General features: G+C 37.8%; 2 protein-coding genes across 4 annotated transcripts; one reads left to right on the forward strand and one right to left on the reverse strand.

The window, feature by feature from the left end:
- Positions 1-27,187: 27,187 nt before the first annotated feature.
- GSTCD (glutathione S-transferase C-terminal domain containing) lies at positions 27,188-178,808 on the reverse strand. 2 transcript variants are annotated; one of them, XM_059887525.1, is made up of 13 exons: positions 178,582-178,808; positions 165,409-165,849; positions 164,276-164,743; positions 152,413-152,664; positions 146,770-146,863; positions 84,743-84,820; positions 59,440-59,555; positions 59,235-59,279; positions 57,012-57,140; positions 40,596-40,729; positions 38,365-38,395; positions 33,911-33,980; positions 27,188-29,976 (listed from the first exon to the last, which is right to left on the reverse strand). In XM_059887525.1, exons 2-13 carry the CDS (start codon positions 165,826-165,828, stop codon positions 29,840-29,842), a joined length of 1,974 nt encoding a protein of 657 aa, XP_059743508.1. In that variant the 5' UTR covers positions 165,829-165,849; positions 178,582-178,808; the 3' UTR covers positions 27,188-29,839.
- A 57-nt stretch (positions 178,809-178,865) lies between these two features.
- On the forward strand, positions 178,866-203,355 carry INTS12 (integrator complex subunit 12). 2 transcript variants are annotated; one of them, XM_005207609.5, is made up of 7 exons: positions 178,866-179,033; positions 185,860-186,024; positions 188,575-188,727; positions 189,780-189,967; positions 191,419-191,578; positions 198,957-199,103; positions 202,668-203,355. In XM_005207609.5, exons 2-7 carry the CDS (start codon positions 185,869-185,871, stop codon positions 203,250-203,252), a joined length of 1,389 nt encoding a protein of 462 aa, XP_005207666.1. In that variant the 5' UTR covers positions 178,866-179,033; positions 185,860-185,868; the 3' UTR covers positions 203,253-203,355. The 2 variants fall into 2 exon arrangements, with proteins under 2 accessions (XP_005207666.1, NP_001069221.1); NM_001075753.2 differs by having other exon boundaries at positions 178,915-178,966.
- Positions 203,356-207,270: the final 3,915 nt, after the last annotated feature.

Raw genomic sequence — 207,270 nt, forward strand, 5'->3', positions numbered from 1 at the left:
GACCTCTGCCTCTGGTTTGCACATCCTAGGCTATTCTATTCTCAGTGTTCCAAGATTAATGGTTATTACAGTTTGTAAAAGGAACATTGTTTTTTATTGGGGGATTCTGGAGATCTTACTAGGGAAACGTCTCAATGCCATTTATACTCTACTTGACTGGGTAAAGACTGAGAACTCAGAAGATGTCACAGCATCTTCTATAAATTGAGGTAAAGAGTCATGGATGGGACTAGTTAAAATCAGGCCATTCCTTTGGCCTCTCAACCAAAATGTAGCATCTAAGTGACCACTGAAGTGGTGTATCAGACCCAGGAGGCTGCTGCCAGGAAATGCCTTATCCAAGCACCACCTGTGAAGCAGTCTGAGCTGTAGACTCAGGTTTTTCCTCCTAATCTCCCCTCAGAACCTCCTTTAGGTTCTGCTACAGGCTTCCTTTTAAGAGAAAGAGCCATGCATGTCTGCTTTTGTTGGATGATAAAAAGTAGCTGTAACTGTGACAAAGACATGATGTAGAAGCTGCAATGGAAACACTTTAATTATTTTCCTTCAGTGATGAGAAAAAGAAATATTTTAAGGTAATAATCTAAAATTTTATATTTGTGATTTTAAGTAGTGAGGATAGCTAAATTAGTATAAATAAATAATAGATTTATGGTTATTTCATCTATATCCCTACAAGTTTATATGCGCAAAAGTGAAAGCGAAGGTCACTGGGTTGTGTCAACTCTTTCCCACCCCATGGACTGTAGCCTGCCAGGCTCTTCTGTCCATGGTTACTGGAGTGGGTAGCTGTTCCCTCCAAGGGATCTTCCCAACGCAGGGATCAAACCCAGGTCTCCCACATTGCAGGCAGATTCTTTACCATCTGAGCCACCAGGGAAGCCCAAGAATACTGGAGTGGGTAGCCTATCCCTTCTCCAGCGATTCTTCCTGACCCAGGAATTGAAAGGAGTGGGTAGCCTATCCCTTCTCCAGTGATTCTTCCTGACCCAGGAATTGAATGGGTGTCTCCGGCATTGCAGATGGATTCTTTACCAGCTGAGCTACCAGGGAAGCCCTTATATGCACAAGTGGGACCAAAAAAAAAAATGGGAAAAGGAATATCTCATGGAAAAATGTGGATTCCATCATTTGTTATTAAATGATTGCTTTTTGAATATCTCCGTCTGTTCAAATGTTTGCTTCTATCTCTCAGTAAATCTTAGGTAAGGAATAATGTGATGACAAATAATAATTATTATGACAGCTATATGTAAATAAGTTGGAGAATGAAGATCTGAAAAGGCAGATACTGTAGTTACAAAAGAGTACAGAGAGTTGAAAAAGAAGTGAGGTTTTCAAGAACTTTAACTAAGAAAACCTCAACAAGTCTTAATGATGGACCAGGCATAGAGCATGGTATTATAAATAATGAAGTGAATGTGATCCTGAATTTGAGGACTGTTCTTTGGGTAGGATCACAGTAGTGGCAATGTTAAGACAGGCCTGGATCTAATTGTCTTGATCCGGATTCTTCCCCCTGAATCCATCTAATTAAAGATTGCAGATAAGGACAGGGAAGTCAGCTTTCATGATGCAGTAGTTTGTCATTTTCTCCAGGTGGCAAAACCAACTTCTGTTCAATTCCTACACCTTCACTTAAGGGAGAGAAGAAGCCTAAGATGTGAGAGCTCTGAGGAGAAATGGGAAGAAAACTATGGATTCCCTGGCAAGCCTTGTCCCCAGGAATCCTGCACAAGCACATGCCAAAGGTTATAACCCTTCTCATAGGCTGACAGTTGTTAAATTTGATATTAAGGTCAATTAGATTATACAAAGATAAAGGTCTTTTCTTGCAGAAACTCCACTGAGCCCTTAAGCTCATGTTGCCTTCAGCCCTTTTTCCTCATCCTGGTCTATCTGGTATGTCTAGACCAGATATATCTACCTGGTATAAATATCTCCTGACTTAGCCCAAGCTACTGGGAACAATTCTTCATTCTCACTCTGTTAGGAAAAAACTGTGGGCAGGAAGTAAATCCCAGTAGACACACTAAACGACTCCCCTCCAAAGTCATGCTAGGAAGACTCATATTTATACTTATATTGTTTGGGAGACACTCACAGATACTTTGGAGAGAAGGAGAATTTGATGTTAAAATTCAAAATTAGCTAACTGCTCAAATACTCCAAGGGATGGCTTATATGTATATTGGTGAAACAACGCCTAGATATAAATTGTGAGCTAATGAGTTAGGGTACTATTTAAAACATTATGGCTCTCAGTTTTCTCCAAATTAATACAGCAGATATTCAGAATGCAATTTTAAAAAGATTAGATGAGTTGCACTGTAGTTTTGAAAGTATTGTCCATACATGGTAAAATAAGTAATTAAAGCAGCACAATACAATACGCAATTAAAATAAGACACTGTTCTCCTTTCCTGCCCCCTTAGTCCTACTCCCCGAAACTAACTGTATCAGTCATGAATGCCTTCTCAGAAAGCAACAGGAACCCCTAACAATGGTGGCTGTTGCTGATTTACATGAAATTCAGGGGTAGGTGGTATTGGGTTTGTCTCTGTAGTTTGCGACATAATCAAGAAGCCACGCTTGCGTCACAGTGTACCAGAAATGTCGCATCCTATTGCCACAAGGAGGCTAATACAGCCCTAGGCAGTGCATTCTCAACTGAAAGATTGCCATGCAGGAAGCAATGGGGTAGAAGCAAAAAGAGCTTTCTTCTCATGCACGCCTTCATTTTATGAGGAGGGACATCCTTCCAGAAGCCGTAAGCAGACTTCCTCTCATCTCTCATTCCCAAACAAGAACTGGCTCCTAGCCCTAGACCCACTATGGGCAGAAGAGAATGAGACCCATGACTGATTTAGGTCCATTGTAACTCCTCCCCTGGGTTGGCACATGGCTGCCTCAACATAACCAGTGTTCTGTTGGCAAAACAGAAAGGCAATGGTTATTTGGCAGGCCACTGGTGATGACCACAATAAAAATGATCAACTGGGTTTTACTATCTGCCCAGAAATTTTGTATATTATGTAGTTAAGTAAATATAAGTACTATGTCATGTATCATTATATGAGTATGCCATATACATGGTCACATACATGTTTGTATGTGTATACACAAAAATATCCACACATGATACTTGCTTAGTATCTTACATTTTTAGATAAATGAAGTACTCTATGCATAGTGCTTTGCATACAACTAGCACATAGTTGGCTTTCCTGGTGGCTCAGATAGTAAAGAATCTGCCTCAATGCAGGAGACACAGGTTTGATCCTTGGGTCGGGAAGATATCCTGAAGAAGGAAATGGCAACCCACTTCAGTATTCTTGCCTGGAGAATCCCGTGGACAGGAGAGTCTGGTGGGTCACAGTCCATAGGGTTGCAAAGAGTCAAACATGATTGAAGCGGCTTAGCACGCACACACACACTTTTAAAAGAGAATGTGGATCATTTTCTAGCAAACACTAAATTTTATTTTACTAGTACTTTAAAAAATTATGCCAGCACCTTTATTTTGGACTGTTGAATATTCTTGAGGATATTAGCTGCATAGCTCCTTTTAAGAGAGATAAGAATTACTGTGGTCAGCAATAAATTCCATTTAAACATAGTGAAATAATTTTGTGAATAACTGCTAGGTGACTGAATGTTTACTTTCTGATGACTATCTAGCCACAAATATTTTCTAATCATGTTAATATGCAGGCAGAAGTAAGAAGTTAGATATTAAACATTTTTTGGTGTATTTGCATAAAATATTGTATTAGCAAATGAATTTTGCATTATTGACAGGCTTTTTTTGCCTTTTCATACTGTTCATGCTGATGCTGAAGCTGAAACTTCAATACTTTGGCTACCTGATACAAAGAACTGACTCATTGGAAAAGACCCTGATGCTGGGAAAGATTGAAGGCAGGAGGAGAAAGGGACGACAGAGGATGAGATGGTTGGATGGCATCACCGACTCTATGGACATGAGTTAGAGTTAGCTCCAGGAATTGGTGATGGAGAGGGAAGCCTGGTGTGCTGCAGTCCATGGGGTCGCAAAGAGTCGGACATGACTGAACAACTGAACTTAACTGATACGCTTTTTGCAAGAAAAAATAACTTCTCTACTATTTGCCTAATTTATGCTGCACAGAGAATATGAGAGTTGTCTGAGAAAATCTTATTGGAAGAGAAAGCCATTATAGATAATTTGTGTGTGTGTAAGTCACTTCAGTCATGTCTACTCTTTGAGACCCCATGGACTGTAGCCCGCTAGGCTCCTCTGTCCATGAGATCTCCAGGCGAGAATACTGGAGTGGGCTGCCATTCCTGTCCAACCCAGTGCTTGAACTCATGTCTCCTAGGTCTCCTGCATTGGTAGGTGGGTTCTTTACCACTAGCGCTACCATAGATACTTTAAGTAAAAGCAAAACATTTTCTTCAAGTATTTGACATAATTGGATGCAAATCTGTGGGAGAAAAGAGAGCAAAGGAGGGTGGTCTCCTTAGTTATCTCTGAACTAGTGTCCTGACCAGGAGTCTCAGGTAGGTGAGTACTGTAAAGAGTCTGGCTTCAAGTTGTCTTTCCGTTGACCTCTTATAGTCCGTAAGGCCAAGTTGTAAAATGGCTTGTATTTAAGGTAAAAACTATATCTTTCAATCCAAAATATATAAATAGCTCATGCAACTCAATATATATATATATATATATATATATATATAAAACTCAATCAAAAAATAGGCAGAAGACCTAAGTAGATATTTTTTCCAAAGAAGACTTACAGATAGCTAACAGGTACATGAAAAGATGCTCAACACCAATAATTATTAGAGAAATGAACATTAAAACTACAATGAGGTACCACCTCGTACCACTCAGAGTGAGCTATTAAGGAAAAAACCCCCAAAACCACAAATAACAAATGTTGAAGAGGATATGGAGGAAAAGGAACTATTGTACCCTGTTGGTGGGGGGGGGGGGGGCGCATATAAATTGGTATATCCACCATGGAAAAACAGTAGGGAGTTTCCTTAAAAAACCAAAAATCAAACTACCATGTGACCCACAATTCCACTTCTGAGTATGTATGCCGAAAAAAATGAAAACACTAATTCAAAAAGATACATGTACCCCAGTGTTCACAGCAGCACTGTTTACCATAGCCAAGCTAGAGAAGCAAACCACTTAATTGCCCACCGACAGATGAACTGATAAAGAAGATGTGGTAGATACATATACACAGTGGAATATTGCTCAGTCATTAAAAAGAATGAAACTCTGCCATTTGCAGCAACATAGACAGACTCTGATATTATGCTTAGTGAAGTAAGTTAGAAGAAGACAAATACTGTATGATATCACTAATATGTAGAATCAAAAAAATACTACAAATGAATGTATATGGAATGTGCATGGACTCACAGACATGGAAAACAAGCGAGTAGTTACCACTGGGGAGAGGAGTAATTTAGGGGTATAGAATTAAAAGATACAAACTACTCTGTACAAAATAGATAAGCAACAAGGCTATATTGAATAGAACAAGGAATTATAGCTATTGTAATAACTTTTAATGGAGTATAATCACTAAAAACACTAAATCACTATACTGTACACCTAAAATTAATATAATATAGTAAATCAACTATAATTTTAAAAAATCTTTAGCCATGTTGGCATTTTAACACGCCACACACACAGAAAAACTGTATCTTTTTGTCTCCCTTTCTCCTTGTTTCTCATCATTTGTCCAAAATAGATTGCTAACTATGAAAATATGATTATACATAAGTTATTTAATGGCTAAGACTTCATGTTTTTTTACTTACAAAGCAAGTGGGTTGAATTAAATAACAGCTAAAATCTCCTCCAGGTCTAAAATTCCAAATGAAAATCAGTGATTCGAGAAGTTATTGGTCATCAGAATCAACTGGAGCCCTTATAAAAATACAGGTTCCTGGATTCAACCTTCGGACATTCTGATTTATTCGTTCATCAAATGATTATGGCAGGCCATAATGTGTGTAATGCATTACATCCTGGGTACACAGTGATGAATGTAACAGATAGAGTCCCGCCTTGCCCCATCCAGCCTCTACAGGAGAACTGAGACTGAGGCCAGTAATCTGTGTTTTAAAAATGCTCTCCAGGCAATTCTGACAACTGGACAGTTTAGAAGAGCAATGTTTCAGACCAAGTGCAAAAAGAGACATTTCTGGGGGATTGTTCTAATTCTGTTTGGGATGAACTCAGATTTACACTCTCGAAAGACTTCTATATGAAAAAATCTTTAGCTTCTCCAAAGTGTGTGTGTATCTTAGATTGAAACATAAATGTTAACAAGAAGAAAACACACACCAGTTGTAGTTACAGAATGCTAGTATGGGTGAGATTTTAGCAAATTAACATTGCTAATTCATACACTAACTACAGACACCTGCACAAGTTAAAAAAATAATATTTGATTTGAAATACTGAGAGTTAAAGCTCAGATGCTTATGCAAATAAATGAATTATTCATTTTGAATTCTATTACTGACTTTGATTTGATCTTTGAAGAACTTTAAAGCCTTACCTACTTTAATGTCCAACAGTTTGATATTTGCTTAACTTTGACTTAATGACCAATGAATGTTGAGATATACAAATATACAATTTATGCTTGCTCTGATCATATGACTCTATTTTTCTTTAAATAATGCCAGACTTAGAATTTACCAAAAATGAAATTAATGAAAGAATCCCTGTTTGTGTGCCACTAGATTATAAAACAATTTGACCTAACTCCAGGAAGTTAGGTAATTCTAGGACGCCATAAGGATAAATGTTAACAAAGGAGCAATGAATAGTCAACTTTTAATTGTTTCATTTTTAAGTTAGTCAGACTCTTTATCACAAGTTTTTTCCCCCATCAACATCTACATTCCAATATGGCCATTAAAAAAGAAAAAGATACCATTTGAAGCAGTCCATGTCTACTTATTGAAGTTTTTCGTATCAATCAGGGTTCCAGCAGGTGGTTCAAATGAAGAGGGATCACAAGCAGCTGAAGGCTGGGGGAAGGGAATAAGGAAGGGATGTGAGAAGACAGTTCAGTTCAGTTGCTCAGTCGTGCCCGACTCTTTGTGACCCCAAAGACTGCAGCACACCAGGCTTTCTTGTTCATCACTAACTCCCGGAGCTTACATAAACTCATGTCCATAGAGTCAGTGATGCCATCCAACCATCTCATTGTCTGTCATGCCCTTCTCCTCCTGCCTTCAATCTTTCCTAGCATCAGGGTCTTTTCCAAAGAGTCAGTTCTTTGCATCAGGTGGCCAAAGTACTGGAGTTTCAGCTTCAGCATCAGCCCTTCCAATGAATACTCAGGATTGATTTCCTTTAGGATTGACTGGTTGGATCTCCTTGCTGTCCAAGGGACTCTCAAGCGTCTTCTCCAACACCACAGTTCAAAAGCATCAATTCTTCAGTGCTTAGCTTTCTTTATGGTCCAACTTTCACATCCAAGGAGGTGGTTAATGTGGAGGAAATAAGGAAAATCCCCAGACTCTTTAAGAAGACAGTTTATAGTGGGTGTTTACAACTCTGCGGCATGCTTCATGCATAGACTATTTACTTTGTGGATCCAGGACTGTTTTCAAATCTAAATTCTGTTTTTGGTTTCAAACAACTTTTTATTTTCTGTTTTCACTAAACTCTACCTGCAAGAATTACATGTTTTTGTGCTGCCTCCTCTTCACATTAGTTATTATATTATTAGGAGTAAATTGTAACAGCCAAATCTAATACAAAAAATTATTTTGGATTAACTGTAAATTGCTCCTTTAATTAAGTAAAGATAATCCAGAATATTATTTTGGTGATTAAAATAATAGGATTAAATCATAATTCAGCTTATACGTACATTCTCTCTTATTATGGGGAGTTGGCCGCGTGGTTACAGAACCTCCGTCACTTGCGTGGGTGTGGGCCTGAGTCAACACTCACACAAAAGCTTGTCTCCTTGAATGCCTGGGTAATTGAAAATGCCAAGACACATTTTATAAATTCAACAAGGAAAAGAGTAATCATCGTTAATGTTGCTGAAAACCTGGAGGAAAAATTGGCTTTGATAGGCTGCAAGATGAAATGACAGCAGCTCAAATGTCATTGCCTAGAGGAGGACAACCAGAGTTAGGCTAGCTGCCACTCATGTGGCTTCACGAAAGGTTACCCAGAAGGGATGGCACCCACTGCAGGAAGCAGAAATGTCATTGTCAGGACCTGACGTTCTTGGAGTGCAGGATATAAAAAACCAAAGGCAATTTGATCCAGAATTTGATAGATTGTGCACCATATAAACTGATCTATACATCCGGAAAGCAAGAATACCTTTCCCAAGAAAACACGTGAACAAGAGCACGGGAACACTAATATCAAAAAGAAAGATGCTAGTTACTAGTTTTAAAGGCAAAATTTCCAAATTCTTTTTCTCATGTGTGAAAGTCACCACAGGTAAAAGGCAGAGGGTGGGCTGTAGGAAAGCCCATTCAATTCTATTCTATTTGCAAGTTTAAAATTTAAGGTAGATTTTGGCCATATGTATATTTACAATTATTTTCAAGTAACCTTAGCAGACTTTATTTCACAATTATTTCATTGTGAAATAATTACATTGTGAAAAGTTTAAGGCTTGATTCTGTTTGCAGCAAATGTTTCCCATTTTTTAAAACAAATACTTCCATCCTTCACTCCCTTCCAAGAACTCAATGGCTTCTCACTGCCAATAAGACTGTCACATGATAATGTATTTAGGAATTAGTTAATGATTTGGTTCTCTTTACCCAAATAGATTCAATAGGTTCTCTTTACTACAATTAGATTCAAGGGTTTAGATCTGATAGATAGAGTGCCTGAAGAACTATGGATGGAGGTTCATGACATTATACAGGAGGTGGTGATCAAAACCATCCCCAAGGAAAAGAAATACAAAAAGGCAAAATAGTTGACTGAGGAGGCCTCACAAATAGCAGAGAAAAGAGAAGCGAAAGGCAAAAGAGAAAAGGAAAGATATACCCATCTGAATGCAGAGTTCCAAAGAATAGCAAAGAGAGAGAAGAAAGTTTTCCTAAGTGAACAATGCAAAGAAATACAGGAAAACAACAGAATGGGAAGGACTAGAGATCTCCTTAAGAAAATTAGAGACACCAAGGGAACATTTCATGCAAAGATGGGCTCAATAAAGGACAGAAATGGTATGGACCTAACAGAAGTAGAAGATATTAAGAAGAGGTGGCAAGAATACACAGAAGAACTATACAAAAAAGATCATCGTGACCTAGATAACCACGATGGCTCTCATCTACAGCCAGACATCCTGGAATGTGAAGTCAAGTGGGCCTTAGGAAGCATCACTGTGAATAAAGCGAGTGGAGGTGATGGAATTCCAGTTGAGCTACTTCAAATCCTAAAAGATGATGCTGTGAAAGTGCTGCACTCAATATGCCAGCAAATCTGAAAACTCAGCAGTGGCCACAGGACTGGAGAAGGTCAGTTTTCATTCCAATCCCAAAGAAGGGCAATGCCAAAGAATGTTAAAACTACCACAATTTCATTCATCTCACATTCTAGCAAAGTAATGCTCAACATTTTCTAAGTCAGGCTTCAATAGTACGTGAACCGAGAACTTCCAGATGTATAAGCTGGATTTAGAAAAGGCAGAGGAACCAGAGATCAAATTGCCAGCATCTGTTGGATCATAGCAAAAGCAAGAGAATTCAATAAAAATATCTATTTCTGCTTTATTGACTGTGCTAAAGCCTTTGACTGTACAGATCACAAGAAACTGTGGAAAACTCTTTAAGAGATGGGAATAGCAGACCACCTGACCTGCCTCCTGAGAAATCTATATGCAGGTCAAGAAGCAACAGTTAGGACCAGACATGGAACAATGGACTGATTCCAAATTGGGAAAGGAGTATATCAAGGCTGTATATTGTCACCCTGCTTATCAACTTATTATATGCAGAGTACATCATGAGAAATGCTGGACTGGATGAAGCACAAGCTGTAATCAAGATTGCTGGGAGAAATATCAATAACCTCAGATATGCAGATGACACCACCCTTATGGCAGAAAGCAAAGAGGAATTAAAGAGCCTCTTGATGAAGGTGAAAGAGAGTGAAAAAGGTGGCTTACAATTCAACATTCAAAAAACTAAGGTCATGGCATCAGGTCCCATCATTTCATGGCAAATAGGTGGGGAAACAAGGGAAACAGTGACAGATTTAATTTTCTTAGGCTCCAAAATCACTGCAGATGGTAACTACAGTCACGAAATTAAAAGTTGCTTGCTCCTTGGAAGAAAAGCTATGACAAACCTGGATATGACAGCATATTAAATATGACAGCATATTAAAAAGCAGAGACATTACTTTGTCGACCATCTAGTCAAAGGTATGGTTTTTCCAGTAGTCATGTATGGATGTGAGAGTTGGACCATAAAGAAGGTTGCTGCTGCTGCTGCTGCTAAGTCGCTTCAGTCGTGTCCGACTCTGTGCGACCCCATAGATGGCAGCCCACCAGGCCCCGCCGTCCCTGGGATTCTCCAGGCAAGAACACTGGAGTGGGTTGCCATTTCCTCCTCCAATGCATGAAAGTGAAAAGTGAAAGTGAAGTCGCTCAGTTGTGTCCGACTCTTAGTGACCCCATGGACTGCAGCCTACCAGGCTCCTCCGTCCATGGGATTTTCCAGGCAAGAGTACTGAAGGGGGGTGCCATTGCCTTCTCTCTAAAGAAGGTTGAATGTGAAAGAATTGATGCTTTTGAGTTGTGGTGTTGGAGAAGACTCTTGAGAGTCCCTTGGACTGCAAGGAGATCAAACAAATCAATCCTAAAGGAAATCAATCCTGAATATTCATTAGAAGGACTGATGCTGAAGCTGAAGCTCCAATACTTTGGCCACCTGATGTGGAGAGCTGATTCACTTAGGAAAGACCCTGATGCTGGGAAAGATTGAGGGCAGGAGGAGAAGAGGACAACGGAGGACAAGATGGCTAGATGGCATCACCGACTCAATGGACGTGAGTTGGGCAAGCTCCAGGAGTTGGTAAAGGACAGGTAAGCCTGGCGTGCTGCAGCCCATGGGGTTGCAACGAGCTGGACACGACTGAGTGATTGAACAACAACAACCCAAACCCATGTATTACCCTCCGACTCCACATACACACACAAATGACCCCGTTTGTATTTTTTCTTTTTGGCATAAGGGTTTGTTCAGGGCCTAAAACAGATACAACTTGAAAATAACCCTCTTTCTTTCTTTTTTGAAAGCCTGAATTCATTGTTAATGCAGAACTATTTATCAAAGCCAAGGAGGGGAGGAGAGGAAAAACTCTGAGGAAGGCACTGGTGAGAGAATTTTCTCCAGACTCACTTTGCAGTCAGTGAGTTCTTTGAAGAGCAGAACCCTCTACTCCACTCTCTAGAAGTGATCTGAGTTCAGAGGGAAGAGTTGTGTACCTGTCCTCATGGGGATGGACCTCAAGCCTTGTGATGCCTAGTGGAGCCACAAGGGAAGATTTTCCTCAATTTTAAAAGTAGCATTAAACTCCTTAGCAACATGTCATTGACAATGTATGATAATGTAAGAATCTTTGGTGAGGAGGGTGTGTGGTACACAGTCCGAGGAATCATACGCTATTTCAAATCTTACTATTACTCGCTATTGTTAATAATAAATTTTGTATTCTCAGTGAGCCTTAGTTCACTCTTCTGTAAAATGAGGTATTAAAATCCATCAGGCAACGTTGTGAAAATAAGACATCATGAACAATATACGGCACAGAATCAATAGAAACAAATGACTTAACTCTGGAGTGTTAGGAAACTGTTTCTCTCACACACTAAATTCTCTTAGACAACAGTATTTACTAACTTCCCCATCCTTTCAAAAAAACCTTTGGGTCAGTTTTTCATTTATTATTATTGTGGCAGGAACTAATGTGAGATCTACCCTTTTAGCAAAATGTTAAGTGCACCATGCAGCATTGTTAACCATAGGCACAATATTATTCATCAGATTTTTAGACCTTATTCATCTTGGATAACAGAAACTTTGTACCCAGGACCAGCAGCCCTTGTTTTCCCTCCTCCCCAGCCCCTGGCAACCATGACCCTGTTCTCTGTTTCTGTGAGCTTGACTAGTTTGGATAGCATGTATATCTGACATCGTCATTCAGCATTTGTCCTTGTGTGCCTGGCCCTATCGCCACTTGGTACAATGTCCGCAGGTTCATCCATGTAGTCACAGATCACAGACTTTCCTTCTTTTTTAAGGCTGAATGTTATCAATATCACATTTTCTTTATCCGTTCATCTATTGATGGGCATTTAAGTTTCTTCCAATCCAATAGTTTGGCTATTGTAAATAAACACTGCAATGAACATGGGAGTGCAGCTATCTCTTTGAACAACTGATTTCATTTCTTTCTACACTCAGAAGTGGGATTTCTTGATCATATGGTAGTCCTATTGTAATTTTTTGAGGAAACTGTACTGATTCTGTTAAGGCCACCAATGCTGTACAATGGTTCCAATTTCTCCGCACTTGCCAATACTTAGCTTTTTCTTCTTTTTGGATAATAGCCATCCTAACACGTCTAGCATGACATTTCATTGTGTTGAGTCAGTTCTGTGAACTGCTATTTCTTTTAGACCATTCATTTTTTTAAATATAAATCTATTTTAATTGGAGGCTAATTACAATATTGTATTGCTTTTTTCCATACATCAACATGAATCCGCCATGGATATACACGTGTTCCCCATCCTGAATCCCCCTCCCACATCCTTCCCCACACCATCCCTCTGGATCATCCCAGTGCACCAGCCCCAAGCATCCTGTATCATGCATCGAACCTGGACTGGCGATTCGTTTCTTATATGATATTATACACGTTTCAATGCCATTCTTCCAAATCATCCCACCCTCTCCCTCTCCCACAGAGTCTAAAAGACTGTTCTATACATCTGTGTCTCTTTTGCTGTCTCGCATACAGAGTTATCATTACCATCTTTCTAAATTCCATATATATGCGTTAGTATACTGTATTGGTGTTTTTCTTTCTGGCTTACTTCACTCTGTATAATAGGCTCCAGTTTCATCCACCTCATTAGAACTGATTCAAATGTATTCTTTTTAATGGCTGAGTAATACTCCATTGTGTATATGTACCACAGCTTTCTTATCCATTCATCTGCTGATGGACATCTAGGTTGCTTCCATGTCCTGGCTATTATAAACAGTGCTGCGATGAACATTGGGGTACACGTGTCTCTTTCAGTTCTGGTTTCCTGCAAGCATTCAAAAGAACAAATAAACAATATTCACCTAAATTATTAGTTCTTAACACATTTTGGATCACAAGACCTCTTGGAAAATCTGATAGACACAGGACTCTTTTACCAGTAAAATGCGCACATAAAATAAAAAATACAAATCATTTCTTGGAATGACAGATCCTAGATACATACTTATGAACCCCAGTTTAAGGTCACTTGCCTAGATTAACTGATTCTCCAGCTTTTTTGACACCTAATAATCAAACTCTGGGATTGGCAAGCATATTCTTTAAAAAGTAGGAGGCTACATATTTTCCACCTTTGGGAGCCAGCCTCTATCCAACTGCTCTGCATTTGTAGCACAAAAATTGCTATAGAACATATATAAACAAATGAACATGACTGGAAATAAAATTTCCAACAAAATTTTATTTGTAAAAATAGGCTGTGGGCTGGGTTTGGCCTTTGGGCTTCAGTCTGGCAATCTATGACTTAATTATTTCAAAAAGATTGAATGGATTGCACTAGTTAGAAACTGGGAAATTGAATACACACACACACACACACACACACACACACACAATATGAAGGCCATACAAACCCACCATAAGGGTAGAAGCTACTATATTTCCTTTCCTCTGGAATGCCTAGGATGGGATAAGAAACCACAGGGATGATCTTCCTCTCCTGTTGTATTTGATAAGAATCTTTTTCATTTGCATCCGATGGCAACTGGTATCTTCTTTCAAATGTCTTGGAACATCACGAGAGCCATCTGTTAGTGCTTGCTGTCAGTGACATAAAGTCATGTGCTTAGTCGTTCAGTCATGTTTGATTCTTTCCAACTCCATGGACTGTAGCTCTCCAGGCTCCTCTGTCATGGGGTTTTCCTGGAAAGATTACTGGAGCAGGTTGCCATTTACTCCTCCAGGGGATCTTCCTGACCCAGGAATTGAACTTGGGTCTCCTGCATTGCAGGCAGATTCTTTACTGCTGAGCACTTTAATTTCTGACTGGAGAGATAGGATTTAATGCACATTTGTCTACAACTACATCCTACCATGTCTTGCTAAGGACAATATGCCTTCTTTAAGGAGTCTGTTCAGGGTTCCATTCTATTCTCTACTTTCTATTACTGTTCCTGAAATTTGTTCTTGAAAAGCACTTTTTATGACATTCACAGTAAAATCCTCCAAAAACTTTAGCAATGTGAGTATAAATTCTATACAATAAATGTCTGTACATTTAAACATCATTGAAAGAAAAACTTTCAAGCATCTTGCTGATAGCTGCCAGCAAGTCCTCATGAAGAATAAACACTGTCAGACTAATCTGATATATTAGGATAAAATTCCCAAGTAGATCAAGAAAAAGAGATAGTTCTAATTTATCATGGCTCTAGGAAGGTTAGGTGATTTAGTTGTATGAGGCAATAAATTTAGAAAACATGGTCCAGACAGCATAACTATTAGGTGAGAATACAAATTGCTAGAGGGTCAAAAAAATAATATAAGGTGTTTTTCAAAGTCAGTTAGGAGCCTAAGTTTTTTTTTTTTTTTTTTTGCCTTTTTTTTAAGTTTTCATCACCAGCATAGATAAAGAAATAAGAAAGTCAACCCAGACAATGTCTTAGAAAAATACACCTTAGGAAAGAGATTTAAGAAGAAATGAAAAAATCTAAATATGCCATAATCACCAAAGACATTAGTAAACAGGTTAAAATCTAATTCCTATTAACCTGTCCCCAGATATAGTACATGGTTTTAGAGGCCAGGGAACCAAGCATTTGAAAAAGACAACCTCTAGCTTATAAAAACAGTTCTAGAGAATAGAAAATGATATATTTTCCATATCAGTTAATGGTGCTAGAGTAGCCTTTATCTTGATACCTAAATCAGATCAGGATAACATCACAAGATGATTATCACATGATAATAAGACTTATGAACAAAGGTGATAAATTAAAAATAAAACATTAGTAACTGGGGAAAAAAAAACTCATTTTGAGCAATTTAAGTTTTTTCCCAAGAGTATAAGGACAGCTCAACATTAGAAAATATGTTAATGGAATTAGCCTCATTAAAATAGTAAAAGGTGGGACTTTCTTTGTGGTCCCCTGGCTAAGACTTTGAGCTCCCAATGCCGGGGCCCCAGGTTTGATCCCTGGTCAGGGAATTAGATCCCATGTGCCACAGCTAAGAGTTCACATGTCTCAGCTGAAAGATCCTGCATGCCGCAAGTAAAGATTCCAAGTGCTGCAACTGAGACGGGGTGCAATCAAAATTAATAAGAATTAAAAAAAAAAAAAACAGTAAAAGGAGGAAAACTAGATGATGATCTCAGTGGATACAGAAAAGGCATTTACTAAATCAGCAATCTATACAAGATCAAGGTGGAATTGAAGGGAACTACCTTCTTTATGTGCTTTCCAGGTGGCACCATGAACTTCCAGATGTTCAAGCTGGATTTAGAAAAGGCAGAGGAACCAGAGATCCAATTGCCAACATCCTCTGGCAAGAGAATTTCAGAAAAACATCTACTTTTGCTTTATTGACTATGCCAAAGCCTTTGACTGCATGGATCACAACAAACTGTGGGAAATTCTGAAAGAGATGGGAATACCAGACCACCTGATCTGCCTCCTGAGAAATCTGTATGCAGGTCAAGAAGCAACAGTTAGAACTGGACATGAACAACAGACTGGCTCCAAACTGGCAAAGGAGCACATCAAGGCTGTATATTGTTACCCTGCTTATTTAACTTCTATGCAGAGTACATCATGTGAAATGCCAGGCTGAATGAAGCACAAGCTGGAATCAAGATTGCTGGGAGAAATATCAATAACCTCAGATATGCAGATCTGCAGATTCTACCACCCTTATGGCAGAAAGCAAAGAACTAAAGAGCTTCTTGATGAAAATGAAAGAGGAGAGTGAAAAAGTTGGCTTAAAACTCAACATTCAGAAAACTCATGGCATCAGGTCCCATCACTTCATGGCAAATAGGTGGGTAAGCAATGAAAAGTGTGAGAGACTTTATTTTTTTTGGGCTCCAAAATCGCTGCAGATGGTGACTATAGCCATGACATTAAAAGATACTTGCTCCTTGGAACAACAGACTGGTTCCAAATAGGAAAAGGAGTACATCAAGGCTGTATATTGTCACCCTGCTTATTTAACTTCTGTGCAGAGTACATCATGAGAAATGCTGGGCTGGAAGAAGCACAAGCTGGAATCAAGATTGCCGGGAAAAATATCAATAACCTCAGATATGCAGATGACACCACCCTTATGGCAGAAAGTGAAGAGGAACTAAAGAGCCTCTTGATGAAAGTGAAAGAGGAGAGTGAAAAGGTTGGCTTAAAACTCAACATTCAGACAACTAAGATCATGGCATCCAGTCCCATCACTTCATGGCAAACAGAAGGGGAAACAATGGAAAGAGTGAGAGACTTTATTTTGGGGGGCTCCAAAATCACTGTAGATGGTGACTGCAGCCATGAAATTAAAAGATGCTTACTCCTTGGAAGGAAAGTTATGACCAACCTAGATATTAAAAAGCAGAGATATTACTTTGCTGACAAAGGTCCATCTAGTCAAAGCTATAGTTTTTCCAGTAGTCATGTATGGATGTGAGAGTTGGACTATAAAGAAAGCTGAGTATCAAAGAATTGATGCTTTGGAACTGTGGTGTTGAAGACTCTTGAGAGTCCCTTGGACTGCAAGGAGATCCAACCAATCCTTAAGAAATCAGTCCTGAATATTCATTGGAAGGACTGATGCTGAAGCTGAAACTCCAATACTTTGGCCACCTGATGTGAAGAACCAACTCATTGGAAACGACCCTGATGCTGGGAAAGATTGAAGGCGGGAGAAGGGGATGACAGACGATGAGATGGTTGGATGGCATCACTGATGCGATGGACATGAGTTTGAATAGGCTCCGGGAGTTGGTGATGGACAGGGAGGCCTGGTGTGCTGCAGTCCACAGGGTTGCAAAGAGTTATGACCAAGTGACTGAACTGAATTGAGGTGGCACTAATGGTAAAGAATCCACCTGCCAATGCAGGATACCCAGGAGACTTGGTTTGATCCCTGAGTTGGGAAGATCCCCTGGAGGAGGGCACGGCAACCCACTCCAGTATTCTTGCCTGGAGAATCCCATGGTCAGAGGAGCCTGGCATCCATGGGGTCGCAAACAGTCGGGCACGACTGAAACGATGCAGCATGCATGCACGTACCTTGTTCATATACACTATGCTCAGAAATAAGACTGGACATTGTTAAGATGTTAATTCTTCTGCACGCAATCACTAAGTCCAATAAAGGCTTTTTCATGGAACTTGACAAATCAATGTTAAATTTTAGATGGGAAAGAGCAAAAGGGCAGGAAGAGCCAGATTATTTTGAGGGAGAATAAGGCAGGGCTTCTTTCTGCCAGACATCAAGACTAAGAAAGCTGTGTGTAATTAAGAGAGTAATTAGCATTAATGATTCTGTTCAGATTGTTTCTGTAAAGCATCCAACATTTATGGCCAAGGAGGAGGTGGAAATTGGGCTAGGTTTGGAAGCGAGCCTTAGAAATAATGAAAGACTTAGGACTCAAAGGGTAAAATTAGGAATCTTTAGTCTGATGATTCTAACAATACTGTACAAACAATGATAAACATGTTAAAAGTAACACTTTAGAGATATATCCAAATTTAAAGCAACGAAAGTTAGTTCATAGCTGATGTTCCTTTCCACTGACATAAACACCTGAGATGCCTTTTAAATGTAGTACCAAGAAATTTGGCCAAAATAGAATTTCTGTGAAGTGAGATATGGAAAATATAATAAAGATTTACTGAGAAAGGAGCTAAAATGTCTTGCTTTGGATGTCTTCAAAAATCAGACTGACTTTTAGTCTGTCAGGAAACGTCGGTGTTAAATTTACTAAAGGTGTTGAAAGTCATGTTTGGCTACGTCAACTGTTTCTAGTCATGAATTCTAGGTATAATGTGAAGATGCTCTCTTTTGTTGAGACTGAGGGGAAAATTGAATTGCACTAATTTATATACATTGTTTTATCTCTCCCCATGACCTTCTTTCACTTCCCCAAATACAGACACACACATGCTTTTCCAAAGTAACTGCTCTCATTCAGCAGCAAACATGTCTCCAGGTACTCAGTTAAAAATCTACTCAAGGAGTATCATTGTCATCCCTACATTGTGGAAGCTCTAAACTCAAAATATAATAAGGGAAGGACAGACACCATTTACCCAGGCATGTACTTATGTATTTTTAGTCTCATTAAATTCAAAGCAAACTGTGGGATGATTTATGAAGGATAAATAGTAGGTTTGAAACAAAGAAGTCAGATGATTATTTAAAATTTGCAGTGAAAGTAAATTTGGTTATATAGAAGTCACCTTTGTTACTATTATATATAATCAACATCTAGTTGGTTATGTATATAAACCATGGTTTTAACTATCTATGGTAAATTTTTACCCCATACTGGATTTCTTTGCCTATCCAAGAAGTTCTAGCTAGCTTTTGTGTGAGTTACTCGCTCAGTCGTGTCTGACACTGTGATGTCATGGAGTATAGCCCACCAGGTTCCTCTGTCCTCAGAATTTTCCAGGCAAGAATACTGGAGTGGGTTGCCATTCCCTTCTCCAGGGTATCTTCCTGACCCAGGGATTGAACTGGGTCAACCACTTTGCAGGTGGATTATTTATCATCTAAGCCACCAGGGATGGAGAAGGCAACGGCACCCCACTCCAGTACTCTTGCCTGGAAAATCCCATGGATGGAGGAGCCTGGTAGGCTGCAGTCCATTCTAAGGGTCAGACACGACTGAGCGACTTCACTTTCACTTTTCACTTTCATGCATTGGAGAAGGAAATGGCAACCCACTCCAGTGTTCTTGCCTGGAGAATCCCAGGGATGGGGGAGCCTGGTGGGCTGCCGTCTATGGGGTCGCACAGAGTCGGACACGACTGAGGTGACTTAGCAGCAAGCCACCAGGGAAGTCCCTAGTTGGCTTACTTTCCCTAATTCTGAGAACTTTGCTGTTCTCAATAAAGTATGTGCTGCTTTCCAAACTTATACTGGGCTATCTATTATTCTCAGATAATTGAGCAAGCTATATTTTATGCAAAGGAGGAACCGTCATACAAGGAAAATAGTCTGTGGGACTCCCAGGCTGTGCATATTCTTCTCTTCTGACTGAAATGCAGGCAGATGGTGAGAACTGATCTGTGATTTGAGCCCAGTCATCAGACATGTGAAAAGTAAGCATCTCTTTTCTCATTGAAGCAGCCCTGGTGACACAGAAATACTATCTTCCTACAGACTGCATGGTCCCTGGTTTTATTTTTTTAATGGTCATTCAGTAACACTGATTTAACATCTATTTACTCATCACCTCGTGTGAATCTTGCTCTAGGCTGGGACAGGTTTATAATGGTCAACATCCACTGACATTTATGAGAACCTTCTCTTCTCACTCTCTGGTGGTCTAGTGGTTAGGATTCAGTGCTCTCACTGCCGTGGCCTGGGTTCGATTCCGGGTCAGGGAAACCTTTCTGAGGGGCTTCCCTGGTGGCTCAGATGGTAAAGAATCTGCCTGCAATGCAGGAAACCTGGGTCCAGTATTCTTGCCTGGAGAATTCCATGGACAGAGGAGCAAGATCACAAAGAATCAGACATGACTGAGCAACTAACACACTTTCTCTTCTCACTTTAGCTTAAGCATATTCACTTTTTCCTTTCCTCCTTAGGCAGGGAAAATAATTTACCAGTATCTTTTGCATAAAAACTATTCAGATGACATAGGCAATAACAGTCACTGCTTACTCTTCTTTAGAACTGGATTTGCTAAATGAGTTTTAAGAAAAAAAAACAAAATAAAAACAACATTAAGCCCAAACAATAAGAAAAGTCCGCAGGCCTGATGCCTGGATATGTCTACAGATGGTAAAGGAAAACCTTATATGTATTTTTACGCCACGTGGAAGGTATTAAAATATATTATTCATTCTGTGAACATTTACTGAGTTCCTACTATGTGCCTGACATTGGACTAAGTACTGAAAGTGTAATGGTGGATAAAACAGACTGCTTGGAGCTTAAATTCTACGGAGAGACACATGATAAACATACACAAACGTATTCCATGGAGAAAGCGAGTAACCAGGAGAGGCCACTGTGGATTAGCTGGGCAGAGAGCCTCCTTCTAGAAAGTGACAGCAGCTAACACAGTATCTGACTCACATTATAGAAATGTTCAGGACACTGTAGATTAGTCATCCAGTAAATATTCTCCTCTGTTTGCTGCTGAATTTTGTTTTCTTGCTTAATTATAAACTGTTGTTGTTTAGGTCAGATTAACTAGATCTAAAAGCAAACAAACAAACACAAATGAACAAAACCTGGTTTCTTGAGAGAGCTATGAAAAAGAAGTCAGGAAAAGCAAATAATGATTCTTTTATCGTAAATACTGAAGAAAGATTTTAGTATTTGGCTAATTCTTTCTGGTAGAACATTGAGTTCTGTTACATTTTTTCTTCCTTTCGATCAGTGATAATGTTATTTGGGGTCATGGATTCTTTAGAGAATCCAATTAAGAGTCTAATAAAGACTAGGAAAACACATGTCCATTTGAAACATGGGGTGCAATTTCAGGAGAGGTTCACACATTATCTGTCTCAGGTCACAAACCCTTTAAATTACTACCAAAGATAAAACTTACCTTGCTAGATGTCAAACCGAGTGTGATTCTGGTTGGTACTAGAATTCAAATGGAAAGAATAAAAATGAAGAAAGCCTAACACATACTTAATATTCTAAAGGCATCTGGAATAAATGGAAAAAGTTAGATTTTTATAATAGTATGGGGAAATGTAACTAATAACATGAAAAGAAATATTGAATTTCTACCTCAAACTACCCCCACAAAAGAAATTCTTGCTGAGTAAAAGTTTAAATGTAAAAACTAAGAATTAGAACATCAAAAATATAGGTATTTTTTTTTAATCACTGTGTGTGAAAAATCTTTCTAAGCAGAAATCACAAGAGTGACAATATATGAACAAATGTGTATTTTAAAATTTATAACTAAACAAAAACAGACACAACACCTTCCTCTGGAAAGGCCAACTTAAACTGCAATGTAATTAACAAAAGTCCTTAATCCATAAATAAACCTTTCAGTTCAGTTCAGTTCAGTTCAGTCGCTCAGTCGTTTCCGACTCTTTGCGACCCCATGAATTGCAGCACGCCAGGCCTCCCTGTCCATCACCAACTCCCAGAGTTCACTCAAACTCATGTCCACCGAGTCAGTGATGCCATCCAGCCATCTCATCCTCTGTCATCCCCTTCTCCTCCTGCCCCCAATCCCTCCCAGCATCAGAGTCTTTTCCAATGAGTCAACTCTTCACATGAAGTGGCCAAAGTACTGGAGTTTCAGCTTCAGCATCAGTCCTTCCAAAGAACACCCAGGACTGATCTCCTTTAGAATGGACTGGTTGGATCCCCTTGCAGTCCAAGGGACTCTCAAGAGTCTTCTCCAACACCACAGTTCAAAAGCACCAATTCTTCGGCGCTCAGCCTTCTTTACAGTCCAACTCTCACATCCATACATGACCACAGGAAAAACCATAGCCTTGACTAGACAGACCTTTGTTGGCAAAGTAATGTCTCTGCTTTTTAATATATTATCTAGGTTGGTCATAACTTTCCTTCCAAGGAGTAAGTGTCTTTTAATTTCATGGCTGCAATTACATCTGCAGTGATTTTGGAGCCCCCAAAAATAAAGCCTGACACTGTTTCCACTGTTTCCCCATCTATTTCCCAGGAAGTGATGGGACCAGATGCCATGATCTTCATTTTCTGAATGTTGAGCTTTAAGCCAACTTTTTTACTCTCCACTTTCACTTTCATCAAGAGGCTCTTTAGCTTGTCTTCACTTTCTGCCATAAGGGTGGTGTCATCTGCATATCTGAGGTTACTGATATTTCTCCCAGCAATCTTGATTCCAGCTTGTGCTTCTTCCAGTCCAGCATTTCTCATGATGTACTCTGCATATAAGTTAAATAAGCAGGGTGACAATATACAGCCTTGACATACTCCTTTTCCTATTTGGAACCAGTCTGTTGTACTGTTAATCAATTATACTCCAATAAAAATTAAAAAATAAAACTCATACTATATACTAACACATATATATGGAATTTAGAAAGATGGTATCAATAACCCTGTATGTGAGACAGCAAAAGAGACACAGATGTATAGAACAGTCTTTTGGACTCTGTGGGAGAGGGAGAGGGTGGGATGATTTGGGAGAATGGCATTGAAACATGTATAATATCATATAAGAAACGAATGGCCAGTCCAGGTTCCATGCAGGATACAGGATGCTTGGGGCTGGTGCACTGGGATGACCCAGAGGGATGGTACAGGGAGGGAGGAGGGAGGGGGTTCAGGATGGGAAACACGTGTACACCTGTGGCAGATTCATGTTGATGTATGGAAAAACCAATACAATATTGTAAAGTAATTAGCCTCCAATTAAAACAAATAAATTTAAATTAAAAAAACCTCATAAATAAATACATATATAAATATATACAAAGAATAAATCTTTACTAATCTTTATGTAAAAGATGAAGGTACTAGATAAAAAATGAGCCAGAAATATGTACACAGTACTTGGTCTTAATGCAAGAGGTCAACATATGTGTTGATTAAATGAATAAGTTGATGAATAGGCAGAATTTAAATGGCCAGTAAACATATGAAGAGTATGCAATTATGTGAATAATGTCAAGAATGAATATCAAAAGAAAATAGGATTTTGACCATCAAATTGGCCAAGATTAAAACAAAATTCTGATAACACCTATGTTGGTTAAGGGTGGTGGTGGTGGTTTAATGGCTAAGTTGTGTCCGACTGTTTGTGACCCCATGGACCGTAGCCTGCCAAGCTCCTCAGTCCATGGGACTTACCAGGCAGAAATATGGGAGCAGGTTGCCATTTCCTTCTCTAGGGGAACTTCTCCAAACCAGAGACTGAACCTGCTTGGAAGGTGGGTTCTTTACCACTGAGCCACAAGGGAAGCCCCAGTTAAGGGTACAGGGATATAATCTTACATTCCTAGGTGTGTAAACTCATACCTTACTGAAGGAATACCTGGCATTATATAGATCAAGCACTTTAACAAAGGAGGCAGAATTTGCAAATCTGAAACTCCTTTTAATAGAAATTTCTCCAACCTCTGGCAACAATAAAAACAACTCCTTTGAGTGTTTCTTTCTGGAAAATTCCTTTCTGAAAGTAAGTATGAAAAGTCCAGGGACTTCCCTGGTCGTCCAGTGTTGAGAATCCACCTGTCAATGCAGGGGATACAGGTTTAATCCCTGGTCCCCGAAGATACCACAGGCCATGGAGCAACTAAGCCTGAATACTACAAGTACTGAGCCCATGGGCTGCAACTACTGAAGCCCTTGTGCCTAGAGTCCAAGCTCTGCAACAGGACAGCTACTGCAACGAGAAGCCCACACACCACAACAAAGAGTAATTCGGGTTGCAGCCCGAATTTGCTGCAACCAGATTTAGACACTTTCTCAACTGGAAGATGCAATGGCCTTTTCTTTGTTTACTTCTTCCTTCCTTCCTTCTTTTCCTTTTCTTCTCTTTCTCCTTCAAATACATTGCTGACGGTACATTATTGTTTGAAATTACCTGCAACCTCCACCCCAAAGGGTTTATATATGTATCTCCCCACCTTAAACTCAGGAGGGGCTATGTAATTTGCATTAGTCAACAAACTGAGGGAAGGGAAGTACAAGAGACTTGAGCAGAATCTTTAGTAGGGGGCTGATAGTGGGCCATGTCTTTTCTTCTTTGCCACCAGACTAGCCATGTTCCTGGTAGAGGCTGCTTGGTCAGGCATGATAGTGTAGTCAGTGCTAACTTGGATGGATATGTAGTATAAGCAAAAAATACATCTTTCTTGTGTAGAACTTCAAAAGGTACAAGGATTTAGTTACCATAGGTTGTTTCAGCCAATCCTAAGAGGATTGTTGAGGAGCCTGAATTTGAATAGTATCTCTGCCAATTACTGGTTAAATTCAAACCTAGGTCTGTTCTTACTATGAAACATTGGTCTTAGTTCTGTAAGATGGGATTACTAATGGTGGCTACCTTTGAGGGTCATTATGAGGATTGAATGACTTTAAAAAGAGACTAAGGTATTTGTAAAGGGCTTAGAATAGTACCTAGCAAATACAGTATTGTTGTTTTTTAGTTGCTAAGCTGTGTCTGATTCTTTTGTGACCCCATGAAGAGATAGCTCACCTAGCTCCTCTGTCCATGGGATTTCCCAGGAAAGAATGCTGGAGTGGGTTGCCATTTTCTTCTCCAAAATACAGTATTCAGTTCAGTTCAGTTCAGTCCCTCAGTCGTGTCTGACTCTTTGCGACCCCATGAATCACAGCATGCCAGGCCTCCCTGTCCATCACCAACTCCCGGAGTTCACTCAAACTCATGTCCATCAAGTTGGTGATATTATCTAGCCATCTCATCCTCTGTCGTCCCCTTCTCCTCCTGCCCCCAATCCCTCCCAGCATCAGAGTCTTTTCCAATGAGTCAACTCTTCGCATGAGGTGGCCAAAGTACTGGAGTTTCAGCTTTAGCATCATTCCTTCCAAAGAAATCCCAAGGCTGATCTCCTTCAGAATGGACTGGTTGGATCTCCTTGCAGTCCAAGGGACTCTCAAGAGTCTTCTCCAACACCACAGTTCAAAAGCATCAATTCTTCGGCACTCAGCTTTCTTCACAGTCCAACTCTCACATCCATACACGACCACTGGAAAAACCATAGCCTTGACTAGACGGACTTTTGTTGGCAAATAATGTCTCTGCTTTTCAATATGCTATCTAGGTTGGTCACAACTTTCCTTCCAAGGAGTAAGCGTCTTTTAATTTCATGGTGCAGTCACCATCTGTAGTGATTTTGGAGCCCCCAAAAATGAAGTCTGACACTGTTTCCACTGTTTCCCCATCTATTTCCCATGAAGTGATGGGACCAGATGTCATGATCTTAGTTTTCTGAATGTTGAGCTTTAAGCCAACTCTTTCACTCTCCACTTTCACTTTCATCAAGAGGCTTTTGAGTTCCTCTTCACTTTCTGCTATAAGGGTGGTGTCATCTGCATATCTGAGGTTATTGATATTTCTCCCGGCAATCTTGATTCCAGCTTGTGCTTCTACCAGTCCAGCGTTTCTCATGATGTACTCTGCATATAAGTTAAATAAGCAGGGTGACAATATACAGCTTTGACGTACTCCTTTTCCTATTTGGAACCAGTCTGTTGTTCCATGTTCAGTTCTAACTGTTGCTTCCTGACCTGCCATATAGATTTCTCAAGAGGCAGGTCAGGTGGTCTGATATTCCCATCTCTTGAAGAATTTTCCACAGTTTATTGTGTTAAATAAATCTGTGTGTGTGTGTGTGTGCAGAACAAAGTCTAGGAAGGAATATAATACAGGATTAACAGTTACCTTAAAGTGTTTCCTCTTTTTGTTTACCACATCTTTTAGTTTCTGCCCAACACACATGTATTTCTGGTATAATTTCAAAAATCTATTCAAAAACTACTTTTTTTAAAAATTGTACCTAAAAAAATGTATGTTTTATTACGATTTCATTACTTCCACAGGACTGTATCTCTAATTGTGAAAATCAACAGGAAAACAGGTGTCACTATATGGAAGTTCTATTAATGCCAAATTTCTGGAACCATGGAGTAGGCAGCACTTGAAGCCAAAATCTTGAGAAGGAGGTGAAATAATTATCATCACATGCATTTCATTTTGCATGCATGGACTGAAAATACTGTTTTCTAATAGAACTGAAATTTGTCTCCTTAAATAAGATAAGGTTGTTTAGTCATTAATAATTATATCCCTGCTTCTCTGGGCCAGGCTCAAAAGTCAATAAACATTAAGCTCTGGCTTCTAATATTACCACCATGGCAGGAGATAAATTAGTGAGGAGTAGCATTATTTTTGATGGACGGAGGTAGGGGTGAGACCAGGTCACTTACTCAGATTGCTGTCACTGCAACAGCCTTCCTGTTGCCTGCATCCAACTCTTTTTATTTGCTCTGGCTGAGAAGAAATCCTGGCAAGAATTTACACAGAAAAATCATGATCCAAGGGCAATTGTTAATACCCATGTCTAGGACTGGCCTCAGCCATCCCAGCTGGAAAACCTCAAGGTGACAGCATCAAAACTATTGATATCAAATAGTAATAAACAAAGCATCTACACTGAAAATTACAAAATACTGCTGGGAGTTATTAAAGAAGATCAAAATGCATGGAAAGGCACGTTATATTCATGGATTGTAAGATTCAGTATTGTTAATATGTTCATTTTCCCTAAATTGATCTAAAGATTCTAGGCAACACCAAAAATCTCAGCAGGCCTTTTGCTTTTAAAATAAACTGATAAGCCAATTAAAAATTTATATGGAAAAACAATGGATTTAGAACAGACAAAATAATCTGGAAAGTAAAAAAAATTGGAAGACAAGCTATCTAATGTCAAGACTTACTATAAAGCTCCAGTAATCGAACAGATTAATGGAACAGACTAGAGAATTTAGAAACAGATGCATACATATACATCAGCTGATTTTCAACTGAAGTGTCAAGTAAAGTCAATAAGGAAAGGTTTTTAAACAAATGCCACTGAAACAACTGTATGTTCCTCAAAGCCTACCTGTGTAAGTGAATATTGATTTGAGATGAATCACAGACCTAAATATAAAAAGCTAGAACCATAAAGTTTCTATAAGAAAACACAGGAATAATTTTTATAATCTTAGGATAAGTAAAGATTTATTAGAGAGGACACAGAAAATATTAACTATAAAAGGAAAATACAGATAAATTAGGCTTATTAAAAATTGAAACATTCATTATGAAAATGAGTAAGTAAGCCACAGACTGGGAAAAATAGTCTCAATATATGACAAAAAGACTCAAATTCAGAATACATGATAATTAAAAAACCCCAAATTACCTGTTTAAAAAATGAGCAAAAGATTTGAGGAGACTCTTTAGAAATGATACTTCACATGCCAGTTATCAGAGAAATGAAAATTAAAACCACAATGAGATATCATTTCACATCCACTAGAGCAGAGAAAGCAATGGCACCCCACTCCAGTACTCTTGCCTGGAGATTCCCATGGACGGAGGAGCCTGGTGGGCTGCAGTCCATGGGGTCGCTAAGAGTCGGACACGACAGAGAGACTTCACTTTCACTTTTTTACTTTCATGCATTGGAGAAGGAAATGGCAACCCACTCCAGTGTTCTTGCCTGGAGAATCCCAGGGACGGGGGAGCCTGGTGGGCTGCCGTCTATGGGGTCGCACAGAGTTGGACACGACTGAAGCGACTTAGCAGCAGCAGCAGCAGAGTGGTAAAAATTTAAAAAACTGACAACATCAAAAGTTGGTGAGGATGTGGAGAACTAGAGCCTTTATACATTGCTGGTGGGAACATATTTAAAATGGTACAACCACTTTGGAAAATTGTTTGGCAATTGACATTCACTTCCTCAGCAACCCAGCCATTCTACTATGGGGTATTTATCCAAGAGAGAGGAAAATATATGTCTACATAAAGGCTTGTAGAAGCATATTCATAGACCTTATTCATAACATCCTCAAAGTGAAAACAATCCATATAAATACAAATAGGAGAATGCATAAACACATTCTGATACATTTATACAATGAAATAACACTTAGGAATAAAAAGAAAGCATTGATACACACAACAAAGTGGATATTTCTCAAAAAATACCATGTTGAGCAAAAGAAGCCAGACACAAAAGACAGTATACTAAATGATTTCATTTACATGAAGGACAAACATAGGCAAAACAAATGTAGGATGATAGAAATCAGAGAGTGGTTGCCTTTGGGGTGGGGGAAATCGGACAGAAAGCAGATGAGAGAATTTTTGGGCTGATAGAAATCCATTATATCTTATTTCTGGTGGTGGTTGCACAAACTGTATTAACTATACTTAAGTAAGAATACTTAAAATCTGTTATTTTATTGTCTGTAATTATACCTCAATTTAAAAAAAGACATTCTAGGATAAAAGAGCATGGTATGTTTACAGGTGCAAATGACTAAGATACTTAGGGCTGATGGTTGCTTCTTTTATTTAATTTTAGCCTGGAAAGCAAGAGTTCAAACCCCTGTCCCTGTGATAAATTATTCCTGTGTTTTAATCCACAGTAATGAAATAGTTATTTATTAAAGCCCTTTCTTATCATGATATGTGTCATATAGGGGACAGGGGTTGAAAACATCAAAATCGATGAAATAAATTTTATCTCAAGTGGAATACTCAGGACATGTAAAAAAAATAATCAGCAGCATGTGAGAAAGGACATGGCAGCTGGTTTTAAAAACTCTGGCTGGTGGAATAAGAACAATTTGAGTGGGGAGAATTACTCAAATAAGCCTCTGTACTCTATTACTTCTCCCTCCAAGTTATACTCAGTAAGTTTTACCCCCCCAAAAAAAATTAATAAAAAATGATTGGTATCTGAAAAACAAATCCTGGGACCACACATTACATTACGATATAAAGAACTTCATTCATGAACCTTTCTTTTGAATCATGATTTACTTCTACAGGCAAGGCACTGTGTCTCCTGCAACTCATCTTTATATCCTTAGAAGAACCTAGGCCAGCATCTTGAAATTAATGGATCTGCAATAATTATTTATTGACTTGAATTAATAAATCAATGTACTGACTAATTAGTTAGAATTTAAGTCCCAATTACATGTTCTTGTAATGGGAAATTTACCAAAATTATTTTATAATATCTTCATGTAAATTGTTTGAACCAGCAATGATCTCATTTGGTAATTTATGAGAAGTATATTTAAAAGGAGTACATGAAATGATATAGAAGTCCAACTCACCCCAGCTTAAAAATACAAGCATACTGTAACTATCTGCCTGGGTTTTTGAAAAAAATTATTTAAAAAGTACAATTGCTAAAAATATAAAAAACAAAAAAACCCACCGAGTCAAGTTGTGGTCTCCATTTGAATCTCTAAATGATTATAAGAGTGTGAGTACACTATTTTGCACTGAATACCACACTGGCAAGATCAGAAAAGCTGTGAGATGAGAAGGAAATTGTTATTTCAGTGATGGAACCTCCTCTCCTGAGTATCACTCTGCCAGCAGCTGAGACTTCAGAGGATTCTCACTATGAAAATCAGCAGTCCTTTAATCACACATTACAAGAGCATTTGTGATGCTTCGCAGGCAGCCCTCTTCTAAGACTTTCCTGCTGGGTTCTTTCCTGAGCACAATAGGATCAAGATGGCTACTGCTGTTTCCTAGTTATGCTAAGACTCTCCTGAATGCCACCGGGCTTTTATCACGGAGAGGGATGGCAAAACATCAAATGTGAATATCTTGCTCTAAATGGGGACTCCCACGATCATGTTATTTTTGGGAGAGCAGCTCTCTGGCTCCATGGATATCACTTGAACAGAGAAGCCATGTTCTTCTGCAGCTCTTGCTCGATCCAGGTCCACCAGGCACATGCACTGTTTTCCTGAAATATGTAAAAATGGTATCATGAGATGCCCTTCAGCTAACAGTGCAGAGTCAGTCTGTTTAAGGGGCTCTACACAATGACAAAATCTATTATGTACAATGATGTTTGCCCCCACATCCTGTTTGGTCTCTTTCAATTTAATTCTTGATCAGTATGGAGAGAAGACAATAACAAATATAAGACAATTTCACAGATATATTGCTGCTAGTAATTTAAACAACATTAATCTTTTAAGATGTATTTATAAATAAATCTCAAATAAAAAAACTACAAATTCCCCACTTTGGTAAAAATCCATGTTAAGACCTTTTCTCTTCACCCTCTATGAAAAGACATTATCTGCCATATTGTAGAAAAAGAAAAATCTGTCTTTAAGAATGTCCAAAATAACATCCAGACAAAGGGACACTTCAAAGACATATTATATTTTGCAGTTGGAGTTTTCAGGATACAATGAAGAAATGAGAAATAGAATATATTTGAGAAAATTCTCAATTGTGTGTTGATTATTTCAGGTGGATGTGTAATGCTGAGTGTAATATTATCTTAATTTAATGGAGTGCCCAGACCCCTATGAAACAGTGGTATTCAATTTTCTTTCTAATCTTGGAAAACAAAAAAGGAAACCTGACTGGCAAGTAAAGCAGTTATTTTGTGTCCTTTGGCAAATGCAAACTTCTATTTCAAAGTAGCTAGGGGGAAAAAAAAAACAACGGACTGATTTGAGGTTGAATACATTCAAAGCTAAGGTTTGCTTTTACACTTTCCATTTCTTTAAATTCAATATATAAACTTTTCATTATCTTGGAAAAAAAGGTTATTGACTATGCAGAACTTCACTCCATTTTTTCCTCAACAATTATAATAAGGCCTATGCATCATTTTAAAATGATTTGTTTGAATGACCGTAGAAATTGCTAAGCTAAAACAGCCTTAGAAGTGAAGGCATAACTGAAATAGAAAAGTTCTTCTGTGGAAGACATAAATCCGCCCAGAAAAACAGAGGAAGGTGAAATTGTTAGGGGAAGCACACTGATTGAAACCGCCCGCCCTGGCCAGGCACCATAGTAACCATTTGCATGAGTTGTTTTATGACGGGAGATCCTGGTAAGGAATACGGAACTAATAAGCCACCACCACCCGGAAAAGTTCGGGAAAGGTCGAAAGCAGACACCGCGTGTGTCCATCCACTTCCCAGAATCCCTCTTGCTAGCATCCATCTTGGCTGAGTGATGCGTGCGCCACCAGGAAAGACTGAATTAGAATGATTGGCCAAAGACAACCCGGAAACTAATCCCATCACCAAAAAAACCGGAGACTGCGAGCCACGTGGCAGAGCAGTTCTCCTGGGTTCCTTTACCCTGCTGCTCTCCACCCGGGTGCTGTTTCCCAATAGGATCTCTTGCTTTGTCAGCACATGTGTCTCCTCGGACAATTCATTTCCGAGTGCTAGACAAGAGCCCAGTTTCGGGCCCTGGAAGGGGTCCCCCTTCCTGCAACAAAATCAGTAGCTAAGAAACTGACAACGAAAGATTCAAAATATTTTGTATATTTCTCTTAAAAGGCCCCATGCCATAAAGGATGGACTGTGATGGAAATGTTATAAAAAGAGATGTCTAGAATTCCATTTAGGCTAAATGGCCCCTTCATCAACAGCTGCATGGCTGTCAATTCTTTTTTTTCCTTAAAATATTGTTCCTCCTTTAAGACATCTGTAAATGTGTCCCCCTCCACCCCACCTACCCTTCAATTTAAAATGAAACATTCTCTGTCAGAAAGGGATGCTCTGCATTCCTTCAGTACCCACCCTAGGTTTACACTGCAGCTCATTTACCCTTGGCTTTGATCCCAGTCTGGATAATTTTTCCTTTTGCATTACATGGAAGAGTCTCTTGTTTTTACATGTTGAAGAAGTGTCTTCACAACTGAAATTCAGATGTTGGTAGTCTACCTTTTAGGGTCTGGGGAGCTTCCTCAAATGTTTACGGAACAAAACTATGGCTTGTGCCAAGAAGAGATGTAGAATTGATGGAGTCAGTGACTTTGAACCTGACTTTCCCTGCCTTCATGCCAGCAATCTTGCCAAAGGCTCTTCCTCAACTCTAGCAATTTCCCTTCCAGCCACTCCCTTCTCATTTGATGCCTAAAACATCAACAGGTACACCCCCACCCACCACACCAATTATTCTTTCATTGAGTCTAGTGGAGTTGTAGCAAATGTAACTTGATATATATGTATAAATGGTATCTCTCTCTCTATATATATATACACATATATATATGTATATGGAGAGGGCAATGGCACCCCACTCCAGTACTCTGGCCTGGAAAATCCCATGGATGGAGAAGCCTGGTAGGCTGCAGTCCATGGGGTCGCCAAGAGTAGGACACGACTGAGCGACTTCACTTTCACTTTTCACTTTTCACTTTCATGCATTGCAGAAGGAAATGGCAACCCACTCCAGTGTTCTTGCCTGGAGAGTCCCAGGGGTGGGGGAGCCTGGTGGGCTGCCGTCTATGGGGTCGCACAGAGTCGGACACAACTGAAGTGACTTAGCAGATATATATATACATATATTTGACTGCATTTAAATATGCATTCAGCTACTCAAAATGTGAGGATGGGAAAAATAGGAAGAAGGAAAAATAATCAAAGAGGGAGATTACAAGCTTCTTCTGTATGTTCACGCCCTAGAGTGTGAGACAAAGAATGAAATCTCTTGTCCCTTCAGGCTCAGGTCTCAAATGCCTCTCCAACCATGATGATACAGCTATGCTGACTTGGACTTTAGAGTTTACAGATAACTATTTCACGTACAATGTGGTCTCTGAATGCAAGCTAATTACTACACCCAGCGCTGGGCCAAAGAATCAGCAATCCGTTTTCTGCTCCATCATGACAGTCTTCAATGGGCGGCCTTTTGAATCATTTTTAAGATTAGTTTTGACTCCATTCGATCATGTTAAGCCCTAATTTTGGAACCTAACCTTCCAGTAATGTCACTCTGTCACTGATGGTCACTGCAGAAATGGAGCTTTATGTCTAGAATCAAATAAATTGGGTTTACAGTGTGGCTTCACCATCTACCAGTCCTGGGCAAGATTTTGCCCCATTCTCCTACCTGTAAAATGTGAAAAAACAGCACATATTCCACATGTATTTTTATAAGAATTTACTGAGATAGTGGGTGGAGGACATTTAGCTAAGCTAAAATGTGCAATAGCTATTAGCTGCTGCTGCTGCTGCATCTTCAGTCGTGTCCGACTCCTAGCGACCCCATGGACTGCAGCCTACAAGGCTCCTCCATCCATGGGATTTTCCAGGCAAGAGGACTGGACTGGGGTGCCATTACCTTCTCCTGTTAGCTGCTATTATCTTTCTAAACATGATTTCTCTTTCTAAAGCAAAGTCTTGGATAAATTCATTACTTAAACTTGAAATACTATTTTTCTTCCAAGTTAGGTAATGTTTAATATTATAAATGTCAAATAAATTGGTCTATGATTAATATTATACGAGTATATATTTTCTGTGAAAGAAAACATTATCATCCTTGTTTATACATTTTGTAATACATCAATTTTGGTATGCATAGTTGATTTTTCCATCTTTAGTATTTTCTTCTATGGCTTTTGAGAGATTCTTCAGTTTGTTTGTAACAGTAAGAAAAATATTTAACATAAATCTACTCAACATATGAACACTGAAAATACATTTGGAAGTATTAATGTTAACAAAAAATGGGATAAAATATTCTTATAGTTAGAGCTCTTTTCAAGATGGATTTTTTTTCTGGGAAAAACAACTTGAGTGTCTCACTGATAAATGGACCATGCAGTGGCTTCCCACTTTCCCGTATAGCGTTGGTTCATTCATTCCTAGGCATCGTGGACATAATCTATGCAACAGCTGCTCTGGGAAAACCCATACCTATGAGCCTTCGCTGGGGTGGAAGCTGGACAGCTGTCTGGTCTGCAAATCTGCATAGAATCATGTGTTCCTGAAAGAAAAAGCAATAGAATGTGGCTTTTAAAAAAATCTTCTTTAAAGTTAAAAAAAAAATTCACTTATTTTTCTGGAACTCTACATCGCTTAATTAAATAAAGTGCTGCACAGATCGCATTTTCAGAAAACAGCACTCAATAATTTTTCTCCCTTTAAGTAGAGTGGTCTTCAGATGTAGTTCTTAAGAACAGATGCATGGAAGGTCCTCAGGGCTCTTTAACCTGCTGCTTTTAGCCAAAATATGGTTACAATTTGTGGTTATAGTGTGTTAAACTCAAAGACCTAAAAGTCACTCCAGGAAGACATTCTAAGTGGCTTTTCCTCCACTACAAGAAGGAAAGGAAGTACTCGAGAAGATCATGGCTGTGGCCTCTGCAGTTCTCCCACGTCCCGGCACAGTGCTGTACCCTTCTGTCCAGTCAGTCCCTTCAGAGGAAAGGAGGCTGGCTCACCCTCCTCTCACTCACTCCAGAGGCTGCAGGAAGTGCATCTATTTAGATGCACATAGATGTGCTTAGCACCTCCCAGGCGGCACTAGTGGTAAAGAACCCGCCTGCCAACGCGGAAGACATGAGATGCTGGTTTGATCCCTGGAGGAGGATAGATCCCCTGGAGGAAGGCGTGGCGACCCACTCAGGCACGCAGATGCACTGTACATAGACTGTAAAGGGGACTGGAAAGAACGGAAGGGACATTATTGCTTCTGCTTCACAATTTTAGGAAAGATTACCTTACTGAAGAACAAGGCTTTAAAGGGACAGAGAGGGGAAGGGTCTGCCCTGCACTCTTAAATCTGCAACTACACAAAGGTGAGTGATTAGGAGCTAAGATAACTGCAGTGTTCCCATGACAACTGTTCATTCCGAGCAGCTGTGGTTTCCAAGTGTGTAAATGATCTTACCTGACAGTTTAGCAAACTCACTACACTCAGATCTATCATTTGTCTCCTTGGGTTTTTGGACATTCAATTTGAGGACTCATTTTTTCCTAAAGGGTTATTCTGATTAACTTATTAAATACGTTTTTGTGAGATGCTGTTTCTTTTTGAAGGGTTACTTTTGTCTCAACTTTTACACATTAAAAAACAAAAACACTTTAATGCTCACTATAAAATTTAGTGGTAATGGGTGGTGGTTTAGTCGCTAAGTCGTGTCTGACTCTTGTGACCCCATGGAGTGTAACCCATCAGGCTTCTCTGTCCATGGGATTTTCCAGGCAAGAATACTGGAGTGGGTTGCCATTTCCTTCTACAGGGGATCTTCCCGACCCAGGAATTGAACCCGGGTCTCCTGCATTGCAGGCAGATTCTTTACCAACTGAACCATGAGGGAAGCCCGATACTAATAAAATGATTCAAATGAATAACTTTTATTAAGGTCCTGCGAACTGGCATAAACAAAGGGGAAGAAGAAAAGCTTATAACTCTATAATTGGAAGAAAAGTCAATGCAAAGCCTGCCCTTTGTCCACATGTTTATAAATTAAGATTCACTTTAAGTAAAGATGATGTTGCAACAATCAGAACCTCATATGAGGTTCGTTTCCCTTGTCCTGATAAGCCTCACCATATTTTATTGGAATTACCTGTGTATGTGTTCTTCCCAGTAGAAGTAAAATTCTGAAAGGGGAAGGCACATAGGAGGTACTCAGTAAGGGTTTGCTGGTTAAATTGGACTGTGGAGAAAAACACTTCCAAAGTGACTCTCAAGATAATAGGGCACTAAGTCCATTTGGTTCTGCCTGCCACCCACCTGCCATGGTTAAGAAATACTGAGATATCATCTTGCAGCAGCATGCAAGAGGTTTAAAACTTCATAGTGCATTCACACTTAAAAGATACTCAAAGGGCAGGTGGGGTGGCCAAGCAGATTTGGGGTGTGGGAGGAAGAGGAAATAAACAGAACTGGGGTACCAGGGAGTTTTATGTTCTCTGAAGTGCCTGGGTGCCCTGTGCCTTCTGACCCCAGAAATGTTAGATTTCTTTTCCCAGACAATGAGGCTGTGGCACCCTAGGTTTTTCACTTAGCATCCTAGAGGAGGGATTCAAGCAAGGCTCTAGTGTTTGTTCTTTGTTTATTTTTCAGTTCATTTTTTATTTTAAGGCCTTTGGCAAAAAAGATGAGGTGTTTTAAATATTATGAAAATAAAGTCCCTGAGGTCCTGATGTTTCCCAAAAGAGGTCCTGATGTTTCCCAAAAAACCTATAGTTCTCTAGAATATGAAGATTTTAAACCCAGTAAGCAAAGATGAAATAATTCTGGTTCTGGATGAATGCGTGAACACTCAAGTTCCGTACTTGGACGGGTGGGGGTGGGAGAGCTGGGGAAGGGGGAGAGGTGAAGGCAGGCAGGAGACAGAACTAGAGACGGGTGTTTAAGAGTTGCAAAGTAGAGGTGAGGGAGACATAGAGGCCAAGGTGGAAGAAAGAGGCCAAGGTGGAAGAAATGAGCATTTTTAGGTTACTTTATCTCACAGTTTCTCTGTTGGAAGGGGAAGAAGGTAAAATTCCTAGAAAGCAGGGGCTGGTATATAAAATGAGACTGAGATTGCATATTTTTAGTGAGTCTGTGCAAGAAGTGGAATTAACCAAACTAAGAATACAGACTAATTTATTAGCTTTTAATGGGATTATTTGTATATTTCTCTCAAAATCACCATTTCTTAGATTGTATTACATCAACATCACTGATCAATTAATTAGTTCATAGTGATGGTCAGAAAGCTGCAAACTGTTTTGCTCAGACTGGTGACTCAAAACTGTGCAATGTTCTGACTCTTGCTGGAAGACAGTTCTCTGTGGGTCTCTTGTGTTTCTTTACATCTTATGAGAAGAGGCACTGTCTTTGTTCCAGACCAGGAATTGGCAAACTATGTCTGGCCCATTGGCCAAACTCAGTCTATGAACTGTTTTTGTATGGCTTGCAAATTAAGAAGGGTTTTTACACTTTCAAAGAGTTGTATACCAGTAACAACAATGACAAGGAGGATGTAGAATATGTGGGAGATTTGCAAGTGCCCAGCAAAGCCTAAAGTATTTACTACCTTTTACAGAAAAAATGTGCCTCTGTTCCAGATAATCCTTTCAAAGTGAACAGTCCTGGAAACTATACAGACTTGGAAATTCCCCTCTCTCCCTCTGCAGAAAAGGGGAGGCATGCTTACTTAAAGATTACATCTTAAAACATTCGGGTTTCCTAGCTCAGGTTTCCTCCTTATAATGCAATTCACTGTACATGTAGGTGTCACCTGGCCCTTTCTGTGCCGCCCTGTGGGAACGGGGGCTCAGGGAGTCACTGTGAAACTGATGACAGTCCAGCTACTCCTACTGCTCTGAGCAATACTGCCCTTTGCCTCTGACTCAGGGGTTTCCTATCTTCTGCTAGCATCCATGAAAACTGTGCCAGGCCAACTTGTTAGCCTGTGAGTAGGGTCAACTCTCAGACTTTTTGCAAATCTTGTCAGCTACTTGAAGATTAATCTTGACTGGCCAAAAAGAAAAAAAAATCTGTGTTAGATGCTCATGAGTGATTCAAGTGTAAGTAGATTATATACTCCATCAGAAATTTGAGAGAGAAAATATAAAGAAGGGATAAAAAGTATATGAGCAAAACATCTAGATCTTTTAAAAGTTTCCTTGTATGATAGTGTTCAGTTTAGTTCAGTTCAGTCGCTCAGTCGTGTCCCAACTCTTTGCGACCCCATGTATGATAGTGTGTACGACCCAGCAATCCCACTGCTTGGCTGACACACTGAGGAAACCAGAATCGAAAGAGACACGTGTATCCCAATGTTCATCGCAGTACTGTTTACAATAGCCAGGATATGGAAGCAACCTAGATGTCCATCAGCAGACCAATGGATAAGAAAGCTGTGGTACATATACACAATGGAATATTACTCAGCTATTAAAAAGAATGCGTTTGAATCAGTTCTAATAAGGTGGATGAAACTGGAGCCTATTATACAGAATGAAGTAAGTCAGAAAGAAAAACACCAATATAGTATATTAATGTATATATATGGAATTTAGGAAGATGGTAATGATGACCCTGTATGCGAGACAACAAAAGGGACACAGATGTAAAGAACAGACTTTTGGACTCTGTGGGAGAAGGCGAGGGTGGGATGATTTGAGAGAATAGCATTGAAACATATATATTATTATATGTGAAATAGATTGCCAGTCCAGGTTCAATGCATGAGACAGGGTGCTCAGGGCTGGTGCACTGGGATGACCCTGAGGGATGGGCTGGGGAGGGAGGTGGGAGGGAGGATCAGGATGGGGAACACATGTACACCCATGGCTGAGTCATGTGAATGTATGGCAAATACACAATACTGTAATTAGCCTCCAATTAAAATAAATAAAAAAAAAGTTACCTTGTATGATAATGTTTTCTTGAATAGTTCACTGAAATAGAAAAGAAAAATGAATTACTTAAATACCAAAGATTAAAGAGTGGAAATAGTCTTGGAGAAATTAAACTATAAACAAAAATATGTATTTTATCTGAAGGGTATCATGCTATCCTGAACTAAAAACAATGCCAGTTTGAAGTATCTTCATAAAATGACAAAAGCACATTATCTGTATGTGATTCATTTTAAAGAATTTCTTTCAAAGATAGAGAAGCACAATCACTATTTTCTCTTCCTTGCATGGGTGCACACAGATTCAGGCATGTTAAAAATGTAGGTTTTATTGTTATTCAGCATAGGGGCTGTCCCAAGTTGTCTGGTACCTGGCCCTAGGGTGATTAGGGCAAGGGGACAGTGGGGCCTGGAAGTGGTTCCCCTAATGACAAAGGGGGCAAGTGTCAGTAAGTCCACAGAGAAGTGGAAAAGTTGACAGACACTAAACTGAGACTTTAAAATCAGTTAAGTGAGATTGTAGACTGAACAACTCAAAGGAACATATTTAATCTATCCTATATTTAACAGGATATTTATTATCCTATACCAACATTCAGAAAATGAAGATCATGGCATCCGGTCCCACCACTTCATGGGAAATAGATGGGGAAACAGTGTCAGACTTTATTTTTCTGGGCTCCAAAATCACTACAGATGGTGACTGCAGCCATGAAATTAAAAGACGCTTACTCCTTGGAAGAAAAGTTATGACCGACCTAGATAGCATGTTCAAAAGCAGAGACATTACTTTGCCAACAAAGGTTCGTCTAGTCAAGGCTATGGTTTTTCCTGTGGTCATGTATGGATGTGAGAGTTGGACTATGAAGAAAGCTGAGTGCCAAAGAATTGATGCTTTTGAACTGTGGTGTTGGAGAAGACTCTTGAGAGTCCCCTGGACTGCAAGTAGATCCAACCAGTCCATTCTGAAGGAGATCAGCCTTGGGATTTCTTTGGAAGGAATGATGCTGAAGCTGAAACTCCAGTACTTTGGCCACCTCATGTGAAGAGTTGACTCACTGGAAAAGACTCTGATGCTGGGAGGGATCGGGGGCAGGAGGAGAAGGGGACGACAGAGGATAAGATGGCTAGATAATATCACCAACTTGATGGACATGAATTTGAGTGAACTCCGGGAGTTGGTGATGGACAGGGAGGCCTGGCATGCTGCGATTCATGGGGTCGCAAAGAGTCGGACACGACTGAGCGACTGATCTGATCTGATATTTAACAGGCCTAATATGATCAGCTGGATTCTCAATAACCATAAATCAAATGAAATGTCATAAACACCAAGAATGGCCCTCCACTAGGGGGAGTGCAGGGCTTTCCAGGTGGCTCAGTGGTTAAGAACCCGCCTACAATGCAGGAGACATGGGTTTGATGCCTGGGTGGGGAAAATTCCCTAGAGGAGGAAATGGCAACCCGCTCCAGTAATCTTGCCTGGAAAATTCCATGGACAGGGGAGCCTCGCGGGCTACAGTCCATGGGGTCACAAAGAGTCGGATGTAACTGAGCGTGCGCGCAGGTTGACTTAAAGTGATGACAATGCAAATGTCTCCCATTTCTGTGTGAGGTAAGGAGGACAGTAAATATGGCCATTGAGCTTGCAGGTTAATCATCACTAGCCTCGGGAAGAATTTAAACTATTGCTGTAGTTAGCAACAGCTCGTGTTTACTGAGTACTTACTCTGTGCCACTTCTAAGTGATTTACGTGTATATCATTCAATTCTCATAAAAACCCTGAGGTAGATATTATTATAATCTTCCTTTTGTAGATGAGGAAATGTAGGCAAAAAGAGTGAATTTAAGTGAATTGCCTGAGGTGGGACAATTTACAAAAGAAGGAGGAGCCAATATCAGTACCAGGACAGAAAACTTTCAGCACTTGACCACTGCCCTCTACTGCCTCTCATGGGTGATGATTTTCTCCGAGTACAGAGGAGTGCTGACTGCCAGTCACATCTGCTCTTCCTCGACAGATGTGTTCTAAACTTTGGCAAGAGCTGGATCCAGGAGTAGATATGGAGGGGCAGACATGGAGGAGAGCCTCTCTTCCTTATGCAGCTTATAAACAATGCTTGCCATTGTGGAAAAAGGAAATGAGCTGGAGCCTGAGATCTCATTGCAACTTTATATCAAAAGAGTTTTGTGTATTAACACCCATATTGATACCTTGTGGCAGAACACAAGATTTCACCTTTTGGGAAAATTGACCTTGGAGGTGTTCTGAATGAAACCGTAACAGCAAGGGCACGTGACAAAGGAGGCCCGTGTTTTGAGGCAGTGTTCGATCACCATGTCTGTCGCCACTCCACACGCGTGCAACGCCACCTGGAAAGTAAGACCAGACCTCAGCACTACGTTCTTTTTAACTAACAGTGCTACTTTGTGCCATTAGAAAAAAAACAACAAAACTGTAAGGATTGTTCCTGAAGAGGTTTCCCGTTACCAGAAAGTTATTTCAGAGTAGTTTAAATAGTTCTCATTTAGACATGCCAAAGGACTAATTAGGTATTTGTATTAATTAAGAAAATTAAGCAAGAGGTTGAAAGATTACAAATGGAACATTTATAACGGAGCATAAGATTCATCCAATGGAAAAGTTGATGTCATGTTAAACATGGAAGATTCAATATGTATGCAAGTCTAAACTAATGCTCTTACTGATTGAAACTTTAGTTCAGCTGTGGCATCCTGGCAAGAACTCTACTTGGAAATCAGAATTTCTAGTTCAGAACTCTAAAGGGCTCGGTGATCTTGGGCTGATTGAAATTTAAAACCTTTGGGCTTCAGTTTCCTCCACCACAAACTATGGTTAATAATACTGACACATCACAATGCTGTTGCAACATTAAACAGAAGTGTATTTGAAAATACTTTTTCAAATGCCGTCTGAATATATTCTTATCAGTGTTGTATAAAACTGATCAAATCATATTTATGAGCTCCTTTTTATATTCATAGAATTACAATTCTTAACACTGAATGATGATTTGTGTGAAATATTCTTAAAGAGTTTATTTAAAAAGGAAAAACATTGTGGACTGAAGTCATGATTAGTGCATGAATAATTCATGAAAAGAAAAATAAAATGATTTTAAAATGTTTTTAGAATAAATGCCTTAAATATATCTATACTGTACCATTATCTAAAGTAGACCATTTTGAAAATTATTAGGCTAAATAAGGAAGATTAGGACTCCAAAAGGAAATCAGATGTAGGGATCCTGAAAGATGAAGCATTTTGTCAGAAAAATGCTCAGATCTCATTCTGAACAGAGGCAAGTTGTACTGGATTATAATTGTCCTTTCTAGACACAAATCTTTCAACTTCAGGGTAGGGAGAGGGCTGAAGGGCTTTTAGGGTGAAGACAAGGAGGTTTTCTGGAAATTCCTGGATATTAAGTAGTGTAAGTCAGATTCCCCTTTTGAACTGGCAGACCAAAGACAAAGCTGTATTGAGAAGAGTAAAGCAGGCTCTCTGCTCTCAGCCCTGCTTCTGAAATCTCCCCTCCTTGCAGGCTTCCCTCAAATCCACAGAGGTCAACTATCTCCGTGGTTGCTGTCAACCACTGTTCCCGCCTCACTTGCGAGTATCACCCAGGCAGGCTGCTGTCCAGTGAAGGGAGCATCAACTAATGGATCGAAAAGAACCTGGATTTTTTCATCTGCCCACTTTTTTTAAAAATCAGTTTTGCAGGGTGAAATTCAGGCTAGTTCTTATTCGCATTGGGTGGCTGGAGAAAACCTCATAGTAAAAATTATAGATGCACCTTCTCCTGGAGGGAGAGAGAAGAGACCAATACTCACCCCGTGCCCTTTATGTGTTGGCAACTATGCTGGGTGATGGCACACACATCCTCCTATGCTCACAACAGCCCTGAAAGATTTTATTATCTCCATCCGAGAAGTGAGGAAACTCAAGCTTGGGGCAATTCAGTATATACTCTCAACAAAGCAGCTCCTGAAGGGCAGGATCCTGACCCCCAGCCTGACCCATGTAGTTCAAGGGTCAACTGTACTATGTTTATTCCTATATTGGTTGGGGGAGAATGTATATCGCGTGAATACCCTGGACAAAGGAATTATTCATGTCCTGGGCTGGTTGGAGGACAGTGTATAATTTCAAATTTAGGAATTGGGTTTTTTTTTTTTTGAATTTTCCATTTAATATTTCAGACCATAACTGACCACAGGTAACTGAAACCAAGGAAAGCAAAATTACAAAGATGGGGGTTGGGGGAATACTGTACATTCCTTCTCATTTTCTTTATCTCACTGGTCCTACTGTCCTCTGGAATTACACCACCATAGGGAACTAGCATGTATTCAGTGTCTGCAAGATGTAAAAATCTTTACATAGATATTTTTTCTTGTTTTAATTGCTTGATTCTTTTCTTTTTAAAACTAATACTTTAAATAGCTCTTACTATGTCTCTTGCAACATCATGACAAGGTCACCTAGACAGCAAGCATTCCAGATGAACTCTGAATCCAGGTCTGAAGCTCACAGGCTTTCCACTACATCATGCTATGCCTTCCCTGACCAACTTATTTGGAGCTGGAAGGAACCCTTAGAGACCATCTGTTTCAATGAAGAATTTCTGGGTGTCACGCTTAGGTTCACCACTGATTTAAGAGAAGAAGGAATGGAACATGTTCTAGTTACACATAAAGGAGTGACAAGGGAAGGAAGAGACAAAGAGAAATACATCTAATTTTTTTTTTCTTAAACCATTACTATTTACAGAAACTGGTATGAAATCTAATTTCTAAGTACATTTTAAACATATGACCAGAGAGTTTGTAATATAATATATAAAGGATGAATAGATTTATTAGTATATACACTGGATAGATCTGACAACTGTAGAAAGAGCATAAAACATAAACTATGAGTATCTAATAAAGGTTACTGTGCTGGGGGAAAACACCATACTTAATCAACAACTAGTGGAGAACACAGCAAACAAGTGCTTCACTGATTCCCAAAATTCAGTACTGTGGTTCCCTGTAAATACACTGAATTCTAACAAAAGATAAAAGTTGAATTGTAAAAGTATCTATTGGCCTAGGTAATGCACATTCCAAAGTATATGTAAATATTATTGATCCAAATAAATGCTGAAGAATTCAGAGACTATAAATTAAGGGCTTTTCCCTTACTTTTCCTTACTTCAATCAATCTATTTAATACATGTCCTAAAAATTCTAAGTATAACACATCCTATGATGTTAGCCAGTGAAATATAACTGAACAGCCAAGAAACTTCAAACCACGTATCTTTGCTATATGTGGTAGTAAATAAAAGAAATTAATCATCACTCACTCTCAGAATGTCTTTCAACTGGCAGCTTCTAAAAAACAAGGCAAGATTCTAGGCAAAGCTGATCGATTCTTCTCTAAGAAAATATATGTTGATAAAGACACATATATTCTAAAAGAATATATGTTGGTAAAGACAGTAAGCCTATGCCTTATTCATACCCCCAAAACTAAGCTTGTGCTAGATTTATGATTTTACTAGGCATCCTATCCTTGGGGTTGTTTTTCTTTGCTTTGGGTTTTTTTTTTTTTAAGATTAATTTAACATTTAATAGTCTTTTCTTAGTCCAAACCACAGATATAGATGCTGTATTCCCCATTTTACAAAAAGACCAAGTGGCTAATCCAAGGTCATAAATGACGAAGACAAGATTTAATCTCAATCTCTCTGACACCATTATTCTAATTCTCTATGTTCCTTGTCTACTTCTTTCTTTAGATGTGAGGAGCAAACAGGAAGTCACTCCAATCCCAGCTCTCACATTAACTTGCTACGTTCCTCTTCCCCAAGTGCAGCCTCAACTTTTGTATCTACAAAAGGAGAAAGCTAAACTGAATCATCTCTAAATTTGCCTCAACCCAGTCATGCTCTGAGCCACTGCTTCTCAAAGAAGGATTCTTAACCAGATATCTTAGACAGAAGCAAGCTTGGTCTCAACTGATCTCCTGTTTTCCCTCTTTAAAAACTTTCACGTAATATATTATAGGCAATTGGCTTTAAAATTTAAATAACGCTAAGGAGGGAATGACAAAAACAGTTCCTTGTTCTGTACACACTTCACTCAAAGAGAAAATCTGGTGAACAGATAATGCTTTTCAACTCATTGGTTTTCTTTCCTGAAATCCATCTCTGTTTTTCTATACAATAAATGTATATTGCTTCTTTCAAATCAAAACTATAGTGAGGTATCACCTTACTCCAGTCAGAATAGCCATTGTCAAAAAGTCTACAAATAATAAATGCTGGAGAGGGTGTGGATAAAAAGGAACCCTCCTACACAGTTAGTAGGAAAATAAATTGGTGCAGACACTATGGAGAACAGTATGGGGGTTCCTTATAAAACTTAAAATAGAGTTACCATATGATCCAGCACTCCCACTCCTGGGAATATATCCACAGAAAACCATAATTTGAAAAGATACTTGCAGCTCAATTTCCACTGCAGTACTATTTATAATAGCCAAGACATGGAAGCAACTTAAGTGTCCATCAACAGATGCTGCTGCTGCTAAGTCGCTTCAGCCGTGTCCGACTCTGTGTGACCCCATAGATGGCAGCCCCCCAGGCTCCGCCGTCCCTGGGATTCTCCAGGCAAGAACACTGGAGTGGGATGGACAACAAAGATGTGAGATAGGGACTTCCCTGGTGGTCCCGTGGCTAAGACCCCAGTTCCCAATGTAGAGGGCCAGATTCAATCCCTGGTCAGGGAACTAGATCCCACACGCTGCTACTAAGTTCACATGCTGCAACTGAAAGATCCCAGATGCTGCAACGAAGATCAGAGATTTCAAGGGCTGAAACTAAACAAAGACCCAGCACAGCCAAAAAAATAAACATGTTAAAAAAGAAAGAGCTGTCTGCCCTCACAGCTCTTTCTGCAGAGGTTCTGACACCTGAGGGCAATTCTGAAAAACAAAAAAAGAAGATGTAACATAGATATAATATATATATACACACACATTATACATATATATAACATATACATATAACATATAACATAGATATGTTATAATTTATTATATAGATTTAATGTATTATATGATATGTGATTAATATAATAAAATATTATATACTAATTATACATTATATATTAATATGTATGTATGTGTGTGTGTGTGTGTATATATATATATAAATATATATATAAAACATATGGGCTTTCCCGGTAGCTCAGCTGGTAAAGAATCCACCTGCAATGTGGGAGACCTTGGTTTGATCCCTGGGTTGGGAAGATCTCTTGCAGAAGGCAAAGGCTACCCACTTCAGTATTCTGGCTTGGAGAATTCCATGGACTGTATAATCCAAGGGGTTGCAAAGAGTTGGACAGATTGAGCAACTTTCACACATACATATAACATATACATATAATATATAATTATATATGTTATATATATATGACCCCTGATGTGCTACAGTCCATGGGGTTGCAAAGAGTTGGACACACTTAGTGACTGAACAACGACAATGTTATATATAATATATACAGTGGAGTATATACATTGCTCAGCCTTTAAAAATGAGATAGCATTTGCAGCAACATGGATGGACCTACAGATTATCATGCTAAGTGGAGAAAGTCAGGCAGAGAAAGACAAATACATGATATTGCTTATACGTGGAATCTAAAAAATATATATATAAATGAATTATTTACAAAACAAAAATACCCACAAACAGAAAACAAACTTACAGTTATGAAGGGAAAAGGAGGGATAAATTAGAAGACTGAGATTAACAGATACACACTACTATATATAAAATAGGTAACCAACAAAGACCTACTGTATAGCACAGGGATCTTTACCCAACATTTTGTAATAATCTATAAGGGAAAAGAATCTGAAAAAGAATATGTGTGTATATATATATATATTTACATAAATATATGTATATCTGAATCACTGTGCTATATGCCTGAAACTAACATGACATTGTAAATCAACTATACTGCAATTAAAAAACGTACACTGCTCTTTCGATTTGTAAATATTAGACACCATCTATTGATTTTCTGTTTCAGGAGATAAAGTGGGGTGTTTTTTTTGGCATAATTTATATGCCCTTTCCCTTTGGTCATCCTCTTAATATTACCTCTAAATTTTAGTTAAGTGTTCATGCAGTGTCTTTTATTAATATTTCTTTGTATATTAACCATATGTATAGTTCACTGCTGAGCTAACTATGCTGTAAAATTTTTTCTTCTTAACATCCAAGACTTTCCCTGCACAAAAGTTCTGTAAAATGTTCTATGGTACAATTTTCCACTATGTGAAAATTGTCAAATAATTGGCCTGTTCCATTTTTCTTTCCTGAAGACATCTTTCCTGGGCCTTCTGACCTTTTACTAAAACCTGGATTCACAGCTTTCTAGGCCTAACACCTAGCTCTGTCTGGTCCTGTGATTTTCCTTTGCCATCAGACTAAGCAGTCCCTTCACCCACTCTTGTATTAGATACCACTTATTCCTTTTCACTTTCATGCACTGGAGAAGGAAATGGCAACCCACTCCAGTGTTCTTGTCTGGAGAATCCCAGGGTTAGCGGAGCCTGGTGGCTGCCGTCTATGGGGTCACACAGAGTCAGACACGACTGAAGTGACTTAGCAGCAGCAGCAGCATTCCCTTTTAGTACATCTTTCATCCAGCCAAAGACGGAGAAACCCTGTACAGTCACCAAAAACAAGACAGGGAGCTGACTGTGGCTCAGATCATGAATTCCTTATGGCCAAATTCATATTTAAATTGAAGAAAGTAGGGAAAAGCACTAGACCATTCAGTTCAGTTCAGTTCAGTCACTCAGTCATGTCTGACTCTTTGCGACCCCATGGACTACAGTACGCCGGGCCTCCCTGTCCATCACCAATTCCTAGAGTTTACTCAAACTCATGTCCATTGAGTAGTCTAGTGGTTTTCCCTATTTCTTCAATTTAAGTCTGAATTTGGCAATAAGGAGTTCATGCTCTGAGCCACAGTCAGGTCCTGGTCTTGTTTTTGCTGACTGTATAGAGCTTCTCCATCTTTGGCTGCAAAGAATATAATCAATCTGATTTTAGTATTGACCATCTGGTGATGTCCATGTGTAGACTCTTCTCTTGTGTTGTTGGAAAACGGCTTTGCTATGACCAGTGTGTTCTCTTGGCAAAACTCTATTAGCCTTTGCTCCGCTTCATTCTGTACTCCAATGCCAAATTTGCCTGTTACTCCAGGTGTTTCTTGACTTCCTACTTTTGCATTCCAGTCCCCTATAATGAAAAGGACATCTTTTTTGGATGTTAGTTCTAGACCATTCAGGTATGACCTAAATCAAATCCCTTACAATTATACAGTGGAAGTGAAAAATAGATTCAAGGGATTAGATTTGATAGACAGAGTGCCTGAAGAACTATGGACTGAGGTTTATGACAATGTACAGGAGGCAGTGATCAAGGCCATCCCCAAGAAAAAGAAATGCAAAAAGGCAAAATGGTTGTCTCAGGAAGGCTTACAAAGAGCTGTAAAAAGAAAAGAGGTGAAAGGCAAAGGAGAAAAGGAAAGATATAAACATTTGAATGCAGACTTCTAAAGAATAGCAAGGAGAGATAAGAAAGCCTTCCTCAGTGATCAATGGAAAAAATAGAGGAAACAATAGAATGGGACTAGAGATCTCTTCAAGAAAATTAGAGATACCAAGGGAACATTTCATGTAAAGATGGGCTCAATAAAGGACAGAAGTGGTATGGACCTAACAGAAGCAGAAGGTATTAAGAAGAGGTGGGAAGAATACACAGAAGAACTGTACAAAAAAGATCTTCATGACCCAGAGAATCATGATGGTGTGATCACTCACCTAGAGCCAGACATCCTGGCATGTGAAGTCAAGTAGGCCTTAGGAAGCATCACCATGAACAAAGCTAGTGGAGGTAATGGAATTCCAGTTGAGCTATTTCAAATCCTAAAAGATGATGCTGTGAAAGTGCTGCACTCAATATGCCAGCAAATTTGGAAAACTTAGCAGTGGCCACAGGACTGGAAAAGGTGAGTTTTCATTCTAATCCCAAGAAAGACAATGCCAAAGAATGCTCAAACTACCATACACCTGCACTCATCTCACACACTAGTAAAGTAATGCTCAAAATTCTCCAAGCCAGGCTTCAACAGTACATGAACCATGAACTTCCAGATGTTCAAGCTGGATTTAGAAAAGGCAGAGGAATCAGAGATCAAATTGCCAACATCCTCTGGATCATGGAAAAAGCAAGAGAGTTCCAGAAAAACATCTACTTCTGCTTTATTGACTATGCCAAAGCCTTTGACTGTATGGATCACAACAAACTGTGGAAAAGTCTTAAAGAGATGGGAATACCAGACCACCTTACCTGCCTCCTGAGAAACCTGTATGCAGGTCAAGAAGCAACAGTTAGAACCAGACATGGAACAATGGATTGGTTCCAAATAAGAAAAGGAGTACGTCAAGGCTGTATATTGTTACCCTGCTTATTTAACTTATATGCAGAGTACATTATGAGAAATGCCAGACAGCATGAAGCACAATTTGGAATCAAGATTGCCAGGAGAAATAGCAATAACCTCAGATATGCAGATGACACCACCCTTATGGCAGAAAGCGAAGAAGAACTAAAGAATCTCTTGGTGAAAGTGAAAGAAGAGAGTTTAAGTTTAATCAGCAGTTTAATTTGGCTTAAAACTCAACATTCAGAAAACTAAGATCATGGCATCTGGTCCCATGACTTCTTGGCAAACAGATGGGGAAACAGTGGAAACACTGACAGACTTTTTGAGTTGGGGGGGGGGCTCCAAAATCACTGCAGATGGTGACTGCAGCCATGAAATTGAAAGACACTTACTCCTTGGAAGAAAAGTTATAACCAACCTAGACAGCATATTAAAAAGCAGAGACATTACTTTGCTGACAAAGGTCCGTCTAGTCTAAGCTATAGTTTTTCCTGTAGTCATGTATGGGTGTGAGAATTGGACTATAAAAAAGCTGAGTGCCGAAGAATTGATGCTTTTGAACTGTAGTGTTGGAGAAGACTCTTGAGAGTCTTTTGGACACCAAAGAGATCCAACCAGTCCATCCTAAAGGAAATCAGTTCTGAATATTCATTGGAAGTACTTTTGCTGAAGCTGAACCTCCAATACTTTGACCACAAGATGCAGAGAACTGACTCATTGGAAAAGACCCTGATGCTGGCAAAGATTGAAGGCAGGAGGAGAAGGGGACGACAGAGGATGAGATGGTTGGATGGTATCACCGACTCAATGTACATGAGTTTGAGTAAACTCTGGGAGTTGGTGATGGACAGGGAGGCCTGGCATGCTGTAGTCCATGGGGTCACAAAGAGTCAGACACAAGTAAGTGACTGAACTGATTCCTTTTTATTATTATTTATTTATTTATTTATTTTTTTAGGATATGATAAGTCCAACTTTTATTTTTTTTTAATTTTATTTTTTAACTTTACAATATTGTATTGGTTTTGCCATATATCGAAATCAATCTGCCACAGGTATACATGTGTTCCCCATCCTGAACACTCCTCCCTCCTCCCTCCCCATACCATCCCTCTGGGTCGTCCCAGTGCACCAGCCCCAAGCATCCAGCATCGTGCATCAAACCTGGACTGGTGACTCATTTCATATATGATATTATACATATTTCAATGCCATTCTCCCAAATCATCCCACCCTTTCCCTCTCCCACAGAGTCCAAAAGACTGTTCTATACATAAGTGTCTCTTTTGCTGTCTCGTATACATGGTTATTGTTACCATCTTTCTAAATTCCTTATATATGCGTTAGTATACTGTATTGGTGTTTTTCTTTCTGGCTTACTTCACTCTGTATAATAGGCTCCAGTTTCATCCACCTCATTAGAACTGATTCAAATGTATTCTTTTTAATGGCTGAGTAATACTCCATTGTGTATATGTACCATAGCTTTCTTAATCATTCATCTGCTGATGGACATCTAGGTTGCTTCCATGTCCTGGCTACTATAAACAGTGCTGTGATGAACATTGGGGTACACGTGGCTCTTTCAATTCTGGTTTCCTCAGTGTGTATGCCCAGCAGTGGGATTGCTGGATCATAAGGCAGTTCTATTTCCAGTTTTTTAAGGAATCTCCACACTGTTCTCCATAGTGGCTGTACTAGTTTGCATTCCCACCAACAGTGTAAGAGGGTTCCCTTTTCTCCACACCCTCTCTAGCATTTATTGCTTGTAGACTTTTGGATCGCAGCCATTCTGACTGGCGTGAAATGGTACCTCATAGTGGTTTTGATTTGCATTTCTCTGATAATGAGTGATGTTGAGCATCTTTTCATGTGTTTGTTAGCCATCTGTATGTCTTCTTTAGAGAAATGTCTATTTAGTTCTTTGGCCCATTTTTTGATTGGGTCATTTATTTTTCTGGAATTGAGCTGTAGGAGTTGCTTGTATATTTTTGAGATGAGTTGTTTGTCAGTTGCTTCATTTGCTATTATTTTCTCCCATTCTGAAGGCTGTCTTTTCACCTTGCTTATAGTTTCCTTTGATGTGCAGAAGCTTTTAAGTTTAATTAGGTCCCATTTGTTTATTTTTGCTTTTATTTCCAATATTCTGGGAGGTGGGTCATAGAGGATCCTGCTGTGATGTATGTCGGAGAGTGTTTTGCCTATGTTCTCCTCTAGGAGTTTTATAGTTTCTGGTCTTACGTTTAGATCTTTAATCCATTTTGAGTTTATTTTTGTGTATGGTGTTAGAAAGTGCTCTAGTTTCATTCTTTTACAAGTGGTTGACCAGTTTTCCCAGCACCACTTGTTAAAGAGATTGTCTTTAATCCATTGTACATTCTTGCCTCCTTTGTCAAAGATAAGGTGTCCATATGTGTATTTTGTTCCATTGATCTATATTTGTCTTTGTGCCAGTACCATACTGTCTTGATGACTGTGGCTTTGTAGTAGAGCCTGAAGTCAGGTAGGTTGATTCCTCTAGTTCCATTCTTCTTTCTCAAGATAGCTTTGGCTATTTGAGGTTATTTGTAATTCCATAGAAATTGTGAAATTATTTGTTCTAGCTCTGTGAAGAATACCATTGGTAGCTTGATAGGGATTGCATTGAATCTATAAATTGCTTTGAGTAGTATACTGATTTTCACTATATTGATTCTTCCAATCCATGAACATGGTATATTTCTCCATCTATTAGTGTCCTCTTTGATTTCTTTCACCAGTGTTTTATAGTTTTCTATATATAGGTCTTTAGTTTCTTTAGGTAGATATATTCCTAAATATTTTATTCTTTCCATTGCAATGGTGAATGGAATTGTTTCCTTAATTTCTCTATTTTCTCATTATTAGTGTATAGGAATGCAAGGGATTTCTGTGTGTTGATTTTATATCCTGCAACTTTACTATAATCATTGATTAGTTCTAGTAATTTTCTGGTGGAGTCTTTAGAGTTTTCTATGTAGAGGATCATGTCATCTGCAAACAGTGAGAGTTTTACTTCTTCTTTTCCAATTTGGATTCCTTTTATTTCTTTTTCTGCTCTGATTGCTGTGGCCAAAACTTCCAAAACTATGTTGAATAGTAATGGTGAAAGTGGGCACCCTTGTCTTGTTCCTGACTTTAGGGGAAATGCTTTCAATTTTTCACCATTGAGGATAATATTTGCTGTGGGTTTATCATATATAGCTTTTATTATGTTGAGGTATGTTCCTTCTATTCCTGCTTTCTGGAGAGTTTTTATCATAAATGGATGTTGAATTTTGTCAAATGCTTTCTCTGCATCTATTGAGATAATCATATGGCTTTTATTTCTCAATTTGTTAATGTGGTGTATTACATTGATTGATTTGTGGATATTGAAGAATCCTTGCATCCCTGGGATAAAGCCCAACTTGGTCATGGTATATGATCTTTTTAATGTGTTGTTGGATTCTGATTGCTAGAATTTTGTTAAGGATTTTTGCATCTATGTTCATCAGTGATATTGGCCTGTAGTTTTCTTTTTTTGTGGGATCTTTGTCAGGTTTTGGTATTAGGGTGATGGTGGCCTCATAGAATGAGTTTGGAAGTTTACTTTCCTCTGCAATTTTCTGGAAGAGTTTGAGTAGGATAGGTGTTAGCTATTCTCTAAATTTTTGGTAGAATTCAGCTGTGAAGCTGTCTGGACCTGGGCTTTTGTTTGCTGGAAGATTTTTGATTACAGTTTCAATTTCTGTGCTTGTGATGGGTCTGTTAAGATTTTCTATTTCTTCCTGGTCCAGTTTTGGAAAGTTGTACTTTTCTAAGAATTTGTCCATTTCTTCCATGTTGTCCATTTTATTGGCATATAATTGCTGATAGTAGTCTCTTATGATCCTTTGTATTTCTGTGTTGTCTTATTTTGGTGAAACACATCTTCTACATAGTTTCCTGATGTACATTTTCTTGAGATCTTGACATTTTCTTTATTACTTGCATACATGATTGTTGATTGGTTGGGCATAACATTTTAGGTTGGAAAGTGTCTTTTAGAATTTTGAAGGCATTGCTTCACTGTCTTCTAGCTTTCCATGTGGCTATTAAGAAGTGTGATGGCATTTTGATTTCAAATTTTCTGTTTGTGACCTATTTGTTTTTTCTCTTTGGAAACTGTCAGGAACTTCTTTTTATCACAACAGTCTTCCCCTTCCCCCGCCCCCCAACAATGTGCCTTGCTTTTGGTCATTTATTTAAGTGGGCTTTGTCAGATAAGAGAAACATATTTTTCATTACTTACACATTTTCTTATGTTAATTCTTTGATATTTTTCTCTCCATCATTTTATCTGTTTTCTATATCTGGTTCTCCTATTATTGACGTATTGGATTCATAGACTAAACCTCTATTGGAAAAAAATGCTTCTTTCACAGTCCCTATCATTTTTTTGTCCTGTTTTTTCAAATGATGTCCTATACTTCATGTTTTAGATTTTCCACTTGCTTTTTATTTGAGCTAGCATGTTTTATTCTTTCTTGTTCTCTGATGGTTCACTTCTTTTTCATTTTACCTTTGTTTCATTCATGCAGTATCTTCTCTGAGCTCTCCTTGAATAAAAAGGAGATGCTTTGTCATGGTTTTTGCTTTGATCTCCTCTATTTTGGAAGTTTTCCACACTTGATATTCCTCAGTTGCCTGTTCATACAAGAGTGAATCTCTAAAAAGTTGATGGAGGTTTGAGTGAAAGGCTTGAAGGTAAACTTCCTTAGTGACTGTGTAATCAGGTGGTCAGCTGTTTTTTTCTTTTTTTTTTTAATTATAGCTATAGTATTTTCTCTGGGGATTGTTCTGATTCTGTAGAGGAGGCTCTTTTAACCTCTTTGATTAAGGAGATGATTCTAGCTTCTGAAGGAATCCTGGAATTACAACAAGTAAGTGGCCACTCTGAGACTTTAGCACAAGTTAAATTCAATTTTAAAATGCATTCTCTTAACCAATATGTTTCCTCGGAGTAGGAAATGGCAACCCACTCCAGTATTCTTGCCTGGAAAATTCTTGCCTGGACAGAGAAGCCTGGTGGGCTACAGTCCATGGGGCTGCAAAGAGTTGGGCACGATGAGTGAGCATGGATGCACAGAACAATTATGTTAATAAAAATTTCTCTGTTTACCATTATAACTAACATTTCATGTCATTAACAAATCATTACAAATATCCTGTTAATGAAAAGTTTCAAAGCTCCTATATGATGTGGGCTCCTCACAGAAGTCTTACAGTCAATGAGTAATATTTTTAAAATCCTTGCAAATACTAAGAACAAGGACAGAATATCATTGTTGTTCAAGTTGAAATGCATTTGGTTACTAGAGACTTTGAATGTTTCTAATAAGCTTATTAGATATTTGTATTTCTAAGCAAATACATTTCTCAAATAAACACAAGGGAAAGTCAGAAACTACAAATGCTCTTTGGAATATGGTGTTACCTCACTGATTCTGGTTACAAGGGGGAAGCACAGCCCTTGGGGTGATGGAAGACCTTGTTGAAAGACCTAAAAGTATTTAGATTTGTTTTCTTCCATTATTTCAAGTCACACTAGTTTTACAAAGTTAGTAAATCTATTCATTTTTGCCTGATACAGGTCATTGTATTAATGGAGATAAGACAAATAATAAGTATTTCAGTTCTTACATATAATTGATTTGTTTGACGTTTCTAAAGATAGTTGGTTTGAGGACTTTAAAAATCTCCCTTTAAAATCTTGTTTACAGCATTGATTTTTATGTCCAGAGAAAAATAGCAAAAGAAAAGGCATTTACTAAGCAAAGATAAACACTAACTAAGCCCTTATTTTGGAGAAGGAAATGGCAACCCACTCCATTATTCTTGCCTAGAGAATCCTGTGGACAGAGGAGCCTGGTGGGCTGCTGTCCATAGGGTCGCACAGAGTCGGACATGACTGAAGCAACTTAGCACGCATGCATGCATTAAGAAGGAAATGGCAACCCACTCCAGTGTTCTTGTCTGGAGAATCCCAGGGACAGAGGAGCCTGGTGGGCTGCTGTCTCTGGGGTTGCACAGAGTTAGACACGACTGAAGCGACTTAGCAGCAGCAGCAGCAAACCCTTATTTGAAATACCACAAAACTGAATTAATAGAGCTTTACTACATTCCCAATACCTGGTTATTCTGATTTCCTCTCTAGCTACAGTGTTTTCACTAGAGTCTATTTCATATAAAAGAGCCACTGATGCATTTGGTTTGATTTATCTACTGACAATACTTCAATTAATCCTCCTAGGCAAATTATATTCTTAAATCTAATTTTGGTTTAATCCTCCAAGTAATTTTAATTTATTTTCCATATATCTTGACAAAGGTAATTATGAAAGAAAAAAAAAACCATTATGGGTATATTATTATGAGATATAGAGAAAAATGTCACTTCCCAAAAGACATATACTTTGCTAGTTGGTGTTAGTGAATTACACGACCTTGAAAGGTATAAGAATGTGCCAGAATGATTTATCACCTACAAGCCATGGAAGGGTAAAGAGATACATGGTTGATCGGCTGGGAATTTTGTGATTTGAGAGGTGAGTAAATGCTACCTTATACACTCTTCCTGGTGTACTGGTAACATGGGCATTGGTTTAATGGCCTGTTTTAGGGAGAAGCTTTATCTTCCACCTCAACATTTATGTAAAATTTAGGTGGTACATAAATATATATTTAATTTGAACTTGCTGTATCAGATATCTATATTTTCCTGAATATCCTTCCTAACAGGTTTCTTAAAAGTTTACTTCTCTTTCCATAAACTTTGCTTGAGATAACCAATCTATATTATATCCACAAAGGAAACACATTGCATTCTTTTCAGGCTATATAACAATAAGTCTCACAATTTTACAGAAGTTGGTATTTAAGAAATGAATTTCACTGACTGAACAAAAATCAAAAGTACTATGAAAGGTCTGGACTTCTAAGATTGGACAAGAATTTCAACTAGACAAGCCCATTGTATATGCTATGTGACCATATCCAGTTGGGAATGCAAGTTAGCACAACCTTCCTGTAAAGTGATTAGGCAAAGGAATCAAAAGTCTTAATTGATACATCATTAGACACATATAATAAATAACAAGTATAATAACAATAGAAAAGGAACATGATTAATGAGTAGGGAAAGTATTTATGACAATTTCGGGTAAAGCAGGATCTCAAGGTGTATGTAAATATGCATTTGTTTGCGTGTATAAATACACAAAGACCAAAGGGTTTTGATAGTATTATCTCTCACTAGCAGAAATACTGGTGATTCTTCCTTATATTATTATGTAGCTTTCTACATCAAGCATTTAGTACTCTAAAAATAAGGAAAAACATTCAAAACAGATACAAGAACAGCAGCAATGCTAACATCTTATTGAAACTCAAATTCCACCAGAGTGTACAACCCTGGATTTAAATGAACTGACACAATCACATTATCTTTGGTCTTCTAGTGGTATCAAACAACAACAATCTGATTTGAAGGTTTCAAAAACATCACCGATACATTTTATACTAGAAGCTCAGAATACATGAAAATATCAAATCCTTGCTAAAGAAAGAATTATCTGAAAGCAACTCAAGTATTTGCAGCTTATTTTTTTTCAATTGGAGTATAGTTGATTTAAATCTGTTAGTTTCAGGTGTTCAGCAAAATGAATTAGTTACACATATAAACAAACTCTATTATATTCTCTGTTTTTCTTTCACTACCTTCTAAAAATGTAGAATAAACCAAGGGAAGTCATCTTCATTAGAATTCATTCAATTAGTGACTATTTTTAAAGTACTTGCCATGTGTCAAACATTTTTTCAGGCACTGGGGATCTTGCAGTGAAGAAAATAAAGTTCCTGTCTGGTAGAGGAACAAATATTATCTTTACCATATAATAATAAAATGCTGTGAATGAAGTAATATTCATTAATAAGGTATACTACTTTATAGACAGTAGAAAACAAAAGTTATAAATTTCTTGTTTAGCAAAGAAAATAAATGTATCTCCTTTATTTACTCTAGGACATTTCATTTCTCTTATTTAGTTAAAGAAACTGAAATTGCGTGATTACTTACCCCAATATTAAACATCCCCGTAAAATACTCCATATTTGCTTGAATGAACCAAATGTTGCTTAAACCTAGTTCATCACTTCTCTTCTTAGCACGAATTAATGATAATTCCTTGTTTTCTATTAGTATAACCTAGATTTCACACAGGAAACAATAGTATATTCAGTAAACTAGTTTAGACATTAAAGCCAACTATTATTACTGTATTTACTAGCTTTAATAATGTTGATCATATTATGTTGATCCTTATTGTTGTGCTGTGGGAGACCTGGGTTGGATCTCTGGGCTGGAAAGATCCCTTGGAGAAGGGAACAGCTACCCACTCCAGTATTCTGGCCTGGAGAATTTCACGGGCAGAGGAGTCTGGCAGGCTATACTGTCCATGGGGTCGCAGAGTCAGACACGACTGAGTGATTTTCACTTTCACTTCATTTTCACTATCCTGTGCTAGGACATATGCCAGATAGTACAGTACAAAAGCAAACAAGGTCCTTGAACACTTGGAGCTTATAGATATGGTGATACAAGTGAGACAGGTAATTATAATACAGCGAGCGGTGAGTGCTTAATCAAAGACATATAATGTGTTATCAAAGCATGTAAACTTGATGACTAAGAGCGGTTTTAGTCATTTAATATTAAAGAATAACATATTAATTGAGGCCTGAAAAATGAATAGAAATTAGCTGGAGGAATGAAGCAGTGTTTCTGGTGGAGAGAGGGACATGTGAGAAAGATACAGTGGGTTTGAAGAACTGAGAAGACTGGTATAGTTGGGGTACAGTGAGCGATGCTGGAGCTTGGAGTGGGGAGACAGGGTGTGGAGAGTAGAAATCAGACTGGAGAGGTAATGGGAGTCAAGATCACACGGGATAAAAGGACAACCAGTTGCTTGCAATGCATAGTATGGATTGGTGGGGCCAAGGCAAAAGGCACGGCAGCAAGTTACAAATTTCTGATAGTAAGCCAGGCCAAGGAAGACAGGAGACATCACTGATTTGGATGAAGAAAAGTGGGCAGACTTAGGTCACTTTCATCATTCTCATTCTTAGTTTGGTCCTTATTTTGTCCTTACTTTTGTCTTTATGGAAAAATTCTGGACCTTTTTGTATAAAAAGCTTGTCAGAGGATATTTGGTGTCAAAGGTTTCCAGCCTTTATTCTAGCCAAGATTTTCCTTCTCCAATTTCAACCTCTCTAAGTTTCCAGACCTTTTAGGAAGGGAAAAAAAGACACCAGACCCTGACTCTGCATCTCCAGGATTCTGCTCTGTGAGCTCTCTTCCTCTTACTCCAACCACGAAATTGTTGTTTTCCTTGGTGATGAAACAGATGCCTGCCTCTTTCTCCTCATAGTCCTCATTTATTTACTAAGAAAGATAAAGAATAATGTCTTCCACTCTCTATCATTCTGGCCAGTTTATGAGTTCTTCCACATTTTTCCTTCTGAGAATAATCACTTTAATTATTTTGTAATTTCCAGAGAGCTCACAAGCAAAGAATTGTAATTTGAAAAAATGACATTAAGTTCTAGCTTTTATGCTAAAAGCTGGGAGGAAATGATTTACTATGACAAAAGACTAAAAATGGCACAAACTTCTAACAAATGGTGATGGTGATTGTATAAATTACAGTACATTTACTCAAAAACATATTATGAAGTCACATTTCAGTGATGATATTTAAAACTACTTGCAATAGGAAAAAAAACATTTATGACATAAGATTGAGTGAAAGCAGGTGGTTGAAATTGTATTTGCGGTCTTAGAATTTGCAGCCACAAGCATCCTTCTGAACAATGGTTTAATGAGCACATGGGGGGAAATGCATTTGGTGGATCAGAGTGATAGAACTGGGGTTTATCTTTTTCTTTAAAAAATATTTTTACAATTCTGATACAATGACTAAAAACCAAGGCACCAAAGAATATGCTCAACAAGTTCCAGAAGCTAGTATTTCAAGTACAAAATAATGTTGACAATTAAACTGGTTTCATCATTAATTATTTAATAGTTAAATAATTATTTCTTTTATAAAAAATAAAAACTGTACGTGGCCCTAACTCTTTCCCCCTAAGATTCTGAATCTCAGAAGTGTAGTTCAACGAAAAATAAAATGCCTGTGCCTCATATCTGACCTCAGTGAATGATTATCAACTCAAAGAGGGATAAGCCAGACTCAGCTAATTGAACTGTGCAGTTTCTTATCATCTATCATTCAGACTTTACCTGGCATGATGGCAGCACGTGAGCTAGGACAATCCCAACATGGCCCTGAAAAAGGCAAGAAAAGGAACAAGTTAACTTTGGTCTCTCAGGCTTTTGTTTATTCTGAGACAACAATCTTGTCATATAAAAACATGTCCTTGAGTGTAAGGTAGTAAAGTCACTTCGTCTTGGAAAGGCTAAAGAGAATAAAGAAGAGATACGATACCCCACCACTGCAGAAATCCACAATTCTGTCTCCAGGTTTGGCTTGATTTGTCACCATATAAACAAGGTTGTTCAACTGTTGCTGCTTCCTCAAAGCTCGATCACTGGACATTTTACCTGGGAAAGGGATGAAGACAGTGACACATTAGGTATTGCAGGGACTGGAAAGGCACCAGTGCACTAGACCAGCAGCATATAGGAAGACTGGCACAGACGTAAGTGAGTACCATTCCATGTGACCCACCATGAGAGGATTAGAGAACTGGAACCCAGAGGTGAAATCTCTTTTTGCTTAATTTTACTTTTATTCTTACCTAACTATTCTTTTCGAGGAGGAAATGGCAACCCACTCCAGTATTCTTGCCTGGAGAATTCCATGAACAGAGAAGTCTGGTTGGGCTGCAGTCCGTGGGGGTACCAATGGGTCAGACGCGACTGAGTGACTAACACAACTATTCTTTTAATTGTCATTGACAGAAAAATCTATGAAAAAATGTCTTTGAAAGAGAGGAAAGAATAAGTGTAAACTAACTTCAGAGTCATAAATAGTTTAATAAATGTTCAGTTCAGTTCAGTTCAGTCACTCAGTCATGTCCAACTCTTTGCGACCCCATGAATCGCAACACGCCAGGCCTCCCTGTCCATCACCAACTCCCAGAGTTCACCCAAACTCATGTACATCTAGTTGGTGATGCCATCCAGCCATCTCATCCTCTGTCGTCCCCTGCTCCTCCTGCCCCCAATCCCTCCCAGCATCTGAGTCTTTTCCAATGAGTCAACTCTTCACATGAGGTGGCCAAAGTACTGGAGTTTCAGCTTTAGCATCATTCCTTCCAAAGAAATCCCGGGGCTGATCTCCTTCAGAATGGACTGGTTGGATCTCCTTGCAGTCCAAGGGACTCTCAAGAGTTTTCTCCAACACTACAGTTTAAAAGCATCAATTCTTTAGTGCTCAGCTTTCTTCACAGTCCAACTCTCACATCCATACATGACTACTGGAAAAACCATAGCCTTGACTAGACAGACCTTTGTTGGCAAAGTAATGTCTCTGCTTTTGAATATGCTATCTAGGTTGGTCACAACTTTCCTTCCAAGGAGTAAGCGTCTTTTAATTTCATGGCTGCAGTCACCATCTGTAGTGATTTTGGAGCCCCCCAAAATAAAGTCTGACACTGTTTCCACTGTTCCCCCATTTATTTCCCATGAAGTGATGGGACCAGATGCCATGATCTTAGTTTTCGGAAAACGGAGCTTTAAGCCAACTTTTTCACTCTCCTCTTTCACTTTCATCAAGAGGCTTTTGAGTTCCTCTTCACTTTCTGCCATAAGGGTGGTGTCTGTTACTGGAGGAATAAAAATTAACAGTAATAGTCTCTTCCCTCTATCCCTCTTAGAGACATAGTATAAAGATTATCTAATTTCAGCACATATTTAAATCTCTTTGGAGAAGAGAGACCTATAATAATAAAAACATTTTTATTCTCTAACTGGCACATCTGTGAACTCTTAATTCTTCTGGTTAAGACACTTGGAACACAGGTGTCACATTGTCTAAAATACATCAATTGTTATTGCATTTAGAAATAAATTAGATTTTCTTATTTCTGCTTTGAAGCTTCCTTTCCTCATGAGTCAGACACAGAAATTTAATGTAATTAGAGATAGAAGATAGGGCATTTCCAAGCACGAAATGCCTTGGGCCTAGCAATATGAAAACATCTTAACTTTCCTTTCAAAAGCCATCGGTCAAGTCCACTAAAATATCTTCAGAAAAATGAATACAAGTATTCGTTTTAACATATTTCTAATGCACTGTTCATCAGAGCAAGATTTAAAAAATATAAGGGTAGCTTTCAGTGAAGTGTGTGTGTGTTAGTTGCTCAGTCTTGTCCGACTCTTTGCGACCCCACAAACTGTAGCCTGCTAGGCTTCTCTGTTCATGGAATTCTCCAGGCAAGAATACTGGAGTGGATTGCCATTCCCTTCTCTGGAGGATCTTCCTAACCCAGGGATCGAATCCTGGTCTCCTGCATCACAGACAGATTCTTTACTGTTTGAGCTACAGGGAAGTTCAGTGATAAATATAAAAGGAAAAATGCATATAATCTTTTGGGCGTGATCAAAAATTATTTACAGATAACAAGTTTCCCCACTCCATTTTCACAGAAAAATATTATGCTTTTTTCTTTTGTATTTTCCTTCTTTTTTCCATTACTAAAATTAAAACATTGGGAAACTTTTAGGAAAAAACAGAAAATGTGAATTTAAAAAGATCTATATGAGATAAAAAGTCATTTTTCTATGTACTTTTCTATTTTTAGTATATGTACTTCCAACTATACCCGTAAGTTCATAATTTTCTAGACAGCATAGAAAACATTATAAATCTTTCTGTGTCTATGAATTTGTTTTTACACTGTAAGTTTTAATGGCAGTGAAAATTTTATTAACTACCTATACCCAATTTATTTAACCAATTTCCTACTGTAACAACATGTTCATTATCATACACCTGACTCATTGTGTGCATTCTTAATTATTTAGCATGGCCTAATGTGAATTTCAAACATGAAAAGCATTGAAATCAATAGTTTGGTGACTTCATTTGTGAAGACTGTTTCATGTACTTATTTTAATTTTTATCTAATAGCAAACTATTTAAACAGTTAGTAAAAGCCCCTGTGATTTTGTGGACAGCCATTCCTAAGAGGTTTTATTATGACAATTTTTAAACACAAGGCAAAGTTGAAAGAATCAACATTCAGTGAATGACTTTGTACCCTCTACCTAGATTCTACCATTAACAGCCTACTAGAGTTGGCAATGGCACCCTACTCCAGTACTCTTGCCTGGAGAATCCCATGGACAGAGGAGCCTGGTAGGCTGCAGTCCATGGGGTCGCTGAGGGTCGGATACGACTGAGTGACTTCACTTTCACTTTTCACTTTCATGCATTGGAGAAGGAAATGGCAACCCACTCCAGTGATCTTGCCTGGAGAATCCCAGGGATGGGGGAGCCTGGTGGGCTGCTGTCTATGGGGTCGCACAGAGTTGGACACGACTGAAGTGACTCAGCAGCAGTAGCAGCAGAGTTGGTTCATCACACTTCTATCTTTCCATCCCTCTATGCATCCAGTCATAAATCCCCCTAATTGTCTATTTTTATTATGGCAGTGTAGTTTTTATTTGGCAGAAGAAGAATAAGAACAAGGAAGGGGAAGAAGGGGCAGGAATCAGAAGGCAAAAAGGAAAAGTACTTTTGAGGCCCTTGGGAGAGTGAGAGTCACAAATGCTGCTATTAAATGGAGCCATCAAGTGGCAAAGAAACTAGCACTGGCATTTGAGTCTTTGGTGTGTTTGCGGATTTCTTAACAATTCTTAGCCAAAGGATTTTCAAAAAAGAAAGTGAAAAGGAATTATCTTTTGTTAAGAATAAGGAGATAAGAAAATAAAACTTACTTAATGGAATATCTAACAGTAAGTTCTGTACTGTACTTCTATCAGATATTTAGAATGGCCTAACTTTCTCAGGTTTGTTTCAAAAGCAAATGTTGATGAAGATCTGTTTTACTTGCTAAACCTGCCTCTTTGCATATGAAGAATCTGTGCTTAAATAAAGGCAAAAAGGGACCTTTCAGGGTTCTGTTTAAATACAGAGACTATTAAATTGCCCATAACATTCACAGGTTGAACTAAAAATACAGTAGCATGAGGCCTAGGTGCTTCATGGAAAAACTGCATCTAATAAAGAATTCCTCCTCACCATTCTAGTTTTATAAATATTATGAAGCTCCTGGAAACATGAATAGGATCTTTAATATGTTAAACCAGGTAAGAAAGTGGTATTTTGATTATGCTTTGTCAGATGACAATACATTAATAAATTTGGTGTTTTAAGGGCTGTTATAACTCTAATAAAGAAACTAAATCAGAAAAAAAAGAAAGACATATTTTGAGATATGGTATTCATTTAAAAACCAAATTGTACTTTTTATTTAAACCCAATATTCTTGTGCCTGATGCCATTTACATGTATAAAAGTATTTTTTTTTAACTTGACTAAAAATGATGGTTCTTTAGGTGTCATCATGAAAAAACAAAACCCAAGAAGCAAGTGTTTTAATATAAATGGTCCTATTTATCCTGCAATGTAAATTTTTCTACAGTAGAGTCTGTTGTCTAAATCAAGTTAGGAGGAACCTGATTATTTAGACAACTTCATTGTTCGCATTACACAAAAATAAAGTACAGGGTAAAGGAGCCAATTTTTAAACTAAGGAAGCACCATATTAGGATACTGGTATTTTTGGTCAGTTCAAAGCATCAAATAAAGCAGGACCAAAAAAAAAAAAAAAAAAAGCCATGGATGGAAAATGTGCACGTGTGCAGTCAGGACACCTGCTCAGTCTAGCATCAATAAATAGTGCTCAAGATCAGGCAGCTTTTTTAAAATAAATTTTTTATTGCAAGATATTTGCTTTACAATATTGTGCTGGTTTCTGCCATACACCAACGTAGGCAGCTCTTAATTTATTCCTTCTTGGTCGGAAGCAACAAAGTACCTTGAATGTTATAAATTACTGGTAAAAAGGAAAATGGATGGGTGCTTGGATACATTTTAGCCTTAAAAAGATTCATTTGCTGTTTTGTTTTCTAAGTATTTCTTTGAGATGTAGCACACCACTCTCATTCTGTGAAATTTTTTTTAGTCATTAAATATGGAGATAAAGGAGATGGCTAAAACTAATGGTGCAGGGATTTTTTTAAAATACATTTTTGTTTGGAAAGTTATCAAATCAAGAGGGCAAGAGTAAATTTCCCCAGCAGAGACGCCTGTAATAGGTTGCAGAGAAGGTACGAGACAGATGAATACACAGGGTGCACCAATAGGGCCTCTGGCAGGTGAGAAGGAACGTAATAACCACACATGTTCATGTTTTCAAGAAGCCCAAAACATTAAGACAAATATCATGTTTCAAAGGGTAATGGCCAGCGATGCCCAAATTCCACCTTCAGGGTAGCCGTGGTTTTCATGCTGCGAAGAGTCACTAGGCTCCAAGTATATGCCCAGGAGTTGTCTACAGGCTGAGGACACAATGCAAAGTAAGACAGTCCCTGTGTCTAAGAAGTGCCTAAGAAGGGTGCCTAAGAAGACGGTATGCAGCTATGAGTATTCATTATGTGCAAAGTATGTGCACTGCAGATACAGAACTACCTGTTTGAAACATCACTCGGGATTTTACTGAGATGTGGGGTATCTCAGCTGAGTCTCTGAGGAAGAACAGAAACCTGCCAGGTAGAATGGGTGGGGAAAGCATGCTAAAAATGACACGGCAGGGACTTCCCTGGTGGTTCAGTGATAAAGAATCTGACTGCCAATGCAGGTGACACAGGTTCGATCCCTGGTCCAGGAAGATCCCACACGTCACTGAGCAACTATGCCCGTGGGCCACGAGTTCTGAGCCCATGTGCCCTGGAGCCTGTGCTCTGCAACAAGAGAAGCCACTGCAATGAGAAGTTCACACGCAGCAACAAAGAGTAGCTCTGACTTGCGCAACTAGAGAAAGATTGTGCAAAGCCACAAAGACCTAGCACAACCAAAAAAATAATAAAATGAAAAAAAAATTTTTTTTTAAGTGTGATATGGTATATTTAGGGGAGAAACTGCAATTAGCTCACTTGTGCTTGAAAATGAGGATCCATGAAAAAGTGGTAGAGCATGGGATAGACCTGAGAATTTGGCAGGGCCAGATGGGAAAGGGCATGCTTGTTATCTTGTCTCTTTGTGCTGCAGAGAAAACAGTCTTACTTTATACTTAACATGTATGCTTAGAGCTCCTTACAGACAAGTTCTCTTTGAATAGACAGCTTTCTTATTTTTACATTATTCCATATTAAGATGTTCTTTTATACTGCTATCCTGCAACATTTTAAATTCTGGATAGAGTATATCCACAAATCAGATAGAATTATTCATAAATTCATGTGGAGCATTCAACCTCAACTGATACTAATGTCATTAAATGATGTAATTAAGAAAATAAAATTAAATAAATTGAACTCACTGAATCATTTCAAGCTCTGCTGTTCTAGACCAAGAATGCCTTTGGATCCTTACTGGATTCTTCTCACTCTCCTTCCCAGGCTTCTCTCCCCATGGCGGTCCCTGAAATGCTGTGCACACCAGGTTCTCTCTCTCTTTCATAGCTCATCACTATGGGTGATTTTCTGGAGTATATTACTAAAAAGTCCCTTCCAAAACTACCCATGAAAATACCTGTCCTTACTTAAAATACTTTTAAAGGCTCCCCTCTGCCTTATGAAAAAAGGCCTAACTTCTTGGAAAGAAAGCAAGGCATTTAATGATCTGGGCCCTGTTAATTTGCCGACCCTCTTTCTGCTATGTTCATACTATACCCTCTATGTTCCAGCCTCTCTGAACAATGGCTATAGTTCCTTGAATATATCACTGCCGGTGAGTCAGCTGCTTTATAAATTTTGTTCTCTTTGCTTGAAACCTATTCTTCACTCCTGGCTACACTGACATGAATTCCTATTATAATAGGTTTTTTTTTTTTAAAGACAAAAACAAAAAAGTTACTTTTTTAAACTCCTTGTCACTATCCAAAACACTTTTATACTATAAAGGCTGTTTTTTTACATTGTAAAAGCTGTTATTATTAACTACTGAAAAAAGTTTTCTTATTTTAAAATGATTACTAAGGCATTATTCATTATACCAACTATCCCAAAAAGGACTGTTAGCTGAAATTGCTTCTGTTTACATGAAATAGATACAGATGATTTTTTCTGGAATTACATAAATTTGGGCCCAATTAAATGGAAAGACTATTAGGAGACTGACAGGCACATAACACGTGCTCAATAAAAGTTTAATGAATGAATTTTCTCTATAATTATGACTTAAACAGCATTTTAAGGCAGTTAACTTTTGAAGGTACTAAGTATGAAAACAAATTCAATCATATTTGAAAGTATACTGTACTGAAATAGAAAAAGGAGTCAACTATGAAACTGTTTTAAGTGGGGATGGAAAAGTTTCTGAAAACTTTTAAGAGGAAATAAGAAAGCTGCCATTTAAAGCTATACCAAAAACTAGAAAAGCATGAATACAATTCCTAAAGAAATGCCTGAGAAGATGCATGAAACTAAGCAGCAATGTGAAGCTTATACTTTAGGTTAGGGGAAACTTGTTTAAATTTTGGAAATTACTTATTGGAAATACTGAAAATTAGAATTGTCTGAATTTGCAATTTTTAAAGCCAGTTGCAGGTTTCAGTAATCCTCTTGGCCATACTCACCTCAGAGTGGCAGTATTCTTCTAACAATAGACACTAATCATCTATTACCTTTGCCCTCTGTCTCCCACCCCCAGCCCATCCACACATCTCACAGTGCAGTCTATGAAATCAACAATAGTGTATCAGTGCGAAGGCATTTTCACTCTGATAGTTTTGTTACAGATATTATTAGAGCAATAATTATTAGTTAGAAATTCAAAATGCTAAAAGAAGCCAATTTATTCTTCTCTAAATTGAGGAATATTGACCTCATAAACTACCTCAATCAATCATTTAACCAACAAATCAACCAACTAAACTGACCTACACAGACTTGTTCTAGACAACGTTAGGGACACAAAGATGCCTATCACTTGATTTCTGTCCTTCATGAACTTACACCTTATTTAAAATAGTACAAAAACCATTACACTTGGCCTTAGGAGATGAATATTATTAACCACATTGTACAATAATTTTATGACATTTTAACAGCCCTAACTTAAAAATTCATAGTTCTTTCATTAAAGTTTCTAAGATGATTGATAACAGTTTCTGTTTATATGATGCTTTGCAGTTTATTAAGCACCTGCACATTTGATAGAGCATCTAACTTCAAGACTGTTAGGTTGTCAGGTGGATAACCTGTTTTTCACAAATGAGGACACAGCACTGAAGAGACTGCTCAGACTTAGCACTTGCTAAAGACACACAGCTGATAGGCAGAGAAGCTGGGTTTTTAACCAAGGATTTCTAACTTTCAGTTCAGTTCAGTTCATTTCAGTTGCTCAGTCATGTCCGACTCCTTGTGATCCCATGAATTGTAGCACGCTGGGCCTCCCTGTCCATCACCAACTCTCGGAGTTCACTCAAACTCATGTCCATCGAGTCGGTGATGCCATCTAGCCATCTCATCCTCTGTCGTCCCCTGCTCCTCCTGCCCCCAATCCCTCCCAGCATCTGAGTCTTTTCCAATGAGTCAACTCTTCACATGAAGTGGCCAAAGTACTGGAGTTTCAGCTTCAGCATCATTCCTTCCAAAGAACACCCAGGACTGATCTCCTTTAGAATGGACTGGTTGGATCTCCTTGCAGTCCAAGGGACTCTCAAGAGTCTTCTCCAACACTACAGTTTAAAAGCATCAATTCTTTAGTGCTCAGCTTTCTTCACAGTCCAACTCTCACATCCATACATGACTACTGGAAAAACCATAGCCTTGACTAGACAGACCTTTGTTGGCAAAGTAATGTCTCTGCTTTTCAATATGCTATCTAGGTTGGTCATAACTTTCCTTCCAAGGAGTAAGCGTCTTTTAATTTCATGGCTGCAATCACCATCTGCAGTGATTTTGGAGCCCCCCAAAATAAAGTCTGACACTGTTTCCACTGTTTCCCCATCTATTTCCCATGAAGTGATGGGACCAGATGCCATGATCTTCATTTTCTGAATGTTGAGCTTTAAGCCAACTTTTTCACTCTCCTCTTTCACTTTCATTAAGGGGCTTTTTTTAGTTCCTCTTCACTTTCTGCCATAAGGGCGGTGTCATCTGCATATCTGAGGTTATTGAGATTCCTCCCGGCAATCTTGATTCCAGCTTGTGCTTCTTCCAGCCCAGCGTTTCTCATGATGTACTCTGCATATAAGTTAAATAAGCAGGGTGACAATATGCAGCCTTGACATACTTCTTTTCCTATTTGAAACCAGTCTGTTGTTCCATGTCCACTTCTAACTGTTGCTTCCTGACCTGCATACAGGTTTCTCAAGAGGCAGGTCAGGTGGTCTGGTATTCCCATCTCTTTCAGAATTTTCCACAGTTTCTTGTAATCCACACAGTCAAAGGCTTTGGCATAGTCAATAAAGCAGAAATAGATGTTTTTCTGGAACTCTCTTGCTATTTCCATGATTCTAACTTTAGGTTCAGTCTTCTTTCCAATAGGGTTCTATTTCTTACACAGATGACTTTGTGATTTCAGAATCCCAGGCCTGGTTCCCTTTCTTATGTGTTCAAGGAAACAAGGTTATTTTCTAGCAGAGAAAGAGGGAAGCCTCTATCATATCTTAGGGAAAAAAGGTTAATTCTTCAGAATCAGTCATAAAATGTATTTTATTTCAGTTTTCCTCTAAATAAAATTTCCCAAAAGCAGGCTTACCAGTAAAAAGGATCAATTTAAGTTCTGAACTTCAATATTGCAGAATATATCACTAAGGTATTATCTGAAGGTCTCATAAGTCACTCTGTTTAATGAGTTGACCTTTGGTTGTCACCCTTTCCAGAAAAAGACCATTTCCTCACCTTGTACTGTAGCAAAATTTTAAATTTTATAGAAAAGTGACATGCGGAGGCTGAGCAATCAATTTGTTGCGAAACTGGATTATCCAGGAGAAAAAAAAGAAAATAGATGGGATGATCTTTCATGTTATAGTACTATAGATGCTGACAAATATAGCATGCACCTTCACCCTTCTATATCTAATTCCAGAGCATCTTTTTAAAAAATAACTACTAAAAGTATTCAAGCAAGATACAGAATTGAGGGATGAAAATCGAAGAAAGTATAGCCACATTGTTTGCCAAATCAAAACTTCGGTTTTGTTTATAAAGGAGCTTAGATACATTGAATAGTGGACATTTTTAAAAAAACTTCTTATTGCTGCTATTTTCTTCTCTAAGATGAATAAAACTTTTGACTTCAGAATACCACAGTTAATTGAACACATATATTTTCATTTCATTCAAATGTTATTTACACCACACAAAATAAACATTTCTTTGCCCTGGAATTTAGTGAAAAAAAAAAATTCACAATATCTTCCAAGTTGCCCACAAGACCAAATTGAAATGCTTTAAAACAACAAAAGTTAACTCTAGAATATAAGTATTTATTTCTTTTCCAGGGGATTAAATTAACAAAAGTAAGAGCTTTTAATACTTCCATTAACTTTTGAGATCATTCAAGTAATCCTCAATTTGACTTTTCATTTGATGTTTCACTGTATTTAGGTCAAATGATACACTAGTAACCTGAATAGTGAGTGTTAACTTTCCTGAAGTTAAACTTTCCTATTTTTAAAAATAGCTTCTCATGTGCATAGTATTCCAACTTCTACTATGATACGACCCATAGGTTTTCTTGTTTGATTTTTTTCAAATATTTCATTTTGATTAAAAAAATGAAAATGGTGTATATCTAAGGTGGTATGGTCCCCAATTCTTTTATAATATTAATACTATATTAATATACAGTATTTCCCTCAAGAGGTGGCATCTATGTCTGCTCCCTTGAATTGAGCTCTGTGCAGATTTGACTGGCGTAACCGAGAAGAAACACTGTGCACGCTTCTGGTCGGTTCCACATCCTATCTTTTGAGACACTTGCTCTCGGAACACAAACCATGCTTTAGGAAGCCAACTCTCTCCAGCTGATGATGTATGAACAAACAAGTTCTACCATGTCCTACCTGAGTTGTGTGTATGTGTTCACCTGCTCAATTGTGTCTGACTCTTGGTGGCCCCATAAACTGAAGCCCACCAGACTCCTCTGCTCATAGAATTTTCCAAGCAAGAATACTGGAGTGGGGTGCCATTTCCTACTCCAGGGGATCTTCCTGACCCAGGGATCAAACCTGCGTCTCCTCTGTTTGCAGGAGGATTCTTCACCGCTAGTACCAACTGAGATGACCTTCTGAGTTGAGGATTTGTGAATAAAATACATAAGTGTTGTTTTCAACTCACTAAGCTTGTTGGTACATTTATGCAGCTATAGATCATACGAATGACATCCTAACACTGGATTTGTGAGGATTATCATAATTGAACAGTATTTATTCAGGCATCTACCTATACATGAACTGTGAAGTTGGAGAAGACTCTTGAGAGTCCCTTGGACTGCAAGGAGATCAAACCAGTCAATCCTAAAGGAAATCAATCCTGAATATTCATTGGAGGGACTGATGCTGAGGCTGAAGCTCCAATACTTTGGCCACCTTATGCAAAGAGCTGATTCATTGGCAAAGACCCTGATACTGGGAAAGATTGAAGGCAGGAGGAGAAGGGGACAACAGAGGACGAGATGGTTGGATGGCATCACTGACTCAATGGACATGATTTTGAGCAAGTTCCAGGAGATGGTGAAGGACAGGAAAGTCTGGCATGCTGCAGTCCATGGGGTTGCAAAGAGTCAGACATGATTGAGTGACTGAATAACAACAACCTATACAAGAAATGGTGCTGGATACGATGACAGTAACCAAAATAGAGGACTGTTATTATACATAAGAATTAATAGCCCAAGGCAATGGTATTCATTACAAGTTAGAGAGGGACTCCTCTATAAACCTCAGAGGTAGTCTTGAATTCCAGTCCTACTATTTCTTTTCTCTTTCTGATAGTCCTAAACCTTATGAGCCTAAATGTAAAGAATGTTGGGATCTAAGCAGCAAGGGATGGTGGAAAGAAAAAGATAATGGTAAGGAACCCAGGTATAGGCATGCGTAGAGATGGGGACAATGATCCAAATACATATTCAAGAGATACCAAATGTGGTATCGATATTCACACAGGTCTAGAGAGAGTGGTCGCTAGCAGACCAACGGGGGTCTCCAGACAGCAGCGTTGAGGGAAAAGTAGGTTTATCAACGGGCACTTGTGGGTGGCAGAACTTATACTAAGTCACAAGAGATGAAAGATCTAAAAAGGCTGCACTGAAACTGTTCCATTTGGGAGGTTGGAGTTTACTAATATATGGATACACTAGTTCAGGGCCTGGGTAGAGCAGGCGAAGGGCTGCAGGCTGCAGCTGCTAAGTCGCTTCAGCTGTGTCCGACGCTGTGCGACCCCATAGACGGCAGCCCACCAGGCTCCCCCAGCCCTGGGATTCTCCTGGCAAGAACACTGGAGCAGGTTGCCATTTCCTTCTCCAATGTATGAAAGTGAAAAGTGAAGTGAAAGTGAGAAGTGCTCAGTCATGTCCAACTCTCAGTGAAGGCAGGTACTGACATTTTTCCCTAAACTGGAATTTCGTTATCTTCCTCCCTCTCTCTGGTTCTTTCATTATAACCTCTGCAGAGTAGTTATTAATTTAGCAAAAAAATTTAAGCACTCATTATATATCTAGTCCTGATCAAGGAGCTAGAACTCAATGGAAAGCAAGAGAGATTCTGATATTTCAAGGAAGAGAGTTTGACAACAAACAGTTAAATCAAGTGATAAATGATATGAAGGAAATGAAAATAGAATGATATGGTTGAAATTGACCTGGTGGAATTTTAGATTAGGTGGCTAAGAAAAGTCCTATTGAGCAACAAACAAAACTGAGATCTGAACGACAAGAATCTAGCCATGTGAAACAAGAGGAAAAAACACTTCATAGAGAAAGAACTACTGATGTGGTCATCAGGGAAAGAATGTTTGAGGAAGATAATTATAATTATACAAATATATATTTCTTCATCACTAATATATAAATAAAGTCACTGATGAGATATTCTTATTTGTTGGTATTAGCACAACTGAATGATTATTATGTGCTAAAAATGTTTTATTTATTGTTTCAGTCCTTTGTCAGGAGGTTGGTGCTGTTACTTCATTGTGAGATGAATAAATCTTACAAAAAAAAGAGTAACTTGCCTCGGTCATATAGTTATACCACGGTACAGCCAAGGTTAAATTCTGCCAGTCTCACTGCAGGGCCTAGGCTCCTACCCACTACCCCAGGAATGACAAATCTTTATAAGATTTTTTGAATAGGACACAAATATATACAGGGCTATCTATCTGTTAAACACTGTTTTGTTAAAGTTACTGTCTTTTTTAGAAAAAACAAATACAACTTTTTTTTTTTCTAGTTTAGTATACACTGCTGCTTTCTTTGTGTGGTATAAATATATATTTCACCTGTATTTCAACACAAGATTTCTACTCATCATTATTGAATATCAGTCTTTTGTATTTTGGTAATATACAGCATTCCAATCTCAAAGTCAGCGTGAAATGCATGCTAAAGTCAACTTTTAAGAAGAGTGTCATGCAATGAGAGTGCTGGAGTTGAATCATATGTACATAAATGTCTTTAACATAGTAAAATAACTTATTCAAAACTTGACTGGGTGGTTACTGTATATTCAGGGAAAGTGTTTCTTTTGGTCATAACCAAAGTTTGATAAATATTATTTGTAGGTTTTCATTCAAATCCCTAAGAAAGGCAATGCCAAAGAATGTTCAAACTACTGCACAATTGTACTCATCGTTGGCAAAGTAATCCTCAAAATTCTTCAAGAGAAGCTTCAACAGTACGTGAACTGAGAAATTCCAGATGTACAAGGTGGATTTAGAAAAGGCAGAGGAACCAGATACCAAATTGCCAACATCTGTTGGATCATCGAAAAAGCAAGAGAGTTCCAGAAAAAATTTATTTCTGCTTTATTGACCATGCCAAATCATTTGATTGTGCGGATCACAACAAACTGTGAAAAATTCTTAAAGAGATGGGAATACCAGACCACCTTACCTGCCTCCTGAGAAACCTGTATGCAGGTCAAGAAGCAACAGTTAGAAGTGGACATGGAACAACAGACTGGTTCCAAATAGGAAAAAGAGTATATCAAAGCTGTATATTGTCACCCTGTTTATTTAACTTTTATTCAGAATACATCATACGAAATGCTAGGCTGGATGAAGCACAAGCTGGAATCAAAATTGCTGGGAGAAATATCAATAACCTCATACAGGCAGATGACACCACCCTCATGGCAGAGAGCGAAGAGGAACTAAAGAGCCTCTTGGTGAAGATGAAAGAGGACAGTGAAAAAGTTGGCTTAAAACTCAACATTCAGAAAACTAAGATCATGGCATCCAGTCCCATCACTTCATAGCAAATAGATGGGCAAACAATGGAAACAGTAACAGACTTTATTTTCTTGGGCTCCAAAATCACTGCAGATGGTGACTTCAGCCACTAAATTAAAAGATGCTTGCTCTTTGGAAGAAAAGCTATGACCATCCTAGACAGCATATTAAAAAGCAGAGACATTACTTTGCCGACAAAGGTCCATCTAATCAAAGCTTTGGTTTTTCCAGTAGTCACGTATGGATGTGAGAGTTGGACCATGAAGAAAGCTGAGTGCTGAAGAATTGATGCTTTTGAACTGTGGTGTTGGAGAAGATTCTTGAGAGTCCCTTGGACTGTAAGGAGATTCAATCAGTCAATCCTAAAGGAAATCAGTCCTCAATATTCATTGGAAGGACTGATGCTGAAGCTGAAACTCCAATACTTTGGCCACCTGATGCAAAGAACTGACTCACTGGAAAAGACCCTGATGCTGGGAAAGACTGAAGGCAGGAGAAGAAGGTGACGACAGAGGATGAGATGGTTGGATGGCATCATTGACTCGATGGACATGAGTTTGAGCAAGCTCCGGGAGTTGGTGATGCACAGGGAAGCCTGGCATGCTGCAGTCCATGGGGTCGCAAAGAGTCAGATACGACTGAGTGACTGAACTGAACTGAATGGAATACTTCTAGCTGTACATTGCTTAGACTTTCAAGTGCAAAAGTCATGGTCAATAGTGAATTAAAAACTACAGTGTGTTAGTATGTACAAATGTGCATACACAAAACCAACCAACCAACCAAAGAACCAAAATAATCACAGCATGCTTGACATTTACTTGTTAAAGGAACACTTCCTGGATTCACATAATCATTAAAAAGAATTTTCAGAAATTCAGAACAGAAGAACTTGGAAGTAAATTTGAAGTAACTCAGAATGGGTAGACTTCTCTTATTACAAAGATGTTTCTTTTCTCTCCTTCCTCCGGTAGTTTAAAATTCCACATCTCTAGCAAAGACATTCAAATCTATAATTCAGCTAACGCTGTCCTCTGAAACTGTGTATCAGATCTAGATCAAGTTTTCTAATTACATCCTACCTATCTCTGTTTATGCCATTCAGGGACCTCAAACCAAACATATCCATGAATCAAACTCATTTGGCTTCCATTATGAAACCTGTTTCTTTTCTGGAATCCTATTTGTTAATGATACCACCATTTTATTCATCACCCAAAGCCATATCCTCATTTCACAGTCTTTTTATTTCTCACTTTTACTACTGCCACTGACTCAGAATTAAACACTGTCCTATATTCTCAACCTTTCACACCTATCCTTGAAAAATGCCAGTGTATTCGTGCTGCTTCCCTTCTTGCAAGTCTTCAATGGCCTGGCAGAATAGATGTTAAAGATCGAGACCTCATTGTCTGACGCAGTTTACTTCCTGCCGCCTCTTTGCTCCTGCACTCTCACCATTCTTTGGTCCGATGGAACACTTAGATATTGTCTGAACGTATCATGCTATTTCACCTTTCTGAGTTTTTAAATGTATTGTTTTGTCATGCATACTACTGTCTCAGAAATCACTAACTGTTTCTGGAACATTAGCTCCTCAAGATATTAAGAGCTACTGGGAGGGAAACAAGGTCACATCCACAATCAGGTAGCCTTAGGCAATTCATATATTATTTAATTTTTTGGAGAATCACAATGCTCATTAGCATAGTGAAGGCTCTACAGAGTCTCGGAGTAGAAATACAGTGTTCTCGCAAATTATTTGACAACTGAATACCTTTACTATCTGATTCTCCTTAGGCACTATTTTAAGAACCCACTTCAGAAAACATTGCTTTATCTACTTCTTCACTTAGAAATGCCTATTCATCCTTCGAATTCACTTCCAATGAATGCAGTGAGAAAATGAAGACACAGACCAGATTCTTCAGACTACAAACCGTCTACCTCAGGACAAGTGTATCTCTTCCCAGGGACATCCAGAAATTATTAGTATACAAAACTTAGTCACATACTAGTTAGGCTCAATTCACTAAGTCAGCAACAAAAAGCAACAAAAAGCACCTAAAACATATTCCTTGAAAGTGAGTTATGAAAAATATATTTAGAAGCATGAAGACAATAGTTATTACAATATTTCTTCCTAAATATTAATTTAGAAAAAGAACATGGCATATTTAATGTAAACTTCTGAAATATTCTGAGAACACAGAGTCATAAGTAGTGGTCACCACAGTTAAAATAGATGCTTTGTTTAGTTATATACAGAAACAACAAATTCCTTATGAGAACCCTTGAAGATAATGTTTAAAACTTAACTTTTCTAGATACCCAATGAAACATATATGTAATATAAACATCAAAATATCTTCCCTAACAAACAGCCCCCAAATATATCATCTGACGTTTGTGATATGGACATGGTGGCATAGGGCATTTATGAGTAACACCTACACATTTCCATACCCACAAAACAGGCAAGTGAATCTCCTCATTCTTTAAAACAGGGAGACATATCTGGGTCACTTTCAAGAATTGTTAAAGTCAGGTTTGAACTCATGTATTTCCACCTATTATTTAGAACACACATATACGATACTCAGAGGCACCAAACATACAGAACAAAAAACATCTGGAGATGGTAGTTAGTCAAAATTTCCATCAATTTCCATTAGTTTACTCAAATCTTACAAGCCTGCAATTAGTTTCTACTTTCAAGTTAATAAAAGAAGTGAGAACTGCTCTCTTCATAAGCTAGTAAGAAACAGGTAGATCTCCTAAAGAATGGGACATTAAAATAAACAATTGTACTGATGGGCTTTAAAATTCACATATGGATGATTTAGCAAAAGACTTTGTACTTCCATTTATAATAAAAGAAACAACACAATGTTAACATTTGAGAATTTTAGTTGCCTTTTAAGGAATTATACCCAAACATCAAGAAAAAACATACTGGGATTAGGAATAAGAAGCAAAACTAAAAATAATCCATTAATTTATACAACCCAAAAAAAGTAATTTCTTTGCTAAAGTATATTTTGAAACATTGCAAACATTTCAAGAGGAAAAGAACAGCAGTTATAAAACTAAAACTGTCACTAGAAGTAGGAAAAAAAAAACCAACACATTTTCTTTCTATCACTAACAGACAAGTAAGAGAGCCATTTCAACAGCCAACTGACAAATATTTGTAGGGTGCTAAGCACTGACTCACTGGAAAAGACCCTGATGCTGGGAAAGATTGAAGGCGGGAGGAGAAGGGGATGACAGAGGATGAGATGGTTGGATGGTATCACCGACTCAGTGGACATAAGTTTGGGTAGGCTCTGGGAGTTGGTGATGGAGCGGAAGCCTGGCGTGCTGCAGTCCATGGGGTCACAAAGAGTCGGATACGACTGAGTGACTGAACTGAACTCAACTGAAGCACTGCTCTCAGGGTTGGGAATATAGCAGTTCGGGCTGCCACAGAAGACGTACTCCAGTGAAGGTAAACAGATGATACACACAAAACAAACATATTGCATCAGGGCTAAAAAGAAACATAAACAGAGAAAGGGGTCAAAGAGTAAAGGAGAGGAGACTTATTTTAGACAGGATGGATGATCTGAAAGGCACTTTCTGATAAGGTGACATGTGAGATCTGAATGAAGTGACCGAGTCAGCCATATGGATTGTTTGGGGAAGAGTTTTCCAGGCAAAGGGGATAACAGATAGAGTTAGTAAATAGGAGATGGACAGAAGATCAAAGAAATAGCCAGGGGTCAGAGTACGCAGGACTGTAAAATCTATGTAAGAACTTTGGGTTTTGAGTTAGATGCATTTTGTGACATTATTTGACATTTTAGAAAAAAATCTCCCAAGTGGCGCAGTGGTAAAGAATCCACTTGCCAAGGCAGGAGTTGCTAGAGATGGGGGTTTAATCCCTGGGTTGGGAAGATCCTCTCGAAGAGGAAATGGCAACCCACTCCAGTATTCTTGCCTGGAGGACCCTGATGGACAGAGGAGCCTGGAGGGCTACAGTTCCTGGGGTTGCAAAGAATGAGACATGACTAAGCACGCATGCACCCATGTATTATAATGCAGGGCAAGTGTGTAAAATTCATTCTCTTTAAAAATGTGAAGACAACAGGTGCTCCAGGCCTCAGCAATTCAGGACAAATCTGATACAAGGTCAAAAAGAATCACAGAATCTCAGATTTGGAAAGACAACTAAAGATAATTTAATCCAACCACACCTCTAACGCTGTTACTAAAACCAATCTCTGTCTCTATAGTTTCTTCAGGATACAGTTGATGATAATTCACTGCCTGATATTAAAGTCACTTATGGAAAAAAATATATTGAAGATGGCGGAGGAGTAGGACAGGGAGAACACTTTCTCCCCCACAAATTCATCAAAAGAACGTTTAAACGCTGAGTAAATTCCACAAAACAACTTCTGAATGCCGGCAGAGGACATCAGGCACCCAGAAAAGCAACCCAAGTCTTCGAAAGGAGATTTTTAACTTTTGCTTTTTGGTATTTGTTATTAATTTTATACCTATATTTTCTTTATAATTTTTGCGACTTTGTTTTTTTTCTTTCTTTCTTTTCCTTCTTCTTTTCTTTAACATTGTATTTTTTAAATTCCAAACTCTACTCTAGATTTTTAATTTTTGCTTCTATGTATTTGTTACCAATTTTGTACCTTTAAGAACCCAATCTTCAGTACCCATTTTTCACTAGGGAGCGAGATTACTGGCTTGACTGCTCTCTCTCCCTTTGGACTCTCCTTTTTCTCCACCAGGTCGCCTGTGTCTCCTCCCTAACCCCTCTCTACTCTACCCAACTCTGTGAATTTCTGTGTGTTCCAGACGGTGGAGAACACTTAGGGAACTGATTACTGGCTGGATCTGTCTCCGTCCTTTTCATTCCCCCCTTTTATCCTACTGGCCACCTCTGCCTCCTTCCTCCTTCTTCTCTTCTCTGTATAACTCCATGAACATCTCTGAGCATCTCTGAGTTGTGGAGTGCACACAAGGAAGTGATTACTGGCTAGCCCACTCTCTCCTCTTTTGATTCCACCTCATCTCATTCGGGTCACCTCTAACTCCCTCCTCCCTCTTCTCCATGTAATGCTGTGAACCTCTCTGGGTGACACTCACGGTGGAGAAACTTTTCATCTTTAATGTAGATGTTTTATCAATGATGCTGTATAGAAGGAGAAGTTTTGAAACTACTGTAAAAATAAGACCAATAACTGGAAGCAGGAGGCTTAAGTCCAAACCCTGACTCGAGGGAACTCCTGACTCCAGGGAACATTAATTGACAGGAGCTCATCAAACGCCTTCATACCTACACTGAAACCAAGCACCACACAAGGGCCAACAAGTTCCAGGACAAGACAAACCAAACAAATTCTCCAGCAACAAAGGAACACAGCCCTGAGCTCCAAGATACAGGCTGCCCAAAGTCACCCCAAAACCATCGACATCTCAAAACTCATTACTGGACACTTCATTGCACTCCAGAGAGAAGAAATCCAGCTTCACCCACCAGAACACTGACACAAGCTTCCTTAACCAAGAAACCTTGACAAGTCACCTGTACAAACCCACACAGGGCGAGGAAACGCCACAATAAAGAGAACTCCACAAACTGCCAGAATACAGAAAGGACACCCCAAACTCAGCAATTTAAACAAGATGAAGAGACAGAGGAATACCCAGCAGATAAAGGAACAGGATAAATGCCCACCAAACCAAATAAAAGAGGAAGAGATAGGGAATCTACCTGATAAAGAATTCCAAATAATGATAGGGAAATTGATCCAAAATCTTGAAATCAAAATGGAATCACAGATAAATAGCCTGGAGACAAGGATTGAGAAGATGCAAGAAAGGTTTAACAAGGACCTAGAAGAAATAAAAGAGAGTCAATATATAATGAATAATGCAATAAATGAAATTAAAAACACTCTGGAGGCAACAAATAGTAGAATAACAGAGGCAGAAGATAGGATTAGTGAATTAGAAGATAGAATGGTAGAAATAAATGAATCAGAGAAGAAAAAAGAAAAACAAATTAAAAGAAATGAGAACAATCTCAGAGACCTCCAGGACAATATTAAACGCTACAACATTTGAATCATAGGGGTCCCAGAAGAAGAAGACAAAAAGAAAGACCATGAGAAAATACTTGAGGAGATAATAGTTGAAAACTTCCCTAAAATGGGGAAGGAAATAATCACTCAAGTCCAAGAAACCCAGAGAGTCCCAAACAGGATAAACCCAAGGCGAAACACCCCAGGACACATATTAATCAAGTTAACAAAGATCAGACACAAAGAACAAATATTAAAAGCAGCAAGGGAAAAACAACAACTAACACACAAGGGGATTCCCATAAGGATAACAGCTGATCTTTCAATAGAAACTCATCAAGCCAGGAGGGAATGGCAAGACATACTTAAAGCAATGAAAGAAAATAACCTACAGCCCAAATTATTGTACCCAGCAAGGATCTCATTCAAATATGAAGGAGAAATCAAAAGCTTTACAGACAAGCAAAAGCTGAGAGAATTCAGCACCACCAAACCAGCTCTCCAACAAATACTAAAGGATATTATCTAGACAGGAAACACAAAAATGGTGTATAAATTCAAACCCAAAACAATAAAGTAAATGGCAACGGGATCATACTTACCAGTAATTACCTTAAACGTAAATGGGTTGAATGCCCCAACCAAAAGACAAAGACTGGCTGAATGGATACAAAAACAAGACCCCTACATATGTTGTCTACAAGAGACCCACCTCAAAACAGGGGACACAAACAGACTGAAAGTGAAGGGCTGGAAAAAGATTTTCCATGCAAATAGGGACCAAAAGAAAGCAGGAGTAGCAATACTCATCAGATAAAATAGACTTTAAAACAAAGGCTGTGAAAAGAGACAAAGACGGTCACTACATAATGATCAAAGGATCAATCCAAGAAGAAGATATAACAATTATAAATATATATGCACCCAACACGGGAGCACTGCAATATGTAAGACAAATGCTAACAAGTATGAAAGGAGAAATTAACAATAACACAATAATAGTGGGAGACTTTAATACCCCACTCACACCTATGGATAGATCAACTAAACAGAAAATTAACAAGGAAACACAAACTTTAAATGATACAATAGACCAGTTAGACCTAATTGATATCTATAGGACATTTCATCTCAAAACAATGAATTTCACCTTTTTCTCAAGCGCACATGGAACCTCCTCCAGGATAGATCACATCCTGGGCCATAAATCTAGCCTTAGTAAATTCAAAAAAATAGAAATCATTCCAAGCATCTTTTCTGACCACAATACAGTAAGATTAGATCTCAATTACAGGAGCAAAACTGTTAAAAATTCCAACATATGGAGGCTGAACAACACGCTGCTGAATAACCAACAAATCACAGAAGAAATTAAAAAAGAAATCAAAATTTGCATAGAAACGAATGAAAACACAACAACCCAAAACCTGTGGGACACTGTAAAAGCAGTCCTAAGGGAAAAGTTCATAGCAATACAGGCATACCTCAAGAAACAAGAAAAAGTCAAATAAATAACCTAACTCTACACCTAAAGCAACTAGAAAAGGAAGAAATGAAGAACCCCAGGGTTAGTAGAAGGAAAGAAATCTTTAAAATTAGGGCAGAAATAAATGCAAAAGAAACAAAAGAGACCATGGCAAAAATCAACAAAGCCAAAAGCTGGTTCTTTGAAAGGATAAATAAAATTGACAAACCATTAGCCAGACTCATCAAGAAACAAAGGGAGAAAAATCAAATCAATAAAATTAGAAATGAAAATGGAGAGATCACAACAGACAACACACAAAGGATCATAAGAGACTACTATCAGCAATTATATGCCAATAAAATGGACAACGTGGAAGAAATGGACAAATTCTTAGAAAAGTACAACTTTCCAAAACTGGACCAGAAAGAAATAGAAAATCTTAACAGACCCATCACAAGCACGGAAATTGAAACTGTAATCAAAAATCTTCCAGCAAACAAAAGCCCAGGTCCAGATGGCTTCACAGCTGAATCCTACCAAAAATTTAGAGAAGAGCTAACACCTATCCTACTCAAACTCTTCCAGAAAATTGCAGAGGAAGGGAAACTTCTAAACTCATTCTATGAGGCCACCATCACCCTAATACCAAAACCTTACAAAGATCCCACAAAAAAAGAAAACTACAGGCCAATATCACTGATGAACATAGATGCAAAAATCCTTAACAAAATTCTAGCAATCAGAATCCAACAACATATTAAAAAGATCATACACCATGACCAAGTGGGTTTTATCCCAGGGATGCAAGGATTCTTCAAAATCCGCAAATCAATCAATGTAATATACCACATTAACAAATTGAAAAATAAAAACCATATGATTATCTCAATAGATGCAGAGAAAGCCTTTGACAAAATTCAACATCCATTTATGATAAAAACTCTCCAGAAAGCAGGAATAGAAGGAACATACCTCAACATAATAAAAGCTATATATGACAAGCCCACAGCAAACATTATCCTCAATGGTGAAAAATTGAAAGCATTTCCTCTAAAGTCAGGAACAAGACAAGGGTGCCCACTTTCACCATTACTATTCAACATAGTATTGGAAGTTTTGGCCACAGCAATCAGAGCAGAAAATGAAATAAAAGGAATCCAAATTGGAAAAGAAGAAGTAAAACTCTCCCTGTTTGCAGATGACATGATCCTCTACATAGAAAACTCTAAAGACTCCACCAGAAAATTACTAGAACTAATCAATGATTATAGTAAAGTTGCAGGATATAAAAACAACACTCAGAAATCTCTTGCATTCCTATACACTAATAATGAGAAAACAGAAAGAGAAATTAAGGAAACAATTCCATTCACCATTGCAATGGAAAGAATAAAATACTTAGGAATATATCTACCTAAAGTAACTAAAGACCTATATATAAAAAACTATAAAACACTGGTGAATGAAATCAAAGAGGACAGTTATAGATGGAGAAATATACCATGTTCATGGATTGGAAGAATCAGTATAGTGAAAATGAGTATACTACCCAAAGCAATTGATAGATTCAATGCAATCCCAATCAAGCTACCAATTGTATTCTTCACAGAGGTAGAACAAATAATTTCACCATTTGTATGGAAATACAAAAAACCTCGAATAGCCATGGCTGTCTTGAGAAAGAAGAATGGAACTGGAGGAATCAACCTACCTGACTTCAGGCTCTACTACAAAGCCATAGTCATCAAGACAGTATGATACTGGCACAAAGACAGAAATATAGATCAATGGAACAAAATAGAAAGCCCAGAGATAAATCCACACACATATGGACACCTTATCTTTGACAAAGGAGGCAAAACTATACAATGGATTAAAGACAATCTCTTTAACAAGTGGTGCTGGGAAAACTGGCCAACCACTTGTAAAAGAATGAAACTAGAACACTTTCTAACACCATACACAAAAATAAACTCAAAATGGATTAAAGATCTAAACGTAAGACCAGAAACTATAAAACTCCTAGAGGAGAACATAGGCAAAACACTCTCCAACATATATCACAGCAGGATCCTCTAGGACCTACTCCCAGAATATTGGAAATAAAAGCAAAAATAAACAAATGGGACCTAATTAAACTTAAAAGCTTCTGCACAACAAAGGAAACTATTAGCAAGGTGAAAAGACAGCCTTCAGAATGGGAGAAAATAATAGCAAATGAAGCAACTGACAAACAACTAATCTCAAAAATATACAAGCAACTCCTACAGCTCAATTCCAGAAAAATAAATGACCCAATCAAAAAATGGGCCAAAGATCTAAATAGACATTTCTCCAAAGAAGACATACAGATGGCTAACAAACACATGAAAAGATGCTCAACATCACTCATTATCAGAGAAATGCAAATCAAAACCACTAATGAGGTACCATTTCACGCCAGTTAGAATGGCTGCGATCCAAAAGTCTACAAATAATAAATGCTGGAGAGGGTGTGGAGAAAAGGGAACCCTCTTACACTGTTGGTGGGAATGCAAACTAGTACAGCCACTATGGAGAACAGTGTGGAGATTCCTTAAAAAACTGGAAATAGAACTGCCTTATGATCCAGCAATCCCACTGCTGGGCATACACACTGAGGAAACCAGAAGGGAAAGAGCCACGTGTACCCCAATGTTCATCACAGCACTGTTCATAATAGCCAGGACATGGAAGCAACCTAGATGTCCATCAGCAGATGAATGGATAAGAAAGCTATGGTACATATACACAATGGAGTATTACTCAGCCATTAAAAAGAATACATTTGAAATCAGTTCTAATGAGGTGGATGAAACTGGAGCCTATTATACAGAGTGAAGTAAGCCAGAAAGAAAAACACCAATACAGTATACTAACACATATATAAGGAATTTAGAAAGATGGTAACAATAACCCTGTATATGAGACAGCAAAAGAGACACTGATGTATAGAACAGTTTTATGGACTCTGTGGGAGAGGGAGAGGGTGGGAAGATTTGGGAGAATGGCATTGAAACATGTATACTATCATGTATGAAACGAGTTCCCAGTCCAGGTTCGATGCACGATGCTGGATGCTTGGGGCTGGTCCACTGGGACGACCCAGAGGGATGGTATGGGGAAGGAGGAGGGAGGGGGATTCAGGATGGGAAACACGTGTATACCTGTGGCAGATTCATTTCGATGTTTGGCAAAACCAATACAATATTGTAAAGTTTAAAAATAAAATAAAATAAATAGGGATAATAACACCTAAAAAAAAAAAAATATATATATATATATATATATATATAGTTATCTTTCTGAAAATTGGAATGTTTTTGGTATTTGTTAGCTTTAAATTTTTTAAGTGTATTATGATTTTGTTCAAAATAAAAATTCACATTGGTTCTAAAAAAAAAAAAAAATAAAGTCACTTATGAAACTAGAATCAAGTTCACCCAAAGTTAAATAGCTGGCTTCCCAGATGGCTCACTGGGTAGAGAATATGCCTGCCATGAAGGAGACATAAGAGATGCAGGCTAGATCCCTGATTGGGAAGATCCCCTGGAGGAGGAAACAGCAACCCACTCCAGTATTCTTACCTGAAAAAATCCTGTGGACAGAGGATCCTGGCAGGCCACAGTCCATGGGGTCACAAAGAGTTGGACACGACTGAGCAACTGAGCGGAGCACACAAGCACAGAGAGGAATATAAACCATCCACTGGAATCCTCTGACATGACAGTGCCATGATAAGTACTTTGTCTACACCATCTCCTGTGTTGAAAACTACTTATATAAAAGGTATTGGGGACATATGTATACCCAGTGGCTGATTCATATTGATGTTCGGCAGGAACCAACACAATTCTATACAGCAATTATCCTTCAATTCAAAAAAATAAAGTTTTTAAAAAAGGAATACATTTTACCTTCGATTTTCCATGTAAATAAAGGAGGTTCAAAAAGTTTGGATACTATCCCCAGAGTCATATAGCGATTTGCATCAGTTGATGGAATTTACATGTGTGCTGTAGTTATTGCAATCTTATTTTAAGGACTTCTCAGTAAGACTTCAAACTTTAATCTTTTCCAACTGGATACTGATTTCATATTCCCTTGTACCTAGTGGATTTTCAAGTATGCCTATTGAATTAAACACTTCAGCAAACTTAAATCTCTTAAGAAATCTACGACTATTCAGGACATGGTGCTGATCACCAGGTACTTAAGAGGAAAGGAGAACTGAAAGAAGAAGAAACAGTAGCAAAAACTGAAGAAATGAATATTATACAGAATCAACCTAAGTTTCTCCACTGATTAAATACACAGATGAAGTAAAGTGGACTCTATGTTGATATTAAAAAATATCTAACAGTAATGAGAACATTTCTAAGAAAACAGTGTTTCATACATATATGGACAATAAAGGCTTACATGCTCAGAGGCAAGCTAGAGTAGGCAGAAGGAAGGGGTCTGAACTAACTGGTAATTTATAAATTCTCACGTAACAAGGGAGAGCTTAAAGAGTGAAATTTTCATTGCTTCACTTTAGTGCAGTGCCAGTCTTTTAATCCCTTCCTGACCTATTTTCATTCAGTGCTGAAAAGGGTACATTGTTTGATTTGGGTATTAGCTTTTAAGGAGATTAGTTTCCAGGGAAAGTAAAGCATTTTGCATATAAAGAGAGAACCTCATACAAGGCATCAGAGTGCACTCTTTTCCCAAATCACCTGTTAAAAACAAATAAAAACAAAACAGTATTCAATATTTATTCCCTCCCAAAATTAGAGATGAAATTAAAATTATTTTGTATGAGAAAATATTTCTCAGTGAAAAATATCTGAAAATCTTGCAAAATACATATGTGCTTTTTAGCATTTTAACCAGAAAGATGAATTTGTTCATGCATAAGCAGGAAATGAAAATTAATAGATCTATCCTTTTAATCATGGATGTCAATCTGCATTAATTATTAATTATGGATTAAAATGCAATTAAAATTCAAACAATGGGGAAATACATAAAGCTTCCTAAATATTCACATAATTTAATTTTTCTTAGAGACTTCTGGCTTGATCTTAACCCTTCAGAATAATTTGTCCATATATCTAAGTGGGTACAGATTACTTTTTTCTCAGCCCTAATAGTTTTAATACCCCTTTTATAACAAATATTTTATAATATACTCCTTAACTATTCCAAAGTAAAATGCAAAGATAATATAGCTTGAAAGTGAAGTCGCTCAGTCATGTCCAACTCTTTGCAACCCCATGGACTGTAGCCCACCAGGCTCCTTAGTCCATGGAATTTTCCAGGCAAGAGTACTGGAGCGGGTTGCCATTTCCTTCTCCAGAGGATCTTCCAAACCCAGGGATAGAACCTGGGTCTCCCACAGTGCAGGCAAACGCTTTACTGTCTGAGCCACCAGGGAAGATCTATATAATCTAAATAAAAATAATCACTTGACTATAATATAAAGACATATATGCTGCTGCTGCTGCTAAGTCACTTCAGTCATGTCCGACTCTGTGCAACCCGAGACAGCAGCCCACCAGGTTCCCCCATCCCTGGGATTCTTCAGGCAAGAACACTGGAGTAGGTTGCCATTTCCTTCTCCAATGCAGGCAAGTGAAAAGTGAAAGTGAAGTTGCTCAGTCATATTCAACTCTCAGCGGCCCCATGGACTGCAGCCTACCAGGCTCCTCCACCCATGGATTGTCCAGGCAAGAGTACTGGAGTGGGTTGCCATTGCCTTCTCCGAAAGACACATATAAAGACATATAAATATAGGACAGTATTGTAACATGCTCAGGCACTTCTAGGGACCAAAATGGCCACTCAGATTTCTAAAACATCCTCAGGGCTCAATATTAAATATCATAACATGTAAATTCTTTGTATTGGGTGAACTTTTCTCTATAATTTAAGGGGTATTTTGTTACTGGAATTTTGTTCCTTATTCACCCAAAGTACCATAAGTTATAGAAAGCAGATTTTCTCAGAACATATCATAATAATTTATGGGATTTGACTTCTATTTCAAAAATTTCCCCCTATAGAAACCACCTTCTGTACATTAGTACTCAATGGTCTAATATAAAGGAGGTATCTGTAGGTAAGTAAACCAATATATTTTGTTTTTTAAATGAGCTCCCTGATATAGCCATCTGGTTATTTTTATATTTCTTTTGTAATAATAATAATAATAATAATAATGAATCACATATCTGAAACCTTTGGAAATATTTCTAATAAACCAAAATTTTCTAGATAACTAAAACATAACCTTCTTAAAAAGTAAAATTTGTGTTATTAAATATCCCCTACATAAAAATGTATTTTATATGCATATATTATAAATAACACTATTGGTAATAAAATGATTACTGGATATCCAATGTCCAGCCTAAGAAATAAAACATTACTAATACTATTAAATCCTATATATATTTCCCTACCCAGTTGTATCTCCCTCATCTTTCCCTGCCCTGAGACTGTCACTATTCTGAATTTTGTGTTTATCATTGCACTGGCTTTCTTTTTTTGCTACATGCATGTATAACCCTAATGCTATATTATTTAGTTTTGAATACTTCTAAACTGTAGGTAAATGGAATTGTATTTTATACATAATTTATGCAAATTTCATTTCTTGCTGTTTTCTAACATTCATCCATGTATATATATGTAACTGTACTTTGTTTTTCCATTGTAGAGTTTTAATATAATTTATCTATTTTCTTGTTGCTAGTCATTTGAAATGTTTCATTTTTGCTTTTTCTTTTTTCAATTACAAACAACTGAAAACATCTACAATTTTGGAATTTTTTAAGCTGGCTGCATATTTGTTAACCTTTTAAAAACTTGAATATAATTTAAACTTTCTTTACTGAGGCCAAGACTATGACTATCAATTTTACACAATACAGCATTAAACAATGCCTTCAGAGGTTATAGAGATGTATTTTCTAATTTTTACTAGAATTAGTATATTTAGTCTGCTTTTTATAGTTCTTCTCTCTTAATCTTCAGCTATTGGCAAGAAACTTCTCATTGCTACAATGTTTATTCTAACATTCTCTATTTTCAATTTCCTCTCCATAGACCTGGAGCCTAGCCAATGAAATGTGAGTGCAGTGCCAACAGGAAGAAAAAATAGGTTATGACTGAAAGGCCAAATGGGAGCTTTTCTAGAGGGAATGTGTACAATCATGAGATAAAATGGTATTATGGGAAGAACAAAGATTTTGGTATTTCAAGTCTGGCTCAGGCATTTATTAGTTGTCTGACTTTGTTGTTACCAAATCTTTCTGAGAGTATCTGCTTTCTCATCTTTAAAATGCACGTAACAATCCTATCTGATAGAACTATTGCAAGAAATAAATAGCACCATAGCATACATAGTCCCAGCTAAGTCACTGGCCTTCAGTAAATGTAGGTTGCTTCTCCTTCATATCTACTTTACATTAGAGCATGGTATTTGCCCAGCTACTTCAAGAGACCAGAGTATTTTTGGCTCACCCCCGGCCCACAGATGTGTTCTATCTAATTCCAGACATACGATCTCCATGGGAGCAGGGTATTATTACAGCTTTAAAAATCACAGCAAGCACTTCATTATAAATGTTAGCAAAACTGCTACTACAGAAAAATTGGTTTGTGACTTAAACACTTCTCAAATGCAAAACAGAAACACAGAGAAAAAAAGTTAAAGAAAGAGCTGAGGAACATGGTAAAGGACAATGAAAAGTCCATTGCGGACAACCAGTCATCCTAAAAAGAAGACCAGAATAAACGGAACGAAGATTTTATTTGAAGAAATATTGTCTTGAGGGACGGAAATTTTCCCGGACAGAAACAGAACCATCTTCTCTAATATACAAGTGTCTAAAGAGTCTACTCACCCTCTTTGGGAAATGAAAAAACAGGGCAATGTCAGGCTCCAGTTAGCCTACATAGTTTTTATATAGTATCTCATTTCATCCTCATACTATTATCTTCATTTTATAAGTGAAGATATTCTCATTAATATTATTCTCATTTTACTGGGGAAATCCTTCATTATCTTTATCTTGCAATTGAAGAAATAGGATGCTCAGGAAAGTTATCAACTTGGCCAGTCACATAGCTATTAATAATAAGTTCAAAAAAAGAGGGCAAGGCAATGGCACCTCACTCCAGTACTCTTGCCTGGAAAATCCCATGGATGGAGGAGCCTGGTGGGCTGCAGTCCGTGGGGTCGCTAAGAGTCGGACACGACTGACTTCACTTTCACTTTTCACGTTCATGCATTGGAGAAGGAAATGGCAGCCCACTCCAGTGTTCTTGCCTGAAGAATCCCAGGGACGGGGGAGCCTGGTGGGCTGCCGTCTATGGGGTCGCACAGAATCGGACACTACTGAAGTGACTTAGCAGCAGCAGCAGCAGCACAAACCATGTCTGTTAGACTCCATCAAATCATAAGCATCCACTGAATGTCTCTTGGAAGAAAAATTATAAAAAGAGAAGATAGAAAAGTAAACATAAATCATGACAAGATAATGACAGGTGGTTTTATGTAATCTTGGTGTGGGTAGCCTTCCTAAATAGGGCATCAAAAGCTTGTTTCTAATTTTAGTTATTTAAATTTTTGTCCTGACGTATTATCCATTTTTTTTTGTTGTTAAAAAAACTATTTTGTTGTTCAGAGACTATTTCAGGTTTACTATGGCAGAAGGGTAAATCAAATAATATATTGATGAACTTCATACAGAAGGGCTGCCCTGGTGGCTCCGCTGGTAAAGAATCTGCCTGCAATGTGTGAGACCTGGGTTCGATCCCTGGGTTGGGAAAATCCCCTGGAGAAGGGAAAGTTTACCCACTCCAGTATTCTAGCCATCTCAAAGGGTCACACAAGACTGAGTGACTTTCACGTTCACGTTAGTTGCTAAGTTGTGTCCAACTCTTGTGAGCCCACGGTCTATAGCCCACCAGACTCCTTTGTCCAAGGGATTCTCCAGGCAAGAAGACTGAAGTGGGTTACTATTTCCTCCCCTAGGGGATCTGTCTGACCCGGGACTGAACCCGGGTTACCAACTGAGCTATAAGGGTGTATGGTAGACTTTGTAATTCAATGTTATAAAATTAGATCAGAGTTTAATTGTCATTTTATTAAAGAAATTTTGAAGAAGAAGGTGAAAACAAGAAGAGGAGGAGGAGGAGGGGAAGAGAGGGAAGACCATCTTAACACAAAAACCTTAACACAATTCATTTCACAAAGGTCTGCCCTCATTCATCTTGACATTTATCTGCCCTCATGGCCTAGCATTGAATGAAAAAATCAAATGGTGTCAACTGCATTGTTCACAGATTCTGTATTTGTGAATTATTTTTTATTAAATTTGTAACCTCAAGACTGACACTTGTGGTGCTTTTGTAGTCATTTGTGGACATGCACAGAGTAGCAGAGTTGTATAACACACATCGTCCAGTTGAGGTTGAATGAGGTGATGATCTGAAAATATGGGACCAAATAGACCATGGAAAGGAGACTTGTTTATAGTATGATAGCTGAGACATACTATAAACAAGTCTCCTGCTGCTACTGCTGCTGCTAAGTTGCTTCAGCCGTGTCTGACTCTGTGCGATCCCATAGACGGCAGCCCACCAGGCTCCCCCGTCCCTGGGATTCTCCAGGCAAGAACACTGGAGTGGGTTGCCATTTCCTCCTCCAATGCATGAAAGTGAGAAGTGAAAGTGAAGTTGCTCAGTCGTGTCTGACTCTTAGCGACCCCATGGACTGCAGCCTACCAGGCTCCCCTGTCCCTGGGATTTTCCAGGCAAGAGTGCTGGAGTGGGGTGCCATTGCCTTCTCCATAAACAAGTCTCCTATTCATGGTCAATTTGGCCCCACATTTTCTCATATTTTCGTGCTTTTATTTTGTTGGTGATTTTGCAGCTTAAAGTGGCTCCGGAGCATAGTGCTGAAGCACTGTCTAGTGTTCTAAGTGCAAGAAGCTTGTGATGTGCCTTATGGAGAAAGTGTGTGCATTAGATAAGCTTACTCAGGCACATATTACACTACCATTGGCTTTGAGTTCAATGTTAGACAAGAGTACATATTAAATAAAGTGTCTTTAAACAGAAACACACATAAAGTTATATATGCTTGCTTGACAAAAATGTGATCAGAGGCTTGGAGGAACTTAATCCAATATTTTTCCTAGAGCAGTGGTTTAGTACCTAGTAATTGAGTGTTTGCAATGATTTTATAGAACATGACTACTATGAATAACAAAATTTATTGTATCTATTGGGCAAATATTATGCATCAATAGTAACTGGTATTATTTTTTAATATTCCCTTTTACACTTTGCCTCTCTGGGAAATAATTTAAAATACTTTACCATTTTGACTCATTGGAAATTGGAAAGAACTGACTTATTGAAAAAGACCCTGATGCTGTGAAAGATTGAAGGCAGGAGAAGGGGATGACGGAGGATGAGATGGTTGGATGGCATCACTGACTCAACGGACATGAGTCTGAGTAAGCTCCAGAGTTGGTGATGGACAGGGAAGCCTCGGGTGCTGCAGTCCTTGGGGTTGCAAAGAGCTGGACATGACTGAGCAACTGAACTGAACTTACCATTTTGTGTCATGTGAATTTATAAAAATCATTATTTTACCTTGTAAGAATAAAATGTATATTTCTCATTTTTTCTTCATGTCCATATCTGAAAGATATTTTGAACTCAAGATTCTTAGGACCTAGTAAAGTCCCCAAGAAATCACAGTGATATCAGGGAAAACTGCCTATGTAGTATCCATAATTTTTTTTTTTTTGGTTGTGTGGCTTGTGAGATCTTAGTTTCCTGACCAAGGATTGAACCTGGGCCTGCTACAGAGAAAGCACAGAGTCTCAACCACTGGACCACCAGTGGAGTTCCTACAAATTTTTATATAAGGTCAAAAAGAATTTTACAACCTTCTGTGAAACCTACTTCAATGGTTGATATCACTTGGTACTAATTTAAATTTATTCATAAGCATTTATTTCTGCCATGAATCATGCACTGTGATGTATCCAAGAGACTGCAAAGATAAATATGATATGTCATTACCCTTTGGGATCTCAAAGGGTGGGGAAGGCTATATACAAGACAGGTAGGTAAACAGACCATTATGATGCACTGTGATAAGTCCTAGAGACTCACAGTGAGGAGATGGAAAAAGGCATTCCACGTAAATGGAAATCAAATGAAAGCTGGACTTAAAAATAAAGACTGTTAGAAAAGACAAAGGACACTACATAATAATCAAAAGATCAACCCAAGAAGATATAATAACTATAAATATGCAACCAACATAGGAGCACCTCAATATACAAGACAAATATTAACAGACATAAAAGGAGAAATTGACAGTAACACAATAATAATGGGAGACTTTAATATCCCACTTATATCAATGGACAGATCATCCAGAAGGAAAATCAGTAAGGAAGCCTTAAATGACATATTAGACCAGATGAACTTTAATGTTTGCCAAGCGTTCCAATCAAAAGCAGCAGAGTATGCATTATTTTCAAAGGCACATGGAACATTCTCCAGAATGAATCACATGCAGGGCCACAAAGTGAGACCTGATAAATTCAAGAAAACTGAAATCACATCAAACATCTTTTCTGACCATGATGCTACATGATTAGAAAACTACAAGAAAAAAACTGTTACAAACACAAACACTTGGAGGCTAAATAGTATGTTACTAAACAACCAATGGATCACTGAAAAAATCAAATATGAAATAAAAAAATACCTAGAGACAATGAAAATGAAAACAGAATGATCCAAAACCTATGGGACACAGAAAAAGCAGTCCTAAGAAGGAAATTTACAGTGATATAAGCTTATCTCAGTAAGCAAGAAAAGTCTCAAACAACCTAATCTTATGTGTACAGAAACAAAAGAAGAACAAAAAAGCTGAAAGTTAGTTAGTAGAAGGAAAAATAATAATGATCAGAGCAGAAATAAATGAAACAGAGGCTAAAAAAATATTTAAAAATCAATGAAACTAAAATCTGGTTCTTTGAAATGATAAACAACATTGACAAATCTTTAGCTAGACTTTTCAAGAAAAATAGGAAGAGGGTCCCAATCAATAAAATCAGAAAATAAAAAGAAGTTAGGGATTTCACTGGTGGTCCAGTGGATAAGACTCCAAGCTCCCAATGCAGGGGGCCCAGGCTCAATTCCTGGTCAGGGAACTAGATTCCACATGCCAAGACTAAAACCTGGTGCAGTCAAATAAATTAAAAAAAAAAAAATTTTTTTGTTTTTAAATGGAGTTCCCTGGTGGTTCAGTGGTAAAGAATCTGCCTGCTAATGCAGGAGACATGGGCTCGATCCCTGGGTCAGGAAGATCCCCTGGAGTAGGAAATGGCAACCCACTCCAGCATTCCTGCCTGGGAAATCCCATGGACGGAGGAGCCTGGCAGGCTGAGATCCATGAGGTCACAAAAGAGTTGGACAGCACTTAGCTGAGAAGAAGTTACAACCAACATCATAGAAATACAAAGGATCATAAGAGAATACTATGAGCAACTTACGCCAACAAAATGGACAACTTCAAAGAAACAGACCATGATCAAGTGGGCTTTATCCCAGGGATACAATAATTTTTCAATATTTGCAAATCAATCAATATGATACAGCACACTAACAAACTGAAGACTTAAAAACCATACAATCATCTCAGTATATGCAGAGAAAGCTTTTGATAATATTCAACATCAATTAATGATAAAAGCTGCAAAAAGTGAGCAAAGAGGGAACATACCTCAACATAATAAAAGGCATATATGACAAACCCACAGTTTACATTATACTCAGTGGGTGAAAAGCTGAAAACGTTTCCTCCAAGGTCAGGAATAAGACAAGGATGCTCACTCTCACCACTTTTATTCAACAGAGTTTTGGAAGTCCTAGCCACAGCAATCAGAGAAGAAAAAGAAATGAGAAGAAGAAGTAAAACTGTCACTTGTTTGCAGATGACATGATGCTATATACAGAAAATCCTGAAGACACTACCAGAAAACTACTAGAGCTCATTGATGAATTAAATAAAGTTGCTGGATACAAAATTAATACATATAAATCTCTTGCATTTCTATATACTTAACAACGAAAGATCAGAAAGGGGAATTAAGGAAGCAATCCCATTTAGCATCACATCCAAAAGAATAAAATACCTAGGAATAAACCTACTTAAGCAGGTAAAAGACCTGTATGAAAATTATATGATGCTGATAAAAGAAATGGAAGACAACACAGCAGGTGGAAAGATATACTCTGTTCTTGGATTGGAAGAATCAATATTGTCAAAATAAACATACTACTCAAGACAGTCTACAGATTCAATGCAATCACTATCAAATTATAAATGGCATTTTTCATAGAACCAGAACAAAAAATTTTTAATGTGTACAGAAATACAAAAGACCCTGAATAGTCAAAACAATCTTGAGGAAGAAAAGTAGAGGTGGAGGAATCAGGCTCCCTGACTTCAGATTATACTACAAAGCCACAGATATCAAAACAGTATGGCACTGGCACAAAAACAGATATATGGATCAATGGAATAGGATAGAAAGCCTAGAAACAAACTCACACACTTATAGTCAGGTAATCTATTACAAAGGAGGGAAGAATGTACTATGGACAAATGATAGCTTCTTCTACAAGTAATGTTGGGAAACCTGGACAGCTACCTGTAAAAGAATGAAACTAGAACATTCTCACACACCATAAAACAAAAATAAGCTCAAAATGGATTAACGACCTAAACATAAGACTGGATACTATAAAATTCCTAGAGGAGAGCATAGGGATGACAATCTCTGACATATATTGCCAGCAATATTTTTTGGACCTGTCTCCTAGAGTAGTGAAAATAAAAATGACCAAATATAAAAAATACAAAAATAAACAAATAGGACTTGATTAGATTTAAAAGCTTTTGCATAGCAAGTGAAGTGAAGTTGCTCAGTCATGTCTGACTCTTTGTGACCCCATGGACTGTAGCCTACCAGGTTTCCCCATCCATGAGATTTTCCAGGCAAGAGTACTGGAGTGGGTTGCCATTTCCTTCTCCAGAGCAAAGGAAACCAAAAACAAAATGAAAAAACATCCTACAGACTGGGAAAAACTATTTGCAAACAATGCTACCAACAAGACATCCATGTCCAAAATATATGAACAGCTCATACAACTTACCAAAAAAACAAAAAAAACACACAAACAACCCAATTGAAAACTGGGCAGAAGACCTAAATAGACATTTCTACATAGATGACATATAAATGGCCAAAAGGTACACAAAAAGATGCTCAGTATCATTAACTATTAGAGAAATTCAAATTAAAACCACAATGAGATACCACCTTGTACCAGTCAAAGTGGCCATCATTAAAAACTCTACAAATAACAAATGATGGATAGGGTATAGAGAAAAAGGAAACCTCCTACATTGTTGGTGGGAATGTAAATTGGTGCTGTCACTATGGAGAAAAGTATGGAAGTTCCCTAAAAAGCTAAAAATAGAGTTACCATATGATCCAGCAATCCTACTCCTGGGCACATAACCACAAAAGATGAAAACTCTAATTCAAAAAGATACATGCACCCCAATGTTCATAGCAGCACTATTTAAAACAGCCAAGCAACCTAAATGTTCATCAACAGATGAATGGATAAAGATGTGCCCTATATAAACAATGGGACACTACCCTCAGCCATAAAAATGAATGAAATAATGCCAACTGCAGTCCAATGTGCATGGACCTAGAGATTATCATATTAAGTGAAGTAAGAGAAAGACAAAACATATATGATATCCCTTAAATGTGAAATCTAAAAAAAAAAAAAAAAATGATACAAATGAATGTATTTACAAAACAGAAATAGACACAGACAAAGAAAACAAACTCAAGCTTACCAAAAAGGATGGGGGGTGAGGGGGTGGAGAAGTAGAGGAGAGATAAATTAGGAGTTTGGGATTACTATATAAAACAGATATACAACAAAGAACTTCTGTATAGCACAGGTAACTACATTCAATATATTGCAATAATCTATAATGAAAAAGAATCTGAAAAAGAATATATATATATATATATATATATATATATAAAACTGAAAAATCTCTAGGATTAAAATAGTAATAAAAATGAACTACATACTATTAACAAATGGATAACAATGAGAACAGTATATAAAGATTTATGAGATATAGCCAAAGCAGGTCTCAGAAAAAAAAGTCTAGCGCTTTTATTAGAAATAAATCTACTATAAAACAAGAAGCATGGATCTGTACATGACTAAAGCATTTGATCCATGAAATCAAGCAAATAATAATCACAATACATAAAGAAGAAAATACTATGAGAAAAACAGAAATAATCTAAAAACATGGTGGAAAGGAAAAGAAAAATCCAACTCAAATTTTAGAAATGCAAAAGATTGCAGTAATTTTCTCCACATATGAATATACTTTGTTGGCACGAATATAACTTACAACAAAGACATTCTATAGATTAGAGTAGTTTAAAGTTCTGGGGCAATTCAGGAAAAAAATACACTAAATATAGTATTATATTTATGCTTTATGAACAATTTTAGGATAACAGCAAAATTGAGCAGAAACTGCAGAGTTCCCATAGTCTCTCATCCCCTCCACATGCATCCCCCCCACTACCAACATTCCATACCAGAGTGGTACATTTGTTACAGTGGTACATTTGTTATGAACCTATGTTGTTTCCAAGGCAAACCATTCAATATCACAGTAATCCAAGTCTATGCCCCAACTGTGGTGTTGGAGAAGACTCTTGAGAGTCCCTTGGACTGCAAGGAGATCCAACCAGTCCATTCTGAAGGATATCGGCCCTGGGATTTCTTTGGAAGGAATGATGCTAAAGCTGAAACTCCAGTACTTTGGCCACCTCATGCGAAGAGTTGACTCATTGGAAAAGACTCTGATGCTGGGAGGGATTGGGGGCAGGAGGAGAAGGGGACGAATGGACGTGAGTCTGAGTGAACTCCGGGAGTTGGTGATGGACAGGGAGGTCTGGCATACTGTGATTCGTGGGGTCGCAAAGAGTCGGACACGACTTAGCGACTGAACTGAACTGAATTACGTCAGTATAGCCCCAAAGTCCGAAGTGTTCACTCTAATGTGGTGTATTCTATGGGTCTTGACAAATGTATAATGACATGTACCCACAACTGCAGCATCATACACAACAGTTTCACTGCTTTAAAAATCCTCTGTGTCCCACCTATTCATCCCTCCCTCCTAACCCCAGAGCAACCACTGATCTCTTTACTGTCACTGTAATTTTGCCTTTCCCAAAATGTCATGCAGTTAAGAAGTGTTTTTAGTGTTATATTTCAAGAACGTGAATAAGAAAATATTCTTACATAGATTAATAAGGATTAAAATACTTTATGAAATGATAATTTCCTATATAGTTCTCAAATTCCCAGAGTACAAACAAATCTTTTTTTGACATAGCAAACAAAGCAGCTCATTTCTTTTCATATCAAATTAACCCACAAACACAGTTTCACAGGAACATAAGTTCTCAAATTCTTTCATAGTAGAGCTAATCCTATTAAAACCCTGAATATCAGCAGCATATGCTTCTAGGATTCAAGTTTTTTGACATTATAATTTAATGGGCACACCCAGCTTACTGAACCCTTCATCTAACTTATCAAAGAGCACAGCATAGCTCTGGCAGGGAGGGCTTTGTGCTACACTCACATAATTCATACAGATAAAAATATCTAGCAACCAATCAATCCCTTTTACTGGTTAAGAGAAAAAGGACAGACTTTTACTAGTGTGGGTAGGGGTGGAGGGGCAAGAAGCAAGATTATTTGTTTGCTGAGATTTGAGAACGAATATACATGTTGTAAAACACTTCCCCTTAGTTATGCAAGTAGAAATATAGGTATGTTGTTAGGAAAGGCAAATGTGAAATAGAATATGAATTTAAAATAAAGGCAAAGTTTATTTGCAACTCAATTCAACACCAAAATAGTAAGTACATTACAGTAAACTTTGTTGTTTTTCACTTCTCTCTCTTCCTTCCTCTCTGTTATTTTTCTCTTCCAATATTTATAAAGCTCCTAACAAATAAGACAGGCATTATCCCTGATCAAGAAGATTATGGTCTTGGTGAGTGTAAAGCACTGACAAGAAAACACATAATTAAAACACATGGTACTTAGAACTATGATAACAGAAATACCTAGAACAGGGAGAGCTTGTAGGAGAGTCAACACTTAAAGATAGGGTGAAGGGGGTTGCGAATGAGTGTTTCAGGCTGTGGAGCTGAAAATAGTGCAGCAAAGGTAGAGAGAGTCAGAGAGAATGCAAAGAATTAGGCAGGAGCAACACACAGAAGTCATGTTAAGGAAGCAGGACTTTATCTAAAGGCACTGAAGACTTTTAAAACATAGAAATGACAATATTCAGATTTGTGTTTTTAAGGATCAGCCTAGATGTGAAGTAGAGAATGGATGATGGGCAGTGAGAGCTACTAATAGCCTGTTGCAACAAACCATCTGAGAGACAATGATGGCCTTTAACAGAGGAATGGCAGAGACACAGGGTGTGAAAGAATTTGACACATATAATTCAAAAAACAACCCAACCATATAGCACAGTGATTAACTGGATAGGGGAAGGGTGAATGAGAGGAAGAGGGGAATCAAGGATAATGCCTACCATTGTTACTAGCCTTCACTGTGTGCCAAGAGCTGTGTTTTATGTACATTCTCTCATGTCATCCTCACAGCAATCTTATGACCAGGCCCATTGTGAGCCTCTCCCATGACTTGGGAAGGGGGCTGAAGCTCTCCCATGTCATTACCAACTTACTGAACAGAATCAAAAGACGAATAATTTTGCCTTTAATTCCCATTATAATTCTTACTTCCTCTTTTGTATCTTCTCTGTTAGTGATCACTAGTTAAATATTTATAGTGCCTCAGCAGGGTTCATCTTACAACCGTGAATAAGTAATGCTCCAAAGATGAGGTGCACAGTTGTCGGTCTTCAACATAAAAAGTAAAGTGGCTGCTTCTGTGGAGAATTTACCTTCTTCTTACTCAGAGTTTACCAAGGCAAATCTCAATTGAGGATCATGGAACTGTGTATCACACCACTGATTTCAGTGATATCCTGGGGCATAAGCAAGGATATGTGGTTATGCCCCAGATATCACTGTGCCTTGCTTTTCCAGTAGATAAGCATCCAGTGAAAAGCAAGGCATTTGAACCATATAATATATTCAAGAGGGGTTTTATCTCAACTAAGAGTACTGGAGTGAAACCTTTCAAAGTGTATAGTTCAGTCTAAGAAGCAGACATGTCAAGCAAAGCACAAGTCTTGGTGCACAAAATAGAGCAATTCCATAGATTTTCACATTCTTTAATCTTCTCTCAATACCACTCTCTCACATACCCAGCTGCTGATGTTATTGGTAAGTCGTGTCCAACTTTTGTGACCCCATGGACTGTAGCCCACCAGGCACCTCTGTCCATGGGATTCTCCAGGCAAGAATACTGGAGTGGGTTGCCATTTCCTTCTTGAGGGAATCTTTCTGACCCAGGGATCGGACCCATGTCTCCTGCATTGCAGGCGGGTTCTTTGCCACTGAGTCACCAGGGAAGCCCTACATACCCAGTTAAGGAAATACATTTTATATGAATCAAATATATATTTGAGTGAACTAAAAACTAATGGTTAACTATTCTTTAAAGTCCAAATAATAATTAGGACTTTTGAGAATATGTCTGATATCCCTTTGTCAATGTACTCATGAATAAATGTACTTTTCAAAAAACCTGTGAGGTTGCAAGGGATTTAAGATAAATTTGGAAGATGCAAATGAAATAACTATAAGTGAAAAAAATCACAGATGTGTTTTGTCCGTATGAATGCATCATATGCAAATAGAAAGACTGGAAAGAATGATACATAAATGGTACCAGTTGTTTGGGCTTCCCAGGCGGCGCTACTGAGAAAGAACCCACCTGCCAACGCAAGAGATGTAGGTTCAGTCTCTGGGTAGGGAAGATCCCCTGGAGGAGGGCATGGCGAAGAGCAGCCTGGTGGGCTACAGTCCATAAGGTCACAGAGAGTCAGACACCACTGAAGTGACTTAGTATATTTGGTTTACATATTATTTTCTCTTTTCAAAAAGCTATCAGTTATACTATTATGCCATTTGAGCAATATTAAAACTAAACCTAAGATACAGTTTTTTAAAAAAAGAAAACATTTCTTTTAGAACGGATATAAAATAGCTGCTAAGCATAATTTTTGAGTTGACCGAAGAAGGTCTCGGGTAACATCTTCCATGATGTTTTTATCATGTGTCTACAGCTTTACTATATATGAAATTAGCCGTCCCATGAGAATTTTCTCACCTGAATACAGTCACATCTGGTCCCAGTCAGTGATGGTCTCTGCAATTTAGTTCTGTTTCATCACGCACTCCCATCTGTTCCTGCTTTTCCCTCTCCACATTAACCATGATTTTGCCTATTCTCTATTTTGTTTGATTTTATTTAAAATTAAACTTGAAGATTAAAAGATTACACACAGAGATCAGTTTTGGAAACTAAATAGATAGGAGGACATCTTCATATAAAGTTAATAGTAAAGATTTTGGTTCTGTTCTCTACCAAGAAATATGGGCTTTTCAAAGAAAAACTAGACATTTTCTCCAACAAGGCTGCAGAATATCTAACTCTGAAACCATCCTGTGGTATAATTAACTTTGCAACTGATAACCACCAACAACCATGATAAATTTTTTGCTGAAAGTGGCTAACATTGTTTCTCAATTTAGAAAAGATAAAAATGAGAATTTAAAAACATACAAAAGTAGACAGCATAGTATAATGAAATTCTACATTACTTTAACCCAGCTGCAATAAATAGCACTATTTTGCAAATCTTATTTCATCTACCTCCAACCTGAATTTTCCACCAATGTAATCATAAAGAAAATTCCAGACAATCATATTACTTTATCTGTAAAATATTTTAGTATGTATCTCTAGTTGATAAGACCCTTCTTTCTTCTAACAAATTCATAATATCCAATAAATTAATATCAATAATTTCTTAATATCACCTAATATCTAATTTGTGTGCAAATTCCTCAGCTATCTCAAAATCGCATTTTTGCAATGTATTTATTACTTGAATCAAGATTGAAATGAGTTCTTTATTGATTGAGTCAACATATCTCTTACTCCTCACAAAAGTGGCTGGCTTTACCTATTCATTTTCCTTCTGGACACTTTTGACTGGTTTTAAACAAAAGTAGATTATACAGCTAAGAGGAACCAACTGACAATAACATCTCTTGCTATTGCCACTCAAGCTTTTTGGTTATTTATTCTCCCAGTTTTAGTCTATTAATCAGTTCTCATCCAACTAATTTATCATTTGAAGTAGAAATCAAGACAAATTTTTAAACAAAGTGGTATTAAATTCTTTGTTTTCCGGAGGATGACAATAGAGGTCCCATTCAGAAAGTTTCTCAAAAAACAGTGGGGCTGGGGACAAGGGCATTGAATTTCCAAGCATAAAGAGAGACGTGGAAGAAAGCTGCTGCTTTTCAACTCTCCACCTCTTTTCTTGCCCTATTTAACCAAGTTACAAGGCAGGTGGTAAGAGAAATGGCCAGGATCCACCCATGTTAAAAAAAAACAAACATTTAAAATGTGTTTGCTTGAACACATTTTGATTACAGATAGAATTTGGAAATAAGCTAACAGAATAAAAGAACCTTTATTAAGATCTTGTTAAATGATTCAAGTGGAGAAGGCAATGGCACCCCACTCCAGTACTCTTGCCTGGAGAATCCCATGGACGGAGGAGCCTGGTAGGCTGCAGTCCATGGGGTCACTGAGTGTCGGACATGACTGGGCGACTTCACTTTCACTTTTCACTTTCATGCATTGGAGAAGGAAATGGCAACCCACTCCAGTGTTCTTGCCTGGAGAATCCCAGAGAGGGGGAGCTTGGTGGGCTGCCATCTATGGGGTCACACAGAGTCGGACACGACTGATGTGACTCAGCAGCAGCAAATGATACAAGTCTAGTGTTAGTGAATACTGAACACACTAGCAGGCATCTTATTGTAAAAGATTGTTACAAGTTAGGGTGCTTCAATTCGAATTAATTGGTATTGGCCCATTAAAAAAAGGGTTAAAAATTAGACGACAATTGTGAAGCCTAGCATATAGTAAGAATTTAATGCACATCAGTTAGTATTATTTTTATGCTTTTATAAAAAATATTCACTATAAGCTTGGTTATTTTAACCAATTCTAATCTAAATTTATGTACATTGAGATTACACATTTAATTACATCAACAATTACAATATTTAAAAGTCTTATATCATGAAAACTGTAGGCTTTTCTTGTTCATAAAAGCAAGCTTTTTGAGTTTCAGTGTGATGCTGACTGCTGGGCTAAGCATCATGACAATTAGAATAATGTAGAGGAAATGTGGGATTCCCTGGTGGCTCAGATGGTAAAGAATCTGAATCATTTAATAAAGGTTAACACAGCTGGTTGTCTGGGAGAAGATAAAAATACACCCATATCACATGTCTTATGAAATACAGTACTGACATATTAAATAATATGCTAAAAATACAAAAACACTGCTGTAGTTTATATATGAAATTTTTAAGAGAACAAATCCTAAGAGCTCTCATCACACATACACACACACAATAATTTGCTCACAATGAGGGAGACCTGGATTCGATCCCTGTGTTGGGAAGATCCCCTGGAGAAGGAAATGGCAACTCACCCCAGTATTCTTGCCCAGAGAACCCCATAGACGGGGGAGCCTGGTGGGCTATAGTTCATGGGACTGCAAAGAGTCAGACATGACTGAGCAACACATACACACACACACACACACACACAGAGGAAATTTAAGGAAGAAATTTAAGGAGATGATTCCTAAGTTTCCTTCTATTAGAAAAGACTCAAACGTATAAAAAATATTGCCATATTATGTAGATCATAATATTGCCATATTATATAGATCATTGATGTAAAAGAGATTTACAAAGGATCTTACGGGTCATCTGGGCCAATCTCATTTTCAATGCAGGGATATCCTGCTCAATATGATAACAACACTTTATACTCAGATGTCAATTTTGACACTTACAGAAACTCATCCTAGCCTACTCTGTTACAACTTACAAGGAATTTTCTTGTTTCATATTCCTAATATTTCTATGAGATAGTATTAGCATGTCCATTTCACAGATATGAAACAGACTGAGAAAGTGGCTAGCCTGAACCACATAGCCAATAAACAGAGAAGAATGCAATGTATCAAATTCTTCTGAGTTCATATTTTACGTCCTTTGTGCAACATAGGTACAACTTTTAGAAATTATTACCACAATACTGTGAGGTAACCAAGGTAGGAAAACTGCTGACTTTTACAAATGAGAAAAATTATGCAAGATTATAGCCATGCTGGGATTCCCAGGTGGCGCTACTGGTAAAGAAACTGCCTGCCAATGCAGGAGACATGAGACATAGGTTTGATCCCTGTGTTGGGAAGATCCCCTGGAGGAGGGCATTGCAACCCAGTTAAGTATCCTTGCCAGGAGAATTCCATGGACAGAAGAGCTTGGCGGGCTACAGTCCATAGAGTTGCAAAGAATCGGATATGGCTAAAATGACAAAGAATGGTCAAACAATTGCACTCATCTCACATGCTAGCAAAGTAATGCTCAAAATTCTCCAAGCCTTTCAAAAGTACATGAACCGTGAACTTCCAGATGTTCAAGCTGGATTTAGAAAAGGCAGAGGAACCAGAGATCAAATTGCCAACATCTGTTGGATCATAGAAAAAGCAAGAGAGTTCCAGAAAAACATCTATTTCTGCTTTATTGACTATGCCAAACCATTTGACTGTGTGGATCACAACAAACTGTGGAAAATTCTGAAAGAGATGGGAATACCAGACCACCTGACCTGCCTGTTGAGAAACCTATATGCAGGTCAGGAAGCAACAGTTAGAACTGGACATGGAACAACAGACTGGTTCCAAATAGGGAAAGGAGTACATCAAGGCTGTATATTGTCACCCTGTTTATTTAACTTATATGCAGAGTACAGCATGCAAAATGATGGGCTGGATGAAGCACAAGTTGGAATCAAGATTGTTGGGAGAAATATCAATAATCTCAGATATGCAGATGACACCACCCTTATGGCAGAAAGTGAAGAGGAACTAAAGAGCCTCTTGATGAAAGTGAAAAGGAGAGTGAAAAAAAGGACTAAAAGCTCAACATTCAGAAAACTAAGGTCATGGCATCTGGTCCCATAACTTTATGGCAAATAGATGGGGAAACAACGGAAACAGTGAGAAACTTTATTTTTTGGGGCTCCAATATCACTGCAGATAGTGACTTCAGCCGTGAAATGAAAAGATGCTTGCTCCTTCGAAGAAAAGCTATAACCAACCTAGATAGCATATTAAAAAAACAGAGACATTACTTTGCTAAAAAAGGTCATCTAGTCAAAGCTATGCTTTTTCTAGTCATCATGTATGGATGTAAGAGTTGGACCACAAAGAAAGCTGAGCACTGAAGAATTGATGCTTTTGAACTGTGGTGTTGGAGAAGACTCTTGAGAGTCCTTTGGACTGAAAGGAGATGAAAACAGTCAATCCTAAAGGAAATTAATCCTGAATATTCATTGGACGGACTGATGCTGCAGCTGCAACTTTGGTCACCTTATGCGAAGAAATGACTCATTGGAAGAGACCCTGATGCTGGGAAAGATTGAAGGCAGGAGGAGAAGGGGACGAGAGAGGATGAGATGGTTGGATGGCATCACCAACTTGATGGACATGAGTTTGAGTAAGCTCTGGGAGTTGGTAATGGACAGGGAAGCCTGGTGTGCTGCAGTCCATGGAGTTGCAAAGGGTTGGACACGACTGAATGACTGAACTAAAATGAACTGAAAGCAACTTCACACGCACTCATAGCCATGTCCAAAGTTAAGGCACTTATGAGCACAGAGCTGGGGTAGGGCATGGATTTTGTCTTCTAAAATGTTCTTTCTACCACAGCAGTGTGCATCTGGCTGAAAATTATAATTTAGGAAGTTCTCTTTTTTCTAGCAGAAATATATTTATCACTTGACTCTTTGGGAAACAGTTAAGATTATTTCACTCTCCTTGATTCAATGCAGTTTAATCTTTAAAGTAGTACACATCTATGAGTTATACTTTATTCTTAGAAAAGCTAAGATATACATCAACTTTAAGTTAATACAGAAAAGTTAATATAATTATTAAGATATATATTAATATAACCATTGAAGACTCTTTGCAATTAAACTGTTAGAAGGGAAATAAATGAAATTATAAATCAATTAAAGTGCTTTGAGTACAGAGTTGAATATTAATTTGACATTTTATTAAAACAAAATCAAAGAGAGGAAAACCATGCACTTGGTGTTGCAGCATGTTTGGAAATACAAGCTATTTAATTCTATGTTTCATAAAGAATTTTAATCTGTATCTATCTTAATCCTCATTACAAAGCATGATCCTGTGCAGAAGGCAGGGGAGGATGGGGGTGAGGAGGTGGGGCAGAACACTGAGGGAAAATACTCAAAAAAGAGCCAGGGAAGAAAGATCCGTTAGGAGGCAAGGTGCCAGGCCCTCCTCTCAGATGCTGGTTGAAAATAAGCCCAGAAGTCTCTTTATTATACAAAGACCAGCAAGTTTACACATCTACCTATCAACATCTTAAATTTTGGTATTTTACTCACTTCTTAGGAAGCATTACTACAAACAAAGCAAGTGGAGGTGTCTGAATTCCAGCTGAGCTATTTAAAGTTCTAAAAGATGATGCTGTTAAAGTGCTGCACTCAGTTCAGTTCAGCTCAGTCATTCAGTCATGTCCAACTCTTTGTGACCCCATGGACTGCAGCATGCCAGGCTTCCCTGTCCATCAACAACCCCTGGAGCTTACTCAAACTCATGTCCATTGAGCTGGTGATGTCATCCAACCATTTCATGCTCTGTTGTCCCCTTCTCCTCCCGCCTTCAATCTTTCCCGGCATCAGGGTCTTTTCCAATGAGTCAGTTCTTTGCATCAGGTGGCCAAAGTATTGGAGCTTCAGCTTCAGCATCAGTCCTTCCAGTGAATATTCAGGATTGATTTCTTTTAGGATTGACTGTTTTCATCTCCTTTCAGTCCAAGGGACTCTCGAGAGTCTTCTCCAATACCACAGTTCAAAAGCATCAATTCTTTGGCACTCAAGCTTTCTTTATAGTCCAACTCTCACATCCACACATGACGACTGGAAAAACCATAGCTTGACTTAGACGGACCTTTATTGGCAAAGTAATGTCTCTGCTTTTTAATATGTTGTCTAGGTTGGTCATAGCTTTTCTTCCAAGGAGCAAGCGTCTTTTAATTTCATGCTGCACTCAATATGCCAGCAAATTTGGAAAACTCAGCAGTGGCTATAGGACTGGAAAAGGTCAGTTTTCATTCCAATCACAAGGAAGGACAATGCTAAAGAATGTTCAAACTACTGTATAACTGCACTCATTTCACATGCTAGAAGATAAGGCTCAAAATCCTTCAATCGAGGCCTCAGCAGTATGTGAACCAAGAACTTTCAGATGTACAAGCTGGATTCAGAAAAGGCAGAGAAACCAGAGATTAAATTGCCAACATTCATTGGATCATAGAGAAAGCAAGGGAATTCCAGAAAAACATCTACTTCTGCTTTGTTGACTATGCTAAGTCTTTGACTATGTGGATCATAACAAACTGTGGAAAATTCTTAAAGAGTTGGGAATACCAGACTACTTTATCTATCTCCTGAGAAACCTGTATGCAGGTCAGGATTAGTTAGAACCAGTTAGAACCAGACATGGAACTGACTGGTTCCAAATTGGGAAAGGAGTACTTCAAGGCTGTATATTGTCACCCTGCGTATTTGACTTATATGCAGAGTACAGCATGTGAGATGTGGAGCTGGATGACTCTCAAGCTGGAATCAAGACCGTCAGGAGAAATATCAAAAACCTCAGATATGCAGATGATACCACTCTAATGGCAGAAAGCAAAGCAAACTAAAGAGCCTCTTGATGAACGTGAAAGAGGAGAGTGAAAAAGCTGGCTTAAAATTCAACATTCAAAAAACGAAGATCATGGCATCCGATCCCATCATTTCATGGCAAACAGAAGGGGAAAATGTGGAAAGAGTGGCAGATTCTATTTTCTTGGCTCCAAAATCACTGTGGAAGGTGACTGCAACCATGAAATTAAAAGATGCTTGTTCCTGGGAAGAAAAGCTACGAGAAACCTAGACAGCATATTAAAAAGCAGAGACATTACTTTGCCGACAGAGGTCCATCCAGTCAAAGCTATGGTTTTTCCAGTAGTCATGTATGGATATGAGAGTTGAGAGTTGGACTGTAAATAAGGCTGAGTGCTGAAGAATTGATGCTTTTGAGTTGTGGTGCCGGAGAAGACTCTTCAGAGTCCCTTGGACAGCAAAGAGATCAAAGCAGTCAATCCTAAAGGAAATCAGTCCTGAATATTCATTAGAAGGTCTGATGCTGAAGCTCCAATACTTTGGCCACCAGATGTGAAAGTCAACTAGCTGGAAAAGACCTTGATGCTGGGAAAGATTCAAGGCAGGAGAAAGGGGCAACAGAGGATGGGATGATTGGATAGTATCACAGACTTAATGAACATGAGTTTGAGCAATTTCTGGGAGAGTGTGAGGGACAGGGAACCCTAGCGTGCTGTAGTCCACAGGGTCGCAAAGAGTTGGACATAACTTAGGAGATTATACAACAACAACTCACTTCTAGACTTAGAGGTTCTTGAGTTGTTTGGGAGCCTGACTCTGCTCAAGAATTATTTGACATGTCCTGATTTTATATAGTTAGGCATTTACTAAGATTGATTCTTTCTAGGTCAATACATTGGGCCCTGATCTGATACTGACTGTGATGCTTACTGGATCGCATGGCTTCATAGGAAGAGACTGAGCCTCCTTCCTGGACATCCAAGCTTTTAACTTATGGCATTAACAAATGAGATAAACCATGTTAGATTATGGTTCCCCAGGGAGCTATAGTGAACTTACTACAGTAGTATTGTGGAATATGTTACATTTTTTAAGGAAACATAGCTATACTGAACATCTGTTGGTTACCACACAAATTACTAGATGAAATAATTCACAATTTCAACAGTAAATCACACCACATTAATTTCACTGGTTTAGAGGTGCTGTCTAAAAAACTATAGGCATGCTGAGGGTGAAAGTCTGGAAAGCTCTGACATATAGATTCTTTTACTGCAGTGTGTTTGGAATACTGTATTTATTCATTCAACAAATAAGCATAAAATGCCTACTATCTATATTCCAGGTACTATTTTTTTCATAAATTAATTAACTTTTTGGCCACACCATAGGGCATGTGGGATCTTAGTGCCCCCACCAGGGACTGAATCCGTGCCCCCTGTGGTAGAAGCGCAGAGTCTTAACACTGGACCACCAGGGAAGTCCTTTCCAGTTATTATTTTAAATTCCGGGAATCCAGTAGTGAATGAGATAGAAAAGCTATCTGGTCTCAGACGATTTTAAAAACTAGATAACTGCTAAGAAAAATCACACAGGATAACCTGATAAAGACAGTAAAAGGGGAAGGAATAAGTTTAGACAGAGTGGTCAAGGGATATTTCTCCAAAGAAGTAATTTTTGCATGGAGACATATCAGTGACAAGAGGGAGTTACTCAAAACATTTTTTTTTTTTTAAACATGTTTAACTCATCAACCAAGTAAGTTCTATATCTTAGCATTTCTTACTCTTTTTTCTTAGCAGTCTCCACAATCTATAACAGAGGAATGTCTGTCTTCTCTTTTTGTCATGGCCTATTTTTCAGACCACAAAAAAAACTCAAGTTCTTGTGAGAGACATAACATTGTTTGCTGTGTATATTAGCTTGCTGTTGTTGTTTAGTCTCCATGTTGTGTCCGACTCTTTGTGACCCCAAGGACTGTAGCCTGCCAGGCTCCTCTGTCCATCAGATTCTCCAGGCAAGGATACTAGGTTGCCATTTCCTTCTCCAGGGGATCTTCCCAACCCAGGGATCAAATCTGTGTAACCTGCTTTGGCAGGCAGATTCTTGACCACTGAGCCACCTGGGAAACCAGTATATTAGCAAGCCGTGCTTTATTACAGTGATTAAACAATAAGTTCGACTGGATGTTGACTCTTACCACTTCTTGAACTAACAACTGCTCTAAGAACAATGGTGATAATTTGTGTTGCTTATTTTTTTTATGCATCTATTCTACAAGTTGCAAATGGATGCATCCTCCTCTGTATTCCAACTCCCAGCACGCTTTAAGGTTTATTCCCCAGCATTTGACGGCAACAGCGCCACTGGATTCAAGCACAGTGTTACTGATGCCTTTCATATTTTTAAATTATATTAACACTCCTACTTGCCTATATTTTATTGGTGCTGTAATTTAATTTATGTAAGGACTTGTGGAGCATACTAATGTGCTCATCAATCATTTTCTTTTAAAATGTGAGCTTATTATAGAAGTGCCCAACTAACAAATCTGGGTCTAGTTGCATATTTGAAAGGCTTAGCTGGGAGATCTCTAAGCTCTCCCTTATGGCCTTTAAACTTGGCATGATTTCCACTGAGTAGGAAAGCAAATTCAGTAATATTATTTATGCTTCCCTCTCTGCATCTTTCCCCTACTGCAATATTATATGTAATCTCATGAGCTGGAGGAAATTAAAAGTCATTTCTCTTCTCAAAGAGAAAGAGTTATGTCATCAACTCCTTTTTAATGACTAAAATGCAAAAGCATGGTGGACTGGGAATTGAGAAATCAGAGAGCTGACCCTATGCTTCTACTGAGAAACTGTATAACTTGGGATGCTTCACTTCTCTGGATCTCTATGGGAGGCACTTCCAAATGGTGCTCTACAATCACCCCTCCCAGTATTCACACCTTTGTGCAATCCCCTCCCCTTGACTGTGGGCTGAAACTAGTGACTTACTTCTAATAAACAGAATACAGTAAAGGTGACACAATGTTACTTCAGTGCTTAAGTCATAAGACGACTGTGGTTTCTCTCTTTAGCTTGCTGTCTTTCTGGCTCATTCTGAGAGAAACCAGCTGCCATGCTGTGAGCTGTCCTATGGAGAAGGCTATGAGAACAAAGCTCAGAAGTCAGTGAGCGCCTGGGCCTCCACTCCAACAGTGCTCGAGAACTGAATCCTGCCAACTGGCATACATACAGGTGTGGAAGTAAAACATCTCTAAGTTGAGCTTAAAGTGAAACCACAGCTCAAAGCAGCCTGTGAGAAGTTCTAGGCCAGAAGACCCAACCAAGTTCCATCAGGTTCCTAAACCACAGAAACTGTGATGTAATAAATGTTCACGGTTTTCAGCCACTAAATTTGGGGGTGCAGCAATACATAACTAATACATCCTGTTTGCTCCTCTATTAAAAAAAAAAGTTTAGTGATTTTTTTTAAGCCCCTTTATAGCTCTGTTTCAATGACTATATGTTGATAGCAAACACATAGAGAAATCACATATAATCACAAATTCCAATTTCATGTTCTTACAGTAAAATTCATAGTTCAAAATGCACAATAGCTTTGAAGAAAGATTCAAGATTTGCTCATCTGTCTTTGGATATACTACAGCCCCAAGTCTGCTTAGCAATACTGCAATTAAGAAGAAAATCTTGAAAAAATTTTCCTTATAAAGTATGTATTATTAATGGGTATGTCTATAAAGGCTAATTAAATATTCCAAAACTCACATTTGTCCACTTTAGGAATTGGATGAGGGAACAAAGCAGGTTTGTGAGCCTTTGTATTAGAAAAAATTGGGACTGACATGAGAAATACATTTATTTTACTATTAAAAGTCAATACTACATTAATTCTCAAAAACCAGTGTTTTGAGATAACTCATTCTTATAATTATGTGTCCCTAAACAACAGAGCATGATCAATTTAGTACAACCCCCTCTGTGAAGCCTGTGTGTTCTCAGCCTTCACTCTATGAAGAAAACCAGTCCAGAAAACTGTTATGCAGCCTAGTAATTTGGTCAGTTAATAGAACAAGCATTTTGCTAAGATTTGCAAAGAAGAATGGAAGAAAGAAAGAGAGAGAGAGAGCAAGAAAGAAACAAAGACAAAACAAGGGACAATTCATGTAGAAAACAGTGTTCTAAGTCAGTAAGGGCTGTCTCAAGAGATAACAGCCTCCTGACATTGAACTTGGAGAGTCAACTTCAGTAGCAGGATTTCCTATTTGGAAGCCCATAAAAGGAGATAGCTCCAGTAAATCTACATGCTTTGGAACAGACGACTTTCAGAACTTTCTTTTCAAGGAAAACAGATCTAAAAGATTTTTTTTTTTTCTTAATACCCTGTTTCTATGAGACTTTGATCTTACCAGCTGGGTCTGTCTTGCCAACTGTATTACATTTTAGGAACACAATTTCTGCAGTGAAAGATTACTGAATTGGAAAGACTGAACAGTAGGTGTTGGAAAAGGCCAGAGAAGAAGGATGCTGATTTTCGGTTGGGAAAGGTGTCAAGCTGGTCAAGCAGTTCTTGAATTTGGCCTTGAAACAGAATAAACTTTAGATTAAAAGAAAGAAGAATGTGAAGTATTTTACTGAGAGGGAATAGCATTAACAAGACTAGAGAGAATGGGTATGGAAAGGGAATTTCAAGTGAATGTCAGAAAACTAGTTTTATGAAGTAATGCCAACTGTGGATGATTGGTTAAGGCGAATCAGCTCATTGACAGCCTTTAATGTCATACTTTATGCCTTTTCTCTCTTGTAATAAAAGTCAATTTTGTGGAGCTTTTTTTGGGGGGGGTGAAGCGGGGTGGCTGAATTTGAATTCTTTTGATTTCAAAATCTTATCATTTCAGAACTCTTAAGGGCAAATAACAATAATTTTATGTATCTCTTTTGTAGGTTTACTTGTTAATTCCTAAAAACGAGTTTTCCAGAGAAAAACAGAGGCAGTACTGATACAATCTACTAGTTTTCTGGTCCTCTGGACATTAATAAGTGACATTCTAGAGTATGAGTACTGGAGACCAATAACTTATCTATTAAAAGGGCAGAGTAAATAATCTTTCTCTGTGAGAAGACTACAGTAAATTTGCTATATTTATTGAATATGAAGCCATGTTTATCTGGCTTCTTGATTCTGCAAATCTTTGACTCTGCCAGCTGTCTTTCACTTAAGGGCTAAAGCATTTTTATGGACTCCTCCTTGGCCGCCATTTGTTGATGATATAATAAAAACCTGGTATTTCAGTGCAATGGACAGCTAGCTGGCTTGTTTGCCGTTTGTTTCTGGGGTGTAGCAATGTGGGCACACACCAGGGAAAGAAACTTGACCAAAAGCACATGGAGAGAATTCCACCCTGTTACTTTTGCTAAGGGCTCTGGGCCTTTTTGTGTGCCTGAAGTCTAAGTCACCTTTTTCTGTGTCTATGTGCTTTATCACCCTCAATTATATCTCCTTAAGTTTGAAAATTCTATTTCTGGAGTTGCTCTTTACTTGCATATCACTGACAGACCTCATTTACTCATGTCAGGGAGGGTCTGGGTAGTGCTGGGTACCCCACAGCCCCAGTTTCCCTGAGGGAGAAAATTCCCCAGAGGTTCTGAGTAAGACAGCAACACATTCTTTTGCTTTGTTGTCAGACTGGAAGTATCTTTGCCTTCACTTCCTGAGGCCTTCCCCAAAGAACTTCTCATATGGAAAATAGTCAGCTCTCCCCTGAATAATTGTTATCACCTAATAAGTGATTCAGACTGGGGCTGTCAGCACTTGGTGGGCACCTGACTGCAGAGGGTATATGAGTGGCAGATTGCAGCAATAGGTTATATATTTCGGCCGTCAGCCTGAAATCCTAGATGAATATGTTCTAACTCACTGTAAGTTCCCCCACCTGCTTTTTTTAGGATATTCTTAGCATTTACTTGTACTGAGCCAAACCATGGAGTTGTTTGGAGTTGGCTGCTTTTCTAGGTCAATTAACACATCTGATTTAAAAGTGATAAAACACTGAAACAGATGGAAAATGATTCCTGAGTGGTAGGTCCTAGTGGAGGCAGTTTTGTACCTGACCTGGCTAATATGTCTGACCTATTACTCCAAGGAATGTAGCGTCAGGTGTTGATATTTTTCCAAACAGCAGTTTGGTAGTGTTTGGAAGGATATGCTTAGTGCAGTGTGAAATTGACATTTCAGAGTTCCATGTTGCCATTTACAGTGATCGGTTTCTATTCATGAACTTTTTGCTTTTTCTTTTTACTTTCAGACCCACATAAACTTTTAAAAATTGATTCTCGATTTTCAACTGATTTATGCCTTTATTTCAGATAAGGTTATCTGAATTTGTCTGAACATTTCTATTCTTGAGAGTAATAACTGATGTCTTCCATTTTACTCTTTCCTGCATATTTCTAAGTAAAAAGAAATTTTATATTTTGAAAGGTCAATTAGTCAATTCAGCTGTTTTCAGTAATGAACAGTCTTAATTCATCTCAGAAAACACATTCTACCTCATTAAAAAAAATATATTCTAGGTACAAACTTTCAGTTATAAATGTCAGGGGATGTAAAATGGACAGCATGGTGACTATAGTTAATAACATGGTATTGTATTTTTGAAAGGTGCTAGGAAAGTGTGTATTAAAAGTTCTCATCACAAGAAAATACTATTTTCTATGACTATGTATGGTGAAAGATGGTAACTAGACTTAGCGGAATGATCATTTTGCAATATACACAAATACGGAATCATTAGTTTATACACCCAAAACTAATATAATGCTAATGTGTCAATTCTATCTCAATAAAAATGTGTATCTACACTGCTGCTGCTAAGTCGCTTCAGTCGTATCTGACTCTGTGCGACCCCATAGACGGCAGCCCACCAGACTCCCCCGTCCCTGGGATTCTCCAGGCAAGAACAATGGAGTGGGTTGCCATTTCCTTCTCCAACGCATGAAAGTGAAAAGTGAAAGTGAAGTCGCTCAGTTGTGTCTGACTCCTAGCAACCCCATGGACTGCAGCCTACCAGGCCCCTCCATCCATGGGATTTTCCAGGCAAGAGTACTGGAATGGGGTGCCATTGCCTTCTCCGATATCTACACTATACATGGCCAACTGTGTCACTCCCTGACATGAGGACAGAGAGCCACAGAGGATCAGTCTTTGTGGACTGCCTACTGGGGAAGGAAGTAGACAGTAATGCGTGGGTAAAACTAACATATCATTGGTGACCACATTATGAATCCATAATTGGAAGTTGCAGTTTATTATCTGTTGTGTCATCTTCCACTATCTCCATGTCTTCCCCAGATTCGTATTCCAACTTGCTATTTTCAGATCTTTGAAAGGCCCCATATGATTCCTTGGCTCTGTACCTTTACAACTGCTGTTTTTTCCTCCCAGAATCCACAGAATTGTTACTAGTTCTTCAAGCCAAATTGTTAAGAGTAGCTGCTTTGGCTGGCAAATTTTATAGTTGATTCTCTCATTTGTTTGGTTTATTTTTGGTGAATTGGTTTTTCAAATTTTCTGCCATTGGTATGTATATGTAACTTTTACAACTGGAAAACAGATTTGTTTATCCATATCATTTTTACAGGCATGACAGAGACTGCTGGGAAAGAGGGGGGACTGGTGTAAAATTCCATTTAACTTAACTTTAGAGTGGCAAATTGTATTGAACATGAAGCTCAGGCATCTCTTAAAAGTTCAATGCAGGCAGATCTTAAAAGTTCTTTCTGTGTTCTGTGTCTTATATTTGCCTTCCATTTAGTCTTTTGTGCTCAGTAGATTCTATTTCAGCATTTCCCCACCTGAGAATTACTTGTTTGACAAAAGTTAACTATTAATATCTGCTATTTATAATCTTAAGGATTCTGTTTATCTTGGTTTCCTCATCTCTGGGACAAGAAAATTTCGTTGGATGATCTTTATGGGGCCATCTATCTCTAATATGTTACAGCACGATTTAGGGAGTCATATTACTTTATAATTGTTCCCACAACCTTCATTTTCTGCTTTCCTCCAACTCACTGTAAGACTGCTGTCAGATTTATTTTCACAGTGTATATAACTCTGATCAAATCTAATGGCTGTTCTGGAATGGAAAAAAACTAAAATGGTAGTAGCTTTCTTCATGTATTGGGATTCTTATTGAGTACAACTTATTAAAAGCCTGTTGAAAAGCAGAGACATTACTTTGTCAACAAAGGTCTGTCTGGTCAAGGCTACGGTTTTTCCAGTGGTCATGTATGGATATGAGAGTTGGACTCTAAAGAAAGCTGAGCACCAAAGAATTGATGCTTTTGAACTGTGGTGTTGGTGAAGACTCTTGAGAGTCCCTTGGATTGCAAGGAGATCCAGCCAGTCCTTCCTAAAGCAGATCAGTCCTGGGTGTTCATCGGAAGGACTGATGTTGAAGCTGAAATTCCAGTACTTTGGGCACCTGATGCGAAGAGCTGACTCATTGGAAAAGACCCTGATGCTGGGAGGGATTGGGGGCAGGAGGAGAAGGGGACGACAGAGGATGAGATGGCTGGATGGCATCACCGACTTGATGGACATGGGTTTGGGTGGGCTCTGGGAGTTGGTGGTGGACAGGGAGGCCTGGCATGCTGCGGTTCATGGGGTCTCAAAGAGTGAGACACGGCTGAGTGACTGAACTGAACTGAAATACCTGTTAAACAAAAATATGTTTTTGGTACATAATATATTTTGTCTGGTACGTTTTTAGAGCTAGGGATATTGAATTGATTTCAAGTTTATGCATCTCACACTACTGGGAAAGTTCAAATCCTATAATTTTGTATTTAACTTTCATAAGGGATAAATGTGCTTGTCTTTCTAGTGTTAATATCCCTTATGCAGACTATGGACCCTCCAAACATTCCTAGAATTCCCAACACCTCTCCATCACTGCCAGTTCAGAATGGCTTTCTTCTCTTTCTCATTTATCTATTTATCTTTCAATACTCATGTTACCTATAAGCTTTTCCTTAACCTCTTTTTTTAAAATAAAACATTACTTTTTCATTGCACGCTATAATATAGTTAGATGCGTGTTTTCTTCTCCACTGAACCATCAGCCTGAGGGCAGTAAATAGTTTAAGAGCACAGCCTTTAGACACAGACCAGGCTCTTTCATTTATCAGTTATGCCTAAAGTTCATTGTTTTCTCTAAGATTTAGTTTCTTCATCTGCAAAAGGAAGATGTTAATAATGACTTCTTTATAGGGTGATTAGTACCCTGCTGGGCATATTGATAAGTGTCCAGTAAATTCAAGGACTTCTTAATAACACCAATGTTTTATTATATAACTAAAATTATGTTAATAATTCCGCCTTCTTCCCCATGACCCCGTGCAAATAGCTTAGTGTCTAATGCATATTTTTAGAAAACTTTTAATTAATGCTAATGAATAAAGAAAGGCTTATAGAAACTAAGAAGAGGGAGTGATTAATTTTGATTGTGGGATTGAGGAACACTTGATTGCAGTTGGCATTTGAACTTTGTATCTGAGGCATGATTTTGATGAGAAGAAATGAGCAAAAAAGGGCATCTGAAGCCAAGACAATAGCATGTAACTTCAGAGAGTAGTGTAGTCATAGCTTAACAGTAATAATAGAGACTACTTCATAGGATTATTTTTGGAGAATAAAATTATCTAAAAGTACTGGCTTAGTAAGAATGCAGTATTAGCTGCTGTTTTAATAAGCCATTTATAGACTATGTGTTAAATGACAACAAAAACACATATATGTATATGTGTGTGTGTGCATGAAACACACATTCCTTTATATAAGCTTGAAGGACCTCTGTATGGCAACATTTGTTTAATATTTTTGTTTGCAATGCCTGTTAGAAAGTAACAAGATAGCATTTATTCCAGCTATACACTATTCTTCCTGTTTATTTGAGTTAGTGAGATAATACTTTGCAAATGGTTTTTAAATTATCAGCTGTTTGGGATTATCATGCCATTGTTTCCCGTTGGTTTAGCTAAATTTGAGAAAAAACTATTTAAGTGACAGCTATGACAGCTGCAACTGCATGATATGTGAAAACAATCAAGGGATATATATTATGTGAACCTTACAGTCACTTTATTTTAATTAAAATTGCTGTGAATTATAGTATTTTCCATAACAATGTAACTAAGTTTTTGGTTATAGTCTCTTTAAACTTTTTATTTTGATATACTTTCCAGACTTACAAAAATTGCAAGAAGAGTACTAAGAAGCTCTCAGATACCCTTTACCCAATATTAACATTTTGCCTTATTCTCTTTCTCTTTCCCTTCTCTCTCTCATTCTCTCTGAACTATTTAAGATTCTTGAAGGCATGATGCCCCTTATTTACTCCTGAATACTTCAGACTGTCTTCTGAAAATAAGAAAAAAACAATTACATTTTCTTAAACAACCAAAAAATAATCATCGAAATTAGAAAATTAACATTGATACAGAACTACAGGCCCTGTTTGAATTTCACCATTTGCTCCAATAATGTTCTTTAGAGTAACAGAAAAATCCCATATTACCAATTGCATTTACTTGTCACATCTTTATCCTTTCATCTGCAACACTTTCTCAGTCTTTGCTTGACATTTTTAAGGAACGCAGGCCAATTTCTGTGAAGAATGCACCTCAATTTGGATGTCTGTTTTTTATGATTAGATTCAGGTGATGTACTTTGAGCAGGAATACTACAGAACTGATATTATTTTCTTCCTAGTGCGTCATATCAAGAGGACACCAGAAGTCTTAAAGATGAATTTTAGTTTGGAAAAGAAAGACCATTATAATTTTTAGTATATTTGCAAATTTATAGTTCTCAATTCTTTTATTTTTATTTCATGTTTCTCATTTTTTAGCCTATTAGTAAAGTATTAGTATTGTATACGGAGAAGGCAATGGCACCCCACTCCAGTACTGTTGCCCGGAAAAGCCCATGGATGGAGGAGCCTGGTAGGCTGCAGTCCATGGGGTCGAAAAGAGTCAGACACGACTGAGCGACTTCACTTTCACTTTCCACTTTCATGCATTGGAGAAGGAAATGGCAACCCGCTCCAGTGTTCTTGCCTGGAGAATCCCAGGGACGGGGGAGCCTGGTAGGCTGCAGTCCATGGGGTCACACTGAGTCGGACACGACTGAAGCGACTTAGCAGCAGCAGCAGCAGTATTGTATAACACTTTCCCTGCAATATTCTCTGTCAGATTGTTGCAGTTTGTCAAGTATATTTATTGCTATTGTGTTGTTGTTTAATTGCTCAGTCATGTCTGACTCTTGTGACCTCATGGACTATAACCCACCAGACTCCTATGTTTATAGAATTTCCCAGGCAAGAATACTGGAGTGGGTTGCCATTTCCTTCTCCAGGAGATCTTCCTGCATCTCCTGCAAGTCCCCAGTGTTGCAGGCAGATTCTTTACCACTGGGTCATCAGAGAAGCCCTATATTTATTGTTAAATGAAGGTGAAGGTAGAGACTCTTTAGAAAGAAACTTAGTATCTATGGCAATAAGTAATGACATGAATTTGAGATGAAACAGAATATTATGGCAAGTTTTTCTTTTCTTTTTGTCCGAAATCAACCAAAATGTTGAAGGAAGTAAGTAGTTTGAGGGAATTTATTTTTACCAAAATTTGCCACCAAATTCTAGGGCCACTGACAGGGAAAGAATTGAGGTATCTCCCTAATGTTCAGTTAGTACTGGTTAGCTTTCCAGAGACGTTCCAGAAAAGCTGTTTTATGTTAGGTCTGAATGAATTTTAAATCAGTGGTGCTCTTTATATAAATATGTAATACTCAGACTTTAAAACTGGATCTTTCTTTTTTTTCCTTATTTTCCCTTCTACAGAGAATAGAGTCCTGCTTGAATAGAAAACCTGCTGCACAGATGTTGTATCTAATTACATGTTCCATATTGTTCCTTGCCAACAAATACATGTTAATAATAATGAATAATCAACCTTGCTTAACAAGGGCAGCACAAAATATGTATCTGCCATTTCCCATGATGGACAGACTCAGGGTTTCTTCAGAAATGGTGCCCTCACCATATTGGTGGCCCATGGCTTATTAACAGCAACCTGCTCTAGATGATGAACTGTGAAATTGATGGCCCTGCAGGGAATTCAAACTGAGCCTTTCAGACTAGGGAAGAGCTGTCTTACAATATTCAACCGCTGTGTTCATTGGCTCACTGCTCTCCCCTAAGGCCTCTCTTCATGATGCTCTGGAAAATTTTTCCTGGCTAAGTTAACATATGTGCTACTGAATCTGGCTATCAACCAGACTGCTAGGATAAAGCTTCTAGGAAATTTTACTATGTCCTGTTCCCCAGCTGGTAACAAGAAGTCTGAGCCGTACAAAAGCTGATTGGACAGAGAATGAAATATTTGAGTGAGTCATAATGTAGAGCATACTTTTCACCAAGGAAGATATTGTAACATCAGAGGAAATGCACTGTTATCACCTCCTACCCTTTTAAAAAAAACATTTACAGATAAGTCTGTTACTGATTCATACAGTTAACATGAGTCTGGACATTCTTTTTCAATAAGAAGTATTAATTTTTAGTGACTTATTAAGTTGGTCAATTAGTCAAATTACATACAGATTAGTCTGTCAGAGAGTCTGAAAGGCCAGTATATACTAAATTCTGAAAATTCATTTCAAACTTTTTACTTCTAGAGTTATTTTCCTCCTGGTTTATTTGAAAAGTCAAGATATTCTTATATTACTGAGATATTTAGAGAAATTCCAGGGAGGCAGGAGAGAGGCATACAAGTGTAAACTTAGATTTCATGTAGGCCTAATTTTAGAGCCATTTCCTAGCTGTATAATCTCAAGTAAATTATCTAATTTTTCCAAGTCTCAGTGCTCAGAAAACCATAATATTTACCTCACATCATTAAGTAAAATAATACGTAAAGTACCTTATTCAGTGCCTAGCTCTTATACTTTGTCCTCTCACCCAGTACTGTGGTATTTTTGTTGAGACACAGAAAATGGAAAAGGAATGTTAATTTACCCGGTATTTTATTTTATGCTAAAGATTTTTCTTTGAACTTTTAAAATTTGATTTTCCTTTCTTTGAAACAAAAATAACTTTGTGAATCTATTAGCATTCCTAGAAAGTATTCTATTAGCATTCCTAGGAAGTAGAACAAGCAGGGAAAGGTGAAAATATTTGTTACTAAGGGAAGAGAGACCTATAACACAAATGTCTTTTTGGGAAGATTAACAATCTCACCAACAGGAAATCTAAATTTTCAGGGGTTTTGTTTTTTTTCTTTTTTTTGGTCATTTATGACTTTGCCTCATAGTCTCTTAACCTATTTAAATTTTTCTTTGACAAGGACAATACAGGTTTGGGGAAAGCAAATGTAAATCAAAGTCCACCTTACACAGCTGTCAGAGACTGACATGGTGCTGCTGATCCGAAAGGTACTTCGTTTAAGCTCAGCAGGAGGCAGTTCACAGTCTGAAGCCCACAGACTTCCCAGCAGGAACTGTTTTTCATTAAGATGCTCGGAAAGATGGTTTGCTTCATGTAAATGCCCTGTCAGAATAAATGTGCCACTTCTGTGCCTGCCTTGTACAAGGTCAGCAACCTCTGTAGCTGATTGTCCCTGGCCATGGTAAGCCATGCAGGTTAGCCTGCACGGGCAGGGTAGTTGAGAGAAAAAGCAAGGAAGAGAATATGAGGAACAGGAGAAGAGAAAAACAAATAAAAAGGAGCCAGACCAATCTTTTATGGCTTCACAACACATAGGAATTATGATTGCTTCAGAATTCTTAATAATCACCTCTGATCTGTTGCCTTAATAAATATACAAAGAATTCACTTTGGGTTTTTCACTTTAATCTATATAAAAAGAATTACTGTGTTTTTGTTTGAATGTTGTCTATTAAAAAAAAAAAAACCAAGTGCCAATTTAGCGGAACCTCAAGTAATTTTTTTCTTTAATGTCAAAGTCATCTCATTGCTAATAGCAACCGTGCCAGAACACAAGTGCACCTTATTTGTACAGAGCACTTTTCACATTCTTTCTTTCTTTTTGTTTGAAATGGACAATTTGTACGAATTTTGACCTTTCTTGCTCTTAGAAGCATATGTTTGGACTGATTTATTTGGATAAGATGGGATATTGCACCTGGTGTGGATAAGACTAGATTACATCTTCAGGAAATTGAACTTTTTCTTTTTACTCTTTAGAACAAACAGCTTTCTGAAATAAATATGTTGGGTACAGTGTTAGCTTTTTTTTTTTTTAACTTCACTATGCTACATAGAATCTTTGGTCTTACAATAAAGTGGTTTCCTTTTGCTTTAGCAAAGTGATATATGCATTTTCTGAAATTTAATTCCTTGGCATGTTCTTGATTAAATTCAATGTTTTTGGGGAGTTGTTGGCATGTGGGCTTTAAAACTTTTTATTTTAATATAATTCAAGCTTAAAGGAAATTGCCAAAATAGTGCAAGAGATATCCAGATTCACCAATTATTGGCCCCATTTGCTTTATCATTTATACTCTTTTCTTTCTCTCTCTCTATATACGCATGTGTATATACATATATATATATGCATATTTTTTCAACCAGTGAGAAGTTGAAGATGTTTTGCCCCTTTTTAATTCCTCTACCCATTTTCTTATGTAACCACAGTACAATGATCAAAATCAGGAATTCATATACTGATACAATATTATTATTTCAATATTCTATATTCAAATTACATCAACTGTCCCAATAATATCTTTTATATTTATTTTTTATCTGGTTCAGAACACACTCTAGGATCATACTGTATTCAGTTTTTATGTGTCTTTAGTTACCTTTAAGCTGAAATGATTACTAGACTTTTGTGTATTACCTATGACCTTGATTTTTTTTTTTTTGGATGAGACATTTTTGAAGAGTATAGACAAGTTATTTTGAAGACTATTTCCATCAAATGTCAATTTGTTTGACATTTCTTCATAATTAGATTCAGGCTGTAGTAGATTTGGGGCAGAAGTACCACAGAAGTAATGTGCACAGAATCCCTTCGTTGGTAATGGTGATGTTGGTTACCTGAATTAAGATGGCATGTGCAGGTTTACCCAGTATAAAGTTACTATTTTCCCCTTTGTAATTAACAAGTAATTTGTGGGGAAGTACTTTGAAGCTGTACCTTTTTCTTCATCACATTTCATTTACCATCCATGAATGATTCTTGCCTGAATCAATTACTATTAACTACTATAATGTTTAAAAATGGTGATTTTCTGCCCTTCACAATTCCTTCTATATTTATTAATTGGCAATTAAGGAAAAGTTTTCCTTTCTCCCTCATTCATTTATTATCATTCTCTGTATCAGTTTGGATTTCTGGATTCCAACTTTTTCAATCGGTTACATTCCATTACTATTGATTTTAACATCCAAATTGTCCCAGATTTGGCCAGTAGGCACCCTTCAACCTGACTCTTGCATCCTTCTGATGTTTTGACTACTGTAGCTTTGTAGTATTGTCCAAAGTCTGAAAGGGTTTTGCCTCCCATTTTGTTCTTTTTCCTCAGGATTGCTTTGGTAAATTCTGAATATGGGATTTTGTGGTTCCATATAAATTTTAGGATTATTTATGCCAGTTCTGTGAAAAATGTCATGGGACAGTACTAAATTTATAGATTTCTTTGGGTAGTATAGCCATTTTAAGAAGAAAGTAATTTTTATTTTCTTCCTCTGGGGACCTGCAGTAGTCAGAATCAATATTATATTTGCAACTCCAATTGATTCCTATTTCTAGTTCTCCTCATTTGATTCATTTATTATTTCATTCAGGAATTCATTAAATCTCTGCTCTCTTTATGCTGGTCACTCAGCCAGGGATGAGTTCCAAACAGGAATACCTTTTCCTCCCTCAAAGAGCTGTCTGGTTGGGGGCAGGATAGTATCTGGGAAGGTAAGTAATCACCTTCTTTGTTGAACTAAAACCAACTAGTAACATTTAACACTCCAGGTGTAGGACAGCTGGACAAAGTGGCTTCCCTGTGTCCCCTTCAGCTTCACCTTTCACGTGGGTTTCACTTGAATTATCACCTCCACCTTCATGCTCCCTTCTCAGGGTATGTTTTCCGCTGCTGCTAAGTAGCTTCAGTCGTGTCCGACTCTGTGCGAACCCACAGACAGCAGCCCACCAGGCTCCCCCATCCCTGGGATTCTCCAGGCAAGAACACTGGAGTGGGTTGCCATTTCCTTCTCCAATGCACGAAAGTGAAAAGTCAAAGTGAAGTTGCTCAGTCGTGTCCGACTCTTAGCGACCCCATGGACTACAGCCTACCAGGCTCCTCCGTCCATGGGATTTTCCAGGCAAGAGTACTGGAGTGGGGTGCCATTCTTTCTCAATTAAAACAATAATAATAACAGAAAAATTTTTCTTTGGCTCCTATTAGCACAATGGAGACAGGCTGCCATTTTTAAAAGACTTTGCGAAATACTCCAGGTAGAACAAATAGGAAATTAATTAAAAATATGCAGGGTAGAAAACAATCTCAGATTTCTGCTTTTACCATTGCTAGCTGGCTTCTAGAGCTTACAGACCCTGTGCTAGTGTTAAGACTATCTGAGACTGTTGTTCTCTTAAGGACCTACAGAAACTGTCCACTTTTGCAGTAGTTTTCTGTTTACAAAATAGAACTAAAACCTGTGCAATTACTCAGGTTTAAGAAAAACATGTTGATAATTAAAATAAAAAAGGCAAGCAATAACCTGAGAAAAACATATCTTTAGCAAATAAACAGAAGATTGATATTTTTATTGAGGAACTCTTTCAAACTGGCAAGAAACAGATACTAAAGCAAAATACTGATTAAATGAAAACATTTAACCTTGCTATGATAACACAAAATGAAACAAGGTATGTCTATTAGTCTGGGAAAATTACAAAAATTATTTGGTGAAACAATGCCAATGAAAGTGGGAGTGATGCAGGGGCTCTTAAGCACTGCCATGGTAAATAAACAAGTTAAAACCCTTTTGGGGTATCTATTAATATACATCATCAGTGACAAAAATGTTCACATTTCCTTTGATCCCATAAATCTCACTTCTGAGAAATAATTCAAAGTGTAGAAAAAGTTATATGCAGCACATATCCACTGCAGTGTTATCTGTAGTGTGAGGATTGAGAGTAATTTTAAATTCAACTACAGATAATTAAGCAAAATACATTACATCTACTCAATGAAATATTATGGAATCGTTAAAAAAACAAGCTGTTATGAGAGGACTGTTGTGTTAATTTTCAAAATTCTGAAATTTTTTCAAAGGCAAACATTATAAATATATTAAAGTAGCTGAAATGTTTAATATGGTTTGACATTCAATGACAAGATCTATCACACTGCCTGATAAAAGGAAAAATATGAAAGGAAAATGTTTAAAGATCCAGGGAAAGTATTTATGAAGCTAGAGTACATTTTAGCTAAGTATAGTTTATTGCATTCTAAAAAGGAGAATATTCTGCATTTATACTCAGTTTTTTTTTTTTAATCAGAAACTTTTATATTTTATAGATATTTAAACCTTACTAGTAGAAAAGCAACAGAATGTATCTCTTATAAAGTAGGTAGGGTACAATGCAGCATTTACAATTAAATATTACAACCATAGACACAGCAGCAAAGTCCAGATGACACTGATGACTTCTAATCTTAGATACAGAGATATAAAAGACCTTAGCGATAATCTAGTGTTTTGGTTTAACAGTTTACACATTATACTCACATAAGCTATATGAGAAAGGATGAAGAGACTTGGAATACAAGATCATTTATGTGAAGAAAACATAAAAATTTCTGTTCACAAAAATAATTTCTAATGAAAAGTACATTTCAATCAAGAGTTTCAGAACGTAGGGAAAATTTGAAACAATGCTCCATAATCTACCACTTTTACTTCTAATAAAATACAAATGCATTTAACAAGTGGAAAATTACTTGAGATAATATGGCCAGATGTATTAACAGAATAGTGAAAAGAATAAGGTAAAAAGCAGCTGAAAATGTTACAAGTAAAGAATACACAGGAGACCTGTACAAAAAAGATCTTCACGACCAAGATAATCACAATGGTGTGATCACTGACTTAGAGCCAGACATCCTGGAATGTGAAGTCAAGTGGGCCTTAGAAAGCATCACTATGAACAAAGCTAGTGGAGGTGATGGAATTCCAGTTGAGCTATTTCAAATCCTGAAAGGTGATTCTGTGAAAGTGCTGCAGTCAATATGCCAGCAAATTTGGAAAACTCAGCAGTGGCCACAGGACTGGAAAAGGTCAGTTTTCATTCCAATCCCAAAGAAAGGCAATGCCAAAGAATGCTCAAACTACCGCACAATTGCACTCATTTCACATGCTAGTAAAGTAATGCTCAAAATTCTCCAAGCCAGGCTTCAGCAATACATGAACCGTGACCTTCCAGATATTCAAGCTGGTTTTAGAAAAGGCTGAGGAATCAGAGATCAAATGGCCAACATCTGCTGGATCATGGAAAAAGCAAGAGAGTTCCAGAAAAACATCTATTTCTGCTTTATTGACTATGCCAAAGCCTTTGACTGTGTGGATCACAATCAACTGTGGAAAATTCTGAAAGAGATGGGAATACCAGACCACCTGACCTGCCTGTTGAGAAACCTATACGCAGGTCAGGAAGCAACAGTTAGAACTGGACATGGAACAACAGACTGGTTCCAAATAGGACAAGGAGTACGGCAAGGCTGTATATTGTCACCCTGCTTATTTAACGTCTATGCAGAGTACATCATGAGAAACGCTGGACTGGAAGAAATGCAAGCTGGAATCAAGATTGCCGGGAGCAATATCAACAACCTCAGATATGCAGATGACACCACCCTTATGGCAGAAAGTGAAGAGGAACTCAAAAGCCTCTTGATGAAAGTGAAAGAGGAGAGTGAAAAAGTTGGCTTAAAGCTCAACATTCAGAAAACGAAGATCATGGCATCTGGTCCCATCACTTCATGGGAAATAGATGGGGAAACAGTGGAAACAGTATCAGACTTCATTTTTGGGGGCTCCAAAATCACTGCAGATGGTGATTGTAGCCATGAAATTAAAAGATGCTTACTCCTTGGAAGGAAAGTCATGACCAACCTAGATAGCATATTCAAAAGCAGAGACATTACTTTGCCAACAAAGGTCCATGACAAAAGTCAAGGCTATGGTGTTTCCAGTGGTCATGTATGGATGTGAGAGTTGGACTGTGAAGAAAGCTGAGTGCCAAAGAATTGATGCTTTTGAACTGTGGGGTTGGGGAAGACTCTTGAGACTCCTTTGGACTGCAAGGAGATCCAACCAGTCCATTCTAAAGGAGATCAGCCCTGGGTGTTCTTTGGAAGAACTGATGCTGAAGCTGAAACTCCAGTACTTTGGCTACCTCATGCGAAGAGTTGACTCACTGGAAAAGACTGATGCTGGGAGGGATTCGGGGCAGGAGGAGAAGGGGACGACAGAGGATGAGATGGCTGGATGGCATCACTGACTCTATGGACGTGAGTCTGAGTGAACTCCGGGAGTTGGTGATGGACAGGGAGGCCTGGCATGCTGCGGTTCATGGGGTCGCAAAGAGTTGGACACGACTGAGCGACTGAACTGAACTGAAACATTTTCCAACAGTGAAAGACAGAATTCGTTTTAGGAACGGAAATTCTTAATATGATAAGAGTTTTACAGACTGCTTTTAATTTTAATCAAACGAGTTTCAAATTTTAAACCTCTAATGCAAAATTCCAGTAGTTAGAGGGTTATTCTATTTTCTCTATCTTACCACCACAGTTCTAGGATTTAAGAAAGTCACATTAAGGAACAGTTTTCTATAACAGGTATGGTCACTTAAAGTAATTTTCAGGCAATTAGAGTAGGTGCTGATATAAGCTTTATGGGGCAAACTATTATTCCAAAACATTTCCTCTAATAAGTGCAAATCCTACCTGCCAGGTAAATAAATTTCAAATTTTATTAATTTTGTTAAGATGGCAGCAATACAAGTCAGTTTAACTTTGCACAAGAGATCTGCATAGATGCTTAAGAGCACACTGGCATAATTACAAAGCACAGTGGTTGCAGAGCTCCTGTTCTGGACACAGCAGACTGATAGACAATGTGTCTTGGTTGTATGTTACCCAATGCATGCTGCTTAACCTCTCCACAAGCTTCAGATTTCCTCATTCTCAGTTCAGTTCAGTTACTCAGTCGTGTCCGACTCCTTGCGACCCCATGGACTGCAGCACGCCAAGCTTCCCTGTCCATCACCACCTCCCAGAGCTTACTCAGACTCATGTCCATTGAGTTGGTGATGCCATCCAGCCATCTCATCCTCTGTTGTCCCCTTTTCCTCCCGCCGTCAATCTTTCCCACCATCAAGATGACCTCTAATGTCTCTCTCAGCTCTGAATTACTCTGCCAAATGTCTTAGGCTTGCCTCCTCCAAATTCAACTAGCTCTCGGCCCAGACAGTGACCTGCATTGGCTACATCTACAGACTTCCTTGCCCACTGGCATCTAGAAGGGTTTAGTCAGCGAGAAGCCGCAGCAGGAGATGAGATAGAAGGCAAACGATAAAGAAGAATGAGGGCAGGGTAATTTTCTTCTGCTCTCACCCCTACAGACACTTGAGGCTGCCTCTGTCTCTTGCCTGAAGGTTACTGCCCCTCTCAAAGCAGCTTGCTCTATGGGACTTTCTCTCTTTTCTTTTTCCTCTCCAATCAGGATTAGGGGTAGAAACAGCTTTGTGGCTACTTACTGATCTATCCCTTCAGTTTAAGACATCCTGACTATGACTTTATAGTTAATGTCTTTATATATAAATCCTCCTAGAATATTTCCAATTTGAATGTGCCATCTTTTCCCATTTGGAATTTGATTCATACAATCATTTTTAAGAATTTGATCAAAGATGTAAGTCAGAATCTAACATTTATTGCTTATTGATGAGATTTAAAGTCACTTGAAAGAAACACTGAAAACACTATTTTACAAAAAAATATTATTTTAAAACTTTTTTTAGTTAGATTATTGTAATCCAAAAATTACTCAATTTTACAGTAAACCATTTAGATTAGATGAAAGCAGATAAGCATGACTGGAAAGCAATTTTCTGTCATTTTCTCTAACACTGCTTTTGGCAGCTTGATTTTCTTTCCTTTCCTTGTTTTGCTGAAAAAAAAAAAATTAAGTATGAATATGTCCCCAAGGGCATGAAAGTGTTTAGTCAACGAAGTTTGTTATCTTTTTCTTTTTTTAAAAAGAGGGCTTAGCCCCATCTAATCTCTCTCCTTTGCAAAAAAAAAAAAACAACCCTGCAGTTTTTCATGTGTAGTTTGTTAGATTGAACACTGCCACCAAAATTCTTCTGTTTCCTCACTACAGAAGACATGTCAGAATAAAACCATCATGTGAAATAACTGGTTTTAGAGTTCATTATGCTAAGTGATACAAGTCAAAGGCAAATGCTGTACGATCTCAATTACATGTGAAATATTTTTTAAAAAACTCAAAAAAATAAATAACTCTTTTAAAATAAGGAATTGTCCTGGAAATTCGGCTTTCCCTAGTATTATAAAATATCTGCTATGGGATTATATGCAAAATTCCTATTTTTTTCCCCTAGGAAGCATATAAGTTCACACTTCTAATATAGCCAATATAGAATATAGCCAATTTCCTAATCACTGGTTTCAGCATAAAACTACTTTAATAATTTTCCACAAATAAATATATTCATATATACAAACATTATGCTATTGATTACCAATACTATATATTTATGCTCTTTAAATGACAGTTTTATATTAATGACTACACTTTTGTCTTATGCTGCTGCTAAGTCACTTCAGTTGTGTCCGACTCTGTGTGATCCCATAGACAGCAGCCTACCACACTCCTCCGTCCATGGGATTTTCCAGGCAAGAGTACTGGAGTGGGTTGCCATTTCCTTCTCCCCTTTTGTCTTATAGGTAAGGGTAATCTTAAAAAATTCTCCCAATGATTCAGTTTTTATTGAATTTCTTCTTTCATTAATTTCGTATTCTTACAGTCTGTGAGCTACTGTGATTGCATAACTATTAGGGAAATTTCCTTGCTTCAGATATCTCTCCAATGTGAGTCAGGCTTAATTAAATAAAAATAATGAAAGGATTTGGGTGCTGAGAGGAACCTGTGCAAAGCACAGAATAAAACAGTTCATTGTACAGCCAAGCTGATTTTAATCATAAATATCTGGAATAGTACATAGAATGCTAATTTAAATGGAAATAAATAACACTAATTAGTTTACATTAGCAGAAAAATAAGGATCTACATCATTAGTCTTCCCTCTCTCTCCTAAATGTGATTATAAACATTTATCATTTAAAGAAATAATTCTTGAAAGTTAAGCAATGTCAAGAAAAGCAAGTCAAGTTTTTTAAGCTTAAAAAAACTAAGTTACTTGGTGTGAAATATTCAAAAGTAGTCTGGAAAGTCAATCCAGGAGGTAAATTATATGAAGAAATACCTCTTGGCAAATGCACAAAATGGAATTAGTGTAGAGCTGGTTTTGCATTAATTATAAACAGAAGTTGTTTTTCAGAGCTTTCAGAGTAGTTATACATAGCTTATCTATAACTCTGAAAATAAACGTGACAAGTGCTTTGGGTTACTTGTTAATTTGTCTTCATTAGAAATGATGTTAAAGGCTGAACTAAACCTTTTATTACACATATCTTTGCTTCTTCTCTATTCTTCATTGCTTCTGAATGACACCAATAGTAAGTCTTGCTCTACTTAAATTATTGAAAATTTAATTATTAATGTAATTTTAATTATTACTGTTAATTATTAATGTAAAATTTCTATAAATTTTTTTATAGAAAAAGCTGCCTCATTCTAAAGCATCAAAGCCTTGACAAAAACAGACAAAACATAAAGAAATGCTTAGGAAAAGTCTTATCTTGAAATGGGTACACATCTCCATCCCTAAGAGAACTTGAAAGTTAAAGTGGCTCAGTCGCATCTGACTCTTTGCGACCCCATGGATAGTCTATGGAATTCTCCAGGCCAGAATACTGCAGTGAGTAGCCATTCCCTTCTCCAGGGGATCTTCCCAACCCAGGGATCGAACCCAGGTCTTCTGCATTGCAGGCAGATTCTTTTTTTTTTTTTTAATAAAAATTTTAAAAATTTATTTATTTTAATTGAAGGCTAATTACTTTACAATATTGTGGTTTTGCCATACATTGACATGAATCACCCATGGGTGTACATGTGTTCCCCATCCTGAACCCCGCTCCCACTTCCCTCCCCATCCCATCCCTCTGGGTCATCCCAGTGTACCAGCCCTGAGCACCCTGTCTCATGCATCGAACCTGAACTGGCGATCTGTTTCACATATGATAATATACATGTTTCAGTGCTATTCTCTCAGATCATCCCACCCTTGCCTTCTCCCACAGAGTCCAAAAGACTGTTCTTTACATCTGTGTCTCTTTTGTTGTCTCGCATATAGGGTTATCGTTACCATCTTTCTAAATTCCATATATATGCATTAGTATACTGTATTGGTGTTTTTCTTTCTGGCTTAATTTACTCTGTATAATAGGCTCCAGTTTCACGCACCTCATTAGAACTGATTCAAATGTATTCTTTTTAATAGCTGAGTAATATTCCATTGTGTATATGTACCACAGCTTTCTTATCCATTCATCTGCTGATGGACATCTAGGTTGCTTCCATGTCCTGGCTATTATAAACAGTGCTGCGATGAACATTGGGGTACACGTGTCTCTTTCAATTCTGGTTTCCTTGGTGTGTAGGCCCAGCAGTGGGATTGCTGGGTTGTATGGCAGTTCTATTTCCAGTTTTTTAAGGAATCTCCACACTGTTCTCCATAGTGGCTGTACTAGTTTGCATTCCCACCAACAGTTTAAGAGGGTTCCCTTTTCTCTACACCCTCTCCATCATCTATTGTTTGTATATTTTTGGATAGCAGCATTCTGACCTGCGTCAGATGGTACCTCATTGTGGTTTTGATTTGCATTTCTCTGATAATAAGTGATGTTGAGCATTTTTTTATGTATTTGTCAGCCATCTGTATGTCTTGCTTGGAGAAATGTCTATTTAGTTATTTGGCCCATTTTTTGATTTTGTCATTTATTTTTCTAGAATTGAGCTGCAGGAGTTGCTTGTATATTTTTGAGATTAATTCTTTGTCAGTTGCTTCATTTGCTATTATTTTCTCCCATTCTGAAGGCTGTCTTTTCACTTTGCTTATAGTTTTCTTCGTTGTGCAAAAGCTTTTAAGTTTAATTAGGTCCCATTTGTTTATTTTTGCTTTTATTGTAGGCAGATTCTTTACCAGCTGAGCCACCAGTGAAGCCTAAGAATATTGGAGTGGGTAGCCTATCCCTTCTTCAGCAGATCTTCCCGACCCAGGAATCAAACCAGGGTCTCCTGCCTTGCGGCAGCTTCTTTAACCAACTGAGCTAGTGCTGCTGAAAGCAAAGCAAGAGTGGAAGGGGTGCTCCAGATCTGTTCACCAGAAAGGTCCTGTTGAATTAAAATGGTACCATCCTAACTACATTTCAACACCCTTTGAGATCTGAACCTCTGCCTGGTACTGGTTTTCAGAAATAAGTATTTTATTACTTACACAAAGCTATTTGATAAAGCAATTCGATCTCTGAAACATACTAATAAGCAATATTCATTTGAATAGGTAATTTGAGGTTTCTCATCAGTGAATTCATATTCTTAAAACAAACCATGGTAACTTTCAAACTTGCTTGCTGCTAAGTCACTTTAGTCGTGTCCGACTCTGTGCGACCCCATAGACAGCAGCCCACCAGGCTCCCCTGTCCCTAGGATTCTCAAGGCAAGAACACTGGAGTGGGTTGCCATTTCCTTCTCCAATGCATGAAAGTGAAAAGTGAAAGTGAAGTCACTCAGTCGTGTCTGACTCTTAGCGACCCCATGGACTGCAGCCCACCAGGCTCCTCTGTCCATGGGATTCTCCAGGCAAGAGTACTGGAGTGGGGTGCCATTATGACCTAGTGGAGTCAGGAATAGATTTTAATATCCTTGACTGTTCAATAACTTCTCAATTTGCTCATTTGTACACAAAAACTTTTCCAAATAATTTTATACTCCATATGTGACCTAATTAAATTCTGATAAAATCACTTACTCATATATATATATATACTTCTTCATGTCAAATACTTTTATTTGTCTTATCAAGCAACACTATCAAAATAGTCTATGTAATCCACCTTAAGTAAACTGGCCATTAAAACCTTTCTTGGTAACCAGTCATGGGCTCTGCTTGCAAAGTACTAAAAACATGGTCTATAAATAGGGTGCTTGAAATCTAATTCTAAAGGATAGAACAAAGCATAGCATAACAGTGGGAAGAATTATAGCAAATGTAACTCCAGGAGAAAAAAAGACTTTTAACTTTTTCTTTAATCACATGCCATAGTTCAGAGTACTATGAAATAAAGAAAGGATTGCATTTTTCTAAGACAATCTGGTTTCATGGCTTGAAAACAGCAAAAGAAATAAAGAGAGAGACCCAGTGAGCCCAGCGCTGTGCAGACATAAGGTCCCGAAGCTGTGAGCCCACTGCACCAGTGCTCCCCTAGTTAAAGAACTGTGCCTCTGTGTAGATACTGGCTCTGCACTGATTTTTGTTGAGGACATGGAAGCAATAAAACTTGAACTTAATCTTGCTACTCTTTGTCAGGACTTGCTTACCGCAAAGTGGTTCCAGACAATTTAATTAGTGGTACAATGTTGTACAACTGGATCATTTCCACACCTGAGCTGATCTAAAGTATAAAATAAACTTATTCACACAACCATTTTGACAGCCAAAACAAAACCCTCAGTCCTACTTTTCAGTACTTTGTATTGCAAGTATAAAATTGAAATTGCACATAACTAAGCTTTCAGTATGAAAGAACTTTCTCTGCAACATCCCTCTCTATCAACCATAACATATGTAACACCATGACATCTTCAAGGAAACTTGAAATTTTCTGGTGACTGAGCGTGAGCCTTAGTGCAAACTATCAGCCAGGATTTATACTAGGGCTATTTCAAGATCAAACCAATCACTCTCCTGAAGCAATCTTGATATAAAAACTTCAAATTATGTTACGTTTGACTTTCTCCATTCCTCTGCTGCTGCTGCTGCTAAGTCGCTTCAGTCGTGTCAGACTCTGTGCGACCCCATTGATGGAAGCCCAGCAGGCTCCCCTGTTCCTGGGATTCTCCAGGCAAGAACACTGGAGTGGGTTGTCATTTCCTTCTCCAATGCATGAAAGGGAAAAGTGAAAGTGAAGTCGCTCAGTCGTGTCTGACTCTTTGCGACCCCATGGACTACAGCCGACCAGGCTCCTCCATCCATGGGATTTTCCAGGCAAGAGTACTGGAGTGGGGTGCCATTGCCGTCTCTTCCATTCCTCTAGGAGCTTGAGAATAGCAACTTATGAAATGGACTTTCAACAGTGAAAATCAATGTTTAACTACATATTATAGAATTGCATTGCAATTTGAGTATTTTATAGGTAGGGTCTTGTATCAAATTATCATTTGACTTACAGACTCCAGAAGTCTTCTGTTATTTTTCAAAAAAGATGAACTGAGAAACATTGCAATATTCTTTATTTTCTAGATCATTTCCAACTTCTACTTAAATTTTACTTTTAACTTTTTATTTTAAAATAGTTATAGATTCACATAAAAGTTTTAAAAATAGTACATAGACTTCTGTGAACCCAACTATTAATAGCTTCCCCAATGGTGGCATCTTATATAATTACAGTACAATATCAAAGCTAGAAAATCATTTTTATTACAACACTGTTAACCACAGACCTTGCTTAGTTTTCGTCAGATTTAACATGTCTGTATTCATGAGCATATGTATAGTTTTATGGAACTTGATCCCACGTATAGGTTCATATGGGCTTCCCTGGTGGCTCAGATGGTAAAGAATCCACCCTCAATGCAAGAGACCTGGGTTCGACCCCTGAGTCAGAAGATACCCTGGAGAGGGGATTTTTGCCTGGAGAATTCCATGGACAGAGAAGCCTGGCGGGCCACAGTCCATGAGATCACAAAGAGTCGGACACAATGGAGCAACTAACACATAGTATAGGTAATCTTTTGAGATGGCCCTTTTCTCATTAATCATGATGCCCTTGGGATCCATCCAAGTTGTTACAAGTATAACCAGTCCGTTCCTTTTCATTGCTGAGTAGGATTCTGTAGCAAAGACACATCAGAATTTGTTTAATGATGTATGCATTGAAGGACATTAGGGTTATTTACAGTTTGGGGCTATTATGAATAAAGTTGCTATGACAAGCACGTGCAGGTTTTGAATGAATATGTTTTCCTTTCTCTGGGATAAGTGCCACTGTCTTGTGGTAACTGTATCTGTAGTTTTATAAGAAAGTAACACATTATTTTTCAGAGTGGTTGTACCATTTTACATTCCAACCAGCAATGTATGAGTGATTCAGTTTCTCCACATCCTTGTCAATGCGTGGTCATGTTACTTTATTTATTTTAGTCATTCTGATAGATGTTAGCTATCAGATAGCTCATTGTAGTTTTGATTTACATTTCCCTGATGGTTAAAAAGCAGAAAGCTTTTTCACGCGCATGTGTACCAACTGTATATCCTCACTGGTAAAACGACCGTTTATGTCTTTTGCCCATTTTCTAACTGGACTCCTTTTTGTTTGTTTTTTACTTTCAAATTTTGAGAGTTCTTTATACACTCCAGATCCAAGACCTGTGTCAGATTTGCAAATATTTCTGGTTTGCAAATATTTTCTTCTAATCTTTAGCTTGTTTTTATCACCCTCATAATAGTTTTTGGCAGAGTAAACATTTGAAATTTTGATGAAGCCCAACTTACCAAAAAAGTTTTAATGCACTGTGCTTTTGGTGTCATGTGTAAGAACTCTTTTTCATCCCCAGATCCCAAAGCTTTTTCATATTTTTCTTCTAATGTTTTATAATTTAAAAATTTACATTTAAAACCATGATTCTTTCTGAGTTAACTTTTATATAAGGGATGCAATTTAGATATTCATTTTCTTTGTCTATGGCTATTCAATTGATCTAGCAACATTTGCTAAAAAGACTATCCTTTTTTTTTTTTAATTTTTTTTTAAATTTTATTTTATTTTTAAACTTTACAAAATTGTATTAGTTTTGCCAAATATCAAAATGAATCCATCACAGGTATACATGTGCTCCCCATCCTGAACCTTCCTCCCTCCTCCCTCCCCATAGCATCCCTCTGGGTCGTCCCAGTGCACTAGCCCCAAGCATCCAGTATCGTGCATCGAACCTGGACTGGCATTTCGTTTCATACATGATATTTTACACGTTTCAATGCCATTCTCCCAAATCTTCCCACCCTCTCCCTCTCCCACAGAGTCCATAAGACTGTTCCATACATCAGTGTCTCTTTTGCTGTCTCATATACAGGGTTATTGTTATCATCTTTCTAAATTCCATATATATGTGTTAGTATACTGTATTGGTGTTTTTCCTTCTGGCTTACTTCACTCTGTATAATAGGCTCCAGTTTCATCCACCTCATTAGAACTGATTCAAATGAATTCTTTTTAATGGCTGAGTAATACTCCATTGTGTATATGTACCACAGCTTTCTTATCCATTCATCTGCTGATGGACATCTAGGTTGCTTCCATGTCCTGGCTATTATAAACAGTGCTGCGATGAACATTGGGGTACACGTGTCTCTTTCCCTTCTGGTTTCCTCAGTGTGTATGCCCAGCAGTGGGATTGCTGGATCATAAGGCAGTTCTATTTCCAGTTTTTTAAGGAATCTCCACACTGTTCTCCATAGTGGCTGTACTAGTTTGCATTCCCACCAACAGTGTAAGAGGGTTCCCTTTTCTCCACACCCTCTCCAACATTTATTATTTGTAGACTTTTGGATCGCAGCCATTCTGACTGGTGTGAAATGGTACCTCATAGTGGTCTTGATTTGCATTTCTCTGATAATGAGTGATGTTGAGCATCTTTTCATGTGTTTGTTAGCCATCTGTATGTCTTCTTTGGAGAAATGTCTGTTTAGTTCTTTGGCCTATTTTTCGATTGGGTCATTGATTTTTCTGGAGTTGAGCTATAGGAGTTGCTTGTATATTTTTGAGATTAGTTGTTTGTCAGTTGCTTCATTTGCTATTATTTTCTCCCATTCTGAAGGCTGTCTTTTCACCTTGCTGATAGTTTCCTTTGATGTGCAGAAGCTTTTAAAGTTAATTAGGTCCCATTTGTTTATTTTTGCTTTTATTTCCGATATTCTGGGAGGTGGGTCATAGAGGATCCTGCTGTGATGTATGTCAGAGAGTGTTTTGCCTATGTTCTCCTCTAGGAGTTTTATAGTTTCTGGTCTTATGTTTAGATCTTTAATCCATTTTGAGTTTATTTTTGTGTATGGTGTTAGAAAGTGTTCTAGTTTCATTCTTTTACAAGTGGTTGACCAGTTTTCCCAGCACCACTTGTTAAAGAGATTGTCTTTAATCCATTATATATTCTTGCCTCCTCTTCTCCAAATGAGTTGCTTTTATGCCTTTTTGTAGGTTCTCTATTCTATTCTATTGATCTATATGATATCTCTCCAATTACTGTGGCTACACAGGAAGTCAACATTGAGTAGAACGATTCTCTCTACCATTCTTTTCCAAATTCTTTTTTCACATAAAAGTTAGAATAAACTTGTCTATATCTACTAAAAATCTTGGGATTTTGATAAAAGTTATGCTAAACATATAGGTAAATTTGAGGAGAATCTGATTAAATTATTTAAAGTGTTCTTCACGCGAAACTTTAACAGGTATTGGTTGCCGTTGTTCTTGTTTAGTTGCTAACTCATGTCTGACTCTTTTGCCACCCCATGGACTGTAGCCCACCAGGCTCTTCTGTCCATGGGATTCTGCAGGCAAGCATATTGGAGTGGGTTGTCATTTCCTTCTCCAAAAGATCTTCCTGACCCAGGGATCAAATCCATGTCTCCTGAAGTGGCAGAAGGATTCTCTACCACTGAGCCACCAGGGAAGCCCTTGAACAGGTATAGCATTTTTAAAAGGTTTAAATTAAAAAGGCTTAAATAAATATAAATGAATGTGTTATTACTATACAAGTACTGTGGACTTGTTAACAACTTGGGTTTGAACTGCGCAGGTATGCTTACATGTGGATTCTTTTCATGGTAAGTACTGTGGTTCTAACTTAATCTGTAGTTGGTTGAATTTGTGGATGCAGAACTGCAGGTATGAGAGGACCCCTTGGATTCCCAAGGAGGACTGTGAGCTATACGGGGATTCTCAACAGCAAGAAGAACTGGCACCCAAATCCCTGCATTTTTTAAAGGTCAACTGTGTAATAAGAGTGTGTATTTTACATGGTTCTCTTTTTCTTATTTAAACTTTTGACATTTCACACAAAGAAACTTTAACCTTTTAAAATCCCACATGAAGAAAATAACACTGAAAAAATAGATAGCTTTCCACTAGTTCTCTACCTCTTTATGTCACCTTCATTTCAAATAAAGATTACAACACGATGTATTAATTCATTTTAATTAAAATATTCACCTCATGGTTACTCATTCAAGTTTATATAAAAATATTCCTACTACCAGCCCTACCTCTTTTGATTACAAAGTACAGTTAACTAGTAGTTTATAAAAGACCAACATTTTTATATGAGTGTTTAATGCTATAATTGGAAGAATTTGCCAAGTAAAAATTTACACATCTCTGTCAGTTTCAGTTCTTTCTGCTATTACGTTAGCTGACTTCTCTCACTTTCTACTAGAAAAAGAGATGATTTAACACATGGTTTGCTTTACATCATTCATATATACAATATATAATAATATAATACATATGTGATATACCTCTCTGTCTCAGACTCTGCACCTATTTGTATTCGTGTTTGGCACTAAACCAAGAGCACCACTAAGCAAATAGCAAACTTGTTCTTGGCAACTTTGTTATATTTTAAACCATTTAATATAAATCCCCTCTCCCTCTCTCTCTCTCTCTCTCTCTCTCTCTCTCTCTATATATATATATATACACACACTATGCTTTAGAGGCTTTTAGCTTTGGATTAAAATGCAGTTCAAATACAAGATTGTTATTACTTTTGGTAAAGCACCAAAATGCTTGAGAACCTCACTCTTGAAAGAGAAAACAGTTATAAATTTGTAGCATTCTGAGTCAAATATGGTCAAGTTTTGAGTTTCACAGCTAAGTATAACTTAGAGAAATGAAAAACATTTATGTTAGAGAATTTTTTTCCCATAAAAGTCGGAAGAAAAAAAAAAGCCTTTGATCTCATTCTCTTGGTGCACTTTTAGTATGTTAAATGCCAAAAAGTTCAAAATGTAACTGCCTTATAATATAAAGTTACTCAATATAAACAAAAAAGTGTTAAGGAGACTATATCTTTACACTGTCTCACTGGAGAATAATTTTTAAAAGTAGGAAAACAGTGTGCTAATTTTGAATCTCACCTTAAGAATCTAAGACCAGCATTTCAAGAAAAAAAATTTCCTGAAAGAGACAGTTACTTTTATTTATATTATCAAGATATTTCTACTTCCACTTATATTTGCTAGCATATTTCACTTAAAGTAGAAGTTTTCATGGTTACCAAATGGTTCAATGGTATGCACAAAGGCTTATATTTGATGGACTTTGTGCTTACAGGCAAAAAATAAATTTTTGGGTTGTTAAGAAAAAAAAAAAACCAGAAAACTTTGATCTTGCTCATCTTACTTTGGAATCAAAGCAGCCCATGTGCTCACTGTACCAGCTACCTGGGGTATAACTTCCCACCTGTGGTCCCTAAAGAATAAGAAGCAGCACGTGGTGATACTTCCGAGAAACGAAAACTCTAGGGCCTGGCCTCAGACTCTGGGGTAGGGCCCAGCATTCTGTTATAACATGCCATACAAATGATTCTGATGGATGTCCTAGTTTGAAAAGCAATGGTTTAGAACAATATAGCATTCTTACATTCTGACTAAAGATGCTAAAACAAACTTTTATGTTTCATTTTCCCCAAAGGAGGATGATGTTTGTATTACAGATGAGACAGTTCTTCATTATGGTGAACTTTTAGCATCCCTGACCTTCCGGCACCAAGAGCAATAAATAATGCTGTTTACCATACCCCTTAAGAGTTTGGTAAGAACCTTAAGAATCACTGATAGAGGAAAAGGCTCTATTTGGGTCCTTCCATTCTCCATCTTGGCTACAACTCTATCCAAAGACCTTGACCACATCCTTCCCTTCCCAGTCACTTCTGCTGGAAAAAGAAAGAGTGATCCCTTTGGTTTCTAGAAGCATATAACACAAGGGTCAGGGAAAAGCAGAGACTTTGCATTGAGGCCCACTTTTACTAGCTTTATCATGTATCACCATCTTATTTTACATTTTTTCCTAATGTTAAGATCAATTATTCTTTTACACCCCAAATACTCTCTGGAAAACAATTGGGGAAATAAAAATTGGTATTTACATAAATGATCCTCATCAGAATAAGCTTTCCAATTTAAAAACCTTAGTCATCTACTGTAAACAGAAGTTGATAAAAAAGTATGCCTTACCAGTAATTGAATAATCTGCCACTAGGACTGAAAAATTATACATTCCCTTAGAACCATAAATTTAATCAGTGAGTTACATAGCAGGAACTAGAATACACAAGTTTGTAATTCTTGTTCTAAGAATTCATAAATATCTGTCCCAAGCAAATGAAATCTATAACATTATTATATTATATATATTATATAATACAATACCTCTAGATAGATGAGATCTTACTATCTCCTTCTAGTAAAACTCTAACATCAATTTTTTGGTCTTTTTTCTCAACTGATAAGTATATACTCTAAACTGGGTGGCAGGGGGTAAATGAGTGGAGACGTTTAAGGTTTTAGATGTCACCCTCATATCCGTCTCCCTAGGAGTTAGTGCTCTCATGCAGCTCAAAAGCAAAACCAAGGCCACATGAATACCTAAGTGGACCATATTTCTAAGATAGTAGAACTCTGAATATAAGGGAAAAAAAGGGATTATAAACGGAACAATACCTAAGTAACTATCTTCTTCTATTGCTTTTATTTCCTATAAGGTCATGCTTCTGACTCCTCCCTTCTATATGACTGATATGGTTATTAGGGACGAGGAGCCACTCCTAATACAGGAACCATCCACCTAAAACTATCAGAGAACAGAAAGGATGCAGGGAAATCTCGATGGAGTAAGTGTCTTAAAGCAGCTCTATTCTAGGTCTTCAGGCAGAAGACTATATCTGTTCTCCCTTTCATACTCAGAGGGAAAAAATTCCAAAGGCAAGCACAGAGTCTTGGACTGTACTTTTTTTGTTTTGACAAAACAAAACTGGAGTTTCGTCTCTGGACTTAACAAAAGTAGTCTTCAGGCTCACAGAATGATACTAGTTCATTAAAGCAGGAAATCACAGGTATTTGAGGACAAACGGGAATAGGGACTATGCTATTGCCCGGGTCTTCTCAGTGCAGACTGTTGGTTGAAGATTTTCTATCAGGGGACAATGATTAACACTGACTCAAACATTTCACTTTTCACAATTCATCTTCTGTAGAACCATGTGATCACAACTACCTGCATGAGAACTGTGAGCATACACACTCAATTCAGAAGTGAGAATAACCGCAAACAAACTGGAACTCAACTTAGCAGGTATATGTTTCACATAGATATGGGTAAAATAATTCCGAAATTACTGTCTAAACACTGAGGGACTGAACAAATGAGCAAAAACACAGGTGATATTGGGTGCTATAATTTTTACTGTTGTGAAAGGTAGATACAGATACTGAATTCAGAAAAACTAGGAAGAATCTTATGGTACTGGATTGGGATTAGAAGTATCAGTATAAAATCATGATTTTCAATATATATAGATTATAGACATATAATCTATGATATATATATATATATAGCAGTAGATGCTGATGTGTATGATTATGATGTGTGTGTGTACATAGATGTGTAGACACATACATCTATTTCCTAAGGGATCAATCTATATCTCTCTGCTGTGTGTGTGCTAAGTGGTTTCAGTAGTGTCTGACTCTGCGGCTTTATGGACTGCAGCCTGCCAGTCTCATCTGTCCATAGGATTCTCCAGGCAAGAATACTGGAGTAGGTTGCTGTGGCCTCCTCCAGGGGATCTTCCCGACTCAGGGATTGAACCTGTGTCTGTTATGTCTAACCTGCATTGGCAGGTGGGTTCTTCACCACTAGCGCCACCTGGGAAGCCCACATCTCTCTGCCAAGAGAACCTAGAAGCAACACTGCTGACAATGAGCATACCTAGTGCCCAAATCTTAGTTTCTAAATACCATTCTCTACTAAAAGGAACCTGGGTTCCTTGGAGAAACAGTTGATTCTAGGGCTGGGGCAGGGAAATGACAAAATGAGCCTGTAATATTTTGTTATACCCAAAATTAAGGACATCGTCATAGAACAATTGGGGCATTTCCAAAGGATCAGGAGCTAGCCTGAAGGCAGCTACAACAACTTGAGCACTGAAACTTAACTTAAAAATTTTATGAGTAGAAAGGAAGAAAGAAAAAAAGGAAAGATAGAAGAAAGGAGAAAGAAGACTTCCTCACAGTGCAGTGACAACTAATAAATATAGAAATATGATGGAGTTGAAAAATCACTATTTTGCAACTATCACAGGCAAGAAGCATCAAATGAATATAAACTAGTAAGTGAAAGATTGAAAAGAAACAAGTTATTATGTAGTCTTATATCTCCCTACAAACTACCTAAGTCAGTATAGCAAAATAGTAATATGACAGAGACCCCTGGCAGACCCCAGCTTAACCAAATGATTAAAGTTAACATAACTGGGCCCAAACTGATATAATATGCCTTCTGATAATGAAGCACTGAGAAGGACGCAACATTATTTTTGTAGCATTCCCACCAAAAATGCGTAAAGTGAATCTGATTATGAGGAAACATTAAACAAATCCAAATTGAGAGACAGTCTACCAAAAACTTGGCCAGCACCCTTCAAAAAAGTTCATGTTATGAAAGACAAAAAACATCTGAGGTCTGAGAAACTATTCAACATTAAAGGAAACTAAGGAGACATGACAACTAAATGTACTAGAATCTTCTGAACTCTATATTAGATAAAAGTATGTACTAAAGTAAATATCCTGTTTTGATCATTGTACTACAGCTATATAAGAAAATGGTCTTGTTCTCAAAGGTAAGTACAGAGAAGTGAAGTCATGATGTCTGCAACGTACTCCCCAACAGTCCGTTTAAAAACACACACTAATAATAGTAACAACAACAATAAAAATAATAATGTAAATTAAATATCCAGTTGTCTTTTCTTAAAACTAAATAATCCCAACTATTTTAGCCTTTTAAATCTCAATGAGACAAAAAAGTTGCCTGGAAGTTTGAAAAAAAGAAAAGGATCTGCATGGTTACCACAATTCTGGGAACCTCTACAGGTCCAGGACTTTAGTTGGGTTAATTTTCATCAGGACCAGAAATTAAATAGTAAAGACAGGCCCCCAGACATATCTTTTGGATGTAACTCCATTCTAGGTGTCACAGTGCCTTTGTCATCTGGATTGACACAAGTTTTGTCCTGACTCAGAAGTCCCCAAACTCCCCAGTCAAAAACTTCCTCCTCTCCAGGAACGTCTGGGGCCAAGCAAAAAACTCACTCTCACGTGGATGGAAAGTGGTGTTGGAGGCAGAACACTCCTCTGCAGACCCCAAAGCTGTTCATTTTTCTCAGTAAATATTTACTGAACACCAAGGGGGAAAAAACGGAGAAGGGAATAGCAACCCACTCCATTATTCTTGCCTGGAGAATTCCCTGGACAGAGGAGCCTGGCAGGCTATAGTCCATGGAGTCGCAAAGAGTTGGACATGACTGAGTGTCTGACACACTCAGACAAGGGGGGATAAAAAAAGATCTACAGTTTCAATCCAGTTCAACTTTTTAAAAAAAAGTATTGAGGACCTATTCACAGAAGTCCTATATTTAAAGAGTTCACAGTTTATTGGAGAAGGAAAATATGTATGTAAACGTAGTATAAGAGAAGTATTCTGTAAGTATCAAAAATGAAGTATAAGAAATACTAAAGGAATATTGAAAGGAAGTGATTAATTCTGACTACTGTGTTAGTACTTTTTAACAGTTATTACTTATAGTTTGGCACTCTACTTTTTTTATATTAGTTCACTGAATATACCAACAGTCTCATAAGGTAAGTAGTATTATTATCACTATTTACAGATAAGGCCATTGAGGTACAGAGAACTGTCTGTTGAGAATACAGAGAATTCAGACATTCTCAGAAAGGGATCGGGCCACAGGTTATCTAGCTAGCTATTAGGCCAGGTTTCAAACCCAGGCAATCTGATTCCATAACTGATGAAGAAGCTTTGTTAATTCTTAAAAGATGAATATAATTTCAAGAAATGGGAAATAGAGGAATATTTAAGGCTGCAAGAAAAATAAAGGTGAAGGCATGGAGAGAGAAAATACAGATCTTAGAAGGAAAACAAGAAATTTAGACAATGGTACATAAGATGGAGGGGGAGAAATGGGTGAGCAGAGTGAATGAAATTAGATAGGTTTATGAACTATGTTAGACTCTTTTATGAGAATTAATACAGTCTCTGATGGTAAAGAAGCTGATTCTCATGCACCATAATCTTGATGTAAATAGAGTTGATTTCTGACACATTAAAATGAACCAAGTACCAATAATACCTTAGTAGAATTTAATTTCTCCTAAAAGATAGTACCAGAGCACAAATCATGAGAACACATTCATAGTGACATCTGCACCATGATGTACAATAATTTCATTTCACAAAGATCCTATTAACTGTGCAATATTGAAATCACCAGAACTCAAAACAGAACCTTGAAAAATACCAAAACTCTACCTTAGTTAAACAAGACTACAAAACTTTTACAGTAAATGAAATGTGAGTATACCATGAGATCCACTGTTCTAGCTCCATCTTTGTCATAATATTTATTAAAACAAAGTGATCCAATTAAAGGAATAAAATGAGTAATATATTCCATGAGCTCCATTAGATATGTACTTCTAACCAGTAAAACAACCAGACATGAATGCTTAATGTCAAATTCCTGAGTTGTTAGCAGATATAATTGAGTGTTCATATTAATAAGTGAAAATACCATTTTGCCTTCATAGTAAATTAATTATAGTTAAAGAAAAACATGCCACACTTAAAAGGCTGTTTTCATTTTAATATAAGTATTAATAAAAATTTGACTTTTATTTAGTAAACTATAGGTTTAACCCATTCAAAATCTATAACTGAAGAGTATAGAAAATTTAATTGCATGTACAATGAAAACATCTAAGCTTTGTAAAATGCCAAAAAAATCGAAATTAAAACATTAACAAATTCACTAGTGACTATTTTTCATATAGTTAATAAAAACAAAAAATGAATTTCATTTTTATAAAATATCTTTGCAGCAGCATTCTTAACTATCCAATATAATCTTCTTCCATTTTGGAAGAATTCTAAAATGTTTCCTTGATTAATAGAACAGAAGTGATTAGTGAGATACAGGAATGTCAGGATGTATCAGAGAAGAGAAGAACATGAAAAAGGAAGGCAAATGATTTTAGAGTGCTTTAAAAATCAAAACTTATATTTAGATTGCTGCTGCTGCTGCTAAGTCGTTTCAGTCGTGTCGGACTCTGTGCGACCCCATAGATGGCAGCCCACCAGGCTCCCTCATCCCTGGGATTCTCCAGGCAAGAACGCTGGAGTGGGTTGCCATTTCCTTCTCCAATGCATGAAAGTGAAAAGTGAAAGTTAAGTCGCTCAGTCGTGTCCGACTCTGTGCAACCCCATAGACGGCAGCCCACCAGGCTCCTCCGTCCATGGGATTTTCCAGGCAAGAGTACTGGAGTGGGGTGCCATTGCCTTCTCTGATATTTAGATTAGTATAAAACTAAAGAACACATAAACAATTAAAGAAATAGAATGCTGAGCTATGAAAATGTTCCTCCTCTAAAAATACCTAAAATGGCATTTAAACTTCAACTATTATCCTTTACCTGTTTAATCAGACTTCTGAGAGTAAGGAAAATCCATAGGACCTGATAAAGGGGGAAAGGGACTAAAAAGCAGTGTAATGATCTCACTGACACCACAGCTGCCTGGAGGGTATCTACTGATAATAGGGCTCTAGGCTTTAACAGCAAGAGAAAGAAGAGAGGCTAGTCCTTGATCCCTAGCATGGTGGAGAGCTGAAACTAGTATCACTACATGGAAGCAGAAACCTTGAAAAGCTATATTCATTGTGAAAAGATGTTTTTTTTTAAAGCTCTATTCAACAACAAAGAAAGGTGAAAAAGTTAATTTTCTGTGTAAGCCTCAGTTCTAGATAGAAAAGGCCGAAGGAATCGCAACCTGAAAAAATAAGTTCCAGTGCATTAAGTGCAATAGTTTAAGATGTCTGGCATACACAAACATAAATTCTAACTATGGGAATCCATTTCTAACCAGGTCTCACAAGATTCCAAAATTTAGGGAACCCCAAAAATGAATTCAGCATCTAAAATTACAAAATTGACAGGGATGTGAGACACCAGGAGTGAAGTCAACAGAAACAATGAACAGAAGTATTAGACCTCAATGAATATCAGCTATTAGAAATAATATATGCAGTATACAAAATCACTATGTTTAAACAATTATAAAAAGAGAAAATTGAAACAAGACCAAGGAAAATATATCATCAAAATAAACAAACCAAATGTAGTTTTTAGCGATAAAAAATATATTTAACTAAAAAATCTATCAAAATATTTTTTCAAATAATATTTTAAATAATTGGGGGAAATTATTATGAAGTGGTTATTAGATGATGAAGGAATTTTTGTTGATTTTTATTAAGCATGATAATGACATGGTGATTATTTAAGATGTCAATATTGTTTAGATGTGTATTATGGGTGACATATTATCTGGGATAGGTTTCAAAATACTTCAGCAAAGAAAAAACAAAGAACAGATTTGGCAAACGTGGGAAATACTAAACTAAAGCAATGTGTATATGTAAAATTTTTGTAATAAAAATAAAATGAAAACTCAGTGGATAGTATGATCAGAATGTTAGAGATAGCCAAAGAGAGAACTAGAGAACTGGAAGATGGGTCAGAGGAGGGTATCCAGAGTATGAATGAAATTTAAAGAGACAAAACAAAAAACAATTTACCTTCCTTTGGGCTCACTGCTGCAGGAAGTGTATCCCAATCAAGGGTCCAAGTAGGGCAAGGGTGGGGAGAAAACATCACTTCAATGCCTTTTTCCTGGAAAAGGAGACAGGCCCTTTCCAAATTAATGAATTAATATAATCCTGTTATATTCTAGAACACCAAATTCTATTTTCTACACTGGCAAGGTGAAATACAGATTCTAATAAACATCAAGCATTCCTCAAAATATTGTTACATAAGAGATATATGTTGAAATATATATACTCTTCCAAATATCTCTAGCTATTCCATGACTGCAGAATATCACAAGGTATTTCAAAGAAGTAGGAACTTGTAATAATCATCAGAAAAATATTTCATATATAGCCACCCAGAGAGAAAAGTAAAATATCTGTGAAGAGATATAATTGAGTTCCATAGGCCATACTAATACACAGTTGAGTCTGATGCACTGCCTGGTGTAACACTGAATAAATGCTTGGTGAATGAATGAACAGGTGGTTTATTCTCTTTCTCTAATTGTTATCACAGTGTATTCTATTTTTTTGTTTGTTTGTTTGCTTGCTTGTTTATGATCTTAAATACAACCCTAATAGATTCTCTTCTTTAGATTCACACTATGGGATCTGAGACTATCACGAAAATTTGTATTTGACCTTGTTCTCTGCTTACTGTTAAAACTCTTTAAACACTTACCCTGACTTCTGCAAACAGAAGTCAGAAACAAGTAAAAGCAGAAGAAATAATGATCAAGATGTTTTTGAAAAGTATTCTTCCCCCCAAAACAAGAAATAAATGTTGAGTTTCTTAACAGTATGGTTACTTTCCTATTAAACTTCCTACTAAAATTATTACCTGAAGTGACATAGAAGTAATAAGCCACCTAGAAATATTAGGTGTCAAAGAGAAAAGTCACCTGAGAATAAAACTTTTATCAAAAACAATCCACATAATCAAAACTAACTCTGCATACATCCATCAAGGTCTGTCATGTATTATTCAAAAGTTGCTACAGCCTAGCAGCTATATTTAAAGGATCAAAAAGTCCACACTTTAACATGCAACCCAAATATCATCATACTAGTCTCTTACGAGGACCTACAAAATCTCTAGAAAAGGATCCCTTTTGTTTAACCAACTAGTTCCCAACATTTAAAAAAATGATCGTCCCTCTTCCATATATAAAAAAATTCTCAGGTTCCTTCCTCATGTTGAATATTGTATATTTATTTATTTGATCTACAGACAGTGGCATGGCTTACTCATGGATTTTCAGACCCTTTGTAATAATATTTGGTGTCCACAGCCCACAAGATAGATATCCATGATTCTGGAATTGGTTTTTTTTTTAATCTCCAGGAATATCTTATTCAAAAGAAAAATCCCTGAAAATCAATCATTAACCCCTTTGTAATCAGTTAGTTTAGGAGATTACTTTCCATCATGAAAACTAGCTGAATTCCAGTCCAAAAGGAAATGGTAAAAAAGATTCTTTTGTTGGGGTATGTATATAGCTACAGGTATAGAGGCCAGAGTACTCACCTGCCTCCAGAAAGATAAACACATCTCTTTGACATCATCACCTCTTTCCTAAAACTCCCTTAGTCCAATCTAGCCATACTGAACTTCTTGATATTCCTCATTTTACCATACTCATTCTTAACTGAGGGTCTTTTATAAAATACAACTATTTTGAAATATAATTTCCATGCCATAAAATCTGTTCCTTTAAAGAGTACAATACAATGGTTTTTAAAATATTCACGGTTGTGTAACCATCACTACTATCTACCTTGAGAACATTTTCATCATCTCAAAAAAAGACATCCCATATCCATTAGCAGATATTCTCTGTTCTCTGCCCATAGCTCCCTGGCCTGGGCAACTACTGATCCATTTTCTGTCTCTGTAAATTTGTTCAGGGTCTTCTACTAGCTGGACTATATGCCTAGAACATATCCTCCAAATCTTCAAATGTTCATTCTGGTCATCTGATCAATGTCTTCACCTCATCAGTTAAGACTTCTTGACCACCTTATCTAAAATACGATCATGACCTCCATCATCTCCACTCCCCTCATCCCACATTATTTTTATAACACTTATCATTAGCTAATGTGTTACATATTTACTTGTGGTTTTTATTTACCTATCCCCACCAGAATGTAACCTCTATGAGGGCAGTCCAATTTGTTCTTCATATATTCAACATTCAGAACAATGTCTGGTGTTTAGTAAATACATGTACATTTTTTGACTGACTGGATGAATAAATAAATTTAAAACCTCTCAAGAATACGGGAGATTTTGGAGGCAAGACTGTGCCAGAGAAAATAGAAGGAAAAAAGGGTGAGATGTGAGCATTACCAAGAAAATTTTTTGTATTTTACACATCTGCTGCTGCTGCTGCTGCTAAGTCACTTCAGTCATGTCCAACTCTTCGCTACCCCATGGACTGCAGCCTACCAGGCTCCCCCGTCCATGGGATTTTCCAGGCAAGAGTACTGGAGTGGGGTGCCATTGCCTTCTCCGATTTTACACATCCACTTAGGACCAATTTCATGTGTCATCATGCAATTGGCAAAAACACACACACACACACACACACTCTGACTATACAGAAATGAAAAACTACAGTATAAATAAATACATTCACAGAATATGTTAATTTGATATAATATTGTCTTTCAAATATATGACAATGAGAAACTTAGCAAAAACAATGCCCTATTAAAAAGGAAAATGTTACTTAGGTGAACTTTAAAAAAGCTGGGAAAGTGATAAAAAGAAAAAACGTATCCAATACACACAATCAAGGTAGAATTAAAAGAAAATTGAAATTTTAGTTTATTTTTAGATTTGAAAACTTTGTTCTTTTAAAATTGCTGATGTGATGTCCCAGTCAACTTTCATACAATCATAAAGATTTAAAATTAAAAATGACTCATATACAAATGTATCAGATCAGATCAAACCATTCAATATCATAGTAATCCAAGTCTATGCCCCAACCAGTAACGCTGAAGAAGCTGAAGTTGAATGGTTCTATGAAGACTACAAGACCTTTTAGAACTAACACCCAAAAAAGATGTCGTATTCATTATAGGAGACTGGAATGCAAAAGTAGGAAGTCAAGAAACACGTGGAGTAACAGGCAAATTTGGCCTTGGAATACGAAATGAAGCAGGGCAAAGACTAATAGAGTTTTGCCAATAAAATGCACTGGTCATAACAAACACCCTCTTCCAACAACACAAGAGAAGACTCTATACATGGACATCACCAGATGGTCAACACTGAAATCAGATTGATTATATTCTCTGCAGCCAAAGATGGAGAAGCTCTATACAGTCAGCAAAAACAAGACCAGGAGCTGACTGTGGCTCAGACCATGAACTCCTTATTGCCAAATTCAGACTTAAATTGAAGAAAGTAGGGAAAACCACTAGACCATTCAGGTATGACCTAAATCAAATTCCTTATGATTATACAGTGGAAGTGAGAAATAGATTTAAGGGCCTAGATCTGATAGATAGAGTGCCTGATGAACTATGGAATGAGGTTTGTGATGTTGTACAGGAGACAGGGATCAAGACCATCCCCATGGAAAAGAAATGCAAAAAAGCAAAATGGCTGTCTGGGGAGGCCTTACAAATAGCTGTGAAAAGAAAAGAAGCGATAAGCAAAGGAGAAAAGGAAAGATATAAACATCTGAATGCAGAGTTCCAAAGAATACAAATGTATACCTCACTCTATAAAAGGAGAAATTGAGACCATTTGGTTAAATGCCTTACTAAAGGTATAATACTAATGTTAGCTTGACTACAAAGCTGGGTAGAACCCAAGTCACCTGGTCTCTAATATAGCCTTCCCAGGGACTATGGCCAAGTCAGTGACTAAGTCTCAGGCACAGAGACTGAGAGTGCAGGCCACTTTTGAGAAACATGGAACTCTGTGACAGAGGATTGAAGCTCGAGGATTCCTCACTACCTTGACCAAACCTTCGCAGAATTGCACGGAAGTCTAACTTTCCTGATGCCACCTTCCTTCCTTTCCTGTTTTCATGCACAGTGGTCAAACCTGCACCAGCTTTGAAGGCTCATGCACCCTCCTCTGGTGCCCTCCCCATCCCCTCACAGATGTTCCCCTCAGTGTTCCTGCAGCACATCTAACCCTATCTTGGAATTTGCTTCTTGGAGGACCTGAACTAACTCATCCCCTGTAATTTAAAATTTCAGGATTCCTTTATATTTTTAATATTATTACAAAGGGCTAATTTTTATGATTGTTTAACTTTTCTCTGAATATATTTATCTCTTTTATATAAATATTTTAAAGTGGAACAAAGGCAAATGTCTTTCCTAATATCATTTTGTTGCTGGAAAAGCACAGGCAGAAAAATCTGAATTACCAATCTTTTTTCAAGACTCTGTAAAAGTATGAATTCAAATAAAAGCACGGATTATTGGTTTGCTAAAATTTTAGAAATTAGTATTTTAATACAAAGATTACTCTCCTGACAATTAGTTTTACAAACAAAAACAATCAGGAGGTAAACGAAAGATTGCTGAACAATATAACCATCTGATCAAGACACATCAAACTACTATATCTTCTAAAATCAACTCCTGTTTCATTGTTTCATCACTAGGCTAACAAAACTTAGCTGAAGAGATGAGGAGCTGGTGTTACTACTAACATCTTCTTGTGCTTTCTAAATCAAAGAACTTTTTTAACACTAGAACTCAGATACTTCCTAACCCAAATAAGAAAAATATACTAATTTTTTTGCCAATACAACTCAGATGACTAGCTCAAATTACTTCATGAATTCCCTATTCAAATAAATCTTCAAGTAGTCTCAGTTAAAAGCAAGCCATTTTTGTAAATATTTTAAAGTATTTATTTATGTGGCTGCACCAGGTCTTAATTGTAGCATGTGGTATCTAGTTCTCTGACCAGGGGTTGAACCTGGGCCCTCTGCATTAGTAATGCAGTCTTAGCCACTGGACCACCAGAGAAGTTCCTTTGCAAATTGATTTGAACGATAGTGAAAAGAAAGCCTATTGGTGAAAACATATACACTTAGTACCATTAGAAACAAATTATGCTACAAACAGAGAAAAATAAATGATATGCATTCTTATTCTATATAAGGTAATAAAATCAAGGAATAAATTAAAAACAGAATTCAAAAATCTTAAATTTAGACAAAACTTTGGCAAATAAATTGAGATAATCATTCTCATATCTTTAATTCAAATCACCTCAAAATTAAAAAAAAACAAGACTAGTTCCTTGCAACAGAAAAACATCAGGTTAAAACAGTAAACTTGACCATATGAGATATGACTTTGGTGTATCAAATGTAAAACAAAATGTTTTGAGAAAAATACTCTTAAAAATATATATTCTGACTTATCTCCAAAGACACATTATAGTAAACATCTTCAATTTACTGTAATTAAATGAATTACTTCACTTAAATGAAAAGACTAGTGGAAAGTGTGATTGGTTAAGTGATGTAAATAAAATTTATAACAAAAATGTCAATAGATAATTACAAGTTGGGGTAGTATACTAAGCAACTTTTATCACATGGAATCTTTCAAACAAAATTTTAATAAAAACAACTGAATTACCATTAATTTAGTCATAGTGGGTCTTGGTCCTCCAATAAACGAAGGATCATTTTGCTCCTCTGCACTTGGGGCCTCATCCAAGTTTGGGGGCTGTTGACTTGAGGTGGTCTGTAATTCTGGTAAACTGATAAATTGGATCCCACATTGAGAAGCTGCTGTTTGTACTCTTGGCACTTCCTGAATCCTCTGGTACCAGGCAGCCACCAGTGGAAATTCTACCAGCTTTCCAGAAAGTTTCCTGCAGATAATTACCTAGGCAGAAAAAGAACAAAACATATTATTATACATAATTTTTGTTTGTTATAAGAGCTGATTGAAGTAACCGTACATACCATAAAATTCACACATTTTAAGTGTACAGTTCACAGAATGAGTTTCAGTAAATTTAAGCAGTTGTGCAACTATGATAACTTCCTACTGGAATGTTCAATGTCACAGAGGAAAGTTCCCTTGTGACTGCTGGCAATCAGTCTCTGCTCCCCAGTCAGTTGCAGGCAATCACTGATCTGCTTCTCATGTGTATAATTCTGCCTTTTCTAGAACTGCATGAAAATGGGATCACAAAATGTGGTTTGTTTCATTTAGCAGTATGATTCTGAGACTCATCCATGTAGTTGCATTTATCAGCAGTTTGTTGCTTTTTATGATGATGCAGCATTTAAAGAACATTGGAAACCATTACCCCTGATGTAAATTAACGTTTATTTTGCCTTGGTCAGATGCTTTCTCCCTAGCACCACCACCAAACTTCAATTTCTTTAAAAATTAGAATGTTCTTCTTCTTTGTAAGACACTGAATGCTGTTTCCATAGAAAGTTATAATGTTACAAATAGATTATGACTTATAATTATGAACAGAAAAAGTGAAAAGGACAAATCACAGAAAATCTCTACAGATATATCTAGTTATCAGTTCAGTTCAGTCAATCAGTTGTGTCCGACTCTTTGAGACCCCATGAACTGCAGCAAGCCAGGCCTCCCTGTCCATCACCACCTCCCGGAGGTCACCCAGACGCACGTCCATTGAGTCAGTGATGCCATCCAGCCATCTCATCCTCTGTCATACCCTTCTCCTCCTGCCCTCGATCCCTCCCAGCATCAGAGTCTTTTCCAATGAGTCAACTCTTCACATGAGGCCAAAGTACAGGAGTTTCAGCTTTAGCATCAGTCCTTCCAAAGAACACCCAGGACTGATATCCTTTAGAATGGACTGGTTGGAACTCCTTGCAGTCCAAGGGACTCTCAAGAGTCTTCTCCAACACCACAGTACAAAAGCATCAATTCTTCGGCGCTCAGCTTTCTTCACAGTCCAACTCTCACATCTATACATGACCACTGGAAAAACCATAGCCTTGACTAGATGGACCTTTTTTGGCACAGTAATGCCTCTGCTTTTCAATATGCTATCTAGGTTGGTCATAACTTTCCTTCAAAGGAGTAAGCGTCTTTTAATTTCATGGCTGCAATCACCATCTGCAGTGATTTTGCAGCCCCCCAAAAAATAAAGTCTGACACTGTTTCCACTGTTTCCCCATCTATTTCCCATGAAGTGATGGGACCGGATGCCATGATCTTTATTTCCTGAATGTTGAGCTTTAAGCCAACTTTTTCACTCTCCTCTTTCACCTTCATCAAGAGGCTTTTTAGTTCCTCTTCACTTTCTGCGATAAGGGTGGTGTCATCTGCATATCTGAGGTTATTGATATTTCTCCCAGCAATCTTGATTCCAGCTTGTGCTTCTTTCAGCACAGCGTTTCTCATGATATACTCTGCATAGAAGTTAAATAAGCAGGTTGACAATATACAGCCTTGGCGTACTCCTTTTCCTATTTGGAACCAGTCTGTTGTTTCATGTCCAGTTCTAACTGTTGCTTCCTGACATGCATATAGGTTTCTCAAGAGGCAGGTCAGGGGGTCTGGTATTCCCATCTCTTTCAGAATTTTCCACAGTTTGTTGTGATCCACACAGTCAAAGGCTTTGGCATAGTCAATAAAGCAAAAGTTGATGTTTTTCTGGAACTCTTGCTTTTTTGATGATCCAGCAGATGTTGGGAATTTGATCTCTGGTTCCTCTCCTTTTCTAAAACCAGCTTAAACATCTGGAAGTTCACAGTTCACGTATTGCTGAAGCCTGGCTTGGAGAATTTTGAGCATTACTTTACTAGCGTGTGAGATGAGTGCAATTGTGCAGTAGTTTGAGCATTCTTTGGCATTGCCTTTCTTTGGGATTGGAATGAAAACTGACCTTTTCCAGTCCTGTGGCCACTGCTGAGTTTTCCAAATTTGCTGGCATATTGAGTGCAGCACTTTCACAGAATCACCTTTCAGGATTTGAAATAGCTCAACTGGAATTCCTTCACCTCCACTAGCTTTGTTCGTAGTGATGCTTTCTAAGGCCCACTTGACTTCACATTCCAGGATGTCTGGCTCTAGGTGAGTGATCACACCATTGTGATTATCTTGGTTGTGAAGCTCTTTTTTGTACAGTTCTTCTGTGTATTCTTGCCACCTCTTCTTCAAACTGCTGCTTATGGCCCATTAAGAGATTTTGCTAACAAGTATGAAAGGGGAAATTAACAATAACACAATAATAGTGGGAGACTTTAATACCCCACTCACACCTATGGATAGATCAACTAAACAGAAAATTAACAAGAAAACACAAACTTTAAACGATACAATAGACCAGTTAGACCTAATTGATATCTATAGGACATTTCACCCGAAAACAATGAATTTCACCTTTTTCTCAAGCGCACACGGAACCTTCTCCAGGGTAGATCACATCCTGGGCCATAAATCTAGCCTTGGTCAATTCAAAAAAACTGAAATCATTCCAAGCATCTTTTCTGACCACAGTGCAATAAGATTAGATCTCAATTACAGGAGAAAAACTATTAAAAATTCCAACATATGGAGGCTGAACAACACGCTGCTGAATAACCAACAAATCACAGAAGAAATCAAAAAAGAAATCAAAATATGCATAGAAATGAATGAAAATGAAAACACGACAACCCCAAACCTGTGGGATACTGTAAAAGCAGTCCTAAGGGGAAAGTTCATAGCAATACAGGCATACCTCAAGAAACAAGAAAAAGACAAATAAATAACCTAACTCTACACCTAAAGCAACTAGAAAAGGAAGAAATGAAGAACCCCCCGGTTAGTAGAAGGAAAGAAATCTTAAAAATTAGGACAGAAATAAATGCAAAAGAAACAAAAGAGACCATAGCAAAAATCAACAAAGCCAAAAGCTGGTTCTTTGAAAGGATAAATAAAATTGACAAACCATTAGCCAGACTCATCAAGAAACAAAGGGAGAAAAATCAAATCAATAAAATTAGAAATGAAAATGGAGAGATCACAACAGACAACACACAAATACAAAGGATCATAAGAGACTACTATCAGCAATTATATGCCAATAAAATGGACAACGTGGAAGAAATGGACAAATTCTAAGAAAAGTACAACTTTTCCAAACCGGAACCAGGAAGAAATAGAAAATCTTAACAGACCCATCACAAGCACGGAAATTGAAACTGTAATCAGAAATCTTCCAGCAAACAAAAGCCCAGGTCCAGACGGCTTCACAACTGAATTCTACCAAAAATTTAGAGAAGAGCTAACACCTATCCTACTCAAACTCTTCCAGAAAATTGCAGAGGAAGGGAAACTTCCAAACTCATTCTATGAGGCCACCATCATCCTAACACCAAAACCTGACAAAGATCCCACACAAAAAAAACAAAACTACAGGCCAATATCACTGATGAACATAGATGCAAAAATCCTTAACAAAATTCTAGCAATCAGAATCCAACAACACATTAAAAAGATCATACACCATGACCAAGTGGGCTTTATCCCAGGGATGCAAGGATTCTTCAAAATCCGCAAATCAATCAATGTAATACACCACATTAACAAATTGAAAAATAAAAACCATATGATTATCTCAATAGATGCAGAGAAAGCCTTTGACAAAATTCAACATCCATTTATGATAAAAACTCTCCAGAAAGCAGGAATAGAAGGAACATACCTCAACATAATAAAAGCTATATATGACAAACCCACAGCAAACATTATCCTCAATGGTGAAAAATTGAAAGCATTTCCCCTAAAGTCAGGAACAAGACAAGGGTGCCCACTTTCACCATTAGTATTCAACATCGTTTTGGAAGTTTTGGCCACAGCAATCAGAGCAGAAAAAGAAATAAAAGGAATCCAAATTGGAAAAGAAGAAGTAAAACTCTCACTGTTTGCAGATGACATGATCCTTTACATAGAAAACCCTAAAGGCTCCACCAGAAAATTACTAGAGCTAATCAATGAATATAGTAAAGTTGCAGGACATAAAATCAACACACAGAAATCCTTGCATTCCTATACACTAATAATGAGAAAATAGAAAGAGAAATTAAGGAAACAATTCCATTCACCATTGCAATGAAAAGAATAAAATACTTAGGAATATATCTACCTAAAGAAACTAAAGACCTATATATAGAAAACTATAAAACACTGGTGAAAGAAATCAAAGAGGACACTAACAGATGAAATATACCATGTTCATGGATCGGAAGAATCAATACAGTGAAAATGAGTATACTACCCAAAGCAATCTATGGATTCAATGCAATCCCTATCAAGCTATCAACAGTATTTTTCACAGAGCTAGAACAAATAATTTCACAATTTGTATGGAAATACAAAAAACCTCGAATAGCCAAAGCAATCTTGAGAAAGAAGAATGGAACTGGAGGAATCAACCTACCTGACTTCAGGCTCTACTACAAAGGCACAGCCATCAAGACAGTATGGTACTGGCACAAAGACAGAACTATAGATCAATGGAACAAAATAGAAAGCCCAGAGATAAATCCATGCACCAATGGATACCTTATCTTTGACAAAGGAGGCAAGAATATACAATGGATTAAAGACAATCTCTTTAACAAGTGGTGCTTGCTGGGAAAACTGGTCAACCACTTGTAAAAGAATGAAACTACAACATTTTCTAACACCATGCACAAAAATAAACTCAGAATGGATTAAAGATCTAAATGTAAGACCAGAAACTATAAAACTCCTAGAGGAGAACACAGGCAAAACACTCTCTGACATACATCACAGCAGGATCCTCTATGACCCACCTCCCAGAATATTGGAAATAAAAGCAAAAATAAACAAATGGGACCTAATTAAACTTAAAAGCTTTTGCACAACAAAGGAAACTATAAGCAAGTGAAAAGACAGCCTTCAGAATGGGAGAAAATAATAGCAAATGAAGCAACTGACAAACAACTAATCTCAAAAATATACAAGCAACTCCTACAGCTCAATTTCAGAAAACTAAATGCCCCAATCAAAAAATGGGCCAAAGAATTAAATAGACATTTCTCCAAAGAAGACATACAGATGGCTAACAAACACATGAAAAGATGCTCAACATCACTCATTATCAGAGAAATGCAAATCAAAACCACAATGAGGTACCATTTCATGCCAGTCAGAACGGCTGCGATCCAAAAGTCTACAAGCAATAAATGCTGGAGAGGGTGTGGAGAAAAGGGAACCGTGTTACACTGTTGGTGGGAATGCAAACTAGTATAGCCACTATGGAGAACAGTGTGGAGATTCCTTAAAAAACTGGAAATTAGAACTGCCTTATGATCCAGCAATCCCACTGCTGGGCATACACACCAAGGAAACCAGAATTGAAAGAGACACGTGTACCCCAGTGTTCATCGCAGCACTGTTTATAATAGCCAGGACATGGAAGCAACCTAGATGTCCATCAGCAGATGAATGGATAAGAAAGCTGTGGTACATATACATAATGGAGTATTACTCAGCCATTAAAAAGAATACATTTGAATCAGTTCTAATGAGGTGGATGAAACTGGAGCGGATTATACAGAGTGAAGTAAGCCAGAAAGAAAAACACCAATACAGTATACTAACATATATATGGAATTCAGAAAGATGGTAACGATAACCCTGTATGCAAGACAGCAAAAGAGACACAGATGTATAGAACAGTCTTTTGGACTCTGTGGGAGAGGGAGAGGGTGGGATGATTTGGGAGCATGGCATTGAAACATATATAATATCATATATGAAACTGATCACCAGTCCAGGTTCGATGCATGATACAGGTTGCTTGGGGCTGGTGCACTGGGACGACCCAGAGGGACGGTACAGGGAGGGAGGTGGGAGGGGGGTTCAGAATGGGGAACACATGTACATCTGTGGTGGATTCATGTTGATGTATGGCAAAACCAATACAATATTGTAAAAGTAACTAGCCTTCAATTAAAATAAATAAATTTATATTAAAAAATAAAATCAATATAGCTGGTTTTTTTTAAAAAATGAAATAAAATAGAAAATAACAGGGTAAATAGCAAGTAGTAAGGCAGATTATTTTGTATTTATATGTATAATGTAAAGATGTATACTTGTATGCTCAATCATCTTGTAAAATGCATCATTTACTATGGAAACTAAAAAAGTGTGAAAAATACTGTCTAAATGGTACTCTGGGAGTAAAAAACTTTCTAACTCTCAACAAAATACTTAGTTGCCTGAAAACAGATTATGAGCTAAGGGAATTGAGCTTTAAACTATGATAAATTAATCAAATAAGAAATGTTCTCATTTCCTCACTTTCCTTTACTTCCCTTCATAGTGATTTATTCTTATTTGTTAGAGGCATATGACATCTTTCCCTCTTTTTGAAATAAATTGTAATTAAGCACCAATAATTCATGTTTAAAAAAACTGAGGACTTTTACTCTACATGACAGGTCATTCCAGTTAATCAACATGCCAGGCTGCTCTGCTATTATCCAGACAGCTCAGGAGGTACTGCACCACATTTGTTAATTACACTTGAGAAAATGTATTTAAGGAAGAAGCTAATGAAAAATGTGTGAAACAAGAATTAAATTTGTCCCCAAGAAATGATTTTTTAAAAATGTTACCTGGCTGATAAGATCAAAATCATTATAAATTTTAATCAAGTTATTTAAGGACAAGAAAACTAGAGAATTCATTTTTTAAATAATGGTTAAAAAAAAAAAAAACACAACAACTGCTACGAAGAGCACAAAATCAAATCCTAGTGGCTTTATGAAAGAGTTAGTTGCTCAGTCGTATCCAACTCTCTGCCAACCCATGGACTGTAGCCCACCAAGCTCCTCTGTCCATAGAATTCTCCAGGCAAGAATACTGGAATGGGTAGCCATTCCCTTCTCCAGGGAATCTTCCCAACCCAGGGATTGAACCTGGGTCTCCTATATTGCAGGCAGACTCTTTACCATCTAAGCCACCAGGAGTGGCTTTGCAGTTAATTACAATTAGGGGCAGAAAAAACTTGCATGAATAAAAAGAGAAGATATTATACCTATCCAAAAGATCTCTGTATTACTTTCCATAACTTATTAGAGTATGTTGTAATTCTTTCATGTCATTCCCTTAGTCACGTCTACTCTTTCAAAAGCATGTCATAACTAACAAATGTTTAGGTGAGCAGCGTAAGCAGTGTAAAAAATAGTAAACTAAGTGGAAATAAAATCCCAGTTTAGTGCTTTTCTAACAGTCTAGAACTGGTGAGTTAAAACTGAAAATTCTTAAGGACCTAAGACATAGGATAGGATATAGAAAATATAAATTAACTAGAGCATTCATGATTTTTGCAATATGTCAGCCAATAGCCAGATTCCCATTTTATTCTCAATTTTATGCCAATGAGAACAATGAAAGAGGTATTTAACATAGGCATTTTTGCTGAAAAATCAATTTATACAATGTTTTTACTTTTGTAACAAATGTCATACTTCTAAAAGCTAAATTCAAAGCATTAGAAGTTAAAATGTAGTATGTTAAATCATACATATACAGGTTACAAAAATATTTCATAAAGTGGCAATTTGTTTATATTCCAGGAGTAGAACAATCTTTTAAACAGTTCGATCAAAGTGTCCCTGTTTAGCAACAGTAACTTAAAAATAACTATAAAATTTTCTGGTATCTGAAGATTATCTGGTATCAGCAAGATTTTACCTTAAGTATGGCTATTCATTGTCAATTTTCCCATCTGCTTGCTCTTCTGTATACCAGAAGATTCTAACAATTAAAGGGAAGGGGAAATCATAAGTAGTATGCATTTTAATTTATTCTTTTTAAATCCATTCCTGAAACTTTCCAGATGAGAGGATTTTATCAAGCACCTTCCAGGAAGCAGTGTTGGGCTATCAGGGGTTACCTTTGCCAGCTAATATCCTATGAAGAGGAAAAGGAGCTTGGAGCTGAGGTTTAGATGTAACACTGCAGCCTCTCCTAGCTATTGTTTTGCATATTTGGCTTTATTCTGTTTAGCAAAATTGGGTATTTTCCCTTGCTTGCTTGCTCAGTTGTGTCCAACTCTTTGCTGTCCCATGGGTTGTAGCCCACCAGATTCCTCTGTCCATGGAATTTTCCAGGCAAGAATACTGGAGTGGGTTGCCATTCTCTTCTCCAGGGAATCTTCTCAACCCAGGGATCAAATCCCGGTCTCCTGCATTGCAGGCAGATTCCTTACTGTCTGAGCTACCAGGAAGCCATCATTTTGTTTAGCAAAACTGGGTATTTTCCCTAACTCTTCTAATTTTGACCTCTGGTATACCAAACCTTGAATCAGCAAAATTGACTGCTCTTTTGTATTCTTGATCTCATTTCTATGGCTAAATATTTTGGCCCTAGATGCAGTTCTCTGATTCTGATCCAAACCTAGTAACTTGACCTTCATTCCTGATCATGATCTTGATCCTGATTCTGATCGTTTGGACTGCTACTTCATCACCTCGATGTGAGTTACTACAAGTATAAAGGCTTGGCATCATCGCCGCCATCTGAACTAAAACGGCTGCTTCATAACCCAAGATGACTTATAAGAGGAAAATAAATATAACAAAAATAACATCAAAGCTTTGGCAAAGAAAGATTAATTCCTGAAAGAAAATGTGATGATCCAGGAAAAATACAAACAAACAAAGGAAAATATTTAGAGAATTAGTTTACATATAAATGTCAAAAGAGAAGAATTTAATCACAGAATACATGTAATAGAAAAGGCTGAGTGTACAAGTTTTCCACTATTTTAAACTGAGACAGAGTTCTTTAGTTGTATTAGGTAGATTTACACAGCAGTGGTCAGGCTGATGTCCAACCTGATTGAAGGGGGAAAAAAATCCTCTCAATTATGAACACCTTCACCTCAGTTGATCCTAATCAGGTAAACAGTATTAAATTAAGCTAAAATCAAATGGCTGGATGGCATCACTGACTCGATGGACGTGAGTCTGAGTGAACTCCAGGAGTTGGTGATGGACAGGGAGGCCTGGCATGCTGCGATTCATGGGGTCGCAAAGAGTCGGACACTACTCAGCGACTGAACTGACTGAACTGAAATGTAAAAGATGGATGTCTGGATAATGATCTAAAAATCATCTTTATGCAGGTGAATCCAATTTTTTATGTCTTGTTACATTTGAAAGCAAATACTCAAGTCTTCTCTACAAACCTGTTTTATTTCCTTTGTAGTACTCACCATTATTTAAATGTATATTATTTGTTTGTCTATGTGTTCGTTTCTATCTTTCCTATTCTGCTATTTCTACTAGAATATTAACTCCATAAGGGCTGGGACTCTTTCTGTCTTGTTCATCACTGTATTCCTAGCATGTACAACAGAGCATGACATACACAGTAGGCTTTCAAGTAAATTTCTCAAGTGAATGAATTAATGGTTGGACCACTTAAGAATCAATTTTTAAGAAATTAGAAACAAAGAGTTCTCCAAGAAGACCAAGAAGCCATGAATATCAACAGTATTTTATAATATGTACCAAATGACTGCTTTAATGACTAAAGTTGGTAATAATGGTGACAAGAGAATTTAGAAATGATTTGACTAGGAAAAAAAAAAAAATCTATGTTTGTCTCCCCATCCAGCTCCAGCTCCAAGGACAGTAGGAATACACGTGACATTTACAATACTAATCAACATCCAAACAATTCCTAAATCTCTTGTTTTTACATCCTTTAATTCTGAAGTTATTTTGGTTTCTAATCTTGTTTTGCTCCCATTTTAAAGAAGAGAGAAATGTTCTTTAATAAAACACCAACTGATTGATGCCACCTAACTTATTAGTGAAGCACTGGTCTCCAAATACATAGATGTTCAAATACATAGCTGTTCATTAGAAATATTTTCTCCATTGTCAGTAAACGTACCTGAAGTATTGGTGATATATAATAAATAAAATCTGATTATCTGATTCCTTAGTAAAGGAAAGGGTGAAATGCTTCAAAGTGGGGAAAATGCAGTTCTGGAAAACCAATAAGAAAGCTACAAAGAGCTCTAGCTTTTCAGGTTCACTTGATACTGTTTATACCTTGTTCTTTGTGCCTCCCACAGACAGGGGAGGAAAAAAAAAAATATCCGAGTTAGTGGTAAAGAACCTGCCTGCCTATGCAGAAGACTTAAGAGACATACGTTCAATCCCCGGTTTGGGAGATTCCCTGGAGGAGGGCATGGCAACCCACTGCAGTATTCTTGCCTGGAGAATCCCAAGGACAGAGGAACCAGGAGGGCTACAATCCATGGGGTTGCAAACAGTTAGACACAACTGAGGAGACTTAGCATGCATGCATATATATATATATATATATATACACACCTGAACTAAACATGGAAACTTTCCATTTATAATCTTCCACAGTACTGAATAGGACTGACTGTTCTGTTCCATAACAGAGAGATGTGGGCACAACATTTCTGATTTAACAATGTCTACCATAATGAAATCAGTGGTTTCCCAGGTGGCGCTAGTGGTAAGGAATTTGAAGTGACCTGTTTAGTTGTAAGTCACGTCCAACTCTGCAACCCCATGAACTGTAGCCTGCCAGGCTCTTCAGTCCATGAGATCTCCCAGGTAAGAATACTGGAGTGGGTTGCCATTTCCTTCTCCAGGGCATCTTCCTGACCCAGGAATCAAACCCACATCTCTGGCATTGCAAGGAATTCTTTATCACTGAGCCACCTGGGAAGCAAGCCATTTGAAGTGACTACTCAATTATAAAATATAGTTGACCAGAGACTTCAGTATTTTAATAGTGGAACCTCTAGTATTAGAAGGTAATCACAAGAGAATTTAAGCTTAATAACCATGTACTGTGTGCTGTGCTTAGTTGTTCAGTTGTATCCGACTCTTTTCGACCCTGTGCACTGTAGCCCGCCAGGCTCCTCTGTCCATGGGATTCTCCAGGCAGGAATACTGGAGTGGGTTGCCATTCCCTTCTCCAGGAGATCTTCCCGACCCAGGGATCCAACCCAAGTCTCCTGCATTGCAGGTGGATTCTCTACCATCTGAGCCACCAAGAAAGCCCAAGAACACTGGAATGGGTAGCCTATCCTTCGCCAGGGGATCTTCTCCGAGCAGGAATGGAACTGGGGTCTCCTGCACTTCAGGCAGATTCTTGACCAGCTGAGCCACCAGGGAAGTCCCTAATAATCATAACAAATGCTAATATTTTAGCAACTCAAAGCTAAAAGTCATACTAATTACTAACATTTATTGATAGCAACTATGTCTAAGCGTTGTTCCTACTTTGCACAAATTGTCATTTGTTCCTCACACTGATCCAAATAGATGGGTGCTACTATCATCGCTGTTTTACAGATAAGGAAATGCAGACAGATATTAATAACTCACCCAGAAGCATAATAAGAAATGGAATAGGAATTCAAACCTGGGAAGCTTTATAGACTGAAACCTACAACAGTGTATCGACTCCTGATAAACCTTACCAAAAAATGATGGATACAGGGCAAGAGCACAATATCTGCCAAAGTGAAGTATAGGCCTTCTGCAAACACGTGATCCAGAGGTGGCAGGTCAGAGGCTTTTGCTTTTCTGACGTAAGAAGGCTCTCTGTTGGCAGAAGCAGGTTCCTTGTGTATTGTGAGCTTTGAGAATGCCACTTTCAGTTCCAGGCTTGCAGATGAAGAGTCCCCCTCTTCAGATGTTTCCTGCCTATGACCCTTGCTCTTCGTTTTTTCCTTAGCAAGGGAAGGTCCAACCCCAGCAGCCTTCTGTTGCTTTAGCTTCTGCCGCCGGAGTTTGTCATCATTATGCACTCTAACGGGTTCACTAAGCTTTTTTTCAAGCTCTAGTATTGCAGCAGGAATGGTCGGAGGTTGATCAAAAGATTCTTTGAGAAAATTCTCAACAGCTAAAGGGACAGTAAGTTCACATAGCCTGGTCCATTGACTAACCTACAAAACAAAACAAGAAATGAAACGATTCTTTACTTTCAACTGAACTTGAAGAAAAATAACTTCATATTGGAAAACAAGACTGGTTTAGAGAATTAAAGTCTTGAGCTAAACCATTCCTGGGCTAGACTTTATGCTCTACCAAGAGACATTATCATAGCACTTCAGAAGTGATAACATTAAACAATGTAGGTTTAGCACTCCTGTATCTGGAAATATATGCTATTCTCTTATATCCTCTTACTGAGTAAATCCTCACGTCCCAAAGCCTCTAAAGTATACTCTCCCTAAAAAAGCTGGGTTTCTGAAACATTGCTACTTGAGCTCCTTTAATCCTCAACATAATTAAAATAAAAGGTTAAAAAAAATCTTTTCCTAAAAATAATGTCTCTAAATCTCATAAATTAAAGCTTTACTTCTTATTTTCTAATACTGCACTGAAATACTGGTACACATGAAAGGCTACTGTAACTCTTTTATTGGTTACTGTTTGTTTTTTTTTTTTTTTTCAGTAAATTAAACTTTATTTTCCAACAGAGAGTTAAATGAATATTCAAGTGACTGTGTTATCACTTATGGCCTTCCCCTGTGGTTCAGAAGACAAAGAGTCTGCCTGCAATGATTACTTATGGCTTTAAATAACAGAAAAGAGGCATTCTACTTACTTCAGCACAAGCTTTCAAGCAAGTCTTCTTAAAACCCAGAAGTTCCAAAATTTCCTTCTTTGAGGGGTCTGCTTCATATGACTTCTGGATTATGTGTCTCAGAACAACAGCAAGTCCTGCTCTACAGAAATTGTCTGGTCTTTCTACTACTGCAGGTAAACAGCAACTCTGGACTATTGGTGGAAGCTCTTGCCTTGAAATAGTCTGTATTTCAACACCCTCAGATGGTACATTTTTAAGTAGTGAAATACCTGTGCTTTCTCCAGGGAGGACTAAGAAAACTTTAAAGACTGTGCAGTCACAGTATGATAACAAAAATAAAGTTACAGATGTATGAAGAGGAAAGATGCACCCTTCTTTTTGGTGAGAAAAGTCCAAGTACAGATATTCTTCTGTAAGGCTTTTCTTAATGCCTTTCATTTTCTTCTTTCATTGGGTTACCTGAAGCATAAATTGAAGTGGTTTTAGGTCTTAGGATATAGTCGTTGCAAAGCTAACATAAAAGATGAACACTTTAAAACTTTTTCTAGAAATCAGCAAGGATTTGCGATTGATATGATTCTACAAAAATTTGTTCCTGGCATGAATAAATGGCTTCCAAAAGAATGAGGCCCACATTGTGCAATTAACTAGTCTTAAGAGGATTTTAGAACTTCCCAAGTGCTGCTAGTGGTAAAGAACCCACCTGACAATGCAGGAGACGTAAAAGTTGCGTGTTCGCTCCCTGAGTTGGGAAGATGCCCTGGAGGAGGAAATGGCTACCCACTCCAATATTCTTGTCTGGGAAATCCCATGGACAGAGGAGCCTGGTGGGCCAGAGTCCTTGGGGTTGCACAGAGTTGAACATGACTGAAGTGACCTAGCACGCATGCACGCAAGGGGATTTTATACACAGCTCCTTTAAAATGAGCATACCTCAGGTGCTTTGCAATATAGCCCTCCCAGTCAAGTACTTGTCGGTCTCACTACAGGTGAGAATAAAAGATGAACAGAATAGGACACAAGAAATAATCAAGAATACCTAGCATTTATCACTATTGCAACATATTATATATCTATTCTTGTCTTCCTCCAATAGCATGTTCCACGAGATTATAAATTTCATTGTATTCACTGTAATATCTAAAACAAGGTCTGACATTATATATATATATATATGTATAATCAAAAAGCACTGAGTGAATGCATAGATGAATAGACATGTTCATTATTTTAAAGATGAAAACATACACAATCTTGTGGTCAAATTATTGACGGGTGTTTTCAAGTCATAATCCTTAAGACTTTGGTCAGTTATGACTTTTTGCTTGAATTCTACAATTTCTGGGTCTAAAATTCCCCGTGTTCAAATCCATAAATCAAAATTCCCAAACTGACACTAGATGGCACCCTTTAAAAGCATTAGCCACATACTAACTGGTATATTAAAGAAAAAATATTTTAAATTTAAAAAAATTATTTTAAAAGCCTTTAAAAAGTATACATGCAACTCTTTAAGTATATTTGAAATATTAGTGTACCCCAAATTTTAGGGTATTAAAATCAACTAAATTTTCTTTACATTGTAAGTTCCTTAGTTTTTTTTTTTGTAATTAAAAGCAAAACAATCAAGTACTCATTAATCTTGGTCCTCAACTTTATTAAAGAGCTAATAATTCATTATAACAAAGATATAGTTAGTAAAGATATACACAGTAACATTACTGTCTTGGAAAACTTCTTGGTAATGCAAACAATCACTAGTGTTTATATTTCTTTTATTAAAACGTAACAGACCTGCACCATGGCTTGTTACTTAAGATTATCTAGGAGAAAATTATTTCATGTAATTTAAAAGCAACAACTTTTTAGCCGAAGGAAACTATTTTCTTCCTGAGCTAACTTAATTACCTTTTGGATTTTTTTCTTTTCTCTTCATCTAGAGCTGATTTTAAAAGAAAGCATTAAAGGGCATTTGTTAAAGCTCACAGGCAAAAGAAACCAACCTTTTGTAGAAAATTGATAGTCTCTTTGGAGATAGTGGGTTGCTATTTCTATACCTAAACTACATAGATATAGTTTGCCCCTCTATATATTTTGCTGATTAATTTACCAATCTTCTTAACTCCTTTTGTTGACACTATAAAGAAGATTACTTTTTTAAATAGCAAATAACAGTTTTATTGTGCATATATGTACCATTTGTCATATCCTACCTTCCTTTTTAAAAATTTTTTTAAACTTTTTGTTTTGTTTTGAGGTATAGCTGATCAACAAAATTGTGACAAAGAGTTTCAGGGGAACAGTGAAGGGACTCAGCCATACTATAAAGAAGGTCCCTAAGTGCCTTCCTAAGGAGCAGATTGGAAAGAAAACATAATCAATTCCCTCATGGAATTAGCAGAAACCAGTCCTGTCAACACTTAAAAAAGACACACAAAACGGAAGACTAAAAACAACATCATGCTATTTTACAGCTTTTGATTCAGGATATGCTGAAATATTAATATTAAAAAATTAGAGTACATATATATTGCCACTTCCTGAGGCTGTGAACTTCCAGATGTTCAACCTGATTTTAGAAAAGGCAGAGGAACCACAGATCAAATTGCCAACATTCGTTGGATCATTGAAAAAGCAAGAGAGTTCCAGAAAAACGTCTATTTCTGCTTTACTGACTATGCCAAAGCCTCTGACTGTATGGCTCACAATGAACTGTGGAAAATTCTGAAAGAGATGGGAATACCAGACCACCTGACCTGCCTCTTGAGAAACCTATATGCAGGTCAGGAAGCAACAGTTAGAACTGGACATGGAACAACAGACTGGTTCCAAATAGGAAAAGGAGTACATCAAGGCTGTATATTTTCACCCTGCTTATTTAACTTATATACAGAATACATCATCAGAAACGCTGGGCTGGAGGAAGCATAAGCTGGAATCAAGATTACTGGGAGAAATATCAATAACCTCAGATATGCAGATGACACCACCCTTATGGCAGAAAGTGAAGAAGAACTAAAGAGCCTCTTGATGAAAGTGAAAGAGGAGAGTGAAAAAGTTGGCTTAAAGCTCAACATTCAGAAAACTAAGATCATGGTATCCGGTTCCATCACTTCATGGCAAGTAGATGGGGAAACAATGGAAACAGTGACAGACTTTATTTTTTTGGGCTCCAAAATCGCTGCAGATGGCGACTGCAGCCATGAAATTAAAAGACGCTTACTCCTTGGAAGGAAAGTTATGGCCAACCTGCTGCTGCTGCTGCTAAGTCGCTTCAGTCATGCCCGACTCTGTGCGACCCCACAGATGGAAGCCCACAAGGCTCCCCTGTCCCTGGGATTCTCCAGGCAAGAACACTGGAGTGGGTTGAGTACTGGAGTGGGATGACCAACCTAGACAGCATATTAAAAAGCAGAGACATTAGTTTGTCAACAAAGGTCCGTCTAGTCAAGGATATGGTTTTTCCAGTAGTCATGTACGGATGTGAGAGTTGGATTATAAAGAAAGTTGAGCACCGAAGGATTGGTGCTTTTGAACTGTGAGCTTGGAGAAGACTCTTGAGAGTCCTTTTGGCTGCTAGGGGATCCAACTAGTCCATCCTAAAGGAGATCAGTCCTGGGTGTTCATTGGAAGGACTATTGAAGCTCAAACTCCAATACTTTGGCCAGCTGATTGGAAGAGCTGAGTCATTTGAAAAGACCCTGATGCTGGGAAAGAGTGAAGACGGGAGGAGAAGTGGACAACAGAGGATGAGATGGTTGGATGGCATCATTGACTCAATGGACATGAGTTTGGGTAAACTCCGGGAGTTGGTGATGGACAGGGAGGCCTAGTGTGTTGCAGTCCATGGGGTTGCAAAGAGTCGCACATGACTGAGCAACTGAACTGAACTGAGGCACGTAAGTCCCAGAATTAACTTTAACACATTTCATAAACTTTTTTTTTTGCTGTGAGCACTTAATAAATGCTAAATGTCAACAAAAGAGAATAGCAATAATCTGTCCCTCGAGATAACTAATAATTAATGAGATGCCTAAGAGAAAATGCAAAGTACTGTTGACTCAACATAATTAACTTTTTAAAATATAAATATTGGTATTTCCCCCCCCTTGATGACTAAAAATATTACTTAATGATCTTGGGGTTTAAAAAACCAATCACTCTCCCTGGGCAATTTCTCCACATTAAATTTTACTATAATTTCTAAAATAAGTATTAGCAAACCTGTAAAATTTTGATATCTGTTTTTGGCATGTACCATGTCTAATTTTTCAAGAAAGTAGAACACATTTTTTGTTTAAAGTTTGCAATACAGTAAAATAAACCTATTTTCTTCTTCATTTCTACCTAGAGAATTCCTCATCTTATCAGTTTTATGTCATGAGCTTTTAAAAGGTAGGTACTGTAGAATCATCCTTGGGGTCTCCAAGGCATGGAGCTGGGGTACAGATCTTGTTACTCCAGATTACATTTCTGCCTAGCACGGAAGTGCTGTCATCTGCTCTTTCTCAGCTTTGACAGGTGCCACACTGCACTTAGAGGGAGCGAGAAAGCGGAAGATAAAACCACAGGCTTGAGATGCCTGAACAGAGCTGAGGGAGTGTGCATCTCCTCCCTTGCTTGGGAATGTTGCAGAGGGAATAAAAACAGGTTGTGGTTTAGTCACTAAGTCATGTCCAACTCTTTTGCGAACGCATGGACAGTAGCCCGTTGGGCTCCTCTGTCCACAAAATTTCCCAGGCAATACTGGAGTGGGTTGCCATTCCCTTCTCCCGGGGATCGTCCCAACCCAGGGACTGAACCCAGGCCTCCTGCATTGACAGGAGCAATCTTTACCACTGAGTCACCTGGGAAGCACAAAAACAGGTAAAAAGTAAATATTTAAGCCTTGGTTTCATTAATTGGCAATTTTCAAAGATATTTTTAAACAAATGTAGTCATAGGTTTAATATTTCAGGAATTTAACATTTTTATTCATTTATCATAATCAATGTATCATGGTGCTGATAAAGTGAAACATTTCATACATGAAAGGGGAAATGCGTTTTATAGTGATTTTCTTATTTGAAGCCATTTTATTATCAATAGTTTACTCGGTGCATATGTATATAAAGAAAGAAAAAAACACTGTAAATATTGAACATAAGCATACTTCTCTGGAAGCTAGAAAAAAAGTTTAAAATTTCTGTGCTCGAAATTCAAGTCTGGATCTATGGCAACTACACATAACAGATAAATAGATAAGTTACATATCCCATGTGTGTGTGCATGCTAAGTTGCTTCAGTCATGTCCAACTCTTTGCCACCCTATGGATTATAGCCCACCAGGTTCCCTTGTTCATGGGATTCTCCAGGCAAGGATATTAGAGTGGGCTGCCATACCCTCCTCTGGGGATCTTCCCAACCTAGGGATCGAACCTGCCTATCTTATGTCTCTTGCATTGGCAGGTGGTTCTTTACCACTAATGTCCTGGAAAGCCCTATTTATTACATAATAAAGTCCAAAAGTACATAACTGCAACAAAAATATTAACCAATTGACTGTATTTTTTAAGTAAGAAATTATTACTGTGGCTGGTTTTTGATAAGAGCTTAATAAATGTTAAAGGAACAAAGAACGCAATTCTAAATAATATTATGTACATTTTATTGCCTACCAAATATGTGCTTAATAAGCACCTGGAATTTTATGCATTACTTCAGCCCTCATAATCCTTAAAGTACATTTTACTTCCACTACATGAATAAGAACTGTACTTCAATCCAAAAGCATTATTTGAATCTATAAAGGGATCTTATGGGAAAACATTAAGGAATGGGTATTTTTCTAACATAAATAGCACTACTTTATAAACTTCATAAGTAGAACCATATTGCAATTTTATCACAGCCACAATTTCACCACAGTGAAAATCATCAGAAACTATGTTATTCTTAGCAAATTTCTCAGGTGGCTCAGAAGTAAAGAATCCACCTGCCCGTCCAGGTGCCGCAGGAAATGCGGGTTCCATCTCTGGGTCTGGAAGAACCCCTAGAGAAGGAAATGGTAAGCTACTTCAGTATTCTTGCCTGGGACGAGTCATGGACAGTGGAGCCTGGCGGGCTACAGTCCATGGGGTCGCAAAGAGTCAGAGACACTGAGTGACTGAGCATGTACACTCTTGATAAAAACCTCCATGCTAAAGACAGAGTATCTGACAATTCTCAGCACTGGATTAAGTTTTTTGATCATTCCTTCTTAAGTTTTATTGGATCCTCCTCAGACCTCTTAGTGACCTGTAGCTTAGCACCTTGCCCTATTCTCAACTTAAACTCACACCTTTGATTACCGGCTTTCACACTTTTGATCATGCCATACAATAAGAAATAAACGTTATAATGAAGGTCATTATACACAGAATAAAACTGAAACAAAAGACTCACAAAAAACTATTCTACCATAGGAGATATAACAAACAGTTTATCTTTTCTTCTTTTTTTTCCAGGGTTGTTTTTTGTTTGTTTGTTTTTAATGTTGGTTAGTGCTCACTAAATTGATTCCAAGATCCATGAGCTACAACTTATACTATGACAACACTGTCCAAGGTGATTCACAGTGCTACAGGTTTAAATAGTACTGATGACTCTGATATTTATCTCTGCCGCAACCTTTCCCCTGAACTTTAGACTCCTGTAGCCTACTTGATATCTTCACTAGGACACTTTTCCAAACCTGTTCCTCTTTCCTCAAGTAATCTTCTTGATAAAATAGCAACACCATTTACCCAGATACTTGGGCCCATAATTCTGAAGTGTCACTCAATTCCTTTTTTTCTCTTACTTTACTATTTATGCCTTTGAAATACATGGTAATACTAACTTTTTGCTGTTGCTGCTAAGTCGCTTCAGTCGTGTCCGACTCTGTGTGACCCCATAGACAGCAGCCCACCAGGCTCCATCCACCATCCCTGGGATTCTCCAGGCAAGAACACTGGAGTGGGTTGCCATTGCCTTCTCCAATGCATGAAAGTGAAAAGTGAAAGTGAAGTCGCTCAGTCGTGTCCGACCCTCAGCAACCCATGGACTGCAGCCCACCAGGCTCCTCTGTCCATGGGATTTTCCAGGCAAGAGTACTGGAGTGGGGTGCCATTGCCTTCTTCAAATAAAGTCTAGAGGTGCATTAATTATGGGCCTTCTCCGAATAGATCACCTTGACTCGAGCTGGAGAATTGACTGTTGTGTAGGAAACAGTTAATGGGCTTTTGCAGTAGTCCTTGAAAGAGCTAGTGATGACTTAGATTAAGGTGATATTGGTAGGGTAGGTTATATCACCTTAATCTAAGTCATCACTAGCTCTTACAAGGACTATTGCAAAAGCCCATTAACTGTTTCCTACACAACAGTCAATTGTCCAACTCGAGTCAAGGTGATCCTTTAAAAACATAAATCAGACCATGTCTCTGCTCACAACCATTCAATGGCTCCCCAGCACACTTGATAAAATTCAAATTTCCTATCATGGTCTCTGGGTCTGATGTGACCCTGGCTGTCCTTCTTTTCTGACCTGATCTCCCTCTTGTTCACTTCCCTCAAGCCAATTCTCCTTGCTGTTCTGGTGCAATGCCAGCAGTGCTCCCACACTTGAGAATTTGGGTGCTTGCGATTCCTTCTGCCTAGAATATTCTTCTTCAAGATATTCACATGGCTTGCTCCTTTATTTCACTGTGGTCTCTGAATATTAACTCAGAGCAGTCTCTCCTGACTACCTGAATTGAAAAAGCACTCCTAACACTTCTTAGCCCCTTATCCTGCTTTCTTTTTCTTTACAGCACTTATTACTGCACGTCTCCAATGGTAAACAGTACTCAAATTTTAGTTCAAATGAATAAATGAATAAATGTACATAAATGATTGTCACTAATCCCTGTAAAGACAGTATTTTTGAGAACATTAGTCTTGGTACACATAAGCTTCATTCTTCTTGACACCATTCTTTCTCTTCCAAATAAATCTATTTTAAGAGCAAACTAGGTATAAATTTGGAGACGGCAATGGTACCCCACTCCAGTACTCTTGCCTGGAAAATCCCATGGACGCAGGAGCCTGGTAGGCTGCAGTCCATGGGGTCGCTAAGAGTCGGACACGACTGAGCGACTTCACTTTCACTTTTCACTTTCATGCATTGGAGAAGGCAATGGCAACCCACTCCAGTGTTCTTGCCTGGAGAATCCCAGGGACGGGAAGCCTGGTAGGCTGCTGTCTATGGGGTCGCACAGAGTCGGACACGACTGAAGCGACTTAGCAGTAGCAGCAGCAGGTATAAATTAAAATGAAGAAACACACCACCATGAGCTGAGTCGGAAAAAGTATAACTAGAATCCACTCAAACTTGTAAATATAGCATAAACATTTTTATGTCTACTGATATTTAGGCAAGAGAATTAGGAACCTAATGAGATTCTATATATTTACTTAACAAGTAGAATATTCATACACTGAGTAATGAATAAGAGTCTAGACTCTGGTACAGACTGATTGGGTTTAAATCTTGGTTCTGATACTTAGTATCTAGTAATATAAATTTTTTCTGTGCCTTAGTTTTCTCATTCATAAAAAGAGATAATAATAATGACAATATTTACCATATAGGATGTTGTGAGAACTAACATCATCTATCACATTAGTAATCCTCTAAATAAATACTATTGTTATCTACTTGTAATTTATCCCCAAATTCCTTATGCATTGATACTGTCAAAAAACACCAAGTTTGATGGGCAAGTCTTCAAGTACGCTTTATATTTCCAAACTTCTCAATAAAAATAAGAGATTTTGTGTTGAGTTGAAAAGATTTTCTCTATTAACCAACTATACTCCAATATAAAATAAAAAGATTTTTTAAAAACAGAAAAGATTGAAACCAAACATTGAAAAAAAAAATCTGTTTGTTATTTAAGGCTGAAAACCAGGGAGTCACAAAATTCCAGAGTATAAATGGGATATCTTAAGTTCACTAGAATATTAACTGCTTATATCGAATAGTTTAAAGCAATTTATAAGCATAAAAAAATGACAAACTTACTCTTCTTAAAGATTCAAGTTTAAATTTAAGCTCATTTGAATTCCCCACTACATCAAAACGTTCAACATTATGAGTATTAGAACCTAGCTTGTATTTTATACATAAAAATAACAAGGTGTTTTTTTTTTTTTTTTCATGCCATGTGGCAGGTGTGATCTTTGTTCCCCAACCAGGCACTGAACCCACACCCCCTGCACTGGAAGCAGGGAGTCTTTACTACTGGACAACCAGGGAAATCCCCAAAATAACAGTATTTGGTTGCAAATAGCTCATTGTTTTCTTTCAATAATATAGATTTAAAAAAAAAAAAAAGGAAAGAAAAGCCTGCCTCTACAGAGTTAAATAGCAGCTTATTACCTTAGATATTAAAGGTCAAAAAAGAAAGAAAAAACCGAGCTATTCAGTGCTCACTACGCTGTGAAACATCGAGACACATATCACTAAATCCTAGAGGACAAAATCCTATGATTAAAATTAGCTGTTTTCTTATCCAGGCAAGAAGTGGGGAAAAACTATTTAAAAATAAGAAAGCCTACTACAACCTTAGCCATAAGGGAACTGTGGCATCTTCTCTCCATAGAATCAGGGAATCATCTGTTGCCATAGAATCATAATGCTTGCAGATAAGCTTGACCTCACAATTAACGAGCCACAGCATGAAATGCTAACCTGTTAGAAACATCAGCAAACCTGAAATAAAATTACTGAATCCCCACAGTAACTAATATCTGTGCTCATCATGAACTGAATGGTATAAATCCTTGCTTTGCAAGCACTAGTCATAACAGAATTCAGTAGGCTAGCTAAAAAACTTGAAGATAAAAACAACATGTGCTAAGGAATTGTGTATACTAGAGATGTTTTAGTTGACTAGCTTCAGAATTTGTTCAGTTTCAAAGTCTGCTAAATTGTTGGTTAGAAAGATCAATTGGATAGTCAGCATTTATTCTTATTTCAAATCACAGGTGATAGAAAAGTTACAAACACATGTTCAGATAAACAAACAAACAAAAACAACCCCTCCAAAACCCCTGATGGAGCCTCTACTACAAAAGTTCAAGTTTGAGCTTTGTTTAAAGCAGACAAACATATAACAGAAGTGTAAAACAATAAAGGAATTGATAAAATAATTTTCAAATCTCATTGATTTTTCCAGATTTATTTCTGAAGTTAGACCTCTTAAAATATTGCCTTCAGGTATAACTCAAACATAATTTCCAGGACTTCTCTGGCAGTCCAGCAGTTAAAACTTCACCTTCCAATGCAGAGGGTACAGGTTCTATCCCTGATCAGGGAGCAAAGAGCTCACATGCCTCATGGCCAAAAAACCAAAACATAAAGCAGAAGTAATATTATAACAAATTCAATAAACACTATGAAATTGGTCCACATTAAAAAAATCTTAAAGAAAACACAATGTGGAATAATGAGATATGCTTAAGGCAATCCTTTCAGCAGTAAGGACCTAACAAAAGCAGAAGAGATTAAGAAGAGGTGGCAAGAATACACAGAACTATACAAAAAGAGGTTTTAATGACCCAGATAACCACAATGGTGTGGTCACTCATCTAGAACCAGACATCCTGGAATATGAAGTCAAGTGGACCTTAGGATGCAATACTACCAACAAAGCTAGTGGAGGTCATGGAATAGGTGAGCTATTTCAAATCCTAAAAGATGATGCTGTTAAACTGCTGCACTCAACATGTTAGCAAATTTGGAAAACTCAGAAGTGGTCATAGGACTGGAAAAGGTCCATTTTCATTCCAATCCCCAAGAAGGGCAATGACAAAGAATGTTCACACTGCCATACAATTGTGCTCATTTCACATGCTAGTAAGTTATGCCTAAAATCCTTCAAGTTAAGCTTTAGCAGTATGTGATCTGAGAACTTACAGATATTCAAGCTGGATTTTAAAAAGGCAGAAGAACCAGAGATCAAATTGCCAACATTCACTGGATCATAGAGAAAGAAAGGGAATTCCAGAAAAATACCTACTTCAGCTTCACTGACTATGTTAAAGCCTTTGACTGTGTGAACCACAATAAACTGGAAAATTCTTAAAGAGATGGGAATACCAAATCACCTTATCTGCCTCCCGAGGAACCTCTATGCAGGTCAAGAAGCAACAGTTAGAACCAGACATGGAAACAACAGACTGATTCAAAATTGGGAAAGAAGTATATCAAGGCTGTATATTGTCACCCTGCTTATTTAACTTATATGCAGAGTACTCTGCATATAGTGCCAGGCTGGATGACTCACAAGCTGGAATCAAGATTGCCAAGAGAAATATCAACAACCTCAGATATGCAGATGATATCGCTCTAATGGCAGAAAGCAAAGAGGAACTAAAGAGCCTCTTGAGGGTGAAAGAGGACAGTGACAAAGCTGGCTTAAAGCTCAACATTCAAAAAGCTCTAATGGCAGAAAGCAAAGAGGAATTAAAGAGCCTCTTGAGGGTGAAAGAGGACAGTGACAAAGCTGGCTTAAAGCTCAACATTCAAAAAAAAAGATCGTGGCATTGGGTCCCATCCCTTCATAGTAAATAGAAGGGGAAAAAGAGAAAGCAATGACAGATTTTATTTTTGTGGGTTCCAAAGTCACTGCAGATGGTGACTGCGGCCATGAAATTAAAAGACACTTGGACAGAAAGCTGTGACAAACCTAAACAGCATATTAAAAAGCAGAGACATAACTTGGCTGACAAAGGTCCATATAGTCAAAGCTAGCATTTTTTCCAGTTGTCATGTATGAATTTGAGAGTTGGACCCATAACAAAGACTGAGAGCTGAAGAATTGATACTTTTGAACTGTGGTGCTTGAAAAGACTCTTGAGAGTCGCTTGGACTGCAAGGAGATCAAACCAGTCAATCCTAAGGAAAATCAACCCTGAATATTCATTGAAAGGACTGAGGCTAAAGTTGAAACTCCAATACTTAGGCCACCTGATGTGAAGAGCTGACTCACTGGAAAAGACTCTGATGCTGGGAAACACTGAAGGCAACGGAGAAGGGGGTGGCAGAGCATGACATGGTTAGATAGCATCACTGTCTCAAAGGACGTAAATCTGAGCAAACTCCAGGAGATAGTGAAGGACAGGGAAGCCTGGTGTGCTGCAGTCCGTGGGAGTTGCAAAGAGTGTAACACGACTTAGAAACTGAACAACTACAAATAGTACTCACCAGGGAGTTAAAAAAAAGTCACATAGCTTGATGTTTGATTTACTCAATATGACAGCAAATTACTCGGTGGTATTTATAACAAAGATTTTATTCCACATTATTTAAATGACCATGGTTAAAGTTTAAATTGTCATACTACTAGCTGTTGCCTGCTTTTGCATGTTCCCTTTTAAACACTGTTTCTAGATAAGCTTAGGAAAAAAGTACTCGATCTCCTCTAGCAATACTTTTGCCAAGATGTATTATTAAGTGTTGGCATTTTCTTGATATCCAAGATAGGATCATGACATTAAGAATGAAGAAAAAAAACCAAGTCACCTAATCCTAAACCAAAGTGAAACACAGCTTTGATGATGCAATAGAAGCAAATGGCCCCAAATGAAGCAAGTTCATTGGAGCAACAGTTTGCTAATATTCACAGACAACTGCTTTCTCCAACGAGGTAGGGCTGGGAGAGAAAACTAAGTTTCAAAAAAAAAAAAAAGTTCAAGACGATCCAAGAAATCTACACAAACTTGATTGAGTACGTTAAGTCACTCAATCGTGTCCGACTCTGTGTGACCCCATGCACTGTAGCCCACCAGGCTCCTTCATCCATGGGATTTTCCAGGCAAGAATAATGGAGTGGGTTGCCATTTCCTTCTCTAGGAGATCTTCCCGACCCAGGAGTTGAACCCAGATCTCCCGCATTGTAGGCAGACGCTTTACCGTCTGAGCCATCAGCGAAGTCCACACACAAACCTAGCAGCACATGGCAAACGACCCCTTAGATTGCTGCAGCTGGAAGCTGCTCCATTCCACTGTCAGAGAAAGCCACGGCCACTGATCTTGGAAAAACTGGGAAGGGGACGGGAGCCTTCCCACCCTTGCCCGCATGGTGCATCCTGTTTCCCCCTATGCTAAGAGGCGGTTTTTCGGGGTCACGGGGACTGCGCCCTCCTTACCTGGTCGCAGAGGCGCGGCCAGGCAGGGAGGGTGCGTGAGTGGGTAGGCGACAGGGGCCGCCAGCGCATTCCAGCCCCGCCCGAGCCGAGTTTCCCGAGGCCACTTCAGGGAGTCTTCGTCTGCTGACCACTCGCTGCCAACGAGGCCACGAGAGAAAGAACGCAGAGCGCTTCAAGGAAGCGGTGGCGGCGACCGTCATTCATAATCCGGCGGACCGGAAAGAGAGGGTCACGTCACTTCCTACCGTCGCACAGTCAAAACGTTCCCCAGCCGAGCCTCCTGCGGGAACCTTTGTTTTTCCGCTCTCGGAGCGGACTGGTGGTGTTGGCACCGGTTCGCCAGGCCACCGGCAACGGACGGAGCAGCTGGGCGGAGCGGTGAATAGTGAGTAGTGACCTGCTGCCGGCTCTCAGCCGACTCTCAGGGGCTTCAGACCTCCGCGAGGGGCGAGGTGGGAGAGTAGTTCCGTGGGGTCTTAAGAGTTTTCTCGCTCCCTCTCACTTCGCCGTCTACAGGCGGTCGAGTGCCCAGGCTGACCGCTTTCTCCTTACAACGAGGGTCGTGCTTCCTCGGAGAGTAAGCCCCAGGGACTAGGTCCTTGGAACCCTTTCTCGGACCTTCCTTGGCAGGTTTTGGCGACTTCTCTGTACAGCTTCTTCTGTCTGCCTCTCACCTCTCCGGATCACTTGTCATAGGCCTTGGGTGTGTCACGACTTTGGTCAAAATATTGGCATTCTTGTTCTGCGCCTCTCTGGTCACTGTTTAGATTCTCTGTCACTTGATTGGTTTGGAATCAAGGTCTTTCCGCCTCACCTGTGTTTCCGGACGTGTGCCTAAGATATCAGTATAACCTAGGGCCAAGAACTCGGTGAAGGAATAAAAAGGGTAGCATCTTTGAAGGGATGGGTTACAAGAGCTTGCAAAGATGAAGAGGCAAAGCTATCTAGAGCCGTTCTGTGATGACAACCCTAATATTGCACTTTGTGTGAATAGGGTCAGTTTCCTGCATCTCGTTCACATGAAGACCAACTTTGCACTTCTTTTAAGATCGGCGTGTTAAAAAAAAAAAAAAAAGATTGGCGTGTTGAGTAGGAAATGGAATCTAGAGGAAAGCATATATTAATATATGAATACCCAACTTAGTTTGGAGAAATCACAGAAGCCCTCAAAAGTGACATTTAAACGAAACCTAGTTCAATGACTCAACAAATAGTTGTGAGCGTCTGTTAAGTTCCAAGCACTAGGTATATAACAGTGACTAAAACAAGTCCCTGCTTGCATGGAGTTTACAGCCTAGTGAGATTAAAAAATTTAAACCAGACAAAGGATTGGCAAGAGAGTATTGCAGATAGGAACACTGTACAAGTCCCCAGTCTTGAAAGAGGTGTTTTTGTTTTGTACTGCCTTTCCCTTTTTGATGTTTTAGGATTTGGGCCAGGGCGAGGCAGTGGGGATGGCTCTGAGTTTCTTTTTTGTCGCTTTTTGTTAAGGGACTTTGGAAATGTTTAGAACTGTGTAGAAGCAGAGAAAAGATCATTATACTTTGACCTCTAATAATTCTGTGGCCATTATATTGTGGTACTTTGCAAAATAGCAAAATGGTAGGCAACAAAGATAGGAAGGGAGCATAGCAATCAACTCCAGTATTCTTGCTTGGAGAATCCCATGGACAGAGGAGCCTGACAGGCTACAGTCCATAGGTTCACGTAGAGTTGGCCACCAGTGAAGCCATCTAGCACACAAACACACACAGGCAAAAAGGATAGCTTCTCCCCTTACAGTACTGAGAGTTTTATAGAGAATATAACAAATGTCCAAAAAAATTAAAAAGTGTGGTTCAAGGTAGAAAACTCCCATACCATGAGAATGCACTGCTAGATATCCTTGGAGAGCAGGATTCGTAGTCCAGGGAATAGAGCAGAACACTAGCTATGAGTAAAGTCCTTATGAGAAGTAGTATTTGAACCAGGTCTTGATAGGATTTGGAAATATAAAAAAAGGTAAAATGCTTCTCAGACAGACAAATTGAGAAGAAGAGAAGAAGAAGATGGTGCCGGAGAGGGCGATGGCATCCCACTCCAGTACTCTTGCCTGGAAAATCCCATGGACAGAGGAGCCTGGAAGGCTGCAGTCCATGGGGTCGCAAAGAGTCGGACACGACTGAGCGACTTCACTTTCACTTTTCACTTTCATGCATTGGAGAAGGAAATGGCAACCCACTCCAGTGTTCTTGCCTGGAGAATCCCAGGGACAGGGCAGCCTGATGGGCTGCCATCTATAGGGTCGCACAGAGTTGGACACAACTGAAGCGACTTAGCAGCAGCAGCAGCAAGCCCAGCTAATGACTCTGCCCTACTGAAAATCTAGGAATGAAGACTTAAAGTTTTTGTGCCAGTTACTGAATCTTTCTTAATGGTAGGCCAAGAAGTTAGGCTTAAGGCAGTGGGTTGCCTTAATTTTCAAAGAAGAAAGAAAGAAAATGTGTTGCAGGAACATTAATATGGCAACTGTCTTGATGTCAAGGAGAATAACCAGAGTATTACTGTAGTACAAAAAGCAAGTGAAAACCTGAATCTGAGTAATAGCCTTGGAAATGAAAAGCAGGAACAGATGTGAGAAATGTTGCAGACTCAGAATTCACAGGAAAGGCCTGCTGATTGTTCAGAATAAGGAATGGGGAAGGACTCAGTGAGCAAAGGTTTAGGCCTCAGACCTGATTAATGGAGAGTGTGTCATTTATTGAAAGTGCAGGACAGGGAAATTTGGGGGGAAGATATTCATAATTTCAAATTCAATCATAGCTGAACTTGAGATACATTAGGGCAACCAGTTAGATATGTCTACTAAGCAGTTGGAAATATGGGGTTTAAGCTTAAGAGAGATGGACTGGGAGTAAACGTATGAAATCATCTGTCTACAGTTGCTAGTTGAAAACCTGATATATAAAGATTACCAAATAGGAAACTGGTAGCAGAACTAAAGAAACTAGACGAGGACACAATTACTTCGGCAATACCAAGATCAATGGAGTTGAAAAGATGACCCACAGAAAGAAGAGCCTGAGATAGAAAAGGAAAACCAGAAAAGCTGAGTGTTTCTCATGGAAAAGAAAGGTTTTTGAAAGAGACAGTGAATTCTCTTGGCCAGCATTACTGAGTGATAGATTTACACCACAGTTGCTGACCTCTTTAGGACCATAGAAGAAAAAGAAATTTCTTTCACTATTCAGTAGTCCCTTCTTATCCATGTAGGATATGTTCCAAGATCTCCAGTGGATGCCTGAAACCATAAATAGTACCACACCCTATATATACCATTTTTTTTCCTGCATACATACCTGTGATAAAGTTTTATTAATAAATTAGGCACAGTAAGAGATTAACAACAACTGATAATAAAATAGAATGATTATAACAACATACCATAATAAAAGTTATGTGAACATAGTCTCTCCCTTCAGCTTCTTTAACTCTGCCTGAAATGTGACAGTGGGTTCTTCATTGGCAGACATAGCCTCTCCAGTAATTTATATATTTTTCAGTCTAAACCCAAATCTATGTAACCATCTCTTACTTTCAGTAAATGGCTGGTGTCACTCATTTCAGGGGATCCCTTGCTGAAGTTTTTGTAGATGCTCAATGCTTTCTGGCCCAACGCATTTCTGTCGGTTTGAACACATACTCTGTTCATGTCCACCCACAAATTTAATGGCTTTTCCAATCTAACTAAGCACTTAATGTGCCATGGCTATAACTCTTACAGCTTGAGGTACAATAGCAAAACTAGCTCAAATTTCTTTTTCCTTCTTCACAATTTCACAAATAGAAGACTTGTTCTTACATAGATTTTAGCAACCTCATTATATGAGCATATAACTTTTTTCTTATTAAGTTGAAAACATCCACCTTTTCACTTAGAGGATGCACTTTGCAGCTTCTCTGGCATATCTGAATTGTATGCCTTACTACTCTGGCTCTTTGGGGCCATTAAATAAATAATAATAAGGTAACATGAACACAAGCACTGCAGTACCCTGGCAGCCAGTCTGATAACCGAGCTGGCTAGTGACTAACAGATGGGATTCACTGGACAAAGGGATAATTCACATCCCACATGGGATGGGCCAAGCTGGCGTGTGACTTCATCATGCTATTCAGAGTCTACATACAGAGGATTACTAATGTGTATTTGCCAGTAAGAAAGGAGAAGTAATAGAAACCGGAGAAGGCAATAGAAACTGGAGAGGGAAAGTAAGGTAGTAAGCAAAAGAATAAAGGATAAAACATATAATGATGAGTGTTTTATTTTAGGCCCAACTCCTGTTTTTTTCTGTTGGATGGGGAACAGAAGTTGGGTCGAGAAAGTGCTAATAAAGAGGAAGCAGAGGAAACAAAAAAGTGGAGGCCTCTATAAATTCAAAGTACAGGTGGATGGGAGTAAAGAAATTTTTAAAAGAAAGAAAAATTTACTTGGTACCCTGAAGAGGTTCCTGGGTCAAAGCAGTAGAAGAGATTAGTAGAGTGGTGGAAGATTGTAGTTAAAAAGGAGAATTGACTGTAGTCAAAGAGAAGAGTTGTGAGTTCCAGGTTTCAGTAGCTAAAGATGAAGCTCTTTGAGGTTGAAGATCTAAATAAACCTAGCACAGGAATTTGGAGAAGAACACCAGTATAGACGCTAAAATTACCAGAGATAATGGCAAGGGGGAGAGGAAGAAGATGAACCTGGTACAAATGTTCTGTCCATTAGCAACAGTGAACATGCAGGTGTGGTTTCAAGAGACGATGTTGATCAATGATGGTCGGAGTATTCTCCCTCAAACAGCAATACGGAGTCAGGTCTCTGTAGACTTCTGTTTGGTCTTTGAATAGGAACAACTCACTACTTGGGAAGGCTGTAAAACAGGTGAAGTCTGTGTGTATGGGAGGCGGGGAGAGCGGATAGTCAAGGTAAAGCAATAAAAGGAGTGCTTGAGAAAACTATGGAAAAAGCTAGGGGAATATGTTGGTAATAAGTAGGGGCTAGAAGATGCTGGGGAGCTAGCAATGAAATTAACGTGGAGGGGGGAAGGACTGAGCTGAATGAGTGCATGCTTGCGTGCTTCATTGTCTGACTTCGTTGTCCAACTGTTTGCAACCCCACGGACCACATCCTGCTAGGCTCCTCTGTCCGTGCGATTCTCCAGGCAAGAATATTGGAGTGGGTTGCCATGCCCTCCCCCATGGTTGATCTTCTCAACCCAGCGATCAAACCCATCACTCTTATGTCTCCTGAATTGGCAGGCAATTTCTTTACCACTGGCGCCACCTGGGAAGCCCTGAGCTAAATAAGTACTGGAGGGATTTTCAAGGGGGAAGTAAGTTTGTACCTTAAAGTAACCATTATGTATATATAATAGGAAAAGGGAAACTGGAAATTGCTAGAAAGGCTAACCCATTGGTCTCCAAACTTTTCTCACCATTTATTCCATGAGTAAAAAAGTAAGTACACTTCTTTATGTATGTATTTAGCTACCAATTATACGGGCTTCCCAAGTGGTGCTGGTAGTCAAGAATTTACCTGCCAGTGGGGGAGATGTAAAAGACGAGGTGCTGGCTCTTGTTACCTAATCTGTAATATAAACCTTTTTCTATCTGTGATTATAGAAATACTTTGCTTCTAATTTTCAACATAGAAGTTTGAAGTAATGGTTTTTCTAGTATATTAAAAGGATTCTTCTAAGTTTCAGTCCTTTCAGCACCTCAAAATACAGACTTCTCTGGATAAGTAAACTACTGTGTTCCTGAGCTATAAAAACTTAAGTCAGTAGAAAGTCTAGGCTGTGTTTCCTTGTGCACTCAGGAGGAGTGGCAACTTCACTCCTTTTCATTGTGGACATTTTAATGAGGAACACTTTTCTCCTCATGAATAATTAAAAAAAAGTACACCTTTCTGTACCTATCATTATATATGGGTAATGTATGTAATAATACAGTCTTAAGAAGTAACAGAGGTTGCTTCTCAATTTTTATTAAATTATTACCCATACAACTGTTTGAGGTAGATTATTTTTCTTTTAATATTGAGCTTTGGACCCCTGCTCTTGGGTGATTGAGTAGAGCACAGAATTTGACAATAATTTTGTGGCCATCAGAGGGGTATCTTATACCTTCTTTAAAAAAAAAAAACCATTCGGAGTGTGTGTATGTGTGTTTCCTATAAAAACTGAAGAAGTATTAGGAGGAAGGTAGATAGGGAAGGAACAAACAAAATCCATTTTCAGGGTGGTCTTTCATATACCAAGATTAAACCTACAGCAAGTTTTAATGGCTTTATAAATCCCTGAAAATGAGAGATTACTGTGGAATTGCTGACAGATCCCTAACTCTAGCAAGTACAAGTGTGTTGCATTATTACAGTATTAACCTCAAGGACAGAAGACAGTTTCAAGCTCTAGAATGTTGATCAAAGGATTGAATACAAAGTATACATTTTTATTTTAATAATTCCTTGCCTGGAGAAGTATTTTAAAAAGTGACACCAAAAATAAAACAACATAATAGCATTGGTATTAACTGAAAAGAAAACTTTTTAATGTTTTAGAATTTCATAAGCCTTTGATGTATATCTTCACTATTTTTTAAGCTCCTTAGGGCACAGAGAATATCATAGGCCATATATATATATATATCTTTTGGCACCATTTGTCACAGACTTTGCTTTTTAAAAATAGGTTAATGCATGAGATACCACAAGCTAAATGTGATGCAATAAAATTATCATAAGTGTATTTTCTGAGGCATTCAAGATTGGGACTGAGGACTAAGGAGGCAAAAAAAGATAACTGAGGTTAAAATTTCAGCACTAACTTTTATAGCTTATTGCTTAATGTATGCTCTAACTGTTGTCTCCCGTGACACCCTTCCCCCAGTCTGTGTGTGGGGGGTGAGGGGTGTATAAATAAGGTTTGAGAGAAGAAATTTTGATATACTGTAAACTTGACCTAAACACATCAAGTTTCTCTGTACTAAATTATAAGTGTATTATTTGAAAACTATATTAGGAAGAGGCTCTGTGAAGAGCAGGAGCTTGTCTGAAAGCTGATAATACTCTCACTTTAGGAGAAGAGAACTAGATAATTCCAATTAGGGATAAGAAGGAAATGTATCTGTAATAACCTTTTAGACAGTTTGAATTTTGTATCAGGTGCACAGTAATACATTTAAACAGAACAAGACAGATAAATTTCGACAGGTAATTGCCCATTGTCTGTAAATTACCTTCTTTTTTTTTTCCTTCAGGTGTTTGGGATGGCTGCTGCAGTGAACTTGGAACTTGATCCCATATTTTTGAAAGCATTAGGCTTCTTACATTCAAAGAGTAAAGATTCTGCTGAAAAGCTAAAAACACTACTTGACGAATCTTTGGCTCGGGGCATTGATTCAAGTTACCGTCCATCTCAAAAGGTATATAACTGAATTAGAGGCTTGGAGGGAGTTCTGTAAAGTCTTTAATGTTTAGACCATCTCAAAACAGTCTGCCAGATAATCTTCCCTTGTGGCATGAAGAACTGTACAGTGTTCTTTTCTTTCTCAAGCTTTCAGAGAACTATTCCACTGTATAGAAAAGTTAGCTGAGAGTGGACAATATTTTGTTCTACTATTTTCTGTGTATAGAAACCCACTTATGTATTATAATTTTAATTCTTTATGATTAGGATTTTTTTAATCTGCTGAATGAAACCATAGCTTGTAATTATTCTCTAATGTTTTAGGGGCAAAAAAATAAAAGGGCAAGAATTCTACAATGAAGTGAATTACATATAGATAGGATAATTTAAGGGAAAAAGGAGGTATGGATAAACTGTGAGAACTATGTAACTCCCATTGCAAACAAAGTGGCCAAGCAGCTTTCTATGAAAAGAATATACATTTTGGAACCAGACAGATCTGTTTTAAATCCCAGCTTATGTCTTACTAGTGTGATGACAGGTAACATATCTTGAACATTTACTGTGTCCTAGGTACTTTTCTCAGTGATATAGGTGTATAATTAATTTTAATTGTGATAATGATCCTTTGAGATAGGTATTATTTATTTTTATTTTACAATAAGGAAACTGAGGTACATAGTAACTTCATTTCACCCAGCATCTGTTTCTCTATTAGTAAAATGAGGATAATGAGAACTACCTTGCAAAGTAATGAACATTAAAAGAAATAAAGAACATTGGTACACTACACCTAGTGTAGTGTCTGCCTGGTATATAATAAGCTCTTAGTGAATGACAGCTCTTACTATATTCTTTATACCTACCTAAGACATTCTTTCAAACCTGTCTAAAACTCTAGCCTTGAAACTTCGAGTCACCCAGGTCTATGAACACCTGGATACCAAACTGATAAGGAGAAGACCAAGCTACCTGACTAGCTCAGTCTAATCCAGAATCTCAAACTCAAGACAGGGCCGAGTCCCAGACTCAGTGCCCAAGTAAGCAGTGATGTTTTCCTCCAGGCCTTCTTTCAAAATAAGCTCTCGTATTCTCAGACCTTTTTATTGTCCTTTGAATAGTGGAGCCATCATTTATTTTACCATTCTCATTCTGAAGGTTCGGCGAGCTCAAACCAACCAAATTAATAAAATTCAACAAAATGCACTAACAAATTTGTTCTGCTCCGAGTATTGATATTGTCCAAATAGGAAATTCCTATTATTACTAAAGAAGCAGTATTTTTCTAAAAATTTATTTACTTATTTTACTTTTGGCCACACTGGGTCTTCACTGCTGCACTCAGGCTTTCTCTAAGTGTGGCAGGTAGGGGCTACTCTGCATTGCTGTGCATCAGCTTCTCACTGCAGTATCTTCTCTCGTTGCGGAGTGCAGCCTCCAGGGCGCAGGGCTTCAGTAGGTGCAGCTCATGGGCCCTAGTGTGTGGGCTCAGTAGTTGTGACGCCAGGGCTTAGTTGCTCCATGGCATATGGGATCTTCCAGACCAGGGACTGAACCCATGTACCCTGAATTGGCAGGTGGATTCATAATCACTGGACCACCAGGGAAGCCCCAAGAAGCAGTATTTTGATTCTAAAACAGAAGGAAGCGCATTTGTTAAAGTACATGAGAAGTTGGTTGCAACTAAAACGTCTCCTGCCCTTACATTTTTAGCCATTAGAGAAATGTAAATTAAATCTACAATGATATGCCATACATATCTATTAAATGTCTAAAATTAAAAAGATTAGCCATACCAGGTATTGGTGAGGATTTGAAGATAGGAACTGGGACTCTCAGGTACTCCTGATGAAAATATAAAATGGTATACCACTTTGGAACATGGTTTGATAGTTTCTTAAAAAGTTATTCATAAACCTACCATACAATCCAGACATCCTACTCCTAGACATTTATTCTAAAGAAATTAAAGTATGTGTCCATGTAAGGGTTTGTACGTGAATGTTCGTAACATCTTTATTTGTAATAGCCCCAAACTGGAAACAACCCAGTAGTCCGGCAGTAGGTAAATGAATAAACAAATCATGGTATATTTGTTCAATGGAGTACTATTCAGCGACAAAAGGAGGGAACTTTTGTTACACTCAGTGACATTCATGAATCTCAGAGTAAATATACTGAGTGAAAAAGCCAGAAAAAGTATATCCTGCATGATTCCACTTATGAAAATTTCTAGGAAATGCAACCTATATAGTTACAGAAGATGGATCAGTAGTTTCCTGAGAATGGGTGTCTTAGTTTTCTAGAATGTCTGCCTCTAAGAGTGATTATAGACGGCAACAAGGAAACTTGGCAAGATGATGAATATGTTCATTATATTAATTGTAGTGATGGCTCACAAATGTGAAACCATATAGTGAAACTTATTGAAGAAAAAGACACAATATGTTGGCACATTTGATGTCTTAATTTTTAACTGATAATTTAGATTTGTGATCTGGTTTTGTTTTTAATAATATACTAGTCTGAATATTTCTTTATAGGTATCTTTTAATTTCATATACAGGATGTGGAGCCACCCAAAATTTCAAGCACAAAAACTGTTTCTGTTAAGCAGGAGCCCAAAACATCATCTAGTCTTCCTTCTGGCAATAATAATGGCAAGGTCCTCACAACTGAGAAGGTAAAAAAGGAAGGTGAAAAGAGACCTGCTGATAAAGTAAGATTTTGCTTTACTCTAGTAAATCAATCAATCAGTTGTTTTTTGCTTACTTTTTGTATATAATAATTGGTAAAAGTGTGTAAAAAAAGTGTAAAAAAAATAATCACTCAGGAAATATATTTTGGTTATTATGGATTTTTTTAATTAAAATTTAGAAACATTTTAGAACCGTTTATTGAAATCATTGTCAACAAATATTTGAGCCCTAGAAGATATACTAATTTCATGTGTAAACTTTAATCTATAACTCAAATATTTTATATTGAACAGTTGTTGAAAAGAAAAGATGGCAAGGAAAGAATAAAGATGTAAATCACTAGACATGAAATTTGCAGAAAAGCATGTACTTTAACAGGGTTACAGAAAACTCTTGGATTGTCTACTGTGAATGATTTCTGCACATGGTTAATTATTAGGATTTTAGAACTTAGTAAAAAAAACATTTAAAAAAACTTTAGTAATACCTGCCCTCAAGGGGTTGTGTTTCCATACTTTTTCTAAGTACTGGCTCTTTATTACCTATATTATATTGTTCTCTTTATATTTTAAAGAAAGGAGCCAGAATTTGCTTTGAAACAAATATGGCAATGTGTTAAGCCTGAGTTACTAGTGGAAGTTCATTATTCATTTCTTTTCAATATAAAATATTATTAGTTCATAATTTAAAATATTTTAAAATAGCCTTAAAAATATCCTTATTAGTGCTGTGGCTTCTCAATTCAAAGCATCCAGTGGTGGGTAGGAGGGCAGTGTAAGTAAATCCATTGAACTTCCATGATTCTTTAATGAATAAAAGAGTACAAAGAGAGATACAGATGTATGCTGAACTGTTCTGATTTGTTTCTTTTTACCTTGTTGGATTCTTCTAACATACTGAGTACGAATTTCTTATACATCTTCTACGGGTCTTTAGTGCGTGCTTTTGTCCCTAACTATGTGAAAGTGTCTGCGGAGTGGACTTGGTCATTGCACACTGTCTGTCTTGTACATCTCTCAGTGATTTAAAGTTCATTTTAATGTGTTACTTTTTGATTGGGTGCCTTTTATAGATGAAATCAGACATCACTGAAGGAGCTGATGTCCCAAAGAAACCTAGACTGGAGAAACCAGAGACACGGTCCTCTCCCATCACTGTCCAAACCAGCAAGGATTTAGCCATGGCTGACCTTTCCAGCTTTGAGGAGACCAGTGCTGATGATTTTGCCATGGAGATGGGATTGGCCTGTGTTGTTTGTAGGTAAGTTGTACCTTGCCACATAGATTCTTTTGTTTCTTTGTAAAGAACAAACAATTTTAAAAAGAAAAAAAATAGACCAATCGTTGGGTGTTTTTTAAATTCCGTTTACATTATTTGGAGGTGGATAGGAGATAAACTGCCCATGTGGCAATTTAATGTCTAATAAATTTGTCAAAAATTTATATTACTAACAGGTATCTTTATAATCAGTTATGTTATAATAACATTTTCTGCATTCTTGGCTTCTAGAGTAAAAGCACTTATTTCTTTAATTTTTAGTGAGACACTGTTTAGCAGACTAAATTATTTCCACCTTTCTTTTTAAGAAGACTATGTTGCTTTTTTTTTTCCTGAAGTGTTCATAGAATTTATAAAGTAAACGGTTATACCATTTTCTAAAATAGCATTAAATCTTTTCCTAAGGATAAGGAAAATGAAATTAATGGATCATGTAGGTTATTCTGAGAATTGTTGTGAAACATGGATGCATAATTATAAAAATAGATAATTCTGCTTAGTAGAAGATTCATCTTAAAAATAAGAATAATTAGATTTTAAATTCCTTGATACCAGGGTCTCCGTCTTTAGTTGTTAATAACTTTCATTGCCTGGCACAGTAGAAGAGATTGTCACCTTTCCTGCTATTCGCTTCATGAAAATATTAAATTCTGGTGCATGGGACTGAACACATAGCTCTAAAATTTTGTGAACATTATACAGCATCAGTTAATGTACTTCTTAATAGGATTATTTTGTTAGAGCTTCATTGCTTTAACATATAGTTGTTTATTTCAACCTTTATCTACTGTAAGGGTTGCCATTTTCATGTAAAGAAATAAATGGTAAAGTAATAAGGGGGAAAGAACTAGTAATTGTAATCCTCCATAAGAGGATTTGTTACGATGGTCTGAGGCTGTTGCTGTTGCAATTTTTACCTTTTTGATACACTTATTAATACATTCTATTTTGTTAATTAAGACATTTATTTATGGAGCACCCCATGTCTGTGTAGTAATGTGCTAGGCACTGTAGATAATTAGGTTCATTTTCTACCTTTAGGCCACTCGTGTATTAATGAAGAAAATAGAACAATATGTAGGCAACAAATATAAAGGAATTTAATAGAGGTACAAAGAAGATGTTATGAGACTGTTGGAGGATGAGCCAAGGTCTACTGCCTTCTGGGAAAAGGAAAAAAATTACAATGGAAAATGCTAAGAAGAAGAATATAGCCAAGTTTAGTCTAAGTCGCCTTATATATTTCTTACTGGTTAAACATAACCTTTAAAAGAAATGAATTGTTTGTGCAGGCTACACATTGGGATTTGTTATTTTGCTGTTTGGCTTCTCTGATATATCTTTAAGATATCAAACTTCACCAGAAGAACCCTAGAGTGGCTTTAAATTGTTGCATTCAAATAAGTGTCATATCTAATGATATATTTTCGTAGGCAAATGACAGTGGCATCCGGTAACCAATTAGTAGAATGTCAGGAATGCCATAATCTCTACCACCAAGATTGCCATAAGCCCCAGGTGACAGACAAGGAAGTGACTGACCCTCGCCTTGTGTGGTATTGTGCCCGATGTACCAGACAAATGAAAAGAATGGTAGGAATTACTTTTCTCTGTTTTAAACAATCTCTGTCCTTTTCTTTGTTAATATGTGGTTGTTAAGATAAAAATCTGAACATTTATGCTATTGAAAAAAATCTTATAAGCTGATTATTTTAATGCTTGTTTATATAGTATAAATGTGTGGTTTATGTGTCTGTGCCTAAGTGGACCAGACCATATATATGTATTTTTCTCTGCTCAGCTTTTAGCTTGTTCTAGTATAAATGAACAGAATTGGAGACCCACAAATTGGGACTGTTTCCTACTGGTGTGTCAGTGTATTTGTGCACATTTAAAGTACTACAAAGCACTATGGGGAGTCGTGAGATACGAAGCCCTAGTCTTTGATGAGTCTGGTAAGGAAATATTGAAAATGTCTATTCCTGAGTGAGTGAAAAAAATCAAACTTACATGCTGTGTGCAGAGCCATCTCTGTCTTTCCTTCTGTGTTTCTCTCTTTATGCCTTGTCTTTCCTTCTCATTGTCTTCAAGTCATCATTTAGCCTATTTTCTCAAGTACTTTCTCAGTTTACTGCTCACAAACATAACTGCCTTTAATATCATACTGAAACATTTTCATTTGTTATATTGGATTTGTTTTCTAACTTTTATTCATTTAAAAGTAGATGGATGAACGTTATCATTTTCCTTTTAAAGAAATCAAGTTGTTATTTACTTCAGTGTCTTGTTTACTTCCCCCATCCACGTTCCCCTACCTTTGATTAGGCACTCTTTTTTTTTTTAATTTATTTTTTACTGATCAGATCAAATCAGTCGCTCAGTTGTGTCCAACTCTTTGCGACCCCATTAATCACAGCACGCCAGGCCTCCCTGTCCATCACCAACTCCCGGAGTTCACTCAGACTCACGTCCATGGAGTCAGTGATGCCATCCAGCCATCTCATCCTCTGTCGTCCCCTTCTCCTCCTGCCCCCAATCCCTCCCAGTATCAGAGTCTTTTCCAATGAGTCAACTCTTCGCATGAGGTGGCCAAAATACTGGAGTTTCAGCTTTAGCATCATTCCTTCCAAAGAAATCCCAGGGCTGATCTCCTTCAGAATGGACTGGTTGGATCTCCTTGCAGTCCAAGGGACTCTCAAGGATCTTCTCCAACACCACAGTTCAAAAGCATCAATTCTTCGGTGCTCAGCCTTCTTCACAGTCCAACTCTCACATCCATACATGACCACAGGAAAAACCATAGCCTTGACTAGACGGACCTTTGTTGGCAAAGTAATGTCTCTGCTTTTGAATATGCTATCTAGGTTGGTCATAACTTTCCTTCCAAGGAGTAAGCGTCTTTTAATTTCATGGCTACAGTCACCATCTGTAGTGATTTTGGAGCCCAGAAAAATAAAGTCTGACACTGTTTCCACTGTTTCCCCATCTTTTTCCCATGAAGTGGTGGGACTGGATGCCATGATCTTCGTTTTCTGAATGTTGAGCTTTAAGCCAACTTTTTCACTCTCCACTTTCACTTTCATCAAGAGGCTTTTTAGTTCCTCTTTACTTTCTGCCATAAGGGTGGTGTCATCTGCATATCTGAGGTTATTGATATTTCTCCCGGCAATCTTGATTCCAGTTTGTATTTCCTCCAGCCCAGCGTTTCTCATGATGTACTCTGCATATAAGTTAAGTAAACAGGGTGACAATATACAGCCTTGACGAACTCCTTTTCCTATTTGGAACCAGTCTGTTGTTCCATGTCCAGTTCTAACTGTTGATTCCTGACCTGCATACAAATTTCTCAAGAGGCAGATCAGGTGGTCTGGTATTCTCTTTCACAATTTTCCACAGTTTATTGTGATCCACACAGTCAAAGGCTTTGGCATAGTCAATAAAGCAGAAATAGATGTTTTTCTGGAACTCTCTTGCTTTTTCTGTGATCCAGCGGATGTTGGCAATTTGGTCTCTGGTTCCTCTGCCTTTTCTAAAACCAGCTTGAACATCAGGAAGTTCACGGTTCACATATTGCTGAAGCCTGGCTTGGAGAATTTTGAGCATTACTTTACTAGCGTGTGAGATGAGTGCAATTGTGCGGTAGTTTGAGCATTCTTTGGCATTGCCTTTCTTTGGGATTAGAATGAAAACTGACCTTTTCCAGTCCTGTGGCCACTGCTGAGTTTTCCAAATTTGCTGGCATATTGAGTGCAGCACTTTCACAGCATCATCTTTCAGGATTTGGAATAGCTCAACTGGAATTCCATCACCTCCACTAACTTTGTTCATAGTGATGCTTTCTAAGGCTCACTTGACTTCACATTCCAGGATATCTGGCTCTAAGTCAGTGATCACACCATCGTGATTATCTGGGTCGTGAAGATCTTTTTTTACAGTTCTGTGTATTCTTGCCGTCTCTTCTTGATACCTTCTGCTTCTGTTAGGTCCATACCACTTCTGTTCTTTATCAAGCTCATCTTTGCATGAAATGTTCCTTTGGTGTCTCTGATTTTCTTGAAGAGATCCCTAGGTTCCCATTCTGTTGTTTTCCTCTATTTCTTTGCATTGATCGCTGAAGAAGGCTTTCTTATCTCTTCTTGCTATTCTTTGGAACTCTGCATTCAGATGTTTATCTTTCCTTTTCTCCTTTGCTTTTCACTTCTCTTTTTTTCACAGCTATTTGTAAGGCCTCCCCAGACAGCCATTTTGCTTTTTTGCATTTCTTTTCTATGGGAATGGTCTTGATCCCGGTCTCCTGTACAATGTCACGAACCTCATTCCATAGCTAATCAGGCACTCTTATCTATCAGATCTAGGCCCTTAAATCTATGGATTATACACTTCCACTGTATAATCATAAGGGATTTGATTTAGGTCATACCTGAATGGTCTAGTGGTTTTCCCTACTTTCTTCAATTTAAGTCGGAATTTGGCAATAAGGAGTTCATGGTCTGAGCCACAGTCAGCTCCTGGTCTTGTTTTTGCTGACTGTATAGAGCTTCTCCATCTTTGGCTGCAGAGAATATAATCAATCTGATTTCGGTGTTGACCATCTGGTGATGTCCATGTATAGAGTCTTCTCTTGTGTTGTTGGAAGAGGGTGTTTGTTATGACCAGTGCATTTTATTGGCAAAACTCTATTAGTCTTTGCCCTGCTTCATTCCGTATTCCAAGGCCAAATTTGCCTGTTACTCCAGGTGTTTCTTGACTTCCTACTTTTGCATTCCAGTCCCCTATAATGAAAAGGACATATTTTTTGGGTGTTAGTTCTAAAAGGTCTTGTAGGTCTTCATAGAACCGTTCAACTTCAGCTTCTTCAGTGTTACTGGTTGGGGCATAGACTTGGATTACTGTGATATTGAATGGTTTGCCTTGGAAACGAACAGAGATCATTCTGTCGTTTTTGAGATTGCATCCAAGTACTGCATTTCAGACTCTCTTGTTGACCATGATGGCTACTCCATTTTTTACTGAAGTACAGTTGATTTATCATGTTGGTTTCTGATGTACAGCAAAGTGATCCTGTATATTGAATATAGTCCCCTGTGCTATACAGTAGGGCCTTGTTGTTTATCCATCCTATACATAATAATTTTTGTCTGCTAATTTCGACTTTCCAGTCCATCCTTACCTCACGCTCCCACCCCTTTGGCAATCACAAGTCTATTCTCTATGAGTCTGTTTCTGTTTTATGAATAAGTTCATTTGTGTCATATTTTAGATCCCACGTAGAAGTGATTATCATACGACATTTGTCTTTCTGTGTCTGACTTGCTTCTCCTATATGATAATCTCTAGGTCCATCCACACTGCTGCAAATGGCATTCTTTTGTTCTTTTTTATGGCTGACTAATAGTCCGTTGTATATGTCTATACTATATCTTTGGGGCTTCCCTGGTAGCTACCACGGAAGGGAACTGCTACCCACTCAAGTATTCTGGCATGGAGAATTCCATGGGCTGATCCACTCCTTTGCTGATGGACATGTAGGTTGGTTCCATGTCTTGGTTATTGTAAATGGTGCTGCTGTGAATATAGGAGTGCCTGTATTTTTTTGAATTATAGCTTTCTCCAGAAGATTAAGGACTTTTTATAGAAGAGTTCTCATATTGTTAACCAAGTCAATTTCTACATAAATTTTTGTGACCAAATATATCTTTTTAAAGTCAGAAGTACTTAGTTAAATAAAAAGAAATTTTAATCACTAAATCAGAAATAGGTTATGTTTTTATTCCTATGAAAAGTAATAAAATTTCAGTAGTATTTATACTTTGTTTGTAACAAGAAAGTTCTGTGACATGGTACAGTATTTTTTCTGCTCTGTCTGATTTTTATTTAGTTTATTACTTAAACTACCCTCCAGGACTTCAACCCAAGTAATTACGGGTGAGCAGAATAGTACGTTCCAGCACTTTGGCACAAGTAGTCACTAAGTATTGCTAGTCAAAATAAATAACTTGTGATAGTGATCTTTCTTTAACATAGCTTCAAGGTTTATTATTATTTTATTATAAGTCTCTCAATAAAGTAAGTGCTGTTCTCTCCTACGTTTTTCTCCCTTATATTTTGTGAGTTAACTCATACCAAATCTATATTTATAGTTCTTACCCTCTTTCTGAAGTGAATTTTGGCAGATGACCAGATATCCTACAGTTACTTCAAGTGCAATATTTTTTAAATTAAAATTGTTTTCTTCTCCACTCAGTTTTTCCTCATTTGCCTGAACTGATAATATTATCCTTGATGCCTCTCTTAAATCCACATCCCTTTGTTTACCAAACTTGTTAATTCTACCCCATATGTATTTCACAGATCTGCTCATTTCACTTTTATTACCCTGTTCCACAAATCGCTCATTTCTTGCTGTTGTGTTAGCTCCTTGATTCGCTTTAGTCCACTTTATACACTACAAATAGAATATTCTTCTACAATAATTACCTAACTTTATCTGTTTAAGTGTGCCCAGTGGCTCTCAGTTACCTATGTAATGAAGTTATCCTTGTTAGGGTGGATTATGGACCTTCTCTTTTTGACCCAGTTCTACCTTTGTATCCTTCTCTTCCCACCACTTCACCATATATACCACATACTGTGGCCACATAAAACCAAATGGTTCATTTCCTGAGTATGTGGTGAACTTTCATGTTCCCATATGTCCTGTTTCTCAGCTTCTCCTCATCCTGATACATTTTATTCTTTATCAACTTTGCAAATTAAATGCCTAATTAATTTGTATTAAGAGCAAGTCTCATTCACTGACAGAGCACCAGAGCAGAGCTCAGGACTGGACACATCCCACATTCTGTTGTTTCATTTTAAGATACATAAAAATAGAGGAAATACAGATTTGGGCCAGAAATCAGCAGTCAAGAAGTTCAGTCTGTATGTCCAAGAGTCAAGTGCTGAATGACCAACGTCAGAGCATGATTAAATACACCAAGAATGGACCTGGGGAAATACCAACTGCGTGATCTGAAGTGAACCTGAAGATCGGGATCCAGGAAACACAAGCTTTAGTGAGAGAAAGGGGTTTGGAAATGGAAGGGATGCTAAACTGAATTGCTTTCAGTGCGGTTCTCATATGTGCATTGGTTATTGCTCCAAGGTATCTCAAAGATACCTTAAAAAGCATCTTATATCCTCTTTCCCCTTGCACTAATTTATTCAACTATGGCAGGTTCTACAGTACAGAAAGATGGGAAGACAGAGATAAGAATGGTGTGATAGTGGGTGGCAGGGTCCAGAGTTATTCTTTAGTTCTGCAATTTTCTTTCTACCAGGCAATGGGATTTGCCCCAGCACTCATGACTAATTGCAGTGGTTCTCAGTCTAAGGTGGCAACACACTCCTACTCAGCAGTAACAGAAGTAGGTGGTATTTTTGATTGTTACTGTACTGGCCATATTGCCTTGAGTGGTGAATTTCATACATTCTACACTATGTGAGTCAGTCTCCCAATAAAAAAATTAGAGTGCCTTTGTTGAGCAATACTGAATCAGTGATAATATCCTAGTTCCCTAAACTAGTATACCAGCAAAGAGCAGAGGGTTTTGGGTATCTCTTAGGTTCTAAGATGGGTAGGTGAAATAGCCAGGAAGCAGAAGAAGATCCAAACATGATCTCCTAGGCAGAGGTTCTTTCTGAGCTTCATAGTAATGAATCTTCATCTACTAAACCATACAAGTTAGGTCGGTCTTCAGAGTCTAACCTCATCTACTGATGTGGGTGGGGGAAAGTGTAAGATTAGAATACCATGTACTCCTGATACTCTGAAGGCTACATTTTCATAACATGGTTTGCAGTACAAGGTATGATAATCTTTCTTGGTAGTAGATATTTTACCATAGATATCTTCCAGCATTCTTTATAATATTCTTGATCTAAGTGTTGCTTTATAACTGATGTCTGAAAGTAGGTATACTTTCATGTGGAAAATATGTAATATAAAAAATGGGATGAACTGAGACTTAAGGGTGAAAATATATTATATGGCAAATCATAGCACAAGAAAGTCTAAACAAAGATAAAACATTCAAATTTCCAGAAATGGGAGCACATCATTAATAAAGTTTTTGGTATAGTCTTGCGTGACGTTTATTAGGATTGTCAAAAACAGTGGAATGGCTGGGAGCACCATTACTCACCTAATAGAGAAGTGTTCTTCTGGAATCAGTAAGAAAAGTTTGTTTTCTTACCATTTGTAAATAATGATGATGAATGAATAGTAACTGTTATTATCTGCACTTAACATGTACCAGACACTGTGTAAACTCTTACATAATCACTGCATTCTCATAACCCTCCTTTAGAACAGAAGATTTTATCCACATTTTGCAGATGAAAAATGAGACTTCTGGAAATTTACATATTTTACCTGAGGTAACATAGATAGGGAAGTAGTTGAGCTGGGCTTTAATTTTAGTTCTGTTTGATTCCAAAAGCTGTCCTCTCGAACACTACACTATTCCGTTTGTATAGTTAATATTATCTAGCTGGAAAACACTAAAGAATAAACTAAAAAATGATTCATGTACAAGAGAATTTAGTAAAGTACCTAATATAAAGGAAAAAGATCAATTGTTGGTCAAAATAAAACTGAAAATGTTTATATGGTTTTTTTCGTTTTCTTTTTAATGATTTTGGACTGTTTTGTTAAAATATTTAATTAACTCCAGTCTGCATAATTTTTAAAACCTCATGTTATCTTTACAGTTTAGAAACTAATAAAATCTATAAAGTCATTAATTGATATGATAAAATAATTTGTCCAAGAGTTTATATTTTCCATGTCATCACAATGTTGTATTTTTTTAATGTTAAATGTTTATCTATATTACAGTTCATTGAGGAGTCCTGTGGTAGATTTTATTGTCTTTTTGTACATTTAACTAAGACTTTGTAGCTAATTTAATTTTAACACTGATTTTTGCAGGCTCAGAAAACTCAGAAACCACCACAGAAACCAGCCCCCACAGTTGTTTCTGTAGCTCCAGCTGTTAAAGATCCATTGGTTAAGAAACCAGAAACTAAACTCAAACCAGAGACAACTTTTCTAGCATTTAAGAGATCAGAAGTCAAGGTATAGTACATTCTATTTTTATCTAAGATTGGATTTAAATTTAGTTGACTTAGTTACTTGAAAACATTAATCAGGAACTTTGTAGACTAAATGGCCATATGTTGGAAATTAAGACTGTATTACTATTAGCGTTGGCTTCCCTGGTGGCTCAGTGGTAAAAAATCCGCCTGCCAATGAAGAGACAAGGGTTCCGTCCCTGGGTCCAGAAGATCCCCTGAAGAAGGAAATGGCAACCCATTCCAGTATTCTTACCTGGGAAATCCCATGGACAGAGGAGCCTTGTGGGCTGTGGCCATAGGGTCGCAAAAGAGTTGGACATGACTTAGTGACTAAACAACAGCAAACTGTCAACATTAAGTAGAAAGAGAACATTTATGTAATTATCTTGAACTCTGCTGTTTCTTTTTTTATCGTGATTAGGAACTATCTGTGAGCATTCTAAGATAACATTCGTTATCATTCCTGTGTAGTCAGCCAATATTCTGCCCTCAGGAATTTGGTTTCAATTCCAAATGCCTTTGTTCTCAGTAGCAGTAGTTTTGCTCCTCACATCATTTGTGAGCTTTCTTCGCCCTACTCATTGACTATTTGAAGTTTTCTTGCTTTCTCTTATTTCTTTCTATTATTATGAATTTTCCCATGAAGTGGCTCTTTCCTATACTAAAGGGCCAGATTATCTAGTGAGAGTATTACCTTTCTCATTCCTTGACATCATGCTACATTATTATTATTATCCTGGCGTTTTGATATCATAGGATAAAATATTTTTCTAATCTAATTTTATAACAAAAGGAATGCTTTTATTGAGTTACACATTCTAATTTTAAGCAGAATATTAAAGATGGAAGAAAAAATGTTAGCTCCAGATTCTCAAAGGTTACTCCCAGAAAATTCTAAAGATATTGCCTTGTCCAATTGGCTATAGGTAGTGAAAATCAAGAATATAAATATAAAGTACTCTTGAGAAAGGTACTGATAATTTTATTTGCAGAGCATTTTTAATTTAATTTAGCTGGTGGCTTAGAGGGTAAAGCGTCTGCCTGCAATGCAGGAGACCTGGGTTCAGTCCCTAGGTAGGGAAGATCCCTGGAGAAGGAAATGGCAACCCACTCCAGTACTCTTGCCTAGAAAATTCCATGGATGGAGAAGCCTGGTAGGCTACAGTCCGTGGGGTTGCAAAGAGTCGGACACGACTGAGCAACTTTACCACCACCAAGGAAGAGTTGATATCCAAGGGATAGCCCTTATTGGTTTATCACATAGAGACTTGGTGAGCTAGAGTAGAAGTAAGAATAATTTATTGAAAATAATTAGAGTTGCTATATTCCTTGTGGCTCAGCTGGTAAAGAATCTGCCTGCAATGTGGGAGACCTGGGTTCAATCCCTGGTTTGGGAAGATCCCCTGGAGAAGGGAAAGGCTACCCACTCCAGTATTCTGGCCCAGAGAATTCCATGGACTCTATAGTCCATGGGGTTGCAAAGAGTCAGACACGACTGAGCAACTTTCATTTCATTTCATACTTAAATTACTTTCAGATAGATTTTTATACTAACCTATTACTGCTGCTGCTAAGTCGCTTCAGTCGTGTCCGACTCTGTGCAACCCCATAGACGGCAGCCTACCAGGCTCCCCCGTCCCTGGGATTCTCCAGGCAAGGACACTGGAGTGGGTTACCAATTCCTTCTCCAATGCATGAAAGTGAAAAGTGAAAGTGAAGTCACTCAGTCATGTCCAACTCTTTGCGACCCCATGGACTGCAGCCTACCAGGCTCCTCCGTCCATGGGATTTTCCAGGCAGGAGTACTGGAGTGGGGTGCCATCTCCTTCTCCAACCTATTACTACCAAGGCTTATTTTTAGGAAACTCAATATGAAATTATTTTGCAGCAAATAAATTAAGGCCTTGGCTGTCATGTTTGTTCTGATTAAGAGGTTTTGATATTTTTCTGATAAAATAGAATAAATGTTTACTATGAAATTTAATAAATTGAAAAGCAATACCAGTAACACCAAACCATTAAAATAAAATGTCATATACACAGAACTTGCTTTGTACTTCATAAGTTTTGGTCTTTTTGATTACTTTAGATGGGTTTTCTTTTGTAAAGTTTATTGAAAGATCATTTAGTCAAATGGCAGGCAGTTTTATATTTATTAGAAAGAAAAGGAAAAAATAACATCTTTTATAATTGAAAATTAAGTTTACTACGCCTGTGTCCTTTGCTACCTTGGCTATCTTTTTCTCATTAAATATATGCATTTCTCTAGGAATTTGCAATTTATGTAAAGTTTATCTTCTTTGCATAACCTTATGAGATAGTCATTATATGATGTAACTAAAAAAATCCTATCATTTTTCACAGTATGTGAACAATAATCTGGACCTTCCTCTTCTAAAGACCTCAGAGCCCTCTATTTTCAGTATTTTTCTCATTGGTTTATAATGTTTAATGCAGACAACACTGAAGACTACTTTGTAAGAACTAAAAGCATTTTTATCAACTCATTCGGAATTCAGTTCTAAAATATAATTGGGTGTATTTTAAGCATGATAATTAGCATATTAAGTAAGATACTATTTGTAAGATTTTTATCTTTTACATATTTAACACTTTTGTGACCCATGAAAATAAGATAGAAAAATTCAATTCACAATCAATTTGAACAAAGTGCATTTTCCCCTAAATGTTAATATGAAAAAAAATTGTTTTTGTATGAAGAAGAACAGTATTTATATAGTGACATTGGTATTCTATTAGCTTTTGACTGTCCAAGGAAGTTAATTAGAGAAATTTAATATGTGTTACACCTTTAAGGAATAAATCTGGGAGTGAGTCAGGCATGCCCAAAATGTCACTATGCAGCTTATTGAGGCAGTTTATAAAAAATCCTTTATATTGAAACAGGGATCTCTTTGTGATAGTTTCAGTGGAAACATGGATAAATTGGGAAAATAAAGTTATGAAATGTTTTTAGTATTATCACCAGTTGTATAATTTCATGTAGTTAATGCAGTATACCTGTATATATGCAAGTATTTGCTCAAAATTTAGGGGGAATTTTTTTTTAATAGGTTCAAAATCTCATCTCAGACATCTACTGAGTATCCTGGGCATAAGCATTTTTGTCCATTAAGAGTGGATTCTGTTTTTTGAATTGATCCACAAGTCATCTGGAGCAAGGTCTAAAGAATTAGATGTTTTACTAAGCTAAATAATAACCTTTTTACATGAAAAACAACTTACAGCATTAAATCTGATTTTCTGATGTGGCTTGTGACTGAATCTAGAAGCAGTCCTCAAAAAGGAAATTTTTTTCTGAAATGATTAGAGTAAGAATATGACATAGCATAATTCCTGCTTTGGAAATGGTAGCACCGTTAGCTATGGATAGGTTTCTTCTATGTGTTTTGTCATTTCAGTTTATCAGAACTTAATTTTGATGATTTAAATTTCCAAGATCACTATTTTTGTATAAAAAGTCTTAACCATTAATCTTCTTATGTATTTAAGAATATTAGGTATTAATTATACTTGCCTCTAATATTTATCTTATATTTTTTAGGCATCCACAGTCGTTTCAGGAAATTCTTCTAGCACCAATGTTTCCTCTTCAGCAACTAGTGGCCTGATTGGATGGGCAGCTTTTGCAGCCAAAACTACTTCTGCTGGTCCATCAACAGCAAAATTGAGTTCAGCAGCCCAAAACAATAGCGGGAAACCTGCTACCTCTTCTGCTAACCAGAAGCCCGTGGGTTTGACTGGTCTGGCAACAACATCCAAAGGGGGAATAGGTTCCAAAATAGGTTCCAGTAACAGCACTTCCCCCACTGTACCGTTGAAACCACCTCCACCTCTCACTCTAGGCAAAACTGGCCTTAGTCGCTCAGTTAGTTGTGACAATGTTAGCAAAGTAGGTCTTCCCAGTCCAAGTAGTTTGGTTCCAGGAAGCAGCAGCCAACTCAGTGGGAATGGAAATAGTGGGACATCAGGGCCTAGTGGAAGTACCACTAACAAAACCGCTTCCGAACCGAGCACCTCTCCGTCGGCATCCCTTAAAGGTCCAACTTCACAAGAATCACAACTCAATGCCATGAAGCGATTACAGATGGTCAAGAAGAAGGCTGCCCAAAAGAAACTCAAGAAGTAATGTGGCCAAGTAGGTTTTTATATCATATTATCCTAAAGATTAAAATCTTATTAAGATATAAATTGTAATATACTATAATTTAATAAAAATCTTCATAATGAAATTTCTATTATTTCTTACCTTAAAATGCTAAATAGTATTTAGTGAAACTTGGAAATGTTTATCTTAAATCTGTTTTAACATTTTTATTTTGACAGTTTTCATAGTGTGTGAAAACAATCATTAGAATGACTAATTCTTAATAAAAACTTCTGAAATCCCAGAAGACTGGTACATCTGCAGATTAAAAAAAAAGAAAAATGCATCTTCTAACACAGTCCCAATAATTATTTTTTTTAATTTTATTTTGTTTTTAAACTTTACAATATTGTATTGGTTTTGCCAAATATCGAAATGAATCCGCCACAGGTATACACGTGTTCCCCATCCTGAACCCTCCTCCCTCCCCATACCATCCCTCTGGGTCATCCCAGCGCACCAGCCCTAAGCATCCAGTATCATGCATCGAACCTGGACTGGCGACTCATTTCATATATGATATTATACGTATTTCAATGCCATTCTCCCAAATCATCCCACCCTCTCCCTCTCCCACAGAGTCCAAAAGACTGTTCTATACATCAGTGTCTCTTTTGCTGTCTCGTATACAGGGTTATTGTTACCATCTTTCTAAATTCCATATATATGCGTTAGTATACTGTATTGGTGTTTTTCCTTCTGGCTTACTTCACTCTGTATAATAGGCTCCAGTTTCATCCACCTCATTAGAACTGATTCAAATGTATTCTTCTTAATGGCTGAGTAATACTCCATTGTGTATATGTACCACAGCTTTCTTATCCATTCATCTGCTGATGGACATCTAGGTTGCTTCCATGTCCTGGCTATTATAAACAGTGCTGTGATGAACATTGGGGTACACATGTCTCTTTCCCTTCTGGTTTCCTCAGTGTGTATGCCCAGCAGTGGGATTGCTGGGTCATAAGGCAGTTCTATTTCCAGTTTTTTAAGGAATCTCCACACTGTTCTCCATAGTGGCTATACTAGTTTGCATTCCCACCAACAGTGTAAGAGGGTTCCCTTTTCTCCACACCCTCTCCAGCATTTATTGCTTGTAGACTTTTGGATCGCAGCCATTCTGACTGGCGTGAAATGGTACCTCATAGTGGTTTTGATTTGCATTTCTCTGATAATGAGTGATGTTGAGCATCTTTTCATGTGTTTGTTAGCCATCTGTATGTCTTCTTTAGAGAAATGTCTGTTTAGTTCTTTGGCCCATTTTTTGATTGGGTCATTGATTTTTCTGGAGTTGAGCTATAGGAGTTGCTTGTATATTTTTGAGATTAGTTGTTTGTCAGTTGCTTCATTTGCTATTATTTTCTCCCATTCTGAAGGCTGTCTTTTCACCTTGCTAATAGTTTCCTTTGTTGTGCAGAAGCTTTTAAGTTTAATTAGGTCCCATTTGTTTATTTTTGCTTTTATTTCCAATATTCTGGGAGGTGGGTCATAGAGGATCCTGCTGTGATGTATGTCAGAGAGTGTTTTGCCTATGTTCTCCTCTAGGAGTTTTATAGTTTCTGGTCTTACGTTGAGATCTTTAATCCATTTTGAGTTTATTTTTGTGTATGGTATTAGAAAGTGTTCTAGTTTCATTCTTTTACAAGTGGTTGACCAGTTTTCCCAGCACCATTTGTTAAAGAGATTGTCTTTAATCCATTGTATATTCTTGCCTCCTTTGTCAAAGATAAGGTATCCATATGTGTGTGGATTTATCTCTGGGCTTTCTATTTTGTTCCATTGATCTATATTTCTGTCTTTTAACACAGTCCCAATAATTGATCCTGCCGAATAGGTGCCTTACAAGAAGACAAGGATGGCCCGATAATAAAGTTTTCTATTCCTCGCCCACCATAGCTAAATGTTCATTATCAGTCCCAGGCTCATTTCAACTGATTCTCCCTCTCCCACCAAATATTTCAACTTCTTCTTTTCAAAAGTAATTTTTAATGTTCTTGTGTTATGCTTTTATCTTTTTATCCCCTCATATCAATTATTTAGGCATTTATCTCTTCCAATAGATTGTGAGCCCCCATGCCCTTTAAGTGCAATACTTTTCTCACATTTCTCTCAGAAATTGTGAAGGATCTGAGTTGTTACCTTATTCTGACAGAAGACATAAGGCTTTCTGGATCAGAGGAATAGTTCATTGTTCACCGCAAAATGTAGTAGTCATTTTATACTTCATGAATACCTCATTTCATTCAGAAACTACACGTCCAGCAAATTCTTACATTCACTAAACTTGAGCAGCCTGTTCCTTCAGCTTTGAGGTATGCTACTAAAACTATAAACTTCTGAACTCAAACCCTTGCGCATAATTCCTATATTTTTCTCACATTATTGTTCTAAAATATATTAGTAAATGCTTTCTGTGATGTTAAAACATTTTAAAGTAAGCTTGGCCTTTTTTAAGGAAAGACATTTTAAAGTGCTTTGTTAAATAATGGCACTGAATTCATGGTAAGTTACAACTCAAATTTGAAATAATACTTACAATGTGCAGTAAACATCTATTTACATGCTTAAAATCTGCCTGCATATGTCTTTGTTTTGAAACTCAGGTTTCTGTTGATTAAATATCAATTTGGCATCAACTCCAAGTCCCCTTTAGTGTCAAAAGACCAAAAAATATATGTATATTCATTATCATTTGTTTATATAGTTCAGGATCATTTTGAACTAAACTAGATAAAATGATATGATACAAGCTCAGTTCAACAACTGTAATAACTAATATAACCTCAGTACCTACAAGAAATTAAAGCAATAATGCAAACAGTTGCACGTAGTTAATATTTAATTACCAATGACATCTGCTGGATAGAGTTGAAAAAAAGCATTTTACTTTCTATAGTATTTCAGAGAGGACTTAACTTGTTTAGGAAGTAATTTAACTTTTATTGAGCATGGTTCTTTTATAGATTGTCAGTTTAGTTCAGTCGCTCAGTCGTGTCCGACTCTCTGCGACCCCATGAATCGCAGCACGCCAGGCCTCCCTGTCCATCACCAACTCCCGGAGTTCGCTCAGACTCGTGTCCATCAAGTCGGTGATGCCATCCAGCCATCTCACCGGCTGTCATCCCCTTCTCCTCCTGCCCCCAATCCCTCCCAGCATCAGAGTCATTTCCAGTGACTCAACTCTTCGCATGAGGTGGCCAAAGTACTGGAGTTTCAGCTTTAGCATCATTCCTTCCAAAGAACACCCAGGGCTGATCTCCTTTAGAATGGACTGGTTGGATCTCCTTGCAGTCCAAGGGACTCTCAAGAGTCTTCTCCAACACCACAGTTCAAAAGCATCAATTCTTCGGCGCTCAGCCTTCTTCACAGTCCAACTCTCACATCCATACATGACCACAGGAAAAACCATAGCCTTGACTAGCCAGACCTTTGTTGGCAAAGTAATGTCTTTGCTTTTGAATATGCTATCTAGGTTGGACATAACTTTCCTTCCAAGGAGTAAGCGTCTTTTAATTTCATGGCTGCAGTTACCATCTGCAGTGATTATAGATTGCATGCGTGTATAAATATATATTTAGAATCTGGACATATGTGTAGGATACATACATCGAGTAGTGTATAACTAAGTTTGGTATTTCATAGAGGTATATTTGGTATTAGAGTTTACCCCAAGTAGCTCTTAGACCTTGATTTTTCCATATCATTAAGTGAACTTTATAACTGAGCATGTGATGAATGTAGCCAGCTTTATATTAAGAGTATTTATCATTTGTTTTATTTTGTTATGTTGTTTGTTTTTGGCACAGAATTTTAAGTTGTGTGAGGGCCGGGATTTTGTGTGTCTTGCACATCATGGTGTTCCCACTGCAGCTCTTGGCTCAGTGAAAGAATAGACAGATACATAGGTGAGCCAAAAAGCAAGCTTTTAGGATTGTAAGTTCAGATCCCATTTTAGTAGAAATTTAGCCAGTCTCACTTTTCTGTTTTGCATATTGTGCTT

This window comes from Bos taurus, chromosome 6 (assembly GCF_002263795.3).
Source record: "Bos taurus isolate L1 Dominette 01449 registration number 42190680 breed Hereford chromosome 6, ARS-UCD2.0, whole genome shotgun sequence".
NCBI lineage: Eukaryota > Metazoa > Chordata > Mammalia > Artiodactyla > Bovidae > Bos > Bos taurus.

Excerpts from the sequence above, each read along its gene's own strand:
- INTS12 (XM_005207609.5), top strand. The coding sequence starts at position 185,869 with ATGGCTGCTGCAGTGAACTTGGAACTTGATCCCATATTTTTGAAAGCA. Across the intron at positions 186,025-188,574 it reads GTTACCGTCCATCTCAAAAG|GATGTGGAGCCACCCAAAAT; the intron begins GTATATAACTGA and ends TTTCATATACAG. Across the intron at positions 191,579-198,956 it reads CCAGACAAATGAAAAGAATG|GCTCAGAAAACTCAGAAACC; the intron begins GTAGGAATTACT and ends TGATTTTTGCAG.
- GSTCD (XM_059887525.1), bottom strand. The coding sequence starts at position 165,828 with ATGAAAGGCATTAAGAAAAGCCTTACAGAAGAATATCTGTACTTGGAC. Across the intron at positions 152,665-164,275 it reads CCTGTATCCATCATTTTTTG|GTAATTATCTGCAGGAAACT; the intron begins GTAAGGTTTATC and ends TTTTCTGCCTAG. Across the intron at positions 59,556-84,742 it reads TGTCCACAGGATTTTTTCAG|GTAAAATGTCCAGTGATCGA; the intron begins GTAAGAATACTG and ends TCCCTTTCCCAG.